General features: G+C 40.3%; 12 protein-coding genes and 1 non-coding gene across 18 annotated transcripts in view; 9 read left to right on the forward strand and 4 right to left on the reverse strand.

Annotated features, from left to right (window-relative positions):
• Positions 1 to 7,492, forward strand: part of top1mt (DNA topoisomerase I mitochondrial) — a 25,785-nt gene extending 18,293 nt beyond the window's left edge. For 3 of the 4 annotated variants that reach the window (XM_067434506.1, XM_067434508.1, XM_067434509.1), the window contains 8 exons: positions 1 to 101; positions 225 to 407; positions 2,321 to 2,389; positions 2,777 to 2,891; positions 2,990 to 3,117; positions 4,563 to 4,657; positions 6,045 to 6,194; positions 7,296 to 7,491. The exon at positions 1 to 101 is cut by the window's left edge and continues 43 nt beyond it. In XM_067434506.1, the coding sequence (XP_067290607.1) occupies positions 1 to 101; positions 225 to 407; positions 2,321 to 2,389; positions 2,777 to 2,891; positions 2,990 to 3,117; positions 4,563 to 4,657; positions 6,045 to 6,194; positions 7,296 to 7,398 (944 nt within the window). In that variant the 3' untranslated portion in view covers positions 7,399 to 7,491. Of the gene's footprint in view, positions 102 to 224; positions 408 to 2,320; positions 2,390 to 2,776; positions 2,892 to 2,989; positions 3,118 to 4,562; positions 4,658 to 6,044; positions 6,195 to 7,295 lie in introns of all 4 variants that reach the window. The other variant, XM_067434507.1, reaches the window with a different exon arrangement.
• Positions 7,493 to 22,996: 15,504 nt separating this feature from the next.
• On the forward strand, positions 22,997 to 44,425 carry LOC137063660 (protein APCDD1-like). Its single transcript, XM_067434922.1, has 5 exons — positions 22,997 to 23,299; positions 24,147 to 24,294; positions 27,262 to 27,772; positions 40,195 to 40,504; positions 43,296 to 44,425. Exons 1-5 carry the CDS (start codon positions 23,260 to 23,262, stop codon positions 43,709 to 43,711), a joined length of 1,425 nt encoding a protein of 474 aa, XP_067291023.1. The 5' UTR covers positions 22,997 to 23,259; the 3' UTR covers positions 43,712 to 44,425.
• Positions 44,426 to 53,673: 9,248 nt separating this feature from the next.
• Positions 53,674 to 65,319, reverse strand: vapa (VAMP (vesicle-associated membrane protein)-associated protein A). Its single transcript, XM_067435217.1, has 6 exons — positions 65,108 to 65,319; positions 62,981 to 63,133; positions 59,836 to 59,939; positions 59,626 to 59,706; positions 58,169 to 58,333; positions 53,674 to 54,142 (listed from the first exon to the last, which is right to left on the reverse strand). Exons 1-6 carry the CDS (start codon positions 65,163 to 65,165, stop codon positions 53,987 to 53,989), a joined length of 717 nt encoding a protein of 238 aa, XP_067291318.1. The 5' UTR covers positions 65,166 to 65,319; the 3' UTR covers positions 53,674 to 53,986.
• A 705-nt stretch (positions 65,320 to 66,024) lies between these two features.
• ppp4r1 (protein phosphatase 4, regulatory subunit 1) lies at positions 66,025 to 103,762 on the forward strand. Of its 2 annotated transcripts, none has more exons than XM_067435142.1 (20): positions 66,025 to 66,200; positions 66,298 to 66,339; positions 69,883 to 70,018; positions 71,452 to 71,558; positions 75,881 to 76,023; positions 79,088 to 79,234; positions 79,618 to 79,725; positions 80,649 to 80,714; positions 81,597 to 81,755; positions 83,686 to 83,804; positions 86,128 to 86,858; positions 89,890 to 90,023; positions 90,676 to 90,762; positions 90,835 to 91,020; positions 95,901 to 96,062; positions 96,262 to 96,362; positions 96,454 to 96,574; positions 98,444 to 98,572; positions 98,887 to 99,028; positions 103,331 to 103,762. In XM_067435142.1, exons 1-20 carry the CDS (start codon positions 66,194 to 66,196, stop codon positions 103,492 to 103,494), a joined length of 2,991 nt encoding a protein of 996 aa, XP_067291243.1. In that variant the 5' UTR covers positions 66,025 to 66,193; the 3' UTR covers positions 103,495 to 103,762. The 2 variants fall into 2 exon arrangements, with proteins under 2 accessions (XP_067291243.1, XP_067291244.1); XM_067435143.1 differs by having other exon boundaries at positions 69,934 to 70,018.
• On the reverse strand, positions 83,212 to 83,286 carry trnat-agu (transfer RNA threonine (anticodon AGU)). The gene has a single exon. It is a non-coding gene; the product is annotated as a tRNA-Thr (tRNA).
• Positions 103,763 to 105,055: 1,293 nt separating the features above from the next.
• On the reverse strand, positions 105,056 to 110,263 carry twsg1b (twisted gastrulation BMP signaling modulator 1b). Its single transcript, XM_067435038.1, has 5 exons — positions 110,136 to 110,263; positions 109,558 to 109,708; positions 108,981 to 109,080; positions 108,182 to 108,442; positions 105,056 to 106,029 (listed from the first exon to the last, which is right to left on the reverse strand). Exons 2-5 carry the CDS (start codon positions 109,675 to 109,677, stop codon positions 105,848 to 105,850), a joined length of 663 nt encoding a protein of 220 aa, XP_067291139.1. The 5' UTR covers positions 109,678 to 109,708; positions 110,136 to 110,263; the 3' UTR covers positions 105,056 to 105,847.
• Positions 110,152 to 134,778, forward strand: LOC137063770 (uncharacterized). Its single transcript, XM_067435040.1, has 8 exons — positions 110,152 to 110,247; positions 132,149 to 132,226; positions 132,327 to 132,392; positions 132,494 to 132,678; positions 133,125 to 133,279; positions 133,455 to 133,918; positions 134,183 to 134,391; positions 134,571 to 134,778. Exons 3-8 carry the CDS (start codon positions 132,377 to 132,379, stop codon positions 134,775 to 134,777), a joined length of 1,236 nt encoding a protein of 411 aa, XP_067291141.1. The 5' UTR covers positions 110,152 to 110,247; positions 132,149 to 132,226; positions 132,327 to 132,376; the 3' UTR covers position 134,778.
• Positions 134,779 to 150,390: 15,612 nt separating this feature from the next.
• On the forward strand, positions 150,391 to 153,321 carry LOC137063766 (peptidoglycan DL-endopeptidase CwlO-like). The gene is made up of 6 exons (XM_067435037.1): positions 150,391 to 150,406; positions 150,507 to 150,691; positions 151,601 to 151,755; positions 151,930 to 152,393; positions 152,600 to 152,808; positions 152,951 to 153,321. Exons 1-6 carry the CDS (start codon positions 150,391 to 150,393, stop codon positions 153,158 to 153,160), a joined length of 1,239 nt encoding a protein of 412 aa, XP_067291138.1. The 3' UTR covers positions 153,161 to 153,321.
• Positions 153,322 to 168,284: 14,963 nt separating this feature from the next.
• LOC137063769 (chromosome partition protein Smc-like) lies at positions 168,285 to 175,533 on the forward strand. Its single transcript, XM_067435039.1, has 7 exons — positions 168,285 to 171,686; positions 171,789 to 171,854; positions 171,957 to 172,141; positions 173,701 to 173,855; positions 174,033 to 174,496; positions 174,698 to 174,906; positions 175,064 to 175,533. The coding sequence occupies exons 2-7, from the start codon at positions 171,839 to 171,841 to the stop codon at positions 175,268 to 175,270; spliced, it is 1,236 nt and encodes a 411-aa protein (XP_067291140.1). The 5' UTR covers positions 168,285 to 171,686; positions 171,789 to 171,838; the 3' UTR covers positions 175,271 to 175,533.
• Positions 175,534 to 190,873: 15,340 nt separating this feature from the next.
• On the forward strand, positions 190,874 to 199,426 carry LOC137063765 (chromosome partition protein Smc-like). Its single transcript, XM_067435036.1, has 5 exons — positions 190,874 to 191,145; positions 197,670 to 197,824; positions 197,976 to 198,439; positions 198,651 to 198,859; positions 199,002 to 199,426. Exons 1-5 carry the CDS (start codon positions 190,990 to 190,992, stop codon positions 199,206 to 199,208), a joined length of 1,191 nt encoding a protein of 396 aa, XP_067291137.1. The 5' UTR covers positions 190,874 to 190,989; the 3' UTR covers positions 199,209 to 199,426.
• A 5,405-nt stretch (positions 199,427 to 204,831) lies between these two features.
• Positions 204,832 to 236,021, forward strand: LOC137063693 (uncharacterized). Of its 2 annotated transcripts, XM_067434958.1 has the most exons (8): positions 204,832 to 204,981; positions 230,499 to 230,624; positions 230,735 to 230,799; positions 230,909 to 231,093; positions 232,215 to 232,369; positions 232,518 to 232,981; positions 233,194 to 233,402; positions 234,285 to 236,021. In XM_067434958.1, the coding sequence occupies exons 3-8, from the start codon at positions 230,784 to 230,786 to the stop codon at positions 234,489 to 234,491; spliced, it is 1,236 nt and encodes a 411-aa protein (XP_067291059.1). In that variant the 5' UTR covers positions 204,832 to 204,981; positions 230,499 to 230,624; positions 230,735 to 230,783; the 3' UTR covers positions 234,492 to 236,021. The 2 variants fall into 2 exon arrangements, with proteins under 2 accessions (XP_067291059.1, XP_067291060.1); XM_067434959.1 differs by lacking the exon at positions 204,832 to 204,981 and having other exon boundaries at positions 227,956 to 230,624.
• A 3,059-nt stretch (positions 236,022 to 239,080) lies between these two features.
• On the reverse strand, positions 239,081 to 245,396 carry aoc1 (amine oxidase copper containing 1). The gene is made up of 6 exons (XM_067434855.1): positions 245,112 to 245,396; positions 243,843 to 244,034; positions 241,455 to 242,999; positions 241,032 to 241,320; positions 240,823 to 240,955; positions 239,081 to 239,602 (listed from the first exon to the last, which is right to left on the reverse strand). The coding sequence occupies exons 3-6, from the start codon at positions 242,989 to 242,991 to the stop codon at positions 239,333 to 239,335; spliced, it is 2,229 nt and encodes a 742-aa protein (XP_067290956.1). The 5' UTR covers positions 242,992 to 242,999; positions 243,843 to 244,034; positions 245,112 to 245,396; the 3' UTR covers positions 239,081 to 239,332.
• An 11,400-nt stretch (positions 245,397 to 256,796) lies between these two features.
• Positions 256,797 to 267,500, forward strand: part of sspo (SCO-spondin) — a 163,341-nt gene continuing 152,637 nt past the window's right edge. The window contains exons 1-12 of the mRNA XM_067434918.1: positions 256,797 to 256,849; positions 256,984 to 257,193; positions 258,712 to 258,794; positions 260,020 to 260,190; positions 261,059 to 261,267; positions 262,168 to 262,270; positions 264,309 to 264,467; positions 264,724 to 264,809; positions 265,012 to 265,137; positions 265,274 to 265,430; positions 265,590 to 265,830; positions 266,780 to 266,921. Of these exons, the coding sequence (XP_067291019.1) occupies positions 256,797 to 256,849; positions 256,984 to 257,193; positions 258,712 to 258,794; positions 260,020 to 260,190; positions 261,059 to 261,267; positions 262,168 to 262,270; positions 264,309 to 264,467; positions 264,724 to 264,809; positions 265,012 to 265,137; positions 265,274 to 265,430; positions 265,590 to 265,830; positions 266,780 to 266,921 (1,740 nt within the window). The remainder of the gene's footprint in view (positions 256,850 to 256,983; positions 257,194 to 258,711; positions 258,795 to 260,019; positions 260,191 to 261,058; positions 261,268 to 262,167; positions 262,271 to 264,308; positions 264,468 to 264,723; positions 264,810 to 265,011; positions 265,138 to 265,273; positions 265,431 to 265,589; positions 265,831 to 266,779; positions 266,922 to 267,500) is intronic.

Genomic DNA, 267,500 nt, shown 5'->3' on the forward strand with positions numbered 1-267,500 from the left:
AGGTGTGTGTGGACGGCATCAGGAAGCAGTACAAACGCGACTGGACGTCCAGAGAGATGAAGAGCAGACAGAGAGGAGTCGCCATCTACTTTATTGATAAGGTGAGCTGCTCACTGACATCCAGCTCCTCCCCTCTGGACATGGGTGGAGCTTAAAGGTCAAGCCACACCCATTAGGTCCACATAGGATTGTACATTATCTAATGGCATCTGATCACATTACAGCTGGCCCTTCGAGCAGGGAATGAGAAGGATGATGAGTCTGCAGATACGGTGGGCTGCTGTTCTCTGCGTGTGGAGCACATCACGCTTCACCGCCGGCTCGATGGACTGGAGCACGTGGTGGAGTTCGACTTCCTGGGAAAAGACTCCATCCGCTACTACAACAAAGTGCCGGTGGAGAAACAGGTCACTGCAAACTCTTTAACCCCCCGTTTTAAGCCGACTGAACACTGTTAAATTTTGGCCACGATTTGGCCGTCTGAGACAAATTTAGCAAATCCTAAAAGATTCCTCAGATCCTCGGCTAAAATCTGACGTCTTTGATCGTCATGTTCAGCCGATTAATGACCGCTGCGATCAAATTTTACCTCAGACGAAATTCTGGCAGTATCAGAAGATTTGCTGCACAATCCTGCAGTGTGACTTCTCCTACGATGACCCTCAAATATCTCGGTTTTTCAAGACAAACTATGACCATAATGAGCGCTAAAGATTTCTCTGTAGCCTCCATTTCAGTCCCGCGTGTAACGCAGCTCACCGTCAGCGGACGCGTCATTCACTGATGATATAAAACTCCAGACGAGTTTTCTTGCGTGCGTCCGTTTTTAGCACGCCTTGACCATCGTACAGTCTGACATTAATAACCACTGAGATCTTACAGTGTGACAGCTTACGTCAGGGATCATGTTCATACAGTCTGACAAGGGACATTCGCAAAGGATTTCGAAAAATCGCACGGTGTGCAGGACCCTTTAGAATAGACACATTTTTTTTTTTTTATGTTGTATTTTGAGGGAATTTTGTAATGCTAAGTAATATTTATGCAGTATTTGATACATTCGTTTTTTACAATTAATTAATCCATGCACTTTTTGTTTCCTAGTAGTTTTTAGACTGCTGTAGAAATGAGTATTTGAGAATTTAAAGGTCCCGTTCTTCGCGATCCCATCTTTCAAACTTTAGTTAGTGTGTAATGTTGCTGTTAGAGCATAAATAATACCTGTAAAATTATAAAGCTCAGAGTTCAATACCAAGCGAGATATTTTATTGAACAGAAGTTCCCTTTCAAAGCCGACAGCGAGCGGCCGGTTTGGACTACAGCGCTGCACTTTCTGCTGTGATGACGTCACTAGAACCGTTTGTTGACTAAAGCTCCGCCCACAAGAACACGCAAAATAGGGGGCGTGGTCTCGTTGCTCTCCCACGTGGAGAAGAGCACATTCAGCGCTTGCATCGCCCCGTTATGGTAAGAGGCGGGACCTTTCCGGGCAACGTGCGCTAAGCTGCTGTCCAATCACAACACGGGAAGCGCTGGCCCAATCAGAACTCGTTACGTGTTTCTGAAGGAGGGACTTCATAGAACGAGGAAATCATCAGGCCGCTTTTAGGACAGAGGAAACAGCGCTGTACAGATAAGGCAACGGTGGGAAAAATACTGTGTTTATTTACACGTGAAGCATGAACTCATGTTATACTGCACACTGTAAACATAATCAAAGCTTCGAAAACACGCGAAGAACGGGACCTTTAAAAAACAAAATGTGGGGGGGGGGGGTTACAATCTAGAAATCATCCATGATGCAGAGAGAAAAAAGCGCACAGCATTGAACGGGGTTAACAAAAAACAATCACTTTTGTTATAGAAAAATTACGAATCGGCCATGATGCAGAAATAAAAACACAGTAATGAAGGGGTTAATTGAAATATTTTTAAAAATGACCACCATAAAAATGAATGAAAAAAAAATGTAATTTTTGGGGGGTACAAACTAAAAATCAGCCATGATGCAGAAAAAACACACGACATGAAGAGGTTGATTTGAGAAAAAAATATTTTAAATCAGGAAAATTGTATTATAAACATTATGAAAACATGGACCATAATCATTGCATAAATATTATTTGGTACCATAAAATTACCACAAAATATTAAATAGAAAAAGTACAATATACTAAAAAAAAATTACATTGACCCCCTAAATGAGGAGCAGCAGATACACTCTAGGAAACGACACACACACTCAATGTGAGATAGGATTATAGCAGCACTGTTGATGTTTGTCATGATTGACTTTGTTTTATTCTGATTATTCTCACAGGTTTTCAAGAACCTGAAGCTGTTCATTAAGCACAAGGATCCGGAAGACGATCTATTTGACCGAATTACAGTAAGTGGTGATTGTTAAATCTTGGGGTGGCTCCTACAAACAGTTACATTGAGTTAATCTGAGCTCCAGTAGCTCGTCTGTTTGATCGGACCCCACGGGCCAGCCTTCGCTCTCCACGGTCATCAATGAGCCTTGGCCGCCCATGACCCTGTGGCCGGTTCTCCACTGGTCCTTCCTTGGAGCACTTTTGATAGATACTGACCACTGCAGACCGGGAACAGCCCACAAGAGCTGCAGTTTTGGAGATGCTCTGACCCAGTCGTCTAGCCGTCACAATCTGGCCAAACTCGCTCAAATCCTTACGCTTGCCCATTTCTCCTGCTTCACACACATCTCAGATAGGTCATAATATTATAACACGTGATGGTTTTGCTCTGTTGTTTTCAGACGGTCAACCTCAACAAAACCCTGAACGAGTCCATGCCTGGACTGACAGCCAAAGTGTTTCGAACCTTCAACGCCTCGACCACACTGCAGGATCAGCTCAATAAACTCACCAAAGGTCGGTCCGGACGCATCGTCTGTGTGTGTGTGTGTGTGTGCTGTGACCATATATAAGACGTGATAATTCTTAGTGTTTATAACGAGTTCATGTTTCAGATGACATGACGTTGGAGGAGAAGATCCTGTCGTATAACCGAGCGAACCGAGCCGTGGCGATCCTCTGTAACCACCAGAGGGCGGCACCCAAAACCTTTGAGAAATCAATGCAGCTTCTGCAGGAGAAGGTGCGTCAAACTGAGTAATGGCACGAGTTAAGAGCTCTTTTCTCCGTCTGTCTCGTGTGTGTGTGTGTGTGTGTGTGTGTGTGTGTGTGAGAGATGATCCAGTTTTTCTCTCTATCAGTGTCAGTTTTCCTGAACTCCTGAAACGCCTCCATTGTAGTCTTGAGTTTCTTCCGGGAACCAAAACATCACAATATTCCTCATTATAATAATTAATGCGCACAATAAAGGGGCGGAGCCTGGTTGAGTTAGTTAGTCGTGTGTTGACACTGCCGGTTATGGTAATGGCATTTCCCAAACACCAATCAGGACACAGCTCCAGCCGAACAATCAGAGCACAGTGTGCTTTCAGAAGGCGGGGCGTCTCTGCTGCATGGCGTGTCCGTTTTTATTTCGGCTCCCATGTTAACCGGTTAGAGCTTGCACACTGCCTGCGTGACACGCACGGCTCACGGAAAAGCGTGCATGCTTCAAATAGAGGAGACGCCTATTTTTCACGCGACACGCGAGCGTGTTGGAAGCGTTTCTAGGCAAAATAGAATAGGAAATATGACATTTTGACACGAATATATATTAATAAATGACATTTACATGTTTGAAAGTCTGTAGGTTAACATTAATGCAGATATAGGCCTAATTGTAATAATAAAAAACATTATAATTATTGATTTTGAAATATTAAATCTGTCAATACAGAACGAAATATTCTGTAGCCTATTTTGCCGTCAATACCATAGATCTGTATGGTCAATAGGCTACTGCTGACGTTGTCTTTGCTGTATCAATAGGCAATATATTTATATTTAACATGAAGTATAGGGCTTCCCTGTACATCAATAGCAGCAGCAGCGCCGCGTCAGACACGCTTCTGGTGTGCAAAGACTGACACGCAGCAGAAACGCCACGCTCACACCACGCTTGCAGTGTGTCTCCGGCCTTACGGACAGACTGGGAAGAGAGGAGCCGCAACAATGGAGAATATGAGGAATAATAAACCTGGAAAACCTGCTCTAGTTGAGACAGAAACTCTAAACTCAATATCCTTGAAGAGTGTTCCAGTATCTAAAGCCTTGACACAATGAAAGTGTTTTCTGTCGTTCTCTGCGGCGGCAGCGTGACTTTTAGGGTCAGATGCTATTTGGGTTCCAGGTAGTTTAGTAACTGCAGGAAAAGTAAAATGTTTTTTTAATCCCGGCTGCCGTTCAGCTCTGAGGTCAAGGTGACGATCGCAGCTTTAAAGGACGAGGCCGTCAGAAATAATCACACACACGATGTAAAGCGCGGAGCAATCGTCCAGTCATTTAGAGCATTCGACCTCAGCAGAGACTCGAGCCATGAAAGCAGAGTCAGCACACTTCTAGAGGAACACACACACACACACCCTCTAGATGTGTGTGTGTGGTCTGGTCAGAGGTCACGCTCACATTCGCTTCTGTTTGCTGTTGCAGATCCAAAAGAAAAAGGAACAAATTGAAGAGGCCAAAAAAGAGCTGAAAGAAGCGAAGAGAGCGCATAAAGAAGCTCCCTCTGACAAATCCAAGAAGTAAGAGCTCTTTTTAAATCAGCCGTGGACTCAAGGTTAGTAAAGTCGTGTGCCAGCGGCGGGAAAACGGGAAATACTGAGACGGATCAACAGCCAAACAAACACATTCAGTCTTACATTTACATTATTAACAATCTCTACTGTATTTAGAAGAGGAATGCAAAGGAGAAAAACATGTTTAGTTCCTCTCACTTCACTGCACACGTGTCCGTATGTATAACAGGAACGATCCAAACACACACACACACACACACACACACACACACACACACACACACACACACACACACACACACACACACACAGATCATTTATATAAGCCAGTCAGTGATTATAAACTCTCATGCCAGGAAATATGGTATTATTCAGGGTTATTATTGTTTATATTTACGCATTTGGCAGACGCTTTTATCCAAAGAGACTTACATTGTATTCAAGGTGCACATTTTTACATTATTGTCAGTTCTTGCTTTCCCTGGGAATCGAACCCATGACCTTGGCGTTGCTAGCGCCACGCTCTGCTGGTTGAGCCGCCAAGAAAAGCCGCCTTACTTTTTAAAGCTGCGTTTAATACACCTATTGAAACATTTGTCAATTGAAGTAAATATTAGAGGGGGAAACTAAAATTAGAAATGGCGGTTAAATCACTTAAAGGGTTAGTTCACGCAAAAATGTAAGTTCTCTCATTAATTCCTTACCCTCATGTGGTTGGACACCCATTGGACCTCCGTTCATCTTCAGACACAGATCATCATCTTATGAAGCCACGAGAAGAGTTTGTGCGCAAAAAAACTGAATAACGACTTATAAAGTGATGGCCGATTTCAGAACAAAGCTTCGAACCGTTATGAGTCAGTGAATCGACACAACTCTATTCTGGCCTCTTCATCAATGATTGTAGAGCCGCTGTAGTGAGATGGGCTTTGTAACGACGTCTTTAGTGCCTTTATGGGTCTTGAGAGAGGAAATGACATTGGTGTCAATGAAGGCCTTTCTGAGCCATCGGATTTCAACACTAATATCTTCATCTGTGTGTGAAGATGAGCGGAGGACTGACGGCTGGCCAACCACAGGAGGAATTAATCACACAATTTACATTTATGGCTGAACTAACGCTTTAAAATCTGGAAATTAATAATATTTAAATAATATTTTTTGTATTGCCCATTCATTTAAATAAAATCAATACATTTCAGTTTCATTGAATTTCACAGGATTTACTAAAATAACTAAAACTAAAATACTTTAGACATTTAAAAAAACTTAAGGATCACAACAAATGCTAAACAAATTTTACCTTTTAACGCTAATTAAAATTCTAAATTTAAAAATAAAAATGGTTCAAAAATATCATTAAAAAAAAGTGTGTGTGTGTGTGTGTGTGAAGGCTGCTGGAGAAGAAGGAGAAGCTCGTCCAGAGACTGTGTGAGCAGTTGAAGAAGCTGCAGCTGCAGGAAACCGATCGTGAGGAGAACAAGGTCATCGCTCTGGGCACGTCCAAACTAAACTACCTGGACCCGCGCATCACTGTGGCCTGGTGACTACACACACACACACTCACACACACACACACACACACACACACACACTCACACTCACACACACACTCACACACACACACACACACTCACACACACACACACACACTCTCTCTCACACACACACACACACACACACACACACTCACACACACACACACACACACACACACACACACACTCACACTCACACACACACTCTCACACACACACACACACACTCTCTTACAAACACACACTCACATGCTCACTCGCGCATATATATATATATATATACATACACACACACACACACACACACACACTATCTTACACACACACACACACACTATCTTACACACACACACACACTCACTATCTTACACACACACTCACACACACACACACACACACACACACACACACACACACTCACTATCTTACACACACACACACACACTCACACACACACACTCTATCTTACACACACACACACACACACACACACACACACACTCACTATCTTACACACAGACTATCTTACACACACACACACTCACTATCTTACACACTCACACACACACACACACTATCTTACACACACACACACTCACTATCTTACACACTCACACACACACACACACTCACTATCTTACACACAGACTATCTTACACACACACACACACTCACTATCTTACACACACACACTATCTTACACACACACACACACACACTCACTATCTTACACACACACACTATCTTACACACACACACTATCTTACACACACACACACACACACACACACACACACACACACTATCTTACACACACTATCTTACACACACGCTCACTCACTCGCTCACACACACGCGTTTCTTTCACCATAATGGTCTCTGATGCTGACGTGGCTCTGTCAGTAAATGAGTGTTCTGAGCCGGACTGACCGGATGAACCTGTTAAACGAAATAAACACATTAAACGCTTCAGTGTTCTATACCCCAAAACCGCTGATTTGGAATCAAGAGCTCTGATTGGCTGGAAGAGAAATTGTAAATACTTGAAGTATATGTTTACTGATCGTGTGTCTTCACGCTCTAATCACATGATGATGCTTCCGCAGGTGTAAGAAACACAACGTCCCCATCGAGAAGATCTACAACAAAACCCAGAGGGACAAATTCACCTGGGCCATCCACATGACGGACGAGCACTTCCAGTTCTGATCCGCCTGTGTGTGTGTGTGTGTGTGTGTGTGTGTGTGTGTGTGTGTTCTGATCCGCGTACGGTACGATCGTGGGCTTTTGTTTTGAGTTGATCTGTTGTGTCTCCATTAAAACGTCTCGTTTGATCACTTCCTGCGTCGTTCTTGACTGACCGTTTGCATTTCACACATGATCAGCCTCAGACGCTTTCATATGAACACGTAAAGGAGTTTTCTGCAATATTTCATCTGGTGTGAGAGTGTGTGTGTGTGTGTAAATGAGGTGAAGCCGTTCCGAGTGTCTTGGCTCGGGGTGTGTGTGTGTGTGTGTGAAGCTGCTCCGACTGTCAGGGGTTTGAGGTGTGTGTGTGTGTGTGTGTGTGTGTGTGTGTGTGTGTGTGTGTGTGTGTGTGTGTGTGTGTGAAGCTGCTCTGAGTGTCAGGGCTCGAGGTGTGTGTGAGTGAGAGAGTGTGTCTGTTTGTGAATGAGGTGAAGCTCCTCCGAGTGTCAGGGTTTGAGGTGTGTGTGTGTGTGTGTGTGTGTGTGTGTGAAGCTGCTCTGAGTGTCAGGGTTTGAGGTTGTGTGTGTGTGTGTGTGAAGCTGCTCCGAGTGTCAGAGTTTCAGGGTTTGAGGTGTGTGTGTGTGTGTGTGTGTGTGAAGCTGCTCTGAGTGTCAGGGCTCGAGGGAGCCGGCTGTGATTTGACAGGTCCGTCTCCGATCGACTCCTGAGTTTCTCCTGCTGTCGTCAGAGCCGAGATCTGCAGCGGGATTTGGGCCGGATTAGGCTCCGCTCTGAGAGGGAGCGGCTGGGAATAATAAGGATCCGCAGCGGTGTGTGTGTGTGCGCGTGCAGGAGTGTCGTGACCTGCTAATATCGTCTTTATCAACGGTTAATCAGGAGAAATGCTCTTGTGTGAAGCGTCTGTAAACCACGACACACACTCACACGCTCGCTTACTCTCTTACACTCACATTTACTCACTCAAACACTTGCACACACACACTCTCTCACACACTCACTCACACATGCACTCACACCCTCCACACACACACACACACTCACTCACACCTTAGGTTTTTGTAATTGTGGGGATTTTCCATGGGCATAATGGATTTTACACTGTACAATCTGTGCTTTATATCCCCCTACACTGCTCTGCCCCCAAACCTACACACACACACACACACACAGCCTCTAAACCTACCCATCACAGGAAGCATTCTGCATTTTTACATTTTCAAAAAACATCACTTAGTGTGATTTATAAGATGTTTTCCTCATGGGGACCAAAAAACAAAGACGAGGATTTCGGATATTGCCATCTTGAGGACATTTGTCCCCATAATGTAGTTTACCAGGCCCCACACACACACACACTCGTGTGCGCACACACATAGTTAATCAGGAGAAATCAGGATATTTTTTTTCTTGTAATTATAGTTTATTAATCTTTTTTTATTGTATTTTAATCAAATTTATTTATTTGAATCTTTTGTACGTTTTAGTTTTCTCCAGATTTTAATCTTTTTTTTTTTTTTTTTTTTTACAGTTTCTTTAGACATTTTCACATTTATTTATTTTAATTGAATTTATTTACTTATTAAAAATGTGGGACTTTTTTAATCTTTCTTTTCTCTCTTTTTTTCCACGTTTTTTTTAATCTAATTTATTTACTTATTTCTTTTGATTTTGTTTTTTGGCAGACTTTATTTTTGTTTTTTACACGTTTGCTCAGTTAATTTAATATTTTAAGCGCTTTATTTATCATGTAATTTTATTTATTTTAAGGTTTTTTACTTTTCCTTTCCATGTTATTTGAATATAATTTATTTACTTCAATCTCATTTTTTACACTAGACTTTAACACACTTCATTTTAATCATTACATATTTTTTTTAATTTATTTAACATTTAAGCACTTATTTATTTTGATCTTATTTATTTCGCGTCATCTTTTTCTCTTGACTTTTCCACATTGTTTGAATCTTTTATTTACATTTCTTTTTTTCTCTAGACTTTATCACTATTTATTTTAATTGAATTCTGTTAATTTAACATTTAAGCACTTATTTATTTGTATTAATTTTAGTTTTTTTCTTCTAGTCTCTGACTTTATACTTATTACTTATTTTAATCTTTTTTGATTTTTATTTTTACAGTTTTCCACTAGACTTTAACAAAAAATAATAATATTCATGTTTATTCTGTTAATTCAATTTTGCTTATTTAATTTCTTTTTTCTAGTTTTTTTTTCCTAGACTTTTCCACAGATCTTTTGTTTATTAATTTATTAATGAGTGAGGTAGTGAGTAATCTGCAGACATGGTTAATTGTTGAAGATTCATCATGAAAGGTAACGTGTGCTCATCTTTTCTATTGTGCCGTATAGTGAATTAATCGCTTCTCAAACAAGAACAAATGTAGGGGCGGGGCTTGATTCTGTCCGTGGGGAATTGATTGGATGGTTGTGGTTTGCTATTGGCTGATCTCATGTGAGTGACAGGTGGCCCCGCCCTCGTCATCAGAGAAGAGATGAAGTTCTGACTCACCATTATTAACTCAATAACGATGTGCAGCGATGAGTCATTTACAATACACACTGCAATATTTCAGATACTTACTTGTTCAACTCATTTATTTCTAGAGTGTGTGTTTTGCTCGTGGTCATGTTTGTTCAGGGATTATTAGAGATGTTGATTATGTATGTCAGGGGATCACTAATGTTAACATTAATCTTTTGTCACTGCGCAGTGCAGATTAATACGCGTGTGTGTTTATTATTCCAGGCTCGGTCGTGACTGTTGGTGTTTTTCTGCAGCTCGAGTCCCATCTGGACCTTCAGTCGCTCCGACACATCAAAGCGCGCGGGAAGAATAGCGGGAAACGCAGAACACACTCCAGCCGGTGATTGGCACTTTGTTTTCAGCGGCTCTCACACTCCTGCGTGTGTTTCTGACTTTAGGACACGGGAGCTAAATGTGTGGATTTATTCAGAGGAACAAAGAACAAACACAGCTAGTGTATGATGAACTGTGTGTGTTCATCTTTACATCAAACCGATGAGAAACGGGACACGTTAATCTCAGAGAACGTTCTCCCACGGTTATGAACAAACGTCCTTTCGGTAACGTTAATAGAACATTGTTCGACGTTATCTGGTCTTGAATAATGTAATAATTATTAGAGAGTAATAATTCATTATTTTGTAGCCTAGTTCATGGAAAAATATTCTTGAAACGTTAATTTAACATTTTTAAATGTGATTAGTTGCAGAATGTTAAGAGTTGCAAAATGATCAAGCTGAATGTTTTAACAAAATCGTAGTTTGATGGCAAGTGAATCGTTACCTTTAGCCGGTGGGAAAGACTCAGGATTAGACTCAGGCAGAAATCATGTTGATCATGGGCATCGGAACCATTGTGTGTGTGTGTGTGAGCGCGCACTGTCAGAAAAAAAGGTTCAGTGCTGTCACTGGGGCGGTACCCTAAAGTACAAAACTGAAAAGGTACTACTATGTACCTTTAAGGTACTAATACGTACTTTTAAAGTACTAATATGCACCATTTAGGGGTAATTAAGGTACAAAGATGTACCTTTTTACTTTTGTACCGCCCCAGTGACAGCACTGTACCTTTTTTTCTGAGAGTGTGTGTGTGGAACAAGACCCACCCAGGTTTTACGATCAATGACATTGGACCCACTAACTTTTATCGTCTATCGGATTTTTACTTGTTTTACAATGTTCAGAAAACATGTTTTATGAAATAAACAAACTGATGCTTTGAATATCATTTTGAGAGTGTATTTGTGTTTTCCTCCAGTGTTTCATCTCAAATCAGTGTCGGTTCTTTCTCACATCAGCCGGTTCTTTGGACGCACTCATAAATGAAACAAGGATTGACCTTGAGGATAAGATGTTGCGTTTTGGCCCTCAGGTTGTAATTCTCCCTCACTTGTCCCGGGGCCTATTGCACAAAACTAGGATAAGGGATTAAGTAAGGGCTAATGTCCACCCAGCCGGATGTTATCGCAGAATAAACCCCTTCAGAGTGACGCTCCGCTTCGCCTCGGGGTCCTGATCACTCTGAAGGGGTTTATTCTGAGATAACAACCGGCTGGGTGGACATTATCCCGCTTATTACACGGCTACTAGTCTCAAATAAATAATTATTAGACACAAAATATTGTCTCGAGATTAAATATTTTATTAGCTCTTCCGCAAAGCTTCCGCGAAGAAAAACAGTTCCAGACTGCTTTAAGCCTTTATCTATCGCTGCTAAATGTTGAGAATGAATGCTGAAAGGGTTAGTTCACCCAAAAATGAACCCAAGCCTCTGATTTACTCACCCTCAGGTCATTATAGGTGTTTATGACATTCTTCTGACAGACAAATACAATCAGAGTTATATTTAAAAAGTCCAGGCTAACGTTAATCCCAGCAGTAGTTGGAGCTGTTTCTGAAGTCCATTAAATGCAGCTGTCCGTCAAATAACGTGCTCCACACGACTCCGATGGGTTACTAGAGCCTTCTGATTCCAATCGATGCGTTTGTGTCAGAAAAATATCCATATTTAAAACGTTATAAAGGAAACCCGCCTTGAAGTCTTCCATTGTAACCCACGGCTGTTTAAGCCACAAGATGGCGCCAGCGTTAAGCACAGAAGTAGATCCGGTCAAGATAACTCGCAGTACCCGGATGAGCGGTGTGTGTTATCTGGAAATAACACACCGCTGGAATGAGCGATTGACCAATCAGAATCAAGTATTTCACAGAGCCGTGTAATAAGCCGGGATATCTTGGCGATCCTGGCTCTGTTTATCCACTAATATACAGTTATCTTTCGTTATCGCTATAGTTCTTGGTGTGACGGTGCCTTCAGGATACGTTTACACGACAGCGGTGGACTACATTTTTCAGACAGATGACAAGATCATCAAGATATCCCGGCTTAATCCCTCATCCTAGTTTTGTGCAAAAGTGCCCTGGTTCATTGGTTAAAATAGCAATAGTTGGAAACATTTGGGATATTGTAAGTACTCGACTGAATAAAATATATATATAACACCGGCCTAGTGTTTTTACTGAAATAATGCTACATAGTGCAAATGTTCTTACACCATTTAAAAACTGGACACTTCAGAAATATCTAGCACGTTATTAAAATGTCACGGCTTTTTGCTTTAAGAAACATGACAAACTCATCCATTGTCAACGTTTCATTTAGTTTCTCTCAAAAACGTTCAGTTATCTAGTCTTTAATTATGTAATAAAAAGCTTTATGTTCGTCTGAAGGTTTGTAACTTGTTTTGCAATGTTCACAAAACGTGTTTGATCATAAAAATGGACAAACTGATGCTTTGAATGTCATTTTGATAGTGTATTTGTGTTTTTCCTCCAGTGTTCATCGTCGGTTCTCTCCCATCAGCCGGTTCTTTGGACGCGCTCAGAAATGAAACGCAGATTGACCTTGAGGATAAGATGTTGCGTTTTGGCCCTCAGGTTGTAATTCTCCTCCATCTGGCTCTAAAGCTCTTCATCTTTCCTTTGTATTTCTAGAACGCTGTTTTTTTCCGCCGGTAATCAGTCTTCTCAGCTGCGGCACAGAGGTTCCCAACAAGGATTTTTCCCGCTGTTTATCCTGCGGATTAGAGACCCATCCTGACAGAGCTCATTTGAGTTTGCTGCTGTCGTCTTCAATGATTTCTCTGTGCAAATGAGCCTCTGAACTGGAGGCGTGTGGCCGAATTTTCATAGTGAAATCATTTATCAAACTAAAACTGCTTGTTCCGCCTCCAGGCTTTATATTTAGGGGGGATCTGTTTAAAACAATCCGTAAATGAGACGAGCGGAGCACAACTGAATAAAGCATCTCGTTTTGAGACGGGCGAACACAACTAAATTAAAGGGTTAGTTCAGCCAAAAATGAAATGTCTGCCATTAACTCCTCTCCCTAATGTCGCTCCACACCCGTAAGACCTCCGCTCATCTTCACACACAGTTTAAGATATTTTATATTTAGTCCGAGAGCGTATGCAAGTGTATGCACACTATACTGTCCATGTCCAGAAAGGGAATAAAAACATCATCACAGTAGTCCATATGAGACATCAGTGGGTTAATTAGAGTCTCTTGAAGCATCCAAAATACATTTGGGTCCAAAAATAACAAAAACTACGACTTTATTCAGCATTGGCTTCTCTTCCGCGTTTGTGTTCAATCCTCAAATAAAGATTCAAACGGTTATGACTCAGTGAATCAAGTCATGATTCGGATCGCCAATGTCTCGTGATTTCAGCAGTTTGACACGCGGTCCGAATCATGAATTGATTCGCTGATTCATAACCATTTGAATCTTTATTTGAGGATTGAACACAAACGCGGAAGAGAAGCCAATGCTGAATAAAGTCGTAGTTTTTGTTATTTTTGGACCCAAATGTATTTTGGATGCTTCAAGAGACTCTAATTAACCCACTGATGTCTCATATGGACTACTGTGATGATGTTTTTATTCCCTTTCTGGACATGGACAGTATAGTGTGCATACACTTGCATACGCTCTCGGACTAAATATAAAATATCTTAAACTGTGTGTGAAGATGAGCGGAGGTCTTACGGGTGTGGAGCGACATTAGGGAGAGGAGTTAATGACAGAATTCTCTTTTTTGGGTGAGCTAACACTTTAAGCATCTCATTTTGAGACGGGCGAACATGTTTGTCTGATTCTGTCGAGATTGAGTCTCACTGAAGATGTGTGAGTTTAATTTCGCTGTCTGTCATGTGGCAGTCTGCCATTGAATATTTAACGGCTGCACCAAGCTGTTTTTCCTCCTGGTTTTCTCCTTCTAGAGGATGAAATGGCGTTCTGAACGTTACGGGCCGTGTAACTCCGGCATCTGCCGAGCCGCTCGTCTCTCACATCAGCGTTTGTTTGTATGTGTTCGTCTGTCGGCGCAGCAGATGCCCAAACATTTACAGCTGTTACAGTCGCTTCATCAGCGGATAGCACGGATACATGAGCGACAGGCTTCTCCGAAGGCTTTGGGAACGCTTTGCGCTCAATTTCCCCAAAGCACTGAGCCTAAATAGTGCAACTGGGTTACAAGCTTCGGAAAAACACGGTTCTGTCAAATTAGATGTTTTTTTAAACTTATCTGGTCTTTAGAGATGTTCACATTGTTCATGGAATGTGTTCATCTGACTTTAAAGCGACACTGTGTAACTTTTTTTGTTTATTCTTAGCTAAAAACACTTAGTTCTTTCAAATATATGTGCTCATTAATGTATATTTACTTCTTTCAAGTAATAAAGTATTCTGGTAAGTTTATAATATGCCGTTGAAAACACATACGGGTGAGGGGTTCGAACGCCATGTTGCTCCTCCATCTTGAAAGTACAGTAGCCAAAGAGGGACATACCTGTAAATTCAAGCTTCGCCTTTCGCGGTTTAACACTCGATGGCACTCATGGAAGAGGTCGAACTGGAAGTCGTGTTAATCTTGGACTAAATCAGCCACCGTAGGAGTTAAAACGAAATCAGAATTGAGAGGAACCGAAACTAATATTCACTGGATGGTCATAAACCTTTACACCGCTAGATGGGGGAAAATATCACACAGTGGAGCTTTAAGTTAGCTTGAAGTTGTTTAAAAGCCTTAAATTTGACTGTTTTGGATGCAATGAAATTTAGGATAGATATTTTAACATATTGTTACCATGTTTTAACACATTGGTAGCATAAATTAGCACATTGTTACCATGTTTTACCACTGTTAGCTTGAATTAGTATATTGTTACAACGTTTTACCACATTGCGGGTTCATCTAACGGGGAACGCTCTGCGCTCAATTTCCCAAAAGCACGTGAGCCCAAGTAACTGGGTTACAAGCTTCGGGAAACACAATCCTGTCAAATGAAATGTTTGTTTAAACTTATCTGGTCTTTAATGATGTTCTCATTGTTCATGAAATGTGTTCATTCGGCATTAAATTGGCTTGAAAAAAGTCGTTTAAAAGCTTAAATTGTGATGGTTTTGTAGGCAATGCAATTTAAGGTAGATATTTTAGCATGTTGTTAGCATTAATTAGCATATTTTTGCCATGTTTTAACACATTGCTAGCATAAATTAGCAAATTGTTTCCATGTTTTAGCATGTTAACATGAATTAGCATATTGTTACCATGTTTTAAAATTTTGTTGGCATGAACTAGCATACAGTCCCTGACAAAAGTCTTGTCGCTTATCTATTTTCTAGAAATACCTGATATTAACCTGACTTTTAATTAATTAATTGGTGTTAGAAATAGCTCATATGAAAAGCTAAAACCCTCCCAAATGATGTTTAATGCACTGAAATAAATTACTTTTATAGAAAAAATATTTATCATTTAATCAAGACAGAAAGGTCAAATTTTGGCAAGACAAAAGTTTTGTCGCCTATACAGAAATTGAACAAATTTACTGCAAATACAAAAATATGTCAGCAAATTAAGTTGTGGTGCTGTGAGATCCAAATGTAATATCTTGTATGACTTCCATGAGCTTGAAGGACTGCATCCATGCGGTTTGGCAAGGATTCATACAATTTATTGATGAAGTCATCAGGAATAGCTAAGAAAGCAGTCTTGCATGCCTCCCAGAGTTCATCAATATTCTTTGGTTTCGTCTTCCATGCGTCCTCTTTCATCCTACCCCACATATGCTCAATGATGTTCATGTCTGGTGACTGGGCTGGCCAATCCTGGAGCATCTTGATCTTCTTCGCCTTGAGGAACTTTGATGTGGAGATGGAAGTATGCGATGGAGCACCGTCCTGCTGCAGAATTTGGCCTCTTTTATGGTTGGGAATATAAGAGGTAGCTAAGATTTCTTGGTATTTTAGACTATTGATGTTGCCTTCCACCCTGCAGATCTCTCACACACCCCCATACTGGATGTAACCCCAGACCATGATTTTTCCGCCACCAAACTTCACTGTTTTCTGGGTGAATCTCGGATCCATTCTGGCTCCAGTAGGTCTCCTGCAATATTTGCGGCGACTGTGGTGTAATTCAACAGAAGATTCATCTGAAAAATCCACCTTCTGCCACTTTTCCAGCGTCCATCCTTTTAGCAGGCTGTGGGCCTTGGCAAATGCCACACGGTTTTTCAATTCTCTTTTGTTTAGTGCTGGCTTCTGGGCACTGATTCGACCATGGAGGCCATTTCGAGACAGAATCCGACAAACTGTTCTGGTTGACACAGGGACTTCAGGTGACCAGGTCTCATGGAGCTCTGCTGCAGTGGAAAATGGGCTGGCCTTGGATTTTCGAGCCAACAAACGGTCCTCTCGAGCAGTTGTCTTGTGGGGTCTGCCTGACCTGGGCTTGTCAAAAACATCTCCAGTCTCTTCAAATCTTTTTTTTATCCTCTGTACTTGACGCTGAGACACATTGAAGGTGTCTGCCACATCAGCAGTGGATCTGGTCTTCAGCCTCTTGATAATCAAAACTTTAGTCTCTGGGTGAATCTTAGGCATGTTTGCAGAGGTCTAGTTGCAGTTGATGTGAAGGTCTAGCGTACTGGGGTTCTTTTTATACACACTTGAGACCTAATTGATCCATTATTAGTCACAGGTGAAGCTCATATGACAAGGTGACAACACTTATGTCTTTGCAAAAATTGACTCAATGGGCTTTACCAAGCTGTGAATATTAGAATACTTTTTGAAAGTTTAGTTTTTCACTGAAACATTATCACAAAAGCTGGTGGGATTAAAATGAGCCATTTCTTGTAAAAAAAATCTTGATTAGAAATATATTTCAGCAGCACTTTAGGTCAATTTGTACACAAGCGACAAGACTTTTGTCAGGGACTGTATTGTTACCATGTTACCAACATTAATTAACACATTGCTAGCATTAATTAGCATATTGTTTCCATGTTTTAACACGTTACTAGCATTAATTAGCATTTTGTTTCCATGTTTTAACACACTGCTAGCATGAATTAGAATCTTGTGACCAAGTTTTAGCACGTATTGCTTGCATGAATTAGCATATTGTTACCATGTTTTAGCACTTTGCTAGCATGAATTAGCATTGTTACCATGTTTGAACACATTGCTAGCATTAATTAGCACATTGTTACCATGTTTTGGCACATTGGTTGCATGAATTAGCAAATTATTACCATGTTTTACAAGTTAGCTTTAATTAGCATATTGTTACCATGTTTTAACATTTTGTTGACATGAATTAGCATAGTGTTACCATGTTTTAACACATTGCTAGCATGATTTAATTTTTTTTACATGATTTAACACAAATTGTTATCATTATTTATAATGCTTGCTAACATTTTAACACATTGCTAGCATGTTTTAACATGTTTGCTCACATTAATTAACACCGTGTTAACATGTTTTAACACGTAATTAACATTATTTAGCATGTTTGTTAGGATGAATAAAAACAATGCTAGCCTGAATTAGCACAATGCTACCATGTATTAGTATGTTTCCACACATTGCTAGCATGAACTGGCACATTGCTAGCATGATTAACATGTTCTTAGCATGATTTAGCACGCATTTTTCAGATATTTATCCATCCTCAAACTTTCTGGCTAGGCTTTGTCTGCAAACTTTTCCATCTAATTTAAATGTTGCAACTTGTTTCGAATCTTTAAGAACATGCAGATGTAGCGTTCCGTAACGTTTTCAGCTCCAGTGGCGTGTTTCCCGCGTTTGAGAGCTCAGTGGGAACGTGAGGAAAAGTCTTCGTTAGCGGGGTGTCATGTGACCCACCTCTGATCCTCGGAGAGCAACACATGGGCGTCTTTGAAGCCGGCTCTGCTCTGGATGTATTTTTCATGACGCTGTGTACTTTTGCACCATCCATTTCGGAAGAGCAACTAATTATCCATTCCGGCCTAATAGCAGACATGGTGTCTAGTTTTTGCTCATGCATTTATTCATAGTATCTCATAAAGTCACTGTCTTCCTCTGATTAAAGAAAGGTTGCTTTAGAGGAAGTCCTGTTATTTTCCCGCATCGCAGACGTGGCCCGAGCTGGTTTGAACTGGTTCTGTAAACCTGTTTGTTCTGGCTTAGTCAGAGCAGCGACCTCTGACCCCGACTGACCGTCAGTGAGAGAGACGAACCGATGCTTCTCTGAATCCCGTTCTTGTAAAATCAATTTGTTGAAATTCGCCCTATAAAACTAAAAGATGCTCAGACCCAGTCGTCTAGCCGTCACAATCTGGCCAAACTCGCTCAAATCCTTACGCTTGCCCATTTCTCCTGCTTCACACACATCAACTCTGAGGACTAAATGTTCACTTGCTGCCTAATATATCCCACCCACTAACAGGAGATGAAGAGATCATCAGTGTTAGTCACTGGTCATAATGTATGTAATTGCATCTGTTATAAAGCATCAGAATTGCATATAAATATCAGCATCTGCACAAGATATTAAACGCTCTTCAGCAGCTGCTCGCGTGTTTAAAGCCTCACTGGTTTCTGGCGGGAAACGTTAAAGCCACGCCGGCTCTGGTTTCTCTCATGCGGTCTTGATTGACCCGTGTGTGTTTATCGTCGTGCTTTCATGTTTATTCTGCAGTATTTTCATCTCTGAGCTCCTGTGGATGTGTGAAGTGTCTGTTGTTTTCCTCACTCATCTCAACACGTATATTTTGGTCTTGTCAAGTTTTCTCAGGTGGTTCCTGAGTGTCCGGTGAGTTTGGCTGGCAGATGGATGGACGCCCACGATCCTGTGCAGGAGAGTCAGAGATTCTGTGCTCGTTTGACAACGGTAATCTGCACACAGTCATGGAGCTCGAACCGTCCGGAAAGACCCGAGCTCGAGCCCTTGAGGGAGTTGACTGTACATCGAATAAGAAATGATCTGTTAAATGACAAATAAGCAAATAAGCCACACCTGAGCCGTGTGTCGCAGACCCGCTTCAGCAAAACAAATCACCCTCATCATCGTGATCTATAAAAACACTCGGCATGAATTAAAGATGAGCTTCTCCAGCAGTAATTGAACACTCTGTGGCAGGCCATTACAGCCTTCGTTAATATCTGTGATGTCACGAATGAGCCTTTAAAGCACAATTACAGTAAACCGCTCTGTGGTAATATAGTAAATGCATCTTCACTCACGACAGGCTATCATCCTCCTACACTGCCTCTGGGTTTGACCTTATGAAAAGTTGCCTTCTTGGAATATACTGAAGGCCTATGCATCACTTACTGTACATGATACACTGTAAACTATGGAAGCTTGTTTCCTCCACTGAATAGAAAATAAGAAAGGTATTTGCAACTTTTTTTTGTCTGACTAAAGTCGGAATTGAGAGACGTAAAGACGGAATTGCGAGATTAAAAATCGGAAATGAGATTAAAAATCGAAATTGTGAGATGTAAAGTTGGAATTCCGAGACGTAAAGACGGAATTGCGAGATTAAAAATCGGAATTGAGAATCGGAATTGAGAGATTAAAAATCTAAATTGTGGGATGTAAAGTCGGAATTGTGAGAAGTAAAGACGGAATTGCGAGATTAAAAATCGGAAATGAGAGATTAAAAATCAAAATTGTGAGACGTAATGACGGAATTGCGAGATTAAAAATCGGAAATGAGAGATTAAAAATCAAAATTGTGAGATGTAAAGACGGAATTGCGAGATTAAAAATCGGAATTGAGAATCGGAATTGAGAGATTAAAAATCGGAATTGAGAGATTAAAAATCGGAATTGAGAGATTAAAAATCGGAATTGAGAATCGGAATTGAGAGATTAAAAATCGGAATTGAGAGATTAAAAATCGGAATTGAGAGATTAAAAATCGGAATTGAGAGATTAAAAATCGGAATTGAGAGATTAAAAATCGGAATTGAGAATCGGAATTGAGAGATTAAAAATCGGAATTGAGAGATTAAAAATCTAAATTGTGAGATGTAAAATTGGAATTGCGAGACGTAAAGACGGAATTGCGAGATTAAAAATCGGAATTGAGAATCGGAATTGAGGGATTAAAAATTGGAATTGCGAGATTAAAAATCAAAATTGTGAGATGTAAAGACGGAATTGCGAGATTAAAAATCGGAATTGAGAATCGGAATTGAGAGATTAAAAATCGGAATTGAGAGATTAAAAATCGGAATTGAGAGATTAAAAATCGGAATTGAGAGATTAAAAATCGGAATTGAGAGATTAAAAATCTAAATTGTGAGATGTAAAATTGGAATTGCGAGACGTAAAGACGGAATTGCGAGATTAAAAATCGGAATTGAGAATCGGAATTGAGGGATTAAAAATTGGAATTGCGAGATTAAAAATCGGAAATGAGATTACATCTCACAATTTTGATTTTCAATCTCTCAATTTCGATTTTTAATCTCATTTCCGATTTTTAATCTCGCAATTCCAATTTTTAATCCCTCAATTCCGTCTTTACGTCTAGCAATTACAACTTTACATCTCACAATTTTGATTTTTAAATCACTCAATTTCGATTTTTAAAGTTGGAATTGCGAGACGTAATGACGGAATTGCGAGATCAAAAATTGGAATTGAGAATCGGAATTGAGATTAAAAATCAAAATTGCGAGATGTAAAGTCGGAATTGTGAGAAGTAATGACGGAATTGCGAGATTAAAAATCGGAATTGAGAGACTAAAAATCTAAATTGTGAGATGTAAAGTTGGAATTGAAAGACGTAAAGACGGAATTGCAAGATTAAATATCGGAAATGAGAGATTAAAAAATCGGAATTGAGAGATTGAAAATCAAAATTGTGAGATGTGAAGTCGGAATTGCGAGACGTAAAGACGGAATTGAGAGATTAAAAATTGACTATTCTTATAAAAACTATTCTATTTTACACAATTCTTAGAAGAAGGGAAAAAAAACTTATTTAGTTTTTAATTTTGTAGCTGAAACTAACTTTCATAGTAAACAAAGATTTTTTTAAAGTTGTAAATAAAAAGTTATTGGAGTGCGTTTGTTTTTCTACTTCAACATTTCACATTAAACGTGTAACTTGTCGAAAACGTTACACATCCTTTCTGCAGCTTTTTAAAAAATGTTTTAGTTCTAACGTTTTTTTAAATGTTACTTTTGTTTAAAAACGTTCACAGAACATTCCAAAAAGTAACATTCCAATAAGGTTTGTGGGATGAAAAAGTGTATCGTCCCGGAATAATTGTAAAACGTTAGGAATATTAGCAAAACATGCGCTTTTTTAATTGATATTTCAGTGGAAGCGTATATTCGTGCATTTTGATACTCAAAAGTACTTCAGAGAATAACGTTAGATTAGCATATGATCATAACAGCATATTGCATGATATTCAAAAGTGAACCCAGACTTTAATGATTGGCCTAAGTGTGTGTTCACTGCTTTGAAGTGTTCAGTGATGTTCTGACTAAATGTGAGTCGCCTAATTGTTTCAAAAGATGCATGTCGTTAAAATGAAATACAAGAGAAGAGTAAAAAATTCATAAGATCTGAAACAGCTCACAGTCAGAACAAGATATTATATCATAATGTGAAAGTAATCACACAGACTGCTCTTATTATTTACCTGAGAGCCTTTATATGACACACACACACACACACACACACACACACACACACACACACACACACACACACACACACAGTGACTCATAAGATCATGGTGATTGAATCCGAGTCCTGCTGCGGTCCGATCCATCAGAGATCGCGCCCACTATGCGCACCCACGACTGCGCTCAGCGGGGGAGAGAGCGCGCGAGTTCGGTTCATTTGAGCGAATCGGTTCATTCGTGCGATTCATTTCACAGAGCGGTCACTGAATCTCTTGGATTTGTCATTACAATTTTATTTTAGTAATGTTGCTGCTTTTAACTACGTTTTTCGATTAAGATTATATTAGATGTGTTCCAACAGTATGCTTAAACAAAATTAACAATTTACCCAGTATCTAATTAAATTAATACATAATACTTCTTATTTATAGTCATGTTAATTATATATATATATATATATAATAAATCGTATAGTTTTACTGCTAACAAAGTAATAACGTTCTAATAATGTTTTCAAAATGATTCGATGGAATGTTGCCTTAATGTTTCAAAACTTTCAACAGTTTTTAAAAACTGGATGTTCAAAAATAACGGCTTTTATGAACGAGGTCGTTAGCAAAACATTTGTAGTATAAAATAACAGAGTGTAGTAAATACTATAATAAACTAAAATTTACTGAAGTATTTTTACTATAGTAGCCTATGGTTCAAAAACACTATAGTTTTTACTATATAGTATTTTTTTCATGTGGAATTTGTAAAACATATGCTAGCTGGATTAGCAAACATCTAATTTAGATGTTTCTTAAGTCAGACATATTTATTTGATTCTGTCATCCTGCCTGCTCCAATAATTTTTAATTTGATTTACTACTTCGAGAAATCATTGTTTACTATATGAAGCTTGTTCCCGCCTCAAAATAAAGGAAATTAAGCATTTTTTTTTATAAGAATTGCGTACAGTCCGTACAGTCATAAGTACACTGAAGTCAGCTGCGGATACACTTTGAGAATCGTTTTGACCGAATCATTCAAAAGAATCGGCTCAAACGAACGACTCGCCCATGAATCAGGCTTCACTAGAGCGCGAGCGACAGAGATTCTCCTCAGATCGGAGTCAGATATGAAAGGTGTCGCTCTAACGATCATGCTCTCGCAGTTTATTCTCTTTTTGGACTCTAAAGGCTAATTCTGAGGATGTAACGACAAGAAAACCGCATTAAAGAGGGGAGGCGAAACTTTAACGCGTTTAACATTCTCATCTTCATCACGAGACTCGTCAGTTAAACGAAACTTTCGGTGTTTTTTGTCTGATGTTTTATTAAGATGTTGTCTTTATATTATCTTGTCGTTCTGCTGTCCTCCGGTGAGTACATTTGTGCTTTTCATTTCTCAAAACGTTATTGAAGGTTAAATATTATAGACAGGTGCAAGTCCAGATAATGACTGAATCAAATAAATGTCTGATTCGAAGATTTTTTTAATGCTAACCCAACTAACACATTGTTTTACAAATCCCACATGAAAAATACTATAGAATATTATGGTAAAACAATACAAGGGTTTATAACCATAAACTATAGGAAATTATTGTAGTATGTTATAGTATTTACTACACTTTGTACTACAGCATACTGTAGAATTAACTATAGGCCTAGTCAATTGTTAAACTACAGTAAATACTGATACAATTTACGGTATGGCTCAAAAACACTTACTAGAGTAATTTTACTTTGATAAACTATAGTATTTTTTTTTTATGTGGGATGCTTTGCTAAGGTCCCAATTCAGTTAAAAAGCCGTTATTTTAGAATGTTCTCTCAACGTTCAATTTTTAAAAACCGTTGCAACCGTTTTTTAACCGTTGAAAATGTTTTCAAGGGAAAATTCCATTTAATAATTTTGAAAACATTATTAGAACGTTAGAGAATATTCAAAAGTAACAAGGATATATATAATATATATATATATATATATATATATATTCTTTCTTTAAAAAACAACAACAGTATAGCGTAAAAAAATAAAATAAATAAATATATATATATATATATATATATATATATATATATATATATATATATATATATATATATATATATATATATAATTTTTGTGTTGTTTTAATGTCCACTTAAAACGTTTAAGGAAAAAAACAAACATTCCATGATTTTGTTCATAACTTTGACAAGTGTGTGTATGTGTGCTTACAGTGAGTGTGTGTGTGCTGATGGTCGGTGCTGGTCCGGTTCTGCTGGACAAGGGCTCCACCTGTCACTCCGCACTCAAACAGCTTCACTCTGGACATCAGGTGACCGTCCACATCCCACCCAACATCTCAGGACACTGGGTGTCCAACAGGTGAGCGAGCAGCTGAACACCTGGGCTGTGTCCAAAAACGCCTTCTATGCCCCTAAATAGGGCACTATTTGAGGGGACAGCCATTTGTAGTGGTGTCTGAAACCGTAGTGGACGTTATTGAGTGCACTCATTCAATCCCATAATGCACTGCAATAACAGGCGTACAACTGATGTATGCTCAACGGCTCGAGAATACCCATAATGCACTGTAATAACAGGCGTACAACTGATGTACGCTCAACAGCTCAAGAATACCCATAATGCACTGTGAGGGTCTCGCCAGAAGCGGCAGTTTTTTTTTCCGATATGACCCTAAACATTTATATACATTTTATATAAGTATAATATAGTTTATATTTGTATCATTTTTCTCGTTTCATTCTCATCTATATGTTTATGCTGTGACTTGGATGACAGAAGTACTTTTATTACCTATTTACTGCAAAATTCTTCAACTAAACCATTTGCATGCATAGGAAATATTACAGTTTTATGAAGAGAGAGAGAGAAAAAAAGCTCTTTAATGATTAACAAAATTAAATATGTTGTTTCTAGGTGTTAGAGGCAGAAGTAGGTTAGAGAAAAACCTGAAGGAAATATAGTTTTGGAAAAAGGCTCCATAGAGATTTTTCTGGATGTTTCTCTTAAAACAGATTGTGTGTATGTGTATATATATATATATATAATTTTTTTTTGTATATATATATATATATATATATATATATATATATATATATATATATATATATATATATATATATATATATATATATATATATATATTTATTTATTTATTTATTTATTTATATTTAAATTCTATAAAATACATGAAATCCGTATTTTTTGTTGTTTTTGAGGTCTTGTTTCGGCAAAAGTGCCATATACATCTGCAAAAATGCAACATAAGTTACCACTAAAAGAAAAGACTTGATTGTAATCACATATTTTTATTTATTTAAAAAATCCAAATGTATGAAAAAAATTAGCCTTAGAATAAGAAATAATTTTTTTAAAAAGTAGATAAAACAACCAAAATCAGAAGTGAATAGTGAACACACACCTGTGTGCATGCGTGCGTGAGTGTATGTGTGCATGCGAACACGTGTGTGTGTGTGTGTGTGTGTGTGTGTGTGTGTGTGTGTGTGTGTGTGTGTGTGTGTGTGTGTGTGTGTGATGTTCGTTCCACGTTACATTTTTACTCTAGTATCAGGTCTTCATTTATATATAGAGAGAGAGATATTATTAATAACAAACACATTTGTTTTGGCTCCATATTCACTTTTTTTTTTTTTACACAACAATTACATCAACCGAATCATAATATATCGGTCACAATATCGGTATCGGCCGATAAGAACATTTGTCCGATATATGACTGCAGATAAATAATGTATTATTTTCTTCAGCTGAGGCACCTATGATGTGCACTGATCGCCATTATGGTTTTGAAGAGCATGAAATATGATTGGAATCACTTAAAAAAAAGGAAAATATGGTTCAGTGCGACATGTGCAGCACACATCTGTGATGCAGGCTTCATCAAATTATAATTGTGTGCTCGGGATGTGGCTTTTAATAGTAAAACTTTTGTTTTTTTGTAATCAGGCTTTCAAAACTTATGTAAAAATGTGGATTTAGATTAATCAGCCAATATATATTGGTTATTGGCTTTCAAATATAAAGAATTATCACATCGGACAAAAATGTCACATCGTTGCATCCCTAGTTTTTCCAGAGGGGATTTTCTGGATTTCTCTTTTTTTATCAAACACAGTCAACAGCCACAAAAAAAAAGACACTTTCACCATGTTTATGGGAGTAAAATGTTCTATAAATCAGACGAATAATATATGAACAAATCTTTAGTATAGAGATATGGATAAAACTGTAAAGTTTAGTGAGTGTGTAAAGCTGCTGAAGTGTGACACTATAGGGCTGTTACCAGTCAAATTAAATAATCTACACTGAAAAATTACAACTGCATTAAATAATGTTATGAGATTTGTATTTTTTAATAAACAAATAAGAAATGTAAAAAAACATGAAAGGAAACTGCCAGTAGGTGGCGGCAAGTGCGTCTTAATGAGTGAGTCTTAGAGTCGATTCATTCAAACACTGAATCGTTCAGTAACACACACACACACACACACACACACACACACACACACACTGTTTCTGTGAGACGCGTTACGGTTCTGCTGTTTGGATCTATTTTCGCTGCTGAAACAGAACAAAAGCAGTCAATATTGCATCTAAAATGTAAGTGCCTTAATGTTAATTAATAGTTTATGGAGCGGTCATATGAAATCAGTGTCATTTTCAGTCGTGATGGTGTTCAGGAAAACACACTCTTGGTTGTGTGATGTTGTTTATCTGTCTCATATGTTATAAATATAAAAACTGCACATGTTGAATGTTTAGCTCAGTTTCTCAGTGTCTCGTGTTGTGATTTCTCCTCCAGAGGCTGCGGAGCGTCAACAGCGCCACCTTCAGTTCATTATATATTACACTATTATCCACTATCCATCGCCACTTACACTAAATTAATGCAGAATCATTCGTGCATTTTGGTGATTCGCTAGGTATTTTTGTTATTGGCGTTTTAATCCACTTGTCCGGTCGGGCTAGTAAAGTTCTCTTTCACTTCCCCTTCAAAAAATCCACTTGCAAGTATTAATGTCGAGCCCTGCTTTAAAGATCGAACCACACGGGCCAGCCTTCGCTCCACACGTGCACCAATGAGCCTTGGCCGCCCATGACCCTGCCGCCTGGTGTTTTTTTGGGTGAACGATCCCTTTAAATGTGCATTTTGGATGTTTTTATTCCACTAGTCTCATGTTATGAAAGGAATAGACTAGTGAATGAGTTTGTAGTGTCTATGATTATGTAATGAAAATCCATGTACTGTTCTCAGATTGGTAACACACCTTTTAAATACCATGTGTGATGTTATCGTTCTGATTCCAGCTGCGAGGTGCGACCCGGGCCAGAATTCATCATCCGCTCCTATCGCTTCTACCCGAACCACACCTTCCAGGCACTGCAGTTCTACTACCAGGATAACCACTGCAGTCAGCCCAGCTACAGCCTCCGCATCCTGGGCATTGTTCGACCGCAGCGGGCCTCCTGGGTGGTGCGGGGGGGCACGGTGTCCGAATTCCAGCTGAGCAGGGTCCAGTTGTTTTGCCACGGGCCAGATGCGGCGGCAAAACTCCAACGGAGCCTGGAATCCGGCTGCGATTTGGGTGAGCTGCGGCCAGGCCTGGTGTATGAGCTGTGGGCGGAGGGTCGTGACTGCACCCGCGGCTTCGGCTTCAGCATGCAGGAGCTGCAGCTAATGCGGATGGAGGTGCGCGGTCACCATGGCGACCCCGGCAGACAGGCGGAGGAGCTGTTCCTCGGAGACGTTCACACTGAGCGCGCTCAGAGGAGACTTCACCAGCCCTCGGGCTACCAGACCCCCCTTCAGAGCGCCAAGGTCAGAGAACTTGCTCCATATTGATGGACTTCATTTGAATGTGTTTCTAGAGCCACAGCTGAGCGCAGAGCATTAATATTGAGCGAGTGTGAAGAGGCTTCAGCTGTGTCACACCCATTGTCGCAGCGCATAAGCAGAATACAATATAGTGCAGCAGAACAGACACATTCTCAGATGGATTTAGTCTGTGTAATGTTGCTGTTTGAGCTTGAAAAAGCTCTGCAAAGTTCCAGTTTCTCTCTCAGATTGTCTGGCTATCACCAGACCAAGCTCAATTTAAGATTGAACATTGGTTGAAAAAGCTCCTTTTTTTTTCTCTCAGTGAAGAAGAAACTTCTAGTAACTTCTCTCAGTTTCTGTCAGTGTCAGTGTTTCTGAACGCCTCCATCTTGAGTTTTATTTCGGGAACTGACACATCACAACATTACTCATTATAATAATTAATGTGCAGACTAAAGGGGCGGAACCTTGTTAAATTCGTTTAAACTGTTGGTTGTGTTAAGGGGCGGGGCATTTCCCAAACACCAATCACAACACACCACTCCAGCCGACCAATCAGAGCACAGTAGGGATGGCTCAATACCACAATTTTGGCTCCAGTTCTTCTCTCTATCAGTGTCGGTGTTTCTAAACTCCCCCATCTTGAGTTTCCAACATATCACAATAATCCCTCGTTATAATAATTAATGCACAGACTAAAGGGGCGGAGCCTTGTTGAGTTAGTTTAAAGAGGGGGTTCTGTGTTTTTTTTCTAGGCTTGGTTGTGTTTATGGGGCGCAGTATAACATGTCTTTAATACTTCTTTTTTTTTTAAAAACGCCGTATTTTTCTTATATTTGCCCTTTATTCCACACCGCTGTCTCCACTGTCCTTTGAACGGCTCGTCTGCTTCCTGCAGAGCATTGATATTGAGCGAGTGTGAAGAGACGTCAGCTGTGTCACACACATTGAGTGCGTTTACATGCCCGTTCTGAAGCCGATTATGCCTAATAAGCCGACAATGAACATGGTCATGTAACCGCGGTAACCCGTTTTCTTTTATCGGAGTAAGGTCATAAACGGCATGAGCATAATCCGGTTGGAACAGGGCGTTTTTTGCCTCTTACCCTGATTTCGCGCTGCATGTAAACGTTTTAACCTGCTTTCTGTCGGCTTATTGAAGTGCGCATGTGTGATAGGGGACAAAAACGCAAACTTAGAGAAGATTTAAACACATCGAGACAGAGCGAGCTAAAGTTTTACATGAAATAAGGACATAAATCACAAACGCAGACTCTTTTAAGACCCAGAACATTGTAAAGATGTGTTCTCATCTCATGCAGTCGAAGAGGTTCAGTCTAAACGCTGCATTACTGCATGAGGGATAATATGAGCCATAAATCTCCCGCTGACATGCTTTATTAACATCACAACTGACGGAACATTTGGAAAACTCAGAGTCAGATATGGACATTATTATATTTGATGTCACTACCGGTACATGGAAATAACCCGGTTTATTAATAAAGTCATGTAAACACGGTTCACTTGCATTGTCAGTTTACTGGTTTGCATGTCAACGGGGAAAACTGGTTATTTCAATAAACGCACCCATTGTCGCAGCGCATAAGCAGAATACAATATAGTGCAGCAGAACAGACACATTCTCAGATGGATTTAGTCTGTGTAATGTTGCTGTTTGAGCTGGAAAAAGCTCTGCAAAGTTCCAGTTCTTCTCTCTCAGATTGTCTGGCTATCACCAGACCAAGCTCAATTTAAGATTGAACATTGGTTGAAAAAGCTTCAGTTCTTCTCTCTATCAGTGTCAGTGTTTCTGAACGCCTCCATCTTGAGTTTATTTTGGGAACCGACACATCACAAAATTCCTCATGATAACAATTAATGCGCAGACTAAAGGGGCGGCGCCTTGTAAAGTTCGTTTAAACTGTCGGTTGTGTTAAGGGGCGGGGCATTTCCCAAACACCAATCACAACACAATGCTTCAGCCGACCAATCAGAGCACAGTAGGGATGGCTCAATACCACAATTTTGGCTTTGGTACGGTAGCACAATCTAATACCGAAATACTGATATTAAAACAATACCATATGGGTCTGAATTTTGGCGTACTTATGGGTACTCATTCTCGCAGAAAAAGAACAGACGCATTCTCAGATGGATTTAGTCTGTGTAATGTTTGAGATCTGCAAAGCTCCAGTTCTTCTCTCTATCAGTGTCGGTGTTTCTAAACTCCCCCATCTTGAGTTTCCAACACCTCACAATAATCACTCGTTATAATAATTAATGCACAGACTAAAGGGGCGGAGCCTTGTTGAGTTAGTTTAAAGAGGGGGTTCTGTGTTTTTTTTTTTTTTTTCTAGGCTTGGTTGTGTTTATGAGGCGCAGTATAACATGTCTTAAAGGAGCTGTATGTAAAAAAATGAATCATAAAATGGCCCTGATATGTCACTAGACATTAAGAAATCATATTAATTTTCAAATCCAAATCACTGACCACAGTAGTCCGGCCAGGATATTGTCATTATAAAGTTGTTGTTGCAGCCCTCAGCTGATGTTGTGTTTTGGCCTGAAGCTCCGCCCTCCACATATCGACAAATCACGAAGTCAGTAGTTTCAGCATCTGGGTTGCCAGATCTGTCTCCACTGTGCTTTGAACGGCTCGTTTGCTTCCTGCTTCTATGAAGCCCCTCCCTCTGAAAAACGCAATGGTCTTAGATTGGTCAGATGTCCAAATGTAGTTTCCTGTATTTTTATTGGCTGAAGTGCCAAGCACAGGTTAAGGCCACGCCCCTTCCCATTACAGCAGAAGTCACATCTGCGGAGACTAGCGAGGGTTTATGATGTCACCAACCCAGGAAGAAGCTCGTTGTAGTCCAAACCGGCCATTTTTGTAGGCAATAAACTGCCGTAACTATAAAAGACAATCCCTGCGTCCCAATTTGCATACTATCCATCCTAAATAGTATTCGAAAATAGAATTAGTATGTCCCAAATCATAGTATGTTGAAAAGAGTATTACAAAGATTCCCGGATGGTTTACTATTTCCGGTCCGAAATCGAAGTGCGGATCGATGGGCACTCTAACGGCTGATATTACCCACAACCCATTGCGAGTTGGACGAGGATTCGATTAGAACTACCAACGCGGATAAAAATCTTTAAAAAACTACAAACATGACGGATGTGCGAATCAGGCGGTTAAGTAGAAAAGTTTAGATAAAGGCGTTTGAGTGACCAACTATCAATAAACTGCCGTAACTTTAAAAGACAATATCTCCGTTTGCAGTGAACTTTCAGCGCTATAACTTTGCAGAGACGGTTTATGCTCAAGCAGCGACATTACACACTAACTAAAGTTACAAAAGTCAAATCACATGTAAAAACACCTTTAAAATGCTGGGTATGGTAAGGGGCGGGACATTTCCCAAACACCAATCACAACACACCGCTCCAGCTGACCAATCAGAGCACAGTGTGCTTTCAGAAGGCGGAGCTTCATAGAGACAGGAACTGAACAGAGTTACTGACAGACTTGGAAGAGAGGAGCCGCAACAATGGAGAATATGAGGAATCATCAACATTTAAGCAGAAAAACCTGCTTTAGAGACAGAAACACAATCAAGACTGTAAAAGGGCATAATATGGCCTTTTTAATACACGTAATTTACAAGAAATACTAGGCTTATTCAGTCTTTCCACTGCAAAAATGCATGTTTAATGCAACGATTCCTTTGTATTACACTACATTTGCCTAAAGTGTTGTGAAGCCTGTCTTTCCATGCTCATGCAATTTAATGCCATCCCATTGTTAACCCGTGGGGTTTAATATGGAGTCGGCCCACCCTCTCTAACAGCTTAAGCTCCTCTGGGAAGGCTTTCCTCAAGGTTTAGGAGTGTGTTTATGGGGATTTTTGCCCATTCTTCTAGAAGCTCATTTGTGAGGTCAGGCACTGATGTTGGACGAGAAGGCCTGGCTCTCAGTCTCCGCTCTAATTCATCCCAAAGCTGTTCTATCGGGTTGAGCTCAGGACTCTGTGCAGGCCAGTCCAGTTCCTCCACACCAAACTCCTCATCCATGTCTTTATGGAGCGACGCTTTGTGCACTGGAGCGCAGTCATGCTGGGACAGGAAGGGGCCGTCCACAAACTGATCCCACAAAGTCGGGAGCGTGAAATTGTCCAAAATGTCTTGGTGAAGCATTAAGAGTTCCTTTCACTGGAACTAAGCGGCCAAGCCTTGAAAAACAACCTCATTACCATAATCCCCTCTCCACCAAACTTTACACTTGGCACAATGCAGTCAGGCGAGTCCCGTTCTCCTGGCGACCGCCAAACCCAGACTCGTCCATGTGATCGTCAGACTGAAGCGTGATTGGTCGCTCAGAGAACACGTCTCACTGCTCTAGAGTCCAGTGGCGGCTGCTTTACTCCTCTGCATCCCACGCTTTGCATTGCTCTTGGTGATGTAAGGCTTGGATGAGCTGCTCGGCCATGGAAACCCATTCCATGAAGCTCTCTCCGCTGTTCTTGAGCTCATCTGAAGGCCACAGAAGTCTGGAGGTCTGGAGCTGTTGACTCTGCAGAAAGTTGGAGACTTCTGCGCACTGTGACCCTCAGCATGCGCTGACCCCGCTCTGGGATTTAACACTTTGTGGCTGAGTTGCTGTTGTCCCCAATGGCTTCCACTTTGTTATAATCCCACTAACAGTTGAGCGTGGAATATTTAGTAGTGAGGAAATGTCAGGAATGGACTTATTGCACAGGTGTCAGCCTATCACGGCCCCACGCTTGAGTTCACTGAGCTCCTGAGAGCGACCCATTCTTTCACTAATGTGTGTAGAAGTGTCTGCAGGCCGAGAGCTGGAGTTATACACCTGTGGCCATGAAGAGAATGAACACCTGAACTCAGTGATTTAGGGGCGGCTCAATGTATGCAGTGAAAATGATTTCCAACAACCTTATTTCTTCACAGACAGATTGAGAACCACTGATCTAAAAGCTTCTGTAAACATAATTTGTACCCTCACGTGATTTATGAATCATAATGTGAAGTGTGTAAATCAGCAAAAAAATGTCGTTTCTAGTCCGAACATATAAAAATTCTTAAAACAAGAAGTATTTACTAGATAAGTTAATATATAATCTCTCTAAATGAAGAGAGTTTTTGCTTAAAATCTTGCAGAATGTTTGCAGAATCTTGTTTTCTGTTTGAATTAAGATTATTTTTCTCACCCCATTGGCAGATTATTTATCTTATTTTAAGCAAAAACTCTCTTCATTTTGAGTTATTTTTTCCCAAAACAAGACAAAAATACTGAGTAAGAAAAGCATTTTTTGCAGTTCACCCAAAGCTGCGCTTGAGGAGCTCAATCGGAGGCGTCTGTTGTTTTCACCTGAGCAGGTGTGTCCAAACTTGTCATCCTCGCAAACGGCGTGAATGTGTGAATGTGAAAAGCATCAGAACACAGAGACTCTTCAGCGACGGCCCACAAACGCTTTAATAAACGTTCAGTCCGAGTTAAAATAAAGCCCCAGCAAAGCTGAAAAATACATGAAGCTTTTTGACAGAAGAATGATTAATGCATGAAGTGCCATGTTCGCTGAAGTAAAAGTCTGTTTAATACGTAACATTGTGCTTAATTTGGGACGTGACATCGGCTGTGATTAATTCATGCGTGCCGCCGGCTGTCATTGCGTATTCATCCGGAGACTCCGCTGTAATTTCACTTTTGGTATTACGATCCGTACTTCGGCTCTGTCTGATACGAGATGGATGCATTTCCCATCGCTTCCCCGGTGTCGTTTAAATCGTGTGATTTGAGCCGTGTCGGCACATGTCGGCGGTGCTGATCTTCCATCTGCTTCAAAGGGAATTTGGAAATAGTGTTTGCGAAGGGCAGCGGGTTTGGATTGCGGCTCGGCGTGCCTACGGCTTCAGACCTGAGAGATGAGCTTTTTCTGATGGATTCATTTCTTTCATGTGCGTGCGCCCCCCCACCGCCACTCGCCGCAGCTAAAAGGGGCTGGAAACATGTAATGCAATGTTAATGAATTCTGGTTTGGGCTGAATAATTGATGGGCAGGCCGACTCCAGTAAAGCAATGGCAAACCGATCCAAAGTCAAGCGTTCTTGTACATACACACGTCCCGCGCCGGAGCATCCCGCGAGCTTTCTGATTGATTGCGATTAAATCACACCGCTCTGTAATCGGATGACGTGAGCCTCTGAAGGCATTATAATGCTCAATGACAGAATTATGATCCAGATCTGTCCTTGTTCCCCGTCGCCATTGTGCTTTCGACTCTTGAACATCCCTAAAGGCTTTCTGGCGGATTTCATTTCATGCATTTTCATGCATTGATCTTTGACATCCATTTTCTGCTGCTCTCTACACATTCTCCTCAGTGCAGAACATTACTGATCTGTTCTCGCTTCACTGCAAGACAAAATACATCAGCACCACACTACTGGTCACAGAGTTTTAGATATTTTTTTGACGGATAGATGCACTTTTATGATGGGTGGATGCACTTTTATGATTGATGGATGCACTTTTATGATGGATGGATGCACTTTTATGACGGATAGATGCACTTTTATGATGGATGGATGCACTTTTATGATGGATGGATGCACTTTTATGACGGATAGATGCACTTTTATGATGGATTGATGCACTTTTTATGATGGATGGATGCACTTTTATGATGGATGGATGCACTTTTATGATGGATAATGCACTTCTATGATGGATGGATGCACTTTTATGACGGATAGATGCACTTTTATGATGGGTGGATGCACTTTTATGATGGATGGATGCAATTTTATGACGGATAGATGCACTTTTATGATGGATTGATGCACTTTTTATGATGGATGGATGCACTTTTATGATGGGTGGATGCACTTTTATGATTGATGGATGCACTTTTATGATGGATGGATGCACTTTTATGACGGATAGATGCACTTTTATGATGGATGGATGCACTTTTATGATGGATGGATGCACTTTTATGACGGATAGATGCACTTTTATGATGGATTGATGCACTTTTTATGATGGATGGATGCACTTTTATGATGGATGGATGCACTTTTATGATGGATAATGCACTTCTATGATGGATGGATGCACTTTTATGACGGATAGATGCACTTTTATGATGGGTGGATGCACTTTTATGATGGATGGATGCACTTTTATGACGGATAGATGCACTTTTATGATTGATGGATGCACTTTTATGATGGATGGATGCACTTTTATGACGGATAGATGCACTTTTATGATGGGGGATGCACTTTTATGATGGGTGGATGCACTTTTTATGATGGATGGATGCACTTTTATGATGGATGGATGCACTTTTATGATGGATGGATGCACTTTTATGACGGATAGATGCACTTTTATGATGGGTGGATGCACTTTTATGATGGATAGATGCACTTTTATGATGGATGGATGCACTTTTTATGATGGATGGATGCACTTTTATGATGGATGGATGCACTTTTATGATGGATAATGCACTTCTATGATGGATGGATGCACTTTTATGACGGATAGATGCACTTTTATGATGGGTGGATGCACTTTTATGACGGATAGATGCACTTTTATGATGGGTGGATGCACTTTTATGATGGATGGATGCACTTTTATGATGGGTGGATGCACTTTTATGACGGATAGATGCACTTTTATGATGGATGGATGGATGCACTTTTATGACGGATAGATGCACTTTTATGATGGATGGATGCACTTTTATGATGGATGGATGCACTTTTATGATGGATGGATGCACTTTTATGATGGGTGGATGCACTTTTATGATGGGTGGATGCACTTTTATGATGGATAATGCACTTTTATGATGGGTGGATGCACTTTTATGATGGGTGGATGCACTTTTATGATGGATAATGCACTTTTATGATGGGTGGATGCACTTTTATGATGGGTGGATGCACTTTTATGATCGATAATGCACTTTTATGATCGATAATGCACTTTTATGATGGGTGGATGCACTTTTATGATGGATAATGCACTTTTATGATGGGTGGATGCACTTTTATGATGGATAATGCACTTTTATGATGGATAATGCACTTTTATAATGGATAATGCACTTTTATGATGGGTGGATGCACTTTTATGATGGGTGGATGCACTTTTATGATGGATAATGCACTTTTATGATGGGTGGATGCACTTTTATGATGGATAATGCACTTTTATGATGGGTGGATGCACTTTTATGATGGATAATGCACTTTTATGATGGGTGGATGCACTTTTATGATGGGTGGATGCACTTTTATGATGGATAATGCACTTTTATGATGGGTGGATGCACTTATGATGGATAATGCACTTTTATGATGGGTGGATGCACTTTTATGATGGGTGGATGCACTTTTATGATGGATGGATGCACTTTTATGATGGGTGGATGCACTTTTATGACGGATAGATGCACTTTTATGATGGATGGATGGATGCACTTTTATGACGGATAGATGCACTTTTATGATGGATGGATGCACTTTTATGATGGATGGATGCACTTTTATGATGGATGGATGCACTTTTATGATGGGTGGATGCACTTTTATGATGGGTGGATGCACTTTTATGATGGATAATGCACTTTTATGATGGGTGGATGCACTTTTATGATGGGTGGATGCACTTTTATGATGGATAATGCACTTTTATGATGGGTGGATGCACTTTTATGATGGGTGGATGCACTTTTATGATCGATAATGCACTTTTATGATCGATAATGCACTTTTATGATGGGTGGATGCACTTTTATGATGGATAATGCACTTTTATGATGGGTGGATGCACTTTTATGATGGATAATGCACTTTTATGATGGATAATGCACTTTTATAATGGATAATGCACTTTTATGATGGGTGGATGCACTTTTATGATGGGTGGATGCACTTTTATGATGGATAATGCACTTTTATGATGGGTGGATGCACTTTTATGATGGATAATGCACTTTTATGATGGGTGGATGCACTTTTATGATGGATAATGCACTTTTATGATGGGTGGATGCACTTATGATGGGTGGATGCACTTTTATGATGGATAATGCACTTTTATGATGGGTGGATGCACTTATGATGGATAATGCACTTTTATGATGGGTGGATGCACTTTTATGATGGGTGGATGCACTTTTATGATGGGTGGATGCACTTTTATGATGGATAATGCACTTTTATGATGGGTGGATGCACTTTTATGATGGGTGGATGCACTTTTATGATGGATAATGCACTTTTATGATGGATAATGCACTTTTATGATGGGTGGATGCACTTTTATGATGGATAGATGCATGTTTATGATGGACGGATGCACTTTTATGATGGGTGGATGTACTTTTATGATGGATAATGCACTTTTATGATGGGTGGATGCATTGTAAAGACCGATTGCAGTGCATTAGCAACGCCACGGTCATGTGTTAGATTCCCAGTGAGTGCATGAACTGGTAACACGTGAAGCTTAAATATAAACCAAGTCACTTTGGATGATAGTGTCTGACAAATGCATGCATGTAAAAATATCAAAAACTTATAAAAAATGTATCATTGTTTTGTGTTGGGCGAGTGCCGATCTGGAGCAGATGATGGATGGATGCACTTTTATGATGGATAATGCACTTCTATGATGGATGGATGCACTTTTATGACGGATAGATGCACTTTTATGATGGGTGGATGCACTTTTATGACGGATAGATGCACTTTTATGATGGATGGATGCACTTTTATGATGGGTGGATGCACTTTTATGACGGATAGATGCACTTTTATGATGGATGGATGGATGCACTTTTATGATGGGTGGATGCACTTTTATGATGGATGGATGCACTTTTATGATGGGTGGATGCACTTTTATGACGGATAGATGCACTTTTATGATGGATGGATGCACTTTTATGATGGATGGATGCACTTTTATGATGGGTGGATGCACTTTTATGATGGATGGATGCACTTTTATGATTGGTGGATGCACTTTTATGATGGATGGATGCACTTTTATGATGGATGGATGCACTTTTATGATGGGTGGATGCACTTTTATGACGGATAGATGCACTTTTATGATGGATGGATGCACTTTTATGATGGATGGATGCACTTTTATGATGGATAATGCACTTTTATGATGGGTGGATGCACTTTTATGATGGATAATGCACTTTTATGATGGGTGGATGCACTTTTATGATGGATAATGCACTTTTATGATGGGTGGATGCACTTTTATGATGGATAATGCACTTTTATGATGGGTGGATGCACTTTTATGATGGGTGGATGCACTTTTATGATGGGTGGATGCACTTTTATGATGGATAATGCACTTTTATGATGGGTGGATGCACTTTTATGATGGATAATGCACTTTTATGATGGGTGGATGCACTTTTATGATGGGTGGATGCACTTTTATGATGGGTGGATGCACTTTTATGATGGATGGATGCACTTTTATGATGGATGGATGCACTTTTATGATGGGTGGATGCACTTTTATGATGGGTGGATGCACTTTTATGATGGATGGATGCACTTTTATGATTGGTGGATGCACTTTTATGATGGATGGATGCACTTTTATGATGGATGGATGCACTTTTATGATGGGTGGATGCACTTTTATGACGGATAGATGCACTTTTATGATGGATGGATGCACTTTTATGATGGATGGATGCACTTTTATGATGGGTGGATGCACTTTTATGATGGGTGGATGCACTTTTATGATGGGTGGATGCACTTTTATGATGGATAATGCACTTTTATGATGGGTGGATGCACTTTTATGATGGGTGGATGCACTTTTATGATCGATAATGCACTTTTATGATGGGTGGATGCACTTTTATGATGGATAATGCACTTTTATGATGGGTGGATGCACTTTTATGATGGATAATGCACTTTTATGATGGATAATGCACTTTTATGATGGGTGGATGCACTTTTATGATGGATAATGCACTTTTATGATGGGTGGATGCACTTTTATGATGGATAATGCACTTTTATGATGGATAGATGCACTTTTATGATGGGTGGATGCACTTTTATGATGGATAATGCACTTTTATGATGGGTGGATGCACTCAAGGAGCCGGTTTATTACAACACAATCATGCTCAATCCGTCACGAGACGCCATCGTGCTCGAGTGTCTCAAACTGAGGACAATATTTAACAATAGGCAAACGAGCAGAAATCAAGGATATTAAATGAGGCTTGGATTTGATTGGATGATGAAAAGTGTCTCTATGATGATGTCAGCATGTTCCATCAGTTATGCATTAACACATTCATGAGCAACACTTTTGCTATTTATTAATTTATTAAAAATATTTTTTAGTTTAATTTTAGTAATTCTGCTGTGTGACTGACATTTTTCATTAATATTACAAATGTTTTTATTTCAGTTTCATTTTAATTGAAGTTAGATTTACATTTTTATTAGTTTTTTTAATAGTTTTCATTAATATTACGACTGTCTGTAGTTTCATTTTAATATGATTTAGTTTTAGTAATTCTGCCGTAGGATTTTGACATTTATTTTTCAGTATTATTACATTTTTATTAATTTTAGTTAATTTTACATTTTTATTAATTTTAGTTAATTTTACATTTTTATTAATTTTAGTTAATTTTACATTTTTATTAATTTTAGTTAATTTTGCATTTTTTATTTTAGTTAATTTGCATTTTTATTAATTGTAATTTTTTAAAAATATATATTTTGTTATTTTATATTAATTTTAGTTAATTTTACATTTTTATAAATTTTGGGGTAATTTAGCATTTTTTTATTTTAGTTAATTTGCATTTTTATTAATTGTAATTTAAAAAAAAAAATTTGGTTAATCTTACATTATTAATTTTAGTTAATTTTACATTTTTATAAATGTTTGGGTAATTTAGCATTTTTTAATTTCAGTTAATTTTACATTTTTATTAATTTTAGTTAATTTTACATTTTTATAAATTTTAGTTAATTTTACATTTTGATTAATTTTACATTTTTTAAGTTTTCGTTAATATTACAAATGTTTTTATTTCCCAGTTTTATTTTAATTTGAGTTAATTTTATATCTTTATTAGTTTTCGTCAATATTACGAATGTTTCATTTTAATTTGAGTTAGTTTTGCTGTAGTATTTTGACATGTTTTTTTAAATGTCTATATAGATTTTATTTCAGTTTTTAGTACATACACTAAATGAAAATAATAAATGTTAATGTATATATCTGAAGTAATGAAAGCGCTCCAGTATTGCTGATGATGAATGGTTGAGCGTGTCATGTGACCTGCTCTTCCCGCTCTTCCCCTCAGGCCTGTGCGATCTGTCAGAGCGTCGCGTCGGCCGATCTTCTTCACCCTCCGGTGTTGCTGAGCCAGATTGACCGTCCGGTGCGTCTCCATGGAGACTGGGTGAGCGTGCGGTGTGAAGCGCGGCCGGGCGTGCTCTTCCTCACCCGTCGGCTGGCCTTCCACGAGGAAAGCCTGACCTGGACCGGACATTACGAACACTTTTCTGACCCGCTGTGCCGCCATCCCACCTTCAGCATCACCGCCAGCGGACGCTACAGCCGCGGAGAACCGTCAGCCGCCGTCATGGGCGCCGTCGACTTCACCTTCACCGGTACGGCAAACGCCACACTTATATAACAGGACTGGACATTAACGCTTGTTGAACAGTACATGGATTTTCATTATATAATCATAGACACTACAAACTCATTCACTAGTCTATTCCTTTCATAACATGAGACTAGCGAAATAAAAACATCCAAAATACACATTTAACGGGATCGATCACCCAAAAAAACACCAGGCGACAGGGTCATGGGTGGCCAAGGCTCATTGGTGCACGTGTGGAGCGAAGGCTGGCCCGTGTGGTTCGATCTTTAAAGCAGGGCTCGACATTAATGCCTGTCCATGAACATGCTTAATGTCGAGTCCCGTTATATAATTTCATAACAGAACGTTCTTTCAAAGTTATGTTCTTTAAAGGTGCAGTGTGTAAGTTTTAGCGGCATCTAGTGGTGAGGTTGTGAATTGCACCTGTCCACCCCTCCCTTTCGGAGCTACGGTGGCCCACACTGGACAAATATGTTGTCTGAGACCGCAGAGCGTAGCTAGTGCTCTGTATAGAAGTTTGTCCCTTTAGGGCCACCGTAGAAACATGGTGTTATGTGTATTATATCGCATATATGTCAGTAGATCCTCATAAATACTACACACTGCACCTTTAAATGATAAAAATATAAAATTCTGTAAGTTTTCTGGACCCCGAATTTTTTAATATTATTAGGGCTTCGGGTCATTTTGACCCGCGGGGGAAAGATGAGGGTTAACATTTGTATAACCAAACAAACATAACCGTTTAAAAGACATTTAGGAATAACATTTGGTTAATATTAACATAAATTAATAAATACCGTATTGCTTGTTGTTGGGTAATATTAGTTAACACATGTTAGTACATTAAATGTAATGTTTAAATATGCAAATGCATATCTAATTAAATATGCGCTCATTAGCATACACTCCCGGAGCAGACATCTGAACACCGGATGAAGCCGGTTCAATTCTTTTGATTTTTTTGACATGTAAAGGTTTTTCCAGAGGGGATTCTCTCTTCATCACTGCATCAGGAAATACTGTCAACAGATTCTCATCATATTCTATAAATCAGCTGAATGATATATGAGCAAACCTTCAGAACACCGATATGAGGAAGACCGTAACGTTTGGTGTGTGTGTGTGTGTGTGTGTGTGTGTGTGTGTGTGAAGATTTCTGACTCAAACCCAGACACTATAAAATAATGCCCTTGATGGAGCTAAAGCTGACCTGAAGGCTGACCGGTGGTGCATGATCAACACTAGCGCTGGTATAAAATATAGATCTCTTGATTTTAATCAGTTCTCATGAAGAGAACCGATGTTGATTTTACATCTCAAGGATCGATTCGTTTATCCCTGGATAACTCTCGGTTCACTATACACTGTTGTTGTTCACATTATATGCAGATACACGCCGATTGCTCACACACACACACACACACACACACACACACACACACACACACACACACACACACACACACACACACACACACACACACACACAATCACTCATACACAAGCTCTCTCTCTCTCTCTCTCTCTCTCTCTCTCTCTCACACACACACACACAATATCACTCATACACACACACACACACTATCTATCATACACAATCACTACCTACCCAACACACACACACACTGCCCCTAAACCTACCCATCACACACACACACTGCCCCTAAACCTACCCAACACACACACACACACTGTCCCTAAACCTACCCAACACACACACACACACACACACACACACACAAACTGCCCCTAAACCTACCCATCACACACACACACACACTGCCCCTAAGCCTACCCATCACACACACACACGCACTGCCCCTAAACCTTCCCATCACACACACACAAACACTGCCCCTAAACCTACCCAACACACACACACACACACACACACACACACACACACACACACACACTGTCCCTAAACCTACCCAACACACACACACACAAACTGCCCCTAAACCTACCCAACACACACACACACACACACTGCCCCTAAACCTACCCATCACACACACACACTGCCCCTAAACCTACCCATCACACACACACACACACACACACTGCCCCTAAACCAACCCATCACACACACACACACTGTCCCTAAGCCTACCCATCACACACACACACACACACACACACTGCCCCTAAGCCTACCCATCACACACACACACACACACACACACACTGCCCCTAAACCTACCCATCACACACACACACACACACACTGTCCCTAAACCTACCCAACACAGGAAGCATTCTGCATTTTTACTTTCTCAAAAAAACTCCTCCTGTGTGATTTGTTTTCCTCATGGGGACCAAAAAATGTCCCCACATGGATAAGGATTTCAGATATTGCCATCTTTGTGGGGACATTTTGTCCCCATAACGTAGGGATTACCAGCCCACACACTCAATCACTCACTCTCTCTCTCACACACACGTTGTTGTTGTTGTTCACATTATATGTACTTACGCACCGCTTGCCAACAACACACACATTTGCTGCAGTTTTTCTTTCCGCCTGCGGTTTCCACTCATGGCTGGGAGTGTGTTCGCTTCATTTCACTGCGGAGACGTTTGTATACAAGTCTCAGGTCGAGCTGGATTTGCAGACATATTGAGATTAAATCTCTCGCAATTGAGAGAAAACAAGTCATAATTCTGATAAATAAAGTCAGAATTGTGAGATTAAAACAAAAAGTCCATAATTCCACAATTAGTTGACCTCAGACGACAGTATGAGGCCATTCCTGACACCTGTAATGTTGATGTGACTCCTCCTCCAGTGACCCGCATGACGGTGAGGCCGATGGACGCCGCCACCACATCTCTCCTGAATGTGTTCAGAGGGTCTGAATGTGGCTCCGAGGGCTCGTGGCATCAGGGCGAGGAGCAGGACGTGACCCCGACCTCCGGCTGTGCTGCGCTGGGCATCCGGCTCCCTCACACCGAGTACGAGCTCTTCAGCACGGGCCAGGACTCCTCAGGACACAGCCTGCTTTATAACGGCCAGAGACCCACCGACGGCTCCAGTCCGGATCGGCCCGATCGCCGGCCCACGTCTTACCAGCCTCCGCTGATGCGCTGCCACAGCCCGGCTCGAGAAGGAGACCAGAACTTCAGGCGGAGCCGAGCCAGCTCCAACATCATACAGCACACTGTCCTCATACTCACATTACTGCCTGTGCTGAGCTTCTGCTAGTGTGTTTTAAAGGGTTCGTTCAGCCAAAAATGAAACTTCTGTCATTAACTCCTCTCCCTAATGTCGCTCCACACCCGTAATGCTGCGTTCACACCGCACGCGAACAACGCAAATAAATCACGCTATTCGCGCGAAGTTGGACGCGTGAACAATTTGAATCCATTCGCTTCATTCGCGTGTGACATTCACTACACAACAGACGTGAATTCGCGTCATGGGAGGGGCTTCTGCCAGGCAGCGGCAGTCGGCAGAAGGACGAGCCGAGTTAAGGCTGCTCTCACCGGGGTTGATGAGCGCTGAGCTCCGGTGATCGCCCGGGTCTCACACCTCCGAAAACACCAGATCAAATTTTCAAAAAGGAGCTCTCTTAATAAATAAACCACATATTTGAGCTTTAAACAACTACATTCTCGCCTGAAAAACTTTTAAAACTACATTTTGTGACACAATACAGTAGTATTTTTAAATTACTCTGGCCTCGGGGTTTCCCATCCGTCACTTCACCACGTGACAGCAGTAAGCAGGCTCCTCATTGGTTAACGCGGCGCGAATATCCGCCAAAGTTCAGATTTTTCAACTTGCGCGAATCCCGCGTTAAAAACGCTCAATTCGCGTGATCATTGCCACGTCATTCGCACGAATCGCGCCGCCGAATGCCTATTCACGTCTCTGCATTGACTTAACATGAAAATCACTCCCGCGAATTGCGTCATTCGCGTGCGGTGTGAACGCAGCATAAGACACACTATACTGTCCATCGATTCATGATTCGGATCGCCAATGTCACGTGATTTCAGCAGTTTGGCACACGATCGAATCATGAATCGATTCACTGATTCATAACCGTTTGAATCTTTATCTGAGGATTGAACACAAACGCGGAAGAGAAGCCAATGCTGAATAAAGTCGTAGTTTTTGTTATTTTTGGACCCAAATGTATTTTGGATGCTTCAAGAGACTCTAATTAACCCACTGATGTCTCATATGGACTACTGTGATGATGTTTTTATTCCCTTTCTGGACATGGACAGTATAGTGTGCATACACTTGCATACGCTCTCGGACTAAATATAAAATATCTTAAACTGTGTGTGAAGATGAGCGGAGGTCTTACGGGTGTGGAGCGACATTAGGGGGAGGAGTTAATGACAGACATTTCATTTTTGGCTGAACTAACCCTTTAAACTTATGAGATGAGCCGACTACACACCAAAAACAAGTGATTTGATGCATGCATGCGCACTAGCTCCTGTTCGTTCTGTGCAGTGATCCCATTATTGAGCTCAATTACAGTTAAAGGAACTGTGTGTAAGAAATGTATTTCAATGAATCATAAAATGGCCCTGATATGTCACTAGACATTGAGAAATCATGTTCATTTCAAACGCTTCTATCACTGACAGCAGTAGTCCGGCAGGATATTGTCATCATAAAGTTGTTGTTGCCCTCAGCTGATGTTGATGATGTCATGTTGTGTTTTGGCCTGAAGCTCCGCCCTCCACCTATCGACCAATCAGGAGACAGTAGTGTTTGGGGTTGCCAGATCTGCTCTAGTTCCCACAGCTGCAGATCTACAAACGTTCTGCTGATCCTGCAGCCAATCTGGCAACCTCGAGTCAGGGGGAGGGGGAGACACCGCTCTACACTCATTTAAAGTGATTGCAGCACCACAATCTTACACACACTTCCTTTAAAATAATACCCTCTAGTTTCCCAGAAGCTCCGGATGAGATCCAGCTGTAAATATCCCAACCCAAGCCTGTACATTGCACTTATTATTGGATTGAGGTGTGGAGTAAAGGACCTGAATGAAACCATGCCTAAATGGACATGTGACTTCGCCTGATTTACAGCTCATGGGTATTATAGTGGACTAAAACCATAAAAAAAATCCATACTTTTTATATTTCAGCTATTTGTTATTTTCATGAATGTGTTGATCCCCCTTGTTTTGAGCGACACCGGTGGCCGTTATGTGAACTACAGCACCGTCAAAAATATTGATTTTAATCAATTCCTATTTTTATGAACCGATATCGATATTTAAATCCTAAGAATCGATTAGTCTAGATTAGTTTGAAGCGATAATCTTTGTGCTTTGTTACTATTGATATGAACATGTCCATTTTAATAAGAAATGTAATAAATAAATACAAGTTTGGCGTGACAGATCGCAGTAGCACCTCCGTTTAAGAGAACTCATCCACTTTAATGCCAGCGGGAAAAAATAAACCAAACGTCTAACGATGTGTTAAGACTAGGGCTGTCAAAATGAATACGTTAATAACATACGTTTTTATCATTGCGCGATTAACGCAGCATTTTCTGTTGGATCTGTGTGCCCGTAGTTGAAGAAATCGAGAGCAGCCGTAGACGCGAGTCAGAAAACAGAACCGGGGAAAGAAAAGTGTTAGAGGCCTTTGCACACCGAGTCCGAAATTCGTATGGGAAATTTTTGCACGTCAAAAAATAAATTCAACCTCACGCTTGCACACTGCCTCCGAAACTTTCGTCCGTCAATTTTTTTGGAACAGGTTCGATTTTCTGTAAAATGCATTTTGAGAGATGTTTTGACAACTCAGAGCCACCATACATATTATTATATTAAGAACACTACAAATATTATTATATTACAGCTATAATTATAGCACACCAAGTCCCGTGTGTGTGTGTGTGTGTGTGTGTGTGTGTGTGCCCGGATTCATGCCTAATAGACATATACTGCCAGTCTCTGTTCAGGATTAATTGATTCACATAAATTGGTGTTCTTCTTTTTAATATGTGGCTCCAGTATCGCTAACAAAGCTTCAAACTGAGCCACTGACCCTAAAGTAAACTCTGAATCGGTCTGGATAATCCCGCTTAATAATGAGGCTGAAATCTCCTTCCTCTACACGATCGCAGGAGTGGATGGACACGATTTCCTCTTTCTTTTTCTCTTTTTAAGAAGATGACAAAAAAAAGATCCTCACAACTTGAAGACGTCATTTTGTATTGTTTTGTGTTTTTTCCCCCGTAACGCATTCATTATTACGAACCGGACTGGGTGTGCAAGGTCTCGATCACGAATATGAAAATTTCAGGCCTTAACATTAACATTACTATTCTGAAACGAGTGATGTTATATAGCCTACATAAGCTACCATTTTGTCCGTTTAAGTTTTATTAGCCTCCAGGTCTAAATAAAAGAAAAGGGTGTTTTTACACGGAGCACGTTTGAGCGTGATGGGCTCAACCCATCTTACATAATCACAAACATCCACAGGGCATGATATAAAACAGAACGCGGGTCAATATATTGGATAAAGAGGCTTTTGTTGCCTGCTTGTAAAGAGACTCTGAATACACTGCAAGCTCGCTCTCGCTCATATCCGAGGTAAATCATTAACACCATCCTAACTTGTGTTTTATTGAACTATACATTATAATCGGCTAAAACGAAAGCGCAGGTTACTTTACAGGTTACCTTTATTTATCTCTGCATTGAGAAATCACAGCTTATTCTGAATTTTTAAGCTTATGGGCTTAAGAGACATGAACAAGTTATTTGAAAAACATCTGATCTTTAATACATGTCTAGTCTTCATGCTCTGAGTATGGTTTCACTGATAATAAACGTGCATTTGCATATAACATGCATATTTGTCCATACCCATGTTTATTAGAGTATTAAAAACTTGAAAAAATAATACTTTTGTGAAGTGAACCAAGTGAGTTTTTAGTAATAAAATAAAACAATGAATAATAAGTTCTGTTGTCATATTATTCAATTACTTTTACTGGGTTTTTTTTCTTGACCGTGGTATCGCTTTCGTATCAGTATCGAGGTATTTTAGTCTGGTATCAAAGTCATAATTGTGTGTTGACTCACGACAACTGCAATTTTAATCCTGAGTTGACTCACGGCAGTCACATTTATTTATTTATTTGACAGGGACAATGCAGAAAAAACTGCTACAATTTCATGCTGCCGATGCTCCACATATAGGCTTATCGCCAAAGGCTAATTTGTAGCCACAGTCCCTGGTTAGGCTTTAATAACAACAAGAAAACATCACACACACACACACAAATAATAATAAAATAAACGAAGACTGTGTATGACCATCAATGTTCACAAACCTGCTTTTGTTTTAACCACTTTTCTAGATTTATTAAAAAGCATTTTAAATTTTGTTTGCATTTTTATTTCAACTGGCAGGCTGTTCCAAAGCAGAGTACCTTCAACTGAAAATGTGTGATGATTAAATAAAACACGATTAATCACGAGTTGATTCACGACAATCATGCGAATAATCGCGAGTTAATTTACGGCAGTCACGTTATTATTCATGAGTTGATTCACTACAATCCTGCGATTAATCGCGAGTTAATTCACGGCAGTCACATGATTAATTGTGAGTTGACTCGTGACAACTGATTATTCGGGTTGACTTATGGCGGACATCCGATTGATCACTACAACTGTGCGATTAATCACAGGCTAACTCATGACAATCGTGTGGTTAACTCACGGCAATCATTCTATTGATCACAAAACTGCGATAAATCGTGGGTTAACTCCCGACAATCGCGCGATTAATTGCGAATTGACTCAAAATAATCATGCAGTTAATCACGAGTTGATTCACGACAATCATGTGATTAATCTTGAGTTGACTCACGACAGTCACATGATTAATCACAAGTTGATTCACGACAATCATGCGATTAATCGCGAGTTAATTCACGACAGTCACATGATTAATCACAAGTTGATTCAAGACAATCATGCGATTAATCGCGAGTTAATTAACGGCATGTCACATGATTAATCACGAGTTGATTCACGACAATCATGCGATTAATCACGAGTTAATTCACGGCAGTCACATGATTAATCACGAGTTGATTCACGACAATCATGCGATTAATCACGAGTTAATTCACAGCAGTCACATGATTATTCACGAGTTGATTCATGACAATCATGCGATTAATCACGAGTTAATTCACGGCAGTCACATGATTAATCACGAGTTGATTCACGACAATCATGCGATTAATCACAAGTTAATTCACAGCAGTCACATGATTATTCACGAGTTGATTCACGAAAATCATGCGATTTATCGCGATTTAATTCACGGCAGTCACATGATTAATTGTGAGTTGACTCGTGGCAACTGTGCGATTAATCTCGGGTTGACTTATGGCGACATCCGATTGATCACTACAACTGTGCGATTAATCACAGGCTAACTCATGACAATCGTGCGGTTAACTCACGGCAATCATTCTATTGATCACAAAACTGCGATAAATCGTGGGTTAACTCCCGACAATCGCGCGATTAATTGCGAATTGACTCAAAATAATCATGCAGTTAATCACGAGTTGATTCATGACGATCATGCGATTAATCACGAGTTAATTCACGGCAGTCACATGATTAATCACGAGTTGATTCACGAAAAATCATGCGATTTATCGCGATTTAATTCAAGGCAGTCACGTGATTAATTGTGAGTTGACTCGTGGCAACTGTGCTATTAACCTCGGATTGACTTATGGCGGACATCCGATTGATCACAACAACTGTGCGATTAATCACAGGTTAACTCATGACAATTGTGCGGTTAATCCCGGTTGACTCACGGCAATCATTCTATTGATCACGAAAACTGTGATTAATCGTGGGTTAACTCACGATTAATTGCGAGTTGACTCAAAATAATCATGCAATTAATTGCGAGTTGACTCGCGACAATCATTCGATTTATCACAATTAAATATTTTAGTCGATTGACAGCCCTAGTTAAAGACACATTACTACTTTCCAAAATCCACATCATGTCCCATGTAATCGCCCCATCAGGGTTTCAATCGTCAATAAAACAGCTTGAGAACAACGTCCAGTGTCCATAAACTCATTATTCAGCAATAAAATTAACTCTAGAGAACATTTGGATAAATATATGCACATATTTTCATTATAACTTTTAATGTTCCTCAATATAATAAAACATTTATCATTTTAATCTAGTTCAACGATGTACTAAAATAACTGAAATATTTTTTTTTAAATTTTAAAATGCTAGGAAGAACTACTCAAAATTAGAAATAAGATCTACATATACATTAAAAAATACTAAAAATGACAAAAACACAAAAAAGAAAATATAAAAATCTAAAGTAATTCACAATATCAGTAATAACTATTATAGTATCTTAAATGTTTTATGGTTTTAGTGAATTATAATAACTCTGAACTGTGAGTGTTATTTTAGTGTCGTTAACATTTTATCTAGATTACCTTGATGTATTAAAATAACAAAAATTAAAATATTTATTTTAAAAATGTAATTCATTACATATAGAAATATAATACAAAAAATGACAAAAAAATCTAAACTAATTCACAATATCAATAGTATTACAGTATCTTAAATTATTTATGGGTTTTAGTGAAATATATTTTATAAACTTATATAACTTTGAACTGTGAGTATTATTATAGCGTCATTAACATTTTAATCTAGATCACTTTGATTCACTTTAAAATAATAAACAATATTTTTTAAATTAAAAAATTAGAAATAAATTCTATATAGACATTTTAATACAAATAAATGACAAAACACTAAAAATAAGAGAAAATCTAAAGTAATTCACATTATTAATAACTATTACAGTATCTTAAATGTGTTATGTTTTAATGAACTATAATAACGCTGAACTCTAAAATTGTTATTTTAGTGTAATCTAGATTCATTCATTTAGATAACAAATGAAATATAAATAAAAAAATAACAAAAACTGAAATATAATTTTAGAAATTATATTTAAAAAATTTAAGAAATTAGAAAAACTTCTAAAAATGATAAAATCTATAGACATTTTAAAAAAATGACAAACACACAAAAAAGAAAATATAAAAATATAAACTAATTCACATTAATGACTTACAGTATCTTAAATGTTTTATGGTTTTAGTGAACTATAATTACTCTGAAGTGTTATTTTAGTGTAATCTAGATTCAGTTAAATAAAAAATAATAATATATATGTAATATATATATTTAAAATAAAAATAAATAAATTCTATAGACATTTTTTGAAGTTAATAAAAAAAAATGTCAATATCAATAAAAACTGTTATAGTATCTTAAATGTTTTATGGTTTTAGTGAACTAAAATAACTAATTTTTTTAGTGCCATTAACATTTTTAATCTGGATTCACTTGTCCTAAAATAGCAAAAACTGAAATAAAAATACAATTCAAATTTTTAAACATAAAATAAAAAAACGAATTCCCAATATGACTCAAACCCAGTTGTGATGATCAAAGTGATTTAGTGAATAATGTCCCACCGGACACATTTGCTGCAGATAATGAGCGGGACGAAGAGTGTTAGAGATGCTTTATTTCACACACATTCAATACCACGGGACAGGATTGCACATGGAGATGGGACAGTCGGATATATCATCTGTTCCCGACGGATGCCACCATCCATTATTTCTTTCCTTAAAGCGATAGTTCAGCCATAAATGAGCCTGATGTTGATCTGCTGACCCCAGGGCATCATAGGTGTGTGTGTTTCTTCAGGAGAACACTAATGAAGATTTTTAACTCAACCGCTGCTGTCTGACAGTCATAATGATGTGAATGGGGAACAATTCTGAGAGCAAAACAAACATGCTTATACAACACACACACACACACACCTGCTGCTCGTGACGACACACTGATGTCTTAAGACACGAACCGATCGGTTTCTGAGAGAAACACAACAGTATTTATGATATTTTATACCTCATATCAGACGAATCTCATCTAGTGTTCCCATCCGCTATTACTGCCGTCAAACTAGATGAGATTCGCCTGATATGAGGATCTATATATATATATCTATGATCGCCCCAGTTTGACGGCAGTAATAGCGGATGGGAACACTAGATGAGATTCGTCTGATATGAGGATCTATATATATATATCTATGATCACGCCAGTTTGACGGCAGTAACAGCGGATGGGAACACTAGATGAGATTCGTCTGATATGAGGATCTATATATATATATCTATGATCACGCCAGTTTGACGGCAGTAATAGCGGATGGGAACACTAGATGAGATTCGTCTGATATGAGGATCTATATATATATATCTATGATCACGCCAGTTTGACGGCAGTAACAGCGGATGGGAACACTAGATGAGATTCGTCTGATATGAGAATCTATATATATATATCTATGATCACGCCAGTTTGACGGCAGTAATAGCGGATGGGAACACTAGATGAGATTCGTCTGATATGAGGATCTATATATATATATCTATGATCACGCCAGTTTGACGGCAGTAATAGCGGATGGGAACACTAGATGAGATTCGTCTGATATGAGGATCTATATATATATATCTATGATCACGCCAGTTTGACGGCAGTAATAGCGGATGGGAACACCAGATGAGATTCGTCTGATATGAGGATCTATATATATATATCTATGATCGCCCCAGTTTGACGGCAGTAATAGCGGATGGTAACACTAGATGAGATTCGTCTGATATGAGGATCTATATATATATATCTATGATCACGCCAGTTTGACGGCAGTAACAGCGGATGGGAACACTAGATGAGATTCGTCTGATATGAGAATCTATATATATATATATATCTATGATCGCCCCAGTTTGACGGCAGTAATAGCGGATGGGAACACTAGATGAGATTCGTCTGATATGAGGATCTATATATATATATATATATCTATGATCGCCCCAGTTTGACGGCAGTAATAGCGGATGGGAACACTAGATGAGATTTGTCTGATATGAGGATCTATATATATATATATCTATGATCGCCCCAGTTTGACGGCAGTAATAGCGGATGGGAACACTAGATGAGATTCGTCTGATATGAGGATCTATATATATATATCTATGATCGCCCCAGTTTGACGGCAGTAATAGCGGATGGGAACACTAGATGAGATTCGTCTGATATGAGGATCTATATATATATATCTATGATCACGCCAGTTTGACGGCAGTAATAGCGGATGGGAACACTAGATGAGATTCGCCTGATATGAGGATCTATATATATATATCTATGATCACGCCAGTTTGACGGCAGTAATAGCGGATGGGAACACTAGATGAGATTCGTCTGATATGAGGATCTATATATATATATCTATGATCACGCCAGTTTGACGGTAGTAATAGCGGATGGGAACACTAGATGAGATTCGTCTGATATGAGGATCTATATATATATATATCTATGATCACGCCAGTTTGACGGTAGTAATAGCGGATGGGAACACTAGATGAGATTCGTCTGATATGAGGATCTATATATATATATCTATGATCACGCCAGTTTGACGGCAGTAATAGCGGATGGGAACACTAGATGAGATTCGTCTGATATGAGGTTCTATATATATATATCTATGATCGCCCCAGTTTGACGGCAGTAATAGCGGATGGGAACACTAGATGAGATTCGTCTGATATGAGGATCTATATATATATATATCTATGATCACGCCAGTTTGACGGCAGTAATAGCGGATGGGAACACTAGATGAGATTCGCCTGATATGAGGTATAAAATATCATAAATACTGTTGTGTTTCTCTCAGAAACCGATCGGTTCGTGTCTTAAGACATCAGTGTGTCGTCACGAGCAGCAGGTTTCTGTGTGTGTGTTGTCTAAGCATGTTTTTATTTGCTCTTACAGACTGCAACGGTTGAGTTAAAAATCTTCATTAGTGTTCTCCTGAAGAAACACACACACCTATGATGCCCTGGGGGTCAGCAGATCAACATCAGGCTCATTTATGGCTGAACTATCGCTTTAACTACGACGAATCTGCATTTCCCGCTTCTGAAAAGAACCTAAAAGACGTGACACTTAAAACCTCCAATTAAACTCTTAATAAAACCACAGAGAAAAAGAGAAACACGTCCTTTTATTTATTCATAGGTTGACGTTTTTTTCAAGGTCTCTAACACACACACACACAGTGCCTCCTGCTAGTGATGCTTCGACAAATGTACGATTTCGTCTTCCCCGAGCCCCAGAAAAACCCACAGACGGCGGAGGAAAAGAGGGAGAAACGAGCCAGAGTGAGTGTGTGTGTGTGTGAGTGTGTGAGAAAGGCAAGGCCCGTTTGAATGATCCTGTACAGACACGTTTATTCCCGCTGCTGTAGGCTCGTCTGCGCGGACGCGGCGGTTTTCGGACACGAACGCTCGCTCTCGCTCTACAAGACGAACTTGCCCAGGAAGAAGCCGATGAAAATGGCGGCGATGAGCACCAGCAGCGACGGCAGCGATCTGGAGGCCGGCTCTTTGCTCAGCATCGCCGCAGACCTGGAGCTGTCGAACTGATTGGTCCTCCTCATCCTCAGCCCTTCATCCTGGATAAGAGCAACAGGTAAACACACACACACACACACACAGAGAGAGAGATGAGAAGGAGGAAGGTGGACATGTGATGTCTGAGAGTGTTACGCAACCTAGTGCTCACAGCACACACTCAACTATTGGGACGGACACACACATTCTCAATCACTTACACACTGACTTACTTTCACTCACACAATGTCTGAGAGCGTTACTCCACCTAGTGCTCACAGGACACACTTAACTATTGGGACGGTGACAGACACACACACACACACACACACACACACACACACACTCAACTATTGGGACGGTGACAGACACACACATACACACTCAACTATTGGGACGGTGACCGACACACACACACAATGTCTGAGAGCGTTATGCCACCTAGTGCGCTCAGGACACACTCAACTATTGGGACGGTGACAGACACACACACACACACACACACACACACTCAACTATTGGGACGGTGACAGACACACACACACACACACACACACACACACACACACACACACACACACAACTATTGGGACAGTGACTGACACACACACACACACACACACACACACGATGTCTGAGAGCGTTATGCCACCTAGTGCTCACAGGACACACTCAACTATTGGGACGGTGACACACACACACACACACACACACACACACACACGATGTCTGAGAGCGTTATGCCACCTAGTGCTCACAGGACACACTCCAAACTATTGGGACGGTGACACAGACACACACACACACACACACACACACACACACACACACACACACACACACACACACTTGTTTTTGTGACATATGGGGACATTCTATAGGCGTAATGGTTTTTATACTGTACAAACCATATTTTCTATCCCCTTACACTGCCCCTAAACCTACCCATCACACACACACACACACACACACACACACAACTATTGGGACAGTGACTGACACACACACACACACTGCCCCTGCCCCACACCTTCTGATGCTAACCAGTCCAATCAAACACACACTCCTTTATAGTGCTTTTTAAATGTTTAAAGAGAAGAATTTCAGACTAATTTCATTAATTTTAAAACAAAAATTGTAGTGTCAAACATTTTTATTGTGCAAAAGTAATTGCCTATTTTTGGTTAATTATAATCATAATTAAAATAATTAATTGGGTTTGTGAAATGCTAGTTTGTGGACTAAGATGCAATTACACTAAAAAGATTTGAAATTAATGTTGTAAGAATATTATTGTTATTTCAAATAAAACACTTAAAATATTATATATAAATGTTTGATCTATTTTACAGTACAGTTGTATTTTACAACAGTAATTGTCTTTATCTAAATAATAATTAAATAATAATCATAATAATAATAATTATTATTATTTATATAATTTGTTTGGGTGAATGTTATGACTGAGACACTATATAAAAAGAGGTTATATACTAAAATAATGATACTTTTTTAAAATCTCTTTTACAGTACAATTGTATTTTACAACCGTAAATGCCGTCTTCATATTTATGATTAGTTAAATAATTCATTAGTTTTGGGCATCTTGAGTGAGATTCAACTGCTTTATCCATTTTGTTCGCCTGTTGTCGTCACATTTGCCGGTTGTTTCGGGTCAGTTTGTGTAGCGCTGCCATCTAGCGGTGAACTTCGGAAAGGCAGCATAAACCGAAATGTGCAAAATTATGATATCGTACTGTTTTAAATAAAATATATACCGGTATTTTTCCAGTACCGGTATACCGGCATCCCTAGTCCCTGGCCATAATCTACTGCACTGTATTTACCACAGTATGCAAACAATACATTTCTATAATGAAGCGCGGATGCGACGTGAAAACACCGCTCTAATGCACTGCAGACGGTGAGCGCACATCGCTCGTCACTTCAAGCGGAGGCGTGCTATCAGGTAATGTCATGCACACAATGTCAGCGCAGCTAACTACGGCAGCTGGTTCAGTCCAAAAATGATCAGTACTTTTGCAGTTGGTTGTGTTCGAGGTCGGATCACGTTCTCACCACAAACGAAAAGCTGCAGAGTTCGTTTGAAAGCGCACCGAGACCAGCTCTTCAGGGAGGTGAAGAGTGTAACCCTAACCCTAAATGTTCAGGGAGGTGAAGAGTGTAACCCTAACCCTAAATCTTCAGGGAGGTGAAGAGTGTAACCCTAACCCTAAATGTTCAGGGAGGTGAAGAGTGTAACCCTAACCCTAAATCTTCAGGGAGGTGAAGAGTGTAACCCTAACTCTAAATCTTCAGGGAGGTGAAGAGTGTAACCCTAACCCTAAATCTTCAGGGAGGTGAAGAGTGTAACCCTAACCCTAAATCTACAGGGAGGAGAAGAGTGTAACCCTAACCCTAAATGTTCAGGGAGGTAAAGAGTGTAACCCTAAATGTTCAGGGAGGTAAAGAGTGTAACCCTAAATCTTCAGGGAGGTGAAGAGTGTAACCCTAACCCTAAATCTTCAGGGAGGTGAAGAGTGTAACCCTAAATGTTCAGGGAGGTGAAGAGTGTAACCCTAAATGTTCAGGGAGGTGAAGAGTGTAACCCTAAATGTTCAGGGAGGTGAAGAGTGTAACCCTAAATGTTCAGGGAGGTGAAGAGTGTAACCCTAAATGTTCAGGGAGGTGAAGAGTGTAACCCTAAATGTTCAGGGAGGTGAAGAGTGTAACCCTAAATGTTCAGGGAGGTGAAGAGTGTAACCCTAAATGTTCAGGGAGGTGAAGAGTGTAACCCTAAATGTTCAGGGAGGTGAAGAGTGTAACCCTAACCCTAAATCTTCAGGGAGGAGAAGAGTGTAACCCTAACCCTAAATGTTCAGGGAGGTGAAGAGTGTAACCCTAACCCTAAATCTTCAGGGAGGTGAAGAGTGTAACCCTAACCCTAAATGTTCAGGGAGGTGAAGAGTGTAACCCTAACCCTAAATGTTCAGGGAGGTGAAGAGTGTAACCCTAACCCTAAATCTTCAGGGAGGAGAAGAGTGTAACCCTAACCCTAAATCTTCAGGGAGGAGAAGAGTGTAACCCTAACCCTAAATGTTCAGGGAGGAGAAGAGTGTAACCCTAACCCTAAATGTTCAGGGAGGTGAAGAGTGTAACCCTAACCCTAAATGTTCAGGGAGGTGAAGAGTGTAACCCTAACCCTAAATCTTCAGGGAGGAGAAGAGTGTAACCCTAACCCTAAATGTTCAGGGAGGTGAAGAGTGTAACCCTAAATCTTCAGGGAGGAGAAGAGTGTAACCCTAACCCTAAATGTTCAGGGAGGTGAAGAGTGTAACCCTAACCCTAAATCTTCAGGGAGGAGAAGAGTGTAACCCTAACCCTAAATGTTCAGGGAGGTGAAGAGTGTAACCCTAACCCTAAATGTTCAGGGAGGTGAAGAGTGTAACCCTAACCCTAAATCTTCAGGGAGGAGAAGAGTGTAACCCTAAATCTTCAGGGAGGAGAAGAGTGTAACCCTAACCCTAAATGTTCAGGGAGGTGAAGAGTGTAACCCTAACCCTAAATCTTCAGGGAGGAGAAGAGTGTAACCCTAACCCTAAATGTTCAGGGAGGTGAAGAGTGTAACCCTAAATGTTCAGGGAGGAGAAGAGTGTAACCCTAACCCTAAATCTTCAGGGAGGAGAAGAGTGTAACCCTAACCCTAAATCTTCAGGGAGGTGAAGAGTGTAACCCTAACTCTAAATCTTCAGGGAGGAGAAGAGTGTAACCCTAACCCTAAATCTTCAGGGAGGTGAAGAGTGTAACCCTAACCCTAAATCTTCAGGGAGGTGAAGAGTGTAACCCTAACCCTAAATCTTCAGGGAGGTGAAGAGTGTAACCCTAACCCTAAATCTTCAGGGAGGTGAATTGCTGCTTTCACACCTGACCAAACGAACCGCACCAAAGAGGGAAACCAACTCTGGTACGATTCAATTGAACTAAAGCAGGAGTGAAAGCACCCTAAATTAAAATATAATATCTCAGGATTTGAGATTATGTAGATCATGACAGTAACGTTGTGTGTTAAAGCACAGATGTGCTCGTACCTTGAGCTGGCGGTTTTCCTCATGCAGTTTTCCCACTTCTGTCTGCAGTCTCTTGCACTCTTCCATGATTTTCCGGATCTCCGCGTCCTCCATGCTCGCGGCTCGCGCTCCTGACGTGCTGTCGGCCTTCAATGTGCTCGCGGATTTGGTTGATTCCAGCTCATTCTGATCAGAACACACACACACACACACACACACCTCAGTACATCAGCTTCATCCGGGCTCGACATTAAGCATGTTCATGTGCTTCTTCTTCATCGGTCATTCACTTGTCCGAGTTAAATATTTGCTTGTCCGGAAAAAAAGTTTGATTTTACTTTTTGTGTGTTGTAAATATAATTTATACTGAAGCAATATTCTCACCCGTGTTTTGGCATATTTAAAGCTGCATATTTATGATATTTTTATCTTTTATAAAGGGCATTTCCCCTAATCTTATTAAATATAGGCTATGCTTCAGGTTTCATTTTATATTCGTAAATTTTACCTGTATATTAAATTAAAATAAGACACTATAGGGCTGTAACCAATCTAATTAAATAATTTACTGAAAAATTACAACTGCATTAAATAATGTAATGATATTTGTATTTTTGAATAAACAAATAAGAAATGTAGGAAAGTATGTTTAAACATGAAACTAAACCACCAGTAGGGGGCGGCAGGTGAGTCTTAATGAGTGAGTCATGGAGTCGATTCATCAAAACGATTCTTTTAAACGGATGATTCATTCAAGATTGAGGCAGTCGTTTACGAACAGGTCATTGAATCTTTGATTCAACCGATTCATTCGAACACTGAATCATTCAGTAACACACACACACTGTTGCTGCGAGACACGTTATGGTTCTGCTGTTTGGATCTATTTTCGCTGCTGAAATAGAAAAAAAAGTCAATATTGCATCTAAAATGTAAGTGCCTTAATGTTAATTAATAGTTTATGGAGCTGTCATATGAAATCAGTGTCATTTTCAGTAGTGATGGTGTTCAGGAGAACACACTCTTGGTTGTGTGATGTTGTTTATCTGTCTCATATGTTATAAATATAAAAACTGCACATGTTGAATGTTTAGCTCAGTTTCTCAGTGTCTCGTGTTGTGATTTCTCCTCCAGAGGCTGTGGAGCGTCAACAGCGCCACCTTCAGTTCATTATATATTACACTATTATCCACTATCCATCGCCACTTGCACTAAATTAACGCAGAATCATTTGTGCATTTTGGTGATTCGCTAGTTATTTTTGTTATTGGCGTTTTAATCCGCTTGTCCGGTCGGGCAAGTAAAGTTCTCTTTCACTTCCCCTTCAAAAAATCCACTTGCCCCGGACAAGCGTTAACATCAAGTCCTGTTCATTACAGAACACACACACACACACACACACACACACACACACACACACACACACACACACACACACACACACACACACACACAAAGTAACTTGAACACAAACGCACCAGCTTTTCATTTTCTGAAGGCATATCAAACACGCAGCGCAGTTTAGAGTCCATCAGGTCGTCCGGCTTGGCATCTTTCCACTGCAAGAGACAAAACATCATCATCATGAGCCCTTGCACACACAGGAAATGAGGTCACACACACATCTCTGCTCACACATGACGGATTAAAATAGCGTTGGTAGGATTTAGTGAGGAGATGAAGCTCACCATCGCCTCCAGGTCTGTGGCGCCGTGTGGAGCGAAAATGGTCTGCACCATGAACTTGTGCTTGCTCTTCTCATTTGGGTCGTAATCAAACGGCTGCAGCATGACTGGAAGAGAAGAGACAGAGCCATGAGCGCTAGGAGTGTGTGACGGATTGGTGTGCGATCTGACACTCACTTTGCAAACACACACTTTCACTAAGGGTGCGTTCACATCTCTAGTTCGGTTAATTTGGTCCGAACCAAGGTCAAACAATTCTTCATTGTTGCATTTTGCAGCTTTTTTGGTTCCTTTTCACACCACACTGATTGCTTTGGTCTGAACCAGTTGAAACGAACCAAAACGCAGGCACGTGATATCATCCACATCACTCATTGGCCATGGTGTGTTTTCTAAACTGCTTTTCGATTGGTCAGAATTTACGTTTGGGAAAACAGAAGAGGAAAAGCCAGCAAACTATAATAACACTATGGAGAGACGACTGCGGGCTGGATTTGTCCCTGGCCATAATCTACTACACTGTGTGTATTTACCACAGTATACAAAACATACATTTCTATAATGAAGCGCGGATGCGACGTGGAAACAACGCTCTAATGCACTGCAGACGGCGAGTGCGCATCGCTCGTCACGTCATCAAAGGCTCTTGGGTTGAGTTTGCTCTAATCCTAAACGGAGAGCTTGTTCGTATCTGCATCACCTTCACTATTTCTCTCAGAAATGATGATCATGTTGGGTAAGTACTCTATGTATCATTAAATTATTTTTTTATCAACACTGTCAAAGATTGTTTATTCCAGCGCGCGTTAGGGATGGGTACCGAAACCCGGTATTAAATGGGCCCCGGGGCTGAATTTTGAAAGACCGTTGTATCGATAAGCTCGGACGTTATCGGTTCTGCTGTCGGTACTGTTGAAAATACACGTGACGAGAGAGAGAGAGAGAGAGAGAGAGAGAGAGAGAGAGAGAGAGAGAGAGCGCAAAACGACAGCCGTAGGACAGACGGAGGACAGAACTAAACATTCAAACATAGCCTGGTTATACTTTACACTAGATTGTGATAATGTGATTTTATTTTAGATTTTGGCTTCTTTGGCAAAGATTTTGGCTTTAGATTTTGGCAAAGAACATAATTTTAATATTTATGTCTAGCGCAACTTAATTCCCTTTGCAGCAGTTGCCTACGCTGTCATTTCTCCCTAAAACTCAAACGCAATGACAGAATCAGCACAATCGGTGATTGTTGTAAAATACAGTCTAGCTACTGTTGGTAAATTGTGGGACGCGTTTAATAATAAAGAGAGAGATTAAATGTGCTCAAGAGATTGTTCCCAAGTCGGCGCGCGCTCCGAAACAGCCCGCAACGAGACGAGCAAAATACAGTTTCGGTTTCACACTCGCGTCTAAACGATCAAATGAACACAAACTATGTCAAAATGACCGGCTTGGAGAGTCTCTTAAACACAGTTTGTGTCTAAAATGGACGTTGTTATTATGGATAGTCGGGAGAAAATGTAGTGCATCTGCCTATTATCAGTCGCCTATAGATCTGCACATCTGTCTTAAAGAGGCAGCGGTGTAAATAAACATGAGGACGGATTACTGCGAATTAAACAACCAAATGCAAAGAGAAAATCCCTCACAGCTCTTGAATGAATAACTTCAGCTTTAATAAGCATTAATTTATCCTATCTATGATAAACTATGCAGTGTTATTTTACATTTGATTACTAGAATTCTTCCTGAAATTAAAGCACTTTGTAGGCCTATATAATGTGTACCTTTGTTAATTGTGTGTGTGTGTGTGTGTGTGTGTATGGGGTATATATATATATATATATATATATATATATATAGTAAATCTCAAAAAGTACCGATAAGAATACCGTTAAAGTACCGGACCGATAAGCAGTATCGTTAAGAGTAGTAATACCGTTAAAACCTTAAAGATACCCATCCCTAGCGTGCGTGCAGACAGGGTTGCCAAGTTTTTACAACAAAACCCGCCAACTTCTAGCCCAAAACTAGCCCAATAGCTTCTCGGTGGGATTCTCCGGGAAAAAAATGGCGTTAAGGGGGTAAAATGTGTTTTATTTTGGCAAGGTCGTCTGCTAAAATTGGCACTCCTGGGCCTATATATCCCATCATTTAGGTCGCTTCAACCCGCGGACATGGAAAACAACCGGTGGGAAAACTGCAGACTTGGCAACACAGTGTTGTTGAGCTCTGTTGACATTTGACAACTAATGTTATGTGTCGCTCCGCTGCTCTGATTGGTTGTCAATCTGTCCAATCCAGGCCTTTCCTGGTTGGGTTGAAACACGCCCCATAATTACAGCCCAGTGGAGCATCAGACTCATATTCTGACTAGAGCTGAGGATGACCACGGCAGGCTAGCATTCAATGAAATTATCAATCAATCAACTTTATTTATAAAGCGCTTTTACAATGCCAATTGTTTCAAAGCAGCTTCAAAGTGTTAAACAGGACAATATTGCAACAAAATTTGATTTGGCTACAGTCGTTCTGGAGAAAACAGTGATGATTATCCGCGTTGCTGACGTGTTATCTGGTGCGTTTATAGTCTAAGACGCGCGCTGTAAACAACCTTCGCAAACATGTCTAAGGATTTCGACACAAAGGAAGACTTGAACCCGAATACACAGGCGTATCAGAGAACACGTCAGCAGCATCACTGCGGAGTCGCCAACGCGGATTAAAAAACAACAGTTATGAATCAGTGAATCGATTCATGATTCGGATCGCCAAAGTCTCGTGATTTCATCAGTTTGACACGCGATCCGAATCATGAATCAATTCACTGACTCATAACGGTTCGAATCTTTGTTCTGAAATCGGCCATCATTATATAAGTCGTTTTTTAGTGTTTTTCCCGCACTAACTCTTCTGGTCTCTTCATAAATGATTGTCGAGCCGCTGTAGTGAGATGGGCTTTGTAACGACGTCTTTAGTGCCTTTATGGGTCTTGAGAGAGGAAATGACATTGGTGTCAATGAAGGCCTTTCTGAGCCATCGGATTTCAACACTAATATCTTCATCTGTGTGTGAAGATGAGCGGAGGTCTGACGGCTGGCCAACGTCATTTTTAGGTGAACTAACCCTTTAATAAATGCGCGTCGTCTCTGACCTGAGATTGTGACCGTAGCTCCGGGGTCGATAATGCCGCTGTTGGGCCGCACGCAGTAGCGGCGAGGAGCTGTGGTCTTCACTTTGAAACATACTCTTCTGTCGGACGGGTTCCTCAGCTTCAGGTTCGTGGTCACCACATCTGTGAAAGGTCCTGCACACAACAACCGTCAAATCAAATGGGTCAATTCATCACGTTTACCTTTTAATTATAAGAGGACTTGCTCTTTAAAGGGTTAGTTCAACCAAAAATTGACATTGTCATTAATTCCGCACCCTAACACACACAAAGATATTTCTGATGAGATCCGAGAGCTCTCTGACCCAATGTCCACTTTCAAGGGTCAGAAAGGAAGTAAAGACGTGGTTATAATAGTCATGTGACTCCAGTGGTTTAGCCTTAATGTGATGAAGAGATGAGAATACTTTAGTGCGCAAACACACACTTTATTCAGCAATCTCTTCATGTCTCCGTTGACGTAGTAAATACAGTGCAGAGCTTCCGGGTTCTACACCAGAACGCCGGCTCACCATTGGCCGACAACATCATAAAAGACAGACACAGACATGAAGAGATTGCTGAATAAAGCGGTTGTGTGTGTGTGTGTTTGCGCACTAACGTATTCTCATCTCTTCATCACATTAAGGCTGAACCACTGGAGTCACATGACTATTATAACCACGTCTTTACTTCCTTTCTGACCCTTGAAAGTGGACATTGCCGTCTATGGAGGGGTCGGAGAGCTCTCGGATCTCATCAGAAATATCTTCATCTGTGTCTGAAGATGAACGACGGTCTTAGAAGGGTGAGGAATTAATGACAGAATTATAATTTTTGGGTGAACTGTCTCTTTAAGGTTTCAACTAATACAGAACTTGCTGGTTTTTACTGTAACATTATCCTCCTGGGTGCATACATTATATTGTTTTTATGGTGTACCAGAACAACAACAACTCCTTCCTCTTTAAAAATGAACGAATGATCAAATATGAGCATATTTTAGAAGTATCAGATTAATTTTCAAATTGTATGTTATAATATATGCGTCACGTGATCTGTTTTAATTTCATACATGTAGAGACTTAAATCATGCTCTGGGAGACACAACAAGCAAACGGAAAGAAATTACATATCAATGTTCCTATAAAATATCAGATATTATGATATAAATGTTGCTTTTTTCCCCATTACGTGTTGCTCAAGAACACATTAGAGACACGTGTGGCCATTTTACCCACATATTGCATTAAGCAAACGAATGAAATGAAAATTAATTGATGAATGAAAAGAAAATCTCATTGTTTTTTTGCCTATACAATCATTTGTTATGAGAACATAACATGAATAAAATATATTTTTCCTTATTCTTATGCTCTGAAGACATACATGTAAAAGATTGGGTTTTAGGAGGCTATACAGGTATAATAACACTCATTTTAAGTTCCCATTGTCAATAATAATCAGTGTATTAATGGTGAATGTAATCTGTAAGGCTCACATTGCTCTTGTTAAAGCATAAATAATGCAAAAACCCTTTCCTTGTGGCGCCTGTCCTCAAAAAGTCCACACATTTTACCTTAAGAAATAGTCTATTAAACAGAATCTCAATGCAGTATGACCATGCAATCAGTGCCAACTAGCATATCTACACTGTAAAGTTAGCACATAATCACTTATGTTAGGCTCAGATGTGGCATAAATGCACACACAGCGATTGTTATTGTGTACGTTATGGCTTTTATGCAGCATTACATCTTTCCAGAGCATTTTGAGCAGGCACAACCCTTATAAAAGCCTGAGACAGTGCAGTATTGATCAATGGTGATCGGCTAATGACAGATCGGATACATTCAAGATCCGAATCTTTAATCTGTTGTTAGCATTGAGGCTAACTGTGACAACACACGAACGAGTGAACGCTTCTCTCGTGTTTATGATCAAAACACGCATTATGGAGAGAGCGGGTTTAAAACAAAAATCCCCTCAGCGCGTTTTCCCCCAGAGGCCTGCGGATCCCCGGGGGTCGCGTTAAAGTGTAGCCGAGGGAGGGATGCAGGCATGCGGACGCGAAGGCCTCCGCGAGCCGGTTCGACAACAGCGGCCGGTTGTTCGTGACTGACACTTTACCTCTGAAGCGGAGGTCGCTCGACGGGTCGAGGTTCAGGATCTGCTCCAGTTTGGACATGACAGCCGTTAAACGGGACACACTCGCGTGCTGCTCAAGAGCCACGACGCGCGCGCGCACTCACTCACTCACTCACGATCACACACACACACACACCCACACCCGCGCGCCTCGAGCACCTGAGGCAGGCCGGCGGCGCGCACGGCGGGACACGTCACTCAGATGAACAGAGGGAAAACTGTGATAGTTTTTTATTCCCTAACAACTGTCGTCTTATTTCCACATGTGTATATTCAATTAAAACACAAAGGCGCGGGAATATTGCGGTTCGTCAGAATCACCTCAGCCGCCGAGGGGAGCAGTGCGCATGCGCAGTGACCAATGAACCTTGGGGTTACACGCAGGTTACACGTCATTCTACACAAAAACACATAAAAGCCCTGATAATAGCGGCTATACAGGTCGAGCTGGTAATGTGTGCGTGTGTGTGGATTACAGTGTCTTTACGCTGCGTATTAAAACACTTAAAAAAATTCTACCAAATATTGCAAATCTAACAATTATTACAAATAGACGCCACACCTTAAGACTCCAAAAACATCCAATAAACTATATTAAATATAATAAAAACATTTTTTACCCAAATCATGTCATTACAAGGCTTCTCAATACGTTTATAATATTTTACTCGAAGTTTTGAATGTACTTTGAATGTACTTTATTTTACTCGAAGTTTTTAATGTACTTTGACTGGTTTGCCTGTTGTACGTTAATGAAATCCAATAAAAAGAAATCTAAAATATAAGATGATATGGCTTAAAATGTTTTAACCTATAAATTATTAAATACGAATAACTGGAATTCGTCACTGCGCATGCGTTCAATAGTATCCGTGCGTGCGCGTTCTAGAGGGTGCCCTCTAGGCGCGTGCGTGATAAAGGATCAGTGCGCGGGCCCGGCGGCAGTGCTCGACTGGAGTTCAGAGGCGCGTGTTTTGTGTAGTTTTTGTGTAGTTTTTTGTGTAGTTTGTGTTGCGGCGCTTGTTGGCCATCAGCACAGAAGCGGGATAAATGTAGAAGCAGCGCACGATGGCGGGTGTGTAGAGCTAAACACACGAACACACACACTTCTGACTAAACACTCTCTCTCTCTTACACACACACACTCTCACTGATCGCGTTGTGTGTTTCAGATCTCTCTCTGCTGCAAGACTCGCAGGAGGACACGGACGGATGTGAGTTTCATCTATGTGTGTGTGTGTGTGTGTGTGAATAGCATTAGCATATTGTCAACTTTACGCTTTAATGTGATTCATTTCATAAACACCAGGTCACGTGACCCGCGTAAACCCGCTGTTATCCGACTAATACTGGGGTAATGTGATGTGTATATATCGCCATATCCATATCTACACACTAATCATGGTGATAACATGGTGCTTTTGCACTAGACAGCTGCGTTTGGAATTAAAAACATAGATTAAATGATGCAAACTTCATCAAACATGAGAGAAACTGAATTTTAGCTAAAAAGCAGCTCTGATTCAGTCAGAAACTCGCTATGTATAAGACTGATATGATTAAAATTGAGCCCTGTCATTTATATGCTTGGTTTATCACATCATCTAATTGTTATAAATACGCAAACTCAATATTGACGCATTAAAGGTGCAATATGTAACTTTTTTCCAGTAAAATATCGAAAAACCACCAGGCCAATATTTTGTTTAGTTGAGTTCTTACTATATCCCAAATGTTTCTAACTATTTGTAAATCTTGAGAAATTGCTATTTTAACCAATGAACCTGACGTGTGTGGGCGTGGCCTGTCGATGACATCACTAGGGGTGTAACGATACCCCTCCGGGCACCAGTAATAATTACACTAGATTCACTTTTAACCTAATAAAAATAACTACAGCAATAACTGAACTTTATATATTGGCTTCACGTTTTCTTTAGAGCCGTTAGCATACCTGAGTAAACTCAAATAAAATGAATCTAGTGGACTAGTCAGAAATAATCTACTCGTTTTATCATTTACCATGATGTTTAAAAAAAAAAAAAAAGCACATTTTTCATAAAATGATGACACACACACACACAAGTAAAGTCCCACTGTAGCCTACTTAGCAAGCACATTAATTGTATGAATACTGATTAATAAATATGCCTATAAGTTAAAGCTATTAAATAGCAGTTTTGGTAAGACTAAAGTAGCCACCACACTAATTTGCAAATAAACAAAAATAACATAAAGTGAAAATAAAGTGGCATTTTGTGGTGAATACTAGAGCTGGGTTAAAAATATCAATTTCTCGATTTCAATCGATTCTCACTTTTACAAAACAATATCGATTCTTAAATCCTAATAATTGATTAGTCACCTAGTTTTCAGGTAATGAATGAAATGTGAAAACACTGAAAACAGTGTAGCGCGCCTTCCATCCAATAAATCACATTAATCTGTGCTTTATTACTTGATATGAGACTTAGTCTGAGTCTTAGATTTCAAATTGCCTCTATTTTTTTATATTTATTTTTTTATGAAATTTTAAAATATAAATACCATTTTGGTGCTGTGGCGTGAGATCGCTCTGCTCAAGAGAACGAACATGAACAGGCCTTCCCTTCCACCTTAATACCAGTAACAATGCCAAATAAACACGAATGAGCATCTGAAAGTGTGTTAAAAGATAAAGGACAACTTATCAAAATCCATATTATGTCACACGGAATAGTAGCCTAGAAATCTAGACGCACCCTACCGGCAGCAAATCTAATCTGCCCGCGAGTGTCGTCTAGCAACTCTCAATACCCTTCTGAGCTGTAAACGCCAAACTCCGGTTGGGCCAATCACATCGTGTATAGAGTCGGTGGGCGGGGCTTAACATAATGACGGCCGAGTTGCGTTTGCGTGCTTCTAGTAAAAACAGACACTGGCGAACGCCGATCTGTCGAATCAGCTTTGACCGTGGCTCTGAAAGACTTGAGTTCAGCTTTTCTCTGAGAAAAGAACAAAGAACGGCACTGAAGTCATTCTGAAGAAGGGAAGATGTGTTCGAGTTTAGCCGAGCGGATACGGCGAATGTTTAATCTGTCAGCTCCGCTTCACCTTCGTTGCTCTGGTTGGTTGTAGCGCTATCCTATCGCGTGCAGAGGGAGTTTGACAGACAGCCGTTTATCCGCCCCTCAGATTGAGCCGTCAATGGAGAGTTTCCAGACCAAACATCTGGATGTGGGTCTGGCTTGTCAGGCTAGCAGAATAGCTCAATCAACCGCAGAAAGACGTCAGTAAAACGGCTTGTCATGTCAGATTTACCTCAGAAAAACCATATCCAGTGTCCATAAACTCGTTAGTCATTTAGGGTTCACACTTGTAGTTCGGTTAGTTTGGTTTGTTGGTCCCGACCAAAAACAAAATCATATAGTCCTGGTCCGCTTAGCGTTCACACTGGCATTTCTAACAGCGACCCTAAAGTTACCGAACCAAAGGCTCAGGTAGACGCTCACAACCTGATTGATCAATCGCACCGCTCCAGAGTTCGTTTAGAAGCGGACCGACTCATCTTTATAGCGCTCTCGGTCCGCTGGTTTAGTTCGGATGGCAGCGTTCACATGTGTTTAAAATGAACCGCACTAAACGAGCAATCGCACCAGGGTTAATTTTAATCCAACCAAACATGACAAGTGTGAACGCACCCAAAGAAAACTCTAGCGAGGCGTGTTTGGCTAATTATATGCACTGCATTACATAGGCTATTCATTGTCATTTTTAATGTATGAATGTATGAAAAAGTCTGGCAAGTTTTTATGACAGCCACCGTTTAAATGTTTATATTTCAAAAAAACGAATTGGACTAGAAATATGATTATGTAATTTTAAAGTTCATATTACTTTATTATTATTATAAAAAAGCATAATTTCCACTCTGATCCAAAGATCCACTTTGAGACGCGACTGAAGCGATGTTGTGAAGCTTCCTGTCATTTCTGCGTTCAAATCGGTTCAAATGCAGCGCTGCCTTCCCAGAATGCTGTGCTGAAGCGTTGAAGTCGCTCGACGTTACCCATAGGAATAAAGTGGAGCGCGGCGCAACAGAAGTGTTCACGGGCGACTGGATCTGCAGCTGAGAGTGTTTACGGGCGTGCGTTTCCTCTCTCGCTCTAGTCACGCGCACACACACCCTTCCGGGAGAAGAGCCCGTACGGCCCATACAAGGACCTTCCGCTCTATTCACGTCAAGCCGACCCATACTCGAAAAAAACTCTCCGAAACCGGAAGGAGTATTTTTGACACAGAAATACTCCATCAAACGTCCAACATTAGTTTTTGAAACTTTGTCTATGTTTAGGATGGGAATCAAGTCTTTAACAGTGTAAAGCTCAGTATGCATGAAACAGCATTTAACCCCCCCCTTTAACAAGATATCACATATCGCATTTTTCTTCAATATCGCACAGCCCTAGTTTGCACACAAAAACTATGCTATGCATCCCTTGAGTACCGAATTGCAGGTACCGGTTAAAATGTGAATGGTTCCTAATCACTAGAAAACCACAAGTGCGTGCGTTTAATCAGGGCTGGAGCTAAACTCTTCAGGACCGCTGGTCTACATCACCACAAGCTCTGATCTCATAAATGCAACACTGAGGATTTGAGATATACTATAAACATGGGATCCGTGACACTGAATCCTGCGCTCCTCGCTGACGGTGATGACTCTGGGGATTGTGGGATGTGTGTTTTGCTCATGCCGTCTCTGAATGTGTCTGTAGTTGGTGTGGATGGATACAGCTCAGAGTCTGATGCCATTATTGTACCTTCAGTGCTGGATTTCGTGTCTCAGGATGAGATGTTGACTCCTATGGGCCGACTTGACAAGTACATCAGCAGCGAGAACGTCTTCAACAGGTAAGCCTGCGTAACGCTCACACTAATACTATTGTCTCTACAGTATGAAAAATGAGAGAATTGTGGGATATAAAGTCGAGAAATGCACCGATCAGGTGAAGTGAATAACACTGATGATCTCTTCATCATGGCTCCTGTTAGTGGGTGGGATATATTAGGCAGCAAGTGAACATTTAGTCCTCAGAGTTGATGTGTGTGAAGCAGGAGAAATGGGCAAGCGTAAGGATTTGAGCGAGTTTGGCCAGATTGTGACGGCTAGACGACTGGGTCAGAGCATCTCCAGAACTGCAGCTCTTGTGGGCTGTTCCCGGTCTGCAGTGGTCAGTATCTATCAAAAGTGCTCCAAGGAAGGACCAGTGGAGAACCGGCCACAGGGTCATGGGCGGCCAAGGCTCATTGATGACCGTGGGGAGCGAAGGCTGGCCCGTGGGGTCCGATCAAACAGACGAGCTACTGGAGCTCAAACTGCTCCAGAAGTTAATGCTGGTTCTGATAGAAAGCTGTCAGAATACACAGAGCAGCTCAGTTTGAGGCGTATGGACCAGTCAGGGTGACCTCCGACCCCTGACCCCGCCGAAAGCACCAACAGTGGCACGTGAGCATCAGAACTGGACCACGGAGCAATGGAAGAAGGTGGCCTGGTCTGAGGAATCGCGTGTTCTTCTACATCCCGTGGATGGCCGTGTGTGTGTGTGTGTGTGTGTGGCTTACCTGAGGAACACATGGCCCCAGGATGCACTATGGGAAGAAGCCGAGCCGGCGGAGGCAGTGTGATGCTTTGGCCAATGTTCTGCTGGGAAACCTTGGGTCCTCCATCCATGTGGATGTTACTTTGACACGCTCCACCTACCTAAGCATTGCTGAGACCATGTTCAGCCTTTGATGGAAACGGTATTCTGGTGGCTGTGGCTCTTCCAGCAGGATAATGCTCCTGACACAAAGCACAAATGCTTCAGGAATGGTTTGAGGAGCACAACGACCAGTTTGAGGCGTCGACTCGGCCTCCAGATTCCCCAGATCTCAATCCAATCGAGCATCTGTGGGATGAGCTGAACAAACAAGTCCGATCAATGGAGGCCCCACCTCGCAACTTACAGGACTTAAAGGATCTACTGCTAACATCTTGGTGCCAGATACCACAGCACGCCTTCAGGGGTCTAGTGGAGTCTATCAGAGACGGGTCAGCACAATATTAGGTCACAATGTTATACCTGATTGGTGTAAACATTTTTGTTCGTGCAATTGCAAATGTATATCTTGCTATTCTCTTCTACATTTCTCAGAATTGTGAGGTATAAAGTCCAATTCTGAGGAAAAAAAGACAATTGCGAGTTTATATCACAATCATATAAACTCATAATTGCGTGAAAGTCAGAATAGACCGTTAAATGTTTTTAATCCCTTATTTCTGAGAGATGTGGTGTGTTTGGCAGGCAGATGGTGGCCCGCAGTCTTCTGGACACACTCCGAGCCGTCAGCGAGGATGAGCGCGAGTGTGTGTGTGTGCTGGAGCGGATCGACAGACTCGCAGATGACTCCGGTACGCAGCTGTAGAAAATATATACTTATAACTTTTTCGATAAAACAAGATTTTCATGCAAATTTAATGCTGCAGAAGATATTTTGCTTGACTATGAGCATGATATTGCTTATAAATGTCCAAGTAAGGGCTGGGCGGTATATCGCATTTGTGCAATATATCGATATATTTTTTTATAGACGATACGGAATGAGGCAGTACGGTTCATATCGATATACAGCAGATTGATACGAGCGCATCTGACACACAGCGGAGGAATGAGCTGATGCAGGGAACGTGCATGACTCAACTCGTCCTCAACATGAGGCATGCTTTATATTAAGGGCTGCAAAATACCTGGATATAGTTAACCCGTATAGTTTAAAGCAGATTGCCCTGTCACTGCAAACAAATGCATTTCTTACATAGGTAGTTTTAACTTGTTTTAAGTCTAAATATCTCAAATTCTTATGTTAAGAAACATTTACTAGACAAGTTAAAAAGTGTCTTTTTTGGGGGGAAAATAACTCAAAATTATGAGTTTTTGCTTAAAATAAGATGAATAATCTGCCAATGGGGTGAGAAAAATGTTTTAAGATTATTATAGAGGTTTATGTGCTTCGGTTTATGTGCTTCTCATTGCAACTTTTGCAACTTATTTGCCCGTTGTGAAATTAAGATCGTCATAGTTAACTTTGAAAATCAAACATGGAGATGAAAAATCAAGGCTTGGAGCTGCTTACACTGCTAAACATTGTTTAGTTGTCTTGATGAGAAGTGTTAAGTTCAAAAGATTACCTGCTACTCATTAGATGAACAAACATATTGAGTTGACTTTAACTGAAACAAATTAGTTGAGCTAACTTAAAAAAGTTGTGTGAGTTTAAGTTGCCGTTTTTTGTTGTGTTGAGACATTTTAAGTTCAAAAGATACTCATTAGATGAACTAAAGTATTTAAGTTGACGTCAACTAATGGAACAAATAAGTTGAGCCAAATTAAAAAGTTGAATGATATAAGTTGCCTTATTTTTTAAGTTAGCTCAACTTAGGGCTGGACAATAATTCAATATCAATATATATCGCGATATAATTTTTTTCAATAACGGTGATATGATTTTTAAACACATTTCCGATATTTCGATATGACTGACGTTCAGGGCGCATGCCATCAGAAAGAGCAGAACACGATTGGCTTCTTGCGCGATGACGTACACCACGGAGACGCAGCCAGTGCTCAGCAGTAGTAGGCTGATAGATCCAACGCGGCACGTTTTAGCTACAAAGAGAGTTTCCCTGACCGCAACACAAATGTGACTGAACGAGCTTCCACAAGTAAGGAGAAATAAATAGTTGATAAGAGAAGAAAGACAAACTTTCTTTAGTGGCGTGGAAGTGGTTCGTCTATCTAAAGCACTATTCGCACGGGATTAGTATTATCTAGGGACCTCTGTGATTTAGAAATGACTCCTCCATCTGAGTTTTGCGTGGCGCATTCGCACGGGATAAGCAAAGCCTGTGATTTTACTCGAATTTACTGACTTCTCCCGGATATGATGTTCGTTATAGATAGCTGTATGAAATCATAAACAGGCATCGATATCGTTTTGATTATTTTACAGTAGCCTAATAAGTAAATATAAGTTCGTTCAGTTAGCGAACAGACGCCATGAACTGAGCTCAGACCAGCGGCAGGAATCAGATTTCATTTATCACGAGTAGGAAGCTGACAATATAGCCTACGGCGGAAGATTCAGTTTCAAAACTAAATGTAAAAGCGCCTATTTAAACAAGATTGTCATTGTACTATACTGTTCTGTTATGTTTTTCATTCAGAACAGTATTGATGTTAATATTAAACACACCATTCAATCAGATTACTCTCAAATTGATACTCATTCTAAAGTGAAAGTATAATCCGTGTGGGCGCGGCTGCACGGGAATTAACGGTGCGCATTATGAATGCAGACTTAATTCTTCGTGAAAGATAAAGATAGAAATGCTCACAGGGAGAAAAAAAGCTTGCAAAAAGTATATACAATCCGCCTAATCCTGGCCAAATCACAGAGATGTCGATTCGCACGGGACTAATGTTATCACAGGACCTCGGTGTTCGGCGAAATATGGCAGGTCATTTGCGGGGGAGTTTTTACTTTACAAAATACAGACTTGGCCGATTCGCACGGGATTAAGATCACAGACATTCTCTGCAATTATTACAAATCACCAGAGGTCCCCAGATAATACGAATCCCGTGCGAATGGGGCTGATATTAAACTTGTGCCGGAGAGGTGCCGACTAGGGGTGTAACAATACATCGACATAGATGCATCAATCTAATGTCTAACAATACGATGCCAAGCGTTACAAATAATCCATGTAGACTATTTATGTAAGAGGCAAGTGGCACATTTGTTTTAATACTTTCCACATTTGCACACGTCATGTATTAACACCAATGCGTTCATTCTCGTTTAAATTACCTTTCAAAGCTTGTGAAAGACGGTCAGACATGGCTTCACGAAAATGTATCATTTTCTCCTGTTAAAGCCTTGCAAAAAGCAGCGTGCACTCATCTCAAACAGAGCACAAATAGGCCACTGAATTGAGTCTTATTTTATTTATTTTTTTGTGCATCAGTAGATAAAGGTGTAGTTTTGCATAAAAGGAGAATATAGCGCTATGAATCGTTCTTCACTGAAATTTAAAACTTAAAAGAAAATGCTCAATAAACTGCGTCTGCGAAGTGAGAGTCTTGTTTATTTGACGGTGATTTCACATTTCTTGTTCGTATAAAGGCTAAATACAAATAAAAGGTGAACATTAATTTATTTGTACTGTTTTTATTTCTAAAATATTATATAGTTTTATAGGAGGAGGTTTCAAAGACTTGGCAAATTAATTTGTCAGAAGTTTGTAGGTACAGACATCCTTTGTGGCAGTTCTTGGTAGTTTTTCTAAAGCTTTTATATAGTTCATATCGATATCGAAATTATATCGTATCGACCAAAATTAAGAAATATATCGTGATATAAATTTTGGCCATATCGTCCAGCCCTAGCTCAACTGACAAGAAGTTAAGTGAAAAATATTTCCTGCTACTCATTAGAGGAACAAAAGTATTTAAGATGACTTAAGCTGGAGTGGATTAGTTGAGTTGACTTAAAAAGCTGAATGCAACAAGCAAGCTTATTTTAAGCAAAAACTCTCTTCATTTTGAGTTATTTTTCCCCAAAACAAGACCGAAACAAATTACTTTTGCTTGTCTAGTAAATACTTCTTTTTTTAAGAATTTTTAGATGTGTGGACTAGAAACAAGACCAAAATACTGAGTAAGGAGCATATTTTGCAGTGCCGATGCTCTGAGAGATACTTGTGCTGACTGGCAGATGAAGACTGGAGCTGTTTAATGCCTTTGAGGTGTGGTGTATTCCTCAGTGCATAACTTATTTCACAGGTATATTCTCCATCTGTAAATGTTAGAAAGTCATGCAGATATGTCCATTTTGCTGTCCGGAGAGGACGAGCTTTTAAAAGGGAATCTCTGCTAAACTTCATGCTCCAGTGAATGAATGTGCGTAACAGACGGAGAGCAATAGAAAAGAAACGCAATCATTCTGACTAAAATATACATGTATTTTAAATACTTGTTGTTGGACAATAAATGTGCCATAGGTGGAATTTTAGACCTGCAAGTAAGTATATTTTTATGAAAGTGACCATTATAATGGGTCTATATATATATATATATATATATATATATATATATATATATATATATATATATATATATATATATATATATATATATAATGTGTGTGTGTGTGTATGTATATATATATATATATATATATATATATATATATATATATATATATATATATTTTTTTTTAAGTTTAGTGAATTTGAAAACAAAATGATTAATTTTGTTTTTAGATTGTAAGCCCCCAATTTGCACATAATATACTGCATAGTCTACTACATTACATTTGCTATATTTATTTATAGTCTTCAATAACATTATTTTTAGGACATCATTGGACAGGATGTGAAATAAAATAATTGTAGATTTTTTTTTTCCTTCTTAAAAAAGAAAGAAAGCAGAAAATACCTGGATGTATACCGCGTATCGCCATTCAACCTAAAAATACCGAGATATGATTTTTTTTGTGGCCATATCGCCGAGCCCTACCTCATCTGCATATCATTTGCATATGCATATCCAGCCATGTGATATAACATATTTACCTGTACAAGACATTTTAAGATGCGGATTGCTAAAAATGCTTCAGTCGTGTGTGCTCGGAGGCCTGTGGTGTTTATGAACCGTGCCGTTTGTTCCTCAGAGCCGACGGTTCGAGCGGAGCTCATGGAGCAAATCCCACATATCGCCATCTTCTGTCAGGAGAACAGACCTTCCATTCCATTCGCCTTCTCCAAATACCTCTTGCCCATCGTGGTCCGATACCTGGCTGACCAGAACAACCTGGTAAGTGTGAGCTCGGAGCGGCCGATCGATTGTGACTAGGGTTGGGTATCGTTTGGGTTTGTTACGATACTGGTGCCAAACCGGTACTTTTAAAGGGTTAGTTCACCCAAAAACTGTATGTTTATCTGCTGACCCCCAGGGCATCCAACATGTAGGTGTGTTTGTTTCTTCAGTAGAATACAAATGAAGATTTTTAACTCAACCGTTGCTGTGTGTCGGTCATATAATGATGTGAATGGGGAACAACTCTATGAGAGCAAAAAAAAAACATGCTTAGACAACATGCACACAAACCTGCTGCTCGTGACGACACACTGATGTCGTAAGACACAAAACGATCCGTTTGTTTGAGAAATTGAGCTGTATTTATATCATTTTTTTAACCTCAAATACAACGCTATATCAAACGGCCTGGAACGCGCTTCACCTCCGGTAAGGTCAATAATACATGATCTGGATATGGGATATATGAGCCGAAATAAAGCGCAGAAGCACGTTTGAAATTAAATCGACGGCATCGAAATGAGGAACCGAAATCTGCGTTCTGAGGCCATGTCCACATTTGAAAACGTATATTTTTTCTCCGTTTTGACCTTCCATCCACACTGAGACAGCGTTTTAAGTCACTGAAAACGTATCGTTTTGAAAGCGCTCTCCAGAGCGGATACATTTGAAAACGCCGTCTTCGCGTCGTGGTGTGGACTGTGAAAACGGAGGCTTTTTAATACGATGATGCATTTAGCCATGTGATGCAGTCATATGACCAATTCAGCCAAGATGATGAACAACATTGTACAGCAGTTGTTTTGTATGCTTTCTGTTTTGACAGCCTTGCTAAATATTATTGTCAGTTTGTACATACTGTTAAAAAACTCAGTGCCTTTTCTCGACATTGCTGCAGAATTTCAAAGAGTAAATAAACGAGTAGCGGAAATGACGCAAGTCGAAGCGTCTTGGATTTGCTCATGCGCAGTACGGGGATGTAAGCGTTTTCAGACGTTTCAGTGTAGATTAACATTTTTTGAAAAACGGTTAAATGATAGTGTGGACGCGAAGCGTTTTTAGACAACTCAGTTTTTAAATTTAGTCGGATTACTGCAGACGTAGCCTGATTCGGTCCGGCACACACTGGTTATATACACTGCAAAAAATGCTTTTCTTACTTCGGATTTTTGTCTTGTTTCTAGTCCAAACATCTAATGCTGTGTTTACACCGCACGCGAATGATGTGATTCGCGCAAGTGATTTACATGTGAAGTCAATGCAAAGACGCGAATAGGCATACTGCGGCGTGAATCGCGCTGCAAGGATCACGTGAATTGAACGTTTTGATCGCGCGAAACGCGAATCGCTGAAGTTGAAAAATCTGAACTTTGGCAGATATTCGTGCCGCGTTAACCAATGAGGAGCCTGCTTACGGCTGTCACGTGGTGAAGTGGGAAAACGTGGGAAACCCTGAGGCCAGAGTAATTTACAAATACTACTGTTATTGTGTCACAAAATGTAGTTTTAATAGTTTTTTTATGCGAGAATGTAGTTGTTTAAAGCTCAAATATGTGGTTTATTTATTAAAGTCCCAGTGAACCGGAAGTTGCAAGCGACTTTATTTCAGTGATTTGACGTATTTCCGAGAGAAACGGAATACTAAATGAGCAGAACAGAGGGCGTGACTTGTTTCCCCCTCCCTGTGACCTGATTGGATATCCACAACTTTCCTGCAAGTCTTAGTGGGCGTCGCCATGACACTCGATACTTTCTTCATTCTCTACACAAGTAACTCGCGGGCAGCAGACTGTCGGTTGGATGGGCGTGTTTAATGATGGCATGTCGAAGCCCAAGCCGTCAAACAGGCGTCATCAAAAAAGGCCTACCAATGTAGGGGGGAGGAGCATTTTCAGATATGATTAAAGATTACGAAGCCAAATAATTTTTTGATGCCGATTGACTTGCACGGATGGATTGTTCACCACAAAACTAGCAATTTGTGCTAGCAAAGTAAATATGGTCAATTTTGATTTCATGAGGACTTTAAGAGAGCTCCTATTTGAAAATTTGATCTGGTGTTTTCGGAGGTGTGAGACCCGGGCGATCAGCGGAGCTCTCCCCGGCGAGAGCAGCCTTAACTCGGCTACTCCTTGTTTGGACTTGAGGACACTAAAATTATGATCAGTTATTCAACTAAATATACAAATAAAATGTATGAATTAGGCCTTATTTAATTCTATAAAATATAATACTTATCTGCCAACATTGTCTCTCTCTGATAAATTAAAATAAGCTGATAACATCACTGTTTACTCCAGAACGACTGTACAGCCAAATAAAATTTTGCAAAATTGTTTGACACTGAAGCTGCTTTGACACAATCGTGATTGTAAAAGCGCGATATAAATAAAGTTGATTGACTGATACTCCTCCTGCCGACTGCCGCTGCCTGGCAGAAGCCCCTCCCATGACGCGGATTCGCGTCTGTTGTGTAGTGAATGTCGCGCGAATGAAGCAAATTTCACGCGCGAATGAAGCGAATGGATAAAAAATGTTCACACGTCCAACTTTGCGCGAATAGCGCGTTTTTTCTTCTTCTTTTTTTTCTCTCCACGTCATTGACGTGCGCCGTGAACGCAGCATAAAAATTCTTACGTAAAGAAACATTTACTACACAAGTAAAAATTGTCTTGTTTTGGGAAAAAATAACTAAAAATTAAGAGTTTTTGATTAAAATAAGATAAATAATCTGCCAATGGGGTTTGAATTCTGTTCTGTTTGAATTAAGATTATTTTTCTCACCCCATTGGCAGATTATTTATCTTATTTTAAGCAAAAACTCTCTTCATTTTGAGTTATTTTCAACAAAACAAGACAAGACAATTACTTTTACTTGTCTAGTAAATACTTCGTTTTAATTTTTAGATGTTTGGACGAGGAACAAGACAAAAATACTGAGTAAGAAAAGCATTTTTTGTTGTGTAGGTTTCGGTATCCATCCCTAATAGTGCGTGTGCGTGCGTGTGTGCGTGTGTGCGTGTGTGCGTGTGTGTGTGTGTGTGCATGTGTGTGTGGTCAGGTCCGTAAGACGAGTCAGGCGGCGCTGCTGGTTCTGCTGGAGCAGGAGCTCATTGAGCGAGGAGATGTGGAGAGCCTGGTCTGTCCTGTTTTAGTGGATCTGACGGCTCCGGACAGCAACGACGACGTGAAGACTGAAGCCATGGCGGTGAGAGATCAAGACCTCGTGTGTGTCCTGACGCGATTATCCATTAATCGTCTGATTCGCTGTAATGGTGCAGATTACATTTATATCACATTTGGCCAAAGAATATAAAAAACACTGTTGTAAAGAACACAACGGTCATCTAAACCCTTCCTTTATACGAAATGATGGTTTGTGGGTTTAATCAATCTGCATTATAATATAATCATCACATAAACAAACATTTCCACAGCAATAAAGTAAAACATGGTATTGGTTTACATTATTATATTATGTTATATTATATAAATTATATGATGCTATAATATATTCATTATATATGATATTAAATGATTAGAATGAAGCAGATGAAATGGTGAATTGCATTTGTTTGCTGCTTCTCTCAGATCATTTGTAAAATGGCGCCGATGGTGGGGAAGGACGTCACTGAGCGTCTTTTTCTGCCTCGCTTCTGCGAGATGTGCTGCGACTGCAGGATGTTCCACGTGCGTAAGGTGGGTGATTCTGATTGGCTGGTGGGATGTTCCATGTGCGTAAGATGGGTGTTTCTGATTGGCTGGTGAGATGTTCCTTGTGCGTAAGATGGGTGTTTCTGATTGGCTGGTGAGATGTTCCTTGTGCGTAAGATTGGTGTTTCTGATTGGCTGGTGAGATGTTCCTTGTGCGTAAGATTGGTGTTTCTGATTGGCTGGTGAGATGTTCCTTGTGCGTAAGATTGGTGTTTCTGATTGGCTGGTGAGATGTTCCTTGTGCGTAAGATGGGTGTTTCTGATTGGCTGGTGAGATGTTCCTTGTGCGTAAGATGGGTGTTTCTGATTGGCTGGTGTTCAGGAGTTTAGAAGGGTTTCTTGTCAAGCGGCTCCTCCAGTTTCTGCTGAAGCTAATACAGAAGTAATGTAAACTGCAGTTTCTCCTCTGGCCACTAGAGCGGCTCCAGAAGGAGCAGAATCTCATTGAGCTCATGTTAAAATGCCCAACTTTACAGCAGAATAAAACATGTTTACAGTCGGGGACAAATTGTGGTTTTGGTCTATACGGCTAATTTTGACCTTCATGACGACTGAGGGGGTGAATTTATTTATAACTCATTCGTTTACATTATATAAAGCCTTAAAGTTCTGCATAATGAAGGGCGTGGCCACTTTGAGTGACAGGTGGATTGCCGTTTATCTGCTGTCTGTTAGTCATCGTGTCACCTAAGCTCCGCCCACGTCCCGCCTCTTTGCCCATTTCCTGTTATCCGTGCATGACGCCTGATGTTGCCAAGATGGCGACGGCCAGCTCGTCTCTACTTTACGCTTCAGAACGGCTCTTCAGAATCCTATGAGTGACATCACGGACACTACGGCCAGATTCGTTTACAGTCTATGGTCTCTGTCCTCGGCCCTGATTGGAGGTGTGTGTTTGTGTCCCACAGGTGTGTGCGGCGAACTTTGGAGACATCTGCAGTGTTGTTGGAGGAGACGCCACTGAGGAACTACTGGTATGATCACACAAATAAAAAACATGTAAAATACGGATTAGAGGGAAGTGAGGATTCAGACACTCAGGCTTTCTTTAGCACAAGTTACTTTACTTCATCAAACTGCAGCGTGTTATTAATCATACGCTTTTAGTGACTACTGACACAAGGGGGGCTATTATTTATTTATTTGTTTATTTACATTTATTTTTTGTTTAAATTTGTTTATATGTAAACATGTTTATTTAAATGCATTTATTTAAATTCATTTGTTTATTTACATTTATTTGTCTGTTTAAATTTATATTTAAAAAATATTTATTTAAATTTATTTGTTTATTTACACTTATTTGTTGGTTGAAATGTATTGTTTATTTAAATTTATTTATATTTTAAAATCCGTTAGTTACATTTATTCATTTGTTTATTTACATTTATTTGTTGGTTTAAATGTATTTTTGTTTATTTAAATTAATTAATTTAAATTAGTTTATTTACATTTATTTGTTTATGTAAATGTATTTAAATTAATTTGAATAAATATAAATTAATGAATTTATTTATTTATATTTATTTAAATGTATTTGTTTATTTACATTTGTATTTATTAATTTAAGGATATATTATCATGCACATTTTTTACTATGGGCTGAATTATATTTTTTATTATAATATAATGTATAAATATTAATGTAATTTGTAAAAAAAAAAAAAAAAAAAAATCTACAACTTAAAAATTAAGATAAAAAGGGTCAATTGTATAATTAATTAATTAATTAACAATAATTCTTGGCCAAAATAGTTTTTGTATATTTGTTTTTGATATAACACACACACACACACACAAACACACACTGATTTGTTCCTCATTTCCTGCCGTCCCTCTCTCCTCCTCCTGTCCAGCTTCCGCGGTTCTTCCAGCTGTGTTCAGATAATGTATGGGGCGTGAGGAAGGCCTGCGCCGAATGCTTCATGACCGTTTCTTCAGCCACATCTGCAGAAGTGCGGCGGACCAAACTCTCATCTCTGTTCATCAGTCTCATCAGCGACCCGTCCCGCTGGGTACGTCACGGCCCTTTAAAATCTCCTCTGTTTGGCCTTAAAGGGATAGTTCACCCATAAATGAGCCTGTGATGTTTATCTGCTGAGCCCCAGGGCATCATAGGTGTGTCTGTTTTTTCAGGAGAACACTAATGAAGATTTTTAACTCAACCGCTGCTCGTATAATGCATGCCAATGGGGTGTATTTCTATGAGAGTAAAACACACAGACATCCATATTAAACCCTGTGGCGACACATTGATGTCTTAAGACACAAAACGATCTCTTTCTGCCAGAAACACAACAGTATTTGTGTTATTTTATACCTCATATCGAGACGAATCTCATCTAGTATTCATAGCGCCATTACTTCCAGCGAGTAAGGTCAAAGTAGTGGCGCGATCATAGATATATATTTATGTAGATGCCTCAATGGACCGATTCTCGGAGGCACTAATGAGGTATATATATTATACTCTCACCTAAATGATTATTAGGAGCACACACTAATACTGTGTTTGACCCCCTTTCACCTTCAGAACTGCCTTAATTCTCTGTGGCGTTGACTCAACAAGCTGCTGAAAGCATTCTTTAGAAATGTCGGCCCATATTGATAGGAGAGCATCTTGCAGTTGATGGAGATTTGTGGGATGCACATCCAGGGCACGAAGCTCCCGTTCCACCGCATCCCAAAGATGCTCTATTGGGTTGAGATCTGGGGACTGTGGCGGCCATTTTAGTACAGTCAACTCATTGGCATGTTCAAGAAACCAATCTGAAATGATTTAAGCTTTGTGACATGGTGCATTATCCTGCTGGAAGTAGCCATCAGAGGATGGGCACATGGTGGTCATAAAGGGATGGACATGGTCAGAAACAATGCTCAGGTAGGCCGTGGCATTTAAACGATGCCCAATTGGCACTAAGGGGCCTAAAGTGTGCCAAGAAAACATCCCCCACACCATTACACCACCACCACCATCCTGCACAGTGGGAACAAGGCATGATGGATCCATGTTCTCATTCTGGTTACGCCAAATTCTGACTCCACCATCTGAACATCTCAACAGAAATCGAGACTCATCAGACCAGGCGACATTTCTCCAGTCTTCAACTGGCCAATTTTGGTGAGCTTGTGCAAATTGTCGCCTCTTTTTCCTGTTTGTAGTGGAGATGAGTGGTCCCCGGTGGGGTCTTCTGCTGGTGTAGCCCATCCGCCTCAAGGTTGTGTGTGTTGTGGCTTCACAAATGCTTTGCGGCGTACCTCGGTTGTAACGAGTGGTAATTTCAGTCAAAGTTGCTCTTCTATCAGCTTGAATCAGTCGGCCCATTCTCCTCTGACCTCGAGCATCAACAAGGCATTGGGGTGGGGTGTGTGTGTTACATTTACATTTACATTTATGCATTTGGCAGACGCTTTTATCCAAAGCGACTTACATTGCATTCAAGGTACACATTATACATTATTGTCAGTTCTTGCTTTCCCTGGGAATCGAACCCATGACCTTGGCGTTACTAGCGCCACGCTCTACTGGTTGAGCTACAGGAAAGCCACGTGTTACATTACAAAGTGTGTGTTACATTTAAGGCTTCGGTCACTTTTGACCGTGAGGAGAACAAGTGTGACCCTTAAACGAAGAGGACCAGAGGTTGACGAAAATAGGTTAAAATGCTCAGACATTGGGTCAACTAGAACTAGAAAAGCACATTTGACACAGGACTGAGACTAAATTAAGAAATAGCTGATGAAATTAACACTAGCTTAAAACTGCAGACCTTCAGCTGTTGGTTCGCATTAAAGTCTATTATGAGGAGAAAAATCCTGGAATGTTTTCCTTAAAAAATGTCATTTCTTTTGCAACCTGAAGACAGACGTGAAGATCGTGGATGAGATTGTGGTGAGTTATTGATCATGAGCTAATGGTTTAATGAGTGTGTGTTGCGGTCACAGGTGCGTCAGGCGGCGTTTCAGTCGCTGGGTCAGTTCATCTCGACGTTTGCGAGCCCGGGCAGTAACGCGGGTCAGTACTTCAGAGACGAGGGGAACTGGAGCGGAGCACAAACACACAGGTGAGACGAGCCTTCACGCCCACTTTAACCTTCGTTTAGGTATTACCTGTAATGAGGGACCAAACAGAACAATTAAAGGGGTAGTTCAGCGCTGGGAAGATGAATCTGTATTTAAACTGGGTCATTAATGTAGTAGAAATGTGAAATTACTTTTGAATTTGGTGCCTTCTAGACTGAGGGTGCGTTCACACTTGTCATGTTTGGTTGGATTAAAGCGAACCCTGGTGCGATTGCTCGTTTAGTGCGGTTCATTTGAACACATGTGAACGCTGCCATCCGAATCAAACCAGCCATATGTTCACGCATAAAATGATGGGGTTTCTGTGTAATGGACTGCATTTATATAGCTCTTTTATCCAAAGCGCTTTACATTTTTGCCTCACATTCACCCATTCATACACCGATGGCGATGTCAGCCATGTAAGGCCCATCCAGCTCGTCGGGAGCCGCTGGGGTTAGGTGTCTTGCTCATGGACACGTCGACACTTGGTCAGGTGGAACCAGGGATTGAACCACCAACCTTCTGGTTTGTAGACAACCTACATGAACCACTGAGCCACTGCCGCCCCATCACACGCTGTGTGAAAGCAACCACGTCCCGGCACTGATTACTGAACTGAACCCGGGTCGGGGACCTACCGTATTTTCCGGACTATAAGTCGCTCCGGAGTATAAGTCGCATCAGTCAAAAAATGCGTCATGAAGAGGAAAAAAACATATATAGGTCGCACTGGACTATAAGTCGCATTAGGGCAGAGCGGGAGCCGCGCGCGCATGCGAGCACCCGCTCGTGTGCACTCGCTCGTGCCCGCTTCACCGCATAACCGAGCAGAAGAAAGAAAGTTTGAAGTGAGTAAGAAACTTGTAAGGGACAGGCGAAAAGCAGAGGTTACTTTAACTGTAATGAAGAAGAAAAAGAAAGCTACTTGCGGACTGAAAGCAAGATGGCCAGAGCTGAAGGAACGAGTCCACAGAGGCTTGAACTCTGCCGGGAGAGGCTCCGCCGCGCGACGCTGTGTGAATCGTTCTCCGCTGCATATTTTACTACATGCAGTTTGTAATTTGCAGAATACGATTTTCTTTATGGGGGCATTTTGTTTGTGTTCAGTCTTTCTAAGTTGTTGTCTTTAAGTTAATATTAGGCTACAGGAGCAGCATAGAGCGCATTCTCGTGGCTATTCTTATTCTTGTCAGTCAGTATGAATTAAATTTGATATATAAGTCGAAGGACCAGCCAAACTATGAAAAAAGTGCGACTTATAGTCCGGAAAATACGGTAGTAACATTGCGGGGTTCGATCCGGGACGAGCGCTGTGTGAACAAAAGCCGAAACTAATGCCGCAGCGTGTGTGTAGTTATCGTGTGACTCCTAGAGCTTGTTTTTTCAATAACACAACCCTGCAGTGCCAGAAGAGCTCGTCGGTGTTTTAAACGCAGAGAGTGTTCGGATACAAAAGAAACTAAAATTAAACAAGCAGAAATGAGCGCAAACTGGACACAAGTCGAGACCGCGGAGCTCCTTACTATCCGCGCTGAAGCTGAGATCGCTCGCCGTTATACGTCACATCCGGATGTCACGTGTCAACTCGACCCGGGACCGTTACGGGTTGTGTGTGAAAGTGCACATATTACGGTATTTCACTGGCAGTGAGAATGGACCAAATCTAGCGGCCCGGGAACAAATGCCGCGTCACATTATCCGTGTATTTGCCGGAATCGCAGTGGGAAAGAGGCTCAATAAAAATACTTTATGCTCCGTGTCCAGATAGAAAACGTGCCGTTTACTAAACGATTGATTGGGCCAGACTAAATTACAGAAATCAGTGAGTTATTTACCGCGTCTATAGTCTAGGGTTAGAGACGCACGGCATCAAGTTTAGATGCAAATCGATCAGAGGTTCGAATCCGCCTTTTGCCGAACTCGCTCTACTCCCTTTCCCCATCACATATCAGATTGGAAAGGTATTTTTTTTCAATAAAAGAGAAAATAATAGAAAAGGGGAAATAAAGCGTTTAACATGTGTTTAATAATACGTTTCTCGGTTAAGGGGTAGCCAAGGTAAGCAGACATGAGCTGAATTAGAGACGATAAAAGTGAGTGGGTCTGATATCATTGGTCTTAAAAAGTGGGTGGGTCTTGTCCTGCACACACACAATGGTTCCGACACCCATGAAGAAGAGCATTTTTTTGCAGTGTGGTCACTTAAGTGGGTAAGCCCTAGCAGTTTAACCAGAGCGCCCTCTAGTGCTCGGGTGAATAATAGCACTGCTGAGAAGCGATTAGTAACAGGAAAACTGTTACAACCTGTCTTGTCTCGTTCAGCACAAACACAGATGCCAGCTCGTCCGCATCAGAGACGCCTGCCGTTACCCACAATCCCTCTGGCTGTGCGGAGGAGGGCGGAGCTAAAGTGACAGAGGAGGGCGGAGCTGAAGTGACGGAGGAGGGTCAAGCTGATGTGGCGGTGGAGGGCAGAGCTAAAGAAACGGAAGGCGGAGCTGATGTGGCGGAGGAGGGCGGAGCTAAAGTAGAAGAGGGTGGAGCTGATGTGACAGAGGAGGGTGGAGCTAAAGAAGAGGAGGGTGGAGCTGAAGTGGTGGAGGGCGGAGCTGATGTGGCGGAGGAGGGCGGAGCTAAAGACGTGGAGGGCGGAGCTAAAGTAGAAGAGGGTGGAGCTGATGTGACTGAGGGCGGAGCTAAAAAAGAGGAGGGTGGAGCTAACGTGGTGGAGGGCGGAGCTGATGTGGCAGAGGAGGGCGGAGGTGAGCAGGAGGCGGAGTCCTGCAGTGACTCTAAGTGCCTTCATGAAGAGACGGAGGCTTCATCTGGAGCCGATGAGGAGCCGGATTCACCGACTAATGATCCTTCGCCCTCACAAAACGAGCAGGAGCTGTTTAACTCCTTCCAGTACTGGAGGACGCCCATCCCAGAGCTCGACCTGAAGCTGCTGGAGGAGCAGGATAAGCGGCCGTCGGCTCCAGCTCTGGGCCGCAAACAGCTGGAGGAGCTCATCGAAAACCTGGAGCCGCACATCGACGACCCGGATGTCAAAGGTGAGCGCCGCTTCACAAGACGAATCGTGACATTTGTGTCAATTGGTGCGCTCAAGTCCTCCTGGGATGTTTGTATTTACGTTGTATTTACGAGGTGAAAAGTAGTGTTTACTACATCATGTGCGTTCAAATCTCTTTGGTCGGAGCAAGATAGCGGTATACCTTTTTAAAATTAATTTCACGAAAACACAGCAAGGTTTGTTAACTCTGCTTATAGAAAATGAACAACCAAGAATGCGCATCAGGTGAGTTTTAATCTTTTACGTGTTTAATTAATCTATGAAGCCAGTGTAAACTATCTTTTTTATATAATTATTTTTACTAGTTTACTTTGTTGTAATTGACGAAGCCTAACTGTCTCAGTGCTAATTACCCGATATGCAACTACAGACGTTGCATGCATTGATTCCGTGTTTCCATGCCGTGTTTCTCATGGACACACCCCAACTCGTACAGGTCGGGGCTTTAAGAAAATCCCGAACTTCCCACTGGTATTTACGACTTCGTGGTGGCGTTCTTTCATGTTCAACTCGTAAATACGATCTTTACGACATTACTTGAACGCACCAAATGTCCAGCCCTAGTTATACGGCAAGCCATTTAGATTTTTATCCATTCCCAGGATATTAATTCTTGATATCAACAATTCAGTTTTCACTAGTTAAATGATTAAAATTAATTTCTGATTGAAATCTTGTTTCCGTCCCAATCAGAAATAAGATTATTTTTCTCACCCCATTGGCAGATCATTTTGCCTGTTTTAAGCAAAAACTCTCTTCATTTAGATATTTTTCTCCAGAAAACAAGAAAAAAATATCTTGTCGTTTTACTGATCTAGTAAACGCATCTTGATTTAAGAATATTAAATGTTTGGACTGGAAACAAGAACTAAATACTAAATAAGAAGAGCATTTTTTGCAGTGAATGAGTTCTTGATATCAGGAAAGGGATTCTCACTAGGAAAGGATCAATGGGGATTTTTTGATATGAGGAATTAAATGTCAACTTGTAAAACTGTCGCGTCTGCTTCAGATGATCAGTGTAATCACAGTTTGTCAAATTAGTTCTCAAACTAAATGTTTAGCTCATTCAAAAATGTTGCATTTACTCTTGTGTTGTTTTCTCCCGCGATCATCTGAGGGTCCATGATTACTACAGTTTGTGTGTCTGTTCATCATAAACCATCGTTCCTGTCTCTTGAAATTGGATTATAACTCGATTGGTTATTTTTTACGATGCCTTTATGACACTGATTTTTGGATCTTTTCATTTTTAGAGGAATGGACTGTAAATGGAGGGACAGAAATCCCTCAGGTTTCATAAAGAATATCTTCATTTGTGTTAGGAAGTTAAATGAAACCTGATTGAGGATATGACAACAGAATTACATTTTTGGGGTGAATTATACCGTATAAATAGAGCAAGCGACTGTGGTTTAAACAACTCTATCTCGAATCATATCGTTTACATGAACGGTGCATTTTATAACTTAACGATACATCGTTACTGTTAAAAATGTTCATTCCTGATATCGATGGGTCAATTATCACAATTTTTTAATCTGTAAATGTTACATTTGATATTTCTGATGTCTGAAAATGTATTTGATATTAGTAATCAGCAGAGTACTACTAATAACAATCACATTCATGATATCAGAAAATAACATTGTTTATGTTTACACAACTTTTGGTTCTAGTCGGACTGAATTGATTTTTTTGACATGCACACTGCACAAATATACAGATTCCCGCCGTCTTAGTCGGATCTGTATTAGTTTTAAAACGTTAGTTTAAAAAATATGTAACACTTATCCATTTCTGGTCATAATTTGGAGACGATGAGCATACGAACCATTGTGCTGCTTTTATTTATCTCCATCGGATTAGAAGAGGAATAAACCACTCCTTTCATTCTGATCGAGCTCAGTCCGATCGATTATTGAAGGCATTTGAGTAATCCGGATTATTTGGCTGCATATAAACGTAACCATTGCCACCAGTGACAGTCAAATTATTGATCTCAAAAATGAGCATTTTTACAAGTACCAATTCTATTGTTGATATCAAGACACCAATAATCACGTAATTGATATCAAAAATTAAGATTTTTAGTAGTAAGAGTTGTATTTCTGATGTGAAAAGGGAAGAATTAAGAAATCAATTCTTCATATAAACATTTGTGAGGCAGCCTATGGTGACGTTTATCCAGTGAAAACCCAATCACAGAGATCAAGAATTAAAGTTTTACTAGTTGACATGTAATTCCTCTTATTAAAAATCACCATTACTAGTGAGAATCCCTTCCCTGATATCAAGAATTCATATGGTAGGATTAAATAAGTCTTGCTATAGTAGTAGCTGGATGTGACAACACACGGTCACGTTCATCAGTAAGAGTTTGTCTCCGCTTCTTGTGGCCTTTAGGAACAGAAGCGAGACCTTTGTGTCCGTGGAAGGAAGCAAGCTCAGGAAGTTACTAAACCGAGAAAACAGAAGGAGTGACGCACAATAGCTGTGTGTTCAGAAGAAGCAGGACCATATCCGTCTTTAGTGTTTAGTTCTTCGCTTCACAATATTCCTCATTAATTATCTCATTATTCATCTCGTATAGCTGCTGTCATTTATTAAATGAGTACTTCTACTTCTTTCCACTCCCTTTTGTGTGTGTGTGTGTTTGTGTGTATGTGTGTATGTGTGTGTGTGTGTGTGTGTGTGTGTGTGTGTGTGTGTGTGTGTGTGTGTATATATACATCAATCAATTATAATAATTAATGCGCAGAATAAAGGGGCGGGGCCTGGTTGAGTTAGTTAGTCGTGTGTTGACACTGCCGGTTATGGTAATGGTCGGGGCATTTCCCAAACACCAATCACAACACATCGCTGTAGCCGACCAATCAGAGCACAGTGTGCTTTCAGAAGGCGGAGCTTCATAGAGACCGGAACTAAACAGAGTTACTGACAGACTGGGAAGAGAGGAGCCGCAACAATGGAGAATATGAGGAATAATCAGCATCTGATCTGTTTTCCAGCACAAGTAGACGTCCTGACGGCCGCTCTGAGAGCCACGGCACTGGACCCGGGACTGGAAGACGCTTTCCTTGAGCCCCGAGCCGCCCAATCAAACCCCTTCAGCTCCTCTGGGCTCCTGTCAGAAAACACACAGGTGAGCACCACACACACACACACACAGGTGTGTGGTGAGTTTGAGCACCACACACCTGTGGTTGTTCTTCGTACTCCGTACATTCACCCAAAAATGATTAATTCTGTCATTAATTCCTCCTGTGGTTGGCCAGCCGTCAGACCTCCGCTCATCTTCACACACAGATGAAGATATTAGTGTTGAAATCCGATGGCTCAGACAGGCCTTCATTGACACCAATGTCATTTCCTCTCTCAAGACCCATAAAGGCACTAAAGACGTCAGACGACGTTCCTTCTAGTGGCCAGTCGATGAACTGCAGTTCACATTACTTCAGTATCGGCTTCAGGAGAGATCGCGGAAGGAGCCGCTTGGTTTATTTGGCATCTTTATTTCAAACGACCCGACCGACCGCGACCCGAATATCATTCAAAATATTTTTGGGATGACTCGTAACTGCTCATTTTGGATCAGCTTGCACATCACTGTTAGGCACATATGAAGAACAGACACCTGAGCTCCTGCTGATGCTCTGTCATTATGCTTCATATATTATCAGGTGTCATTATGCTTCATATATTATCAAATGTCTTTATGCTTCATATATTATCGAATGTTATTATGCTTCATATATTATCAAATGTCTTTATGCTTCATATGTTGTGTTTTTCAGAGGCGTGGTTCTGCGCGTGAGGACGATGACTCCGACCTGAGCGATGGCGGTGTGAATCCTGAAGACGAGAGGAAGTCCAAACAGCAGGTGAGTTTGATCATCCCATCGTGAGCTCAATCCCATGATGCTCTCCTCTGACGCTTGTGCCGCCCGCTTCAGGATGTGGTTCCTCAGGCGTTACTGGACCAGTACCTGTCCATGACGGACCCGTCTCGCGCTCAGACGGTGGATATGGAGATCGCCAAGCATTGTGCCTTCAGTCTGCCTGGCGTGGCGCTGACCTTAGGACGGCAAAACTGGCACTGTCTGCGAGATACATACGAGACACTGGCCTCCGACATGCAGGTGAGCTTCTAATCATTCCCAGAATACAGAAAGTACGATGGTCGTCCCACCTTACTGCCACACTGCAAAAAATGCTTTTCTTACTTAGGATTTTTGTCTTGTTTCTAGTCTAAATATCTAAAAAATTACATTAAGAAACCTTTACTAGACAAGCAAAAAACTCTTGTTTTGGAAAAAAATTACATATAATAGATAAATAATCTAATATCTAAGAAATAATGTTTAATAAAGTTTTTTCTTAAAATAAGATAAATAATCTGCCAATAGGATAAGTAAAATAATCTGCCAATAGGATAAGTAAAATAATCTGCCAATAGGATAAGTAAAATAATCTGCCAATAGGATAAGTAAAATAATCTGCCAATAGGATAAGTAAAATAATCTGCCAATAGGATAAGTAAAATAATCTGCCAATAGGATAAAGTAAAATAATCTGCCAATAGGATAAAGTAAAATAATCTGCCAATAGGATAAGTAAAATAATCTGCCAATAGGATAAGTAAAATAATCTGCCAATAGGATAAAGTAAAATAATCTGCCAATAGGATAAAGTAAAATTATCTGCCAATAGGATAAAGTAAAATAATCTGCCAATAGGATAAGTAAAATAATCTGCCAATAGGATAAAGTAAAATAATCTGCCAATAGGATAAGTAAAATAATCTGCCAATAGGATAAAGTAAAATAATCTGCCAATAGGATAAGTAAAATAATCTGCCAATAGGATAAAGTAAAATAATCTGCCAATAGGATAAGTAAAATAATCTGCCAATAGGATAAGTAAAATAATCTGCCAATAGGATAAAGTAAAATAATCTGCCAATAGGATAAGTAAAATAATCTGCCAATAGGATAAAGTAAAATAATCTGCCAATAGGATAAGTAAAATAATCTGCCAATAGGATAAAGTAAAATAATCTGCCAATAGGATAAGTAAAATAATCTGCCAATAGGATAAAGTAAAATAATCTGCCAATAGGATAAAGTAAAATTATCTGCCAATAGGATAAAGTAAAATAATCTGCCAATAGGATAAGTAAAATAATCTGCCAATAGGATAAGTAAAATAATCTGCCAATAGGATAAAGTAAAATAATCTGCCAATAGGATAAGTAAAATAATCTGCCAATAGGATAAAGTAAAATAATCTGCCAATAGGATAAAGTAAAATAATCTGCCAATAGGATAAGTAAAATAATCTGCCAATAGGATAAAGTAAAATAATCTGCCAATAGGATAAAGTAAAATAATCTGCCAATAGGATAAGTAAAATAATCTGCCAATAGGATAAGTAAAATAATCTGCCAATAGGATAAGTAAAATAATCTGCCAATAGGATAAGTAAAATAATCTGCCAATAGGATAAGTAAAATAATCTGCCAATAGGATAAAGTAAAATAATCTGCCAATAGGATAAGTAAAATAATCTGCCAATAGGATAAAGTAAAATAATCTGCCAATAGGATAAAGTAAAATAATCTGCCAATAGGATAAGTAAAATAATCTGCCAATAGGATAAGTAAAATAATCTGCCAATAGGATAAAGTAAAATAATCTGCCAATAGGATAAAGTAAAATAATCTGCCAATAGGATAAGTAAAATAATCTGCCAATAGGATAAGTAAAATAATCTGCCAATAGGATAAGTAAAATAATCTGCCAATAGGATAAGTAAAATAATCTGCCAATAGGATAAGTAAAATAATCTGCCAATAGGATAAAGTAAAATAATCTGCCAATAGGATAAGTAAAATAATCTGCCAATAGGATAAAGTAAAATAATCTGCCAATAGGATAAGTAAAATAATCTGCCAATAGGATAAGTAAAATAATCTGCCAATAGGATAAGTAAAATAATCTGCCAATAGGATAAAGTAAAATAATCTGCCAATAGGATAAGTAAAATAATCTGCCAATAGGATAAAGTAAAATAATCTGCCAATAGGATAAGTAAAATAATCTGCCAATAGGATAAGTAAAATAATCTGCCAATAGGATAAAGTAAAATAATCTGCCAATAGGATAAGTAAAATAATCTGCCAATAGGATAAGTAAAATAATCTGCCAATAGGATAAGTAAAATAATCTGCCAATAGGATAAGTAAAATAATCTGCCAATAGGATCAATAAAATAATCTGCCAATAGGATAAGTAAAATAATCTGCCAATAGGATAAGTAAAATAATCTGCCAATAGGATAAGTAAAATAATCTGCCAATAGGATGAGTAAAATAATCTGCCAATAGGATGAGTAAAATAATCTGCCAATAGGATAAGTAAAATAATCTGCCAATAGGATAAGTAAAATAATCTGCCAATAGGATAAAGTAAAATAATCTGCCAATAGGATAAGTAAAATAATCTGCCAATAGGATAAGTAAAATAATCTGCCAATAGGATGAGTAAAATAATCTGCCAATAGGATAAGTAAAATAATCTGCCAATAGGATAAGTAAAATAATCTGCCAATAGGATAAGTAAAATAATCTGCCAATAGGATGAGTAAAATAATCTGCCAATAGGATAAGTAAAATAATCTGCCAATAGGATGAGTAAAATAATCTGCCAATAGGATGAGTAAAATAATCTGCCAATAGGATAAAGTAAAATAATCTGCCAATAGGATAAGTAAAATAATCTGCCAATAGGATAAAGTAAAATAATCTGCCAATAGGATAAAGTAAAATAATCTGCCAATAGGATAAGTAAAATAATCTGCCAATAGGATAAGTAAAATAATCTGCCAATAGGATAAGTAAAATAATCTGCCAATAGGATAAGTAAAATAATCTGCCAATAGGATAAAGTAAAATAATCTGCCAATAGGATAAAGTAAAATAATCTGCCAATAGGATAAAGTAAAATAATCTGCCAATAGGATAAAGTAAAATAATCTGCCAATAGGATAAGTAAAAATGTACGAATTAAGATTATTTTTCTCACCCCATTGGCAGATTATTTATCTTATTTTAAGCAAAAACTCTCTTCATTTAGAGTTATTTTTTCCCAAAACAAGACAATTACTTTTGCTTTTCTAGTAAATACTTTGTTTTAATAATTTTTAGATGTTTGGACTAGAAACAAGACAAAAATACTACCGTATTTTCCGCACTATAAGGCGCACTTAAACGCCTTTAATTTTCTCCAAAAACGACAGTGCTCTTTATAATCCGGAGCGCCTTATATGCGGATCAAGGCGCTTTATCAGAATGTTTCAGTATGAAAAAGATCACACTAGTGCTGCAACGACGCGTCGACGTCATCGATGACGTCGACTACGGAAATACGTCGACGTTCGTGAAATGCGTCGATGCGTCGTGTCAGACGTTCATCTCGCGTAATGTTGGCTTCTGCTCCTGGTTCTATCACAAAAACCTAGACCGCGAATATCAAAAGTATGGGAATACTTTAAACAGAGGCCAAACAGTGTTTCCCACACATTTTGTGGCGGACTGCCACATAATCAATAACGGGCGCCACATTCGTCATTCATTCATTTTTACGCTATTTAAAAGACGCACGCATATTCGTTTAGCTGCATTTCCTTAAGTTCTCTCTCCGCCCTTTTGCGCGTCTCTTACTCACTCACACACACGCGTTGCATTCGACCGTAAAACAAGTTTTATTGCATTTTGGCGCATTTAGTATGACAGCTTTTAAAACCAGAGCAGTTGAATAACAGAGTCGCGACACGCCTTCATCACGCGGCAGCGCGCGGTCACGGCGCTCATATAATTCTAAACAAACCAGCGCGGTGTCAATCAATACAGACCAGTGTTTCCCAACCGGGATCCCGAGCAAAAGGTGCCGGAACGCACTTACACTTCGGTTCATCTCGCATCTGATGACGCATCTTTAATATGGGTTGTAACTTGGAAATAATGCTGTATGTATGTTTCTGTCGATGGATACACGTGCTGACTCCTCAGGTACACTACAACAACAGCGATAATAAAAGAAAAACGTGGGCAAAACGGTCTCTCTTAGTAAACTTTATAAAACGCATGCGAGTGCTGCTGTACGTCCGAATATGAGCAGTCATTTTCACCGTCATCACCCCCGTGTAGCCAGGAGACGCGAATGAGAAGATCTGTCTCTGTGCACTCGTCCCAAAGCGCGCAAATATTGAGTTATCTTTCACATCCTGTGCTTAAACGGACAAACTCACAAAAAGTATGTCAAACTGTCATAGCCTTCTCTATGCCTTAAGTGAACTTTATACAGAAAATACGACGACTATCCGTGGGTCTTAAAGGGGCAGTAGCCTTCACTGCTGTCTGTTTAATTTCAAACAAAAGATAAAGACATCACTCACTGCTCCTGACTGAATAGCTTTTGTAAGTTTAATAAGGATTATTATTTTTTAATTTTAAACAGTTAAATGTGTGGTTATTTTACTTTTGATTACTTCATTCCCTTTCTCTACCTAAAAACTAATGTTGGACCCACCTGAAAAGCATTGTTTATTTTATTCTCATCTTTGCTCAATAGTATTTATTTGTGCTGCTGCTTCTATTTAAGTTATCTGTTCTTATTTTCTTTATTTTCATTTGACAGTAGTCCTTTTTCCCCTGAACATAGCAAATACCGAACTGTACTGAAACGTGAACCTAAAACCGTGATACAAAGTGAACTGTGAGCGATCTGTACCGTTACACCTCTAGCGTAACTTATGCGAGGGGGTGCCACAGAATTTTTACAAATTTCAAAGGGTAAAAAAATAAATCGTTAGATTAATCGACTAATCGGAAAAAATAATCGTTAGATTAGTCGACAGAAAAAATAATCGTTAGTTGCAGCTCTAGATCACACATTAAAACAGCAATCACGATATATGGATCACAGCGGTTGATTTCTGTGTGTGTGTGTGTGTGTGTCAGTGGAAGGTGCGGCGGACGCTGGCGTTCTCCATCCACGAGCTGGCTCTGATCCTGGGCGATCAGCTGACGGCGGCTCATCTCGTGCCCATCTTCAACAGCTTCCTGAAGGACCTGGACGAGGTGCGCATCGGCGTCCTCAAGCACCTCTACGACTTCCTCAAGGTCCGCAGTGTGTGTGTGTGATGTCGTCATGTGCTCTTCATCACTGTGTGTGTATTATGATGATGATGTCATGTGAAAGAAAGTGAAAGAAAGGGTGTGTGTGTGTGATGTCACATGCTCTTCATCACTCAGTGTGTGTATGATAATGTCACGTGCTCTTCATCAGTGTGTGTGATGGTGATGTCACTTCCTCTTCCAGCTGCTGCATCAGGACACGAGGAGGAAGTATCTGTACCAGCTGCAGGAGTTCCTGGTGACGGACAACAGCCGCAACTGGAGGTTTCGCTGCGAGCTGGCCGAGTACGAGTCCTTCAGACGAGTGTGTGTGTGTGTGTGTGTGAGGAGACGTGTCTGATGATGTCATGTCTCACTGCGTGTGTGTGTGTGACAGGCAGCTGGTGCTTCTGCTGGAGCTGTACAGTGCGCAGGACGTCCATGATTACCTGAGACCGCTGGCCTTCTGTCTCTGCACTGACCGTGTGTCGTCTGTTCGCTGGACGTCCTACAGACTGGTACTGACCACACACACACACACACACACACACACACACACACACACACACACACACACACATGCTCACTCTCTGCCTTTCTTTCACTTTCACTTTTTCTCTTTATTTTATTTTACTTTCTCTTTTACTTAAAGCTACACTGTGTGATATTTTCCCCCATCTAGTGGTGAAACGGTATATGACCATCCAGTGAATAATAGTTTCTGCTCCTCTCAATTTCGATTTCGTTTCAACTCCTACGGGGGCCGATTTAGTCATGGCTTCCAGTTCGACCTCTTCGGTGAGTGTTGCGTCAACTCAAGTGATGAGGTAATTTTTGAAATCTATTATAATTTGCAGTTATTTAATTTACCAAATGATCTATGATCAAATTAATCTATGTAAAATAAATAATAGTTTTACGTTTTCGTTATTTTTAACATTTCATTGCTAACATCAGCTATCAGGTTCCCAGACGAATGCAAGCTAATCTTAGTAAAGTAACTTTTATCAGTGCTGTCGTTATTCTGTATATTGTACGACATCACTAGCGTAAGGCAAACAAATTATAATCCAATTAAAATATTAATCTCATGTTATCCGTCATAGAACACGGATTTATGTTATAAGGTAAACAATACTTTTTCATCATTGACGCGAGGAAAACTATCCTAGACGTCGTTCTAGTGTTATGCACAGCACACCATGATATAATTAGACAAGCAACAATAAAACTTCCAATATACACAAATAGGCTGAATTAATATTACCTGTCGAGAAGAACGCAGGCAACGTCGGCGTTCTTTTTAAAATCGTTGCTCCTCATGAGCTCTTTCCATCTTGGAAAGGCCACTCCAATATTTACTTTTGTCTTGTTGATTTGCCCGTCGCGTTGCCGTCTTAATTCTCTTTTCCGTTTCCTTGGCGACTCTGATACATACCCCGCAATGTTACTAGGTCCCCGACCGGGGTCGAATTCGGTAATCAATCCCGGGACGTGGTTGCTTTCACACAGAAGGCGACCCGGCAATGCTCCGGGAATATTGCGGGTCCGACGTGCAGTGTGAAAGGGGCTTAAGAGTGATCCTCCATCATCATATAGCAGCCTCAAGCAATCCTCCTCTTCACATTCAACACACCGCCATCGAGTGTAAAAACGCGAAAAGCGAAGCTTGAATTTACGGGTATGTCCCTCTTTGGCTACTGTACTTTCAAGATGGAGGAGCAACATGGCGACCGCCATCCGAACCCTCAACACGTATGTGTTTTCAATGGTATATTATAAAATTACGAGAATACATTATTAGTTGAAAGAAGTAAATATACATTAATGAGCACATATATTTGTGAAAGAACTAAGTGATTTTAGCTAAGAATAAACTAAAAAAGTTACACAGTGTAGCTTTAATTAAATTTTTTTATTTTTTTTTGTTTTTATTATTTAATTTGTATTTCTTTTTTTATATTTCTTAGTCCACCCCCCCCCCCCCTTTTCCATTTTTATATTTTTCTTTGTTTTTTTCTTTCTGATTTGCCTGGTTATTTGGCATGAGGCTGTACTGATGTTTGAGTAGTTCTCCCGAATGAGTATTTTTGGTTCTACTGATTCGCCCCGGGTGAGTCGCCTCGCCCCCGGGTGAGTCGCCTCGCCCCCGGGTGAGTCGCCTCGCCCCCGGGTGAGTCGCCTCGCCCCCCGGGTGAGTCGCCTCGCCCCCCGGGTGAGTCGCCTCGCCCCCCGGGTGAGTCGCCTCGCCCCCGGGTGAGTCGCCTCGCCCCCGGGTGAGTCGCCTCGCCCCCGGGTGAGTCGCCCCCGTGTGAGTCGCCCCCGTGTGAGTCGCCCCCGTGTGAGTCGCCCCCGGGTGAGTCGCTCTGAATCGTCTCTGTTGGTAGGTCAGTGAGATCATCAGGAAGCTGTCGTCCTGCTCGTCTCTATTGGTCAGTTTTCTGGCAGAGCTGGTGGAGAAGTTTTGTCACTGTCAGAAGTGGTCGGGCCGGCAGGCGTTCGCCTTCGTGTGTCAGGTGAGGCTCTTCTTCCTCCTCCCCCTCTACCTCTTCTTCCTCCTCCTCTTCTTCCTCCTCCTCCTCTTCCTCCTCTACCTCTTCCTCCTCCACTACCTCTTCCTCCTCCTCTTCTTCCTCCTCCTCCTCTTCTTCCTCCTCCTCTTCTTCCTCCTCCTCTACCTCTTCTTCCTCCTCCTCTACCTCTTCCTCCTCTACCTCTTCCTCCTCCTCTTCTTCCTCCTCCTCTTCTTCCTCCTCCTCTACCTCTTCCTCCTCCTCTTCTTCCTCCTCCTCTTCATCAGTGTTGTCCTGAATCTGCTGTGTGTTGTCAGTTGTCTGTAGAGGAGGAGTGTCTGACCCTGGATCAGTTCTCTGAGCATCTTCTCCATCCGCTGCTCCAGCTGGCGTCGGATCCCGTTCCTAACGTGCGAGTCCTGCTGGCCAAAACCCTGCGGCAGACGCTTCTGGAGCGAGGTGTGTGTGTGTGTGTGTGTGCATGTGTCCAGTAGAGCTCTTCCTGTGTGTTTACGGTGTGTGTCCAGTAGAGCTCTTCCTGTGTGTTTACGGTGTGTGTCGTGTGTCCAGTAGAGCTCTTCCTGTGTGTTTACGGTGTGTGTCGTGTGTCCAGTAGAGCTCTTCCTGTGTGTTTACGGTGTGTGTCGTGTGTCCAGTAGAGCTCTTCCTGTGTGTTTACGGTGTGTGTTGTGTGTCCGGTAGAGCTCTTCCTGTGTGTTTACGGTGTGTGTCATGTGTCCAGTAGAGCTCTTCCTGTGTGTTTACGGTGTGTGTCGTGTGTCCAGTAGAGCTCTTCCTGTGTGTTTACGGTGTGTGTCGTGTGTCCAGTAGAGCTCTTCCTGTGTGTTTACGGTGTGTGTCGTGTGTCCAGTAGAGCGCTTCCTGTGTGTTTACGGTGTGTGTCGTGTGTCCAGTAGAGCTCTTCCTGTGTGTTTACGGTGTGTGTCGTGTGTCCAGTAGAGCTCTTCCTGTGTGTTTATGGTGTGTGTCGTGTGTCCAGTAGAGTGCTTCCTGTGTGTTTACGGTGTGTGTCGTGTGTCCAGTAGAGCTCTTCCTGTGTGTTTACGGTGTGTGTCGTGTGTCCAGTAGAGCTCTTCCTGTGTGTTTATGGTGTGTGTCGTGTGTCCAGTAGAGCTCTTCCTGTGTGTTTACGGTGTGTGTCGTGTGTCCAGTAGAGCTCTTCCTGTGTGTTTACGGTGTGTGTCGTGTGTCCAGTAGAGCTCTTCCTGTGTGTTTACGGTGTGTGTCGTGTGTCCAGTAGAGCTCTTCCTGTGTGTTTACGGTGTGTGTCGTGTGTCCAGTAGAGCTCTTCCTGTGTGTTTACGGTGTGTGTCGTGTGTCCAGTAGAGCTCTTCCTGTGTGTTTACGGTGTGTGTCGTGTGTCCAGTAGAGCTCTTCCTGTGTGTTTACGGTGTGTGTCCAGTAGAGCTCTTCCTGTGTGTTTACGGTGTGTGTCGTGTGTCCAGTAGAGCGCTTCCTGTGTGTTTACGGTGTGTGTCGTGTGTCCAGTAGAGCTCTTCCTGTGTGTTTACGGTGTGTGTCGTGTGTCCAGTAGAGCTCTTCCTGTGTGTTTACGGTGTGTGTCGTGTGTCCAGTAGAGCTCTTCCTGTGTGTTTACGGTGTGTGTCGTGTGTCCAGTAGAGCTCTTCCTGTGTGTTTACGGTGTGTGTCGTGTGTCCAGTAGAGCGCTTCCTGTGTGTTTACGGTGTGTGTCGTGTGTCCAGTAGAGCTCTTCCTGTGTGTTTACGGTGTGTCGTGTGTCCAGTAGAGCTCTTCCTGTGTGTTTACGGTAGAGCTGCAACTAACGATTATTTTTTCTGTCGACTAATCTAACGATTATTTTTTCGATTAGTCGACTAATCTAACGATTTATTTTTTTAGCCTTTGAAATTTTTCAAAATTCTGTGGCACCCCCTCGCATAAGTTACGCTAGAGGTGTAACAGTACAGACTGCTCACAGTTCGCTTTGTATCACGGTTTTAGGTTCACGTTTCTGTACAGTTTGGTATTTGCTATGTTCAGGGGAAAAAGGACTACTGTCAAATGAAAATTAAGAAAATAAGAACAGATAACTTAAATAGAAGCAGCAGCACAAATAAATACTATTGAGCAAAGATGAGAACAAAATAAACAATGCTTTTCAGGTAGGTCTAACATTAGTTTTTAGGTAGAGAAATGGAATGAAGTAATCAAAAGTAAAATAACCACACATTTAACTGTTTAAAATTAAAAAAAATAATCCTTATTAAACTTACAAAAGCTATTCAGTCAGGAGCAGTGAGTGATGTCTTTATCTTTTGTTTGACATTAAACAGAAAGCAGTGAAGGCTACTGCCCCTTTAAGACCCACGGATAGTCGTCGTATTTTCTGTATAAAGTTCACTTAAGGCATAGAGTAGGCTATGACAGTTTGACATACTTTTTGTGAGTTTGTCCGTTTAAGCACAGGATTTGAAAGATAACTCATTATTTGCGCGCTTTGGGACGAGTGCAGAGACAGATCTTCTCATTCGAGTCTCCTTGCTACACGGGGGTGATGACGGTGAAAATGACTGCTCATATTCGGACGTACGGCAGCACTCGCATGCGTTTTATAAAGTTTACAAAGAGAGACCGTTTTGCCCACGTTTTTCTTTTATTATCGCTGTTGTTGTAGTGTATACCTGAGGAGTCGGCGCGTGTATCCATCGACAGAAACATACATACAGCATTTTTTCCAAGTTACAACCCATATTAAAGGTGTGTCATCAGATGTGAGGTGAACCGCGGTGTGAGTGCGTCCCCGCAACTTTTGCTCGGGATCCCGGTTGGGAAACACTGGTCTGTATTGATTGACACCGCGCTGGTTTGTTTAGAATTATATGAGCGCCGTGACCGCGCGCTGCCGCGTGATGAAGGCGTGTCGCGACTCTGTTATTCAACTGCTCTGGTTTTAAAAGCTATGTCATACTAAATGCGCCAAAATGCAATAAAACTTGTTTTACGGTCGAATGCAACGCGTGTGTGTGTGTGTGTGAGTGAATAAGAGACGCGCAAAAGGACGGAGAGAGAACTTAAGGAAATGCAGCTAAACGAATATGCGTGCGTCTTTTAAATAGCGTAAAAATGAATGAATGACGAATGTGGCGGCCGTTATTGATTATGTGGCAGTCCGCCACAAATTAGTCTATGAGTGGGAAACACTGTTTGGCCTCTGTTTAAAGTATTCCCATACTTTTGATATTCGCGGTCTAGGTTTTTGTGATAGAACCAGGAGCAGAAACCAACATTACGCGAGATGAACGTCTGACACGACGCGTCGACGCATTTCACGAACGTCGACGTATTTCCGTAGTCGACGTCATCGATGACGTCGACGCGTCGTTGCAGCACTAGTTTACGGTGTGTGTCGTGTGTCCAGTAGAGCTCTTCCTGTGTGTTTACGGTGTGTGTCGTGTGTCCAGTAGAGCTCTTCCTGTGTGTTTACGGTGTGTGTCGTGTGTCCAGTAGAGCTCTTCCTGTGTGTTTACGGTGTGTGTCGTGTGTCCAGTAGAGCTCTTCCTGTGTGTTTACGGTGTGTGTCGTGTGTCCAGTAGAGCTCTTCCTGTGTGTTTACGGTGTGTGTCGTGTGTCCAGTAGAGCTCTTCCTGTGTGTTTACGGTGTGTGTCGTGTGTCCAGTAGAGCGCTTCCTGTGTGTTTACGGTGTGTGTCGTGTGTCCAGTAGAGCTCTTCCTGTGTGTTTACGGTGTGTGTCCAGTAGAGCTCTTCCTGTGTGTTTATGGTGTGTGTCCAGTAGAGCTCTTCCTGTGTGTTTACGGTGTGTGTCGTGTGTCCAGTAGAGCGCTTCCTGTGTGTTTACGGTGTGTGTCGTGTGTCCAGTAGAGCTCTTCCTGTGTGTTTACGGTGTGTGTCGTGTGTCCAGTAGAGCTCTTCCTGTGTGTTTACGGTGTGTGTCGTGTGTCCAGTAGAGCGCTTCCTGTGTGTTTACGGTGTGTGTCGTGTGTCCAGTAGAGCTCTTCCTGTGTGTTTACGGTGTGTGTCCAGTAGAGCTCTTCCTGTGTGTTTATGGTGTGTGTCGTGTGTCCAGTAGAGCTCTTCCTGTGTGTTTACGGTGTGTGTCGTGTGTCCAGTAGAGCTCTTCCTGTGTGTTTACGGTGTGTGTCGTGTGTCCAGTAGAGCTCTTCCTGTGTGTTTACGGTGTGTGTCGTGTGTCCAGTAGAGCTCTTCCTGTGTGTTTACGGTGTGTGTCGTGTGTCCAGTAGAGCGCTTCCTGTGTGTTTACGGTGTGTGTCTTGTGTCCAGTAGAGCTCTTCCTGTGTGTTTACGGTGTGTGTCGTGTGTCCAGTAGAGCTCTTCCTGTGTGTTTACGGTGTGTGTCGTGTGTCCAGTAGAGCGCTTCCTGTGTGTTTACGGTGTGTGTCGTGTGTCCAGTAGAGCGCTTCCTGTGTGTTTACGGTGTGTGTCGTGTGTCCGGTAGAGCTCTTCCTGTGTGTTTACGGTGTGTGTCGTGTGTCCGGTAGAGCTCTTCCTGTGTGTTTACGGTGTGTGTCGTGTGTCCGGTAGAGCTCTTCCTGTGTGTTTACGGTGTGTGTCGTGTGTCCGGTAGAGCTCTTCCTGTGTGTTTACGGTGTGTGTCGTGTGTCCAGTAGAGCTCTTCCTGTGTGTTTATGGTGTGTGTCGTGTGTCCAGTAGAGCTCTTCCTGTGTGTTTACGGTGTGTGTCGTGTGTCCAGTAGAGCTCTTCCTGTGTGTTTACGGTGTGTGTGTGTTGTGTCCCCATAGAGTACTTCCTGTCGTCGGCCGGCTGTCAGCAGGAAGCTCTGGAACACACACTCGTCTCTCTGCAGACGGACGTCGATAAGGATGTGAAATATTTCGCCAGTTTCCATCCGGGCAGCAGCCGAATGAACGAGGACGCCATGAGCACCACGTCCTCCACATACTGAGCTCAGGCCGCTTCCCACAATGCACCGCGGCGGTCTGCTTATTCGCCACAGAAGCCTTAACCGTGTCTTCCAGCAGAGCTCGAGCCGCTCTTTTAACGGTCAGCGCAGCACATTGTTGCCCTGATGGACTCTTTTAACCCATCTGAACTTTCACTTGAAGCCTTGAGTGTTTTAATGCAAACCTCCTGTGTATATATTCCTGTTTTTGATCATGAATAGCGGATGTTATTCTCTTAACCTGTGCAGAATAAACTTTCACATCAAATCACTTCCTGTTCTCCTTCAGGCGAAGAACATCAGCGCAACAACTCATTCATATTAAAGGGACAGTTCACCCGAAAATGAAACTTCCCATCATTTACTCGCCCTCATGTTGTTCCAAACCTCTATGAGTTTCTTTCTTCTGCTGAACACAAAAGAAGATATTTGGAAGAATGTTTGTAGAGAGCAACCATTGACTACTGTAGTATTTTTTCCCCTACTATGGTAGTCAATGGTTGCTCTCTACAAACATTCTTCCAAATATCTCCCCTTGTGTTCAGCAGAAGAAAGAAACTCAGACAGGTTTGGAACAACATGAGGGCGAGTAAATGATGGGAAGTTTCATTTTTGGGTGAACTCTGTCTTTAACTGATGAAACCTTGTATAGTTTTACCCGTTTAAGTTTAATCATTATTTCAGAGCCTCGTTACATTGCCAGAGATGATTTTTTGATCTCGTGCTCGCTTCTGAAGTAAAGATCAGGAACAGTAAACCGCACAGATTTCATATGGAGCGATGCTGTGATTAATGCAGAGATCAGAACTTCACACGTTATGAATGAATGCTGTGGAAGCGGAGGGAGTTTGCGGATGACTGGAGGCTCATGGGACTGAATGGACTCTCTGTGTGAGGGTGAATGTGGGACGCTTCATTAGGAGACGGGACGAGAGACGGACATTAGTCTCGGACAGAAGATTCACACCAGAGAGAGGGAGACCGAAGAATCATATTATAAATAAAATAATGAATAAAAAGTGTTTAAATTATCAAAGAAATTGTTTAAATTAAAAATACAATATAAATGAAAGTAAAAAAATGTAAGTTTAATAAAAATGATTTAAAAAAAAAAATCAATCAACTTAAAAATTGAAATTAAAAAAATGCATAAATGCATGAGAAATACATAATCAATAAAGAAAATAAATTAAACCAATAGAAATAGAAAACTAAAAAGGAAAAATAAACAACAATTGTATAAAATGATAAATATAAGTAAAAATACATAAAATAAAATGGAAAAAAATTGCATAAATATTTAAGAATAATTAAAAAAAGGAACAATAATAATGAAAATATTGTAAAAAGGAAAAATAAATGCATAAGAGACAATTAAAAAAAGGAAAAATTATAAAAGACAGAAAAACAGAAAGGAGAAAAAAATAGAAATGCATAAAAACAGCCTCCAGTAAAGAAAATTAAAAACTAAAAATTTGAAAATTACAAAAATCAAAAAAAGAAACTAGAAAAGAACTAAAGGAAACTCAAATGAAATGATCAGACAGGAATACAGTAACCCGCAGATGATGTTTTATTATAAATCCAGTGATTGGCTGAGGACACAAGCGTCCCTCATCTTTAACACACACACACACACACGTCGGTCTTCAGAAAGACCTGGAGTACGGTCAGAATAATATAATCTATTGAAGCACAGATATGCATCTAATCTCAATCCTGCCGCTCGTCTGAACGCACGCGGCTACACGTCAGTCTGCAGGAGTAACAGGAATAATAATAATATATACACAATCTAAAGCGTGAGCCTAAGGGACCGACATCAGACGTCAGTGCGGATGAGAGGCAGACGGGACGGTCAGTAACAGACAGGACAAGATGGTCATTAACTAACGGGATGGTCAGTAACGAACAGGACGGTCAGTAACGAACGGGAGGGTAAGTAACAGACAGGACAAGATGGTCATTAACTAACGGGATGGTCAGTAACGAACAGGACGGTCAGTAACGAACGGGAGGGTAAGTAACAGACAGGACAAGATGGTCATTAACTAACGGGATGGTCAGTAACGGACAATTAAGTCAATAATGAACGGGACACAGAATCAGACGGGACGGGATGATATGGTCAGTAATGGACAGGACGGTCAGTAACAGACAATACGGTCATTAGTGGGACTAGACGGTCAGTCATTGAAGGGATGGTCAGTAACGGACAATACATCAGTCATGAGATGATCAGTAACAGACAGGACACAGAATCAGACAGGACGGTCATCAACGGGACAATATGGTCCCATTAATAAGGTTATTAAAGAACAGGATGTCATTAACGGTCAGTGAATGTCATTAGCGGTCAGTAAAGGCAGTTGATGCACTTGACGGCTTTGCTGCCGTAGTCGAGGCACTCAGGGCCGATGCACTGACAGCAGGCGTTGTGGAACCAGCGGTACTTGGACCCGCCCATGGACTCACAGTACTGCTTACACTGCCGGATCGACACACACTCGTCAAAGTACACCACCGTACACAGCTTATCTGGAGACACACACACACACACACACACACACACACACACACACACACACACACACACACACACACACATCAGTGAGTCACTGCTGTCATCACACACACAACAAATCACGCTCTGCAAAATCACTGACGTGCAAAGTCGAAATTAACATAAGTCAATTATAATATAATTTCAACTTTTTTTAAAAATAATTTTGACTTTAGGTAAATTTCAATATTTTACTATATTTATCAATATTATTCAATATTTTTTATTATATTTTTACTTTGCATGTCAATTTATTTTTTTGACATGCAAAGTAAAAAGTACGACATTTTATAATAACATCAAATTTGACACTGTCATAATTATGGTATAAAAATTGAAATTGACTGTGTACAATTATGACCTAAAAATTATAACCAAAACATTTATTGTAGAAAGCTATTCTAAATATAAAAAGCAAAATCAAAAATAACACAAGTCATAATTATAATAATGTAAAATTACATGTTGTCATACTTATGATCATGACATGCAAAGTCACATAAATACAAAACTTTTATAAAAGTTAAAATAAATTTCTTTAAAAAATCTAAATTATGACATGCAAAGTAAATATTGGCATACCAAGTTATTCCAATTATATTCTAAAAAGTCAAAATGAGAACAACATTGAAATTATGACAAAAAATGACATTGACATGCAAATTCATAATTATGACAAATCTGAATCTTTACTTCTTAAGTTATGAAAACTAATTTTAAAAGTATGAGTTGTTTAAAGACCGCCGAACCCGTCCATCAGGAATAAACCCCAGTCTCCGGTATATTCACACGGAGAACAGATGATCACACTGGAGTTATGATCAGATTAATGAGACACATGATCAAATCTCTGTGACGGAGCTCAGCGTGACTGAACGCTGCTGTAATTGTGAAGCGATGTGGTGAATTTCCGGACCGCTGGACGCCTCATTACCGCCACAGCTCAGGGTCAGAGGTCATGAGGTCGCGGCGCTAATGGCGTTCCTGCTTACTGAAGCGCGAGCGGCCATCTTTCCTCTCCTCCCGCGGTCTCTCTTACAGCCGATACTGTAGTAATGTAAACTGCAGTTCCTCCTCTGGCCACTAGAGCGGCTCCAGAAGGAGCAGAATCTCATTGAGCTCATGTTAAAATGCCCAACGTTACAGCAGAATAAAACATGTTTACAGTCTGGGACAAATTGTGGTTTTGGTCTATACGGCTAATTTTGCCCTTCATGACGACTGTGAGGGGGTGAATTTATTTATAACTCATTCGTTTACATTATATAAAGCCTTAAAGTTCTGCATAATTAAGGGCGTGGCCACTTTGAGTGACAGGTGGATTAGCCGTTTGTCTGCTGTCTGTTAGTCATCGTGTCACCTAAGCTCCGCCCACGTCCCGCCTCTTTGCCCATTTCCTGTTTTCCCGCCGTGACTCGTGATGACGAGCTGCCAAGATGGCGACGGCCAGCTCGTCTCTACTTTACGCTTCAGAACGGCTCTTCAGAATCCTACGGGTGACGTCACGGACACTACAGCCAGATTTTTAGTCTACGATTTTAATTAGTGAGAGTGAGAGCATTGCTGTCCTTTCAGATTGTTCTATTATCTGACCTTAATGCATTTTAACGTCATCACCTGAACAATGTCGACTTTTACAGTCTATGAGTGAAGCGCAAGCGGCATGGGCGTCGGAAGCAAATAAAAAGTGGGTGTGTCGCGTTCAGAGTTTTGTTTTACTGGAGTAACTTTAGATGCCATTTACATGAACAGACAAAACGTAAATCAGTGAGTTATTAACCGCGGCTGTAGTGTAGCGGTTAGAGACGCACGGCATCAAGTTTAGACGCTAATCGATCAGAGGTTCGAATCCGCCTTTTAGCCGAACTCGCTCTACTCCCTTCCCCATCACACATCAGATCGGAAAGGCATTTATATTCAATAAAAACTGAGAAAATATTAGAAAAGTGGAAATAAAGCGTCTGATGAGGTTAATAATAAGTGTTCCTCGGTTAGGGGTGAACAGACATGAGCTGAATTAGAGACGATAAAAGTGAGTGGGTCTGATATCATTGGTCGTAAACAGTGGGTGGGTCTTACACACACACACACACACACACACAGGTTCTGACGGCCATGTTTCCTGACCTTGATTGTCGTAGCTGGCGTGGATGCTGTTTCCCGGCAGCGAGACGTTCTGGTGCGAGTCCTCCAGGGTCTCCAGGAAGGACAGCAGGCTGTGGTGATGGGAAAGCTCTTCGGCCACGGGGAAGGACACCACCATCATGCTGATTGGTGATTCGCCCTCCGTCAGCGCGCGGAAGAGCGACGGGATTGGCCGCTGAAGCTCCTCCACCGTGCTCTTGGCCGTCGCCGCCGTATCGCTGTAGTTCTTCGGGTTACACATGCCTGAGAGACACAACACACACACTTTACAGCCCCTCACACACACACACACGACTAACACATCACACACGAACACAAACTAATATCGGCTGCCACCGAAAAAAAACAAAAACAATTTAAGAAGTAATTTAAACTTTTTTTCCCCCCCTCACAATTTTTTTTTCTACAAATGTCACAAAAGCGAGGGGTGAAGTCAAAATAGCGGATTATAAATTCTGAATTGATACAGTTAAAGTCCGAATTATCAACTCATAACTTGCAAATCACAATAGCGAGACAAAAAGACAATTTGCAAACTAGAAAATGGCAAGAAATAATGCTGGAATTTCGGGGAAAAGTCAAAATGGCGGCAAAATAATGTCGGAATTGCGAGAGAAAAAAATTTGGAATGCATTAAATAAAAAATAAAGTGGGAATGATGAGAAACGTCAGCATGGAGAGAGTGTCTGAATCCTGAGGCAGCTGAAGATTGAGCAGTAGATGTGATATTATTCTGCGTGATGAGTTATTGATTATGAGTTATTGATTATGATGCTCTTACCCACACAGTCACAGCACTCCTCCCACAGAGTTCCCAAACACATCATACACTCCTTACAACACGAACAGTTCCCATCGGACGGCCGGCACTGACACAGCTCCTGCTCCACACACACACACACACAGGATACATCTCACATCATCTGACAAGCGTGTGCATTTCTACACAACATGAAAAATATAAAAACTTTAATAATCATAATAATGCACGTGTGACTCCTAAAGAAGGTTCAGTGTTTCTCTTTTTAAAACTAGAAACTTTAAAAAGTGCAAAATACATAAATACTGAGAAAAATGAGCCTAAACTTTTAAAATACCAAGAAATGTCTTGGTGAGAAGCAATGCACACAAATATGAGGAGGAAAAAAACTAATTTAAGCCATATATCATATAGATATGTAAAGACTAGGACTGAACGGACATGTTGGACATGTAAATATATATTCCACATTAGTAGCTACTGTTGCACATTATGAATTATGAAGCAGAAAATGCATCTCACACACACACACACACTCTTCAGCTTCAGGAGTGTTTGTTTATGATTTATCAGAACCGACACAACGCGAGACTCTTACCTGAATGAGACACTTGCTGACGTCACTGGCACACAGAGCTTTATTACAGGCCAAAGCGAGAGAAAAACTTGACAGAAGAAGAAGAAAAACTGATGATGATGAAGATGATGAAGGCTGCATTACGACCCGAACCGGAGCGAACCCACCTGACCTGAATCAACACACGAGTGAATGAATAAATGAATGAGAGACTGACACACACACACACACACACACACACACACACACACACACACACACACACACACACACACACAGAGAGAGAGAGGCACAATACACAAACATCAAAGACAAAAGCGGCTTCCGGCGGCCAGTGACGCGACAGCGCGCGGCGGCGGCGACATCAAAGGCTTGTCTGAAAGTAACAGTGCGAAAGTATCGAGCACGTGCTACAGTAACCGCGGGAGTTTCCTCACGCCTCGCAACACAAACACACACACACACACACACACACACACACACACACACAATAAACGTGTGTGAACCTCTCTCTGATTCACCTCGTGCTTGAGCGAAACGACTTAAAGCCTCGAGTCTGAAGAAGTTTCTCACACACACACACACAATCACAAACTCACCGCGAGACAATGGAGGTGTTCGTGTCTTCCAGGAGGTTTGAACACACACGGATCCGCTGCAGAAGATTTAAGACATCATCAGAACAGACCCGAACTGGACTAGACTGCTGCTGTGAGTCTCTTTCACACACACACACACAAAGACACACAGGCGCCTTAAAGACACACACCCCCTTTTGCTTGCTTATCTACAGAGGAGGTGTGTGTGTGTGTGTGTGTTATATGACCCCAAACAATCACCGTGAAGACGCAAAAGACAGCAGAAAGGAGTTTCTGAAATCAAAAAGATCAACCTGCACATTAATGACGACAGAAATGAAGAGTTAGCCTAATACTTTAATAAATCTGGTCATGTTATTGATTTACACACAGACTGTGTATAGGCTATATGTTATACAATATTGTCAATGTCGAAAACAACTTTTCATATTTGTGTGCAAAACGTCAAAAATTGTAATCAATGAAATTATTTTTTTATACTTTTTAATACTCTATTTATGATATAAAAAGTCAAAATTATGACGCATAAAAATTGAAATAATGACTTAAAAATGTAATGATGACATAAAGACAATATTACGACAAAAGGTCAAAATTATAAGGGAGAAATAAAGTCCGAATGGCGGGAAATACATTTGGAATAGTGTGAGAGAAAGTCGAAATGGCGGAGAATAATGTCGGAATGTAAATAATAATGATAATTGCTCACACTTCTTGTCTGGTGAGGACTCGGAGTCAGAGAGAAAATGGCCAACCAGAGGAAGGCAGTCAGAGCTTTGGAGCATATAAATGAAATATGAGAAATAAATGAATGAGAAGATGCGCTTCCTTCTGACGGAACCCTCTCGGTGGCAGAAATCATGAGGTAACAGTAAACATGTATTTATTATATATATATATGTATGTATATATATGTATCCAGATATTGCACAGCTGACAGACACACTTGACCAAACCTCAGCATCGCTCGGCAGTCGCTGCAGGTCCAGGTCACCGTTTGCTGTTTTTGACGAACCATGAGCAGATGTTGGTTCTGAAGGTCAGTTTGCTGTGTTGTGTTCACATTATTGAATTTAATGATGCACTTTTGTTACCTAATTTTCCTTACATGCTCATTAATGAAGTATTTTATTTAATAACAATTGTTTTAAAAGTTAATGCACTTTAAAAAGTGAATGTGATTTCATTTCAATAAAAGATGCGAGTCTTGATTTGGTTTCCATTTGCTTGTGCTCGCGAGCGCCCTCTGGTGGGAACAGGAGACGAGACCTTTAACTTCATTCAGTTCGACATTTCAATAACGTTAGGCAGTAAAAAAAATTGCATATTGTGATAAAGTTCATTATTTTCCATAATGTAATGATAAAAATTAAACTTTCATATATTTTAGATTCATTGCTCACCAACTGAAATATTTCAGGTCTTTTATTGTTTTAATGCTGATGATTTTGGCACACAGCTCATGAAAACCCAAAATTCCTATCTCAAGCATATTTCATCCAACCAATAAAAGAAAAGTGTTTTTAATACAAAAAAAGTCAACCTTCAAATAATGATGTTCAGTTCTGCACTCAACACTTGGTGGGGAATCCTTTAGCAGGAATGACTGCTTCAGTGCGGCGTGGCATGGAGGCGATCAGCCTGTGGCTCTGCTGAGGTGTTCTGGAGGCCCAGGATGCTTCGATAGCGGCCTTAAGCTCATCCAGAGTGTTGGGTCTCGCGTCTCTCAACTTTCTCTTCACAATATCCCACAGATTCTCTCTGGGGTTCAGCTCGGGAGAGTTGAGCACAGTAATACCATGGTCAGTAAACCATTTACCAGTGGTTTTGGCACTGTGAGCAGGTGCCAGGTCGTGCTGAAAAACCAAATCTTCATCTCCATAAAGCTTTTCAGTAGATGGAATCAATCAACTTTATTTACAATCATGATTGTGTCAGAGCAGCTTCAGTGTTAAACAGGACAATACTGCAGCAGAATTAGATTCGGCTGTACAGTCGTTCTGGAGTAAACAGTGATGTTATCAGCTTATTTTAATTTATCAGAGAGAGACAATGTTGGCAGATCAGTATTATAGTTCATAGAATTAATTAAAACCAAATTCATTAATTTTATTTGTATATTTAGTTGAATAACTTTGATCATAATGTTAGTGTCCCCAACTGAGCAAGCCAAGCCAAAGGCGACCAAAGGAACCGAAACTCCATCAGGGCATGATGGAGAAAAATAAACCTTAGAGAAACCAGACTCAGTTCTCCTCTGGCCTATTAACACACAGTGGAGGATTATTATTCTGGACACCTTGCAGGTCAGAAATCATATTAGAGCGGAATATTTTTACACGTCGATTACACAAGAGTATGAATACATGAAAGATCGCAGTTATTGTGCCGGAGACGGGTTTTGAGCATGTCATGCCGGTGAGGCAAATTCAGAGGACACACCAATTGACACGGCTCAGCAGACACTCCAGGATGCGTTGGTCATGTCCAGGCAGGTCCACCATCCGATCCGGACAGGGCCCAGATCCGGGATAAACCTCGGGATAAACAGAGAGACTAACATTAGTGTAGATGCCAATCTTCTGATGATGTAACGAGTACATCAGGTGTTATTGGAAGTGTTCCCGATTCCAGCTGACCTAGTTAATGCAGCCTAACAATAAGTCAATTGTTTTGAATATTGAAAGTTAAAAATGTTCTATGTGTATGCCATAGTAAAGAGATGGAAGCATGAAGTGCTCCAAAATCTCCTGATAGCGAGCTGCATTGACCCTGCCCTTGATAAAACACAGTGGACTAACACCAGCAGCTGACATGGCACCCCAGACCATCACTGACTGTGGGGACTTGACACTGGACTTCAGGCATTTGGGCATTTCCTTCTCCCCAGTCTTCCTCCAGACTCTGGCACCTTGATTTCCGAATCAAAAATTTGCTTTCATCCGGAAAAAGTCCTTTGGAGCACTGAGCAACAGTCCAGTGCTGCTTCTCTGTAGCCCAAAAGTGTCTTGACCTGGGGAATGCGGCACCTGTAGCCCATTTCCTGCACACGCCTGTGCACGGCGGCTCTGGATGTTTCTACTCCAGACTCAGTCCACTGCTTCCGCAGGTCCCCCAAGGTCTGGAATCGGTCCTTCTCCACAATCTTCCTCAGGGTCCGCTCACCTCTTCTCGTTTTTTGCCACACTTTTCCCTTCCCACAGACTTCCCACTGAGGTGCCTTGATACAGCACTCTGGGAACAGCCTATTCGTTCAGAAATGTCTTTCTGTGTCTTCCCCTCTCGCTTGAGGGTGTCAATGATGGCCTTCTGGGCAGCAGTCGGGTCGGCAGTCTTACCCATGATTGCGGTTTTGAGTAATGAACCAGGCTGGGAGTTTTTAAAAGCCTCAGGAATCTTTTGCAGGTGTTTAGAGTTAATTAGTTGATTCAGATGATTAGGTTAATAGCTCGTTTAGAGAACCGCTTCATGATATGCTAATTTTTTGAGACAGGAATTTTGGGTTTTCATGAGCTGTGTGCCAAAATCATCAGTATTAAAACAATAAAAGACCTGAAATATTTCAGTTGGTGTGCAATGAATCTAAAATATATGAAAGTTTAATTTTTATCATTACATTATGGAAAATAATGAACTTTATCACAATATGCTAATTTTTTTAAAAGGACCTGTATGTATTTCACCCAATCCCCCTCTTACCCAACCCTTACTTGAGGTAGGATGATATAATTTCTCTGCAGAAGTAGGGTGAACTGACTAATATAACAGAAAAGGTCTGCCAGGAAATGGCAGAATTCCACAATAGTCCCGTCCTCCATAGTGAGTTTGATCTGCTATGTAACGTAAACACACAGATAGGGTTGGGAACCGAGTAACCGGTTTTTAAGCAGAACCGATACTGATTTTTGAAAAATACCGGAACCGCGCGAAATTCCTGAGTGTCGGTTCCGAAAACGGTTCTGGTGCAATGTGTGTGCGAAGCGCTGGGAGCATAGCCGCACAAACACACACACACACACACTGTCTTAGCGCTGCCGCCTCCCTTCCCCTCACGTCACTTTTTTAAAATCCCCCACAGCGTGAGTCCCGCAAACGTGGCGCCGAGGAGCTTGTTTGTAATCCGAGGACCATGGCTTATTAGTTTCGAAATGGTTTGTGTACAAGCTGATCGCGTTGAAAATAAAGGCATTTGTCTGGCGTTGTGAGCTTATTTGAAACATTGCCGCGGCTCATTTAAGAAAATGACAGCTCTGAAGAGACGCCGCTTTAGTTCGAGGTAAGTTGGTGCTAACAATAATAAAGAAAGACGATCAACAGCTTATGTGTTACCACTGAAACGTAGATATATATATATATATTTCCAAATGTAAGCCCATCTTATACGGGATGACGCTTCATACTGTCGTCTGCCCCGGCTCTAACCTCGAGTGTTTTAGCCTGTTTACTTTTTGCAAACCTTGTGAGCGTCCTCGCCCCAAATGTTTTTATTGGTTTATTAAGTACAAACAGGAGAGTTATGAAAAATCGAGTGCGAGGGATATGTTCACTTCACACAAAAAGATTTTGTAATGAGACGGCTAACTGTAGAAGCGTTTAGTCCACTGTCTATAATAGCCTAATTTAGAGATCACTTTTTTTTTTAACCGACAACTTTGATCGGTTAACGTTAATACGGTCAACCATGGGTTAAACGGTCATCAGTTAACATCCCTAAAACAGAGAGAGAAAATATAATAAGACAATTTCAGAGGTGTAAATTTGAACATGTTTATTTTAATTTCCATAAATTCCATATGGCTCGATTAATCCTGTATTATATATGTATAGTACAGGACTTTTTTTTTTTACATTGCCAACCTGTAAATTCATTTCAGAGCAAGTAATAAACACAAAAAGGATTGTTTAAAGTTGCGTATTGTGCCTTTTTCCTTTACCACTATTTGTTTTATAATTTTAATGGAACCGGAATCGGAACCGGAATCGTTAGGCGGAATCGGAACCGGAACCGGAATCGGAACCGGAATCGTTAGGCGGAATCGGAACCGGCAAATTTCTCACGATTCCCAACCCTACACACAGATCAACCACATTATTAAAGGGGCGGTGAAACACTCAGTTTCAGTCAATCTCATGTCAATCTTGAGTACCTATAGAGTAGTATTGCATTCTTCATATCTCCGAAAAGTCTTTAGTTTTATTATATTTATAAAATAAATATGGGCTGTACCGAGTCTTTCCGGAAAAAAAACGAGCTCCTGGAGGCGTATCGTGTGGGCGGAGCTAAAGAATGACGAGCGCAAAGCGGAGACGTCCTCAAGCGTGGAGAAGCCCATCGCTATCGATCTCAGCTAATACAGATAATGATCCAGAATCAGATCCGGAGGCTGAAATAAACTGAACAGGAGAAGCAGCAGCAGCAGGACGTCCGTCTCTGTGGTATGGACTGTATTTAGTGGCCTGTCAACATTTGTGTGTGTTTACTCGCAGTTTATGAGGACATGATTCGGTTTATGGACTATTGTATGCGACTAAACCTTAGCAGTAGCAAGCTAAACGGTTTAGCACGTCAGACTAGTGTAACGTTATACAGAGAACAACAATAGAGTCCGTTAGCGCATTTGAATGACGAAGCACGCGATCGTGTCGTTTACTGATGTTTACTCACGCGACGATAGCCGACAGCACAGACATTTGAAGCCGTTTAACTCACCGGCTGCTTCCAAAGCAGGACCGAACCTTTATCGCTGGGACCGCTCCGTCAGAAACACACTTCTTTGGTATGATTTGGTAAAGTCCTGACAGCAGTGACCGTGGAGATCCACTTTTAGACGCGACTGAAGCGATGTTGTGAAGCTTCCCGTCATTTCTGTGTTCAAATTGGTTCAAATGCAGCGCTGCCTTCCCAGAATGCTGTGCTGAAGCGTTGAAGTTGCTCGACGTCACCCATAGGAATAAAGTGGATACACTGTGTAACTTTTTTAGTTTATTCTTAGCTAAATCACTTAAATCTTCCAAAAATATATGTGCTCATTAATGTATATTTACTTCTTTCAAGTAATAAAGTATTCTGGTAAGTTTATAATATGCCATTGAAAACACATACGGGTGAGGGGTTCGAATGCCTGTCGCCATGTTGCTCCTCCATCTTGAAAGTACAGCAGCCAAAGAGGGACATACCCGTAAATTCAAGCTTCGCCTTTTGCGTTTTAACACTCGATGGCACCGTGTCGAATGTGAAGAGGGAGATTGCCAAGTTAATCTTGGACTAAATCGTTAAAACGAAATTAGAATTGAGAGGAACAGAAACTAATATTCACTGGATGGTCATAAACCTTTACACCGCTAGATGGGGGAAAATATCACACAGTGGAGCTTTAAGCAAACTTTAAGCTGTGCGTACGCACATTCTGGAGACAAAGGGAACTGGCGACACAGATGGTGAAATCGTGAACTGAAGTTAGATTGTAGAAAATAAATGTGAGAAGAAGGATTATAAGAATTAATTAAGCAGTCCCTCCAGTTTTTCGCGATTCCGCGATCGCTGAATAAAATGCAAAATCAGAAAAATGTCGCTTTTTTTTTGCGATCCTGCATAATTTGACATTTCACCGCAAAATCACAAAAAATATATTTTCAATAACAAAAAATAAAAATAAATATCTACCTGAACTATCTAATTTATTTAAAGCTTAAACACATTGTTTTCATGAGGATTACAGACGTTGGGGAGCTTGCACAGTGTGTCTTTGTAAAAGCCAAAGTAAATCTTTCTCGTCTGCCATCTCGTCTCGCATAGGCCTGAGTGCCAGGACCGGACAGATTGATTACTCTAGATGGATGAATGACCAAATAAAAGTATGATATGCCCGATAACACTAAAAAAGAGTTAATAAAAGCGCTGTATACCACGAACTCGATTCGCTCCTGACACACGGACTGATGTCAGACTGGCGGAGGATTGCTTGCCGGCTGTCAGCGCTCGCGAGTAAACAGATCTGTTCTATAGGCTTAATGCCCTTGAACAATCATAATCAAACACACCCATGATTATGTCTAAATGTCCGTCTTGGCAGTGTCTTGAGTGAATAGGTTTGGGAAGTGTGTCAGTATAGGCTATTGGGTCCGTGTATTACTGTAGGCAGTAATCTTTAAAGCCCCACTTGGCTACTTTTGCTCTCGGGGTCCCCCTACAGTTTGGAAAAAATAATGTCCTTAACTACTGTCGTAAGCTGTCATCCTACAACAGGGGATGCCATCGCGCGTGCATTTGTTGACATGACAACCCTGATAGCCCTGAACTAGTGATGCGCGGGTCGTCTCATAACCCGCGGACCCCGTATGTCTATTTAGTGGTCGCGGGTGCGCGGCGGGCTGTAAAAATATATACAGTGGTGCGGTGCGGGCCAAATAACTTCATAAAAGCGTCCCACGGGTCGGTGCAGCACTAACAGTTCCCCTGAAAACTGCAAGAGGAGTTCTTCTGGCGTCGCGTGTGAAATGTCTTCATCCAGGTACAGTCAGTGGCTTATGTTTCAGCATGTCATATGAATATAATTTCATGGGTTTTATTTTTTTCAAACGCCAAATAATCGCGATGCTCACGTTTACAAGCCAGCGTCATTATAGTAGTCTATTGGTTACCGTTTTACAGAATGTATATGATACTTCAGTTCAGTGTTTGAGTGGTAGCTCACCGTAACAAGCAGGACAGCATCGGTCGGGCACGCCTCCTTCAGCTCACGCCGACGAGCAAACGCTGGTCACATGTTGATCCTCGTCCTGCCTTTAATCCCATCATTTTTTCATTTCCTCTTATTGCTTTCCTCCAACAAAACCTTCTCTTTCTTATTTGTCTGTGCTGCTTCGGACATGACTATATTATCCGACGAACAAAGTTGGGCTCGCACGTCCGAATGTAAGGAAGTGTGTGTGTTGGTGGAAGTGACGCATATGCCGTAAAGCAGTCGAATTTTGTAGTTCTTTTTGTTCTCGGGTTACTACCCGAAACCCGAAGTTTAAAAGTACGATTAAAAACGATACAGACCCCATCAGGCTATGGCAGACGTGTCATTCAACCTATTGTAAGTCGATGTATCATCACAAGAGTCTTAAAAAATATATTATGAAGGTTGAAAAGTTACCTAGTGCTGCTTTAAAGTGAAAGCAACCTAGGCTACCTATCAAAGAACAACCACTGAACAAAATAAAATAAATAACTGTAGCCTGACTTAAACGATAAAAAAACGACTTAAAAAAGCATTTTTGTATTTATTTATCATTGTAGTTATTTGTCCTCATATCATTTGTTTATTAGTTCTTATTTTATTACTGACTGTTTACTTGATTAATTAATTATTTGAGAACTTTTTATATAGCCTAAGGCAATTGCTTATTGCTGTATTTACTTTTCCCAGATATTTCCCGCCCTAAGCGATCATGTTATTAAAGCTCATAGTTCACCACTGGCCTTTTTGTGTAAGATACCAAAATAAAGAAGATTTGTGCATTTTGTTTGTTCTATTGTTGTGTATGACTATTGTGCATCTAACATAATACATAATATGGTAAATGTGGTATCTTAATTATTAAAAAAAAATTTTTTCGCACATTTCTGGAAATTACCTCCACAAAATCAGTCATATTGATCGCAAAAATCACAAAAAAATATCGTGAAATCCTGGAGGGACTGATTAATGATATTTCATTTTCACTCCATTTCATACGTTATATCCACATTGACATGAAGATTCAACCCAACAGTGTTATTTGTGCTGATTGTTTTAGGCTTTATGCATCTAGTAAAATCCAAACGTAATTCAAAATGTATTAAAATAATATATCGCTACCGTACAGTCACACCGTCCACAACGTGAGCGCAGGAGGAGATGGCGCGACTAGCCTACATGTGATACAGAATAGCATGAAATACCTTTTTATTAGAGAACTGCACAACACAACATATTTTCCTTAATGTAGGCTACATATATCACAAAGTCTGCAAATACAGTAATGTGTCACAAATATGTTCTGTCTTGTCATCCCCTGTGCTTGTTTGTCTGATTAGGTTATCATCCCCACCTGTGTCTAACTAGTTCCCTCATCTCCCTTGTGTATTTATGCTCCCCATTCTGTTCTATCCTTCGTCGGTTATTGTTTGTACGTAAGGTTAATGTTTGTATGTAGTTTGAGTTTGAAGTAAAGTCTGTGTTGACCCCTCATTGCCAGTGTTGCCAGTTCAACCAAACCGTGACATCATGAAGCACAATCGCTACTCATCATCAGTAAATATTACAGTGTTCGTTACAAAACCCTCATAAAGAAGCATGTGTTCACTATAACATTTTTGTCTTCAATTTGCCCCCACAAATGAATTCTGTGATTTTGTCGATGTGTTAACGATCAGTCTATTTGTTAAAAACATAAATCCTCCGGTGACCCGGGTATGTAATGCTTCAGGATGGCACTCTTGGCACTGTTGGAGGATTACAGCAATGGCAGAATAAGAAGAGAACGAGTTTTCATCTAGGGACATTATCCGCAAAACTGCATGAATTTTATTTGATTTGAAGTGTTTAAAATTAACCAAATATTTTAATTAGCCTAAAATAACACTTTATTTATGTTTTTATGGGTATTTTGATATATTTATTCTACAACATAAAAACGATATTGAATGATATTCAGCAATTTAATGTGTAAAGCACAAATAGCATTCATAGTCCGTATCTAATATTTTTCAATGTCTTTTACTTTTGAAAGTATCAAACATGGTGGATGGGAATAGGCAATCAAATTATATGCAGATGAGTTCGTGCATAGTAAAACTAGGCGTTGTAAGTTCCACATATGGTGATTTCGGGGAGGACTCAGGGTGGAGAAGCACGTACGCACAATCTGCTGCTGGCTGGGATTTATAAAGGGGTTTTTGCGCAGCTTTTGGCGTACGCATGGTTTTATAAATCTGAATTTTTTTGTGAGTACGCAAAATTTACGCACATTTTTATAAATGAGACCCCTGGGCTTTGGAGAGCACGCTCTTTTCCTTGTTTAAGGAATGTTTTCAGAGACCTGGACACATGGGGCAGCCACCTAGTCCCCTTCACTCCACTTGGAGCATTCACATTGACCCCGATGTCTGTTCCCAGCTCCCTGAGTTCCCTCATAGATTTGGGACTAAAATGGTATGTTTTCCAGACCAAGTTTAGCAGGTCATACACCTGCCCTATCATTGGGATTCATATCATTGTACAGCTAGCAACCTCAGCTCCAATCTGTAGACAGAATAGTGTATAATGTCAGAATATGTTTTAACTTACTTTTGCTATGCCAGTTACAACATCTGTACATATTACAATGATATGCTATACTCTAGCGATACAATCTATGATATGATAATAATCGTAGGCCTAATAATAATAGAAAAAAACAAGCAATAATACAAGACTGACCCTTATAAAAATATTAATAATTAACAGTACCAAAAATATATATACAGCTCCTGAAAAAATTAAAAGAGCACTGCAAAAGCGATGTTTCTCTTTTTATACTGTTGATAGGTATGCGTTTCGGTAATATGAACAATCTTGTTTTATTCTATAACTTCTGACAAGTCAAAGTCAAGTCAAAATAAATAACATTCAGAGCATTTATTTGCACTGCTTTTGAGATGAAAAATAAGAAGTATGCAGACCTATTGTTATGGTACAGAACTGTGGAGACAAAGATGGTGAGTATATGTTTTTATTGAGCGAAACCAGTAGTGAGCTGATGATAAGGCAGTGCAGGTGAGCTGAGGTGAGGTCTTGAATGGTGGTCACAGGTGAGAGATGCAGAGAGACTAGGGGAACTTTGATGGAGAGAGACGCTTGAGAATGAGGAACGCTAGGCGTCGGAGAACGAGGAACGCTAGGCGTCGGAGAACGAGGAACGCTAGGCGTCGGAGAACGAGGAACGCTAGGCGTCGGAGAACGAGGAACGCTGGGCGTCGGAGAACGAGGAACGCTAGGCGTCGGAGAACGAGGAACGCTGGGCGTCGGAGAACGAGGAACGCTAGGCGTCGGAGAACGAGGAACGCTAGGCGTCGGAGAACGAGGAACGCTAGGCGTCGGAGAACGAGGAACGCTGGGCGTCGGAGAACGAGGAACGCTGGGCGTCGGAGAACGAGGAACGCTGGGCGTCGGAGAACGAGGAACGCTGGGCGTCGGAGAACGAGGAACGCTGGGCGTCGGAGAACGAGGAACGCTGGGTGCCGGAGAACGAGGAACGCAGAGACGCTAGGCGCTGGTAGGGGTGTAAGAAAATATCGATACACGTGAATATCACGATATTATGTTTGGCGATATTGTATCGATTCTCAAAAACGCTGTATCGATATTTATATATTTATTTATTTACATCCAAGTTTCGTGGCTTTGTGTTCGGTTTAAACCACAGACTGTATAACACCCAACCGCTAGATGGCAGTGCTATCTCAGAACGCATAACTGACGCGGAGCCGGAGAAGCGCAAGGTGAAAGTGCGTGCATCACTAGTGTTTACATTAGCAAACCCAGCTCTCAAGACGATAGAATTATTCCGCTCTTGCAGTATACAGAGCTGAAGTGTGGACTCATGTTGGCTTCAGCTATAAAGAAGCCACTAAGGAAATCGACAAGAGTCATTTTGTTTGCAAAATAGGCCAAGTTATAATCTAATACTCGGGAAACACATTGAAACAGAGAGCTCGCTTAACATCCTGACGTCACCCGCGCTGCTGAGAAGCGTTTCGATAGAATGTCCTGCACGCTTTCCTCTCAGTAACAAAATAAACACACTCCAAAACTGACAGCGGTGGCAGGAGAACGAAAGATAATAGCGATGTGGATATGGATGCACCAGCTCTGCAGTTCAGTAACGTTACTTGAAATAGCACTTTATACAATAGACTGCTTTATAGAAAACAGCTTTAGGCGCACTGCACTCCCTTTTTTGGTCAGCGTTTTTTCATTCAAAAATGAGCAGTGCACTTTAATGTTTCTAGGCAACCCCCGAATCACCTGTACTGTCAGTCAAATCAATGTAACGGTCAACACAACGGAAGGCCCGCCTCTTCATTCATTCGTTTGGACAACAGAACATAAGCGCGATGATGTTGCACGCTTTTCCGCTCAGAGTTGACTTTTTTTTCAACTTCATGCGCTCGGAGCGCTCCTTCAAAAACGCGAGGCGCCCAGGGCGCATAAGCAGCGCGCATAACGCTCTCTGCCATCCGAAATCCATTCAAAAAAGGCTTCTCGCTGCAAAAACGCGTTCTGTGTGATCGGGGCTACTGTGTTAAATATAAAACAAACAGTCATTCAGTCATGAAATGGACTGCACTTCATGTTGTTAAATAGCCACTGCTATACTGTGAACCTTTAAAACATATACACATAAAGAATCCTGCAGTCACTTTACATTTCCCTTAATTTAGATTGCACATTGCATATGATTAGTGATATAAATGATACTGTATTAATTAAATAAAATACTTTGTCTCGTGTTTTAGGCTTATGGTTGTGTTCTTTATTCTTTTAAATTATAAAAAACAAAAACACACAAAAAAGAAATATTGCAATATATTGCCTCTCTTACAATATCGCAATATATTGCAATATATCGTATCGTAACCCCTGTATCGTGATACGTATTGTATCGCCAGATTCTTGGCAATACACAGCCCTAGGCGCTGGACAACGAGGAACGCAGAGAAGCTAGGCGCTGGAGAACGAGGAACGCAGAGACGCTAGGCGCTGGAGAACGAGGAACGCAGAGACGCTAGTAAAGCACTTGTAAAGTACTTGTATGGACTCTACAAACAAACTGGTACCAAAGAGATATTTTTTTGCCACCTTAGGTGGTACCAAATTCTGCCTTGCCCCATGGACTAATATTCCTACTCGTGAAATATGGACCTCCTCCGGGTATGGTGTGGTACTGGTGCGCTCACAGGTTCGCACGACCGCTTTCACATTACCAGTTTTTCATACGAACTGTGCCCTGTTCTGAACTAAACTGCCAGTTATACTACCTTTATTTATATTCTTAAAATGAGAGAAATCCCTGCATATTTGCCCATTCCATATACCCGTGTTGATTAGAGTATTAAAAACTTAATTCAAACTTAATTTAAGATACATTTACAACAAATAAAAATCTGTGATTAATCGTAAGTTAACTCATGACAATCATGCAATCATTAATCGCGGTTAAAATCTTTAATTGTTTGACAGCCCTAAAATATTTGCAACACAAACACCTTGTTTGGGGGAGAGGATCAGATTCCTTAGAAGAGACCACTCAAAAAGGAGAACAGAATTCTCAAACGTTTAAATCTTTCTCATCGTACTAGTGACTGCAGTGAAGTTGAGACCAATTTACCAATCGCACTGAGACCTTTAAAAAGACACCAGACATTAAAGGGTTAAAACAAAAGATTTACAAGATACATCATCTGTAGTATATCTGCATTCTGTGATTTGAATCCGGGGAAGGGAAAAGGGAGAGAAGGTTTTGGGCAGAGTCCTAGTCTTTCTGAGATCTTCCCACCAGATTGGTTAGGTTAGTTTTATTGCAGGGCGTTGGATCTCAGCTTTTGTCTTAGCAGTAAAACCAATCCTTACATGTTTGTGTGTCTGTGTGTGAAACCAGGAGCTGATCCCATCATTCATTGGACTTGGCAAAGCCCTCGAGTCAAAGCCAGTGTTCCTGTGTGGTAGTCGGATAGTTGATGTATCTTGCGGCAAAAAATGCATGACTCCTGCCTGACTCATGCTAAATCTGTACAGACCTGCCAAGCAGTTATGGCTAATCTGACCGGTACTGAACTGAGCCAGGCTCAACTGCGGGAATATAACGTGTCTAACAAAGGATTTTCATCAAGTTCAGTCTCTCTAGTCTCCAGTTATGATACTGCAAATTCTGCTCCAGAATGTTTTATCCAAGCACTTATCCATAAAGTCATGCCAGTACGTTTAATGGCTCTGTTATTACCCTACCGGCACAAGGAAGGGTGCACAGATCCGGCAGCGGTTCAAGAGTTAAAGATCGACCCGGGGCTCCTGGGAGATCCTGCTTGAAGCGCTAGAATGGGAGATTTGCTCTGGTCTTACCTGCTACTGCCACAGATATACAGTGTCATCTCATGTGGGTATAAATACATGGATTTTGTTAACAACTGCCATATATCTTAGGTAATGCCACAGTCTTAAAAATAAAGATGCATGGATCCAAAAGACGGAAGGATTGGAAGAATCAACAAAGAACTGTTTAAATATAGGTTACAGGTCTGTTCTAATTTAAGAAACAATGCTAAATGCATAGTAATCAATGCAACCATGTAATTGTGCATTGGCAGTTTTCATTATTAGGGGCCAAAGCATTAAAGGTAATCACTGGCGTTCTTACTATTCTTCCGGTTTTGAGTCTATGGCCGCCCATAAAACCGCAATGAAATTGGGCGCACAGATAGAAGACAATCTGAACTGTCCCCATAGCAGATTCAGATTCTGTAACTCAATCCCACTAGCGCAGCCAACTGTCCAAAGTTGCACTCATGTTTATGCTAATAACTTTCGAACCTAAGGGCTAGAAACATTATTTTTTCTTTTGATTCCTTAGCTCATGGTGATTCGATTGCATCCTATGTCAATTTTCCTGCCAAAAAACTCCTAGATGGTTTATCCAATTTGCACAAAAATGTAACCAGATCATTTTCAGACAATGCATGTTTAAGGGCTGTATCTCTACAATGCTTTATCGTCTTCAGACCAAACTTGGTACATGCCATCACAAGCATTACCTAAAGCTTCATGCTGCGTTTCGGCACAGTGCCCCGGAGATATGAAAAATGACTATTTTTGCTTTTAATTTCTTAACGGTTTGCCCATAAAGCATAAATGGTCTTGATAAGCCCCGTTTCCACCAAAATTACCAGGAACAAATTGTACCAGAACTTTTTTACAGGAACTTTTCTCCCCCCCAGACCTGCAACTGTATGCGTTTCGACCGGGATCCAAAGTACCCTGAAGATTAGGCAGATAAGTCCAGTGATGTAGGACTGCGCGTGACTACTCCTCCAAGTCACTGACGGACAGTAATCATTTTTGCGCGACCGCAAAAATTAGCAAAAAATTATGACAATTTTTGTACCGATTGCAAGATTTAGTGGACTGTTTACTGAACGTTATCTAAACTGATCTGGTGTTTACATGTGATGACTTTCAATCGCAATCATTTTGTCACATGCAATTTGTCTGCCGCATCAAAAATGTCGCCGCTGTTTTCTCCAGCAGCTGGAGTGTGTTAACTGTAGCCATAGCAACTCTTAACGGCCACCAGGACTAATACAGTATTATATAAGCTATTTATTTGCTGTAAAGTGTAATAATCATCTCAGAAAAAAAAAAAATCTTCTGTCAGGCGCAGTTAAAGTAAAAACTGTGTCATTATTCCAACATTATCTTCATAACCCTCAGAAAAATGAGCTTTCCTCTCTTGTCAACATGAGCGCGGCGCGCGCTGTCTCGTCATGTAAGGACGCACACTTATAGTAATCGGTCAGGTCGTTTACATGGTGAAAAATAGACTGTAAATAAATGAATAACGAGTATGGAAGAGAGTCAAGCTGTGCTGTTTTTCCTGGTTATGTATAGGTTTACTAAAGAGGGCAACGACAGAAAAGAGCAGCATATTCAGAAAGCTTGTAGAGCTAGATTTAAAATGACAATGTATATTATTATCAGCTATTACGGACATTGAACGTGAGATGGCTGAGACGATTGCGCACCATCAGACAGAGAGCAAGACTGATATTTACTGAACGCTGAACGAACCTCGCAAAAGACTTTTAAAAATGCCGGTTGAAATAAAATGCTGCATGAGCTCAACCAATCAGCACGTTCAGCGCAGAAGTCCCGCCCTTGAAAGTTCCTGAACTTTGAAAAAGTACTACCCCGCGAGCAGGGGCGTTTGGAGGGGGAAATATTTACCCGGAACTTCATTTAGACCCTGGTTCCTGCGGTCTAAACACACTGAGTACCACCCCAATGTTCCTGGGTAAAGTTCCTGCGGTGGAAACGCGGCTTTAGATTCAGGCCGGCATGGTGAGTCAAATTATATCCATTTTTTCCACATTGGCCATTTTGAATTTTTTTGTAAAGTGCTGTATTTCATGAATGCATTAGCGTATCATTACAAAACTCTGTATGGGTCATCGGTGCCCGATGACCTGAAGGAGCCTGAGAAGTTTTGAGCCAATCAAGTATTCACATGTTAATAACTTTGGATTTGGTTGATTTTTCACATTCTTAGACTTCTGAATCCAACGGTACCGAACATGTTAGGTTTCACCTATTGGTTTGTCCATCACTGTGATTTCGTGTGTCCCATAAAGACAAAACCACAGTAGGAAAATCGGAATCAAAGCCGATTGACTTAATGTTCATTGCCAAATGTCAAAATTTTGATAGTAGTGGACAAAAAAAAAAGTATGACTCCTGAATGAAATTAGATATTTTCCTCACAATTGGCATGCAACAAACAATAATTTTTTACATTTATATGTACGGATTATCATTGAGATTCAAGGACAACAATTACTTCAGTCGATGTCTCCTCTGAACTCCTTCAGTGTTTAACACAGATAAGGCTGGTTTCTTTGACTCTTACACAGTGTTTACACAAACAAAGACTTGATACATAGTTTGATCAAGATGGGTTAAAGCTTGATCTCAGATGAACAAGTGGTGTGTGAATGATATTAGCACTGTTGTGTTTGTAGTCAAATTTGTTGGTTGATATATTCTCATTATAACGGAAAGAAACTCAAGTAAAAGGAAAAAGACCCAGAAGTTGTGTGGCTGCCTTATTATATAAATCAGACTTAATCATTGTCGAAAACCTACCCAAAATCAGATATATAACTGTCTTTGGTTTAAATATGTTTAAGATGTTAGTGCTTTTCTAGGTACTCAAATGGCTTTTCATATAGAAAGCGTAATCTCCTTAACCACCACCAATATGTAGCATCACCTGATGATGCGACGGCAGCCATTATGCGCCAGAATGCTCACCACACACCAGCTGATTGGTGGAGAGTAGACAGAGTGATGAAGCTAACTAGTGTAAATGAGGATTATTAAGAGACCATGATGGACAGAGGCCAATGGCAAATTTGGCCAGGATACCTGGGACATCCTAGGATTCTTTATGGCCACAGAGAGTAAAGACCTCGTTTTAACATCTCATCCGATGGACAATAATTAAATAATGCATTTGTTGTTTTTCCCATTGTACAAAAGTATCCAGGACTAAAAGGGGACTAGAGGGTGACACAGGAGTAGATTTTCAAACCTCTCCCATCCCACTCCCACGAAAAAATCCTGTACCATCTGAATCCCACGAAAAACTGGTGTAAATTCCCATCTCAATCCCAGAAGAAGGACTCCCATTCCCTCCCACCGATTCCAAAAAAATGTTGGGACACTGTACAAATTGTGAATAAAAAAAGGAATGCAATAATTTAAGAATCTCAAACTTATATTTTATTCAAAGTAGAATACAGATAACATTTCAAATGTTGAAAGTGAAACATTTTGAAATTTCATGCCAAAAATTGGTTCATTTTGGATTTCATTAGTGCTACACATTCCAATTTTTTTTTGACAGGTAGCAATAAGAGGCCGGAAAAGTTAAATGTATATATAAGGAACAGCTGGAGGACCAATTTGCAACGTATTGGGTCAATTAGCAACATGATTGGGTATAAAAAGAGCCTCTCAGAGTGGCAGTGTCTCTCAGAAGTCAAGATGGGCAGAGGATCACCAATTCCCCCAATGCTGCGGCGAACAATAGTGGAGTGATATCAGAAAGGAGTTTCTCAGAGAAAAATACAAAAGAGTTTGAAGTTATCATCTATAGCACATAATATCATCCAAAGATTCAGAGAATCTGGAACAATCTCTGTGTGTAAGGGTCAAGGCCGGAAAACCATACTGGATTTTTTTCCAACCCGCGGGTCCCGCTTTTATGAAATGATTTGGCCCGTGTGTAAGCTCCACCTGTTTGGCCCAACGTAGGAATCAAACAGCTGGTCGAAGTACTTCTGCTTGTATGTCTTTTTCAGGAACTTCTATAAAGAACACTGCAATTTAGTGACTCCATGATGAATTTAATCTGACTCTAATTGAATGTAATTTCATTGAGTTTGTTACGTTTATAATTTTACAGCTGAACGAGTAATTAGTTGTGATTTAATTTAGATCTTTGATTTTTCGGAGTATCTCTACTTCTTAATTCTTCGCTCCTCAAGGGACCCGATATCGCTCGGAGACAAAAATGTTCGCGAAATTAATAACATTTGCTCACGGACACAAACTTGTCGTGTGCGCTGGGAAAGAAAGAACAGAAAGATCCAAATAAACAATGGTTTATTACTCTCAATTCATACTGCCGATCAGAACAGTTAAGTCTCAAGGCAGCTCAGTTCGTGAAGGGGAGACGGCAGGGCACTGGAGAAATCCGTGAAGCAGGGTGGCATAGGCAGACGCGGTCGGCTGGAACCGGATCCGGAGCGAAGCAATCCCACGATGAAACTCGAACAAACAGGAACCCACAGGACACACTGCAACGATCTGACACAAGACTGAGTGAGACACAGGAATACATGGGCCCGGTAATGAGGTGCAGCAGGTGAGTGATCGGTGATGAGTAATCAGTGACCACGCCTCCAACAACACCACACAACACAGACAGAAGGAGACGGTGGATTCATGAACCGTGACAAAACTGGCCTGTTCTGATATTAGTCAGAGGATTGCAGTATGAATGATATAAACCAACCCCCATGTCTCTAATGCAGAGATCTAAATGGTTGCTAGGGTACTGTGTTTGGTTGCTATGGAATGGCTTGGCACCATTCCATTATGATACCCCAAAAAGACCTTGCCAGTATGAATGATATAAACCAACCGATATTGGCTGTTTATTAGTACTTATAAAGCACATATTAATGCCTTAGACCCCGATCACACAGAACGCGTTTGAAAACGCGAGGCACGCGTTTCTATGCGTTCCGTTTTTATTCAGAAAAGAGCGGTGCGCAGCGTTTTTTAAAAATGTTTCTAGACAACCCCCGAATCTGTACTGTCAGTCAAATCAATGTCACGGTCAACACAATGTTGTGTAGCATGCAACTGGTGTTTTTCACTAGCTGCATGCATTCCTGTTTTCATGTTTTGTGTGAAAATGCTGAGTTTTCATTGGCTGCATGTTCATGTCACGTTTGGTGTGAGCACATGTTGATATTTCCTTGTCCCATGTGCTCATGTCTATTGTCTACCCCCCCCCCCCCCCCACACACACACACACACACACACCACCACCTTGTTTCCTGATTATTGGTTCATTTGCCCCACCTGTCTTCTCTCCTTACCCTCGTTTGTTTGCTTCCCATTTAGTCTCCTTGGCTGTGTCCGAAATCGCCCCCTATACCCTTAAATAGGGCACTGTTTGATGGGACAGCAATTTGTAGTGGTGTCCGAAACCATAGTGGACTTTTTTGAGTGCACTAATTCAATCCCACAATGCACCGCTATAATGAGAGTACAGCCGATGTAGTACGAGCAATAGAGGAAGAGGCTTGTTCCATGCACCAGTGCTGCGCAGACCGATCGGCTCATAAATACAGCGAGAGCGTTTCGAGAGCAAACGACTCATTATGCTTTTGATTCGCTCTCACTCTCAATGCACTGAGACTCTGGTCATGGGCTGGAGCGCCCGCTGGACTCTGGTCATGGGCTGGAGCCCCCGCTGGACTCTGGTCATGGGCTGGAGCACCCGCTGGACTCTGGTCATGGGCTGGAGCCCTTGCTGGACTCTGGTCATGGGCTGGAGCCCCCGCTGGACTCTGGTCATGGGTTGGAGCCCCCGCTGGACTCTGGTCATGGGCTGGAGCCCCCGCTGGACTCTGGTCATGGGTTGGAGCCCCCGCTGGACTCTGGTCATGGGCTGGAGCCCCCGCTGGACTCTGGTCATGGGCTGGAGCCCTTGCTGGACTCTGGTCATGGGCTGGAGCCCCCGCTGGACTCTGGTCATGGGTTGGAGCCCCCGCTGGACTCTGGTCATGGGCTGGAGCACCCGCTGGGGACTGGTCATGGGCTGGAGCCCCCGCTGGACTCTGGTCATGGGTTGGAGCCCCCGCTGGACTCTGGTCATGGGCTGGAGCACCCGCTGGGGACTGGTCATGGGCTGGAGCCCCCGCTGGACTCTGGTCATGGGCTGGAGCCCCCGCTGGACTCTGGTTATGGGTTGGAGCCCCCGCTGGACTCTGGTCATGGGCTGGAGCCCTTGCTGGACTCTGGTTATGGGCTGGAGCACCCGCTGGGGACTGGTCATGGGCTGGAGCACCCGCTGGACTCTGGTCATGGGCTGGAGCCCTTGCTGGACTCTGGTCATGGGCTGGAGCCCCCGCTGGACTCTGGTCATGGGTTGGAGCCCCCGCTGGACTCTGGTCATGGGCTGGAGCCCTTGCTGGACTCTGGTCATGGGCTGGAGCCCCCGCTGGACTCTGGTTATGGGCTGGAGCACCCGCTGGACTCTGGTCATGGGCTGGAGCCCCCGCTGGACTCTGGTCATGGGCTGGAGCACCCGCTGGACTCTGGTCATGGGCTGGAGCGCCCGCTGGACTCTGGTCATGGGCTGGAGCGCCCGCTGGACTCTGGTCATGGGCTGGAGCCCCCGCTGGACTCTGGTCATGGGCTGGAGCACCCGCTGGACTCTGGTCATGGGCTGGAGCCCTTGCTGGACTCTGGTCATGGGCTGGAGCCCCCGCTGGACTCTGGTCATGGGTTGGAGCCCCCGCTGGACTCTGGTCATGGGCTGGAGCCCCCGCTGGACTCTGGTCATGGGTTGGAGCCCCCGCTGGACTCTGGTCATGGGCTGGAGCCCCCGCTGGACTCTGGTCATGGGCTGGAGCCCTTGCTGGACTCTGGTCATGGGCTGGAGCCCCCGCTGGACTCTGGTCATGGGTTGGAGCCCCCGCTGGACTCTGGTCATGGGCTGGAGCACCCGCTGGGGACTGGTCATGGGCTGGAGCCCCCGCTGGACTCTGGTCATGGGTTGGAGCCCCCGCTGGACTCTGGTCATGGGCTGGAGCACCCGCTGGGGACTGGTCATGGGCTGGAGCCCCCGCTGGACTCTGGTCATGGGCTGGAGCCCCCGCTGGACTCTGGTTATGGGTTGGAGCCCCCGCTGGACTCTGGTCATGGGCTGGAGCCCTTGCTGGACTCTGGTTATGGGCTGGAGCACCCGCTGGGGACTGGTCATGGGCTGGAGCACCCGCTGGACTCTGGTCATGGGCTGGAGCCCTTGCTGGACTCTGGTCATGGGCTGGAGCCCCCGCTGGACTCTGGTCATGGGCTGGAGCCCTTGCTGGACTCTGGTCATGGGCTGGAGCCCCCGCTGGACTCTGGTTATGGGCTGGAGCACCCGCTGGGGACTGGTCATGGGCTGGAGCCCCCGCTGGACTCTGGTCATGGGCTGGAGCCCCCGCTGGACTCTGGTCATGGGCTGGAGCCCTTGCTGGACCCTTTATTCACCTTTTTATAATATGTATCTATTTTAATTAGTCTATTTTGTGTATTTATTTTAATTAGGAAATCTATTTGTACAAAGTGTCTCTTTTTTTGCACTTATAAAAATGTTTGCTACTTCTACTGTTCTTTTAAATTATTATTATTTTGTATCTTTACCTTTTTATAAAAGCTGAGAAACACACAAGAATACTGTGACATACATGGTCAACTGGCAATACATTTTTAAGAACTGCATAAGATTGAACATTGTAAGTCATGCTAAAGGTTAACAAAACATATTTTTGAACAAATTACCTGAATTATATAAACTTCCATGACGCAAGATGCCCCAAACACGGAGGTTAAATTCCATTTATCAGAGTCACACTTAATTCTCACGTTTCTTTGTCATTTTCTCTGAAGGCAGAGGCAGGGTGTGGTCATGGCTTTGGTATAAAAGCACCAGATACCTTGTTCTCCACATCACTTGCCAAAACAAAGGTAAGTCACTTAACATTTTTATAATGTTTTTTAGATATCATTCAATTCCAGTTAGTATTTGAGGCATGTTTTAAACCAAACAGAACTGCTCTGCTTTCAGTACACTGTTGAAGAACTCATTGCACACATTTTTGTGTAAACCTACCAAGGATGGCTGATAGCAAAAGCAAGTATTATTTTATTTCATTAAAGCAGATTTTAGCACAATACCAGTCATCAATGTGATCTTTTTAGTCATTAAAATATAAGTTGGTTTTTTTCCTCCAGTGGCTGTGTCCCAATGGAGCCCAGACTTTGTACAAGAGCTTCTCCCTGCTGCCCAAAAGACAGCCCTTCTGTACAATCTCTCTTACCTGTGTCTGGCCAAGTTCCCCAACCTGGAGAGACTCATCAGGAGTCGGGCTGTGGAAACCCAGCTTCTGTTCGGATCCTCTGCATCGACCATGGTGAAGGTATGTTTCACATTTCTCTTGATTTCAGTGTTTTCATCTCTGTCACCTAGAAAGAAATAAAAAGATAAAATTTGTGTCAATTTACAAATCATTAGGGGTTTGTAGTCAATAGCTTTTAGATTAAATTTAGATAAATTGATTATGAGAGTCTCAGCCTTAACTGGAAATAAATACATAATAATATCATCATGTGAGCCATTTTTTTTTTTGTAATTATATTACGTTTTTTTTAGGTAAAATATGTTATAACCTAAGAGTTTGTACACATCATCTTGGTTTGATATGCTTCTTATAACTTAAAAATAATTTCTTACATTTTTATAACTTTAAAATTTTAACATAATGCCACTGCATTATGAACAGTATTTACAAGACAAATACAGGCAGTCATCGTCATCGTTTTTAAAGTATAAGATACTTGATCCGATGTCTCTTCCTGCTCGCAGTGTATTTTGACCAGTAATAACCTGGTTGAGTCGCTGTTTCCAATGTTGGTGGCAGCTGTGGAGAAAAATAAGCCAACTTTAGCAGTCAAATTTCTAGCAAAAGCAGCAGTCTGGATCAAAGACATTATCACTGATGTGGATAGGATAGTGGTAAAGTAAGGACATTTTGATCATGCAAACATATTTTTAAATACCTTAAGTAATAATAATTAAATTATTCTACATGGAGCTGCTATAATCAGGCAAAAGTATGAACATGTAAGCTAATTGCACCAGCCCATTGCTATAAAATGCTATTATTTACTGCAACATTTCTTCCACATTGTGTAGGTATGATTTGCACAACAGGGATGTAGCATCGACCACCAGTGATGTTATCAAGGAAAAACAAGATACTGATAAAAAGATTACAGAACAAAATAAGGAGTTGGAGGAGATTCAAAAAACCCTGGATGACCTGAAATCTCTTCTTAAAAAAACCACAGCAGAGATTGAGGAAACTGAGAAAAAGATAAGCAGCAAAAGCCAAGAGATTCAAGAGTTTGCCAGATCCATATCCAAAAAAAAAAGAGGTTTCGGCATCTTCGCTGCAATCGTGCCATTCATTGGGCTGATTGTTAAAAGCATTTATAATGCAATAAAAGATCCTAAACATCTTGCACATTTGAATGCTCTTGAAGCAGATTTGAACCGCTTCATCGCTGAAAAGACCGTTCTGAAACAGAAACAGTGGCAGATCCAACTCCAGCTCATTGATTTGCAGATGAAGGCTACCAAAGCCAGTTTTGACCTGAGTGAGTCTGTTCTCTTTCATGTTTAAATTATACATATGACAAGTCATGCCAAAGTTCATGTCTAGTTTAAGAACGACTATCCACCCTATCTGCCCTAAATAGTATTGGAAATGAATAGTCACATACTATTCAGTATGTACACCGATCAGGCATAACATTATGACCACTGACAGGTGACTGATCCATCGATGTATAGTGTTTACATCGGGACGCAGACAGGGAGTGAATGTGTGGCTTGTTGAAACATTTATTTCCTCTCTGCAGAATCCATACCCGACCCCATCCATCTAAATGATGTTCAGGAGAGCTTGACAAAAATTCAAGCAATTCTGATTCAGCTCAAAAACTTCTGGGAGAATGTTGCTCAAATGCTGGACTACCTGGAAAAAAAGACCTTTGTTGGAGAAGATCTTGTTGAAGAACTTGCCGATCTAAAAGAGGAGTTTCTACAAACAATCAAAACAGCCAAAGAGGTAAAATTCCTGTTCATATGATTATACATTTTTTTTTAGTAATATATTCTAAAATGTGTTTATTTGTACCTGAGGTGATGCTGGAGGTTCCCTCCTAAATGGCAGTCTCCTTTTGTCCAGCCTTTACTAAGTTTTCATCTCAAAGTCTAATGTGACGTGTACATGTTTTAATTCCTCAGGCTTGGAGCTGTTTTGGTGAAGGCTGTAAAAGAGCATCTGTCATCTTTAAGCTCCAAACCAAAGATGCCTACAGGTTTCTGGAGGTCAATCCTTCCTCTCTCTCCAAAGAGGAGTGGCAAAAAAAGTATGAAAGTGTGAAGAAACAACTGGAGAATATTGACCCACCACAAGGTGTGACACCCTCTGTTAGACCCGCCATTCGTTAAACACTTTATATATATATACTCCTCTCCATATGTATCATCTCTTTATGAGCTCTTGCAATAAGACTCTTAGCTAAAGAAATGAAATTGGATGAATGTTTCTCTGAATAAAGTTTGATAACATCATTATTGACTTATGTTTTTCTTTTTCTTTTTTTAAATCTTACATTTTTTTTATTTTTATTTCCGAAGTCATTGATTTACAGGTCCTTCTCAGAAAATTAGCATTTTGTGATAAAGTTATTATTTTCCATAATGTAATGATAAAAATTAAACTTTCATATATTTTAGATTCATTGCACACCAACTGAAATATTTCAGGTCTTTTATTGTTTTAATACTGATGATTTTGGCACACAGCTCATGAAAACTCATAATTCCCATCTCAAGCATATTTCATCCGACCAATAAAAGAAAAGTGTTTTTAATACAAAAAAAGTCAACCTTCAAATAATGATGTTCAGTTCTGCGCTCAACACTTGGTGGGGAATCCTTTAGCAGAAATGACTGCTTCAGTGCGGCGTGGCGTGGAGGCGATCAGCCTGTGGCGCTGCTGAGGTGTTCTGGAGGCCCAGGATGCTCCGATAGCGGCCTTAAGCTCATCCTGAGTGTCGGGTCTCGCGTCTCTCAACGTTCTCTTCACAATATCCCACAGATTCTCTATGGGGTTCAGCTCAGGAGAGTTGAGCACAGTAATACCATGGTCAGTAAACCATTTACCAGTGGTTTTGGCACTGTGAGCAGGTGCCAGGTCGTGCTGAAAAACCAAATCTTCATCTCCATAAAGCTTTTCAGCAGATGGAAGCATGAAGTGCTCCAAAATCTCCTGATAGCGAGCTGCATTGACCCTGCCCTTGATAAAACACAGCGGACCAACACCAGCAGCTGACATGGCACCCCAGACCATCACTGACTGTGGGGACTTGACACTGGACTTCAGGCATTTGGGCATTTCCTTCTCCTCAGTCTTCCTCCAGACTCTGGCACCTTGATTTCCCAATGACATGCAAAATTTGCTTTCATCCGAAAAAAGTACTTTGGACCACTGAGCACCAGTCCAGTGCTGCTTCTCTGTACAGTCCCTGACAAAAGTCTTGTCGCTTATCTATTTTCTAGAAATACCTGATATTAACCTGACTTTTAATTAATTCATTGGTGTTAGAAATAGCTCATATGAAAAGCTAAAACCCTCCCAAATGATGTTTAATGCACTGAAATAAATTACTTTCACAGAAAAAATATTTATCATTTAATCAAGACAGAAAGGTCAAATTTTGGCAAGACAAAAGTTTTGTCGCCTATACAGAAATTGAACACATTTACTGCAAATACAAAAATATGTCAGCAAATTAAGTTGTGGTGCTGTGAGATCCAAATGTAATATCTTGTATGACTTCCATGAGCTTGAAGGACTGCATCCATGCGGTTTGGCAAGGATTCATACAATTTATTGATTTATTGATTGAAGTAATCAGGAATAGCTAAGAAAGCAGTCTTGCATGCCTCCCAGAGTTCATCAATATTCTTTGGTTTCGTCTTCCATGCGTCCTCTTTCATCCTACCCCACATATGCTCAATGATGTTCATGTCTGGTGACTGGGCTGGCCAATCCTGGAGCATCTTGATCTTCTTCGCCTTGAGGAACTTTGATGTGGAGATGGAAGTATGCGATGGAGCACCGTCCTGCTGCAGAATTTGGCCTCTTTTATGGTTGGGAATATAAGAGGTAGCTAAGATTTCTTGGTATTTTAGACTATTGATGTTGCCTTCCACCCTGCAGATCTCTCGCACACCCCCATACTGGATGTAACCCCAGACCATGATTTTTCCGCCACCAAACTTCACTGTTTTCTGGGTGAATCTCGGATCCATTCTGGCTCCAGTAGGTCTCCTGCAATATTTGCGGCGACTGTGGTATAATTCAACAGAAGATTCATCTGAAAAATCCACCTTCTGCCACTTTTCCTGCGTCCATCCTTTTAGCAGGCTGTGGGCCTTGGCAAATGCCACACGGTTTTTCAATTGTCTTTTGTTTAGTGCTGGCTTCTGGGCACTGATTCCACCATGGAGGCCATTTCGAGACAGAATCCGACAAACTGTTCTGGTTGACACAGGGACTTCAGGTGTCTAGGTCTCGTGGAGCTCTGCTGCAGTGGAAAATGGGCTGGCCTTGGATTTTCGAGCCAACAAACGGTCCTCTCGAGCAGTTGTCTTGCGGGGTCTGCCTGACCTGGGCTTGTCAAAAACGTCTCCAGTCTCTTCAAATCTTTTTTTTTTCCTCTGTACTTGACGCTGAGACACATTGAAGGTGTCTGCCACATCAGCAGTGGATCTGGTCTTCAGCCTCTTGATAATCAAAACTTTAGTCTCAGGGTGAATCTTAGGCATGTTTGCAGAGGTCTAGTTGCAGTTGATGTGAAGGTCTAGTGTACTGGGGTTCTTTTTATACACACTTGAGACCTAATTGATCCATTATTAGTCACAGGTGAAGCTCATATGACAAGGTGACAACACTTATGTCTTTGCAAAAATTGACTCAATGGGCTTTACCAAGCTGTGAATATTAGAATACTTTTTGAAAGTTTAGTTTTTCACTGAAACATTATCACAAAAGCTGGTGGGATTAAAATGATCCATTTCTTGTAAAAAAAATCTTGATTAGAAATATATTTCAGCAGCACTTTAGGTCAATTTGTACACAAGCGACAAGACTTTTGTCAGGGACTGTAGCCCAAAAGTGGCTTGACCTGGGGAATGCGGCACCTGTAGCCAGAGCCGGATTATATAAATGGACTACTCTAGGCAGGCTGCATTTTTTGGGCCCCCCTCGATCGATGTTATTTAAGAATTGAAATCTGAAACTTACCAAAGTTACTAATAAAAGTTAATTCACATTTTACATAGACCAGTCTTTGGTTACAAATTGGTTATGTTGTATATTAAACAGTCTCTAATCAGACTATTTTTTTTTATATTCATTATTTATGTCATTACACGGCTCTATTAAATGCTATTAAATTACTCCTCATCCATTGGGAGTGTCGTTGTTAAGTCAGTTGTACCAGTAAATAACCAATAGGTGTCAATAAACTATGTAAACAGAGCAAATAAGTTTATTTATATATATAATTATTATTATATATATAATTATTATTTCTGAATTTGGTGTCTTCTAGACTGAGAAAGGACAAAAAATGTATTTTTGTCCCATGGGGATGAAAGACTACAATTCCCAGAATGCTTCGCTGCCCAGTGAGGCCATTCCCAACACCACCAACTTGATTACTGTGACTGAGTTAGAGAAGACACTACAATTAAAAACTGAACGTGTCTGTTCAATATAATGAGTGAGTCACCGTATCTCACCATATCCCCCTAAGACAAGATAAATCTCTTGTCTTAGGGGGATATGAGGGGGGAAAGCTCAATCATTTGAATATACTCCAGGGTTTCTACTGATACAAAGCCATATGCTAATCGCTGAAGTAATCCTTTAAGATTTTCTGCAAAATGCAATAGCTTACAACATTTATAAATGTCAGAAAAAAACATCTATTCAAATTAAAGCAGTGCAATGAATGTGTCTTGAAAATAAAGAACTCAAGAATAACTTTTTTTATTATTGATATTAACCGCAAGAAAACCTCTACATAATGGTTGTCATAAATGTTACCAGATTATTGGTTACTTTCTCAAATGGCTGTATTTTTAGTGCTAGCAGTAAAATAAAAATGTATAGTCAAGAAAATAGGCTACTGTTGGTGATCTCAGGTTTTTTTGTTCTTATTTAGAATTATCCATAAAAGAGTAAGCTACATTTTTAATTAGCCGGTATACGGTGGACTTACATTCATAGCATACTCACTACTCTTGAGTACTTTTAAAAGGGCTTCTTTTTACTCCTACTTTGAGTAGTATTTAGGACCAGTGGCGTAGCACCAAATTTTGGGCCCTGGGTACAAACCATCTTGCTGGGCCCCCGTACCATGTATGTGTATGTATAGAAAACGGACTTCTCTGCCTCGGGCCCTGGTTACTCAGTACCCTTTATCCCCCCAGTCCCACGCCCCTGTTTAGGACAGCTACTTTTACTCTACTTGAACTATATTTTTTTTTTGACAAGTAACAGTTCTTCTACTTGAGTATGCTTTTTCATACAGGCTTCTAGTTGCTCAACTGTCTTAGGTCTTCTTTGCCGTATCTTCCTCTTTATGATGCACCAAATGTTTTCTAATGGTGAAAGATCTGGACTGCAGGCTGGCCATTTCAGTGCCGGATCCTTCTTCTACGCAGCCATGATGCTGTAATTGATGCAGTGTGTGCTCTGGCATTGTCATGTTGGAGAATGCAAGGTCTTCCCTGAAAGAGACGCCGTCTGGATGGAGCAGATGTTGCTCTAGAACTTGGATAGACCTTTCAGCATTGATGGCCTTTTCAGATGTGTAAGCTGCCCATGCCACACACACTCATGAACCCCAGACCATCAGAGATCAGCTTCTGAACTGAGCGCTGAGAACAACTTGGGTTGTCCTTGTTCTGTTCAGTCCGGATAGTGTCCCAGTTTACCAAAAAGAACTTAAAATTTTGATTCGTCTGACCACAGACCAGTTTTCCACTTTGCCACAGTCCATTTTAAATGAGCCTTGGCCCAGAGGAAACGCCTGCGCTTCTGGATCATGTTTAGATATGGCTTCTTCTTTGACCTGTAGAGTTTTAGCCGGCGACGACGAATGGCACGGTGGATTGTGTTCACCAATGTTTTCTGGAAGTATTCCTGAGCCCATGTTGTGATGTCCATTACAGTATCATTCCTGTATGTGATGCAGTGCCGTCTATGGGCTGAAGATCACGGCCATCCAGTTTGGTTTTGACCCTTGACCCTTACACACAGAGTTTGTTCCAGATTCTTTGAATCTTTGGATGATATTATGCACGGTAGATGATGATAACTTCAAACTCTTTGCATTTTTTTCTCTGAGAAAACTCTGTTCTGATATTGCTCCACTATTTTTTGCCACTGCATTGGGGGAATTGGTGATCCTCTGCCCATCTTGACTTCTGAGACTTCACCGGTACGTCATCCTCAATAAACCCGTCTCTTGCGTGATACCCAGAAATTTTGAATACTCCCATCTAATATGATTTCTGAGCTGTAAGGTGTCCAGAATAATAATCCTCCACGGTGTGTTAATAGACCAGAGGAGAACTGAGTCTGGTTTCTCTAAGGTTTATTTTTCTCCATCATGCCCTGATGGAGTTTCGGTTCCTTTGGTCGCCTTTGGCTTGGCTTGCTCAGTTGGGGACACTAACATTATGATTCAAGTTATTCAACTAAATATACAAATAAAATTAATTAATTATTAATTTTTAATTCTATGAACTATAATACTGATCTGCCAACATTGTCTCTCTCTGATAAATTAAAATAAGCTGATAACATCACTGTTTACTCCAGAACGACTGTACAGCCAAATCTAATTCTGTTGCAATATTGTCCGCTTTGAAACAATCTGCATTGTAAAAGCGCTTTATAAATAAAAAGGATTGATTGATTAAGAGACACTGCCACTTCGGACATACTCTGCAAGAACAAAGAAATTTGTTTGTTTTCACGAGGTGGCAAGAACAAGAATAAAGTTTGTTCTGGCAGTTCATTCCATACTTCACGAAAAAAGCATGAGCCGATCATCTGCATTTCTCCGCATTAACCACGCCCACTTTAAATGTCTGGTCAATCCCACAATAGTTCTCGGACACCCAAGAAAAAAGTTCTGCTCAGATTATGTGGCGAGAATTCCCAAACCAGGGCTGAGAGAACAAAATTATGTAATGATGTTCTCGCAGCCCTGGGATCAAGAACTTTTTTTCTCTGTTCTTGTGGAGTATGTAATGGCCTTGAGAGGCTCTTTTTATACCCAATCATGTTGCCATTTGACCTAATAAGTTGCAGGTTGGTCCTCCAGCTGTTCCCTATAGGTACATTTAACTTTTCCGGCCTCTTATTGCGACCTCTCCCAACTTTTTTGGGAATGTGCAGCTCTCATGAAATCCAAAATGAGCCAATATTTAGCATTACATCTCTAAATGTCTTACTTTCAACAGTTGATATGTTATCTATATTCTATTGTGAATAAAATACAAGTTTATTTTTTTTCCTCAATTTTTTAAATATTATTTTTAGATGCGTGTTCATTCTATATTTTAGTTGATGTTATTATTAAATAAGCTGTACCACAATGTCTTATATTTGTTTTGTACTTGTAACTGAACTAATAAAAAATAAGAATAAAGAGTTGAGGATGCAGGAAGAGGAGAAGAGGAATAATAAATGGGTAGAGTGGAAAGGCAACAGTAGTGGAAAGAGCAAGAAAAGAAAATATAAGTAACATGACACAAAAGGGCTTTTCACACTGCGCTTAACCATGAGTTATTGTTGTTCTAACCTGCTTTTAACCAAGGATAATTCAGAAGCTGCATTAGCACTTTTAAACCAGGGGTATGAAGCCCTGCTTTTTCTCTGCCAAACGTATGTGTGACACCCCAATTGATGGTTCTTTAAAATTGATGTGTTTAATATTTATTTTCTGTGTGTGAGAATGCATTGAAGGGAATGATGGTACTATGAGAGCGCTAGGGGGCGCTATGTGAGTGCGGTGTGTTGAGATGTCTGCTGCGTGGCAAGACCGGAGCTGTCTTTATTTCATCATTCTACAGGTTAGTCGAGGGTTTTAACATTTCAATCTAAATGGATGATGAAATACATGTTAGTGAATATCAAACGTTGTAGATTGGGTACTTTTGATAAAGTTTAACGTGTTTAATCATTAAATGAAACCGCGACTGAATGCTATGTAGATTCTGTGACACCTGTATGTTGATTGAAGGTGAATATGATTGAATATGTTTCTTATACAGGTTAATTATGTTTAATCTACTTTAAAGTGCTTGTGAAAGGTCTTCTTAAGGGGAAAACGTGTAGAAATGTTGTGTTTGATTACATATGTGAAATTGTGAGTTGATTTGAACTGAAAACAGCAGATAAAGTCATGTAGGCCTAGTATTTTTGAAGATATAAATTAATAGTATGATGATTGATTAATTAACAATTTCATGTATACATTGTCTACCAGCAAAGAGACAGAAACAATGAGTGTGTTTAAATGGACAACAATACTCCGATATTAACCTGATTAAAGAATCTAATGAAGACATGTGGCTGTGAGGATTTCCAGTCAGGATTTAGACCATATCATATTATAGTACCGAGACTGCTCTCATCATGATTTACTCTTATCATCTGATCATGGCTGTATCTCTCTATTACAGGGCTATTCAAATCTTACCATGGAGGGCCAATGTACTGCAGAGTTTACCTCCAACCCTAATCAAACACGCTCACCTGTGATTTTCTAATGATCCTAAATACATTGATTAGCATTCAGGTGTGTTTAATCAGGGTTGGAGCTAAACTCTGCACCGCATTGGCCCTCCAGGGTAAGATTTGAATAGCCCTGACTCTATTAAGCCCCTTTCACACTGCACGTCGGACCTGCAATATTGCCGGGTCGCCTTCTGTGTGAAAGCAACCACGTCCCGGGATTGATTACCGAATTCGACCCGGGTCGGGGACCTAGTAACATTGCGGGGTTCGATCCGGGAAGAGCGCTGTGTGAACAAAAGCCGAAACTAATGCCGCAGCGTGTGCGTAGTTATCGTGCAACTCCTAGAGCTTGTTTTTTCAATAACACAACCCTGCAGTGCCAGAAGAGCTCGTCTGTGTTTTAAACGCAGAGAGTGTTCGGATACAAAAGAAACTAAAATTAAACAAGCAGAAATGAGCGCAAACTGGACACAAGTCGAGACCACGGAGCTCCTTACTATCCGCGCTGAAGCGGAGATCGCTCGCCGTTATACGTCACATCAGGATGTCACGTGTCAACTCGACCCGGGACCGTTACGGGTTGTGTGTGAGCGCACATATTAAGGTATTTCGCTGGCAGTGTGAATGGACCAAATCTAGCGGCCCGGGAACAAATGCTGGGTCGCATTATCCGTGTATTTGCCGGAATCGCAGTGTGAAAGAGGCTTTAGTGTACTCGGGTCTCAGCGCTGCATTAGATACTGACGAAATTTACCAATTCACAAGATTAAAGCAGCACTGGGTAACTTTTGCTCTCGGGGTCCCCCTACAGTAGGGAAAAAATAATGTCCTCAACTACTGTCGTAAGCTCTGTCCTCCTACAACAGGGGATGCCATCTCGCGTGCATTTGTTGACATGACAGCCCTGATAGCCCTGAATTAGTGATGCGCGGGTCGTCTCATAACCCGCGGACCCCGTATGTCTATTTAATGGTCGCGGGTGCGTGGTGGGTTGTAAAAATATATCCAGTGGTGCGGTGCGGGCCAAATAACTTCATAAAAGCGGCCCCGCGGGTCGGTGCAGCACTAACAGTTCCCCTGAACACTGCAGGAGGAGTTCACATGCAGCTGTTCTTCTGGCGGCGCGTGTGAAATGTCTTCATCCCAGGTACAGTCAGTGGCTTATGCTTCAGCATGTCATATGAATATCATTTCATGGGTTTTATTTTTTTCAAACGCCAAATAATCTCGATGCTCACGTTTACAAGCCAGCGTCATTATAGTAGTCTATTGGTTAGCGTTTTCCAGAATCTATATGATACTTCAGTTCAATGTTTGAGTGGTAGCTCACCGTAACAAGCAGGACAGCATCGGTCGGTCAGCAACGTTCATAAAAACCGCTATGATGTAAATTTTTTACACTTTACACTTGAAATGTAAATTTTTGGAATCACGAAAATGTTCGTCTTTTCAAAATGTTAGTTGGTATGAATTAAATTTACACCTGATCCCTACCACGTGTAAATAGTGCATAAAACATTTGAACGTTCTGTGTTTTAATTTAAGCAAACTGATGACATTGCTTTTTAATGCATTATGTAGGGCAGGCCTAGCATAATAATATTACAAGAGTTGACTTGCCCGGTCTTTTTTGTTTTGTTTTGTTTGTTCTGTTTAATTTTGGGCAAAAGGCAGCACTCTGTCATTGATGTCACTGTCATTTTTTACCAGGCTGTCCAATCACAGTGGAGGAAGGGCGGGACAAAAACTACGCCGACCAATAATCCCACTTGTACACCAACCGAACAACTGTAATAGAGTAGTAGTTAATACTGCTTTTTACAGCATTTCTAAAGTCAGTAATATTCTTTAAAATGAGATACTAGTAGTAACACATACTGCCATGGATATTCTGTATCAAAGTATCTCAGCTGGAAAAACGCTGCCCTTGCAAATCGCTTTCAAGCACCTCCAGCTGGCTACAGCTGAAGAGCACCAGGTGTTTAGCTGGCTAAAACATGCTTTGGTGGACACACGATAACTTAATATTTATTGCTAGTCATATGGCCAATTATTCTCTTCAACATTTATGCAAAATCCTGAAGCCAAACCTGAGAAAGAATTCCAAAAGTGTCCACAGCATTCCTGGTCACGTCATTTGCAGTTGTAACTCATGGGCAAAATATCACACTTCCTGTTGGGTTTCAGTTTTTGCACCCAGTGGCCCTCATTTACCAATCTTGCGTAGAAACGGGCGTATATGTTGGCGTAAGATTGTGCGTACACTCCTCTCACCGCCTGATTTATGGAGCTGTGCGCACCTCTGCAATCCAGGTGTACGCAATACCTGCCCTTGATAAATGCCGCGGCTGAAAACAATCGTCATTAGAATAACACACCCCTATATATTCAAGTCTCCGCCTCCCTCACGCCCTCATTTTACGCCATGGACACAAGGAAGACGGCAAAGAAGCGAAACTTCACCGACGTGGAGATCGGGCGCGTCTCAATCATCTCACTAGTCCACTAGTCAGGGCACTGATTAGGACATAAGTCAATGGGCTGACTCCCTGATCAGTGCCCTGACAAGTAAGATGATTAAGACGCGCCAAACGAGACCATCACCAGGGAAGTGGGAAAAAAAACGAAATTGTTTTATTTGGGAGTTTAAAGAGTGGGATTAAAGGCACCCAATAAAACAAAATATGGACCTAAATTACGCGTACTAATAATAGTGTGGAGGTTGAGAAGCGCACTCCAGCAGTTTAAATAGCTGTTTGGATGATAAGTTACCATCACAATGCATTATTTTACAGCATGTTTTGAAACAATTAGCATTTAAATTCGTGTCACGTTGTATTGGGGTGTACAATAGTGATGATGATGTGATGTGGAGTAGCCTACCATTCATTCACATTAATAATTGCATGACAATTTGTAAGATTCTTATTATGGTAAATGGACTGCATTTATATAGCGCTTTTATCCAAAGCACTTTACATTTTTGCCTCACATTCACCCATTCATACACCGACGGCGATGTCAGCCATGTAAGGCGCCATCCAGCTCGTCGGGAGCAACTGGGGTTAGGTGTCTTGCTCATGGACACTTTGACACTTGGTCAGGTGGAACCGGGGATTGAACCACCAACCTTCTGGTTTGTAGACAATCTACATGAACCACTGAGCCACTGCCGTCCCTAATTATTATTAGGCCTATGATTTTTATTATTAATGACGCTGTTATTTAGAAGAAGAATGTCGTTATTATTTATTTTATTGTTATTTAAAAGGAGAAGAATGTAATTTGTATTATTTTGTCAGTCTGAATTATTCAGTCCCAGTCCGTGCACAGCTGCTGCACAGGCTCTACTGGAGGAATACATGCCTCAAATGCTTTGGTAGCCTATAGTCACACAAATTAAACATTGAAGTCTACGTTGCACAAAAATAAACACCGAAGTTTCTCATTGCTATGTTGTGTTTTTTTACAGTGGGTCATAATATAGCATATATTTGTCAGTGCGTTTTGTGGTGTTAGGAATTGTTTTTCTGCGCATTTTCATACTAACTCAAACGTGCGTACACCACCTCCTAAGCTGGCGTAGGATTTGAGCGTGCCGTACGCCAACGTCCATATTGATAAATCTCAAAGTCACCATGGTTTTGGGTGTACGCAAAGTGTACGCTGGAAATTTGGTGTACGCACTTTTGATAAATGAGGGCCACTGACTTTTGTAGGTGTCGAGCTGTTACGTGTCTACCAAATTTCATACTTGTACATGAAACGCAGCTTGAACGGCACTTAATTGAAATTTTATAAGTAGTGCTATCGAGCCATTTTGCCACGCCTAATTCTGAAACCCATATCAGATGTAAATTTTGACCACTTCTGACACGTGCATAGTTTCATGAGTTTTCAAGCATGTTTAGGCCCTCAAAATGCAAATCATTTGGGAGAAGAATAATAGGCTGAGCAATTCCAATAAGGTCCTCACACCATTGGTGCTCAGGCCCTAAATATATGGGAGAGCGTTGCTATAGTGTGTTTATATTGTATTGCAATAGAAGTAGCACATTAAAGTTAATACCAAATCAAAACTAGTTAGCACATGATTTGTAATTGAAAGGATTTAATAACAATGTATGAGTATGGTTACACTTAAAATAATAGTTACAAAATAGATGTGTTAGAGGATAATAACTTATACCATTAATCGTCCAGAGCCACCGTGAAACAGGCGTGTGCAGGAAATGGGCTACAGGTGCCGCATTCCCCAGGTCAAGACACTTTTGGGCTACAGAGAAGCAGCACTGGACTGGTGCTCAGCGGTCCAAAGGACTTTTTTCGGATGAAAGCAAATTTTGCATGTCATTGGGAAATCAAGGTGCCAGAGTCTGGAGGAAGACTGGGGAGAAGGAAATGCCCAAATGCCTGAAGTCCAGTGTCAAGTCCCCACAGTCAGTGATGGTCTGGGGTGCCATGTCAGCTGCTGGTGTTGGTCCACTGTGTTTTATCAAGGGCAGGGTCAATGCAGCTCGCTATCAGGAGATTTTGGAGCACTTCATGCTTCCATCTGCTGAAAAGCTTTATGGAGATGAAGATTTGGTTTTTCAGCACGACCTGGCACCTGCTCACAGTGCCAAAACCACTGGTAAATGGTTTACTGACCATGGTATTACTGTGCTCAACTCTCCTGAGCTGAACCCCATAGAGAATCTGCGGGATATTGTGAAGAGAAAGTTGAGAGACGCGAGACCCAACACTCTGGATGAGCTTAAGGCCGCTCTCGAAGCATCCTGGGCCTCCAGAACACCTCAGCAGCGCCACAGGCTGATCGCCTCCACGCCACGCCGCACTGAAGCAGTCATTCCTGCTAAAGGATTCCCCACCAAGTGTTGAGCGCAGAACTGAACATCATTATTTGAAGGTTGACTTTTTTTGTATTAAAAACACTTTTCTTTTATTGGTCGGATGAAATATGCTAATTTTTTGAGATAGGAATTTTGGGTTTTCATGAGCTGTGTGCCAAAATCATCAGTATTAAAACAATAAAAGACCTGAAATATTTCAGTTGGTGAGCAATGAATCTAAAATATATGAAAGTTTAGTATTTATCATTACATTATGGAAAATAATGAACTTTATCACAATATGCTAATTTTTTGAGAAGGACCTGTAATTAAAACGGTTGAAGTGAGAATTAAGGACAAGTTTTATGTGCGACCTGTGGCTAAGGTTATACAGCTACCTGAGATTCCTGACTAAAATTGGAATTTGACCTTTTTATAATGGACAGATTTCCTGATTCTTTAGAAATCTGGGTGTAGCTGTTAACAAGGTTTATTGTGAATGTATTTGGGATTTTTGATCCATTCATTGGGCTAATTGTTAAAAGCATTTATGATGCTGTAAAAGATCCTAATGATGTTGCACATATGAAGGCTCTTGAAGCAGAATTGGACCGCTTCATCGCTGAAAAGACCGTTCTCAAACAGAAACAGTGGCAGATCCAACTCCAGCTCATTGATTGGCAGATGAAGGCTACCAAAGCCAGTTTTGACCTGAGTGAGTCTGTTTTCTTATATCTTTAAAAGTATACCTAAATGACAAGTCATGCCAAGATTCAAGTCCAGTTTAAGACAGACTACCCACCTTATCTGCACTGAATCATATTGAAAATCACTGTTACATACTGTTTAGGATATGCACATTGGGACGCGGACAGGGACTGAATGTGTGGTTTGTTAAATCATTTATTTCCTGTCTCCAGATTCCATTCCTGACCCCATCCATCTAAATGAAGTTCAGAAGAGCTTGACACAAATTCAAGCAATTCTGATTCAGCTCAAAAACTTCTGGGAGAGTGTTGCTCAAATGCTGGACTACCTGGAAGAAAAGACCTTCTTTGGAGAAAATCTTATCGAAGACCTTGCCGATCTAAAAGATGAATTTCTAGGATCAGTCAAAATAGCCAAAGAGGTAAAATTCATGTTTACGTGATTATAAAAACATTTTCTCTTTATTTGCACCAGTGAACGCTGGTTTCCTCACATTTTGTCCAGCCTTTACTAAGGTTTCATCTCAAAGTCTAATGTGACTTGTACATGTTTTAATTCCTCAGGCTTGGAGCAGTTTTGGTGAAGGCTGTAAAAAAGCATCTGTCATCTTTAAGCTCCAAAACAAAGATGCCTACAAGTGTCTGGAGGTCAGTCCTTCCTCTCTCTCCAAGCAGGAGTGGGAAAAAGAGTACGAAAGTGTGAAGAAACAACTGGAGAATATTGACCCACCACAAGGTGTGACCTCCTCTGTTAGACCCGCCATTCGTTAATGATCTTCAATATCGCTGACACACACGAGTGCCTCATCCTGTCTGTTTTCTGTCTTATGATGCTGGGATGATGATGATGTTTAGCTTCTTAAAGGGTTACTTCAGCGATTAGCATGTGGCTTTGTATCAGTAGAAACCCTGGAGTATATTCAAATGATTGTGCTTTCCCCCCCTCATATCCTGAGACAAGAGATTTATGCATTTTATTTCTGTAAAAGTTCCTCCTATGATGCAAATTGACAATATTTGCATCATAGGAGGAATGTTTGGCCAAAGGCTAAAGACTACAGCCAGCAGAGGGAGCCATTTCCGCATGTTTTGACCCCGCGCATGAGGATGGAGATCACACTCACAGCTCAGCTCAGCTACAGGCACTCATTTAAACGGAGCTATGGTGAGCAATGTAAGTCATTTTTAACTTCTCAAATTAATTTTTTTGAAAGTTAAGCTTGCAAAGGCATGAACTGAAACGTGCCAGACTGAACTCGCGTTGTGAATGTATGCCGCGAGTGTAGTCGCGATTACCTCAGCTCTCAACACGAGAGCTCATTTATCTCACTCCTGCAGTTAGTGCTCAGTTCTGTGAGACTCGCGCGGTGACTCACTCATTATATTGAACACACACGTTCAGTTTTTAATTGTAGTGTCTTCTCCGACTCAGTCACAGTAATAAAGTTGGTGGCTTTGGGAATGGCCTCACAGGGCAGCAAAGCATTCTGGGAATTGTAGTCTTTCATCCCCATGAGACACTTTCTGTCTTTTCTCAGTCTAGAAGGCATCAAATTAAAAAATAATTTCACATTTCTACTACATTGATGACCCAGTTTAAATACAGATTAATCTTCTCAGCTCTGAAGTACCCCTTTAAATCCTCTACTAGAGTTCTGTATTCCCTTCTTCTTAACACCTAAACACTTTATATATACTCATCTTCATATGTACCATCTCTTTATGAGCTCTTGTAATAAGACTCTTTGCTAAAGAAATGGATACAAATGGATGAGTCGTTCTCTGAATAATGTTGTTTGATAACATAATTATTGAAAACTGAATCAAATGAGATTTGTAAATTATTGCATTCCTTTTTTATTCACAATTTGTACAGTGTCCAAATTGGACTTTGACCTTTTTTACAATGGACAGATTTGCTTATTCTTTAGAAATCCGGGTGCGGCTGTTAACAAGGCCCATTGTGAATGTATTTTACATTTTTATCTGTGAGACTTGCTCTGGCAATCAGCCAATGTCAGAGTTCGCTACCACTATTGTGGCAGTTTTGTGCTATTCACTTTCACAGAGTTGTTCAAATGTTACTTTGCACACTTCATACCACAGTTATAATCAGTCCGATTATTGTAAGATTTTGATCATGTGTATCAAATATAGCTCCCTTTCTCAAGCCATCTCTTGTTGGTTTCTATGGGAGACCATTCCAGAATGGAGATGTTTACATAAGGAGCCTGTTTCCTGCTCATGCTCGGGACATACAAGAATTTAAATGTACCTGTACTGTAACATTCGTGTGCAAATGGCAATAAACAAATAACTGCATTTAATTGTGCATTATAAGTCATGCTAACAATTAACAAAAGATCTTATTGAACAAACCATATAAACTTCCATGACTCACATGGACATTCAATTCCAGTTATCACAATCACACTCAGTGTTTCTTTGGAAGTCATTCTCTCTGAAGGGCGGAGGCCTTAGCTTTAGTATAAAAACTCCAGGTACCTTGTTCTCCACATCACTTCCTAAAACAAAGGTAAGTCAATCTCACTTAACATTTTTATGATCATTTTATAGATATCATTCCAGTTACATATTGTATTTTCTGAGGCATGTTTAAAATTAAACATAACTGTTCTGCTTTCAGTATATTTTAGAAGAACACTTGCACACATTTTTGTGTAAACCTACTAAAGATGGCTGATAGCAAAAGCAAGTATTAGTTTATTTAATCAAACAGATTTAAAAACAATACCAGACATCAATGTGATCTGTTCAGTCTTTAAGTATATACAATGTTTTTTTCCTCCAGTGGCTGTGTCCCAATGGAGCCCAGAGTTTGCACAAGATCTTATCCCTGCTGCTGAAAAGACAGCCCTTCTCTACAATCTCTCTTACCTGTGTCTGGCCAACTTCACCAACCTGGAGAGACTCATCAGGAGTCGGGCTGTGGAAACCCAGCTTCTGTTCGGATCCTCTGAATCAACCATGGTGAAAGTATGTTTCACATTTCTCTTGATTTCAGTGTTTTCATCTCTGTCACCTAGAAAGAAAAAAAAGTTGAAATTTGTGTCAATTCACTTAACATGATGAGTCTGTAGTAAATAGTTTTTTTAGCTAGAGATTTAATTTAGCTAAATTGGTTATGAGAGTCTCACCCTTAACTGAAAATAAATACATAATGTGAAATGAAATTTTTTTTTTTTTTTTTTTTTTACTGACATTTTGGGTCAAATATTTCATAACCAAAGAGTTTGTACACATCACCTTGGTTTAAAATAAATTTTGTATTAATTTCTTACATTTTTAACTTTAAATCTTTCCCCGCCAGCGTTTTTTTTAAATATTTTTTTTTAAGTTGCCAGCCACCGCCAGGGCTTTTGACCATTTTCACAAAAATGTAATAGCCTCCTGTGTAAAGCACTTTGAGTGCCTAGAAAAGCACTATATAAATGTAACAAATTATTATAATTAATTATAATTATGGGTAAGTTTCATAAAAAAACTACATTTTAAAAGACTGAATCCAATCAGATTCAGAGATGATCAAACACAGATGGAGTAGATCGAGTCCATCAACACCTCTAATGCTGTAGCTCATCCTGGGTCCACATCTCATTCAGTAACATTAGATAGTGTTAATTTATATGATGTTTAATGTTGATGATCACGTTATTTTACATATGCATCTGCTTACGTATGATCGCTTGTTTCTGCGTCTTACTCGCATGTGTTTTGATCAGGAGATTCTGTACTCATTCAGAAGTACAGCGTCTAACAGTGAAAACACTGTTAGTTTGGCAGGGAAAGAGTTAAACTTTAACAACTGATAATGCCATGGTGTTATGAACAGCATTTACAAGAGAAGTCTTTCATTCTTGATCTTATGTCTTGTCCTGCTCACAGTGTATTTTGACCAGTAAAAACCTGGTTGAGTCGCTGTTTCCAATGTTGATGACAGCTGTGGAGAAAAATAAGGCGACTTTGGCAGTCATGTTCCTAGCAAAAGCACGAGTCTGGATCAAAGACATTATCACTGATGTGGACAGGATAGTGGAAAAGTAAGGACATTTTCCTCATGAATACATATTTTAAAATACCTTAAGTAATTAAATTCTTCTTCTACATGTAACTGCTATAATATGGCAAAAGTATGAACATTTTTAAATCTAGTTACACCAGCCCATTGCTATAAAATGCCATTTTCATGGCAACATTTCTTCCACATTGTGTAGGTATGATTTACACAACAAAGATGTAGCATCGTCCACCAGTGATGTTATCACGGAAAAACAAGAAACAGATAAAAAGATTAAAGAAAAAGACCACGAGTTAAAGCAGACTGAAAAAACTCTGGATGATCTGAACTCCAAACTCAAAAAAACCACAGAAGAGATTGAGGAAACTGAGAAAAAGATAAAGAGCAAAAGCCAAGAGATTCAAGATTTTGCCAGATCCAAATCACAAACAAATACAGGCCTCGGCATCTTCGCTGCAATCGTGCCATTCATTGGGCTAATTGTAAAAAGCATTTATGATGCTATAACAGATCCTAATGATGTTGCACATATGAAGGCTCTTGAAGCAGAATTGGACCGCTTCATCGCTGAAAAGACCGTTCTCAAACAGAAACAGTGGCAGATCGAACTCCAGCTCATTGATTGGCAGATGAAGGCTACCAAAGCCAGTTTTGACCTGAGTGAGTCTGTTTTCTTATATATTTAAAAGTATACCTAAATGACAAGTCATACCAAGATTCAAGTCCAGTTTAAGACAGACTATCCACCTTATCTGCACTGAATCATACTTGAAAATCACTGTTACATACTGTTTAGGATATGCACATTGGGACGCGGACAGGGACTGAATGTGTGGTTTGTTGAAACATTTATTTCCTCTCTCCAGATGCCATACCCGACCCCATCCATCTAAATGAAGTTCAGAAGAGCTTGACACAAATTCAGGCAATTCTGATTCAGCTCAAAAACTTCTGGGAGAATGTTGGTCAAATGCTGGACTACCTGGAACAAAAGACCTTTGTTGGAGAAAATCTTATCGAAGACCTTGCCGATCTAAAAGATGAATTTCTAGCATCAATCAAAATAGCCAAAGAGGTAAAATTTATGTTTACATGATTATAAAAACATTTTCTCTTTATTTGCACCAGTGAACGCTGGTTTCCTCACATTTTGTCCAGCCTTTACTAAGGTTTCATCTCAATGTCTAATGTGACTTGTACATGTTTTAATTCCTCAGGCTTGGAGCTGTTTTGGTGAAGGCTGTAAAAGAGCATCTGTCATCTTTAAGCTCCAAACCAAAGATGCCTACAAGTTTCTGGAGGTCAGTCCTTCCTCTCTCTCCAAGCAGGAGTGGCAAAAAGAGTACGAAAGTGTGAAGAAACAACTGGAGAATATTGACCCACCACAAGGTGTGACCTCCTCTGTTAGACCCGCCATTACTGAATGATCTTCAATAGCTCTGACACACACGAGTGCCTCATCCGTTTATGTTTATAAAGTTTATGGTCTGTTTTCTGTCTTATGATGCTGGGATGATGATGATGATGATGATGTTTAGCTTCTTAAATCCTCTACTAGAGTTCTGTATTCCCTTCTTCTTAACACCTAAACACTCTTTATATATACTCCTCTCCATATGAATCATCTCTTTATGAGCTCTTGCAATAAGCCTCTTAGCTAAAGAAATTGATAATAATGGACGAATGTTTCTCTGAATAAAGTTTGATAACATCATTATTGAATACTGAATAAAATACAAGTTTATGAGATTTGTGAAATATTGCATTCCTTTTTTATTCACAATTTGTACAATGTCCCAACTTTTTTTGGAATCGGGTTTGTAGTCTCTTTTACCACTTTTGCCAGCTGTCCCCACTGTCCACCACATTTTACTCCTACCACTTCTTCCTGAGCAAGTGGACTCAATGGTTTAGCTGTTCTCTTGTGGTGTTCTGTCTGTCTCTCATTTGAGGAATTCAACTCACCCAGTGCCATGTGATGCTTTGCAGATGTCCATAGTTTTCTATTAATAGTTTTCTATACCATTCTCCAGTGGTGATGCTCTGTAGTTAAGAACAGCCAGGTATAAATAATAAATAATAATAATACATTTTATTTATAATGCACTTTCCATTCCAAAGAATCTCAAAGTGCAACAATTGAAAAGGGAAAAATAACAAAAATGAATAAAAAGTAAAAATATAGATTAATACAAACAATCAACACATTAAAGCCTTTCTGAACAGAAAAGTCTTCAGCTCTGCTTTAAACTGGTCCAGGCTCTGTCCTGCTCTCAGCTCATGGTCCAGGACTGGATGTTATGTGCTCAAACCCATATTGTCTTGCAAAGTCTTTAAAGCACTGGCTTCTAAATTACGGTTCATTTTCGCTTATTACAGTCATTGGAATACCATGACGAGCAAATATGGCTTTTGTTTGTGGAATCAGCCTGCCTCAGCTTGTCAAAAATGCCTTTTACTGTGGTGGTAATAGGCGAAATTAACTAACATTGTGATGTTTGAAGTGTTTTATATCTGTGGATCTTCCATTATCTGTGGAAGAGTTGATTTGAGAGACTAAATCGATTAAACGTGGTTAACTCGCTGTCGGCCACTGGCTGCTTGGTCGTCAAATTAAAACTTTAACAAACAAAAAAATGCTCTAAACATTTTTCTAAATTAACTTAATAAAGAAATGAAACGAAATATATCTACTTTGACATTAAAAACAAAACTGAACTATTTTAACATTGTTGCAGCCATTAAAAAAAAAAAGGGCTCCAGTTGGACTCGGGCCGATCAATTTGATAAGCTGTCAGACACGGTCCGGGCTTGGGCCTCAGCGTTTCGGGGCAGGGCCGGGCTAGGGCCTAGATTTGAGGCCCGTGCAGGGCTCTAAATGTCACTATGTCTCTGTGCATGCCTGGCTAATACAGTATATCTTGTGCCCACCTCTAGCATTTCTCTATCCCCATTTGTCCCTCATGTACAAGCTTCAACATCTGTGTTCTCATAGAGATAGGCACAACTCTCTTTGTTCCCTTTAGCAAAACTCCATCTAGCACTGACAGTTAATCTTTGAAATACTGTCATGGCTTTTCTAGCAATCCTTCACCAGGCACATGAAGTCCACATGAATCTGCACATCTTCTTCAGTGGTGCTTTTTGTTATGCAAGCTAGTCCTGGTGTTTACCTGGTATAAACTCAAATGTCAGATCATTTGTTAGTTATCTCAGTCTAACTTTACCCCTACCTCAGAGAGTCCTTCTCCCAGGTATGTAATTTCCCATTTCTTCTTTATTTATGACATGGACTTTTTATTAAACCTAGCTGCATGCAGATTTTCAGTCCCAGTATAGCTTATTTCCTGGCTTTTTTCTCAGTCTTTGAAAGTCTTTCATGGGCAGGATGTTTACCTGTGTCTAGTTTCAGTGAAATGTCTCTAACGTTTACATCCATGTGTGCTAACCACTCGCCTACTGGAGAGTTTTGTCTATCTTCAGTTGAGTCCATAAAAATGAGTTCTTCATTCTCATTGTCACTCATCCTTTCTTCTATCTAGCTGCACTTTTTTTCTTTGAAAAGCAACACTTAGCGAAACGATTCTTTCCTCCAAAATTCCTGCAGTCTTTTCCAAAAGCTGGGCACTTTTTTGTGCATGCCTGTTGCCACACTTCCTGGAGCCAATGCTCTCTTGACATGGCTTTTTTTTCTTTGACATCACCCTTTCATTAGCTCGTCAAACTGAATCCACCTCTGCTTTCTCTCTCATCACTGAAAGTCTTTAGCTGCGCCATCCCTTACGAAAGGAAAATATATTTACCATTATATTACTTGACTTGAAATATATATTATAATATATTGATGGTATTATACAATATATATTCATGTGATATTGTCATAAATCAGGCCTCTGGGGCTCCCTCTGATCACCACCAGAGGGCTCCCTCACCTCAATATTTATCCCCACTCCGGACTTAATTACCCATAATTCTTTGCCCTGACTCATCAGCAATTTGTTTACACCTGTGTGCCATTAGCCTCAGTCTATATAAACCATGGTCATTCTGCCATTCAGGGCGAAGTCTTGTAAGGTGTAACACTATAATTCTGAGCGGGCTCCCATGTTTAGTGTCTCTTGGTTTTAGATCACCTGCCTGTTTCTGGACTGCTCTCTTGCCTATGTTCCCTGCCTTATTGTGTTTGTCTGTTTGGAAGTGATGGCCAAATGAGGCTTCCTGAACCACTGAGGCTTTCCAGCCCATTGGTTCACCAAAAGGTTCATTTACCTGAAGCCTCATGAAACAGTGTGCTCCCTAGTGACACCTGCTGTCCAAAGCAATGCATCGCACACAAATCTATTCATCCTGAACAACCAAACTGTCATAGTGTGGGCACACCCTTTTTCTATTGCCTGTGTATTAATAAAGTATTTTACTCTGCTTGTATTAACCTATGTACACACAACTCACACAAACACACAACTTAGTGTGCAACTATTCAGTAGATCTTTAGTTTAGTGATGATAGTGAATGCCCAGAATGATTGTAAATAAATTATTGTGAGTGTTGCTCTGATTGGGAGTGCAATAGTGCAGTGCTTATGGGACTGGAATTCTGGAACAGCAAATGGGAAAAGCTTTCCCTAATACAGTCTAGTCTTGTATTAATATTATTATTAATAATAATTGCAATAATATATATATAATAATAACACTACTACTAATATAGGCTATATATATATATATATATATATATATATATATATATATATATATATATATATATATATATATATATATATATATAATTACGTAGTATAGGTATTTCACCTAGATATAGGCTAATTTACTCTAATAATCTACTGAACTATGTATAATTTACTCTAATAATCTACTAAAGTAAGTATAATGTAATATAATATATAATACAAGCTATGATATATAATGATATCGCTACTACATACAACCAACACCTCAACACCAATGCAAATGCCTACTGCAAACCCCACAAGAGCTGCGAGGTTTCGAACCACTTTTATCCGAAAGCGATACTCAGAATGAAGCAATGACGTATTCAAAAGAAAACGAGGCCTCGTTTGTCATCGTCACGTGATTTTCACGGAAACGATACAAGCCTCGAATCGGGGCTTCATCTGGAACGCCCCTTTTTGCTCGACACAAGCTCCGGAGCCTCGCTTCAGATGTCCCATCACTACTGTTCGGGCTGCCTGCATGTATTTTGACCTTGCCTGTACTCTAGACTTCGATTGTGGACTGTTGTCTTAAATAAAATTGCATTTGGATCCCAATTGGTTGACTCATCGTTACAGAAGACTTCGCCGCACATGGATCCAGCAATTCAACTCATCCGTCTGAAGCAAGGTAATAGACCACTAGAGGACCACACCCGAAATTTCCTGGACCTTCCTTATTTAACAGACTTCCCTGATTTTGCCCTTATTGACTTTTTTTGTTATGGACTCAATGATCATTACGAATCCAAACTCAGAGAAGGTGCTCGAGGATCACTGGTTGAGTTCCTGGATTATGCACTGTTACTAAGTGGCTCCTCCTACACTGTTGGGGAGGTAGAGGATGAGGTTTCCCCTAAATATTTTTTGGGAGGGGGCAACGTGCATCAAGCTCCGACGGCCACGGAGCTTGGCCCCTCACAGTGTTCACCGGGTCCAGTGTAGATTATCGATAGTCCTTTGTTTCCTGCTCCCTCTAGTCCTGTGGTTGCTCAACCGGAACCTGCGCACAAGAAGGCTGCCATGCCAATATGTCTGGACAAGGTGGTCGTCATGCCGGAGTCTCCAGCAGCTATGGAAACCATAGCCCGGACTCACAGGCGCAGGAGGAGAAGGAGTCCGGGGATCCCGAGCCCAGAGAACATTCCGGAGGTTGCTGCCGTCCTGAATGCGCCGCCCAGGCCTCCGGCTCTGCCCTTGCCGCCCAGGCCCCCGGCTCTGCCCTCGCCGCCCAGGCCCCCGGCTCTGCCCTCGCCGCCCAGGCCCCCGGCTCTGCCCTCGCCGCCCAGGCCCCCGGCTCTGCCCTTGCCGCCCAGGCCCCCGGCTCTGCCCTCGCCGCCCAGGCCCCCGGCTCTGCCCTCGCCGCCCAGGTGCTTCGCCCTGCCGTGGTCAGCTAATGAATAGCCTCCAGAGAGGAATCCGCTCCCGATCACAAGTCCAGAGGCGACTCTGTGGTCTCCTGAGCTTCCGGCTCCCCCGTGGTCCCCTGAACGGCCCGCACCTCCATGGTGTCTAGAATGCCCAAGCTCCACGGCCCAGGTCTGCCCACGCTCCACGGCCCAGGTCTGCCCAGGCCCATCTATGTCAAGCCAGGGTGGCCCAGGTCCTGTTCCGCTCCATGGGCCTGGCCCTCCATCCCACCCCCAGGCCTGCCTCCGCTCCACCGCCCTCCTTGACAATTATAGGAGTGTCTGGAAGCCACTAATTAGGAGGGGGGCTCTGTCACAAATCAGGCCTCTGGGGCTCCCTCTGATCGCCACCAGAGGGCTCCCTCACCTCAATATTTATCCCCACTCCAGACTTCATTACCCATAATCCTTTGCCCTGACTCATCAGCCATCATTGTTTACACCTGTGCCACTAGCCTCAGTCTATATAAACCGTATTCACTTTGCCATTCAGGGCGAAGTCTTGTAAGGTGTAACACTACAATTCTGAGCGTTCTCCTATGTTTAGTGTCTCTTGGTTTTGGATCACCTGCCTGTTTCTGGACTACTTTCTTGCCTACGTTCCCTGCCTTGCTGTGTTTATCTGTTCGGCCTGCCTGCATGTATTTTGACCTTGCCTGTACTCTAGACTTCAATTGTGGACTGTTGTCTTAAATAAAATTGCATTTGGATCCCCAATCTGTTGACTCATTGTTACAAATATATTCCAAAATATACAAATGATTGCCGCTTTCAGTATATTGCAATATATTGGAAAATATAAATATTAAATCCCATATAAGTGCATATATTGCCTAATGTATTACATGATATTTTCAAATATACTGCAATATATTTTTGTTTGTAATAATTGGATCCTCACTCTTTTGTCTTGTACTCCAATTACTGATTATGGAGCCACACAGCATTCCAAAATTACAATCTGAAATCCATAACATATTGTTCAAATTCCTTCTGCAGTCTATTTCTTGAGACATACCTTTCACAGGTCCCATTTTTCCTCGGTGTGCAGTATTGGTCAAATGATCACTGCCTCATACTTACCTTTTCTTCTTCAGCGAAGACAAACCCGTTATATATGTCCAATGTGCTGCAGCCTGCCACTGTAAGCAACAATTCTACTTTCCTCCGTTCATTGCCTTCCAGCCCGATGGCGAGTATATACAGTTCAAAACTTTGTTCTCATTGACATTACTCGTTAACTTCAGTTTGTCTGGTGGACAGATTTCATAACCTTTCTTGATTTATCCTGGTACCATGTATTGACGAGGCTCACACATCGTGTACTATTATCAGAACTCCTTTATTATTGTTCTGCGGTTTCTTAACACACAAACTTGTCTGAACTATGGCCTTATACCACCTTCTAGTGGTTATCTTAGTATGCAATAGGAATGGAATAGGAATGACACACAGTATTGAGAATCAATGGTTCATAAACTTTTGAACGGGGTTATTTTAATAAATTCAGCTATTTTTTGGTCTTGTGGACTATATGTAAAGATTTTTTTAATGTAAAATATTTTATTTGGGACAGCACTAAATAATAATAATTAAAAAAAAACATGCATTTTGTATGATGCCTCTTATTTAGTTAAAATGATTCCCATTTTCACAATTCTGCAAGCCGTTCACATACTTTTTCTTGCCACTGTAGATATCGATTGAAGCTTATTGTCATTGCTTCTTCCCAACAGATCCTTTCAAACATGTTCTTTGCAGGAATTATGTGTGCACAAAACTCGGGTGTAAATTCAAGAAGCCTACAGTTACTAAGAAAGCAGTGACATTGTAAAAGGAACGTGTTCACTTTATTGTGATAACCCCCCTGCCTTGTAAGAAGATGTATATGTTTTTAGGAGAAGTTTCCTATCATCAAATCATCACTTGTGTAATGAAGAAGGACTTTTCATTTTAAACATCTTTTTAAATGTATGACTAAACTTTTTCTTGTTTTCTTTTGCCAAACCTACGATTTATCTCAGGTGTTTCACAACCACAGGGAAAACACATTGTTTTGCAATACCCAATACTCATGTCTGCATTATACTAATGTACAAACATTGCATAAAACATGAAACATACTTTATTTGGTAGGTGCTTTCATCTTTATCTTGCATATGTAGTGTTTTCACCCATTGACCTGAACCGCTGGCTATCCTTTACGGCTTTGTGTGAGGAACTGGAGTAACATTACAGAAAACAGTCAACATTATTCTTTTGTGTTTTCATATTTTTACTTTGATATTTTCTAGGAATTTAATTGATATTGAAGCTTTGTAGGAGAAAAGTGAAGCCATATAGGTCCATGCGACATGTACATGTGTGTATCCACACAGATAAAGGCCAGTTTGGAAGACACAAGCAAAATCATATATTTCCATATAATAATTTCATTTAAAATATATATTTTGAATAGGCAGTGCTAGTGCTGGTCTGGAGCCCGAGCCTAGTTTCAAATCGGTTCTTTGTCTTTCCACACCCAAAGTACCAGCTCCGAACCAGGAAAAGTGGTCCTTAAGTAGCACCAAATCATTGCTAGGCTAGAATTAAAGGGTTAGTTCACCCAAAAATGAAATGTCTGCCATTAACTCCTCTCCCTAATGTCGTTCCACACCCGTAAGACCTCCGCTCATCTTCACACACAGTTTAAGATATTTTATATTTAGTCCGAGAGCGTATGCAAGTGTATGCACACTATACTGTCCATGTCCAGAAAGGGAATAAAAACATCATCACAGTAGTCCATATGAGACATCAGTGGGTTAATTAGAGTCTCTTGAAGCATCCAAAATACATTTGGGTCCAAAAATAACAAAAACTACGACTTTATTCAGCATTGTCTTCTCCTCCATGTGCCTCCAAAAAGAATCAAACGGTCAATGAATCAGTGAATCAATCAAAGATTCGGTTCGCGTCAAACTCTCAAACTGCTGAAATCACGTGACACTGGCGACCCGAATCATTGATCGATTGCCCAGATGTTTTTTATTCCCTTTCTGGACATGGACAGTAAAGTGGGCATTGACTGCATTATGCTCTGTGACTAAAATATAAAATATCTTAAACTGTGTTCTGATGGTGAACGGAGGTCTTACGGGTGTGGAACGACATTAGGGTGAGGAGTTAATTACATCAATTTCATTTTTGGGATAACTAACCCTTTAAGAACCGCTTGCGTTAGCGGCTGCTGGCAGGGTTACCGTGATCAACAAGATGAACACAAACTTGTGACCGCCATTTTTTAATTAGCAGCTATTCGAGCTAATGGCTGTTCGATTGTAATCTCCAACCTATACAAATTACGGTGAGCTGCATGAATGTGTTGGATTCGCTGTGCTTTGATGTGGATGTAGGATCGTAAAGGCATGAGCATCAATAGTAATGCAACGTTCACCATTGTTGATGGAAGGCTTGTTCGGGTAACTCACTGCTTAACTACCATAGTACATTGCATCGTTGGAAGAAATCAACTAGCTAGTCACGACTGTATTGTTTCCCGAAAGCGTATTGTCGCAAATCGTCGATCAACCGCTTTGGTTAATGATGTCATGCATTTGGTAAAGCAATAACTGCTTTTAATGAATTATTTTGAGATCGAATTCATGCTAGATTTCTTTTTGTACGATAAATCATGGACATGGCACCTGAGGACTAATTCTTATTTTTCTCAGTTATTTAGCTTTATTTCCAGATTCAATCATCAATCGTCCTAATGGACTAGAACACGTCCACACATGCACACTCTTCAAAAACGATGCTTTAAATCTCTTGACAAACTAAAAGTAAAATAAATTATGTGATCATAAATCCTCACATAAACTGACTTAATAATAATATATTTCATTTGTACCTGTGCTCTTCCTACCTGTAGAACAACTTAACAAGTAGGAAATATACATCAATTGTAATTCAGAAAATTAAATTCGCTGTCTGTCCCATTGATGACGGTATTTACATGTTCCCACTTGTCATCTGACCTCACACACTAACCTCGCGAAAACGGCCACCTACAGTACTGTAGGCTACTGCAGATATCGCAAGGCTAGTTGCAGAGCTCAGATTGGAAATATTTTTGTTTTTTTACTCCGGTATTATTATTTTTTAATAAAGCATAATTAAAATAAGTAATACGGGAGGACAGCAGAAAAGAAAGTTAAAATACGGGACTCTTCCGGCCAAAACGGGATACTTCAATCAATCAATCAACTTTATTTATATAGCGCTTTTACAACCACGATTGTGTCAGAGCAGCTTCAGTGTCAAACAGGATAATATTGTGACAGAATTAGATTTGGCTGTACAGTCGTACTGGAGAAAACAGTGATGTTATCAGCTTAGTTTAATTTATCATATAGCAACAATGTTGGCAGATCAGTATTTAAGTTTATAGAATTAAGTAAGACCTAATTCATACATTTTATTTGTATAATAAGTTGAATAACTTTAATCATATTTTTAGTGTCCCCAACTGAGCAAGCCAAGCCAAAGGCGACAGTGGCAAGGAACCAAAACTCCAATCAGGGCGTGTTGGAGAAAAATAAACCTTGGGAGAAACCAGACTCAGTCGGGGTGCCAGTTCTCCTCTGGCCTATTAACACACCGTTGACAGGTATGGTATACAGTGATGTTAGACCTGGCTCTGTGGTGGCTCTTTACCCAGTGGAAAGACATACTAGTTTTTGAAGGCTCGTCATTCGCACTCCAAACTGGCATTAGTACTGGCTCTGAACTAGCACCCAGTTTATTCTGGTGGAAAAGAGGTAAGAGATAATATTTTGGTTCATCCTTAAGATATGTTTGTATTGTATTATAATTGCATGAAATGAGTGGTGTCATGCTCCTGTGACTTCACCCTTGCAGCCTCACTATTGGCTGATTCAGTGGTTAAGGGTGGCCATTTTGTGCTGACATCATTAGCCCTGTCCCAAATGGCACCCTAAACCCTCACGGTCTTCCTCTGAGTTTGCACTTTCATGACATAATGCCGTTTTGACTGCCGGGAAGAAGTCTGCCCGAAACCCGCACCAGTGCAGGCTTAGCAGAAGTGAGCACTGAGGGTGCATATTGACCTCAAAGGGGGCAATGACAAATCGGACACCCTGCGGTCTCGTGGGCTTAACGGACACATGTACGCAGCAGCCATTGTAAGTCCACAAGACCTAAAGTGCACAGGAAGTGTTTCATTTGGGACAGGGCCATTGTTGTCCTTGATTTGCAACATTTAAGTTCCACCTCAGTCTTATGCAGCGTTCACACTGAACACGAATGTGTCTGGAGTGAGTGATATCCCATGTAAAGTCAATGTAAAACGTGTTGATGTGCATCTGGAGGTCCTGCAGTGCGATAGACGTTAATTTCGCCTCATTTGAATTGAGCGTCTTGCACAATACGTCCAAGTGATTTTATTTGGTGCTTCACGCTTTTTAAGAATCTGAACTTTGGCGACTGTTCTTGCCACGTTATTATGGTATGACAATGATGAAAATAGTTGTTACTGTTCTTTCATGCATTTAATAAAAAAAATTAAAAGATACTTATTCAACATGGAGGAACGACTGATATTGGCAGTGAGCAGACATACGGCGCCTCATACGTGCATCTCTTTAGCTTAAAATGCTCGCTTTATAACACACATTTAATTCACTTTGGACACGCGAATTGTTTCAAAATTTTCAAGTGTCCAACTAGACACGATATACGAGAATTTGACACTCTATTCTCGTTCTGTGTGAATGCAGCATTAGACTTTACTGACAGTTTCCTTTAGATTCTGTATAAAAGTCTCCTACTCTTAGACAAGTCCTATTTTTTTTACTTAAAGGGGCGGTGAAATGCTGTTTCATGCACACTGAGCTTTTTACACTGTTAAAGACTTGGATTCCCATCCTAAACATAGACAAAGTTTCAAAAACTAAGTTGGACGTTTGATGGAGTATTTCTGTGTCAAAAATACTCCTTTCGGTTTCTCACAAGTTTCAGAGAGTTTTTTTCGAGTATGGCTCGGCTTGACGTCGATAGATCGGAAGGTCCTTGTATGGGCCGTACGGGCTCTTCTCCCGGTAGGGTGCGCGCACGTGACTAGAGCGAGAGAGGAAATGCACGCCCATAAACACTCTCAGCTGCAGATCCAGTCGATCCAGGCGCCCCGCTCCACTTTATTCCTATGGATGACTTCAACGCTTCAGCACAGCATTCCGGGAAGGCAGCGATAAAGGTTTTACGGTCGTGCTTTGGAAGCAGGCGGTGAGTAAAACTGCTTCAAATGTCTGTGCTGTCGGCTAAAGTCGCGTGAGTAAACATCAGTAAACGACACGATCGTGTATAACATTAGTTAATTTATCAATGGAGCAGCGATCTATGGTGTGTGTTTAAATACATTTGTTTAGCTGACCACTATAGGTGTCAGTTTGGTTATTGTAAAACCACCCAAACATAAACCTAGAGTTCTCACAAAGCGTGTTCGTCATTCAAATGCGCTAACGGACTCCATTGCTGTTCTCTGTATAACGTTACACTAGTCTGACGTGCAAAACCGTTTTGCTTGCTACTGCTAAGGTTTAGTCGCATACAATAGTCCATAAACCGAATCATGTCCTCATAAACTGCGAGTAAACACACACAACAGGGCCGGCGTTTGCTATAGGCGAGCTAGGCGGTCGCCTAGGGCGACAATTGTGTTAGGGGCGCGAGCGCGCTCTAGTGCCGCCCATTACTTCCCATTAAGCATATAATCGGAACAAGCGAAATACAACATAATGTTTAGTAAACATGATCATCATAGGGCGCCCCCTCAGCCACACGTTTAATTACTTATCAACCTGATTATTAGATTGAATTCATGGTGATTATTGATTATTAGTTCAGGCGTTAGGTCAGGCAAGTGCTCATCTTGCGCGTTCATCAAAAATGAGGCGTCTAAACCCCGCGGATGCACAGGGACGGAAAAAGAGAAAGGAAGAAAAGAAGAAAATCGAAAGAAAGCCCAGTATAGAGGTTAGTCTTCTTATCTCAGCCAATAAGTTGTCAAACAAAATAAAATTACTTAGTATCAATCTTATCAACTAATATTTACTTTATAAATATTATTAATATTGTCACTATCACTTGCTAGTTTTCTACATAATTACTATACGTATTGCACTGACAATATTCTACAATAACCTACATGGATGTCATTTAAATATCAAAAGTCCAGTTCGTTATGAATATGAATAACGCTCTCTACGTGGGCGTCGGAAGGAAATAAATACGGCCTCTCGTTTTTTTTTTTTTTTTACTAGAACAGCCTAACGAAAAATGCCATATTATTTACATTAAACACAAATATGCTGTGTTCACCAAATTCTATACAGTGCCTGTGGTGTAGTGGTAAGACGCATGGATTTGACGCAAGACGCAAGATTTGATGCAGATCGATTAGAGGTTCGATCCTGGCTTTTGCCACACTCGCTCTATTCCCTTTTCCCATCACATATCAAATCGTAAAGGCATTTATTTTCAATAAAAAGTGAGAAAATGTTTGAAAAGTGGAAATAAAGCGTTGAACATGTTTAATAATAAGTGCTTCTCGGTTAGGGGTAACGTTAGGCCTAGGAGACGATAAAAGTGAGTGGAGGGGGGTGGGGTGAAAGGGGTGTGTGGGGCGCAAAACTCCATCTCGCCTAGGGCAACCAAAGAGCTAGAGCCGGCCCTGACACACAACCTGCTGTTGCTGCTTCTCCTGTTCAATTTATTTCAGCCTCCGGATCTGATTCTGGATCATATCTGTATTAGTTGAATCTGATTGATAGCTATGGTTTATTAGAGTAGCGTTTTCTTCTCCACGCTTGAGGACGTCTCCACTTTGTGTGCGCTCGTCATTCTTTAGCTCCGCCCACACGATACGCCTCCAGCCGCTCGGTTTTTTCCGGAAAGACTCGGTACAGCCCATATTTCTTTTATAATTATAATAAAACTAAAGACTTTTCGGAGATATGAAGGATGCAATACTACTCTATAGGTACTCAAGATTGACATGAGATTGACTGAAACTGAGTGTTTCACCCCCCCTTTAAGTCAAAGCTTAAGCCTTTTCAAAGCATTTCTGATAAGTTTTATACATACGGGCCCCAGATGAATAGCCTACTTTTACCACCCCTTTGCTATTAGACACAAAAAGGCTTTTCACACTGCACATTAACGTTGTTCTTACCTACTTTTAACGCAGGGTAAAGTAATGTTTCACAAGCGTTTTAATTCAGAAGTGAGGTCTTTTCTCGAGGACGTGTGAGGCACTTTTATCCCAGGGTTATGAAGCCCTGCTTTTGGGGTGCAAAACGTATACAGTATGAAACGAAGGGGTGTTTGAATGCTACGGTTAGATGCTTAACAACAGACTGGCAATTGTGTGCCATGCATTCACATACTCTGGACAGTAACAGAAGTTCTGTGCGTTGCAAACTGTCGTTTCAGTTTTTTAGGCCACTTTGTGGCGTTCGCCAGTGACACTGATACCACAAATATGCAAATAATGACATTAACCCTGTGGTAAGGAAGCTTGTGAAAAGACATCTTATGAATACCCAGGATTAACTGTTATCCCTGAGTAAATTATGAGCAGTGTGTGAAGCAAGATTACCAAGGTTCTGTTTATCCAGGGCTTAGAACTATTTCAAGTGTGAAAAGTTGCATTGTTACAGAAAGCTCAAATCAACATGACAGTTAAGAGTTGTGTTGGGGATAACCCAGGAAGGGATCAGGAAGTTGGAAGCGTGATTTAATTAAAGAAATTTTTTACTGAAGAATAGTTTGCAGTTTCATCAGAAGTCAGCTTTTCCAAAGTCGGTCTACGTCATTGTTTTAGGTTAGATGATTGTGAGTGGCTAAGAGAAAATAGATAGTCATTGTAAATTTCCACACATGGACTGATGGGCATAAGTATATATATATATATATATATATATATATATATATATATATATATATATATATATATATATATATATATATATATATATATATATATATAGTGTGTGTGTGTGTGTGTGTGTGTGTGTGTGTGTGTATAATCTCACCTAAAGGATTATTAGAAACACCATACAAATACTGTGTCTGACCCCTTTTGCCTTCAGAACTGCCTTAATTCTACGTGGCATTGATTCAACAAGCTGCTGAAAGCATTCTTTAAAAATGTTGGCCCATATTGATAGGAGAGCATCTTGCAGTTGATGGAGATTTGTGGGATGCACATCCAGGGCACGAAGCTCCCGTTCCACCACATCCCAAAGATGCTCTATTGGGTTGAGATCTGGTGACTGTGGCGGCAATTTTAGTACAGTCGACTCATTGTCATGTTCAAGAAACCAATCTGAAATGATTGGAGCTTTGTGACATGGTGCATTATCCTGCTGGAAGTAGCTATCAGAGGATGGGTACATGGTGGACATAAAGGGATGGACATGGTCAGAAACAATGCTCAGGTAGGCCGTGGCATTTAAACGATGCCCAATTCCCCCACACCATTACACCACCACCACCAGCCTGCACAGTGGGAACAAGGCATGATGGATCCATGCTCTCATTCTGTTTACGCCAAATTCTGACTCTACCATCTGAATGTCTCAACAGAAATCGAGACTCATCAGACCAGGCAACATTTTTCCAGTCTTCAACTGTCCAATTTTGGTGCAAATTGTCGCCTCTTTTTCCTATTTGTAGTGGAGATGAGTGGTACCCGGTGGGGTCTTCTGCTGTCGTAGCCCATCCGCCTCAAGGTTGTGTGTGTTGTGGGTTCACAAATGCTTTGCTGCATACCTCGGTTGTAACGAGTGGTTATTTCAGTCAAAGTTGCTCTTCTATCAGCTTGAATCAGTCGGCCCATTCTCCTCTGACCTCGAGCATCAACAAGGCATTTTCTCCCACAGGACTGCCGCATACTGGATGTTTTTCCCTTTTCACACCATTCTTTGTAAACCCTAGAAATGGTTGTGTGTGTAAATCCCAGTAACTGAGCAGATTGTGACATACTCAGACCGGCCCGTCTGGCACCAACAACCATGCCACGCTCAAAACGGCTTAAATCTCCTTTCTTTCCCATTCTGACATTCAGTTTGGAGTTCAGGAGATTGTCTTGACCAGGACCACATCCCTAAATGCACTGAAGAACTGCCATGTGATTGGCTGATTAGATAATTGCATTAATGAGAAATTGAACAGGTGTTCCTAATAATCCTTTAGGTGAGTGTATATATATATATATATATATATATATATATATATATATATATATATATATATATATATATATATATATATATATATATATAGTATAATAGAAAAGGAACCGACCCCCAGGTGTGTCAACAACATCGATTCTGGCCCCCTTTTTGATAAAGTTTGAACACACCTGTCCTAGACAGATGTCTTTAACTGATGTGTCTTTTGCAGCATATCAAATTATGCATTTTTCTATCTACACTATCAAGTATAAATTAATATGCTAATAGTGTGGGGCAGGGATGAAGTCAAAATCCCTTCCCCTAGTTCCCTCTAAATGTTCCAATGGGATTTCATTAGTAAAGCCTATAGTAAACGTAACTTGAAGATGTGATGTTTTGTTCTTCAGTGTATATTCCACACACCCATCCTGAAAACTCGAATTGTGAAGCATTGAAGTAAGTCATGGCTTGAACAATGACAAAACATGGCAATGATAATCTCAGGTAAGGTTTATGTGTTTTATTTAGCATATAATGTGTCTGTATTTAGGCCTGTTAAAGGGATGGTATCTTTTTTTACTTTAGTTAGTGTTTAATGTTGCTGCTTAAGCATAAACAGTATCTGCAAAGTTACAGCGCTGAAAGTTTAATGCAAACGGAGATATTGTCTTTTAAAGTTACAGCAGTTTATTGCCTACACAAATGGCCGGTTTGGACTACAAGGAGCTTCTTTCTGGGTTTCTTTCTCGTACTCTTTTTATGAGAAGTGCCATGGGGTTTTTAATGACCACAGAGAGGCAGGACCTGTAATGGTAAGGGGCGTGGCGTTTCCGACAGCCTGTGCTTGGCACTTCCGCCAACAAAAATACAGGAAACTACATTTGGCCATCTAACCAATCTAAGACCATTGCGTTTTTCAGAGGGACGGGCTTCATAGAAGCAGGAAGCAAACGAGCCATTCAAAGGACAGTGGAGACAGCGGTGTGGAATAAAGGGAGAGTAGAAGAAAAAAACGCATTCAAAAAAAGTGTAAAGACATGTTATACTGCGCCCCATAAATACAACCAAACCTAGAAAAAACCACGGAACCACCCCTTTAACTAAAGATGTTATTAGAGTGGAAGACATTTACCTATTCAAAGGGATGCTGATAACCAGCAAGAAATTTATAACGAGGAATTGGTTGAAAAGTGAGCCTTTGGGACCGGACCAATGGAGGAATATCATGGAAATCTTTGCAATGGAAAAAAATGACTTATGACTTGAGATTGGAAGCACATAAATGTAAACTATGGTGGTGGTGGAAATGGACTTATTATGTAACTCACTTAAATGTGTGAAACAAATGGGAGACTTGTACTTGTAGTACCCTACCAGTTGTAATCCAGTTCTTTGTTGAAATAAAAAAACAACAACGCACAAATAAAAAGTAAAAAAACAAATCTCATAATGTGACTTTGAATATCATATAGTTCTCACAGCTTTGTAATGTAGTCGTACAAAAACAAAACAAACAAAAAAACAGGATAATTCACAGATCCTGAAATTTAAAATATGGAAACAAGAACGATCAAACTGTGAGTAATTTCTTGGACAAAGATTGTTGTAGTAACTCAGTATGTATTTTTAAATGTTAAAATGGTTTAATATTTGTTTGTGTAATATTATATTACAATGGTGTAAATATATTAATCTCTACTGCCCTATGACAGGCCTTACCCATTCCACTTGGAGTATGGCTGCTTCAAAAGCTCTCTTGTCAGAAGTGAAAATGATCTTTAGTCAGGTGCGCAGCAGGAGTTCCCATGAAAGGCAAGGCCTCGGTTATGACTGTAACCATGGTTCCCTGAAGGGGGAATGAGACACAGCGTTGCTTTGCCATATCTCCAAGCAGGACTCGAGCCTGGGTCCGTCGGCATGAGTGGGACTCTCTAACAAGGAGGCTTAAAGGGTTAGTTCACCCAAAAATGAAATTTGTCATTAATGACTCACCCTAATGTCGTTCCACACCCGTAAGATTTATTTATTTAGTCCGAGAGCTTTTTGTGAACTGATGTCACATATGGACTACTTTTATTATGTTTTTGTTACCTTTCTGGACATGGCCAGTATAGTGTGCATACACTTTCATTGAAGGAACAGAAAAGCTAAATATAAAATATCTTAAACTGTGTTCCGAAGATGAACGGAGGTCTTACGGGTGTGAAATTAGGGTGAGTCATTAATGACATAAATTTCATTTTTGGGTAAAAATGAACCCTTTAAGGCTGCAACCTCTAGTGTCAGTCACTAGAGCATCTCTTGAGGTCAGAGGAGTGAGGTTTACTTGCACAGTGACTACTGTTACACTCACCCTCTTAAACCTCACTCCCATCCCGGTCAACGGCACCAATTTAACCCCTCCTGTTCGAAACCGCCTGCTCCAAACGGGACTCGAACCTGGGTTGTCTGCATGAGAGTTGGATGCTCTAACAAGGAGGCTAAATGCTGCAACCTCTAGCGTCAGTCATTAGAGCGTCTCTTAAGGACAGAGGAGTGAGGTTTACTTGCACAGTGACTACTGTTACACTTGGAGACAGCGTTTCCCTTCTGCTGGCCTCCGTAAAGGACGAAGAGCTGCTCTGAGGTCCTGAAACTTTGTGTTCTGTCCATGTAGGCCCGCAAAGCATGGACGGGACAGAGCAAAACTAGGGCCTCCTCTGAAGGCAGCGATTGCAGATTCACTACCTGATCCCTGAAGGAGTGACAGGAACATCGGGCACATATCCAGGCTGGGGTCTCAGAACAACATGAGAGTTGGCCGGCCCAAACTCTAGGCACGATTTGGTGACTGAAAATGTGTGCATGTCCTTGATAAAGGCCAATGCCGTCAAAAGCACCGTCTTCATGGACATCATTATTAACTATATGGACTGCAAAAGCTCAAAGGGAGGTCTCTGAGGGTAACGAGTTTGGACGAGGAGGATTTAGCCTCTGGGGAACCTGGCGATTAGGTTGTGCTTTCCTAAAGACTCACCTTTGACTGCATCATGATACACCGCAATTGCTGTAACGTACACTTTAAGGGTGGAGGGAGACAGCCTTCACTCCAAACCATCTTGCAGGAAGAAAAGCACCATTCTAATGGAACACTTTCCATTAAAGAGCCATTAAAGACAAAAGGTGAGATTCTCAGTTATCTAGGTTTTAAATTACTTACAATAAAGAGAACAGGAACGGGCAGAAATATTTAGCTGGAATCTTTGCTTAACAGAATAATTAATCTGATGTCAAATGTTAAATGCCAAATACAATGTACTTCCCTTAGTTTTAAACAGATTCCTTACATTTGTAATCCCACTTAAGTCAGTCTAAAGATTAACAAACACATTTTTTTAACAAATTACCTGAATCACATAAACTTTCATAACTCAAGGTGCCACACACACGGAAGTTTAATTCCAGTTATCAAAGTCACACTTAATACTCTCATGTTTCTTTGTCATTTTCTCTGAAGGCAGAGGCAGGGTGTGGTCATTGCTTTGGTATAAAAGCACCAGATACCTCGTTCTCCACATCACTTGCTAAAACAAAGGTAAGTCACTTAACATTTTTATAATAATTGTATAGATATAATTCAAGTTACATATTGTATTTGACGCATGTATTAATCCAAACAGAACTGTTCTGCTTTCAGTGCACTGTTGAAGAAATCATTGCACACATTTTTGTGTAAACCTACCAAGGATGGCTGATAGCAAAAGCAAGTATTAGTTTATTTCAATGAAACAGATTTTAACACAATACCAGCCATCAGTGTGATCTTTTCAGTCTCTAAATATATAAGTTGGTTTTTTTTCTCCAGTGGAAGTGTCCCAGTGGAGCCCAGACTTTGTACAAGAGCTTCTCCCTGCTGCCCAAAAGACAGCCCTTCTCTACAATCTCTCTTACCTGTGTCTGGCCAACTTCCCCAACCTGGAGAGACTCATCAGGAGTCGGGCTGTGGAAACCCAGCTTCTGTTCGGATCCTCTGATGCAGTCATGCTGAAAGTATGTTTCACTTTTCTCTTGATTTCAGTGTAGTAGTAGAAAGATAAAAAGGGGACATTTGTGTCAATTCACCAAACACGAAGAGTCTGTAGTCAACAGCTTTTAGATAACATTTTTCTAAATTGGTTATTAGAGTCTCACCCTTAACTGGAAATAAATACATAATATACTCTAAAAAACAGTGCTATATAGCACTAAAGTGGTTCTTTGGCTCATAATCATAATAATAATTCATTAGATTTATATAGCGCTTTTCTAGGCACCCAAAGCGCTTTACATATAGAAGGGGGGAATCTCCTCAACCACCACCAATGTGCAGCACCCACCTGGATGATGCGACGGCAGCCATTTTGCGCCAGAACGCTCACCACACACCAGCTGATTGGTGGAGAGGAGACAGAGTGATTAAGCCAATCAGGATATGGGGATTGTTAGGAGGCCATGATGGACAGGGGCCAATGGGCAAATTTGGCCAGGATGCCGGGGTTACACCCCTACTCTTTTATCGAAGGACATCCTGGGATTTTTAACGACCACAGAGAGTCAGGACCTCGGTTTAACGTCTCATCCGAAGGACGGTGCTCATTGACAGTATAGTGTCCGCATCACTATACTGGGGTGTTAGGACCCACACAGACCACAGGGTGAGCACCCCCTGCTGGCCTCACTAACACCTCTACCAGCAGCTACCTGGTTTTCCCAGTTGGTCTCCCATCCAGGTACTGACCAGGCTCAGCCCTGCTTAGCTTCAGTGGGAAACCAGACTTGGGCTGCAGGGTGATACGGCTGCTGGCAAATAATCATAGGGGGCACAACTTTAATAATCATAGGGGGCACAACTTTAATAATCATAGGGGGCACAACTTTAAGTTTTGTATAGCACCAAATCTTAATGCTTCAGGTGTTCTTCAGCGGTTCTTCACCGGTTATTTGGGATAACTGAGGAGCTATATAGCACCGCGCTACCAAATACAGAACCTGTTAAGCCCCTGTATGGTTCTTCAGTGGTTTTTTGGGGTAGTAAATGTGCTATAGAGCACCACTACCTTACAAATAACCTTTTAAGCCCATTTAAAGGTTCTTTACAAGCCAAAAGAACCACTATTGCTGCTGTTTAGCACAATTTTTATGAAGAAATAAAATAACGGTATGGCACCTCTAATGGCTTCTACATAGCACTATTTGACAAAGGTGCTATTGAGCAGCTTTAACTATATGCTGGTATATAGCACCAAAAGTTGTTCCCCTATGATTACGAGCCAAGAACCACTTTTAGTGCCATATAGCTCCAATTTTTTTAAAGTGTAACAAAAAAAACTGCTTTTATACTGACATTTTAGGTAAAATCATTTATAGCCTAAGAGTTTGTACACATCATCTTGGTTTGATATGCTTCTTAAACATCTGAAACCGTCTTACATTTTAACATTTTAAATGTTTAACTTTTTTAAGTGCCACAGCATTATCAACAGCATTCACAAGACAAATACTGGCAATGAGAGTTCTGAATGTATCGTCGTTTTTAAAGTTTTTGATCTTATGTCTTGTTCTGCTCACAGTGTATTTTGACGAGTAATAACCTGGTTGAGTCGCTGTTTCCAATGTTGATGACAGCTGTGGAGAAAAATAAGGCGCTTTTGGCAGTCAATTACCTAGGAAAGGCACGAGTCTGGATCAAAGACATTATCACTGATGTGGACAGGATAGTGGAAAAGTAAGAATATTTTCATCATGAAAACACATTTTAAAATACCATGAGTAAAAATGTAATTATTCTTCTACATGAAGCTGCTATAATCAGGCAAAAGTATGAGCATGTTTTAAGCTAGTTACACCAGCCCATTGCTATAAAATGCTATTTTCACTGCAATATTTCTTCAACATTGTGTAGGTATGATTTACACAACAAAGATGTAGCATCGTCCACCAGTGATGTTATCAAGGAAAAACAAGATACTGATAAAAAGATTACAAAACAAGACCAGGAGTTGAAGCAGACTGAAAAAACCCTGGATGACCTGAAATCTGAACTAAAAAAAAACACAAAAGAGCTTGAGGAAACTGAGAAAAAGATAAACAGCAAAAGCCAAGAGATTCAAGAGTTTGCCAGATCCATATCCAAAAAAAGAAAAGGCCTCGGCATTTTCGCTGCAATCGTGCCATTCATCAGGTTAATTGTAAAAAACATTTATGATGCTGCAAATGATCCTAAAAATGCTGCAAAAATGAAGGCTCTTGAAACTGATTTGAACCGCTTCATCGCTGAAAAGACCGTTCTCAAACAGAAACAGTGGCAGCTCCAACTCCAGATCATTGATTGGCAGATGAAGGCTGCCAAAGCCAGTTTTGACCTGAGTGAGTCTGTTTTCTTTCATGTTTAAAGTATACATATTCCAAAGTTCATGTCTAGTTTAAGACCGGCTATCCACCTTCTCGCTCTAAATAGTATTGGAAATGACTAATGTCACATACTATTTAGGATAGAGAGTATTCACATTGGGACGCAGGCAGGGACTGAATGTGTGGTTTGTTGAAACATTTATTTCCTCTCTCCAGATTCCATACCCGACCCCATCTATCTAAATGAAGTTCAGAAGAGCTTGACAAAAATTCAGGTAATTCTGATTCAGCTCAAAAACTTCTGGGAGAGTGTTGCTCAAATGCTGGACTACCTGGAACAAAAGACCTTTGTTGGAGAAAATCTTATCGAAGACCTTGCCGATCTAAAAGACGAGTTTCTAGGATCAATCAAAATAGCCAAAGAGGTAAAATTCATGTTTACGTGATTAAAAACATATCCAGTAAGATATTCTAAAATGTGTTTATTTGTACCTGAGGGATTACTGGAGTCCCTTTTGTCCAGCCTTTACTAAGGTTTCATCTCAATGTCTAATGTGACTTGTACATATTTTAATTCCTCAGGCTTGGAGCAGTTTTGGTGAAGGCTGTAAAAGAGCATCTGTCATCTTTAGGCTCCAAACCAAAGATGCCTACAAGTTTCTGGAGGTCAGTCCTTCCTCTCTCTCCAAAGAGGAGTGGCAAAAAGAGTACGAAGGTGTGAAGAAACAACTGGAGAATATTGACCCACCACAAGGTGTGACATCCTCTGTTAGACCCGCCATTCGTTAATGATCTTCAATAGCGCTGACACACACGAGTGCCTCATCCTGTCTGTTTTCTGTCTTATGATGCTGGGATGATGATGATGATGTTTAGCTTCTTAAATCCTCTACTAGAGTTCTGTATTCTCTTCTTCTTAACACCTAAACACTCTTTATATATACTCCTCTCCATATGTATCATCTCTTTGTGAGCTCTTGTAATAAGCCTTTTAGCTAAAGAAATTGATAAAAATGGACGAATGTTTCTCTGAATAAATTTTAATAACATCATTATTGAATACAGTTTTTCTTTTAAATAATCTTACATGTCTGATAAGTATCTGAAGTGTATATTTATTTTCATCACAAAGTTTTTTTGATGTCACTGGATACACACAAATTGTTGCAATAAGCAGTTTTTAGTGGCAGTGGTGATAGTCCTGCCATATTTGAAATGAGGGGACGGCTTTGCAGCCTTTGATAAATTAAGAATACACAATACTAGGTAATAATCTAAGTTGTTATCGCTCTTCTGCAGAATTGTCAAACACTAAACATTTAGATTATGATCTGTTATCATATCATTAACAATAAGGCAAGGCAAGGCAAGTTTATTTGTATAGCACATTTCATACACAATGGAAATTCAAAGTGCTTTACATAGAAATTAATTAAAAAAGTGATAACATATGCATAAGAAATAAGAGTGCCATGTGTCAGAATTAAAATAAAACAATAATTAGACAATTAAAACAATTGTAAAGAGAAATACAAAAATAATACAAATAAAAGGGTGAGAAATAGATCCCTATCGGCCTGATTCTAAATTCTGGTACTCTTATCTGAGATGGAAGAGATGGAGCAGCTTCGCATTGTCACCTGGACCTTACAAGTCGGTCCAAGACGGGCTCCTGTAGGGGACGTGACCTTTGACCTGCAGGGCCTCCCCTTTCTTGAGTCTGCTTCTTTACACACAAGCAGAATGAAGCGAAGCACACTGCTCTCCTTTTCCAATCTCTTCCAGTCAGACAGCTCTAACCAAAAATAATAATCAACAGATGCATAAGAAATACAAATATACAGTTGTAAAGAGAATAAAATAAAATAAAATGATACATAGATAAAATAACAATAACCAAAGATAAGAACAAAGGCAAACTAAAACAGTTATAAAAAGAATAAAAATATGCTGCGTAGATAAGTTAAGGTGCGCTCAGTGGGCCGTACAGTGCTCAGTGCTCATTCAGTAAATGCTCAGCTAAACAGATGTGGTCTGAGTCTGGATTTGAATGTGGCTACTGTTGGAGCACATCTGATCTGTTCAGGAAGCTGGTTCCAACTACGGCTGGCATAATAGCTAAAAGCAGACTCTCCTTGCTTTGAGTGAACTCTTGGTATTTCTAACTGACTTGATCCTGCTGATCTGAGTGATCTGTTGGGTTTGTATTTAATCAGCATATCTGCGATGTATTGAGGTCCTAGCTCATTGAGTGATTTATAAACAAGTAGTAGAACTTTAAAATCGACCCTAAATGTAACTGGAAGCCAGTGTAAAGACCTGAGGACTGGTGTGATATGGTCATATTTTCTGCTTCTGCTCAGCGTTCTGTATGAGCTGCAGCTGTCTAATGGTCTTTTTGCGAAGGCCGGTGAGAAGGCCATTACAATAGTCCACCCTACTGGTGATGAAAGCGTGAACCAGTTTCTCTAAGTCTTGCCTGGAAACAAAGCATCTAATTCTTGCAATATTTTTCAGATGATAGTATGCTGCTTTAGTTATTGCTTTGACATGTCTACTGAAACTCAGGTCTGACTCCAAAATCACACCAAGATGCCTTAAGATATGGGTTTACCTTGAGAATTTCATCTTTGTTTCCAAATGTAGTGATTTCGGTTTACCATTACAGAAAGCCCGACCCAGTTTTCCAGCCTGTCTAGACAGGGTATTCTCACAAAAATGCGTATAAATAGTACGAGTGTGCAATGCCGTGGAATGTATACACCAAAACTCATTTTGGCGTGTCTATGGCACGCTGTTTTTGGCGTGCATATGATACGCATTTTATGGCGTATTAAACATACGATTACACATACATAGGAAAATCAAAAACACGACTGAACGAATGAGAGTGATTGCTAAAACGAGGTCCCATGTCTGGCCCTTATTTGCTTCCATCCGGACTCCACGAGACAAACTTATAGCTTTTATAAAACAGGGTTTATTGCTTTGCAAACAGGCACAAACAAATTGTTTGTTCGTGTAGTAGTTAACAATGACTTCGAATTTAGCTCAACAATCAGAAAAAAAGACAGTGTTATATACATATAAACTTTATATATTTTTTCTTTCTTTTTTTCTTGCACCAAAAGTCTTTTTTTTCTGTTAAAGCACTGTATTAAAAATTAAAAAGAGTGTTAATTCACCCAAAAATGTAAATTCTGTCCTTTACTCTCCCTCACGTCGTTCCAAACCTCTTTTAATACTTTTGTTTATCTTTGGAGCACAAATTAAGATCTTTTTTTTTTATTGAAATCTGAGAGTTTGTCCCTCCATTGACTGTCTACACAAACACAACTGTTCCCTGCTGGTGGAATGACCTGCCAAACTCAAGCCGAGCTGCTGAATCATTAGTCAGTTTCAGGAAAATACCAATACTAACACTTACTACTCTATATCTATTGCAAAAAACAACTGCTTTGTTACATGTACTGTACTGGAATGACTGGGACAGAACTTGCATATTGTTTCCCTATTTTTATTGCTCCCGTGATTTGTAAGTCACTTTGGATAACCGCGTCTGCTAAATGGTTAAATGTAAATGTAATAAAGTATAATTGCATAGTGTTGTTCTAAAATAATAATAATAATAATAATAATAATAATAATAATAACTCCCGTAAGTCCAGACAGCCAAAACTTAAAAATGTGGTGACTTTGGTGACATCTGGTTACATGATGGTATTAAAATAATAAAAAATCTAAATATCAATAGCCACTAGATGGCAATATTATTCAATGGCTGCATATAGGCTGAACTCTATAAACCAATGCTTTAATGACCTTAACCTCTTATGTTTTAGATTTTATCACAAGTTTTAAAAACCATTTGTGTTGAGTGAGACTATAAAAAGATGGCAAAATATGCTTACAGACAAATAAGACCATGCTATAAAGAAAATACAAAGAAGGAGATAGAGCAATCATTTTTGTTGTTAAGAAAAAACATCACAGTTCAATAACTTATTTCAATAACAATAAACAATAAACCTAACAATAACTCAATAAAAGTAAATGACATCAAACAGATAAAAATAAACAACGTACAACATGTTTTGTTTGGAAGCATCAACAGATCTTGCAGTACACTTTGATCTGACTTTGAAGTGTGTGTGTGTGTGTGTGTGTGTGTGTGTGTGTGTGTGTGTGTGTGTGTGTGTGTGTGTGTGTGTGTGTGTGTGTGAGTGTTTCTAGCCTGGTGGGGACTTCAACCTGAATGCACACAAACTCATGGGGACTCGTGTCACTGTGGGGACCTAAAATGAGGTCCCTGGCCATGGGTACAAAGGCTTATAAATCATACAGAATAAGTTCTTTTGAAAATGTAAAAAATATCCGAATATCACAAAGATGGCGATATCCGAAATCATTCTCCTTGTGTGGACATTTTTTAGTCCCCATGAGGAAAACATCTTATAAATCATACAGGATGAGTTTTTTTGAGAAAGTAAAAACTGTGAGTGAGTATTTGTTTGTGGGCAAACTTAGGAAAAGTAGCCAAGATTTGTACCTTAAAAGATTTGATTTTTAAGTACATTCAAAACCAATTACTTTTTAGTCAAGTAATATTTTAATAGAATATCTGTACTTTTACTTCCAGTATTTGATTTGTTTACTTCATTCAGTAAGTTACAGCTCTACAATTGGCAGCCCAGTTGTAATGTTGAAAATTTGGCAAACCTAAACCCCTTAGCAACCCAGGATAATACACGTTACGATATAGGTGAGCCAATAGATGGTGCCAGTGAGCTATCAGAGGATGGCTACACAACTGATGTGAGTGCACAAAAGAGAGTGAGCTGCTTCACTGTAAAAAAGAACAGCGTAGTTAACTTAACTCAATTGACCAAGCTCATGTTTCCCAGTTTAAGATCTTTTGTTCAGCTGATTGAGTTTTTATAGTTTTTTGAATTTGTGTTGAAAAATGTTCATTTTTAATGTCACCATCATGGTGATCAGTTTTCTCTTTAGTTTGGGCAGTTTTCTAGCTTTTCTCAAGCTGCTGTAACTGAGTTTGCTATGGCAAGAAAAGCAAGAGAAGACACAATCAGATGCTGTCAGCTACTCGATAATAAAAATAAAATCATTGTGTAGTGGCTCAATTCACTGATTTTATGGAGTTTAATATTAGCAATAAACTATTAACTTTGTTTAAATGTGATTCTAGAAAAGATCCAGCACGGTTTTAATCTGAAAAGCTGAATAAGGTTTAAAACCGATTGTACATTAAGCACTTTGACCTCCTGTTAGATTTACCCACACACACAATTAATTATCCAGTTAACTAAAACATAACCATTAGTCTAAATTTTGGGATTTCTTTACAGTGTTGAAGATGGCAATAGACCCTTTTCACATTTCCAGGTTTCTAAGAGCAGAAGTCATCATAGTTGGGTTAAGTTTTATACACTGTAAATACCGTTAATAAATGGGCCTGAGTCTGAGCTGACAAGCTAACAATAAATGTTTTATTTTATTTTATTAATTAATTACATGTCTTGTTCATTGTTAGCTAATGTCGTTTAACTTTAACTAATGGAACCTTATTGTAAAGTGTTTTTTATTAAAATATATATATATATATATATATTTTTTACATATAATTCATGTCATCTTGTTTACTTGGCAGAAAGGACTTTGAAATAAGCCAGCTCGTTAGCAAGATTGAAGATGGTCAAGCTTTGGATTCCCAACTCCAGAAAAAACTGAAAGAGTTGCAGGTAAACTTTATGTCTTAAAGGTGCACTATGCAGCTTCCGTCCACTGGAGGGCGCCTTTGCAAAACAAATGCGTAGTTTGATGACGCAAAGTGTGAGCGCAGCATCTTGGGAGATGTGGTCTTCTCATCACAGCCGGTGGAAAATAGGACTCGGGCAGAAATCAGGTTCATGCATGCGGTTATTAACGTTACTGTAGTCTAAAGCAGAGCAGGAGCGAGTGTTGTGGACCTGAGCAAAGCCGCTGGAGCGATTGTTAAACAAATACCCGCCTTGCGAATACCGGGACTTTTATTATGACGGGACGGGACTCATTTGCCGGGCGCCTGCACAGATCCGCTCTTCCGGTTATGATTTTGAGATAATGCAGCTCTGTTTATCATATTAGATACATTTAAGTGTGTTCAAAACGATGTTATGACGTTACTCCGTGCGTTCACTTGTTCACACTGCTAAGAGTAAAGCGCTCCTGCCAAATAAAAGCCGAAACCGAGGGTAACGCAGATATGACGCGATTGACAGGCGACTCCCTCAAACGCTATGCTGAAACGTCCCGATCCTTAGTTAAAATAGCAATTTTCTCCCAATTTACAAATAGTTGGAAACATCTGGGATATTGTAGGTACTCAACTGAACAAAATATATAACACTGGCCTAGTGGTTTTTGGATATTTTACTGCAAAAATACTACATAGTGCACCTTTAAATAAAGTGAACAGCATCATAAGTTCATTTTTTTGAGTGCAGTCTGTGAAAAGGGTCTATGTAAAGGAAGTGGAATGAAAAGCAAGTGTTTGACACATCACAAGTCTCCTTTCATGCTGCAAAAGAAGAAGTCAGATCCAACAAAGACCGCTCAAGCCAACCAAGAAAGTAAATAGCTATTATACTGGAGGACAATTTGTTAATTTAGTTAAATGTGCCGCTAGCAACCATGGCATACAGCAGGGGTGGGGAACGTTGATCCTGAAGGGCCAATCACTTGCAGAGTTAATCTCCAACCCTAATCCAACACACCTGAAGCTAATCAAGGTCTTCAGGATCACTAAAGTTACAGGCAGGTGAGTGTTTTTTTCAGGGTTGGAGCTAAACTCTGCAGGAGAATGGCCCTTTAGGATCAATGTTCCCCACCCCTGGCGTACAGCATCCTGGTTCCAGAACACATGGACATGAAAGGTAATACACACAACTTTCTGAGTTGAGACAATTATAAGACTGCCAGAATAAATAAATAAAAATAAACGCCATCTACACATGCCATCGGCAAACAGGGAGGATCCGACTAAAATTCTCCATTTTGAGCCATGCAAGAATGAGGCTTTCTTTATATTTTTCTACATTATTTTCTGAATTCTATAGTTTATCTTGGGTTAGTTTTTCATAATATAGCCTAAGCCTCATTGATAAGCCCTTGTTATAAATTAAAAGTGGAAAATGATTAGTATTTCTCTTTAACTGACCTGCTTAGCTCAGCCCTTTAAAATCATAAAACAATCAGGGCCGTAACACCATACATCTGTAACACACCACCCCGATACGTAATGTAACAAACATAATATCACATACTTTATTAATGTTTTTACTGTAAAGTTGTGAAGTTTAAGGCGGATTTATGGTATTTTAAAAAAAATGTATTTGCCTCAATTTGTAATAATTTAAATATGCATTTTATAAAATGGCAACATTTTATGTAAAATCCACTTTTAAAAGAGATTACATTTCCATTCAATGTGATAACATGAAGATGTGCTTTGGTTTAGTAAATGCTTGCTGCCATCTACTGGAAACCAAATTGTAGTTGCCAAACTGAAGTCACTTATAGTTGAATGTCTGTTGGGGGACAAACAAAATAAAGTTTTAGTAAATATTAATCAGACAGTCTACAAATACTCTAATGACAGTTAGTTGACATGTAGTTGCAAAGTTACTTATAGTTAGTAGAATGTCTAAAGTGGACTATAAAATAAAGTGTTATTTATTTATTATAATTATTTGCAGACTGGATAATTTCAGGAACGTTAATGCATTTCAAAGTTTCTGTTATGGCATCTGTAATGGTTTCTATTCAGATTTTCGGGTAAAATTCATCACTCCGGGTCATTTAGCTCAAGCGTTCTGCTTTGAAGTTCTGTGAGGGATAATGCTGCCTCCACATGCTCTCAGAATTATCGTAAATACAGGTTTCCTATGTAAAAATTGCACATAAACGCGCACTCATTTCAAAATATGAATGATGAGCTTATAATAAAGACTTCAGCACGTGAAGGTGGTATAAGACAAGGTTTTCTCACATGCTTTCTCTACCCATCTTTAAATCATTGTTCATTCACCAAACTGTCATCTTATTGCACTACTTAATCTTTGTGTCTGATTTTTAATTTTATTTTATTGGTTAGAATTCCAGATTCAAATATGACTAACAAAGGAAAACTATTTTTGTGATTTTGATTAAGGTTAAGTATTATTAAGGTCAATTTGGGTATTTCATTTCTTCTGTTGAGGTGTTGGGGACATTTTTGTTTAACATATGTATAAGTTGCTAATAGCGCATTGGTATCTTTGTCAGATTTATCTGTAAATGATTTACTGAAAAGGAACACAGTTTTTTTTAGCAGAAAATTTTAATAATTTCCTTATTATGGTCCTTATTTGGCATACTTATTTATTAACTAACTTAGTTATTTTTTTATTATGGATGCAAATTTAAGCATAACTTTTCTCCACGCAAATCTATGATTTGGAACCGCAAATATATCATGTTTAAAAGTAAATATTTATTTGCCAGACATTGGAGAAATTAAGACATTTAGAAATGTAAGAATAATGGACATCATTTTTAATTACTGTATATTCCTTAATTATAAGATCCTTGTAACTGCTAAAGAGTTTGCAGTAGTATTTGACGCCATTCCTAGTGGCCTTATTCAACTTTTATCAGGCAATGTATCTATCTAATGTAGTCTATCCCTGTTTATACTACTAATCAGTTAAAGGGATACCCAAAAATGAAAATGTGATGTTTATCTGCTGATCCCCAGTGGATCCAACATGTAGGTGTCTTTGTTTCTTCAGTAGAACACAAATGAAGATGTTTAACTCCAACTGCAGTTGCAGTCTGCCAGTCCTATAATGCATGTGAATGGGTAACAATTCTATGAGAGCAAAAAACATGCTTAGGCAACATGCACAAAGAGCCCTGAGGCTCATGATGACACATTCATATCTTAAGACATAAAACGATCAGTTTGTGTGGGAAATCCTGCTGTTTATATAATTTTTTACCTCAGATACAACGCTATATCCAACAGCCTGAAACACGCTTCACTTCCCATAAAGAAGGTCAATATAATGCTCTGGCGTTGCACTTTAAACCCAAAACATTCAAATGAATTAAATAGATTAAGTAGTGTATACTCAAAGTTATAGAAAAAGTACTACTAACTTAATTATTTCAAGTTGGTGTAACATGGTCTTCTTTTTGAGTAATTTTAACTAATATTTTTTGATTAAATGTAACTTTTTTTGTGAATAAGTAAGCATAACTTAAAAACATAAATTAAATACAACTTAATAGAATTAAGTAATTACATGCTAAGAACACTGTAAACCCTAATGTTGTCTTTACTTAAACAAATCAAGTAATTTTGACTTAATATTACTAGTTTAGTCCAGAAACTCAAAAATATAAGTTACTAATATTATGTTGTAACTTAATTATTATGTTACTTATTAACCTACACAATACATAAACATAAGATTTCAAGTTGTATGAACTCAAAATCATAATCACTCCCAAGGCGTCAAAATCCGAAGCATAGTCAAGTGCCTTCCGCGTCGCAATTAAGAAGCTAAAGGTGCCCCTGGGCGTCATTTTTCGACGCGCTGGGTGCTCCATTCATTTCAATGATAAACCTTTGGCGTCATACACAGACGCATTTCATTATTTGCGTTTGTAAAAGCAGACATGATTTTATTAATATTTAAAGGCTACTTTTATATTTTGGAGCAACTAACCCAACTCCTACCCTAAACCTACCCATATCTAAACAATATAAAACACATAACAGGCAAATAAATGTACAGACACAGGTATTTATTGCAAAATCTGACCAAAACAGTATAAAAGTATTAACTCATGTTGCATTCCAAGTCTTCTGAAGTCAGACGATGTCTTCATGTGAAGAACAGAGTTGATCTTGATGTTTTAATCGCTGAAATGATGATCCCGCTGCCCCGTGAACGAACTCATTCATAACTCATTCAAATAATTCAAAAGACTCCTGAGCATGAGGCGATCGGTCACAAGACACACGAGAGCCAATGACATTTTACAATCAATGCTGACGTAATGACGCAATTGGTCACAAGACATATGAGAGCCAATGCAGTTTCACTATGAAATCTGAAGTACGGGCGGCAATATTTGAAACTTGATGTGTTCTTCGGCGGATGGAGATGCTGATCGCTTTTGGGGATTTTCTTCATGCAAATCAATTCGTTTGGCCTCGGAAAACTTGGATTATTTAACTTTTTTATCCTTTGTTTTATATCATGTTCACACAAATGGGTAGGTTTAGGGATGGGATGGGGTTGGGTTACATGTTAGGCATGTCTAAATAGCGTAAATAAAATAAATGTAAATAAAATTATGCTTGCTGATTAAATTGAAAAACACACTCCAACATGTCATAATGGCAAAATCATAAACTAATACAATTTCACCATGACGATAACATTCCCAATACCCAGTGCGTCTGTGTATGACGCCAAAGGTTTCTCAATGAAATGAATGGAGCACCCAGCGCGTCGAAACATGACGCCTTGGGGCACCTTTTGCGTCTTTATTGTGACGCGGAAGGCACTTGACCATGCTTCGGTTTTTGACGCCTTGGGAGTGAGAATGGGTTGCAAATTAAGATGGAGACTTTTTCATTGTGATGCAATCTTAAATTCGATAAGTAAACATTTGTGAGTTACTAAGCCTAACAATAATATGTGAACTAACTTATTACTAACCAGATTGATAGTATTTCTGTTTTAATGAAAATAATAGTTTCGTTTAAAGTCACCATGATGGAGATAAGTGTTTGCTTTAGTGGGGCTCTTGACCCTTGACTGTGTAATATTAATAGTTCTCTGGCTGCTTTGTGTTTGTGAGACACATTTGTTAAGGAACAAAGAGTCAAGAGAAAATGTCTTCAAGTAATGTTGTTAATACATTGATGATGAAAACATCCTCACGTAGTAACAAAATAATTTATTCATGTCGTAATGCATGTTGCGAATCTCGTACACTCTACGAGTGTTTTTACCTTTTTCTTGTTCTTATGTGTGTTAATTAATGTGTGTTACCAGAATCACCTTCATTCTTTCATTTGATTTCTCATTATGGCCAAGGAAAATTGTTTTAAAAGCATTAACCAGACAAAAGTTATTTAACGTTTACCAAAGTCTGGGTTTATCTGCCGCTTTAGTGCAGGAGTTTTCTATATCTCTTTACAAAAATATTATTATTCTACTCAAAAACTATCATTTCAGTATTTTAATAACCCAACTAATGCGTGCTTTCCAATAGGTTGCGTGAGGGGAAAAAAACTTTTATTCCACTTAAGAACTGCACTTTTAAGCTTTTTTTTTTTTTGACTATATCTCTACATAGCTCCAAAAAAATTCTACTTGTAGGAGTCATTAGTTGGGTTAGTAAAATAACACCATTATATTTAAGTAGCTAGAAAAAAATATTTATGTAAAGAGATATAGGCCTAGTAAAATAAAAATAAAAATGCTTTAAAGTTCTCATCTCTTCTTAAGTGGAAAAAAATGATATGTTTTTCCCCCTAACGCAACCTATTGTTAAGTGTGGATTAGTCAGCAGGTTATTAAAATAATGAAATTATAGTTTTTAAGTAGAAAAATAATATTTATGTAAAGAGATACAGTAAAATATATCCTTCAAACCCATCGCCCAATGACGTGCGACTCGCATTTCCTGGGGAATATCCGATTTGACCGCTTGCATGGCAGATGCAAATGCATTTAACTGAATCATATCAGATTTATTCCCACACATGAGTGAGGCCTGAATCCGATCTGAGGGTATTGGAATTGCTTTTTTTTCTGCTTACACGTTCACATGACAGATCCAATCTGTCACATGAGAGGAAAAAATTGGAATTGGGTCACTTGAATCATGCAGTGTAAATGGGGCCTTAGATTTATTAAAATATCTTCATTAATTTTTCAGAAGATGAACAAACGTCTTACGGGCTTGGAAAAACATAAGGGTGAGTAATCAATGACAGAATTAACATTTTTGGATGATCTAAGCCTTACTTGAAAATTGAGAGAGTAATTCGAATGGTTGGAGAGAGCTGGATATGCACAGCCTTTCCTGCTCTGTGAAACAACAACTATGCACTGAACTGTACTGTTAGCAACTAGACACCACTGATCCAACATATCCTGCTACTGTTTTTCATCCGCTGAATGTTGTGTTGACTCGAGTTTTGCTGTTCTCTGGCAAAGTTAAAGGTACTGAACCAACTTCACTGACACGTACTCCAAGTCCTGCATGTCAGTGAATAGAAGACCTATCACAACATTTGATAAGCAGCTTTAAAGGGGTGATGAACTGACAAATCAACTTTCCCTTGAGCCTTTGATATATAAAAGTGAATTGTGATATAAGAATATCCTGTAAGTTTCAGAGCTAAAAACTTGTTAGTCAAAGAAAAGATTTTATTGACTCCAGGCCCAGAAAACGCTCAATCTCAGAATATGTATGCCTGCTTCTGTAGCCCCACCCACCGACTTGTGGAGCTAAATGGATCGTGCTACAGAGCAATAAACATGCCGGTTCTAGCTCGACCGTGTAAGACATTGCATGTGTGTGTGTTCGTGTGTGTGTATACAGGTCGCGGTTCTATCCAACGATCGAGTCGGCCAAGTAATAAAAAACTAACATTCCAATAAATCCGGGTGGGTGAGAGATTAATCATTGTGTTTGTTTGATGAAAGCATTTTTCGATTCCTGCTTTCTAAAAAATCCCCACATGTACTGAGGAGAGCTGAAGCTCAATCAATATGCAAATCTTATCCAATCCTAGCCGTGGGCATATACTTACAAGTCTTCAGTGCGGCACGCCCATCAAAACACCCAGCGTGTCTTTGTTACATATCGGTGTTAGGGTTTTTCTGGCTATTTTGATTTGTCATGTTCCTTTGTTCTTTTCCCGCCTTTTCTGTGTTCCCTTGGTTACCATCATTAGTTAATTCTTATCCAGCTGTGTCCTGTTAATTCTGACCCTAACCTACCCTGTTAACCCTAACTCGTTTTTGTTCCCTATTTAGGTTTATCTTTTTCACGTAGTCATTGTCTGGTCACCGATATGAATGTTGTGTGTATGCCTGTTTGTTTTGAGAGACATTCATCCATAAACTTTGTTTGAGCAACGTATTCACCTGTTGACCAAACAGAAGGGTGTTTTTAAGTCGTTTATTGATTACATACCCATCAAGAGAAGACTTGATGGGTATTTTTGGTGGTATTTTTGCTACTTTCATCATGTTTGGTAGATTATTAATTGGTTCCTCAATTCAATTATCAAAATTGCATCAGCCTTCCATGGAATAGTGTTGAAAGTGAAACTCAAGATGTGTACGTGATGCGTACCTGGTCGTGTTAGTGTTTTGATCGGCAGATGACCTTTCAACACTTTTTCCATTAAATTAAACACGGAAAGCGGTCGGCCGAAATATTTTTCTTACACAAAACATATCAATTCGCTTTAGAAGGCGTTGATTAACACCCCGGAGCCACGTAGAGCGTTATTTGATGGACAGGTGCTTTTCAGTATGGACTTCAAAAACAAAGCAACTATTACTGCTATTAATGCTTGGATTAGGCAGGACTTTTGTAATATAACTCATATTTTATTTGTCTGAAAGAAGAATGTCATGTACACCTTGGATGACTTGAGGGTGTGTAAATCATGGGCTAATTTTCATTTTTGGGTGAAATAACCCTTTAAGTATAACATATCCTCTACAGAGAAAAGAAATACAACAAATTACCTCCTCATTCATAAACAAACAACTTATTTTTCATTCAAAAAATCTATTTACAAAGAATGGATCTCCAACTAAATAAAAAAATTATACAGAAAACAAGCAGCAAACAAACAGTTTCCCAAACAAGGATTCAAAAGCGAGAGCAGCAGACATGAGCATAGATATCCATTATAAAGGCTAGATGTCTCGTGCGCGCTGTTGGCCAATGGAGGTCACCATCCGCAACTGGCGGCCATCTTGTCACAGGCAGCTCGCTCACTTGTAACAGTGTGTTGGTGCATGTACTTTTAAATAGCCATAACTTGCTAAATTTTCAACCGATTTTCAAACTGTTTTGTTTGTTATAAACGTCAGAGATGTAGTTATGACACTACATATTCATGAATAATTATAACCATGGACTTCAATATGAAAGTGTTCAATAAAAAAGGTATTTATGTTATATCAATATATAGGCTACTAAAACTGCCTACCGAATGGCAACATGAGAAATGTATTAATTATATATATATATATATATATATATATATATATATATATATATATATATATATATATATATATATATATATATATATATATACATACACACATACACACACACACACACACACACACACACACATATATATATATAGGCTAGCTCTGAATTTTTTTTCAGAGCTAGCTAAAGCTTATATATAGCTTATATATACTTTTATTATAAGAATATCACTATTATAATACAATAATTTGTATTTTTTTTTTAAAAAATTAAAACAAACAAAAAACATGCAAACTAAGTTTATTTTAACTAGACAAAAGATTGGTTGTCATAAAATCGTTATTGGTGTCAGTAAAACCTACACAATTGAACGGCTCGATTGTGGTCTCAGCCTTGATAACGTGCACGTAAGTTAGCCGTGATACACAAGCTGCACGATTAAGCCGTTTATCGAAACGAAAAGCTGCAATTTCAACTTGTTAAAGCATCCAGATTTATAGCCATGTTAATAACGTTTGTAAGAAACCAAACCATTTGTAAATCCGTCAAGATTTCAGCGAGATAAGAGTATTTATGTTCGTACAGATCACTCGCCTTACATCAGGCTCCACAGAGCCCGACAGAAAGCTTGCCTGTGACAAGATGGCCGCCGGAGATGACGATGGTGACTACGCCGTAAGATATCTAGGGTGCATCTCAATCAGCTTCTTCGTTCATGTTCACTATCCGTGCGTCTCAATCAGCTCCCTAGTTCAGTAGTCAGGACACTGATTAGGACATAAGTCAATGGGCTGACTCCCTGATCAGTGCCCTGACTACTGAACTAGTGAGATGATTGAGACACGCCCCTAGCCTTTATTATGGATATCTATGGACATGAGACAAACCCATAGACATTAAAGGAAATGGACAGAGCTATCCCATTGACTTCGACGGCGGAAAGTGATGTCAGTAAAGGAGCACTCATTTCCTGATGGCGGAGCGAACTGCGCCGGCTCAGACTGAGCTTGAGGACGTAGATGTGACGTGAGCAACCTGCCTGACAGTTGTAGGTCTTCTAGTAGTTGTGGAAAGCGAAATCTGAATCACGTTTAAATGTTTTCTCCCGTTGCTTTTGAATCACTATGGGCTTCTCCCCATTCTTCTCCCTTGACTTTATCAGACTTTATGTCTCCACGTCCCCCCGACGGCCTCATAGACAGTAAAGATTGTCTGCGAGCGTCTCCTCCTGTCTATACGGTAATTTCTCAACTGTGCGACAGAGTTGCGTTGGTTATGACGCAATAGTTAGCCTAATTTTACAAAAACAGCTTCTACGGGGCGATTGTGTAAGATACAAGGTAATGGAGCCTTTTATGCATTGTCGTGTTTCTTTATAAATAAACAATGGACAATTGGAGTCTTTAAACACCTCTGATGTAAAGTTATTCACTGTCAAAGTGACTCAAAAATGAATGGGAGTCAATGGGATGCTAACAGCAGGTGATGGCTTGGTTAGCAATGGCCGCCCCTATGGGTGGAACGCATTCCGAGCGCTAGATTACCCCCATGGACAAACCACACTGGATCTGATTCTTCTTGTGATACTTCTCAAACTCATGCAAAACATGGAGTACTACTAGTGACCCCTAATCGTCAGGAAGAACATAGCCCCCAGAAAAGATAGTATGCCTTGTAATAGGCTGTTACTGTAACCTCATGTGTATCAAATGAAGCTCTCTTTCTCTTATCTTATTGAACACATGACTCACATGGACGTTCATTTCCAGTGTTCACAATCACACTCAGAGTTTCTTTGGAAGTAATTTTCTCTGAAGGCAGAGGCGGGGTGTGGTCATTCCTTTAGTATAAAAGCACCAGATACCCTGTTCTCCACATCACTTGCTGAAACAAAGGTAAGTCAATCTCACTTAACATTTTTATAATAATTTTATAGATATCATTCCAGTTACATATTGTATTTTCTGAGAGATGTTTTAAACCAAACAGAACTGCTCTGCTTTCAGTGCACTGTTGAAGAACTCATTGCACACATTTTTGTGCAAAACTATAAGGATGGCTGATAGCAAAAGCAAGTATTATTGTATTTAATTGAACAGTTTTGAACACAATACCAGCATCAATGTGATCTGTTCAGTCTTTACAATATACACTTTTTTTTTCCTCCAGTGGCTGTGCCTCAGTGGAGCCCGGACTTTATGCAAGAGCTTATCCCTATTGCCGAAAAGACAGCCCTTCTCTACCATCTCTCTTACCTGTGTCTGGCCAACTTCCCCAACCTGGAGAGACTCATCAAGAGTCGGGCAGAGGAAACCCAGAGTCTGTTTGGATTCTCTGATGCAGCCATGATGAAAGTATTTTTCACTTTTCTCTTGATCTTATTAATTTCTTAACTTGTCACCTAGAAAAGTAGAAATTTGTGTCAATTCACCAAACATGTAGCGTCTGTAGTAAATATTGTTGCAGGCCAGTTGAATTTAAATAATTTGCTCTTGCCCTGATATTGTACTGTCTTCCTTTGTCTCTTTAATGTCCTTATTGCACAACACTGTAGGAGCTATAACAGATAAAGGAATACTAATATTTATCATAAACAACATAAAACTACTCTTAAATCAAACAAACACATAAAACAATCATTAAGACAAGATATGTTATGTATACAAGTATTTAAATATAAATTAGTTTTAGTAATAAGGGCTTTTGAAAGGTGCTCGAACTCTGTTCCCCCGCTTTTTTTTCTGCTGGACAAGTGATTTTAATGGTTAAAGGTGCACTATACAACTTTTCGTCCACTGGAGGGCGCCTATTCTAAACAAAGGCGTATTTTGATGACGCCAGGTGTGAGCGCAGTACTTTGGGACTTGTGGTCTTCACCTCACAGCTGGTGGAAAATAGGACTCGGGCAGAAATCACGTTCATGGATGCGGTTATTAATGTTACTGAGGAGCTGAGCACGGCCGCTGGAGCGATTGGTTATTAACGTTACTGTAGTGAAGCAGAGCAAGACCGAGTGTTGAGGAGCTGAGCACGGCCGCTGGAGCGATTGGTTATTAACGTTACTGTAGTGAAGCAGAGCAAGACCGAGTGTTGAGGAGCTGAGCACGGCTGCTGGAGCGATTGGTTATTAACGTTACTGTAGTGAAGCAGAGCAGGACCGAGTGTTGTGGAGCTGAGCACGGCCGCTGGAGCGATTGGTTATTAACGTTACTGAGGAGCTGAGCACGGCCGCTGGAGCGATTGGTTATTAACGTTACTGAGGAGCTGAGCACGGCCGCTGGAGCGATTGGTTATTAACGTTACTGAGGAGCTGAGCACGGCTGCTGGAGCGATTGGTTATTAACGTTACTGAGGAGCTGAGCACGGCCGCTGGAGCGATTGGTTATTAACGTTACTGTAGTGAAGCAGAGCAGGACTGAGTGTTGTGGAGCTGAGCACGGCCGCTGGAGCGATTGGTTATTAATGTTACTGTAGTGAAGCAGAGCAGGACCGAGTGTTGAGGAGCTGAGCACGGCTGCTGGAGCGATTGGTTATTAACGTTACTGTAGTGAAGCAGAGCAGGACCGAGTGTTGAGGAGCTGAGCACGGCCGCTGGAGCGATTGGTTATTAACGTTACTGTAGTGTGAAGCAGAGCAGGACTGAGTGTTGTGGAGCTGAGCACGGCCGCTGGAGCGATTGGTTATTAATGTTACTGTAGTGAAGCAGAGCAGGACCGAGTGTTGAGGAGCTGAGCACGGCCGCTGGAGCGATTGGTTATTAACGTTACTGTAGTGAAGCAGAGCAGGACCGAGTGTTGAGGAGCTGAGCACGGCCGCTGGAGCGATTGGTTATTAATGTTACTGTAGTGAAGCAGAGCAGGACCGAGTGTTGTGGAGCTGAGCATGGCCGCTGGAGCGATTGGTTATTAATGTTACTGTAGTGAAGCAGAGCAGGACCGAGTGTTGTGGAGCTGAGCACGGCCGCTGGAGCGATTGGTTATTAATGTTACTGTAGTAAATCAGAGCAGGAGCGAGTGTTGAGGAGCTGAGCACGGCCGCTGGAGCTATTGGTTATTAATGTTACTGTAGTAAATCAGAGCAGGACCGAGTGTTGAGGAGCTGAGCACGGCCGCTGGAGCTATTGGTTATTAATGTTACTGTAGTGAAGCAGAGCAGGACCGAGTGTTGAGGAGCTGAGCACGGCTGCTGGAGCGATTGGTTATTAACGTTACTGTAGTAAAGCAGAGCAGGACCGAGTGTTGAGGAGCTGAGCACGGCCGCTGGAGCGATTGGTTATTAACGTTACTGTAGTGAAGCAGAGCAGGACCGAGTGTTGAGGAGCTGAGCACGGCCGCTGGAGCAATTGTTTATTAATGTTACTGTAGTGAAGCAGAGCAGGACCGAGTGTTGAGGAGCTGAGCACGGCCGCTGGAGCGGTTGGTTATTAACGTTACTGTAGTAAAGCAGAGCAGGACCGAGTGTTGAGGAGCTGAGCACGGCTGCTGGAGCGATTGGTTATTAATGTTACTGTAGTGTAAAGCAGAGCAGGACCGAGTTTTGAGGAGCTGAGCACGGCCGCTGGAGCTATTGTTTATTAAGGTTACTGTAGTGTACAGAAGAGCAGAAGCAAGTGTTGTGGAGCTGAGCACGGCCGCTGGAGCAATTGGTTATTAATGTTACTGTAGTGTAAAGCAGAGCAGGACCGAGTGTTGAGGAGCTGAGCACGGCTGCTGGAGCGATTGGTTATTAACGTTACTGTAGAGAAGCAGAGCAGGACCGAGTGTTGTGGAGCTGAGCACGGCCGCTGGAGCGATTGGTTATTAACGTTACTGTAGAGAAGCAGAGCAGGAGCGAGTGTTGTGGAGCTGAGCACGGCCGCTGGAGCGATTGGTTATTAATGTTACTGTAGTAAAGCAGAGCAGGACCGAGTGTTGTGGAGCTGAGCACGGCCGCTGGAGCGATTGGTTATTAACGTTACTGTAGTGAAGCAGAGCAGGACCGAGTGTTGAGGAGCTGAGCACGGCCGCTGGAGCGATTGGTCATTAACGTTACTGTAGTGAAGCAGAGCAGGACCGAGTGTTGTGGAGCTGAGCACAGCCGCTGGAGCGACTGGTTATTAACGTTACTGTAGTGTAAAGCAGAGCAGGACCGAGTGTTGTGGAGCTGAGCACGGCCGCTGGAGCGATTGGTTATTAACGTTACTGTAGTGAAGCAGAGCAGGACCGAGTGTTGAGGAGCTGAGCACGGCCGCTGGAGCGATTGGTTATTAACGTTACTGTAGTGAAGCAGAGCAGGAGCGAGTGTTGAGGAGCTGAGCACGGCCGCTGGAGCGATTGGTTATTAACGTTACTGTAGTGAAGCAGAGCAGGACCGAGTGTTGAGGAGCTGAGCACGGCCGCTGGAGCGATTGGTTATTAACGTTACTGTAGTGAAGCAGAGCAGGACCGAGTGTTGTGGAGCTGAGCACGGCCGCTGTAGCGATTGGTTATTAACGTTACTGTAGTGAAGCAGAGCAGGAGCGAGTGTTGAGGAGCTGAGCACGGCCGCTGGAGCGATTGGTTATTAACGTTACTGTAGTGAAGCAGAGCAGGACCGAGTGTTGAGGAGCTGAGCACGGCCGCTGGAGCGATTGGTTATTAACGTTACTGTAGTGAAGCAGAGCAGGAGCGAGTGTTGAGGAGCTGAGCACGGCCGCTGGAGCGATTGGTTATTAACGTTACTGTAGTGAAGCAGAGCAGGACCGAGTGTTGAGGAGCTGAGCACGGCCGCTGGAGCGATTGGTTATTAACGTTACTGTAGTGAAGCAGAGCAGGAGCGAGTGTTGAGGAGCTGAGCACGGCCGCTGTAGCGATTGGTTATTAACGTTACTGTAGTGAAGCAGAGCAGGAGCGAGTGTTGAGGAGCTGAGCACGGCCGCTGGAGCGATTGGTTATTAACGTTACTGTAGTGAAGCAGAGCAGGACCGAGTGTTGAGGAGCTGAGCATGGCCGCTGGAGCGATTGGTTATTAACGTTACTGTAGTGAAGCAGAGCAGGACCGAGTGTTGAGGAGCTGAGCATGGCCGCTGGAGCGATTGGTTATTAACGTTACTGTAGTGAAGCAGAGCAGGGCCGAGTGTTGAGGAGCTGAGCACGGCCGCTGGAGCGATTGGTTATTAACGTTACTGTAGTGAAGCAGAGCAGGACCGAGTGTTGAGGAGCTGAGCACGGCCGCTGGAGCAGTTGGTTATTAACGTTACTGTAGTGAAGCAGAGCAGGACCGAGTGTTGAGGAGCTGAGCATGGCCGCTGGAGCGATTGGTTATTAACGTTACTGTAGTGTAAAGCAGAGCAGGACCGAGTGTTGTGGAGCTGAGCACGGCCGCTGGAGCGATTGGTTATTAACGTTACTGTAGTGAAGCAGAGCAGGACCGAGTGTTGAGGAGCTGAGCACGGCCGCTGGAGCGATTGGTTATTAACGTTACTGTAGTGAATGCAGAGCAGGAGCGAGTGTTGAGGAGCTGAGCACGGCCGCTGGAGCGATTGGTTATTAACGTTACTGTAGTGAAGCAGAGCAGGACCGAGTGTTGAGGAGCTGAGCACGGCCGCTGGAGCGATTGGTTATTAACGTTACTGTAGTGAAGCAGAGCAGGACCGAGTGTTGTGGAGCTGAGCACGGCCGCTGGAGCGATTGGTTATTAACGTTACTGTAGTGAAGCAGAGCAGGACCGAGTGTTGAGGAGCTGAGCATGGCCGCTGGAGCGATTGGTTATTAACGTTACTGTAGTGAAGCAGAGCAGGACCGAGTGTTGAGGAGCTGAGCATGGCCGCTGGAGCGATTGGTTATTAATGTTACTGTAGTGAAGCAGAGCAGGGCTGAGTGTTGAGGAGCTGAGCACGGCCGCTGGAGCGATTGGTTATTAACGTTACTGTAGTGAAGCAGAGCAGGACCGAGTGTTGAGGAGCTGAGCACGGCCGCTGGAGCGGTTGGTTATTAACGTTACTGTAGTGAAGCAGAGCAGGTGTGGTGGTATGGGTCAGTTTAAGGGTAAAGTTAGGGACAGGTGTGGGTCATTTTAAGGGTAAAGTTAGGGACAGGTGTGGTGGTGTGGGTCATTTTAAGGGTAAAGTTAGGGTCAGGTGTGGTGGTATGGGTGAGTTTAAGGGTAAAGTTAGGGACAGGTGTGGTGGTGTGGGTCAGTTTAAGGGTAAAGTTAGGGTCAGGTGTGGTGGTGTGGGCCAGTTTAAGGGTAGAGTTAGGGTCAGGTGTGGTGGTGTGGGTCAGTTTAAGGGTAGAGTTAGGGTCAGGTGTGGTGGTGTGGGCCAGTTTAAGGGTAGAGTTAGGGTCAGGTGTGGTGGTGTGGGCCAGTTTAAGGGTAAAGTTAGGGTCAGGTGTGGTGGTGTGGGCCAGTTTAAGGGTAGAGTTAGGGTCAGGTGTGGTGGTGTGGGTCAGTTTAAGGGTAAAGTTAGGGACAGGTGTGGTGGTGTGGGTCAGTTTAAGGGTAGAGTTAGGGTCAGGTGTGGTGGTGTGGGTCAGTTTAAGGGTAGAGTTAGGGTCAGGTGTGGTGGTATGGGTGAGTTTAAGGGTAAAGTTAGGGACAGGTGTGGTGGTGTGGGTCAGTTTAAGGGTAGAGTTAGGGACAGGTGTGGTGGTGTGGGTCAGTTTAAGGGTAGAGTTATGGTCAGGTGTGGTGGTGTGGGTCAGTTTAAGGGTAAAGTTAGGGACAGGTGTGGTGGTGTGGGTCAGTTTAAGGGTAAAGTTAGGGACAGGTGTGGTGGTGTGGGTCAGTTTAAGGGTAGAGTTAGGGTCAGGTGTGGTGGTGTGGGTCAGTTTAAGGGTAAAGTTAGGGACAGGTGTGGTGGTGTGGGTCAGTTTAAGGGTAAAGTTAGGGACAGGTGTTGTGGTTTGGGTCAGTTTAAGGGTAAAGTTAGGGTCAGGTGTGGTGGTGTGGGTCAGTTTAAGGGTAAAGTTAGGGACAGGTGTGGTGGTGTGGGTCAGTTTAAGGGTAGAGTTAGGGTCAGGTGTGGTGTGGTGGTGTGGGCCAGTTTAAGGGTAGAGTTAGGGTCAGGTGTGGTGGTGTGGGCCAGTTTAAGGGTAGAGTTAGGGTCAGGTGTGGTGGTGTGGGTCAGTTTAAGGGTAGAGTTAGGGTCAGGTGTGGTGTGGTGGTGTGGGCCAGTTTAAGGGTAGAGTTAGGGTCAGGTGTGGTGGTGTGGGCCAGTTTAAGGGTAGAGTTAGGGTCAGGTGTGGTGGTGTGGGCCAGTTTAAGGGTAGAGTTAGGGTCAGGTGTGGTGGTGTGGGTCAGTTTAAGGGTAAAGTTATTGTGGTTCATGTAGGTTGTCTACAAACCGAAAGGTTGGTGGTTCGATCCCCGGTTCCACCTGACCAAGTGTCGAGGTGTCCTTGAGCAAAACACCTAACCCCAGCTGCTCCCGACGAGCTGGATGGTGCCTTACGTGGCTGACATCGCCGTCGGTGTATGAATGGGTGAATGTGAGGTAAAAATGTAAAGCACTTTGGATGGCCATAGGGTCTGTTAAAAGCGCTATATAAATGCAGTCCATTTACCATTTGTTTTTAAGTTGTAGTATTAGTTATTTCTTTGCTAAAAAAAATACATATTATTTCTGATTATGGCATAGCTTTCTGTCCACACAATTAGACTAATAAAGTAATGATTAAAAAAACACAAACGCTTGATCAAGGGCCGGACCCGGCCCAAGGATAGTGCCGGGAAATATCGGCCCAACCAAAATTAATTTCAATTTAATTTCTTACATTATTAACTTTAAAATTTAACAACAAATAATGCCAAAGTATTATGAACAGCATTTACAGATGATATTACAGGCAATGGGAGTTCTGAATGTTTAGTCATTTTTAAAGTCTTCGATTCTTGATTTCATGTTTCTTCCTTCTCACAGTGTTGTTTGACCAGTAAAAACCTGGTTGAGGACCTGTTTCCCAATTTGATGACAGCTGTGGAGACAAATAAGCCAGATTTGGCAGTCAAATACCTAGACAACGCACGAGAATGGATCAAAGACAGTATCGGGGATGTGGACAGGATAGTGAAAAAGTAAGAATACCTTGAGTAATAATTTAATTATTCTTCTACATCTAGCTGCTATAATGTGCTAAACGTATGAACATGTTTACAACATCTAGTTACACCAGCCCATTGCTATAAAATGCTCATTTCACTGAAATATTTCTTCCACATTGTGTAGGTATGAATTACACAACAAAGATGTAGCATCGTCCACCAGTGATGTTATCAAGGAAAAACAAGATACTGATAAAAAGATTACAGAACAAAACAAGGAGTTGAAGGAGATTGAAAAAACCCTGGATGATCTGAACTCTAAACTCCAAAAAAACACAAAAAAGCTTGAGGAAACTGAGAACAAGATAAACCGCAAAAACCAAGAGATTCAAGATTATACCAAATCCATATCCCAAACAAATACAGGCCTCGGCATTTTCGCTGCAATCGTGCCGTTCGCTGGGCTAATTGTTAAAAGCATTTATGATGCTGTAAATAATCCTAAGGATACTGAACATATGAAGGCTCTTGAAGCAGAATTAAACTGCTTAAATGCTGAAAAGTCTGATCTGAAACACGAAGAGGGGCAGCTCCAACTCCAGATCAATGATTGGCAGAAGAAGGCTGCCGAAGCCAGTTTTAACCTGAGTGAGTCTGTTCTCTTTCATGTTTAAAGCATACCTACATGACAAGTCATGCCACGGTTTAAGTCTAGTTTAAGACAGCCTATCCACCTTATCTGCCCTGAATCATATTGCAAATGACTAATGTCACACTATTTAGGATTGATAGTATTACATTGGGATGCAGGCAGGGACTGAATGTGTGGCTTGTCGAAACATTTATTTCCTCTCTCCAGATTCCATACCCGACCCCATCCATCTAAATGAAGTTCAGAAGAGCTTGACACAAATTCAGGCAATTCTGGTTCAGCTCAAAATCTTCTGGGGATATGTTGCTCAAATGCTTAAGTACCTGGAACAAAATACCTTTGTTGGAGAATATCTTATCGAAGACCTTGCCGATCTAAAAGACGAATTTCTAAAAACAATCGAAGTAGCCTCAGAGGTAAAATTCATGTTTACATGATTACAGAAAGATATTCTCTTTATTTGCACCAGTGAACGCTGGTTTCCTCACATTTTGTCCAGCCTTTACTAAGGTTTCATCTCAATGTCTAATGTGACTTGTACATGTTTTAATTCCTCAGGCTTGGAGCAGTTTTGGTGAAGGCTGTAAAAAAGCATCTGTCATCTTTAAGCTCCAAACCAAAGATGCCTACAGGTTTCTGGAGGTCAGTCCTTCCTCTCTCTCCAAAGAGGAGTGGCAAAAAGAGTACGAAAGTGTAAAGAAACGACTGGAGAATATTGACCCACCAAAACGTTTGACCTCCTCTGGTACTCCTGCCATTCGTTAATGATCTTCAATAGCGCTGACACACACGAGTGCCTCATCCTGTCTGTTTTCTGTCTTATGATGCTGGGATGATGATGATGTTTAGCTTCTTAAATCCTCTACTAGAGTTCTGTATTCTCTTCTTCTTAACACCTAAACACTCTTTATATATACTCCTCTCCATATGTATCATCTCTTTGTGAGCTCTTGTATTAAGACTCTTAGCTAAAGAAATGGATAAAAATGTAGTTTCTCTGAATAAAGTTTGATAACATCATTATCGAATGCTATTTTTTATTACTATCTGAAGTCATTGTTTTAAGTTTCTGCAATATTTTGTCATCTCAATCTCCTAATGATAACACTGAATAAACACTAATTATCTCTTTATACAGGCTACAAAATGTTCACCCTCAGAAAAAAAGGTACAGTGCTGTCACTGGGGCGGTAGGCTACCCTAAGGTACAAAAGTGAAAAGGTACATCTTTGTACCTTACTCACCCCTAAATGGTACATATCAGTACTTTAAGAGTGTGAATTAGTACCTTAAAGGGGGGGGGGGGGGGGGGGGAATGCTGTTTCATGCATACTGAGCTTTTTCCACTGTTAAAGACTTGGATTCCCATCCTAAACATAGACAAAGTTTCAAACACTAATGTTGGACGTTTGATGGAGTATTTCTGTGTCAAAAATACTCCTTCCGGTTTCTCACAAGTTTCGGAGAGTTTTTTTCGAGTATGGGTCTACTTGACGTTAATAGAGCGGAAGGTCCTTGTATGGGCCGTACGGGCTCTTCTCCCGGTAGGGTGCGCGCGCGTGACTAGAGCGAGAGAGGAAACGCACGCCGTAAACACTCTCAGCTGCAGATCCAGTCGTCCGTGAACACTTCTGTCGAGCGACTTCAACGCTTCAGCTCAGCATTCTGGGAAGGCAGCGCTGCATTTGACCCGATTTGAACACAGAAATGACGGGAAGCTTCACAACATCGCTTCAGTCGCGTCGCAAAGTGGATCTCCACGGTCACTGCTGTCAGGACTTCACCAAATCATACCAAAGAAGTGTGTTTCTGACGGAGCGGCCCCAGCGATAAAGGTTCGGTCCTGCTTTGGAAGCAGCCGGTGAGTAAAACTGCTTCAGATGTCTGTGCTGTTGGCTATCGTCGCGTGAGTAAACAGTAGTAAACGACACGATCGTGTGCTTCGTCATTCAAATGCGCTAACGGACTCCATTGCTCTTCTCTGTATAACGTTACACTAGTCTGACGTGCAAAACCGTTTTGCTTGCTACTGCTAAGGTTTGGTAGCATTCAATAGTCCATAAACTGAATCATGTCCTGATAAACTGTGAGTAAAGACACACATAGAGTAACGTTTTATTCTCCACGCTTGAGGACGTCTCCACTTTGTGTGCGCTCGTCATTCTTTAGCTCCGCCCACACGATACGCCTCCAGCCGCTCGGTTTTTTCCGGAAAGACTCCGTACAGCCCATATTTCTTTTATAAATATAGTAAAACTAAAGACTTTTCGGAGATAAGAAGGATGCAATACTACTCTATAGGTACTCAAGATTGACATGAGATTGACTGAAACTGAGTGTGTGCCCCCCCCCCCCCCCCCCCCCCCTTAAAGGTACATATTTGTACCTTTTCGGTTTTGTACCTTAGGGTACCGCCCCAGTGACCTTAAATGTACCTTTTTTTCTGACAGTGTTCTTATTTCATTCTGATTATGAATAAGCTCTCATGCAGAGGATTTTAACACAGTTTATCAGACTGTTTATCACAACATTTATTCACCGGTTTAGTGTCATACTGAACATGTTTGAGTGTAAACTTGTTGGCATAGTCATTGGATATAAATATAGAAAGACCTTTTAGCCAACACTCTAAAAACTAATACTATGATTTACTCAATTTTTTTGGTGAAACATTTTTACACTAAAAAAATTGAGTAAATTTTAAAGCAGTGAAATCAATTATAGACACCATATGAACTGAGTAAATGTAAGTAAAAAAATTAAGTAGATCTGAGTAACTGCATTTGTTACATTAACAAATTCAATTGAGGAGAAAAAATTGGGTAAAAAGCATTTAAAAACCAATATTTATGACTAATATGAACTGTTTTTACTTATGAGTATAACTAACTTGTATAGTATAACTTTAACGTTAATTTCCTCTAAACCTTTGTAAAATACTCCACAGTCCACACAAACACACATATAACTTACATGACATGGCCTTTATTGTCGACGAGTACAGCAATAACGTTACAGCATATATTAATGTTTTGACATGTAAAGAATAACAGTTATTTTACAACATTTAAACTCATGTAACAGACATTTTAGAAGTAAAAATGAAACATTTAAAAGTAATTCAAGTGTAATCAACCGGTCTGTTATCCCATTTCCACCGTATCAGCGCTGTCTCTCGAGCCTGAGATGGACTAACGTTAGCGGTCTGCGGGTGGACTTTGATCTTGAGACCGCTGTCCTGTGTTTCATTCGTAGCTGAAAGATGCTGCGAGGAGGCGCCAGACTCCGTAACCTGACAATAAACAAACAGTGCCCAGTTTAAATAAGATTTTATCATCCAAATTCATTATATTCATTATCTTTACGAATAAAGTTGTGTGTTTTGAGCAACACAGCAGGCGTTTCAAAGACCAACGCCACACGTTAAAGGGGCGGTGAAATGCTGTTTCATGCATACTGAGCTTTTTCCACTGTTAAAGACATGGATTCCAATCCTAAACATAGACAAAGTTTCAAAAACTAATGTTGGACGTTTGATGGAGTATTTCTGTGTCAAAAATACTCCTTCCGGTTTCTCACAAGTTTCGGCGAGTTTTTTTCGAGTATGGGTCTACTTGACGTTAATAAGAGCGGAAGGTCCTTGTATGGGCTGTACGGGCTCTTCTCCCGGTAGGGTGCGCGCGTGACTAGAGCACGCCGTAAACAGTCTCTCAGATGCAGATCCAGTCGTCCGTGAACACTTATGTCGCGCCGCGCTTCTCTTTATTCCTATGGGTGACGTCGAGCGACTTCAACGCTTCAGCACAGCATTCCGGGAAGGCAGCGCTGCATTTGACCCGATTTGAACGCAGAAATGACGGGAAGCTTCACAACATCGTTTCAGTTGCGTCTCAAAATGGATTTACACGCCACTGCTGTCAGGACTTCACCAAATCATACCAAAGAAGTGTGTTTCTGACGGAGTGGTCCCAGCGATAAAGGTTCGGTCCTGCTTTGGAAGCAGCCGGTGAGTAAACTTAAACTGCTTCAAATGTCTCTGCTTTTGGCTACGGACGCATGAGTAAACCTCAGTAAACGACACGATCGCGTGCTTCGTCATTCAAATGCGCTAACGGACTCCATTGTTGTTCTCTGTATAACGTTACACTAGTCTGACGTGCTAAACCGTTTTGCTTGCTACTTCTAAGGTCTAGTCGCATACAATAGTCCATAAACCGAATCATGTCCTCATACACTGCGAGTAAACACACAGAAATGTGGAGAGGCCATTAAATACAGTAACTTACATACCACAGAGACGGACGTCCTGATGTTGCAGTTTCTCCTGTTCAATTTATTTCTCCCTCAGATTTGATTGTGGATCATTATCTGTATTAGCTGAGATAGATGGGTTTCTCCACGCTTGAGGACGTCACCGCTTTGTGCACATTCGTCATTCTTTAGCTCCGCCCACACGATACGCCTCCAGGCGCTCGGTTTTTTCCGGAAAGACTCGGTACAGCCCATATTTCTTTTATAAATATGATAAAACGAAAGACTTTTCGGAGATATGAAGGATGCAATACTACTCTATAGGTACTCAAGATTGACACGAGATTGACTGAAACTGAGTGTTTCACCCCCCCTTTAACTTAAGGTGACTCACACTGCGTCCCTAGATGTTGTTTTGAATTAAACAAAATGGCTTTTAGCACAGTAATGATTATATAGATAAAACAAAACATACAAACCTGAATTTCACAGAGGAAATGCCCCAATTCTGCGACGCTGAGAAGAAGAAACTGCTCTGGTGACTGAGGAGAATTCAAATATCCGCACTCACTCAACCTTCGAGCTGTCGTCACGTCAGAGGGTGGGGGAGGGGCGCATTGTTTTAATCAAGTAAACTTACTCAATTTCTTCAGTGTGTGTTAAATATTAATAATCTTGATTTTAATTAAGTAATATTTGTGGTTCTTAAAACATATCGATTTAATTATCCATTCTCAAATAGTTTGAAATAAATTTCACAAATGTATTAAGTATATTTAAAATAAATAATTGGTTATTTGAATACTAAATTATTTTAGTGAAAAAAACTTAAATATAAATATACATTTTAGACTAAATTAACTGTTGGATTTTTAGTCAATTATTTTGGTATGTTTAACTAAAACCATCAAGTAAATGATATTGAGAGATTTTATTAAGTTAATAAAGTTAATTATTACTATTATTTACTAAGCCACTGAATTATTTTTTAGAGTGAAGTAAAGTCCAGTCACCTTTATTAATATAGTGCTTTGTACAATGCCGATTATTTCAAAGCAGCTTCACAGTGTTAAACAAGAAAATAATGCAACAGAATTTAATTCGGCTGGATATGGCCCGGATCCGGCTGATTGCAATAAACCTCAGGATAAACAGAGAGACTAACATTAGCGTGTTAGTGGCACATACGAGCGAGATTCCTAATCCTCGGTACTCCGACGTGGTCTCCTGTGGCCTGTTGCACAAAGCTGGTTTCATTTGTTACCCAGGTAAGTTCGAGATTAGTTTGAGCAAACTGTTTTTTTCTGGCTCAAGAAGCTGGATTGGTTTTTATCAGTGTTTATCCTCATGGTAACCTGCTCTGGAGCCGGTTTATTCTGGGTTAGAGATCACAAACCCAAACTGGACCAATCAGCTGCAAGTAAAGACACAATAAAGCCACAATCCCTGTATATCTAGTTCCAAATTAAAGCAGTTTATAATGAAAAAACTTTAGAAATAAAATTGTGGTGCTAATTCTTTAAATTCTCTAAAATATTTTGGTGCTAATTATTTATTATATTTATACTATATGAATTATAATCACTTTGAATTAATATAATATGTATAATATATAAACACATTGATTGACAAGTAGCCAAATAGTAAATATAATACATGCACTCAATTCTTTTAAACAATGTGTATTCATTTGAGCTTTTTGTGAACCTATAATTACTAAGCATTTCTTTGAATCACATCATGCATTGATATAGTCAGATATTCTTTCATCTGCTTCTCAAACTAAAGTGTTTATTCCTGCTTTGTAAACATTTAATTTCATGATAATTTTCAAAACCATCTTTCAATCTTCAGACGAGAAGTGGATCAAACGGACGCTGTGATTGGCTGTTTGCCGCACGTGTCACACTTTCAGGTGCACGCGCTTCAGAGTTGATCGCTAATTTTGGATCAAACCTGAGCTGACAGAGAAAGTTTATACCGAGTTTTGAGAAATAATTGAACTTGATCGAAACCAGGTTGAATTTATCTGGATTTGTCAACTCTAAACCTACTCTGAAACTCAGTTTGTTCAACTAGCTTTATGCAACAGGCCTCTGGTGCGTTCAAGTCCAACTGGGATGTTCATAATATTTACAAGGTGAGAAGTAGTGTTTACTACATCATGTGCGTTCAAGTCTCTTTGGTCGGAGCAAGATGGCGGTGCACCTTCTTTTAATTAATTTCACGAAAATACAGCAATATTTGGTAACTCTGCTTATAGAAAGTGACAAAGAATGCACATCAGGTGAGTTTAAATCTTTTATGTTTTTAATTAATCTATGAAGCCAGTTCAAGCCACTGTAAACAGTATTGTTATAACCTGCTCCGGAGCCAGGCCGGTTCTACGAGGGTGCTAAGCACACTCAAACGCAAGCAAAAGCACCGTCAGTTAACAGTATTAATATTGCGAAACCGATTTGGCAGATTTTCACATTTGTGTCCGAGCTCTGGAGAGCGTCAGTGCGTTTTTGCAGCTGTGAGTGGTGTAGCCAATCACAGACACAGCGGTGAGTGATGCAGCCAATCACAGATAGTTGTTGATCTTTGGAACGCGATCAGAATCTCACCACTCGAAATTGCAGAGCTCTCATTCAGTTCGGAGTTAATGCAGGCTCGCGAAACAATAACAAACAAAGTCAAGCCACTATGTAAGATATTTATTGTTGACAACTTCATTTTTATACGAAATTTTGTGAGATCACGATGAACTGACAAAGAAACAGCATCGGGGCTACAGTCATTCATTGATGAAATCGACGGCCAATATTGCTTGCTGCAAATTTTTGGAATTGACATCTAAATATAAATGGAACTCTGCACGAGACAGAAATATCCCCCTGAGACCCAGAATGGAGGTTTGGCATCAGTAGAGGACATTATTTAGCGAATTTCTCTAACAACAACACAGTTTTAAGTTAACATACGACATTCTTATGAAAATATTAGGTCTTGGTATATATTACATATATAGTCCCAACGCTGAATATACTGTCAATTAGATATTTTTTATATATATATATTTTTTTTTGTCTGTCTTTTGAAAGTCTAGGCAATCAAACATTTCTTCTGAAGAGATCACTTTATATGATAAAGTTTTTAAGCTTTTCTCATATATAAACATTGATCAATTACTATTAAAATTATCTCACAAATATTTGTTAACTCAATGTATTTTTTACAACGGGGTAATTGTGTTGCAATAGTTTACACACAGCACAAGTAAGCTTGATTTTGAATGGTAAATTGAATAAACAAAGATACATATTACACAAAATAGCACAAATAAATACAATAGAATAAAAGATATAAATGAAATAGACAGCTTTATTTTTTCAGGTAGGTCTAACATTCAGGTAAGAAACGGAATAAAAAAACGCAAAGTGGCTAAATACATTTAAAATAACATTGGATAATGTTTTTTGCAAAAAATTAAATAGTTTCATATAAAACCATTAAAGTTACACACGTTGATCTGTCAAGAGCAGTGTGATCGTTTGTCTTTTTGTAGTTTGACTTTGAATAACAAATGACTGCTGTCCCTTTAAGAACTGCCGCACTCATGGATCCTGAACACTGCTCCTGTTACTCATTCTTCATTTCTTCCTGAATTGTTTAAGTCTGTGTTACATACTGTTCAAAATGTGCACTGAGAATTTGTTTGAGTGTATTTGACCAATAATAAGCTGTAAAAAGAAGCGAATATTTGCACTTGTTTGTCAGAGGGGGCTTTATTACGGTGTGTGTGTGTGTGCGCGCTTCAGATGTGAGCCTGAAATCTGCGGGGATTCGTAGAATTATGTGCAATCCCGCGCGAAATTCAGACTGATCTCACACACACTAACACTAACACGCTGTCGTAAGGAAAAGTCCAGCAGAACGCGCGTCCGTCGTGTTCAGAGGTTAACCGGCTGAATGAGAATATGCGGCTGCGCGTCAACTCGCTGTCGGTCAGAGAAGGAGAGGAGAGGAGAGGAGAGGAGAGGAGAGGAGAGGAGAGCAGCTGGGATGGACTGTGTAGGCTGAGCAGGCTATCGTATCTTTTCAGATATTTCAGTATCGATATTTTTGACAACACTAGTTGCACTGTGCCGACCCAGGCTTTTAAAAGTGAAATAAATCCACACTTCAGAGCCGCTTACCGGGCTTCCATGACTACAGGAACAAGCGTGCGCGCAAGCACCGGAATCAGGTCGCCATGGAAACCAAAACTTGCGCGCTTGGAACCGAAGATCGGAACCGAAAATTCCAATGGAATCGTTATTTTTCAAACGGTTCCAAGTTAGATCCGGTTCTCGATGCCCAACCCTTATACAAAGTTTGGGTAAAATAAATGGATTGGATGAATGAAAAAAAATCCCATTGTTTGTCTATTCATGTCTTTTAATTTCCTCAATAAAGGGGTTCTGGTGTCCTCTGTATAGTATACTAGATCGCATATAACATAGGAATTTAAAAAATAATCTAAATTCACATAACCTTTTTTTGGTTCTCAGGAAGATGACATGTTAAAATACTAGTAAAGCATTAAAGTAAATGACCTGTAAATAAATGATCATAAAGTTCTCACGTTACACCGCGGATCAGTGATTTGATTCTGGAACCGGGCCTGTCCGGAGCAGGTTATGTTCGAAGGTTTGTGTTCAGATGTGTTTTATATAATTTAGTTATTAATATAACCACATTTCTTTTAGTTATATTATATACAATAGTAGATATTCATTCTAAAGAATTAGAAAATATATATATAAAATAATAAAAAATAATACATTTAAATGTTAATTCAATTGAAATATATTTATTATTTATTTTATTGTAATCTCTCACACAGATCTGCATTGAATTAATTAGCATCAAACAAACAATATAATCCTTATTTTCAGTAAATAAAGATGACTTATTAAAAGAAAACATTGGAAAAATGATTGCATAACCAACAAATAGGTGGTGTTGTGCACTAAGTAGGTTATGTAAGCCACCATTAAGCAAGAACAAAAGCTTTTTCTTGGTATTCTATGTGACGGTAAGTTAGTCTTGCTTTCTGGAATACCCTGCAGTCATTTCTGCGGGAGACAATTTGTTGTGATGTGGGATTTATTTTTAAATGGTTGGCCTGTGTTAAATTGAACTCCTATTTGAGTTCAGATGGGCTTTGCCGCTTTGTATATTTTATGAATTAGTGACTCTTACATACTTATTAATTAACATTAGCCATTTTTCCCCGTTTGGGCCAAAAGCAGGGCTTGCCAGAGCCTGTCACATTTCCACTGCCACTTGCGAGACTTCATCTGGCCTTGGTCCAAAGTTTGAGGAGTGGTTATGATCGAAGTTTGATTCAGGAGAGGCTCAACACCCTGCTCATGTTCCATAAGATCAGGTTAACGAAAAATATTTTAAAAATAAAAATATTTAAGACATTTAAAACAATTTCCAGTTGAGAACTTACTTTCAGGCACCAGTGAGTGTGAAACAAAGTTACTTCAGATGGGGATTCGGATCACCACATAAGCCGGAAATATATTAAGTAAGGGATAATGTACACCCAGCCGGTTGTTATCGCAGAATATCTCCGCTTTGCGTCGGGGTCCTGATCACTCTGAAGGGGTTTATTCTGAGATAACAACCGGCCGGGTGGACATTATCCCGCTTATTACACGGCTACTAGTCTCAAATAAATTAGGCACTAAATATTGTCTCGAGATTAAATATTTTATTAGCTCTTACGCAAAGCTTCCCAGAAAACCCAACCCAGATTTTCAGCCTGTCTAGAAGTATGTTGTGGTCAACAGTGTCGAATGCAGCACTGAGGTCGAATGGCACCATCACTGATAATCTGCCTGTATCAGTATTGAGGCAAATATCATTTATTATCTTTATGAGCGCAGCCTGTGCGCTATGCGGTTGGAAACCAGATTGTCAAAGTATCCGTTTAAGCTTAAGAATATGTTCAGCTGACTGAAGACAAGTTTTTCAATGATCTTGCCTATGAAGGAAAAAATTGAGATTGGTCTATATTTGCTCAACATGGAGTTATCCAGATTTCTCTTTTTCAGAAGAGGCTTAACTACTGCAGTTTTAAGTGATTTTGGTCCCATAGAGAAGTGATGAGTTTACCACTTCTAAGAGGGGAAAATCCCTGAGGCCACTTGCATTATATTAAATAAAATTTCCATTAAATTACATTATATAGGTCTATAATGTTATTGTATTGTTCTCACGCATCAACGGCACTTTGTTCCCAACTTCTGTTTGGTGGTCTTTCACTGAATGACATGTTCTGGGTCCAGGGTCGTTTCTAGCCTTTCTGGCACCCTAGGCAAGTTTTTTTTTTTTTACTATAACTTATAAAGCAAATAGGACTTCCTTTTTTCCATATTGTACATGCATTAATCCAATAATGTAGCCAGGTTTATCACCACTGAGATCACAAATGTTAGGGGGGTTCAGGAGGATGCTACCCTGAGAAAATTTTGATTTCTATGATCTACATATGTGTAAGATGTTCAGAAGGTCAAAAAATTAGATAACAATAGCTTGAAAACCATGTCACTCAGCGCCACTGCGGATTGAAGAACACAGTGACACAAAGACTAAAAGACGGGACGAAGCCGTAGCCGAAGCCTTGCACCAGTTTCATATGTTGAAATGAAACTGGGGCCTGAGGCATAAGTTCATAAAAAAAGGGCCTAGTGACCCCCATGGTTATGACAGTATTACTTGATCAATTTACACTAAACAGCTATCTCTGATGTAAAGATGTTTTTTTTTATTCAAATTAACTATGCTAGTTCTGCACCTGAAATAAATGAGCATGGCGTGTGGTCCGTCCAGTACTAATATTCAGTGTAATGTTTTGCTCAACGTTATGATAGAGCGACCAGCTTAGTCGCTCTATCACCATGGCGACTTCACTCCAATAATCACAACTATAAACATAATGCCCTGAAATAGCAAAAGAAAATATTAATAATAAAATATATGTGAAATAACTAAAAAAATCTTGTTGGGGTGGGGGCTCATTGACGCCCCCCAGCTTTTGGCGCCCTAGGCGACTGCCTAGTTTGCCTATGCCTAGAAACGGCACTGTCTGGGTCCTAGACTCAACGTGTGCTAACTGGCTTTACAGTAATGTGTGACAGCCTTTAAATTCCTTAAAGGGATAGTTCAAACAAAAATGAAAATAAGCCCATGATTTACTCGCCCTCAACTCATCCTAGGTGTATATGACATTCTTCTTCTAGACAAACACAATCAAAGTTATATAAAACAAATTCCTGGCTATTCCAAGCTTTATAATGGCAGGGATTGTTGATCTGGCCCAACTTTATATTAGCTGGCCTTAAGTACCATGTACTTACATCAAATATAAGTACGTTGTACTTACTGTGTTCAAACTGTAAGAATCCAAAATAATCAAAGATATTTGAAATTGAACAAAGACATTTGTTTTATTGTTTTCCACCCCCTCTCTCTTATCAGTGGGGCTGTTTGGGATTCCTAAAGACAAAGAGATGTTGCGGGCCTGTAGGCCAAATGGTGCCACACCTGTAGTACAGTGGGGGAAGTTTGCTCTGATTGGTCAGTTTGAATGTCTCAGGGTTTCAGTCACATGGTCAAGGGATGGATAAAAGAAGATTGCAAGTGTTGCTCGGGCGGTCTCTTCTAGGGGCTCTTCTCTTTGTCTCTCTCTCGCTCGCTCTCAGGCAACATTCTATACATGCTGGGTACGATTAATGGTATAAGTTTTATCATCTCATACATCTATTTTAAGTGTAACAACCAGATTTTGTCATTAAATTCTTTCAATTATAAATGATTTGCTAACTAGTTTTGATTTGGTATTGACTTTGAAGTGCTACATATTGCAATACAATATAGTCACATTAAAGCAACGCTCTCCCACATATTTTGCTATTGTAACTGCGCTTATTTCCGTCGTTGGTATAAGTTGCAGTGGGTGGTTATAGACAAGAAACGTACGGTTTTCTACCATCTTGCTGATAACGTTTCTTTAGTCGTTCGGGAACCCTGCAGTCAGAACCACTGTAGGACATCCACCCTTACAAAATTGTATTGCAAAACACTTCTGCTGATATTGAGGATGGATACGGGTAAAGTTAGGGACAGGTGTGGTGGTATGGGTAAGTTTAAGGGTAGGGTTAGGTGTAAGGAACTAACTAAAGAAATTTAACTACAGAAATTATGTTAAAAGGGTGATGTTAAAGCCAAACACGCTACTTCATTCATAAAATAAGGGCACTTGGGCTGCTCTCAAGGGGGGGGGGGGTGCCTGTAGTGAGCCGAGGTTCTCCTTCCCCTGGGGTGGAGAACCAGATGTTTGAGCTGTCCGATTACGAGGAATTAGACGTGCTCAGCATCGAGGTAGCGAAGTAAACGAGAGCTCGCCACTTCATAATGCAAGGCTTGATCTCGTGTTGCTGAGACAGTGCGTAGATTACGGGTCTGTAATAGGTGTACATGTGATACTGTTTGGTGCGAAGCTAAGGGTGCTGGTTGTGTTCATTGAGAAATATCTCAAGCCATGCACTTTTCAGGTGTTCATTTCGAGGGATGAAAGCCATATATGTTGTAAACGGATCAAATCTTGCGTTTGGCGAGGCAGCGTGTAGATGACGACTCTGTATCAATAAATATTTAAACAGTATCATCTGGTGATTATGACTGCATTTAATTCTGAGGAATTAAAATAAAATTAATTCAGGTCTGTGTTCGCAAGTCTGTAGTAAGCGCTGTGCTTAAAATGGCTTATAAATTTAAAAAGAACTTTCACTTTATAATGTGTTTTGAGATCACTGTATTCAGTTTCATTGCTTTGTCTAATTGATTTGAACACAAGAACATATCCTGTGTGAACGGCCACATATAAAGGAGACTTTATCTTACATATCAGACTGACAAATGCATTGATGAAGTTAACCTTCTGGGGGGAGAGAACGCGGGCGCACGTTGGCTGCCGCTTCTCCGTCCGTATTATTATTATTATTATTATTATTTTGTTTTTGTTTTATTTACTACCTCATTTGTTTGTTTTTAAATAATAGGGATTTTTTAATTATTTGGCTCTTTTTATGCTGTTTTATCAACACTGGAGTTCTACTGTGGAGTTTCTCGCGGATTTGGGCACAACATCGTGGTTTTACTGATCCTGCTGACTGGGAACACAGCAGTGTGATAACAACGCGTCTGGATTATGATTCAAGTGATTCAATTTGGATATAGCTGCTTCTATCATGCGGATTCCTTCGCTTTGCATTGTTATCATCATCAACATCATCGTCATCATTATTGTGACCCTGTCTGGACTTCGTGGAGAGCGGGTCTTCCAGCAATAGTTGGATTTCATCATGATAAGGTACCCTTTTTCAGAACTTCTCTCATTGGAACATTATTTACTTCCCGACGTCTGTGTTCAAAAGACCTTGAAATCATGTCGGCTTTTACGTCGGCCGAAATATTTACACAGAGGATCACGGCGACATGTTTATACTACTGGGACTGGCATTAAAGCTTTATGGTCTCTATCCAAGGCCTCTGAAGCACACAAGCGTTCTCTACGTGGTGTTTGCCATGCAAATTTGTGTTACCCGCAACTGACTCATCAAAAAGTGAGGATTGAAACTGCTCGATTTGCTCATCTAAATGTTCGTTCAATGAATAATAAGACTGCTGTACTTCACGATATCATATCGGACAATACTTTGGACTTTTTTTGTATCTGTGAGACTTGGCACCAGCCAAACAATTTTATAAACCTAAATATGAGTGCTCCACCGGGATGTGTCTATATATTTACAGACCACGTCAAAGTGGTAAAGGTGGCGGTCTCGCTGTTATTTACAGAGCTGATATATCTGTCACAGAAATTACCATTCCTTGTCTATCATCATTTGAGTGCATTTTAAAGTGTTAAAAGTTTAAAGTTTTAAAGTGAACGGAGTCACACCGGTCCTTATTGTACTCATATATCGTCCTCCAAAACCCAATCCTATGTTTTTTACTGAACAGAGCTACTTATATCTCTTAGTGCTGTTTGTCCAGCAATGATTGTGACTGGAGACATTAATATTCATGTGGACAACTCGAATACTAATTTAACAGTTGATTTCATGGATGCACTAGACTGTTTTAACATGATTCAGCACGTGAAATTTCCCACTCGGTCACACACTAGATCTGGTATGTTCTGTTGGAGTGGACATTGATAACCTAGATAGTAGTGACTTGTGTATCAGTGATCATAAGCTTCTCACTTTTAATTTAAATGTTCCACTTTTAAGTAGAACTCAAACAAGGGTCATTAGTTTTAGAAATGTCAAGAATCTTAACTATGACGGTCTCTCCTGCCTGATCTCAGAGCACTCAGCTGTAGAAACTGTTGATCACTATAATTCTATTTTGTCATCTGCTTTGGATGAATTAGCCCCTAGGAGAGAACATGTTGTTTCATTTAGTAAATCTTCTCCGTGGTACACCACTGAGTTAAGGGCTATGAAGATGAAAAGCAGGCAGCATAAATATCAATATAAGAAATCGGGTTTGACAGTTCATAGACTTATGTACGATGGTCATTTGAGTCAATACGCTGAAGCACTCAAAGCAGCAAGAACAAAGTACTACTCATCTATTATTAGTGATGGTGCTGCAAACCCAAATAAGATTTTTAAGACAATCAACAGTCTTCTTGCACCAATCAAGTCACCAATTTGTTCCTCTGTACAGGAGTGTAACAAGTTTCTCAGTTTCTTCATGGAAAAAATTGAAAATATCTATAAGTCTATCAGTTTGGTATCCTGCTCTGTAGTTCCTGTTATCTTTCCACCTAGTTCTCCCGAAAGTGCATTTTCTAGTTTTAGCATAGTCACAAATGATTGTATTCTGAAATTAGTGATGGCAGTGAATACAACTACATGTACTCTTGACCCAATCCCAACATCTGTTCTAAAGCAATGTCTCTTGTCAATTTGCCCCCTCATCTTGAACATTGTGAACCCCTCCCTCATTACTGGTTCAGTTCCAAAAGCCCTTAAAGTTGCAGCTATTACACCAGTCCTTAAAAAGCCTGGATGTGATAAGTCAGATCTATCTAATTACAGACCTATCTCAAACTTACCCTTTCTTGCTAAAGTTTTAGAACGTGTTGTTGCAGCACAGCTCCACTCACACTTGTCTTCCAACAAGCTTTTTGAACCTTTTCAGTCTGGGTTTAGAAAGGGACATAGTACAGAAACAGCCCTGGTTCGAGTTATGAATGATCTGCTAATCTCAGCTGACTCTGGAGCCTCCACCATCCTGGTCCTGTTGGATCTTAGTGCTGCATTTGATACTGTGTGCCATTCTATCCTGATAGACAGGCTGGAGAGATGGCTTGGTATCTCTGGTACGGTACTAAACTGGTTTAAATCTTATCTCACTGATCGGACCCAGTTTGTTGTTGTGGGAAACAATAAATCTGAACTTGGACAGGTCTGTCATGGTGTTCCTCAGGAATCTGTACTGGGTTCAATACTGTTTAGTGTGTACATGCTTCCTTTGGGACAAATTATTAGGAAATATGGTTTGGGCTATCACTTTTATGCAGATGATACGCAAATATACATCAGCTCCAAGTCGGATCCTACTCTCACCTCAACAGTTCTTTCAGAGTGTGTGCTGGAAATAAAAACATGGATGCACCATAATTTTTTAAAACTGAATTCTTCTAAAACAGAGGTTCTACTCATTGGCACACCAGCGGCTATTCATAAGGGTAGCAATCTTAATTTGATCTTGGATGACAGTGTAGTACTTCTATCTGCTCAGGCTCGTAACCTTGGAGTAATTTTTGACACTCATCTGACACTACTCTCACATTAAGAGTATTACGAAATCTGCTTTCCATCACCTCAGAAACATTGCAAGAATTAGGCCTTTCCTCACTCCACCTGACGCTGAAAGGCTTATTCATGCATTTGTTACTTCGCGGATCGACTATTGTAATGCACTATTCATTGGCTTACCTGCTAAATTAATCAAACGTCTGCAGTATATCCAGAATATATCTGCTGCTCGTATTCTCACATATACTCCATCACGTCAGCATTTTACAGCTTTTCACCTTTTACTGACCTGGCAGTCGAGAAATGCAGCCTTCTGATTGAGAAACTCTCAACAAGTCTCAACTCACCATAATTTTATTGTTCAGCAATAAATGTTTTAAAAATACATTTGAAAAACTAAGTAAGCAAATAATGCATTCTCATTCTCATGACCTTTCGAAGAATCTCTGGGCCCGGTTTCAAGAAACCTTATTTGCATATAAGTGATTGTATCCCTAAGGGGGAAAAATCCCTGAGACCAATTGCATTAAATAAAATAAATCACGCATGAGTGGCACTTTGCTCACAGTTTCAGTTTGGTGATTAGTCTCTGAATGACGCGTTCTGTGTCATAGACTTAACGTGTGCTAACCGGCTTTACAGTAATGGAATTAAAAAATCTAAACCAAACTGGACCACGGACAAACAGCAATTTTGTTTTGTTTTTTAAACACCCAAGCCTGCCACTATAATCATTCACTCGTTAACGCACAGGGTAATAATCTTTCGACAAGCAGGGTGCTTTATTCATTTCAATGAGAAACTTTTGGCATCATACACAAATGTGTTGGGCATATCATTATAATGAAATTATATATTGGGTTATGATTTTGTCATTATGACATGTTGGAGTATATTTTTATTTACATTTATTTTTATGTTTGCTAGTTAGACACATTTTAACATGTAACCCCATACCATCCCTAAAACTAGGGCTGGGCGATATGATGAAATATATCGTCTGGACGATAGAAAATGTCTATCGTTTTATATAAGGCTCTATCGCTTACGCCACGAAAAGGCGTTTACGGCAGAATTTTACGTCAAGATGCACCTCACGCCACGGCATGCCCATGCACGCTGCAATACATAAACAGACATGGAGGAAGACGGTAGTAGACGCGGTTCAGACCAGGGTAATACTCAGAGTAATTATGCCAGAGTGGTGGCATAAGCGCTCAAAACAAACTTCAGACACAGACGCTGCAAAGGGCTTTTACGCGTGGAACACCAGCCTTATATTGAAATATTTTAATGGCAGGTGTAGGGATGGCGAAAACTAAACATTTTCTTGACCGACCATCGAGCCTCATTAGCCGGTTGAAACCGGTTAACCGATTAGTTTAAAATATGCTGCGCTATTTGAAATAACAGCCGCGAGCCGCGCTCCCTCTGTCTCTCTCTCGCTCTCTCTCTCTCTCTCTCTCTCTCTCTCTCTCTCTCTCTCTCTCTCTCTCTCTCTCTCTCTCTCTCTCTCTCTCACTCACTCACTCACTCACTCACTCACTCACTCACTCACTCACTCACTCACTCACTCACTCACTCACTCACACACACACACACACACACTGTCCTAGCGCTGCTGCCTCCCTTCCACTCACGTCACTTTTTAAAAATCCCCCACAGCGTGAAACACGAGTCCCGCAAACGCGCCACTGAGGAGCTTGTTTGCAATTTGAGGACAATGGCTACTTAGTTTCGAAATAGTTTGGGTACAAGGTGATCGCGTTGAAAATAAAGGCATTTGTCTAGCGTAAGAAGCTCATTTGAAACATTGCCGCGGCCCGTTTAAGAAAATGACAGCTCCGAAGAGACGCCGCTTTAGTTCGAGGTAGTGCTAACAATATTAAAGAAAGAGGATCAACACATTGTGTTACCACTGAAATGTCTATGAAATATATTTCCAAATGTAAGCCCATCTTAAGCGAAATGACGCTTCATACTGTCGTCTGCCCTGGCTCTAACCTCGAGTGTTTTAGCCTGTTTACTTTTTGCAAACCTTGTGAGCGCACAAACCCAAACGCTGTGACCTCGCGCCAAATGTTTTTATTGGTTTATTAAGTACAAACAGGCGAGTAATGAAAAAGTGAAAAAGAGTGCGAGGGATATGTTCACTTCACACAAAAAGATTTTGGAATGAGATGGATAATTGTAGCGTTTAGTCCACAGTATAATAGCCTAATTTTTTTTTTTTGGTTTACCGACAACTTTGATCGGTCAACCATCGGTGAAACGGTCATCGGTTAACATCCCTAGGCAGGTGTTAACTTTACCAACAGTCTTGCTTGAAAAAAGGTTCTAAATAAAATAAAAATGCAGTCCATACTACCTTTATTTGTTTTGTATATCATTTCAAACTGCATTTCCACATTGCAATTTTGTATAGACTATTCATAAACTGAATTAACAGAAAAATTGCTATATCGTTATGTATATCGTTATCGGGATATCAAATGAGCTATATCGGGATATGAAATTTTGGCCATATCGCCAAGCCCTACCTAAAACTACCAATTTGTGTATTATATAATATAAAACACAGGATATAAAAGGCAGATAAGACTTCATGCACAATTTATTAAAAAAGTACATATATTCCAAGTGTTCCGAAGACAAACAATTGATTTGTGCGGAGTAAATACCAAAAGGCGATCAGCATCTCCATACGCAGAGGATCAGGCATAAATCAAATTAAAAAAATTGCTGCCTGAAGAAACGTCTTCCCGGAGGTGCATGAGAAGTTAGCACGGTCCTGGAAGACCTTATTGTCTTCCTGCAACCATTCAGCGAACTCCTCCTCCTCCTCCGGCATGGATACACTGGCGCACAGCTGGCTGCGGGGCCTACGCAAATGTGTTTCCCTCAGTGAGCCTTCACGCACAGCTCCTGTGCATGATCAGGGAGGACAAGAAGCAGTTTCTTCTGGTCACCCATATTGGCACGGCCGGATCTGGTTTCCAGAGCTCTTACTTCTTGCAACAGCTGCATCTTGCCCTGGCCTATTCTTCTGAGGAATGACCTCCTATCTGAGAGACAGGGCACCCTATGCCACCAGCTTCTGATCTTTGGCACCTCCATGTGTGGCTCCTGGATGGGACACAACAGGTTTGAATACCTTGCCACCTTTGGTGGTGGCTACCATCACTTCTGCTAGGGCAGTTTACCAGACACGACTATGCATTGAAGTGGAACCTCTTCATCACCTGGTGCTCTTCTTGCTAAGAAGACCCCTGGAAAGGCCTGATCGGGTCCATGCTCTCGTTTCTCCTAGAAGGGCTGGAGCGAAGGCTGTCTCCTTCCACCCTAAAGGTATACGGGGCCGCGATATCTGTCTAGCACAATCTCTTGGAGAACAAAAAGCTAAGTCAGCATGACCTGGTCCTCAGTTTCCTGAGGGGAGCAAGGAGACTAAATCCTTCTTGCGCTCCCCTCATGCCTCTTGGGACCTCGCAGTAGTCTCAGATGCTCTGTAGAGGGCGCCCCTTTAAGCCATTGTGGTCAGTCGAGCTTAAGTTCTTTTCAATGAAGACAGTGCTCCTGATGGCTTTTGTCTTCATCAAGAGGGTAGGGGACCTGCAGGCATTTGACAAAAAATTTATAAAGCATGCCTGGAGTTCGGGCCGGCTAATTCTCAAGTGATCCTAAGACCCCAGCCTGGATATGTGCCTCTTTCACTTCCTGCTTAGCTATTGTTCGGACGCTGTTGCTTACTGATCCGTGCTTTGCTCTATATTCTAAATTGTATCTCCTAATTTCAACTTCAGCAAATCAACACAATCCTCAAACAACAAAGTTTGACGTCATTGATAAATCTAGAAACTCTAGATTACTACAAAAACGTGGAATATTTCATCCGACCAGCCTCCCACTGGCATCAGCTTACATTCCGGAAGGGAAAACCCAGCTGTCTACTTTCAAAAGGATAAGAAAAAAAGGTGCACAAACTGCCACAGACTTTTACAATGGATTGCAGTTCTTGAAATAAAGCAGTGATGTCCGGTTCTTGAACGAATCGTTTTTTTTTTTTTAACCGGATCTTTATAGTGAACCGGTCAAACCAGTTCACCAAATCAAACTGAATCGTTCTAAATGTCGATACACATTTTAAAATGTAATCAAACAGTGGGTTTGATATAGACTACATTTTCAGCTTGCAGCAGTTCGCATCTTAGCACACACACTGATACAGCGGTTCTCGAGTCGGATCGACCGGGTTGCAACGGTTCTCGGATCATCATGGCACGCCACCAGAACCCAGCGTTTTGGAGACAGCCTCAAAACCAGTGTAGAAAACAGCCTATTACTTATTAGTTATAATGTTTTTGAATGTAAAAACCACACGAACATCATTAGTTGACCTCAGACAACAGTATAAAAAATTTAAAAAAGCCATTTCATGACGCCTTTAATGCTGAGCTCGGTGAGAAAACCATTACAATAGTCCACCCTGCTGGTGATGAAAGCATGAACGAGTTTCTCTAAGTCTTACCTGGAAACAAAGCATCTAATTCTTGCAATATTTTTCAGATGATAGTATGCTGATTTAGTTATTGCTTTGACATGACTACTGAAACTCAGGTCTGACTCACAAATCACACCAATTTGGCTCAGTGGCAGCATATACAGGTTAAACAGGAGTGGTGCAAGAATTGACCCTTGTGGGACTCCGCATGTCATGGATGTCCACTCAGACTTATGGTCTCCTATACTCACATAATAACCTCTCCCTTGTATGTTCTGAACCATCTGAGGACCATCCCAGAAAACCCAACCCAGTTTTCCAGCCTGTCAAGAAGTATGTTGTGGTCAACAGTGTCGAATGCAGCACTGACGTCCAATTGTTCCAGAATTGATGTTTTGCCTGTATCAGTATTAAGCGAATATAATTTATTATCTTTATGAGCGCTGTCTCTGTGCTGTGTTGCGGTTGAAAAAAAACACTTTTGATGTTTTAAGATGCTGTACTGCTGACAATCTCCAAGTCAAGCCTGTGTCCAACTTTGTACTTGTCTCTACTAGTGGCCGGCGCCCGTTGAGAAACACTACTCTATTGGGTTGAGATCTGGTGACTGTGGGGGCCATTTTAGTGCAGTGAACTCATTGTCATGTTCAAGAAACCAATTTGAAATGATTTGAGCTTTGTGACATGGTGCATTATTCTGCTGGAAGTAATAATAATAATAATAATAATAAGTTTTATTTATAAAGCGCCTTTCCAGAGCTCAAGGACACTTTACAATAAACAAACAACAATAAAGCCAATTGACAAACAGAGTAGACCGAACAACAGTAGGCAATTGAGAGTGCAAGTATAATAATACAGAAATCGGAGTGGAGAAGAAAAAAAAAATCTTTAAGACCTATAACATTCAGAAAAGAGGTGTGTTTTGAGCATGGATTTGAAATCAGAGATAGTGGCAACAAAACGGAGTGATCGGGGTAGAGAGTTCCATAATTTGGGTGCTATTACACTGAATGATCTGCCCCCCATTGAAGCAAGGCGATGCCGAGGGACAACGAGAAAGTTGGAATCAGCAGATCGTAGAGAGCGAGTAGGGCTGAAGGGGAGAAGCAAGTTACAGAGGTAAGGGGGAGCGAGGCAGTGCAGAGACTTAAAAGTGAGAAGAAGAAGAATTTTGAATTTAATACGGTAAGACACAGGAAGCCAGTGAAGATCATGCAGAATTGGGGAAATATGAGCAGAACGTTTGGTGTGGGTGAGTAGTCTGGCAGCAGAGTTCTGAATATATTGTAATTTGGAAATGGAGCTGGTAGGCCAATGAAAAGTGCATTGCAGTAATCAAGACGTGATGTGACAAACGCATGGATGAGTGTTTCAGCATCAGAGATACTGATAAAGGGACAGAGCTGAGCGATGCGACGCAGATGAAAGAATGTTAATTTAGTGACAGAATTAATGTGAGAGTGGAAAGATAAAGAGGAATCAAAAATTACACCAAGATGTTTAACAGTAGTAGATGGTTTGATAAGAGTGCCAGCAGTCTCACAGGTGAAGTTGGTGGGAATTTTATTAGTGAGTGAAAATTTGAATGAAGCCAATGTTTTATTTCATGTACACAAGCAGAGATTTTGTCGGTTGTGAATGATAAAGTGGATGTACAGGTAGTGTATAATTGAATGTCGTCAGCGTAAAAATGATAGTTAAAACCATGACGGCGTAGGATCTCACCAAGAGGTATGATATAGATTATAAATAATAATGGCCCAAGAACGGATCCCTGAGGGACACCTTGCTTCAGGGGGACAGTGGGTGAGCGGAAATTCTGAAGAGAAACGTAGAACAGTCTGTCAGAGAGATAGGAGGAGAACCAGGAAAGAGCAGCACCAGAAATACCCACATCCGAAAGGCGAAGAATGAGTAGTTGATGGGAGATGGTATCAAAGGCAGAGCTAAGGTCAAGCAGCAAAAGCATAGATAGAGAACCAGAATCACCAGAGAGAAGCAAATCATTCAGTACCTTAACTAGAGCAGTTTCAGTACTATGCAAAGGGCGAAAACCAGATTGAAAAGGATCGAAAAGATTATTTTCAACTAGAAAAGACTGAAGCTGGGTGGCAACAGTACTTTCCAGTAATTTGGGTATGAAGGGGAGATTTGAAATGGGACGATAATTAGATAAAACTGTGGGATCAAGGTTGGGTTTCTTGAGAACGGGGGTAACAGCTGCAGTTCTGAGGGATAGAGGTAATGAAGCAGAGGTAAGAGATGCGTTGATGAAATGAGAGATAGGTGCAGAAATGACTGAATGGCAACGTTTTAGTAGAGTAGTAGGAGCAGGGTCGAGATGGCAAGATGCAGGGTTAGATTTCAAGATTAACTCGGAGACAGAAGAGGGAGTAGACAGAGAAAAAAGCAGCAGGGATTGACCAGGTTGATTCGGCAGATAACTAGTGTTAGTGGCATCATTAAAGAGACACTGGTTTACCGCATCTGTCTTTTCAATCATGTGAGCTAAGAATGAAGTGCAGAGTTCATCAGAAGCTAGCGCAGCATGAGACGGAGGTTTGATAAGTTTATTTATTGAGTTGAATAATGCTTTTGGCCTGTTGCTTGATTTATTAATTGTAGCCTATACAAAACTGGAACGAGCCAAATTCAGAGCCGATTTATAATTTTTCATATGTTCTTTGAATGCCGAATGGTGAACAGTCAGGCCAGTTTTCCTGTAGTAACGCTCAAGCCGTCTACCAGTGGCCTTTAAGATACGGAGCTCAGGAGTGTACCAAGGAGACGAATGTGTGGAAGGGACACTTCTGGTCTTGACTGGAGCATGCTCGTCTAAGATATCCGAGATTATGGAGTTATAGTTGGATAGTATCAGTGAGGGTGGGGAGATATCAAAGACATCAGAGAGATTCGAAGAGGAAATAGAGGTACAAAATAATGAAATATCAACAGCTTTGAGATTGCGGTAAGATATGACAGTTGTAGAACAGTTTTTAGGGATAGGCAGGCTGTAAGTAAAATCAAGAAATTTATGATCAGAAATACCAGTGTCAGTAGACGTGATAGAAGAGATATCAGCCGTTGATGTACAAATCAAATCTAGAGTATGACCACGAGTATGAGTTGGAGAATTAACATGCTGAGTTAGATTAAAACATTCAAGAATAGAAAGTAACTGGTTGGTGTTAGAGCAAACAGTATCAACATGAATATTAAAGTCACCAAGCAGAAGAATGGGAAATGACAATGAGCAGGCAATGGTCAACAGTTCACTGAGTTCAGAAAAGAAGTTAGACAGGACCTTAGGAGGTCGATAGAGCAGAATTATTATGAGAGAGTCAGCCTTCAAAACCATGTACTCAAATGTATTGGTGTCATGAAAGTCGAGTTGCTTGATACGGAGGTTGTCGCGATGAATGATAGCGAGACCACCCCCTTTACCATGGGGTCTCGGTCGGGACAGATAATTATATCCATCTGGCGTAAGCAGATTTAACTGCAAAAAAATCTCCAGGAACTTGCCAGGTTTCAGTGAGAAGAAAAATGTCAAGGTTATTGTCAGTGATCATTTCGTTGAGATAAGAGGCTTTGTCAGAAATTGATCGACAGTTCAAAAGGGCAAAGTGATGATGTGATGGATTCAAATTCAGAGTTTGTTGCTGATCGCTATCAGTGAGATAGATCAGAGAACGTTGAATGGAGCGACAGGCAGGCAGTTGTCTTGGCATGGAAGATAGCCTATTGTTGGTCCAGATGCAAGGAGGAGAGTCAGGCTTTGAAGAATGTGAACTCAAGAGTGTGCGCCGCGAACGGTGTGTGTATCTTGGGCGACGGAGAATCCCTAGTCTCTGACAGTATTCATACGTCACCGAATCAAGACGCGGGCGGCAGTTAAAGGCCCTCAGTTGAGATGTGGAATATTCAATATCCATCACAGATGTAAGACAACAAAAAAATAAGGCACAGGAAAAAAGAAAAAGTGTTTTTGCACAAGGCATGTTGATACTGAGAAAGTGAAAGCCCAACCACAAGCAAAACTACGTTAGCCAAACCTGAACGTCACTTCACCAAAACAGCAGACTAAATAGGAGGCAACGCACCCAGATAGTAAGCAGTAAACAAACGGCGCAACCGATAGAGAGAGCGGTAACTCACCCATCAGAAGAGCCGAGTGTGGTAGAGATGTAACAGGGAAGAAAGCTCGCAGCAGCCCGATGGCAGACTTAACAACAGTTCAGTTCAAAGTTTAAACAGTGGAAAAAGGATTAATCCAACTAGGCACGAAACAGCTGTACAGTATTCACAGCGTCTAGCAGACAGCAGAGGTGGTCAGTGCAGTGACAACAGTCCAGGTCAGGGAAACGGAGTAGTCAACACAGAGCTCCGATGAAAACAAAATGATAGAATATAAATAAATATATCCGAACCAGACAAACAGTACAAACAATCCAGGATACGAAGCGGCAGCACAAACGCGCACAGCGTACTCGACCCGGAAACGGAAGTGAACTGAAGTAGCAATCAGAGGATGGGGACATGGTGGTCGTAAAGGGATGGACATGGTCAGAAACAATGCTCAGGTAGGCCGTTGCATTTAAATGATGCCCAATTGGCACTAAGGGGACTAAAGTGTGCCAAGGAAACATCCCCCACACCATTACACCACCACCACCAGCCTGCACAGTGGGAACAAGGCATGATGGATCCATGTTCTCATTCTGTTTACGCCAAATTCTGACTCCACCATCTGAATGTCTCAACAGAAATCGAGACTCATCAGACCAGGCAACATTTTTCCAGTCTTCAACTGTCCAATTTTGGTGAGCTTGTGCAAATTGTAGCCCCTTTTTCCTATTTGTAGTGGAGATGAGTGGTACCCGGTGGGGTCTTCTGCTGGTGTAGCCCATCCGCCTCAAGGTTGTGTGTGTTGTGGCTTCACAAATGCTTTGCTGCATACCTCGGTTGTAACGAGTGGTTATTTCAGTCAAAGTTGCTCTTCTATCAGCTTGAATCAGTCGGCCCATTCTCCTCTGACCTCGAGCATTAACAAGGCATTTTCTCCCACAGGACTGCCGCATACTGGATGTTTTTCACTTTTCACACCATTCTTTGTAAACCCTAGAAATGGTTGTGTGTGTAAAACCCAGTAACTGAGCAGAATGTAAAAGACTCAGACCGGCCCGTCTGGCACCAACAACCATGCCACGCTCAATAATGCTCACTCAATAAATCACATTTTGTTCTCATTCTGACATTCAGTCTGGAGTTCAGGAGATTGTCTTGACCAGGACCACATCCCTAAATGCATTGGAACAACTGCCATGTGATTGGTTGATTAGATAATTGCAATAATGAGAAATTGAACTGGTGTTCCTAATAATCATTTAGGTGAGTGTATATTGAGACATGAAAGCAAGAGTGTGGAGTCAAAATGATATCCCTTGCTTTAAAATTCTCCTTGTTTGCCTACGCAGCAAGAGAGGACATTTTATTTTGGTACTCAAGAGGCCTGTAAACTAAAACCTAAATTCAGAGGAAAAATGTCTTGTTACATTTGATCCTCTGCTTTGCTGCAACAACGCAACAAAGAAAAAGAACAAATGGTCACGCTATCTACAGTTCTCTAGACTAGACATGCGAAACACTATTGGATAATTCTTATAAGTGACATTTCTCTGGGCCAATCAGAATCTTAGCTCACTTGCGTCAGAATCTGGAAGCACACAGCGTCAACTGAGCTCGCCATTGAATGAGACGCCTGGCAACCACGCGAGTCTGACGGATGGAAGGAAGCAAGCTTAGTGTTCAATTCAAGCATGTGCGTAGATTACGGGACGTGTCCCCTGCACTTTTAATAAAGTGTACTTTCATCCTCCGCACATTTACTGGGTCTCCCCGATCTTAGTCGACCCGCTCCGGGCGGGATATGAACCAGCGTTACCTGCGCGAGGGCGGGCAAGTTAACAGGGACGCTAAAGAGAGCCTCGATTGCGCACTTCTTGAGGTCACAATCAATACATGAATACATGATAAATACTTCAAGATTTAAATTCAGAGACAAAAAATAATCTATGCATGACCTGTCATTTTATTCGTATCTAAATATGAGGAGGGCGCTCTCACGGAAAGTCCAAAAGCGGATTCGTAGAAACTTTGTCACGCTGGAGCTGCAGCTGAAGGAAAACAATCGCTATGAGCTGATGAAACGTGACGACGACAATCAGACGATTGCGACAATATATGCTTTGTGTTTTTCAAGCCATCTCAATGTAGGCTATTTATTGACTATAAAGTAGGCCTATATCATAAGAATAATGCAGTGCTAACTGACAGCTTTTGAAATGTTTATCTTCTGCTCACCAAAGCTGCATTTATTTAATCAAAAATACAGTAAAAACAGTAATACTGTGAAATACCATTACAAATGAAAGCAGCCTTTTTCTATGTGAATAAAGTAAAGTGTGATTTATATCCTGTGATCAAAGCTGAATTTATCATCATTACTCCAGTCTTCAGAGTCACTAATCCTTCACTAATCACTCTCAGATGAGGATTTGATAATCAAGAAACATTTTTGATTATTATCTGTGTTGAAAACAGTTCTAATTGCTGCTTTAAAATGTAGTGGAAACCATGATACATTTTATTTTTCAGGATTCTTTGATGAGAAGGTTCAATGGACAGCATTTATTAAATAAATTATCTTTTGTAATATTAAAAAAATCACTTGTGATCAATTGAATGTAGCCTATGTCTTATCAACAAAAGTATTAATTTCTCTCTTTTTTAATTTTACCACAAATGTTTGAATGGTATGGTGGTTTCCGCAAAAATGAAGCAGCATGATCATGAGCAGCAAAACTGTTTTCAACACTGATAATAATCATAAGTGTGTGTTGAGCATCAAATCCTAATATGAGAATGATGAGTGACACTGAAGACTGGAGTAATGATGATAAATTCAGCTTTGATCACAGGAATAAATCACACTTTACTATATATTCATTTAGCGAAAACAGATGATGTACATCAGAATATTATTTCATTGTATTACGTTTTTTACTGCATTTTTAATTAAATAAATGCTATATATAGTCTATGATATATATATATATATATATATATATATATATATATATATATATATATATATATATATATATATATATATATATAAACCCCCCCCGGCACTGTCACCTTTTTTACTCTGAGGAGTTTGCAGGTCTGTATGTTTGGTCTTGTTGCGGTTACACAATGATCATGCCAGCACAGTAGTAGCTGCAGGGCCAATTGGAAAGTTCGGTGAGTTTCTAATAAATTATTCTGGAAAAATGACTTGAGACCAGCAAATCATTTTTTTTTCTAATTCATACTATTTTAATATAATATGATTTATATTATCATTATAATGTAAACTATATTATTGCCAGGAATGGCTTTTTATCTCATGATTATCCAGCATTATTAAGAAGTTGAAAGATTGTTGAAGGAGTAGAAAAAATGGAGAAATTCGATATCAATAAATTGAGTGAATTTAACAGAAAAGCTGAAAAAACTTACAAAAGTCCTTCAATCAGGCTGTCCTTGGGCTTACGGATGGACCTTACAATACGATTTAGTTTGTGTAATGTTTGAGTATATAAAATGTGAAGGTAAAATAAGATATCAGTTATGATATTGTCTTCGTTTTGATGTACTGTATGTTACAGCGCACTTATTCTTGGCAAAAGGTTGACAAATATAATTTGAAAATATATTAAAATATGAAAAAAAATTTTGCAGTGTATACAAGTAGTAATGTTTTATTAAATCTTATTGTTTGGAAAATGTTCCCAGGCCATGTTTGAACCTAAACCTAACGTAACGTCTCAGTTTATGTAAATCCCCTTGGAGTTTAGAGTATTTTTTTTTTGGTCCAGTACAATTATGTGGTTTTGTTTCATTAATGCAGTGTAAACTTGTTTTCTTGATTTACCCCAAAGAATGGAAGTGAAATGTGACAAAATGCCCCATAGGTGGGGTACATGTGAGGGGGCATATCATGAGCAAATGACAGCTTAAAATGTTATGATATAATAAAAAAATATATCCAAAACAGACTCAAATATTTTGTCCATAAAATACAATTATTAACTTTTTGAAATAAAATAATGGCTGTTTTTATATTTAAAAATACACACATTTTTGATTTTAATAAACACATCGTTAATAAAGCTATACAGTATAGTTAAAAACAGAATAGAAATTAATAATCTCTGAACAATGACTCTCAATAAATTCAAAAGAATTCATAAAAGTATAGAATATAATAAGTAGTGTAGTTCTAATAGAGGCTCATTGTAAAGCAGTGTTATAACACACCCTACCTGCGCACCTGGGATTTAAACCACGGCTCGTGTCTTCTGCTGATAGATCAGCGTTAAAGAACCATCTCAACAGAGATAAGATTACAATAATATCAGATTTGTCTTATTTTAAATAAACACAAAAAACAGAGATGAGAAAAACTTAAGTAATTTACTTTTGCTATAGTAAAATAAATGTGCAGTGATATCTTCCCAAGGTTTTTTTAATTTTGGCACTATTTTTTTCTCTAGATAGTGCTGATATGGCAACTAGTAAATACAAAGTGTCATCATACTGGCATGTGCGTAAACCGTGCGTTTCAACTAACCCTGCGTTAGGTTGAGCCCCGCGCTCCCCTAAATGTTTTCATAGCATTCTCAAGATGACAGGATTGAATGTTCCTTTAACCTTTACATAAACCTAGAAAAACACAACAATACATAACAAATCTGGATATTTCAAATATTTAAAAGGGGCGGTGAAATGCTGTTTCATGCATACTGAGCTTTCCACTGTTAAAGACTTGGATTCCCATCCTAAACATAGACAAAGTTTCAAAAACTAATGTTGGACGTTTGATGGAGTATTTCTGAGTTTCGGAGAGTTTTTTTTTCGAGTATGGGTCGGCTTGACGTCGACAGAGCGGAAGGTCCTTGTGTGGGCCGTACGGTAGAGGTCTTCACGGGTCCAAAAATTTGCACCCGAACCCGAAGAGACCCGCAATGTTCAACACAGATCCGACCCGGACCCGTCTATCATTTCAAAAACTGGACCCGTGCAGATCCGAAAAATGCCAAAAATATAGTACCCGGAACCGACATGGACCCGTCTATTATTTGATAGCTGGAACCGAACCCGGCGGGAAAACACAGACCCGACTGGATCCGATTGTCTCATATTACACAATAAACTGCTGTTAACAAGTTAATAAACAAGCTGCGAAAAATAACTTTGTCTCAGTCAGCCTACCTAACGATAGCCTTTGTCTCCCTTGTACCTTGATTGTGATGTATTACAATATTCCTCTGTAATTGTTCCAAGCATGCTTAATTCACTCATTTCAGCTGTGCTAAAAGTCAATTTTATTTCATAGTGACGGATTTATGAGTTAATTTGCATAATAACTTTGACTGTTTGCCCTTTTTAATTAATAACTATTGCTCGTTCAGTGCCATGGCCGCTTACGTTAGGATTATTTATTTGCCATAATCTCTCTGAGCCGAGTCTGACTAGCAGAACTTTACGATTAAATAAGACGGTTCATTCATATTATTTTTAAAGTCATTACAGTCACTGCGGAAGCTCGGAGTGCCATAGAAACACGACACGCGCTTGAGACTGCACTCGCGCGTCAGCTGGAGCTCCTGATATATGAGCCTTTTTTTAATGCAATTTGAGCATCACAGAAAACATTTATGTGACAGTTCACCTGAGGTCTTGTTGCTGATTTGAAATATATTCTTGAGTACGTTATTACCGCGCGCATGCATTAAATCTGCCCGCTTTCTAAATGGCTGAGAGAGAGATAGAGAGAGAGAGAGAAAGAGAGAGCTTGTGTTTTTGTTGTTGTTGTGTATTTCTAAACCTCATTTCCCGTCTCACACTTTTCTTATCCTAATTTAGCAATTTGTAAGTTACACAAAACACACAAGCCGCGCTGACTCTCACGGCCAGGTGTTCTCCGAGTCCGATTGACGTATTACATAGGCTACAACATTAACAGACCCGGGACCCGTAGTAATAGATTAGGACCCGACCCGGACCCGGCTGACCATTTAAAAAATAGACCCAAACCCGTACGGGTCCCGGGTTGGATCCCGGGTCCATGGGTCTCGGGTGCCCCGTGAAGACCTCTACCGTACGGGCTCTTCTCCCGGTAGGGTGCGCGCGCGCGTGACTAGAGCGAGAGAGGAAATGCATGCCCATGTTTTTGACGGAGTGGTCCCAGCGATAAAGGTTCGGTCCTGCTTTGGAAGCAGCCGGTGAGTTAAACTGCTTCAAATGTCCATTGTTGGCTATCGTCGCATGAGTAAACATCAGTAACGATCGTAATAATAATAATAATGCGTTCAATTTATATAGCGCTTTTCAAGGCACCCAAAGCGCTTTACATATAGAAGGGGGGAATCTCCTCAACCACCACCAATGTGCATCATCCACCTGGATGATGCGACGGCAGCCATATTGCGCCAGAACGCTCACCACACATCAGCTGATTGGTGGAGAGGAGACCGACTGATGAAGCCAATCAGGATATGGGGATTATTAGGAGGCCATGATGGACAGGGGCCAATGGGCAAATTTTGGCCAGGATGCCGGGGTTACACCTCTACTCTTTTTCCCGAAAGACATCCTGGGATTTTTAACGACCACAGAGAGTCAGGACCTCGGTTTAACGTCTCATCCGAAAGACGGTGCTCTTTGTCCCCATCACCATACTGGGGCGTTAGGACCCACACAGACCACAGGGTGAGCGCCCCCTGCTGGCCTCACTAACACCTCTACCAGCAGCTCCTGGTTTTCCCAGTTGGTCTCCCATCCAGGTACTGACCAGGCTCAGCCCTGCTTAGCTTCAGTGGGAAACCAGTCTTGGGCTACAGGGTGATATGGCTGCTGGCAAATATCGTGTATAACATTAGTTAATTTATCAATGGAGCATGCAATCTATGGTGTGTGTTTAAATACATTTGTTTAGCTGACCACTATAGGTGTCAGTTTGTTTATTGTAAAACCACCCAAACATAAACCTAGCGTTCTCACAAAGCGTGAGCGCCCACTCGATACGCCTCCAGCCGCTCGTTTTTTTCGGAAAGACTCGGTACAGCCCATATTTCTTTTATAAATATAATTAAACTAAAGACTTTTCGGAGATATGAAGGATGCAATACTACTCTATAGGTACTCAAGATTGACATGAGATTGACTGAAACTGAGTGTTTCACCCCCCCTTTAAGAACATTGCATAATACATTGTCAAAATGCTTAAATGGAATATTTCTGTATTGCCCGTATATTGATTATAATGATGTGCAATATCTTATTGAACACATGACTCACATGGACGTTCATTTCCAGTGTTCACAATCACACTCAGAGTTTCTTTGGAAGTAATTTTCTCTGAAGGCAGAGGCGGGGTGTGGTCATTCCTTTAGTATAAAAGCACCAGATACCCTGTTCTCCACATCACTTGCTGAAACAAAGGTAAGTCAATCTCACTTAACATTTTTATAATAATTGTATAGATATCATTCCAGTTAAATTTTGTATTTTCTAATCATTTTTTAATCCAAACATAACTGTTCTACTTTCAGTGCACTGTTGAAGAACTCATTGCACACATTTTTGTGTAAAACTACAAGGATGGCTGATAGTAAAAGCAAGTATTAGTTTATTTCATTGAACAGATTTGAACACAATACCAGCCATCAGTGTGATCTGTTCAGTCTTTACAATTATACAATGTGTTTTTGTTTTTTTTCCTCCAGTGGCTGTGTCCAAGTCAGGCCCGGACTTTATGCAAGATCTTATCCCTACTGCCCAAAAGACAGCCCTTCTCTACAATCTCTCTTACCTGTGTCTGGCCAACTTCACCAACCTGGAGAGACTCATCAGGAGTCGGGCTGTGGAAACCCAGGGTCTGTTCGGATCCTCTGATTCAATCATGCTGAAAGTATGTTTCACTTTTCACTTCTTGTTTCATTAATTTCTTATCTTGTTATCTAAAAAGAAAAAAGTAGTCATTTGTGTCAATTCACCAAACATGAAGTGTCTGTAGACAATAGCTTTTAGATCAAATTTAGCTAAATTGCTAATGAGACTCTCAGCCTTAACTGGAAATAAATACGTAATATCATAATGTGAGCCATGAAAAGTTTAAAATTGAAGTTAAAAAATATAACCTAAAAGTTTGTACGTGAGCAGTGTCCATGACTTTGCGCATCAGAACTTTAGAATCCTATGGGTAGAGACCATCTGATCGTCGCATCGGATAACAGAAAATGGGCAAAGAGGCGGGGCGTGGGCGGAGCTTAGGTGACGCAATGACTAACAGACAGCAGACAAATGGCAATTCACCTGTCAATCAAAGTGGCCACGCCCTTCATTATGCAGAACTTTAAGGCTTTATATTATCAAATGAGTTATAAATAAATTCACCCCTTCACAGTCGTCATGAAGGGCAAAATTAGACGTATAGAACAAAACCACAATTTTGTACCAGACTGTCAACATGTTTTTTCTGCTGTAAAGTTGGGCCGCTCGAGTGGCCAGTCGAGGAACTGCAGTTTAAATGGTTAGTTCACCAAAAAATGTCTGTCATTAACTCCTCACCCTAATGTCGTTCCACACACATAAGACCTCTGTTCATCTTCACACACAGTTCGATATTTTATATTAAGTCCAAGAGCTTTTCTGTTCCTTCAATAAAAGTGTATGTACACTATACTGTCCATGTCCAGAAAGGGAATAAAAACATCATCACAGTAGTCCATATGAGACATCAGTGGGTTAATTAGAGTCTCTTGAAGCATCCAAAATACATTTGGGTCCAAAAATAACAAAAACTACGACTTTATTCAGCATTGTCTTCTCTTCCGCGTTTGTGTTCAATCCTCAAATAAAGATTCAAACGGTTATGATTCAGCGAATCGATTCGGATCACGTGTCAAAATGCCAAACTGCTGAAATCATGTGACATTGTCGAGCCGAATCATGAGTTTGAATCTTTTTCTTTAATGTTTAGTGATTTTTAAAATCTTTGATTCTTGATCTTATGTCTCTTCCTTCTCACAGTGTATAGGGACCAGTAAAAACCTGGTTGAGTCGCTGTTTCCAATGTTGATGACAGCTGTGGAGACAAATAAGCCGACTTTGGCAGTGAAATTCCTAGATAAGGCACGAGAATGGATCAAAGACATTATCACTGCTGTGGAGGGGTTAGTGAAAAAGTAAGAAAACCTTGAGTAATAATTTAATAATTCTTCTACATGTAGCTGCTATAATGTGCTAAACGTATGAACATGTTTTAAGCTAGGTACAACAGCCCATTGCTATAAAATGCTATTTTCACTGCAACATTTCTTCCACATTGTGTAGGTATGAAATACACAACAAAGATGTAGCATCAACAACCAGTGATGTTATCAAGGAAAAACAAGAAACAGATACAAAGATTGAAGAAAAAAGCAAGGAGTTGAAGGAGATTGAAAAAACCCTGGATGATCTGAAATCTAAACTCCAAAAAATAACAGAAGAGCTTGTGGAAACTGAGAACAAGATAAACAACAAATGCAAAGAGATTCAAGATTTTGCCATGGCCAAATCACAAACAAATACAGGCCTCGGCATCTTCGCTTCACTTGTGCCATTCATCGGGCCACTTATTAAAAGCATTTATGATGCTGTAAATGATCCTAAGGATATTGCACAAATGGAGGCTCTTGAAGCAGAATTGAACTGCTTACTTGCTGAAAAGTCTGATCTGAAACAGCAAGAGTGGCAGCTCCAAGTCAAGATCATTGATTTGCAGATGAAGGCTGCCACGGGCAGTTTTGAACTGAGTGAGTCTGTTCTCTTTCATGTTTAAAGTATACCTACATGACAAGCCTTGGCAAGATTCATGTCTAGTTTAAGACCGGCTATCCACCTTATCTGCCCTAAATCATATTGCAAATGACTAATGTCACACTATTTAGGATAGAGAGTATTCACATTGGGACGCGGACAGGGACTGAATGTGTGGCTTGTCGAAACATTTATTTCCTCTCTCCAGATGCCATACCCGACCCCATCCATCTAAATGAAGTTCAGAAGAGCTTGACACAAATTCAGGAAATTCTGATTCAGCTCAAAATCTTCTGGGAATATGTTGCTGAAATGCTCAAATACCTGGAACAAAAGACCTTTGTTGGAGAAGATCTTATTGAAGACCTTGCCGATCTAAAAGATGAGTTTCTTCAAACAATCGAAGTAGCCTCAGAGGTAAAATTCATGTTTACATGATTATAGAAATATACAGGTCCTTCTCAAAAAATTAGCATATTGTGATAAAGTTCCTTATTTTCCATAATGTAATGATTTAAATTAAACTTTCATATATTTTAGATTCATTGCACACCAACTGAAATATTTCAGGTCTTTTATTGTTTTAATGCTGATGATTTTGGCACACAGCTCATGAAAACCCAAAATTCCTATCTCAAAAAATTAGCATATCATGAAGCGGTTCTCTAAACGAGCTATTAACCTAATCATCTGAATCAACTAATTAACTCTAAACACCTGCAAAAGATTCCTGAGGCTTTTAAAAACTCCCAGCCTGGTTCATTACTCAAAACCGCAATCATGGGTCAGACTGCCGACCTGACTGCTGTCCAGAAGGCCATCATTGACACCCTCAAGCGAGAGGGGAAGACACAGAAAGACATTTCTGAACGAATAGGCTGTTCCCAGAGTGCTGTATCAAGGCACCTCAGTGGGACGTCTGTGGGAAGGAAAAAGTGTGGCAAAAAACGAGAAGAGGTGAGCGGACCCTGAGGAAGATTGTGGAGAAGGACCGATTCCATCTACTAGATGCTCATGAAAACCCAAAAGTCCTGTGTGCCAAAATCATCAGTATTAAAACAATAAAAGACCTGAAATATTTCAGTTGGTGTGCAAAGAATCTAAAATATATGAAAGTTTAATTTTTATCATTACATTATGGAAAATAAAGAACTTTATCACAATATGCTAATTTTTTTATAAGGACCTGTATTATCTTTATTTGCACCAGTGAACGCTGGTTTCCTCACATTTTGTCCAGCCTTTACTAAGGTTTCATCTCAAAGTCTAATGTGACTTGTACTTGTTTTAATTCCTCAGGCTTGGAGCAGTTTTGGTGAAGGCTGTAAAAGAGCATCTGTCATCTTTAGGCTCCAAAACGAAGATGCCTACAAGTTTCTGGAGGTCAGTCCTTCCTCTCTCTCCAAAGAGGAGTGGGAAAAAGAGTACGAAAGTGTGAAGAAACAACTGGAGAATATTGACCCACCACAAAGTGTGACCTCCTCTGATACTCCTGCCATTCGTTAATGATCTTCAATAGCGCTGACACACACGAGTGCCTCATCCTGTCTGTTTTATATACTCTTATATACTCTACTAGATGTATGATATGCTAATGATATGCTCATTTTTTGAGATAGGGATTTTGGGTTTTCATGAGCTGTGTGCCAAAATCATCAGCATTAAAACAATAAAAGACCTGAAATATTTCAGTTGGTGTGCAATGAATCTAAAATATATGAAAGTAAAAATTTTATCATTACATTATGGAAAACAATGAACTTTATCACAATATGCTAATGTTTTGAGAAGGACATGTATATTTATCTAACCACCCAGTAGAGCATTACAATAATCTAGAGCTCATGAACGCATGTACTAGCTGTTCAGCATTTTGCATTGAGAGCATGTGCCGTAATTTAGATATATTTTTAAAATGGTAGAATGTAGTTTTACAGATTTTAAAAATGTGGCTTTCAAATGAAAGATTGGTATGAAAGAGCACACCCAGGTTCATAACTTTTGTAGTAACAGTTTATTTTACAGTGATCGTATTACAGAGCATATACTTAATAAAAAATGTCATATCATGCATCAAAATAAACTTAATATGTAACTAAGTTATGGAATAGCCTGTACTTACTAATTATAATTATAAACAAAAATTGCATATGCATGAACAAACTTTTCTCTGTCAGTGTATACCTCTTTAAGATGTATGCGTGTTCAGGGGAAAACATGAAAATATCAACAAGATGGCACAATCTATTAGCAATTAGTTAATTACCCACCGCGTTCTGCATTAGTCTTCACATCAGTATTGTACTTTATTTTTTATTATTTTAGGCCAATTTTTATTTGTATAATTACTATTATTATTATTGTTGTTGTTGTTAGCATATATATAAAAGCCTGACTGAATTGGACTGCAAAAGTTGAAATATCATCATCATTAGTTTTCCAATTAAGGAGCCATATGAAAAAATTATATTTATGAGTGTTAAATAAATGCATTTGAAAAAAGAAATTAATGGACAAATTAATCCAAACACTATAATAATACACAGATGCAATTACTTCTCTAATCAACATTTAACTTAGGTTTAAATCTGCTTTTGCTTTAATAACTACAGCGGTTTTATTTAACAAGACTACGCACAAATTCGTTTAGAGAATTAATAAAAAATATTTTTATATCACTGCTATATTGTAATGTATTCATCTGATCATAACAGTTGACTAAAAATCGCTTGCACAGGAAAGTTTCAATATTTAATATTTTGTTGTTCATTTTTCCATAAAGTATGGTATTTGAAGGATAAAAGTAAATCAGTGAATGTTTTCAGACAGTAATATTATTCTCACATAGCCTCTAGGTGTCAGTGTTTCCTAACTCAACAGGCTGTGAAAATAAGATGAATGTTAAATGTTTCACTTTACAAGAATTGTCTATTTGCAAAATGTTAGTGTTGATTGATCTGTTATGATGACAAAATATCCGAAATCATTGTCCTTGTGGGGAGTTTTTGTTGGTTCCCATTGGGAAAACATCTTATATCATAGGCTACTAAAAGATTAAAATAAAATGCAGAACGTTTTCTGTGATTGGTGTTTATACATTATACACGTGTACAGTGTAAAATCATTATGGAAATTCGCTATAAAACATGAAAACACCACATGGTGTGACCGTGTGTGTAGAAAGAAATCCATCAGACCCTCACAAACAGAACTTGTTGCTCTGTGTGAGTTGTTGTTGCCATGGTGAATTTAAGGAATGGAATGCCTCTATAAGGCGCTTTACCGCTCCATCTCTGTCCTGCTCCATCGCTAGTACAGACTCTTTAACATACACTGTAAAATCTGGACAAATAGTCTTATAGAGAAAAGAATGTCTTATTGGTCACCAGCAGACACATGAAAAATCAGATGTATACCCGTGGTGTGGCCATGGGACCCACATTTTCACATGGTCATTAAGGCACAACACAAATTTATTTCTCAAAAATGGTTGACACACTAACACACATTGTCCCAATTTTTTAAATAGACGTACATTGTAAGAATGACGCTAACACTGAGTATAAGGAATGGCTAACAGTCCCAAACTAGTTTTTAATAATACAATATAACGTAAGTTTGTATGAGCTACCACAGTCACAGAAAAATATAGAAAACAGGACAAAGTGAAAATAAAGTGGTGTTTGGGGTTAAGGTTACAGAAACTAGTTTCTTAAAATACACAATACTATCACAAATTAAAACACAGACGCATCTTGATAAATAGAATAAACATCATTTATTGATATTTTTGTGGTAATTTCACGATTTACTAGCTATTTGACAAAGTTAAACACATTTGCGCGCGCAGTTGGAGACGTCTGACAGGACAGGTAAGTTCGTTTTTTCTGAGGTGAGAGACTTTTTATTTCTAAACAAGATGCAAAAATAACTCTAGAATAACGACAATAATCTAATCTGACAGCAGATGATAAATCAGTGCAACACGTTTTGTTTGTGCAGCCTTCGGTGTGCTATCGGAATTATCACAAATGCATCATTTTGATACACAAATTCCCAAGATGTGCCGGCCATAAACTTTAAACAAAGAACTGTGACGGGTAGCCTATCGATGATTGATTCGTTTTTTCACCCTCAAAAGAGCCAGATCGTCTTGTCTTGTCATTAGCCTAAGTAGTGCATATATTTACATTTTAACATAAACGAGTAATCATTTGAAGCGTATTGTGTTTTATACACAGCGAAAACAGCCGGCCGACTGATATTATACGGAATCGGCAGAAATCTGGATATAGCATTGTAAAGGAATATGGTTGTCAATAATCTAATTGGGACTATCATTTTGTTTTTAATAAGATTATATATATATATAAAACTTTTTATATATAAGGGCTGTGTGATATTGAAGAAAAATGCGATATACGATATCTTGTTGAATAATTCGATATGCGATACGATATTGCAATTAGTGTGTAAAATCTATTTCAATTATATTAAAAAAATATTTAAAAACTGAGAATGAAACCATTTGTGTTTCACATTCTTTCTGGGAAAAGAAAGCATCGCTACAACTTCTGAAAGTGACCAGCAGTGTTTTTTAGCAAACATTTGTGTCACACATTGTTCACGTTTCGGTGTGTGTGTCAAACAGCACAAGACTGCAAGTTATTGTTTTTCGCAAATTATTGCATTTAATAACTCTTTTTAACGTCAAGCAAGCCACATAAGTAACAGTATGTGTCCAGTCTATTCTCTGCCGATGTGGGACCTAAAACGTACACTTTTCACAATGTTGAAGTATAGCATATTAAAATCATTCAGATATTGCAAGCCATTGCGATATACATATTGCGATATGTACATTTGCCATATTTCGATAATTTCGATATATTGCACAGCCCTTATATATATATATATATATATATATATATATATATATATATATATATATTTATAAACCAACAAGAGACGGCTGGAGACAGAGAGCTTTAATACATATGATCAAAATCTTACAAACTTATTTTTTTTTACAATACAGCATTTTTGCTTTTGAATGTGAATATATATATATATATTAAATATACACGCGCACACACACACACACATATATGTGTATATATATATATATATATATATATATATATATATATATAAATACACACGCACACACACACACACACACACACATTATATTTATATATATATATATATATATATATATATATATATATATATATATATATATATATATATATATATATATATATATATATATATACGTGTGTATATATAATGTGTGTTGTGTGTGTGTGTGTGTGTGTGTGTGTGTGTGTATATATATATATATATACACATGTGTGTGTGTGTGTATTTATATATATATATATATATATATATATATATATATATATATATATATATATATATATATATATATATATATAATATATTCACATTCAAAAGCAAAAATGCTGTATTGTAAATAAAAATAAGTTTGTAAGATTTTGATCATATGTATTAAAGCTCTCTGTCTCCAGCCGTCTCTTGTTGGTTTCCATGGGAGACCCTGCAGGTGAATTGTGGACTGTTTGCAGAGAGATTCCAGAATGGAGCTGTTTGCATAAGGAGCCTGTTTCCCGCTCCTGCTCGGCCCATACAGGACAGCTGGAGCCGTGCGAATGCGGATGAAGCATCCTGAATCCTGGATGCTCTTGGCTGATAAGCCCCGTCCATGGATACATCCTCTCACTTACGGATTTCAAGGGTACTCACTTCATCTCACAATGTGGTTACCGTGGCAACCAGTATAAACACACAGTATTCTCAGTACAAAAATTATTACACATTCATATTCAAAACACTTCAGCAAGTGTATCTCACGAAAAACTCGTTATGAAATGAACCTTGAAACAATCTGTTTATTATCAATGCCATTTGATTAATACAAAAATTAGCAAGATCCTAAATTATCTCAATTTAGAAACAATTTTAACAGATTGAGAATATTTTTTTTTTGTTGCATTGTGACATTATTTTCATTACATATAACCTGCAATTAAGCTAATATTTATATAAAATGTATGCAAAATATATCTTTATATTGATTGTGAATTGAAATATGACAAAGACATTTCTATGTGAGGATTGTGAAAATATTTAATGTCAGAAGAAGATACAGTTTTACATTTAAAGGTCTTGGGGTTCATTTGTTCAGATGAAATGTAAAAAGTGTTTTTATGGTTGTAAATATTTGACACCGTTAGCATTTAAAGGCGTAAACTCTGCGCTTTTTCTAAATATTATATACAGCACAAGAACACCAACACGACATGAAGCTCAGTCTCTTTCTAGACACCTCCGTATGTGCCATTATAGAAGAAAGGCTCATCTGAGACACAGTGACCTATGACCTCTGGAGTCCATCTTTGAATCTTTGGCTGGCCCTTTTCATCTGGCCGCACAATGATTGTGCTGCGGGACGCAAGCGAAGGGTCCTCGTCAAAAAAGTTGAAGGGACGCAGGAAGAATCCCACCGAATTTCCTGGAGTCGCGGTGTTTGGAATGTCTTCAGCATGAGGAATGTGTAAGAATCCCACAGACACCCAAGCAACCAAATCCTGCAAAGAAATGTGTCTATTAATTTACCTATTACAAGGATTATTATTGTCAACTACAGCTAAAACAATACAAATACATTTTCGTTATTGGGTATAAAATAAGATATAAAGGGGTCAGGATATTAGAATTGTACATTTTTCTTTATCTTTTGATATATTAGAGGACTTTGTACCATTAAAACATCCTGCAAGATTCATAGCTTAAAACGTCCTCCTCATTATAAGCAGCATTTATTTAATCAAGCTCCAAGGGGGGCAAGATGGTTTGTACCCAGGGCCCAAAATTTGGTGCTACGCCGCTGTGGGAAGGCATTTATTTTCAATGAAAATAAGAAAATATTTTAGATGTTTATATTTGTTTATAGGGTTAAGGTAGGATTAGTGAGGGCTTTATTGTCCTAATCGCATATCGCATATGTACAACAACACTGAGGTGCAAATATTATCTGCCACTATATTTAAGTATAAATAACATCTAACTATTACACTTGTTACAAAGAAAATGCTATTTTTACATAGTGTAAATAGTATATATTTTTTGGTTTTGTTTTTTGATCCCATTCAACTTTTTATTTTATTTTAGTTGGTTGCAAAGGCAATGTTTCAATTTTAAGTTGATGTACTAAAATAACTAGTCATTTGAAATAAGTAAAACAAAATATATAAACATACAATTATAATAATAAAAATGACAAAACCAGACAATTACAAAAAATGCTTTTCTTACTAAGTATTTTTATCTTGTTTCTAGTCCAAATATCTAAAAATTCTTACATTAAGATTTTTTCCCCCTACATTTACTATTTTTTGCAGTGTACTTAAACTATAATTACAATGGAAATGGAAATATATGAATAAAAACTAATTTAAAATATTAATAAAAATAATAATCGTATAATCAGATGCTAAAATAACACTTCCCAATCTTCCCAATCTGTCAGTGAGATCTTTATTGTTTGGCACTGAATTCAGTAGAATACTTATATATTGCCGTTCTGAGGATATTTCCTGTTCCTACTACCTCTGAATAAATATCTGATAATGTTTGGCATATCTTCAAGCTGTAAAGCAACTTGTTACTATTGAAATATTGTTTATAGTTGTTACTGTTTTTTTCATTGTCCTGTCTGTTTTATAGTGCACGTGAGGACCTGTTTGGACTGCACAAGGCTCATTTAGAATTGGAGGTCAAGTCATTCTTCAATCCTCAATCTGTGTACCTGGTTAACAATGTTTTCATTGTTGCGAATGAAATCCTCGAAGGAAACAACAGGCTCCCAAGGGTCATTCTGAGTATAGATGGTACTGCTGGAGACTTCGTTGTCCTTGTGTCTGGTTACAGCCAGTGGGTATCTGCAATCAACAAAATCATGTAGATTTGCTTAACAGAACACAAAATAGGCAAATGTTTTATTTTGTGAGAGCCCACCTTGACCACGTAATGCCATTTTCCTCCCTCCAGCCCCGGGGCAAAACACTGTTACCATGCGAGTTGTACTGAATTCGATAGCCCTTCTTATGCCCCCACTTGTTGTTTTGATTGGGATTGTAGAAGTGCAAGTATTTGGGAAACTTCTTGCCAAAGCGGAAGGCAGCGCTACGTTCAGTTTCATGCTGCGTCCTCTGCATCTTCGATTGCACGATGAAGTGTTCTGGGCTCCAGGGGTTGGTAAAGTTAACATATTTCAGATCAATGGATTCAAAGCTGTTATCCCTCCCTGTTCAAAGAGACAGAGCAGAAATGGTCTTTTTATCAATGAAACAGATTAGGCAATCAGCTCCAATTGTGTTGTAATTTGCACAGAGATCACAAAATAGATCGAGTTCAGATTGTACACCGATAACAACTCACCTGCAATGTCAAGGTCCACTTTGTAATGAATTAGATGAGTGTGCAGGTTGCCAAGTACATAGTTGTAAACCCTGGCTCCATAGTTCAGTCCGTTTTCCGTGAAAAACGTTGCATGGATGTACCCAGTCGCACTCACTCTAGACTCCATTACGCCATTCTGGTAAAAGACAAAGTCCCAGATGTAGTCGTAGTTGTACACGGTTGATGTGGTTCTGATCACCAGAATCTGGTTTTCCAGGCCTCCGTAGAAATTAAAGCCTCCTTGGAAGTTGCTGTTGAAGTGTCTTCTAAGAGGAAGTCCTGTGGTCATTTCAAAGATGCAGAGGGCGTTTCTGTAACGGACAGGTTTGTCCGTATCATAGTAATGGTAAAGGTCTACATAATGAGCAATTTCTGGACAGTCGATCCCAGGTGCCAATTCATAATTCGAGGTTCCCATCGCCCACCCGGCATCAATGTATTTGGTCTGCATGGCGGCTGGAGTATCTCCAGAGTAGAAGGCGATGGCTTCCTGCAGGGAGATTTCATAAGCAATTCTCTCTCCGTTGAAGCGAAGGTCAAAGATCTGCAACCCAGCTGAAGAGCGAACCCGATAGGCAAAGGACCATCCTGCATATTCCACAAAGTTCCCATCCACGTGGAATCTGCTGCCTTCGGGTTCGACAAGCTTTGCTCCATGGATATTCGTCCGTGTGTTCATGTGTCCACGGGGGATGTACGTCGAGTAAAGATCGTTCTCATCATGCTCGGGCAGCTTGACTTTTGAGATCGTCCCTTTCTCGTACTTCTGTACAAGTTCATCCACGCTGTCGAAGTACTGTCCGTTATACCACACCTTCTCCACCGTCCACTTTTTGTGATCCAGGTCTTTGTGGTTAATGAGGACCTCGAAGCCCACGGGATGGATGAAGTAGCCCTCAACAAACTTCTGCAACATTATCCACGTCCGCCTTTCTCCTGGTCCTAACCCACGAGGAGCGATGTCCGAGAAGGTCAAGCAGCGTTTTGTGCAATTGCCGTAAGTAAACCCGGTGCTCTCCTCCAGAATCTTGTTTGCTTTAGCCGCTACTTTCTCCAAAACAACATTTAGATGCTCGTACTCTACAGAGGATATCGGCCTTGACTCGAAGCGGATGGGGCGGTCACCCTTAAACGTCTTCAACTGGTAGGATTTCGGGAAAGGCAGGGGGCCAACGATAAGCTCCGTTATATTGGGCTCCATCTGGTTCCCGAATTGCACCACAACACGCGCCTGCCGGGAAGGTTTCGCCTGTCCTCTGTCCAGCGCACGGAGCGCCTCGTGTTTTCGGGGAACGTTGAGCTCCATAAGCAGGATGCTGTTCTTCTTGAGGGACTTCTTTTTTGATGAGGTTAGGCCCAGCTCGCTGCAGGAATACAGGTAGTCTCTCACGGCGTACATCTCTCGGGGAGTGAGATCAGCAAACATCAAAGCTCCGTGTTGAGCCCATTCTCGTGTTCTTGACGACACGGAGGACGCTGCTAGGGAAGCCAGGAGAAGAATCCAGGAGAACCACATCTTGGCTCCTGCGAAATGCAAAAAAATGCTGGTTCATCAGCAATTGTTTTTTTTAATGGTGATAATAATAGCTGTGATTGTCCACCAGTTACTCAAACACCAAACCAGCACTAGATCAGCTTATATCAGCATTAAATTAATTCTGCTTCTTCTTCTAAAAAGAACATTTCTAACACTGAGCTTACAAACTATGACCACCAATCTCTGCACACCTTCTGAACATATGCTATCTATCTATCTATCTATCTATCTATCTATCTATCTATCTATCTATCTATCTATCTATCTATCTATCTATCGATCTATCCGTCCGTCCGTCCGTCCGTCTGAATATCTATATATTCATCTATATCTATCTATCTATCTATCTATCTATCTATCTATCTATCTATCTATCTATCTATTAGTTCATAAATTTGTCTTTCTTACATTTCAGTCTAATGCTGAGGTTATCATTTTTAGAGCTCTTTGATTCTGTGTGTCTTTATTACAGATAATCTGTACCAAATTATAGTAATAAAGACACAAAGGTTTCATGAGCCAGCACCTCTCTCTTCCTCTCTCTTCCTCTCTCTTCCTCTCTGCTTCCTGCTTCCCCACAATCTTCCTCCAACTGAAATGGGCTCTTTTTAAGCTGATGTTGTTTTTCTGCCACCGAAAAGCTGTAACAATTTTTATAGTCTTTTCTTTCTAGTCGCAATCTGTTTCTAACATTTTCTCCAGCAGTATCGACTCAAGTGCACTGTGATGTAACCCTCCATTGCTTAAAGGTCCAGTGACTCACCTTGTAATTAGAATAAAAAGGAGCGACAAATAATAACAGCACATTACAAATGAATGAATTAGATTACCTTCAGTGGGTGCTTACAAGTTTGCAAGCTCGATCAATTCCTCGAAAGCGTGGCTGCTACAGCTGCAATGTGTTTTTGGATCAGCCAGTGAATGCAGTCCTCTTCTGAATCGTACGGCTCTGATCTTTCTGCTTTTATCAGCCACCCACTGCTCTTGAATGGAAGGTGATTGGCCAGCAGAAGGTCATAAAACTTCAGAAGAACAAAAGCGAGAGATGATTGATGGGCTTGCTTGCATTATCAGTGCACATTTCACAGGGTAAGATTATCACAATGAACTTGATGTGTTTCAATGTGAAATTGAGAATTAGAGCTGCGTGCTCACAGGTGTTTGCATCGTTTATATTTTAAAATGTGCATTTTGTTCAATTTTCAGATATCAGGAAGGAAATTAGGTTTGTATGTTTTTCTTTCAGTCCATTCCACATTCATATCATCACCTCTTCATTTTTTCCTGGGCTTTTTTACATCATATTTCCCTTATATATCAATATTTTTACAGAACCAACTAGTAATACAGTTTTGTGCACACATATCCGGACAACACTATATCATGTAAATCAGTATTCAAATAAAATATCCAGTTTTTCCATACTTTATGTAATTTATGGAATGCACAATGTAAATTGAATAACAGTGAAATATACAGAATTATGTACAATTTGGTATATAATGGAATGTAAATGTAACCTAGAAATCTAGACGTCCCCTAGCGGCAGCAAATTTAATCTGCCTGCGAGTGTCGTCTAGCACAGCCTTTCTCAAAGTGGGTGCCGCGGCACACTGGGGTGCCCCCTGACTGTGTCAGGGGTGCCGCCAAAAAATTACGTAGGCTAAAAAAAAAAAAATCTGAAATTTCATATATAAAATATTTGAATTTATATAAATACATTCTTCTTCTTTATATCCCTTTAGCACGTACGATCACACATTTACACATGTGATTAGAACGGTCAGTGCATCACGTTCATTCAAATGTAAATTCAAATGTGCTTTCGCGTTGGCTTGCACTGAGCCAGAGACGGGCTCGCTCAGAGCTGTCATATATCACAACTTTTCAGTGTTTTCAGCCACATAATGTTTATTTTGGGTTTCATACATATACGTACTAAAAAAACAATACATTTAGAGTTTGTAAAATACACAATGATGAAAAATGAAGAGGCAATATTAATCCTTTCCATTATAATTAGTTTTATTCATATATCAGATACACATTGTGTCAGTAACTTTAAAGTTTACTCTATTCCCAGTTCACCTGCTACTTACTTTTATGTATTTTGGGAGAAGTGGATGAATTCACGTCTTGTAAATCCAACAGATCCGATTTTCTGAACTGCGCCTGTGGCGGCGATGGCGGTGCCCGTCGTGCATACAGCTCAACTAACGCGATCGTTATAAAGGTGTTTAAACAACAAAACACTTCCACTTGTATATATTTGACAATCGGAATATCAGATATTTCAGGCCATATCTAACAAATTAGTGAATATTTTGAATAAAAAAGGAAAAATGACAAAAGCAGATCATCATTCATTCAGCTCTGTTGTTGCTGCGGTGTGTCACGTGAAAAGCAATGACGCGTCACCATGGAAACCATAAAGTGACACATTAATAACGATCGCTTTGAAAAACTCACGCTGGGGGGTCAGCCAGAAAGTTTTACATTTACATTAATTTTAGATAAATATATATATAAAATTAACCATAAAAATCCGTCTCACATCAGTAACTGTCATGACGTCCTCACCGGGGTCGCGTGACTGTGCAGTTGGTTACATTGTTTTATAATTTAACCGCGAAAATACATTTGATTTCACAAAGAGCAAGAAACAAGCAACAGCAGCATGGATCGTTTTTTAAAAGAAAAGCCCCACAAGAACCGGACAGTTTTTACTTTGAAATGGAGTATTATGCTCTGTTCATTACTGTCCGGTCTAAATAAAAAGGACATTTGCATTTAAATTTGGGTTATGCAGTGTTTTTAAAATATATTTTAAACTGGGGTGCCTTGAAATTGTATGCACTTTTGTAAGGTGCCCTGACTGAAAAAAGTTTGAGAAAGGCTGGTCTAGCAACTCTCAATACCCTTCTGAGTTGTAATCTCCAAACTCTTGCCGGGCCAATCACATCGTGTTTAGAGTCGGTGGGCGGGGCCATAATGACGACGGCCGAGTTGCGCTTGCGTGCTTCTAGTAAACACAGAAACTGGCGAACGTCGTTCTTCCGAATTAGCTTTGACCGCGACTCTGGAAGACTTGAGTTCAGCTTTCCTCTGAGAAAAGAACAAAGAGCGGCACTGAAGTCATTCTGAAGAAGGGAAGATGTGTTCGAGTTTAGCCGACCGGATACGGCGAATGTTTAATCTGTCAGCTCCGCTTCACCTTCGTTGCTCTGGTTGGTGTAGCGCTATCCTATTGCGTGCAGAGGGAGTTTTACAGACAGCCGTTTATCCGCCCCTCAGAATGAGCCGTCAATGGAGAGTTTCCAGACCAAACATCTTGATGTGGGTCTGGCTTGTCAGGCTAATGTAAATGTGCTTTACAATAATATATGTTGAATAACATTCTGTAAAACCATTTTGGCAAAAACAGCTGCCACTTTCTAATTTGAATGCATTATTGTATGTTTTATAAACTTCATGCACAATGTTCACCCTTTCAGGAAAGCCAAAATGTGTGTACAGGATAAACTTCAGTGGATCTTAGTCTGATACTCTTGATGATCAAACCTCTTAAAGATATATACTAAGGTAAGTCCAATTAAGATACACCATAGTGAAGCAAATCTTTATAGCTGTGGTGTTTTGAAGAAAATAACATAAAAAGGAATCAATGATTTTGTAGAAATTTTAAAATCCAGTTTACATACACCAATAACATTATGAAATGTGATCATTATCTATCAAAAGTGCTCCAAGGAAGGACCAGTGGAGAACCGGCCACAGGGTCATGGGCGGCCAAGGCTCATTGATGCACGTGGGGAGCGAAGGCTGGCCCGTGGGGTGCGATCAAACAGACGAGCTACTGGAGCTCAAACTGCTCCAGAAGTTAATGCTGGTTCTGATAGAAAGCTGTCAGAATACACAGAGCAGCTCAGTTTGAGGCGTATGGGGCGGCATAGCTGCTGACCAGTCAGGGTGACCTCTGACCCCTGACCCCGCCGAAAGCACCAACAGTGGCACGTGAGCATCAGATCTGGACCACGGAGCAATGGAAGAAGGTGGCCTGGTCTGAGGAATCACGCGTTCTTTTACATCACGTGGATGGCCGGGTGTGTGTGTGTGTGGCTTACCTGGGGAACACATGGCCCCAGGATGCACTATGGGAAGAAGGCGAGCCGGCGAAGGCAGTGTGATGCTTTGGCCAATGTTCTGCTGGGAAACCTTGGGTCCTCCATCCATGTGGATGTTACTTTGACACGCTCCACCTACCTAAGCATTGCTGAGACCATGTTCAGCCTTTGATGGAAACGGTATTCTGGTGGCTGTGGCTCTTCCAGCAGGATAATGCTCCTGACACAAAGCACAAATGCTTCAGGAATGGTTTGAGGAGCACAACAACCAGTTTGAGGCGTCGACTCGGCCTCCAGATTCCCCAGATCTCAATCCAATCGAGCATCTGTGGGATGAGCTGAACAAACAAGTCCGATCCATGGAGGCCCCACCTCGCAACTTACAGGACTTAAAGGATCTGCTGCTAACATCTTGGTGCCAGATACCACAGCACACCTTCAGGGGTCTAGTGGAGTCGACGGGTCAGCAAAAGGGCGACCAACACAATATTAGGATGGGTCATAATGTTATGCCTGATTGGTGTATGTTATATCAACACAGGTCATATGCTCTTTGTATACAGGGAGAAACACTCTGACAGCTGAAGTGAATTACACTGTGAGCAGTGGGACTGAGAATTGGAAAGACAGCTGATGCTGTTACGGCTGTTGGTTTCACAGCAGTCCAAACCGTCTGACATGAAATAGGCCATTAGGATCCATTTAATATGAGGCTCTTGTGGTTAATCATTAGCATGAGTCTCTTATAATGCTGGCATTCAGAGTTAAACGTCAAACAATCCCCATCTGAAAGCAATAATCTGTTATGTGTGCGATATTAATTTGTGAATTTGTGTATTTTGTTGAACTTTTAATTTCTCTGCTGGCTCAGTTTTACAGATGACTTGTTTGAGACTTGTCTTATGTTTTAGTTTTATTCCATAAAAAAATAATAAAATCAGTTGTGCATCTGTGTTATGCAGATGTTTAGATAAATGTTATAAATAAAAGCCTTGCGTAGTGTAAATAGTGTAAAATGCGTGTCATACCGGAGGGACATGAGAGAGGACCAAGATCAGGCCCAGGTCATTTATGTTGGTGTTTTATTATGTTTATAGGCAGCAGTTGTCTATGAAGGGCTGCTGCTTTACTTTGGTTAATTTGGGGATTAAAGTTTAACTCCTTCTTCCCTGAACTTTAAACTTAGATATAAGCCTATAGATATAGATAAAAAGCTCAAAAGAAAGATCAGCAAGACAAATAAACATTGGATAATGCTCTCCAATTGTCTATGAACAAGTTTTTATCTAACTCTGATTTATTGCTCATTATTTGAACACGTTTTATTGGTTTTTTTCCACCCAAGTATCATGTTTACACCACAACATTAAAAAAACAAAACATCCTGGTATCCTTATTTTTTGAAACCCACACACTAAAAAAAACTAATTTGGGTAAATTAATATTTTTTTACTTCATATATGAATTCATTTTTACAGATTACCTTAAATCTTCTAAGATTTAAAAAAAAAAATCACTATCACTATCACACAATCACTTGCTTGCATGATAGTTCCTTTATTTTCAATCATATTTTACAGTATAGCATATTTGATGCAAGGTATCAGGCGTTTCCATCACACGTTGAGACTGATGTGACGCTCATTTATGTGACACATATATACAGTGGGGCAAAAAAGTATTTAGTTAGCCACCAATTGTGCAAGTTCTCCAACTTAAAAAGATGAGAGAGGCCTGTCATTTTCATCATGAGTAAACTTCGACTATATGAGACTAATGAGAAAAGAAAATCCAGATATTCCCATGTCTGGTTTTTAAAGAATTTATTTGCAAATTAAAAATTACTATTTGGTCAATAATAAAAGTTAATCTCAATACTTTGTTATATACCCTTTGTTGGCAATGACAGAGGTCAAACATTTTCTGTAAGTCGCTGTAAGTTTCTGTAAGTTTGCTGTAGGGTTTTTACACACTGCTGCTGGTAGTTTGGCCGTGCAGAGCTCCTCTAGAGCAGTGACGTGTTGGGGCTGTCGCTGGGCAACACAGATTTTTAACTCCCTCCAAAGATTTTCTATGGGGTTGAGATCTGGAGACTGACTAGGCCACTCCAAGACCTTGAAATGCTTCTTACGAAAGCCACTCCGTTGTTACCCGGGCAGTGTGTTTGGGATCATTGTCATGCTGAAAGACCCAGCTACGTTTCATCTTCAATGCCCCTGCTGATGAAAGGAGGTTTTTACTCAATCTCATGATACATTGCCCCATTCATTCTTTCCTTTACATGGATCAGTTGTCCTGGTCCCTTTGCAGAAAAAGTAGGTATGGTGCCCATGCTTCACAGTAGGTATGGTGCCCATGCTTCACAGTAGGTATGGTGCCCATGCTTCACAGTAGGTATGGTGTCCATGCTTCACAGTAGGTATGGTGCCCATGCTTCACAGTAGGTATGGTGTCCATGCTTCACAGTAGGTATGGTGCCCATGCTTCACAGTAGGTATGGTGCCCATGCTTCACAGTAGGTATGGTGCCCATGCTTCACAGTAGGTATGGTGCCCATGCTTCACAGTAGGTATGGTGTCCATGCTTCACAGTAGGTATGGTGCCCATGCTTCACAGTAGGTATGGTGCCCATGCTTCACAGTAGGTATGGTGCCCATGCTTCACAGTAGGTATGGTGCCCATGCTTCACAGTAGGTATGGTGTCCATGCTTCACAGTAGGTATGGTGTCCATGCTTCACAGTAGGTAAGGTGCAGCTCAGCATTCTTTCTCCTTTAAACATGTCTCACTTTACCCCACCTAAAAATGTGGTGGTGGGGTAAGGTGAGACAAATGCTGTGGGGTAAAGTGAGACATGACATGAGGCACAAGTTAAGTTTCGTCATTAACATCTCTTAATGTAATTAAAATGTAACGTTTAAGGCAACGTAATGTCTTAAACATTGTAAAAAAGCCCTCATGACAAGGCAATACACCAAGAAGACAACCTGGGGTACTTGTTCCTATAAGTGATGTGGTGAAGTTACTTTCAAGTAGTTACTAGAATTTAGTTTTGCTTAATTGTCTAATGATTCTGTTACTAGTCCAACATTAGTTCAGGAATGTGTGGTTGTCAAGCAAGCTGTTAGGATTCAAGCTGTTACAACATGTGCTGTTTTGGTAGTTGCAGAGTGGAAAAAGTAAGTGGTTCACTTTTCCCCTTGAGTTCTCTGGTCTGTCTCAGTTTACGCCTAAGCTGGGGTAAAGTGAGACACAAGACCACTTTTTTTTTTTAAAACAATCATATTTTCATATTGACCTTCATCCTGAATACATACTGAAATGTCCATTGCAAGGAAACATCCTGAATTAATGGGAAATTTTACTGATATACCATTTTAGCTCACTTGGAGGGGAGTAAATGTAAAAAATGTCTAACTTTACCCCCCTGTCCCATACTGGCTGAGGCAGGGGGACACGTCTGGCACTGCATGATTTGCGTAGTGTGTTACTGATGGTAGCCTTTGTTACTTTGGTCCCAGCTCTCTGCAGGTCATTCACTAGGTTCCCCCGTGTGGTTCTGGGATTTTTGCTCACCGTTCTTGTGATCATTTTGACCCCATGGGGTGAGATCTTGCATGGAGCCCCAGATCGAGGGAAATAATTAGTCTTCCATTTTCAAATTTTCTGCCACAGTTGATTTCTTCACACCAAACTGCTTACCTATTGCAGATTCAGTCTTCCCAGCCTGGTGCAGGTCTACAGTTTTGTTTCTGGTGTCCTTTGACAGCTCTTTGGTCTTGGCCATAGTGGAGTTTTGGAATCTGGCTGTTTGTGTCACAGGCCTGTCCTGTCTTGTCTGTATGTGGGTTTTGTCAGTGTGGCCATTTGTGCTTCTGTCATTGTCTGATCCCTCCCCCCATTGTTATCTAATTAGTGTTTGATTTCTCCCACCTGTGTTCCCTCGTTCCCTGCCTCATTTGTTCCCTTTTATAAGCTCCTGGTATTTGTCAGTATTTGTCAGATTGTCTACGTCTCACGTCTTCCCCGTGATTCCTTTCTGGTATGCTTTAGTTGTGTTCTGTTATTCCTTGTGGTTTTTGTTTTGTGTTTGTTTTATTTTTTGTTAATAAATCTTCATTTATCTGCACTTGAGTCCTTGCCCCATTTTCCTTTGTGTTCCCTTATCTGTACGTGACGGTTTGAGGTTGTGGAGTCTTTTATACTGATAACGAGTTCAAACAGGTGCCATTAATACAGGTAACGAGTGGAGGACAGATGAGCCCTTAAAGAAGAAGTTCTTCTGTGAGAAAGGTCTGTGAGAGCCAGAAATCTTGCTTATTTGTTGGTGACCAAATACTTATTTTCCACAATAAGTTGCAAATAAAATCTATAAAAATCAGACAATGTGATTTTCTGGATTATTTTGGCATTCTGTCTCAAAGTTTATCTATGATGAAAATAACAGGCCTCCCTCATCTTTTTAACTGGGAGAACTTGCGCATTTAGTGGCTGACTAAATACTTTTTTGTCCCACTGTACATCACATTAATACATTTATCGATAAAAAAAGATGTACTGAGCGGCACTACTCTCTCCTGAAGAGGTTGCAAAAACATGCAATAAATAACTAAACCCTTGTGTTATGTCTGACCTAGAAAACTACCCAAACACTGAGTTATTACGTCTGTTCCAAAAAATGACCCACAAGGCTCAACCCAGGATGTTCTAGAATGCAAGGACACATTAATGCACATTAATTCAGTCAAATGAAATGTTTGTTTTAAAAACTTTAATAAACTGCATTTATTCACCAAGGTTGTATGATGTCACATTGACTTATAATTGCAATATAATTTAATGGTGTTTGTTATTTGAGTAACACATTAGTATATGGAGAACATATTCACTATTAACTACAACTTTTGCCTCAATAAACTCCTAATTTACTGCTTATTAATAGTTAGTAAGGTAGTTTTTGTAGCATTTAACTTTAGGTATTGGGTCGGATTAAGGGATGTAGAATAAGCTCATGCAGAATAAGGCATTAATATGAGCTTTATAAGTGCTAATAAACAGACAATATCCTAGTAATATGCATGATCATAAGACACTTGTTAATAGTTAATAACTGAACCCTAAAATGGTGTTACTGTTCGTTCCTAACCTTTTCTTCTCATTTGCCAGTTACAGGCGGACACACTTGGCCAAAGCTCCAGAATCTCCTCTTCACTGCTCTAAATGTTTGACGTGCACGTTTCGATGTTTATTTCCAAAACTAGATGGTGTAGTGTTCTTGTCTTCACGTTGATGTGCATCTCTAGACCATCGACGTCAATCTGTTCGGTCTAATACATGAGCTGATTGCCAAGCATTTTATGTTTTTCTTCATTTTTGATTTCGTTTTAGTTACTAACTGACCCTGGTCACTATGTGGGGCTGCTCAAACAAGTATATCAGTGTTTCAAAAGCTTCCCAGAACCGTTGTTTACACTCTTCAGGAAGTCAAACGGACTTATAATGACTTTGCATGTTAAACTGAGATTGGAGGAAGTGCTTTAACATCTTTCCTTCTAAAGGGGAAAAGGTTGCTCGTTCAAGCGTAATATTGCAAATTGAAAAAAACATGTAGTATTTACTTAGAAACAGTGTTCAATTTAATTGTATTAAACTAAAATGTGACCCTGGAGCACAAAACCGGTCATGCGTCTCACGGGTATATCTGTGGCAATAGCAAACAATACCTTGTATGGGTCAAAATTATCTATTTTTCTTCCATACCAAAAATCATTAGGATATTAAGATCATGTTCCATGAAGATATTTAGTAAATTTCCTACCGTACATATATCATAAATGTATTATTAATTGTATTGTGCAAGGCTAAGGACTTCATTTGGACAACTTTAAAGGAGATTTTCTCAATATTTAGATTGTTTTACACCCTCAGTTTTCCAGATTTTCAAATAGCTCGGCCAAATATTGCCCTATCCTAACAAAATACATCAAAGCTTATTTATGATATACTTATTTATCAATGTTCAGTTGATGTATAAATCTCCATTTCAAAAAATGTACCCTTATGACTGGTTTTGTTGTCCAGGGTCACAGATAAAAAAAGGTAGCATTTGTTTTATTGATAACTTTCTTACAGTGTATCAATGGATGGACATATTCATATCCTTCTGCCGTTCTTCCTCAATAGTGTCAATGAATGCACACGTTTCTATGATTTAAGCCCATCTTAAAGAGACACGTGTGGTAAAATGAAGAGGAAATCTTCTCAGACCGCAGGAAATGTTGGACGGTGGCAGCTGTGTTTGTGTCTGGAAACCCCCAGGATCTCTTTCTCCCAGCTCAGGGCCAGAGATGTTGGTAGCGTTTACATGCCCCCTGCTCCTCACCTGTTGACTTACTTTATTAAATAAACGCCCCTGAAATCCTTCCACTAAAGTGAGTCTTTATAGGATTAGACATGCACAAACAGCGCTCCATCAGGGGGATCTACACTGAGACGTCACTACCCCCTTCTCCAGACGGGATGGAGCACCACTGGTCTTTGGCGTCACCAAAAGATGAACTAATGGATGCTTCTACAGCTGTGACCGCCGGACTTTCCACCAATGATAGGCTTTGCACATGCTGCCATGGGCCCGTCCGCCCATCACCATTTAAAAGCTGCGACCCAACACATAACCCAACCAAAGATCGGCTCTACACCTGTGGAAGAGAGTGAACACAACGCACATCTACTGCTTTATGGATTATATTGGAAATAAATAAATCAATTTGTGAAGACATCAGACTGAAGACAAACTCTGAAGACTGAGGTAAAAACTCACGGTTATGTAACTCATTACTTTATTTCATCATGTAGTCCTGCATCCTTGTCTTTTTAAAGCATGTCTCTCATTTCTTGAGATGTTAACGGGAAACGTTCTGGGTTCTCTCAAAGTAATGAACACACTGCAAAAAATGCTTTTCATATTTAGTGTTTTGGTTTTGTTTCCAGTCCAAATATCTAAACTATTATTATTACATTAAGATGCTTTTACTACACTCTAAAAAATTCTGAGTAAAAAACAACCCACTGTTGGGTCAAATATGGACTAACCCAGCATTTGAGTTGTTTTAACCCAGTGATTGGGTTGTCTTAAGCAAATATTTAACAACCCTTTTTAACAACCTATTTAACAATTAAAACAACCCAATCGCTGGGTTAAAACAACCCCATTGCTGGGTTAGTCCACCCAACATTGGATTAAAACAACCCAGCATTTTTTAGAGTGTACACTCTAAAAAATTCTTGTTAAAAAAACAACCCAATGTTGGGTCAAATATGGACTAACCCAGCAATTGGGTTGTTTTAAGCAAATATTTGACCCAACCGCAGGATTAGAACAATCTAATCGCTGGGTTAAAACAACCCTATTGCTGGGTTAAAACAACCCAATTGCTGGGTTAGTCCATATTTGACCCAACATTGGGTTAAAACAACCCAACATTTTTTAGAGATAAAGATATTTTTCTTGTTTCTTAGGAAAATAAATAAAAATGAAGTGAGTTTTTGCTTAAAACAAGCAAAATGATCTGCCAATGGGTTAAGAAAAAGAAAAAAAACTAGATTAAAAAAAAATGATTTTTCTCACCCCATTGGCAGATCATTTTGCTTCTTTAGAGCAAAAACTCATTTAATTTTGATTGTATTTTCCAGAAAACAAGAAAAAAAATCTTACTTATCTAGTAAATGCATCTTAATGTAATAAATGTAGATATTTAAACTTGAAACAAGACTAAAATACTAAATAAGTAAAGCATTTTTTTGCAATGCAAACGTTATTCCGGTTACGTTAATATATAATTTGTTTAAAGTTATCGTTTTATAATAATGTTATCTCCAAATTGTGGTCCGATTGACCCTATTTGGACGGTGATTGTTTCTCGTGGGGTCATAATGTATTTTCATCATTTACAGGGGCTAGTCTGTGATATAAATGCCGTCTGAATCCACATCTCTGAGTTTTTAAGAATATATCACTTCTAAATTCACTGATTATATCTCTCTGACTCCTGCAGGCTTCGCTGTCATTCGGATGCATTTTAAAGATCTAGACTTTTATTACTGAAATGCTGGCACGTATTTACAAGAGCAATATATTTTATTGAGAAAAGCACATAAACATTTGAGATGGCCGTTATTACGGCCGAGATTATATCGGTTAAAAATAACCACCGCTTTATGATCACCTCATGTCAATAAGAGGCTGTGTTCACTTATTTCTGCTCATTTCCACGTGGAATAAAATGACGTCATTTATTTTGAGAATTATTAAAAACTATAATGTGCATCTATGTATCTTCCTTTTTTAAACAGATTTAAATAATAATTAGGATGTTATTTTCCTATTATTAAATTAAATATGCATTTATTCTTATTATACCAAGCATTAGTGTATATTTATGTATATTGAGCACGTGATCAGGTTCCCAGGAACACCGAGCTCGCTCCTCTTCCTGGGAATAAATCCCCATCCGAATGCATGAGTTTATCACTGCGGTGGCTGCACATTTATTTTTACAGACTTTCACGTGAAAAACAATTACTGTCCGAAATAGGGCTTTTGCAATCCTGAAGCATTTCAGTTGGGCGTTTATCTTACCGGTACGTTTTTTTAATGTTGCAACTTCAACATTCAAAAGTAACGTTCCCAATAATGTTTGCATAACCAAGAACATTTAAAAACAAAACAAACAAAAAAATATATAAAAAAAATGTTCAGATATACTGGATTTATAACTTAATTGTAAACTGTAGGAAAATATTTAACACATTTCTCTGGCACAAATTTGGTCATGAAATCTCCAATATAACTATGGGAATGATCAAAACGTGACAAAATGGATTTTGAGCTTTTTATAAAGATGTAAAGAACCTAATACTACACAGACACTCTATAATTGTCTTTTAAAGGTCCCGTTCTTCGCGTGTTTTAGAAGCTTTGATTATGTTTACAGTGTGCAGTATAACATGAGTTCATGTTTCGCGTGTAAAAACACAGTATTTTTCACACATTTGCCTTATCTGTACAGCGCTGTTTCCTCTGTCCTACAAACGGCCTGATGATTTCCTTGTTCTATGAAGTCCCTCCTTCAGAAACACGTAACGATTTCTGATTGGGCCAGCGCTTCCCGTGTTGTGATTGGACAGCAGCTTAGCGCACGTTCCCCGGAAAGGTCCCGCCTCTTACCATAACGGGGCGATGACAGCGCTGAATGTGCTCTTCTCCACGTGGGAGAGCAACGAGACCACGCCCCCTATTTTGTGTGTTCTTGTGGGCGGAGCTTTAGTCAACAGACGGTTCTAGTGACGTCATCACAGCAGGAAGTGCAGCGGTGTAGTCCAGACCGGCCGCTCGCTGTCGGCTTTGAAAGGGAACTTCTGTTCAATAAAATATCTCGCTTGGCATTGAACTTTGAGCTTTATAATTTTACAGGTATTATTTATGCTCTAACAGCAACATTACACACTAACTAAAGTTTGAAAGATGGAATCGCGAAGAACGGGACCTTTAATACCAATCTTTTAAGCATGTCAAGATTATGAATGAAGTTTACTGTGTTGTTTAGGGTGAAATAATGATTCCTTTCTTTAATTGGAGGTTCTAGGCTGATGGTGAAGAACAATGAAACTTCTGCTGGTGTTTCTTCTGGGGCTTAAACTGGTCGTGGTCATGGGGTGAGATATTTTACTACAACCTAACTAAATTTTTTGCTACCTAGTTACTCAAATAAAGCCGTAACGCAAAGTAGTGCAGACTCTGTACAAGTCTAGCTTTGTCACAATCCGCTTTCTTTGGCCCTGTCCCTCAGGCTCTGGTGTGAACATACGGTGGAGGAGAGGGTGGAGAGGATGCTCTCGCCCCGTGTGCAGCGAGAGGTGGATTGTTCTGCGGTGTATCAGTTCAACACACAGGGCTGGAGGCTGGATGTGGACCGAATGCGGCACGAGCACGGCGGAGACGACGGCATTGCGCTTTACTACAAGGGACAGGGTCCTAAAGCGTCCTGTTACATATTCAAGTGAGCGGAAACATCATAGCTGTTCTGTCAGATCAGACACATTTCCTTATTCATATTTCAAACACATGTATTAATACTAGACTTGTGAATTGATAAACTGAGTTCTGTTGGTGTATTTGCCTATTTTGATTTCAAGTGACTCCAATGTTTCAAGAAATGTAAAACCATGGGGAACAGTGCACATCTCAAGTGTCTCAGCTGAAGGAAATAATACATTATTTATTTGCTTTAATGTATGGCTGTGAACATATATTGGCCGATACCAATATGGTGGCCGATATATCATGCATCCCTAATCAGTGTATATATATATAAATATATATATATCTCGATATATTGGTATATACCGATCAGGCATAACATTATGACAGGTTAAGTGAATAACACTGATGATCTCTTCGTCACGGCTCCTGTTAGTGGGTGGGATATATTAGGCAGCAAGTGAACATTTCGTCCTCAGAGTTGATGTGTGTGAAGCAGGAGAAATGGGCAAGCGTAAGGATTTGAGCGAGTTTGGCCAGATTGTGACGGCTAGACGACTGGGTCAGAGCATCTCCAAAACTGCAGCTCTTGTGGGCTGTTCCCGGTCTGCAGTGGTCAGTATCTATCAAAAGTGCTCCAAGGAAGGACCAGTGGAGAACCGGCCACAGGGTCATGGGCGGCCAAGGCTCATTGATGCACGTGGGGAGCGAAGGCTGGCCCGTGGGGTCTGATCAAACAGACGAGCTACTGGAGCTCAAACTGCTCCAGACGTTAATGCTGGTTCTGATAGAAAGCTGTCAGAATACACAGAGCAGCTCAGTTTGAGGCGTATGGGGCGGCATAGCCGCTGACCAGTCAGGGTGACCTCTGACCCCTGACCCCGCCGAAAGCACCAACATTGAAACGTGAGCATCAGAACTGAACCACGGAGCAATGGAAGAAGGTGGCCTGGTCTGAGGAATCACGTGTTCTTTTACATCACGTGGATGGCCGGGTGTGTGTGTGTGTGGGGCTTACCTGGGGAACACATGGCCCCAGGATGCACTATGGGAAGAAGGCGAGCCGGCGGAGGCAGTGTGATGCTTTGGCCAATGTTCTGCTGGGAAACCTTGGGTCCTCCATCCATGTGGATGTTACTTTGACACGCTCCACCTACCTAAGCATTGCTGAGACCATGTTCAGCCTTTGATGGGAACGGTATTCTGGTGGCTGTGGCTGTGGCTCTTCCAGCAGGATTGCTGAAATTTGATTTCTCGATTCATAACCTTTTTTAATTGATCAAATATTTAGTTGGATGAATCACACAGTCTGAAAATCATGCTTGAGTCATGCCGTGTCAAAATCAAAAGGATTTTTTCATTGATGTTTTTTTTGGCTTCAAAATTCTGATTATTGTAATTAAACTAAATTGAACAGATATTTTATTTGGTTTAAAATTACTTACAGTGCTATTTAAATTTCAATGTGTCATTAAATTACTTAAATGCACCACATATTTTTACTAAAACATGTTTTGTATGTGTTTTTGTCACTCAGACCTCCAGACATTGAGACGGAGTTGGTGAACCGGACGGTCAGGCAGTGTTGTGAAGGCTGGGCCGGCCCTCACTGCTCACAGGGTGAGATCAGATGCTTTTAATCTTTGCACAAACCCGATTCCAAAGAAGTTGGGACAGTGTACAAATTATGAATAAAAAGGAATGCAATAATTTACAAATCTCATAAACTTATATTTTATTTACAATAGAATATAGATAACATATCAAATGTTAAAAGTGAGACATTTTGAAATGTCATGCCAAATATTGGCTCATTTTGGATTTCATGAGAGCTACACATTCCAAAAAAGTTGGGAGAGGTCGCAATAAGAGGCCGGAAAAGAAGCCATATCAAACATGATCCAGAAGTGCAGGCGTTTCCTCTGGGCGAAGGCTCATTTAAAATGGACTGTGGCAAAGTGGAAAACTGTTCTGTGGTCAGACGAATCAAAATGTGAAGTTCTTTTTGGAAAACTGGGACGCCATCCGAACTAAAGAGGACAAGGACAACCCAAGTTGTTCTCAGCGCTCAGTTCAGAAGCTGCATCTCAGATGGTCTGGGGTTCATGAGTGTGTGTGGCACGGGCAGCTTACACATCTGGAAAGGCCATCAATGCTGAAAGGTGTATCCAAGTTCTAGAGCAACATCTGCTCCATCCAGACGGCGTCTCTTTCAGGGAAGACCTTGCATTCTCCAACATGACAATGCCAGACCACACACTGCATCAATTACAGCATCATGGCTGCGGAGAAGAAGGATCCGGCACTGAAATGGCCAGCCTGCAGTCCAGATCTTTCACCATTAGAAAACATTTTGAGCATCATAAAGAGGAAGATGCGATAAAGAAGACCTAAGACAGTTGAGCAACTAGAAGCCTGTATTAGACAAGAATGGGACAACATTCCTATTCCTAAACTTGAGCAGCTCGTCTCCTCAGTCCCAGACGTTTGCAGACTGATATAAAAAGAAGAGGGGATGACACACAGGGGAAACATGGCCTTGGCACAACTTTTTTTTAAATGTGTTGATGCCATGAAATTTAAAATCAACTTATTTTTCCATTAAAATTATACATTTTTTCAGTTTAAACATTTGATATTTCATCTATGTTATATTCTGAATAAAATATTGACATTTGAAACTTCCACATCATTGCATTCTGTTTTTATTCAAAAACAGATACCCCACTTTTTGGAATCGGGTTTGTACATTATCAGATATTGAAATGTTATTTCTGTATGTACAGAGAACTTCTTACTCATGCATATTTGGTCATATGTATGTTCTCTGTCCGTCTCTATGCAGGGGTGGGTGCCAGGGGTCAGTGTTTCTCCACCTGGACGTGTGAAGAGTTTCCCGGGGTCCATAACACGTCGCTCATGGCACTGGAGCAGTGTTGCAGTAACCTGTGGGGATTGAGCTGGAGAAACGCGTCCGATCAGACCTGTCTGTCATGCACATACACACTCCTGCCAGGTCAATAAATAAATAAATCAACTTATTTATATAGCGCTTTTACAATGCCGATTGTTTCAAAGCAGCTTCACGGTGTTAAACAGGACAATATTGAACAAAATTTGATTTGGCTGTACAGTCGTTCTGGAGAAAACAGTGATGTTATCAGCTTATTTTAACTTATCATAGAGAGACAATATTGGCAGATCAGTATTATAGTTTATAGAATTAAATAAGACTTCATTAATTAATTTTATTTGTATATTTAGTGGAAAACTTGGATCATATTTGGATCAGGTATCCAATTCATCACTCAATAGATGTACATTTAGCTGTTTGTGAATATAAAAGCTCTGCAAAGTTTGAAAGATCAAAGTGCAGCTGTATAAAGTTATTGTCTCCCAAAAGAAAGAACTGATTCTGAACAGCCTGAGACGAGTCATCAGTAATTTCTGCTGCCAAATCAAATCCACTTTGATCGGATTGATATGGTGAAACCCACGGCATTGTTTCTGTTCTCATCAGTGTGTATCAGCTGGGATTCAGATATGATAATGAGCGTTTGGTTTCAGACACGTGCTGTAAGTGGTTGACCAATCACAACAGCCATCTGACCAATCAGAGCAGACCAATAGCAACAGACTGAGCCATCTGACCAATCAGAGTAGAGCAGATTTGTAAAAATGTGGTGTTTACAGAGATTGAATCTTTGAACAAACCGCCAGACTCTTTGAGAAATGAGCTGAGGCTGCAGTGGATATTATGAGAAATTTTATGAGAATGAGAAGGTTTTTTTTTTTTACCTTTAATGCATGTACAAATGTGCATCACATTACGTTTATTAGTTGCTCTCATTTATATGAGTGTGTTTCTGTCTCTCTTCCCTCAGACGTCAGATCTTCTCCGGTTATTCACGGAGCTCGTGACCCGCAGGCATCCGGCACCTGTATGAGTTGGGGCGGGACACATTACCGCACCTTTGACCGAAAGCACTTCCACTTCCAGGGCAGCTGTACGTACCTGCTGGCCTCATCCACTGACGGGACGTGGGCCGTATACACGAGCTCAGTCTGTGATGCTGACGGACGCTGTCGTAAGGTACGAACACAGGCTCACTGTGAGTTTATAATCTCACAAACGCCTGTTTAGAAGTCAGCATGACCCTTAAAATCATCTCTTCCTCTTTACTACTAGTTACAGCACCAAAAAAATGAATGAACATCAGAAGGAATGTGAAAGATGCAGAACAACTTATCGAAGTTCAGATCGTTAGGGGTTCAAGAGTGTAGTGCTGAAAGTCAAGTGTAATTGTTAAAGGATTAGTTCACTTTTAAATAAACTTTTGCTGATCATTTTAGAACTGTCAAAAACCTTTAAAAACATTTTTCCTAAGTAAATTGCTTTTATTGGGTGTAAATGGTCTTTTCCATCTGTAATCTAACTGGTTACATGTTTGCTAAATAAAACATAATATCTTTTAATGCATATCCTTAAATGCCTTAAACGCTTGAACCCTGATTACTGCTGCTCGCAGCTATATTTGTGTTAAATTTATATAATTGTACTCTAAAATGCATCATATTCAGAGGTAAAATGTCATGTTGACTTTGAGAGTTCCAGTTTAAAGTTTTAGACTGTACGATTACCTCCAGAAAACTCATTTCATGTCTTTTATTGTTTACTCAAGGATTGGCCAATTCAAGAAAAATAGCAAGTTGTTTCATGTCATTATGAACAGATGGTTGAACAAAACAAATCACTTATCACAAATGGACATGTGTTTCTACTGCTGCTTTCTGTTGATCATTGAATGAGAAATGAATGAAGCCACTAAGCTTGCCAGGCAGCTCTCCTTGAACGTCAATGATCCAGAAAGTGTTTTGGGAGGTTGGGATCTTATTATATTATAATATGATTGATGTGTTGTGCCGCGTCCGTCAGTAATTGCACACAGGCGGTCGTCTTGGCTGCTGTTTATGTGGTTGTTCTGTGCTTCAGGGTCTGCGGATGATGTTGGGTCTTGGCTTGGTCTCCATTCACAAAGGCAACATGACGGTTAACGGTTTCGCTTTACCGCAGGGCGAACCTCTCTTCCAGAACGGTATGACGAACACAGAGACGCTCATACGTCTACTATGCATTAGTGCATGAGGTCTTTTCCGAGCTATATTTCAATAACCAAAAATGTTTATCTGGTAGATGACAGATCGGGGAAGTTGCTGTTACAGTTTATATTACTGGCTAAGCATATTTATACTCTGACGGGAAAAAGGGTACATTGCTGTCACTGGGGCAGTACCCTAAGGTACAAAACCAAAAAGGTACTAATATGGTTGAGTAAGGTTCAAAGATGTACCTTTTCACTTTTGTACCTTAGGGTACCGCCCCAGTGACAGCACTGTACCTTTTTTTCAAAGGTATAAGGAGTATATAGAAACCTGATTCCAAAAAAGTACAAATTGTGAATAAAAACAGAATGCAATGATGTGGAAGTTTCAAATTTCAATATTTTATTCAGAATACAACATAAATGACATCAAATGTTTAAACTGAGAAAATGTATAGTTTTAAGGGGGAAATATTTATAAAAATGTGTTATATTTTTATAGCGCTTTTCTAGGCACTCAAAGCACTTTACAAATAGAAGGGGAGATTAAATAAGTTGATTTTAAATTTCATGACATCAACACATCTCAAAAAAGTTGTGCCAAGGCCATGTTTCCCCCTGTGTGTCATCCCCTCTTCTTTTTATATCAGTCTGCAAACGTCTGGGGACTGAGGAGACGAGCTGCTCAAGTTTAGGAATAGGATTGTTGTCCCATTCTTGTCTAATACAGGCTTCTAGCTGCTCAACTGTCTTAGGTCTTCTTTATCGCATCTTCCTCTTTATGATGCGCCAAATGTTTTCTAATGGTGAAAGATCTGGACTGCAGGCTGGCCATTTCAGTGCCGGATCCTTCTTCTACGCAGCCATGATGTTGTAATTGATGCAGTATGTGGTCTGGCATTGTCATGTTGGAGAATGCAAGGTCTTCCCTGAAAGAGACGACGTCTGGATGGAGCATATGTTGTTCTAGAACTTGGATAGACCTTTCAGCATTGATGGCCTTTCCAGATGTGTAAGCTGCCCATGCCACACACACTCATGAACCCCAGACCATCAGAGATGCAGCTTCTGAACTGAGTGCTGGGAACAACTTGGGTTGTCCTTGTCCTCTTCAGTCCGGATGACATGGCGTCCCAGTTTTCCCAAAAGAACTTCAAATTTTGATTCGTCTGACCACAGAACAGTTTTCCACTTTGCCACAGTCCATTTTAAATGAGCCTTGGCCCCGAGAAAACGCCTGCGCTTCTGGATCATGTTTAGATAGGGCTTCTTCTTTGACCTATAGAGTTTTAGCCGGCGACGGCGAATGGCACGGTGGATTGTGTTCTCCAATGTTTTCTGGAAGTATTCCTTAGCCCATGTTGTGATGTCCATTACAGTATCATTCCTGTGTGTGATGCAGTGCCGTCTAAGGGCTGAAGATCACGGGCATCTAGTATGGTTTTCCGGCCTTGACCCTTACGCTCAGAGATTGTTCCAGATTCTCTGAATCTTTGGATGATATTATGCACTGTAGATGAGGATAACTTCAAACTCTTTGCATTTTTTCTCTGAGAAACTCCTTTCTGATATCGCTCAACTATATTTCGCCGCAGCGTTGGGGGAATTGGTGATCCTCTGCCCATCTTGACTTCTGAGAGACACTGCCACTCTGAGAGGCTCTTTTTATACCCAATCATGTTGCCAATTGACCGAATAAGTTGCAAATTGGTCCTCCAGCTGTTCCTTATTATGTACATTTAACTTTTCCGGCCTCTTATTGCTACCTGTCCCAACTTTTTTTGGAATGTGTAGCTCTCATGAAATCCAAAATGAGCCAATATTTGGCATGACATTTCAAAATGTCTCACTTTCAACATTTGATATGTTATCTATATTCTATTGGGAATGGAATATAAGTTTATGAAATTTTTAAATGATTGCATTCCTTTTTTATTCACAATTTGTACGGCATCCCAACTTTTGTTGAATCGAGTTTGTATATTTATTCTGTGTATTAAGTGTGTTTCTGGTGACGGGTGTGTGTGTTCAGGAGTCAGCGTTCACTGGCTGGGTGACTTTGTGTTTGTGGAGAGCGGTTTGGGCGTTAGACTGAAGTTCGACATGGAGAACACCGTCTACCTGACCGTTACCGCCGAACACCTCGCCGCCACTAGGGGGCTTTGCGGCGTTTACAACAATAACCCAGATGGTGAGAACGTTTGGCTCGGTTTGGAAAGATTGAATTAATCCTAATTCTAACATATCACACCTCATTTTGAGTTGGCTTTCATGCATTCTTACACTTAAAAGAAACCATTTTTACTCAGAAGTTGATTTTGATATAAAATTTGCATATAAATACAAAGAAACAACAATTGCAACATTGAGTTCGATAGTATTTCAATGTAAATATGCACTTTCTGTTTACATTGCATTATGTGATGCAACATGTTAATTTTGTACAGATGACTTCACGACCAGCGGAGGAAGTGTGTCTCAGTACGCCGCCAGCTTTGGAAACTCGTGGCGAGTGCAAGATCAGCAAGGACAGGTTAGACACGACGTCTTTAAGTATTTAGAGACATTTGGTTGATCAAAAAAGAGGCAGCAAGACTGTTAAAGATAATTAGCTATGTTTGCATAAACATGCAATTTAAAAATGTCCTTACATCTTGTTTTGGAACTAGTGTACTTCATAGTCTGTGGAAATATTAATTGTAAAAAATAAAATAATGAAAACGAAGGTAACACAGGTGTGCAGTGATGCTGCTGAGTTGGGCCACAGCTGTGATCTCTCCAGTGATGTCTCTCTACGGCGTGACGCTGAAGCCTCATGCCATCGTCTTAAAGAAACGCCCTTTTCACACTGCCATCAGCAGGTCAGATCACAGCACTTACTCTAGAGGGATTCACTACACTCACACACACACACACACACACACACACACACACACACACACACACACACACACACACACACGCACACACACTAACAGGCTTCTGCCACCCACTCAGGTGGACCCCGGGCCGTATATAGACACGTGTCTGTATCTGTACTGCAGTCTGGACTCCAGCCAGAGGGAGACAGCGGTGTGTGAGACGCTAGCCAGCTACGTGCGCGAGTGTGCGGCGCAACACATCATCATCCGCTGGAGGGCCGCCGGCTTCTGTGGTAATAATAAACGTTTACATTTTACTTCTGTGGGACTGTTTACTTCCTCCCAAACTGACTTAGTAACCCGGCATAGATAGCAGCATATAAGCATATGCGTAATTCTGCGTGTGCAGTTTCTGTGGTAATAATGCATTAACTCATTGATCCCGTCTGCAGAGCGTGTGTGTCCGGCCGGTCAGGTGTTCTCCGATTGTGTGTCCTCCTGCCCGCCCAGCTGCTCGTCTCCTGGTCCTCCGGCCTCGACTCAGTGTCGGGGCGAGTGTGTGGGCGGATGCGAGTGTCCTCCGGGTCTGTTCCTGCACGCGGGTCAATGTCTGCAGCGGGTCGACTGTCCCTGCTTCCACCGCCGCCGCACCTTCAGCGCCGGAGACGCTCTCAGACAGCGATGCAACACATGGTGGGTCCACTGTGGAGACGAGACCGATAGCATTTCACTAATATTTCAGTCTAAGTTATTCAACTAAATATGCAAATAAAATGTATTTATTCGATTTTAATTAATTGTATAAACTATTGATCTGCCACATTGTTGCTCTATGATAAATTAAAAGGAGCTGATAACATCTAATCTAATTATGTTGCAATATTTACCTTTAAAGGCTTTTGTTTCACCCAAATGTGTAAATTCTGGACAGGCATCAGACCTCCGTTCATCTTCACACACAGATGAAGATATTAGTGTTGAAATCCGATGGATCAGAAAGGCCTTCATTGACACCAATGTCATTTCCTCTCTCAAGACCCATAAAGGCACTAAAGACGTCGTTACAAAGCCCATCTAACTACAGCGGCTCTACAATCATTGATGAAGAGGCCAGAATAGAGTTAGTGCGCAAAAAACACTAAATAACGACTTATATAGTGATGGCCGATTTCAGAACAAAGATTCGAACCGTTATGAGTCAGTGAATCGATTCACGATTTGGGTCGCGTGTCAAACTGCTGAAATCACGAGACTTTGGTGATACGAATCATGAATTGATATTCTCATGTCTTCATAAATGATTGTAGAGCCGCTGTAGTGAGATGGGCTTTGTAACGACGTCTTTAGTGCCTTTATGGGTCTTGAGAGAGGAAATGACATTGGTGTCAATGAAGGCCTTTCTGAGCCATCGGATTTCAACACTAATATCTTCATCTGTGTGTGAAGATGAGCGGAGGTCTGACGGCTGGCCAACTGCAGGAGGAATTAATCACACAATTTACATTTCTGTGTGAACTAACCCTTTAACGAATGTGAAGCTGCTTTGAAACAATCGTCATTGTAAAAGCGCTTTATAAATAAAGTTGACTTGATTTAACAGCTGGTCATCCTGTTACGTCCTCTCTCTCTGTCCGTCCTCCAGTGTGTGTCGAGCCGGTCAGTGGGAATGCTCCGGAGAGAGATGTGAAGCTCAGTGTGCTGTGATCGGAGCGATGCACGTCACCACCTTCGATCAGAAGAGATACGACCTGCAGGGCGGAGACTGCCAGTTCACAGCCGTCGAGGTCAGCTCCTGAAGAGCAGAAGCAATCCACGTGTGTTAGGGCTGATCTGAGATCATCTCTGTGCTGTTAGGGCTGATCTGAGATCATCTCTGCGCTGTTAGGGCTGATCTGAGATCATCTCTGTGCTGTTAGGAAAGATCTGAGATCATCTCTGTGCTGTTAGGAATGATCTGATATCATCTCTGTGCTGTTAGGAATGATCTGAGATCATCTCTGTGCTGTTAGGAATTATCTGAGATCATCTCTGTGCTGTTAGGGCTGATCTGAGATCATCTCTGTGCTGTTAGGAAAGATCTGAGATCATCTCTGTGCTGTTAGGGCTGATCTGAGATCATCTCTGTGCTGTTAGGAATGATCTGAGATCATCTCTGTGCTGAGATCATCTCTGTGCTGTTAGGGCTGATCTGAGATCATCTCTGTGCTGTTAGAAATGATCTGAGATCACCTCTGTGCTGTTAGGGCTGATCTGAGATCATCTCTGTGCTGTTAGGAATGATCTGAGATCATCTCTGTGCTGTTAGGAATTATCTGAGATCATCTCTGTGCTGTTAGGGCTGATCTGAGATCATCTCTGTGCTG

Source organism: Pseudorasbora parva, chromosome 24 (assembly GCF_024679245.1).
Source record: "Pseudorasbora parva isolate DD20220531a chromosome 24, ASM2467924v1, whole genome shotgun sequence".
NCBI classification, from domain to species: domain Eukaryota; kingdom Metazoa; phylum Chordata; class Actinopteri; order Cypriniformes; family Gobionidae; genus Pseudorasbora; species Pseudorasbora parva.

Excerpts from the sequence above, each read along its gene's own strand:
- LOC137063660 (XM_067434922.1), top strand. The coding sequence starts at position 23,260 with ATGTTGTCTTTATATTATCTTGTCGTTCTGCTGTCCTCCG. Across the intron at positions 23,300-24,146 it reads TGTCGTTCTGCTGTCCTCCG|TGAGTGTGTGTGTGCTGATG; the intron begins GTGAGTACATTT and ends GTGTGCTTACAG. Across the intron at positions 27,773-40,194 it reads CCCCCCTTCAGAGCGCCAAG|GCCTGTGCGATCTGTCAGAG; the intron begins GTCAGAGAACTT and ends TCTTCCCCTCAG.
- vapa (XM_067435217.1), bottom strand. The coding sequence starts at position 65,165 with ATGTCCAAACTGGAGCAGATCCTGAACCTCGACCCGTCGAGCGACCTC. Across the intron at positions 59,940-62,980 it reads AGCTACGGTCACAATCTCAG|TCATGCTGCAGCCGTTTGAT; the intron begins GTCAGAGACGAC and ends CTTCTCTTCCAG. Across the intron at positions 54,143-58,168 it reads AGGAAAACCGCCAGCTCAAG|GATGAAGGGCTGAGGATGAG; the intron begins GTACGAGCACAT and ends GCTCTTATCCAG.
- ppp4r1 (XM_067435142.1), top strand. Across the intron at positions 90,024-90,675 it reads TCCTGTCAGAAAACACACAG|AGGCGTGGTTCTGCGCGTGA; the intron begins GTGAGCACCACA and ends TGTGTTTTTCAG. Across the intron at positions 96,363-96,453 it reads TTTCGCTGCGAGCTGGCCGA|GCAGCTGGTGCTTCTGCTGG; the intron begins GTACGAGTCCTT and ends TGTGTGTGACAG.
- twsg1b (XM_067435038.1), bottom strand. The coding sequence starts at position 109,677 with ATGCAGCCTTCATCATCTTCATCATCATCAGTTTTTCTTCTTCTTCTG. Across the intron at positions 108,443-108,980 it reads GGAGTGCTGTGACTGTGTGG|GCATGTGTAACCCGAAGAAC; the intron begins GTAAGAGCATCA and ends TGTGTCTCTCAG. Across the intron at positions 106,030-108,181 it reads CGCCAGCTACGACAATCAAG|ATAAGCTGTGTACGGTGGTG; the intron begins GTCAGGAAACAT and ends GTGTGTCTCCAG.
- LOC137063770 (XM_067435040.1), top strand. Across the intron at positions 132,679-133,124 it reads CTGCATCGACCATGGTGAAG|TGTATTTTGACCAGTAATAA; the intron begins GTATGTTTCACA and ends TCCTGCTCGCAG. Across the intron at positions 133,919-134,182 it reads CAAAGCCAGTTTTGACCTGA|AATCCATACCCGACCCCATC; the intron begins GTGAGTCTGTTC and ends TCCTCTCTGCAG.
- LOC137063766 (XM_067435037.1), top strand. Across the intron at positions 151,756-151,929 it reads GTGGACAGGATAGTGGAAAA|GTATGATTTACACAACAAAG; the intron begins GTAAGGACATTT and ends CACATTGTGTAG. Across the intron at positions 152,394-152,599 it reads CAAAGCCAGTTTTGACCTGA|ATGCCATACCCGACCCCATC; the intron begins GTGAGTCTGTTT and ends TCCTCTCTCCAG.
- LOC137063769 (XM_067435039.1), top strand. Across the intron at positions 173,856-174,032 it reads GTGGACAGGATAGTGGAAAA|GTATGATTTACACAACAAAG; the intron begins GTAAGAATATTT and ends AACATTGTGTAG. Across the intron at positions 174,497-174,697 it reads CAAAGCCAGTTTTGACCTGA|ATTCCATACCCGACCCCATC; the intron begins GTGAGTCTGTTT and ends TCCTCTCTCCAG.
- LOC137063765 (XM_067435036.1), top strand. The coding sequence starts at position 190,990 with ATGCAAGAGCTTATCCCTATTGCCGAAAAGACAGCCCTTCTCTACCAT. Across the intron at positions 197,825-197,975 it reads GTGGACAGGATAGTGAAAAA|GTATGAATTACACAACAAAG; the intron begins GTAAGAATACCT and ends CACATTGTGTAG. Across the intron at positions 198,860-199,001 it reads CAATCGAAGTAGCCTCAGAG|GCTTGGAGCAGTTTTGGTGA; the intron begins GTAAAATTCATG and ends TTAATTCCTCAG.
- LOC137063693 (XM_067434958.1), top strand. Across the intron at positions 231,094-232,214 it reads CTGATTCAATCATGCTGAAA|TGTATAGGGACCAGTAAAAA; the intron begins GTATGTTTCACT and ends TCCTTCTCACAG. Across the intron at positions 232,370-232,517 it reads GTGGAGGGGTTAGTGAAAAA|GTATGAAATACACAACAAAG; the intron begins GTAAGAAAACCT and ends CACATTGTGTAG.
- aoc1 (XM_067434855.1), bottom strand. The coding sequence starts at position 242,991 with ATGTGGTTCTCCTGGATTCTTCTCCTGGCTTCCCTAGCAGCGTCCTCC. Across the intron at positions 241,321-241,454 it reads AGTGGACCTTGACATTGCAG|GGAGGGATAACAGCTTTGAA; the intron begins GTGAGTTGTTAT and ends CTCTTTGAACAG. Across the intron at positions 239,603-240,822 it reads ATGAAAACATTGTTAACCAG|GATTTGGTTGCTTGGGTGTC; the intron begins GTACACAGATTG and ends ATTTCTTTGCAG.